The sequence below is a fragment of the Phaethon aethereus genome, assembly GCF_964289735.1.
Source record: "Phaethon aethereus genome assembly, chromosome: 13".
NCBI classification, from domain to species: Eukaryota; Metazoa; Chordata; class Aves; order Phaethontiformes; family Phaethontidae; genus Phaethon; species Phaethon aethereus.
The window spans coordinates 2528660-2813765 of NC_138589.1; the positions used below are offsets into that span (position 1 = coordinate 2528660).

Below are 285106 nucleotides of genomic sequence, written 5' to 3' on the forward strand. Positions count from 1 at the left end.
TGAACTGTCTGGCAGCACACGGAAGGGCTGAGAGCTGTTGCGCGTGTGAACAGTGTAGAGGTTGGGTCTTTAGGCAGCGGAGTCGACTGAACCTCTGGCAGTACGGATGGGAGAGGAGGAAACGGCACAGAAATCCTTCTCCAGGGCCCGGGTTTCCTTGAGTTCCTCCTTCCCGCTGCATTTCTGGGGGATTTTGTACATGATGATGCATTTTTGTACACAACAATTCAAAACGACCCCCGCTTCATCTCCTCCGAGGGGCTGCCTGCAGCCAGGACAGGTTTTGACCTAGCTTTGGGCCTGGCCCGGCTTCGGGCTTGCTCGATCTCCACCGCCTTGCCGTGTCCTCCCCCAGCCCGCCCGCCTTCCCGGGGAGGGGGAGCTGCGCCCCGGGGCGGTCTCTCTCCCCTTCCTCGGACACAGGCGGCGAGGAGCTGCGCTGCGAGCTCTGCGGCGGCTCAGCCACCCCAAATTTCACCGCTACAAAAAAAAAAACCCACAAAAAGCAAAAAACCCAACCCCTGGGCCTGGGAAGGTACCACTAAAGCAGCTCTTCTGCGCCACCGCCCCTCTCTGCACGCTGAGGGGCCCGGCTGTGGGATCCAGCCCTTCGCCCGGCAGAGGGTCTCCGTGGGGGTGGAGAAGAGGCCGGGGCCGGCGCTGCACAAACCCCTCCTGCCCGAGGTCGTGCGGCGGCTCGGGCTGCAAGAGACGAGCGTGAAGGGGCTGCCCGGCCTGCGCGGGTGGAGGGAGGCTCCGGGAGCTAAACTGAGGAGGGGTGGGGATCTTTGGGAGACTCCTGGGCTACTCCTTGCGGACTTCTCTCCTCCTCTTGCTGGATTCCTGACCTTTCCCTGCAGCTCTTCCCTTTGCTCCCTGGGGAGCGGGCCCCGGCCAGCCGCCGTCGGCACTTGCCTGCGGCCGACCTGCTTCGGCGATGAGCAGCTGGTTTGCGCGGGGGAGCACACGGCCCGGTGGCGGCCTCTCGGATGGCTCCGCTTTCCTGGAAAGGCAGGTCACGCGCGGAGAGGCCCCACGGACTTCCCCAGTGCCAAGGCGAGCTACTGCTGGGCCGCTGTAAACAGCAGGAACCTTGAAGAAGCCACGTGGGTCAGGAAGTGCTGCTGCGCAAAGGAGCAGCTTTTCCGAGCAGCTTTTCCAACCAGCCTTCCCTGCTGCGGGCCAGCCGGCCCTGAGGTTCCATGGGCGGCGTAAAGCCGAGGTGGGGGGTCCTGGCCGTCTGGGTAACCTTCCCTCCGGCTCCCTCTCCGGGTTTGCTGATGGGCTGTGTGGCCCCGTGGGGTTTGGAAGCGTTCCCGTGGCTCGGGAGGGGACGCCAAGCGCCGGTGCCAGCTCCTCCTTGGCCGGGCGAGACCGAGAAACCAGCCCGGTCCCAGGCTGTGCCAAAGGGCAACCGGCTCTCCGGTGTCCCACCTGCCACCACGGTGCCTGGTGCCGGTGTGTGCGGAGCCGGGGGACCTGGGACAGAGGAGAATGTGGAAAAAAAAACCAACCCCAGACTGACACACACCCCCTCCCCCCCCAATTGCAGAATTCCCCCCACAAACTGTGAGAAAACCCCAAACCCCAACAGCCAAGTTGCTCCTGCAGCAGGGAGAAAATCTCAACTTTCTTGGAGGACCTTCCCCTGTATCTTAGGGAAAAAGCTCACATTTTGGGTTTTCTGATGGTGCTACAAGATGAAGGACTCATCCTGATGACTATCTTCGCATTTCCAAAAGAAATAAAAATATTTTTTTCCTGGGGGGAGTGTGTGTGGATTTTTGCTCCTGGTGATGCTCGGAAACAACCTGAGCCATCCAGAAGGGCTTCCACACACCAGCGGCACAAGGCTCGCTCCCAACTCAGCGCAGCCCCTCCTGCCCACGCTACCAGCAGCACACGCCCCCCCCCAAAATGTGATTTTTAGTATTTTTTTCTTCCTGCCTTCGGAAGGAGGCAGGTGGGCGCCGGGGGGAAGAAGCAGGCGGAGGCGCGGGAGGGGAGAGCCCGGGGTACAGACAAACATTCTCTTTATTGAGCTACACATGAATTTTTCCATTAGTCAGAGAAAGAGATTGGCAGTGTGTAATATATCACAGAAACCTCACTGATTGGTAATAGAAAGGCTTAGAAAGACCTGGCGCTTTATATATATATATATATAATATTTTTTTTTTCTTTAGTTTCCTCTTCATGTATTCATTTTCGTTTAAACAGGTGTGACTGCTCTTCTTCAGCAAAGGTAACTCGTAAAAGTGAAACCGTGAAGACGTCTGGTTACTAATCAAAGTAGAAATGACGGAGGATTGGTCATGAAAACGGTGGCTTCAATGTAAACACTACATTCGGTCTTTGTTTGGTTTTTTTTTTAATTATTTTTTGTGGTTTTGTGTATTTTTTAAAATTTTTAAATAATTTTCATTCTTGCCTTTTTTTAAAGTTTGTTTTTTAAGGGTTTTTTTTCTTTTTTTTCCTTTTTTTTCTTTTTTTTTTTCAGCACAAACATCCCCACATGAGAGAGAAAAAACACCATTCACTAAAAGGGAGGGAGGACTTGGCGGGGGCGGGGAAGCAGCACAAAAAAGCATTCACTGGAAAGAGTTCAAAATTAATAAAAACCGAAGAAAACCAAAAAATATACCCTAAACAAAACAAAACAAAAAAAAGATAAAATAAGATACCTCCGTACGTACAACCCTCCCCGACGCCGCCCGCTCGGCCCCGCGGGAGGGGAGGCCTGTCCGGCGCGGCCGAGCTGTGCTTTTGGATGCGAACCTGGAAGGTGAGCGGCGGCTCGGAGCGGGGAGCTGTTAAACCGGGAGGGAGCGGAAACGGGGGGAAAAGCCCGGCGGCTGCTGCGCGCCGCGGCGGGCGGGAGCCGAGGGGAGCCGGCGCAGGAGCCCCGGGCCCCCAGGGGCGGCGGCAGGAGGGCGCTCCCAGGGCAGCGGGCTCGGAAGGGGGAAAAGACCTCCTGGTGCTGTTGTTCCTTCCCTTGCTGGCTACCGCACGTGGCCGGGGGGATTTTCAGGTTTTTTCCCCCCTTTTAAAAAAAAAAAAAATTTGCGTCGTTTAGTTCCTCGGGGCAGCGGCTGAGCCGGGCCGGGGTCAGGCAGGGGCAGCCCGGCCTTCCCCACGCTGGAAATAAAAACAACCGTCATCGTAATTAAAAAAAGCCAACCCAGAATAATTAATAATGATAATAATAATTAAAAAATAAAACCCCACGGTCAAGTAACTCGTGGGAAGAGAAGCGCCCCCCCCCCGCCCCGCACAGGAGCACCGGCACAGCCACGGCGGGGGCGCGGGCGGGCTCCGGCCCCGCTTGCGCCGTGGGGCGACCCCGGGAGATGCCCCGTTGGCCCCTGGCCCCCGGCGGGTCCCAGCGCCCTGCGGGGGGCTGCCCGGGAGCCGGCGGGGTGGCGGGGCCGTGCCCCGGCCCCGGGACGGCGCGAGGGAGGGCCGGGGAGGGTCATGCCCGCGGCTCCTTCGGGCAAACGGGAAAGGTGGGTGTGGATTTCTTCTATATATATATATACGTATATATATAATTTTTCCTTATGCCTTTTTATTTACCAACTTGCATGATTATGATTACGATTTTTTTTTTTCTCTCACTCAATCTGGTTTTTTTTTCGCCTTATTTTTTTTCCCGCGCGCGCGTGTGTGTGCGTGTGTCTGTGTGTGGTCGCGTTGGGTTTGGTGGGTTTTTTTTTTATTATTATGTTTTATTTTTTCGTTTCTTTTCCCTCCAGGCGCCGGGACCGCCACCAAAGAAGTCGCTTTGCGCGGCGGGGTCAGTACAAGCCGCAGCCCCGCAGGTTGTTGGCAATGATGATGTCGGTGACGGCGTCAAATACCACCTGGATGTTGTTCGTGTCTGTGGCGCACGTCATGTGGCAGTAAATCTCCTTGTTGGGGGAGCGGTTTTTGCTTTCGAATTGTGCTTGGATGTAGGCGGCCGCGTCCTCGTAGGTGTTGGGACCTGCGGGCAGAGGCGGGGGGACAGAGCGAGGGGCGTCAGGGCCGAGGGCCACCACCCTCCCGCTCCGTGCCCCAGCCCCTCGCTGCTTGCAAAGTGCTTTATTTCTAAAAAAAACAGGCAAAACCTATTCGTTTTCCATTTTTTCCCCCCAGTTCACCCCTCGGCAAGGTCCTTTTCCCCCCCATCTCCCTCCTTTCCCCCCACCTACCCTTTTACCCCCCCATGCTGCCCTATTTCTCCTGCCTCTTTTCTCCCAAATCACAGGGCACCTGGGCTCCGCTGGAGACCCCTCCCTCCCCAGGTGCGGCCGCTTTGCACCCACTCCCCTTTTCTCCCCGGGAAGGGCAGCCAGCTCCCATGCTGCCACGCTCCTCCCGGCATCGCCGCTGCCCCGGCACCCCGGTGAGTCCCGTGGCGCATCCCGCAGCGCCCATCCCGAGGGATCGCGGCGTGGGGGGAAGAAAAGCCGGGGGGCTCGGTGGCCCCCCGGCCAGGCAGGCAGGGGGAGGGTTGGTGGCCGCTCCAGCATCGCCCGCGGGTGCTGGCCGTGTCCCCTTAGCGCAGCCGAGCCTCCCTGTGTGGCATAGGGCTGGGCGGGGGGATGCGGTGGGGCAGGAGCCCCTCGGAGATGCACCGTTGCCCGCTTGCTCCGTGGACGTGGGGAGGTTTGTAAGGCGGGCTGGAGGGAGGCTTGAGCCGAAAAATGTGCATTATTGCATTAAGCCGCTTACGGCAGCGACTGGCTGTGCCGGGCCCCTCGCGGGAAGCCACAAAGCCTGAATTACGCCCCTGAAATCGCCTTTGGAAGAGCTGCTATTATCTGGAGATTTATTTTCCTTTTCCAGCTCGCTGGTTCCCCTCCTTGCCGATGCGGTGGGTGGCCGAAGGCAAGGGGAGGTGTCCCTCCCCCTGGGGTAGCCGGGACGTGCCGTACAACTCCATGCAGGATAGTTTGGGATGTCCCACCAGGTGGCTGGGAAAAAAAGCATAGCTGCTTTCATGATGGAGAAGCCTAAAAACCTCCAGTGGAAATGCCAGTGCGCTTCTGCCACAGGGTGCCGTCTCGATGGGGGACCCCCTTGTCCCCAGGGTCTGGCATCCAGGGCGGGTGTGCTCTGGGTGAAATGATTCACTGTAGGAGATGCTGGAGCCTCTGAATCAGAACTGATTATTTTCTTTCCCTTAGACAATTCAGAATGGACATCTGTTCTTACCCTGTTTTCTTCGTTTTTGTTCTCTTCCCCAAGCCACATTGGCTTCACTTAAAAATGTGTGATCCTCTTGCCGTTTCACAGGTTTCTGCTGTAAAGGGGCTCTTTCCTTCCCCGGCTGTACCCTGTGCAAAGGCATTCCTGGGAGGGTGCAAAGGGAGGTGCAGCTGGATTAATGGTTGGACTTCATGATCTTGAAGGTCCTTTCCAACCTAGCGATTCTGTGATTCTGTGACTGTGTGTCTCTGCTGCTCTAGCAGGAACTTCTTGGGAACCATCAGCGAGGAGGATGGCTCAAGTGCCAGGCAGGCAGCTCTCGCCAAGATGTCTCCTTTCCACAGCTCCCTGTGGCCAGACTCATTAAAGCACATCTCCGTTTGTCTCACCATCTCTTGACCATCTCTTGACCATCTCTTGACCATCTCTTGACCATCTCTTGACCATCTCTTGACCATCTCTTGACCATCTCTTGACCATCTCTTGACCATCTCTCCGTCCCATCGGCTGGTTATGCACCTTTGCCACAAGAATTGACCATGCAGAGGACGTGACCCCACCCCAAGAGCAGGGTGATGGAGCTGCACCGCGGCTCTCGAAGGTGGGCAGCGCTTTTGCCCCTCTCTGTAAAGGTGCCCTGTCCCCTCCATCCCCCTGCCCACCTCTGGGGTGAGCCGCAGCCCCCCAGCCCCGCCGGCGCGGTGATGGGCGTCACGCTGGGCTGCACTGCGTCAGCTCTGGCACGTACCTGCGTATTCAGGGAAGCAGATGGTCAGAGGCGATTTCTTGATCTTCTCGGCAAATAGGTCTTTCTTGTTGAGGAAGAGAATGATGGAGGTATCGATGAAGAATTTGTTGTTACAGATGGAGTCGAAGAGCATGAGAGATTCGTGCATGCGGTTCTGCAATGGGGAGCATGGAGAGAGGAGAGGGGAGAGAGAAAGGCAAAGAGAAAGAGAGTTAGAGGAGAGGAGAACACTTTTCTGAATTGAAATGCTTAGAAAGCAAAAAAATCTCTAAAATAAGACAGTAGTAAACGTGAGATGGTTACAAAGGTGGAGGAAACAGGGTGTTGCTCTCATCCCAGGCTGGAGGATGCAGCTGATCCTCCACTGCCTCCCTGCAGAGCCTCTCTGCTGGCTGCTCTAGCAGGGCTGACACCTGAAGCTTCAAGGAAGAGCGGAACCCCCCCTCATTTTCTCATCACCTGCATAAACTGAGGAGTTGGGGAAGGGGGCTGCAGCTTTCTGGTCTCGCCTGCATCTCTTCAGGGGCTGGGGTGCCCCGGAGGCATCCCTTGCAGAGCCTAAATAGAGGCTGGCCAGCCAGCAGCCGGGATGCGCGGGGCATGGCGACTGGGATGGAGGGAGTTTCAGCCGTCTCGGGGTGGTCCTATGGACCCGCCTGGAAGGGCACTTGTGCCAAGCGGCACCGGTGTGGTAACACCGGTGCCGAGGGATTGCCCAGAGGCTGGGGCAGGTCCTGTCCCAGCTGGGTCTTTCGCCCCTGGAGAAGTCTCCATCCCGTCTTTGACAACGCCACGGTGGTGGCTGGGTCGCCGCTGGGACATCCCGGCGCTGCCGCTCGGAGGGAACTAACGCGGGTGCCTCTGCCAGCTGCCTCGCAGCTCTCCCGAGCGTGCCGGGCTCGTGGGCTGCTCCGGGGAGACTTTAAGCACGGAAGAGCTTTAGTAGAACCATAAACAGAGGCAAATCTCTAAAAGCTGTCTCTTTAAAAAATTAACTGTCCTTTCACATGTGGATGAAAGCCACATGAAGCCGTTTCTCCCCATGCTACAGAAGCTGTTATCAGAAAGGCGCGGAGGGCGGACAGAGGGACAGGAGGAGGAGGAAGAGGTGAGGCTGTCGCAGTGTCTCAGCGCTTCGCTCGGGCGGCTGTGGGGTGTCTGTGCGGGCGCGCGCGGGCACTCGCTGTTGGCATCAAGGTGCCGCTGGACAGGACAGATACAGCTCTCTAGGAGCTTTCCAAAAACGTTCTCTGTCACTCCCTCGCTTTTAAAAATAAACGGAATGCCGCTCCCTGCTGCTCCGCCGACATCTTTGGGAGACGTTTTAGGCAGTCCGCGTGCCTTTCCCCTTGCAGATACCCTCCCAGCTGCACACTCGAACTTGCAAAGCTCCTGGTGCAAAAACGGGGCTTGGCAAAGTCCGAAGCCGCCGGGTGCCCCGTGCCCCTCTCTGCACCCCATCTCGGGGCCGGGTCCCGGCTGGGCTGCCCGCCACTCGCACGGGGACAGCCAGCTATTTTGGAGAAGCCTTGCGCGACGCCGGGAGCAGCGGAGAGGCGCGTGGGGCGGCGAGGGCGGCGGTGGGGAAAGCCTCCTGCAGCCCGCGTCCCCCCAGAGCCCCTGTTTTTGGAGGCGCGGCAAGGGGGGGGCTGTGGCCTCGCCGAAGATTCACAGGAACACGCGTGTTTCCTAACGAAATGACGACCCAATTCGCACATTTTGGAGTTCTCCATGAATGTTTTATCAGTGAGTCATTTTATTAGCTACACTTCAACTGTAGCTTTGCATGCAAAATTTAGCAGATGTCTGATTTCATCCTGAAAGGCTCTGAGATGGCACTGTGGGTTCCTTGACAAAGAATAGCTAGGGATGCCCAGCGGTTGCTTTCCAAAGCTTCGGGACCTCCTCTGATCCTTATCTTTAAAAACCAAAACAAGTAAAGGATGTGGCTCTTCCTGACCTGTGGCTGTTGCAAAAATTCCAGGTCTTGAGATTTTCACGTATCAAGTATTTGGGTGTTTGTTTTTCTTTTCTTCCTTGTCCCATATATGTATTATATTTAAATAAAGGGCTGGTGGTGGTGCAGGAGCAGCTGAAATAAAGCATGTCCCCAGGGGAATGAAAATCCCAAGTGCGAGGGAAACAACCCGGGTGACTTCTGAGCTCTGCATACCCGTGCAGGCATCCTGGAGGAAGTTTTTAAAAATCCCCAATACAAATATACAAAGGAAAATCCTTTCCCTCTCAGCCATTAGTTTCCCTCAGAGCTGGCCTGTAATTCTGTCTGATCTGCAGGATGGGACGTACGGAGATGCGTGTCCGAGGATGGGTCCAGTTGAAGTTACATCAATGGAAATTGGTGAAGTCAAAAGGAGTAACGGTTAATTTTCCTTTGCTGAGGTTTATGGAAAATTTTCTCTTGGTTTCTCCAAGTTCTTTGCTTCTATTTCATGTCCCAAATAATGGAAGATCTTTGGTTTAAACATAAAAGAACAAACTGGCCGAAGCCTTGTTTTAAAGGGAGAGGTGCTCCAAGTCCTGCCTTGCTGCAAGGAGGAGAAAGCACCATTTCTTGAATCGACCCAGAAACGGCTCTTTTGCCTCCGTGCTCACGCAGCTCGCATGAAGAGGCGGCGGAAAAGAAATGCAAAGCTTGCTGCCCGTAATCGATTTGCAAGCGGAGTATTGGAGGAAGCGGCGGGGCAGCAGGGACGTTCTGCCGCGCCTGTGCCAAGCATCGCCGCTGACCAGTGCCGAAACGCGATGCGGGCGCTGGCAGTGCCAGAGGAAGAGCATCGACGGTCTGACATAGAAACACGGCGGCGAGGGGCTTCGGAAGGGGAAGAGTCTAATTTCAAGAAGCCAAGGAACAAACAGAAACCATGGTAAAGTTCTTCTACTTAAAAACAAAGGGGAAAAAAAAATCCCATCAAATACTTACACAAAATTAAATACCTTTTGGTTATATCCTTTTCAGATTCCTTATTTCCAGGTGAATGAGGCTGCGGCAGATGACTGAGAGCGCAGGCACATGCCGTACGCGTGTGTGCATGGAGCAGATACAGGGTAAATAACGGGCCCAAGAAGCTGGACGTGCTCAAGGGAGACATAATAAAAACCCTCTCACGCTAGAAAAGAGCTGGCACTTTATTAACATTTTGTTGCTAATAAATACATTACCGACAGCCAATAAATTATTACAATAACTAATGCTCTATTAAACCAATGGACAGTCACTCTTCATACAAAATTACAGTTAATACAGTGTGGGCCATCAAACATGCAGGAGAAACGATTCAGCGGGAAACCAGCAAAAGGAAAATTGCGGAGGCCTCCGGCGATCCTTCGGGAAGAAATGCGGTGGGGAGCAGGGAGCCCAGAAGCAGAGTGATGGTCACTGTTCCCTTGTCGAGCTGAAGGGGGGAAAGGGAGGTGGGGGGAATAGGGCTGAAGATGTTAAATTAGGGACTTGGACAATGCTGAAAATGTTGTTTCCCACTATGATCTCCTCTTCCCCGCCTGGAGCAGGGGGTTCAGACCTGGAGCCGCTTGCCCGTGCCACAGGACAGTCGGGATTTGGTCTTGACATTAATTTCCAAGACACTGGGTGGGAGAGGGGCTGGGGCCGCGAGCATCGGGCTGGGGCAGCGAGCGTCAGGCTGGCTCCCAGCCCTCCACCTCCTCCCCGGGTCTCTCCTCCCCATGCCTGCTGCACCTGGTCCCCATGGAGAACCGAGCTGTCCTCTCTGGGAGATGGAGACGTTTTTGCCCTATCTCCAGTTCAAATCCCTCCCGTCTCCCTCTGCCTGCAGGGCGCTGGCCAGGAGGCTTTGGTCCTCCTCCTCTTATTAACGCACCAGTGTTTAAGGGTGATACTCGCTCGTGTTCGTAGCTAGCCTTTGCCGTGCAAACAAAGAACTCGCAGGCTGCTGGTTTGGACATGAGCGGTCCTGTGAGAAGTCCCTTTCCATAGCCATGTTCTTAGCATAATGTCTTATATAGGTCACGTACCTATATCTGTCAGCGTCAATTATCTCGTGTCATTGCAGGAGCTCAGAAATGATAATGCACACTCAAGTCTCGGGGCGCTTTGGGAGAGTGTTTCTGCCTGCTTTTTGCTCCGGGGAGGTAGAAGCACGACCGTGGTCTGCTCCTTTGTGCCATCCGGGCCACGTCCCTGCTTTCTCGTGTGTGTGTTGGGGATGCAAGTGTGTGATGGGTCTGGGTGGTTCAGGATGATGCTCAGTAGCACCATCCCTATTGACCTGGACGCTTCGGGCATCAGGTTGTTAATGAGTGTTTTAGTCTCCTTGGAAATGGTTGTGGAGTTTTTGGTCGTAAGCCTGAAGACAAACCTGGCCCACGACAAAGACACAAACACGCTAATACTAAGCTTCTCTAATCGACGTGACAAACAGTCAGCCTTGTTCCCAGGAACTCGACCACAAACGTCTCCCCGGCACCAGTATGAGATTTTTTGGCCACGGAATACTCGGACACATCGCACAGGCTACGGTGCAGGGTTGGTCCCTTTTACAGCATCAACTGCACAGTCCCCCATGGGGGATGTCTGCCACCCGCAGCTGAACCCCGCGCCTTGTCGAGCTGCACGGCGAGGGGCTGCCCAGTGCTTTACGCAGCAGCAACTGGGCACACTGGGATGGTTTGGCAAAAGGACATCTTCTATGTCCCGTCCTGACCTCTGGAAGATTGCATTCCTGGGAGAACGAAGTCTGTTCCCTTGCAGGCAAGCGCTGGGCTCATGCCACAATATATTAAAACCACCAGATACGTTTTAATGTACATTACAGTATAGACTGCTCCAATTAATACTTTTAGTGTCCTGTAAAACAAAATCGCATCTACCGAGGAGGCTCGGCAGCCTCCTCCTGAGGATGCCCTCCCCTCCACGGAGGGACAGGCTGGCTGGCCATCCAGGAAAGCCGGCCGAAGGCAAGAAGCTAATTCTCGTACAAAACTCCTGAGAGAGATTTAGTTGGAAGAATTTCTGGGAGGGCGGTGGTGGGAAGCCGACTGACCCCTCGCTAGAGCCGGCCGGGGCCCCGCGGGAGGGCAGGGGCAGCAGGCGCAGCCCGGTGCTAGCAGATGGAGGGGCCAGACGGCCTCGCCGAGTGGTCCCGCTGCCCTGCCGCTCGGCTGGGCGCCTCCGGCCCTGTGTAAAAACAAGAGCGTGAACTCTATTTGCTAAAGAATAAGACTGGCTTTTGAAGTATGTGGCCCTATTTTAACGTGTGCTTTCCCAGTGTGTCTTTATTGCTTGTTCTCCTAACAAGCCCAGCTACTGCATCCTCCCGGGGAGCACGGTGCTCGACACTTAACCCTGCAGCCTCATATACAGGCTTGTTCCAAGGCTTTCCTTCTGCAGATTTCTCTATTTCGTTGAAATTGTTGTTTAAATAAAGGAGTTATTTGCATTTTTTTTGCTGCTGGGTAAGCGACTCGAGTCGTTACCCCCCCCCCATCCTAAAAAGTGCGTCTTTTGCCAATTCCCACGTTAGCTTTGAAGGGCAGCAGGGTGTATACGTAGCTGATTCAATTCTGTGAATCACTGTGCTTTTGAATTATGTCCCCCGTGCCCCAGTATGAGTTCTGCTGCATCTCCACCAGCTGCAACATCCCCGCTGTGTGGCCACTGCAAATTCAACGTGACTGGGGCCCTCTGAGGGTCTGGATTTGGAGCGTCGCAATGGCAAAGCACAAGGGGCTATTAAGAAGCGGGCTTTTGAAAGCAGGGGTTGCGCTTCGAGGGGATGCTTCTTTCTAGGCAATTGCTGCAAGGATTGCTGGTGTTTAGAAAAAGCACGGGGCAAAAGATTGCCTGCGGAAGGCACATCTGCCAGAAAAGGCTTGGGAGGATGCAGAAAGCCAGCGGTGAGTAATGCTTTGGCAGGCGTTCTGCGGGCAAAAATCTGTACACGGCCATCAAGCGAGAGAAGCGGTAGTGTTTAACACTGGAAGCGTTTCATCTTCCAAATGCTGTTTCCAGCCTTTGTCAGTGAATCCTCACGACACTCGTGTGAGGGAGGGAATGTCAGCAGCAGCAGGTGAAACGAAGCTTTAGATGTACAGTATGCCAAGGAAAATGAAAGAAAAAGCTCTCTGTGTCAACATTTCCTCCTCTTTTTCTCCCTTTTTCTCCCTGTGGAGCACCAGCCATTGGTTATAACCAACGTGCTGGGGAGCCAGCCGGAGATGCGGAGGGGCTGGGGCTGGAGGGAGTCTGGACTTCCCGGCCGGCACGACCAGGCACGGGTTACCTGAATGCAGCCTGGAGTGCGGCACAAGCGCACCGAGCCGGCACCGGTGAGTTAGGGCTTGAGTTAATTTAAATTGTCTTTACCATAATAGTCCTGTGCGCTTTATGCTGGGAACGCCTGTAAGCCTTGGCTTGGCACTGCCTTCACCGGGAACAGCCTCTGTTACTTATTCGCTCACCCACAGGAAGGAGTGGGAACAGAAAATCACCAAAATTCTAGTGCTGCTGATCAAACTCTTCTGACAGAGCTTAACGTAAGTCCTGCCTCACTGCCAACGCAAGCCACTGGTGCACCACAGCACACAGGTCTGGCGCTGCACCCCAGGTCTAGCAGTTACATACACTTTATATATCAAATGTAACCAACATTCAGCTTTTCAGACCTCATTTTGACACTCGGCGCACGTTTGGATGCTAGGTGTTACTGGTGGGACTGGTGGACAAGCTCCAGGAGCATCCCTGTCCCTCTCCATCCCTGCCCCTTCCGCGGCAGAAGCACCGTCCCACTGCCGTCGGCTGATCCCTTCCAAGGAACCAGAGAACCGCGCAGGTGCTTCCCACTGGGAATCCTTTCTTTGGAAAACCTTCCCACTGACTCCGAAAATCCTAAGCTAAACCAAATACAACGACGCGCGCAGGCCTTGTGTTCAGGGGTCCTTTGGTTTATGGTTGTCAGCAGAGCGTGCTGGCATTAAATGGACCTGGGGAGGGGCTGGGATCTGGGAAAACAAGATGTGCGGGTGGGACGTGGCGTGAGGAGCAGAGAGGGGCTCCTGGCCGGCGGAGTTCTCTGTGGGAGCTGATGCTACTGGAGGTATTTTAAGGCTGAGATGGTGAAGAGAAAGGTGGGCACTCCCTTGTGCCAGAGCAGGGGAGCCAGAGACCTGGCGTTATTGCTGCTAGTGCCCAGCAGAGCAGCAGTGGGTCCTCACTGTACAGTACTAAATACAGTTTCAGTATTTAATCCTGTTTAGGGGGTTACTGACACAGCTGCCAACCATGCTGGGCTGTGAGCTGGTTAGGTGAGCGAGAGCCATCTCCTTTTCCTCTGCAGGCCTCCTCTGTTCGCCCCGGCGTGCCTGTGCTCACATCTCTGGCTGGGGTTTTGTCATGGACGTCCCACGAGCACTGCCTCGGCAGAGCACGGCCTCTGATGGGGACCCTCCTCTGGCTCCCAGGTGCCCTTCTCTTCCTGTCCTCCCTGCTGCCTCAACCTGCCTCATCTCCCTTCTGCAACTTCTCTCCCAAACTGCCAGTCCTCTCCGTCCCATGCCACCATACCTGCTCCTTTCCCTGTCTCTTGCACACCGACGCTCATCTGGCCCCTTGCCTTTGGGCTGTGCTGCTTTGGGCTGCTCTCACACCGTCTCTCCTAGATGGGCACAGCGAGAAAAGAGATATTGTCCCTCTCAGGCATGGCACTGGAGAAAACTCAGACCTCCTGAGACCAGAAAGACACCACTAGCTTAGGCTCCCAAGAGAGGACAGCTGAACTTGTGGCTGGCCTGGAAAGACTCACGTTCTCCAGGATCATGGACTTTTAAGAGAGGCAGAGAAGAGGCAGGGATCAGCATTGCCTACCTGTCCCCAGGTGCAGACAGGCCCCGAGCGGGATCTCGGAGGTGGCTGTCTCACCCAGAAACCAGACAAGCTTTTGGGATGGTCTTCTAAGGGTCCCTCCATGCTCCCAGAGGTGACACATCACCTCTCACACTCCCCTCTGCCCCAACGGCACCCAGAGCTCTTGGTGATGGGAGGCAATGGCCACACGTATCCCAGCCTGGCCGCATTTGTCCTCCCCTCTGTGCCCCCACATTTTGCTGTGCTGGGCACTACCCTTGCCCGTTCCACACCTCTCCCCCTGCCTTTCCTTCCTCCCTTCCCTCTCTTCCTTGCACTTTCCTTTCCTACTCCATCACTTGGCTCAAATCAGCTCCCTGAGACCTCCCTTGACACTACATGGCCACTATAAACCATCCCTCTTGCTTTAGATACTGGTGAAGAGATGCCCTGACTGGAGACACCAAACTTGGAGCTGTCTCTCTTGGATGCCCAGGCAGGAGATGACACAGGCAAGCTACCTGCTTCTGCTTGGCCAAGGAGGCTCAGAGTGCAAGGTCAGGCTTCTCAAGGGTGTTTAGATGCCTGAGGTGTGATAAAGAGCCGCGAGGCTCCTGCCCACCTTGCTGTCACCCAAGCGCGGTGAGGTTTCCCAAAGCACCTCTCCACATTTCAGGTACTTGAAGGTCAAACCCTGCCTACAAGAAGCCAGGGCTAAATATTTTTGGTACACCTCAGTGCTTCAGGGCTGAAGTTTGGAAAGAGATGCCATGTGTTTGCAGGAGCATCAGCTGTGCTGAAATCACTTAGGCTGGGAGGTGCTTTGGGAAAGGTCGCTGGGTACCCAGGCTGGCATCCTCACCAGGATGTCCCCGTGCACGGGGGCACCAGGACCATCCCTGGGGCATCCTTGCTGGTCCAAGTCCAGCAGCTCCGTGGCATCCAGCGAAGTGCTTAGGAAATGGGTTACTGAAACCACTAGACAAATTTTAACATTATTTTTGAAAAACTTGAGGTAAAACTGTTACTGGTAATAAATGCTTTTAGACAAGTCTTAGTAGGTTTTGTTACTGTGTCTGTCTTAAGACACCAGTAGAACTTGATATGGCTGTTTTACTTGTTCAAATAGCTGTCTGGAAAAAAGGAGAATATACAAATTCAAGCTGCGGCAGCTGTGTTCAACACCAACCCCCCTGGCTTTGGGGTAGCAACTGAAGCCATAAGGTACCCTCAAAATGATCATGTGCCTAGCACTTCCCAAAGGAATAGTGTTTAAAAAACAAGATAAATAACCAGGAGAGTTAAAAATATCCCTTAATTTCAAGGAAAAAAAAAGTTTTCCTTCCAAACTACACTGTTGCTGACCAGTATTTTAAGGCTTTGATTTTTTTCTCTTTTTTAAACCTGAAGTATTTTTGTCTTTTGGCAGTTGAAATGCACTTTGTGGGAAACACGTTAGCTCCCTCTACAGCACTGCAGATTGGAACGGAGGAGTAGAATGAGGCAGCAGGGGAATAAACCAAAAATAATCCAAAATAAAATAAAATGGGGCTGGGGAAAGAAGAACTTGCTGCAAAGTTTTCTGGGGTGGGAGGAGGCATTTGCGTATTTCTTCCTCATCATCTTCTTAGGAGGAAAAAAAAGAAAGAGAAAGGACCTGTCTGCGGGACCGGAGGATGCTCCCGACAGGCGGGAGGAGAGGGCTTTAGTAGAGTCCACATCCCCGCAGGTTGTTGGCGATGATGACATCCGTGACGGCGTCGAAGACGAACTGGATGTTGTTGGTGTCGGTGGCGCAGGTGATGTGTGTGTAGATCTCCTTGTTGGGGGACTTGTTCTTGCTCTCGTACTGAGCCTGGATGTAAGCCACGGCCTCCGCGAAAGCGTTGAGGCCTGTAAGAGAGCCGAGATGAAAGGAAAAAGAATGGATTAAAGCCATCCTGTAATCTTAAATCAGCAGGGTGCCTGCAAGCACCCCGTTGCAGGGACACGGGGAGGTTGTACAGGGCCACTGCAACCCAGCCGCCCCATCTCCTTCTCAGGGACGGGCACTATTACCAGCCAGGATTGCTGCAAGGGAGGAGATGCTCTCTGACTGTCAGCTCAGCTGTATTTTTATTCCGAGTTGCTGTTTATAGGCTACAGAGATGAAATGGATGAGGGAACTGAGTGTTAAACAGGCTATGACGGGAAACCCAGAAGAAATTCCACATCATGGTGACAAAAAAGAGAAAAAAACCTGCCAGAAATGTGGTAAGTTCTTGACCGGGTGAAAAGGCTTAGCTTTTTTCCTTTTTTAGATCCTTTTTGATTTTAAAAAAAAGCTTTTGATGGAAAAGAGGAACTAAAATGTCCACGAATTGAGGGCAGTATTGGTAACCGTGCCCTCCTTTCCCTGAATTGCTAAGAGAAAAGAACATGAAAACATCCAGCCTATGTTACAGAGCAAGGTGGGTTTTCTAAAAAAAAAAACAAACCAAAAAGCAAAACCAAAGCAAACACAAAATGTCCCTCTTTTTGAGGAGTTAGGATCACAGTAAGCTCTGCTAGAGCTGTGGCTAAAATCACAGCACGAGGACTTTCTTGTTTTGATGTAGAGAGATGTCTGTGCCAAACCTTATTAACCATCAGGTTTTGTGTTAATAAAGCTTAAGAGCTGTCATGCAAAAGAGCAGATCCTGTCTCATCTGGCCAGCCCTGACGTTGCTCACACACACAGCTCCACCTGGGCACCTGCTTAGGTCTGATAAACTCCGTTTCCCCGGCTGGCCTGGAGCGCAGCCCTCCAGCACTGCTGGGTGCTGCCGGGTGCCAGCGCCCCGAGCCCTGGAAGGCTCCACAGTGGTAACGCCGCTAATGCTTTTGCATCCCTCTCCCTCCACGATGCTTTACTGATGGGAAATACAGTTATCTGCCAGAGACAGGCTTACTTGGGCTTGAGATTTGCGGTGGTTGAAGGCAGCGGCTCTGGAAAATCGCTTGCACTTACACGTACGTGCATCGCTAGTTGAAGACACGAGCTCATGAAGACCATGAGAATATGTTTGGGAAAACGCTTGAAGGCAAGCAAAATGTTTGCTGGGAGCAGGTTGTTGCTTAAAGACCTGTGTAAAGAGCTCGGGAGCAGATCCACACGCTGTGCAGCACCAGGAGGGTATTTTACGAAAAGGAAGTTGGTTGTTCAAAGGCATGAGGATTTAGATGCTGGATTCCTTCTGGGAGAGCAGGGAATCACTAACGCCAGGTGGTTAAAACATGTCCTGGATTCTGCTGCTGCTTTGCTAAGTGTTGTGCGTTAGTTAAAAGCATGAGTGAATTAAGGGAATGGAAACAGTCAGTGCTCCAGCATACAGCAAGCAAATTTGTGGACGCAGTCTTCTAGTAATTCTTTTTCAGCAGAACTAATGAACATCAGAAACTTCATTTCATTAAAAGCGTTTTGTGGAACCAACCTGTGATGTTGAAAGTCCACTTGTTTGACTTATAGACTTTCATGGAATAATTGTTTTTAACTCCAGGGCAACTTTCTAATAATGCTGCTTTTTCACAAGGCCACAAGGGCTTTATCTTCTGAGCTGTGGTCAGGAAAGCAGAGGCAAGCAAGGTTAAGTGCGTGTTTGTGTCTAAAGTCTGGGCTTAACATCAGCACGAGCTAGCTTCCAACTTTTAACGGTGCTGCTGAATGGCTGGGGGTGAGATATTCTTCACCTCTGATTCAGATCCCTGTTGGATCAGTGGAAGGACTTTCAGCCTTCAGACTTCCATCCCTCCCTGATGCCATGAGACAGAGGTCTGTGGAGGGTCCCTAGCACTGTGATAACTCCCAGCTTCCAGAACATCATCTCGAAGGAACTGAGAGCATCTCTAGGGTGCTCTGAAATTTGGGGAGGAATGGTTTGGTTCACTTGGGGATGAAGTGCTTCAGAAACAACCTATATTTGTTTTCCTCTGTGTAGTCATCTGAGAGCTTAGCTACGTGTGTACAAGAGTCTGCTTCCACCACGAAACTCCTCTCTTGGGCTGGGATAGCTTGGGAAGGAAAAGTTCTATATAAAATGACGTTCCTTCTTGTTCTAGTCTTTCTGCCATCAGGGATATGTAAGGATATGATTTCAGAGTGGGGTTACTGGGGGACTTCTGTGAAGATCCACAAAACCAGGTCCACAAAATGTGACCAGGAAGGATTAAAAGGTGCAGGTTTGCTTCATGGAGAGAAGGGAAAAAGAAAGAGGGCATGATAAAAATCTTGTATATATAAGATCAGTATATAGGAGCGCTGCTATAAAGAGGATGCTAATGAGCTGGTCTACAAGCCATCCAAAAGATGGCAAGCAACAAACTAATTTGCAACCAGACAAAATTGGCATTATTTTGAGGTGTATAGACTGTGAAATTTCCACTATGAGGTCTTTCTAGACAAACATGTCAGTAATATGTTGGTTCTGTTTGGACCAAGCAGACGAGTAGATGGCTGAAATGCATTGGTAGCCACAAATATCCAAACATCCATTCCCCAGAGGGGAAGCCAGCAGATGTTCTTCTGAATTCACATGGAGTTGTCGAGCTCCACGGTCATAGACCATTCAGCCCAAGGCAGCAGTGATGGATTACTTTTGCCTATTCACAGTGAAAAATCAAGTGCTCAGAGATAGGAAGCTCTGGTTAATAATTTGTTGGCCTGCCCAGAAATGTGACACTCTTGGTACTCCTGGTTCACAACTATGTTTCCTGACAAAGAGATCTGCTTCTCTGCCTGTCGGCTTGATTCATCTGGATGTCTCCGGTGAGCTTAAATAATTCATGATGATAAAAGTTTATTTTTATGCTCTCTCGGAATGGTAATGAGGGTTTGTGGAAGTTGGCGAGATACAACGGGAAGCGGCAGGGTGCAGCTGCAGCCTTTGCATGGGTGATGTATTCTCATCATTAGCAGGTCAGGTGCCAGGCAGCCAGCAGGAGCGAGGGCTTCTTGCATGCTGCCCCGTTGCAGAGCCTCCGCTCTGATCTCCAAGTATCACTAAAGCCTCCTTCTCCCCAGCCAAGTTCAGGGCATGGCTTGCTGTGGCTCTTCTCTGTCTGCACTATGGGTTAAGAGGTATGGGTGGCCAGTGCACGAGAAAATCAAGTGCCTTGTCTTCTATCTGCATTTGACTGGAAGTGTTTCCATGTCCAGATGCTTGATGTTAGCAAGCCTGAGAGCGAAACTAGGGACCTCCTAAGCTAATGTGATAAAAATTTACAGCTTGAAGTGAAGCACCCAAGCTGTGGGACCTGCTGTCTGCATGCTGGAGGGCTGATCCTGCAGCCCCTCGGTGCATGGCAGTGGGGTAGTGGCCGGGAACTGCAGAGCCTGACCAGACCCTCACTGTGGTCAGCCAGGACCCACAGGGCAGTGTGAAGGGTTATGAAACAGCAAAGCTGGACTCCAGCTGAGGACAGCCTAACAAACCCCGTGTGTTGGTTTCCCAGAGACCAGTTACCCATTTGTGACGGTTAAGCTCATCGTTGCCTTTCTGAGACCTGCAAGAGGGTTCATGTTCCCGAGCAACGGTGGGAAACTGGGCACAGATTTAGGGACTATTGTGCCAGCCCCACACCTGCAGGTGTTGGCCCAGTATCGAAACTGCCCATGGGGCAGAGATCAAATGCCCTGATTAGTGGTGGTGGCCCTTTGCTGGCAAAGAACTTGGGATTTAAGTCATCCTCACACTTTAAGTGGACCACTAAACATGGCATTTATCATTAAATTATTTATCATGAAATAAACTTGCAGGGAAGCGAATGGGAGCTCTAGCTATGAACCTTTGTCCTCATTGCCTGCGATACACAACAGCGTCAGCCTGGATGGGGAACGCTCCACGATGCCTTTGCTATGCGTTCCTGTTCAGCCAGCTTTCTCATTACCTGTATACTCAGGAAAGCAGATAGTCAGCGGAGATTTCTTAATTTTCTCCTCAAATATGTCCTTCTTGTTTAGAAAGAGGATGATAGATGTATCTGTGAACCATTTGTTGTTGCAGATGCTGTCAAAAAGCTTCAGTGATTCGTGCATGCGGTTCTGCAACAGAAAGGAGAGATCACATCAGGCCAAAGACAGCAACTCCGGGACATTCAACATGTAGGGAAATCTAATGCAACTAAATTAAGGAGGAAAACAAAATAAAGAAAAGCTACAATATACATAATAAATTTATGTATACATACAGCTGAACGTATACATACACAGATGCAATCCCTATAACATTTGACATACAGTTAGTAACTTAAGGGCATTTAACTATACAGAGCTGTTTTGATTTTGCATAGCGTATAATTTACAGGATCCCAGCTCATAGAAATCATCATGCACCATGCATGGATGGGGCATTATTTTTGCCCTTTGATCAGATTTATGAGTCGGTGTAGCTCATGCAGATTTTCTAAAATGTTTTCATTAATTAAAAAAATTTTTTTTTCACTTTCTCAAGTGTGTGTGGCACACAACTGGTTGCATACATTAACCAAGGACTGGTAGATCCTTGAATTAATCTAGAGTTGGAAGCAGACATCAAGGTGACATAATTTTGGAAATGACCTTGCCGTGACCTTTGCCTGGTTTTGTTATTTTGTTTAGTGTTGTTGTCTATTGTTGGGCTTTTAATTTTTTAAAATTGTTTTTTTAGTTCTCTTGGAAGATGGCTCAGCAGAAAGTGTCTGGCAGAGAGGAAAAAAGTGAAAAAGGAAGAGGAAATAGTAGAAAAAGGAAAAATGTAACAAAGGGCATCTAAGAACAACTAGACTAGAGGTCAGGCAGCTACCACTGATGTTAGCTCATGCCTCTAGAACAACATTAGCTGCTCGCCAGCAGAAGAGCCACACGTTCAAATGCATGCACAGCGAGAAGTCAGCATTTCGGTTATAGGTCATGCAAAAAAACGACACAGGAAAGGAGAGAGATAAGAGGAATGAAAACAAACAGACCAGTTAGAGAGTTGCAAAGTCCGCCACATGGTTTTATGGTGGTGGAAAGAGCTCACGGCAAAGTCAACCAAGTGTCATGTTCCCTGCTGCTTTCAACTCTCAACTCGGTTTTTCTTTCTTTTTTTTTTTTTTTCTTTTTTTCTTTCTCAGTTCAAGAGAAACTTCATACCTGCCAATTTGGTTGGTCTCTCAAATGCTCATTTTTTGGCCTTTGTTTGGCTAGATAAGGTCAGACGGCCGAGGAAAAGCTGTGAAGGTGCCGAGGCTGGCGATGTTTGGCACGCGAGGCCGACGCCGGAGTGCGCACGCCGGTCGCGTGGCCGTCTCTCAGCCGGGAGCCGGGTAGCGGAGAGAGCAGGCGCGGTGAGGACGAAGCACACCCAAGAGTCAGGGAGTTATCAAAGACAAAGCATGGTACAGACCAGACCGGCTCCTCGGCTTTTCCCAGCGGCATCTCCTTGGGACAGCACTCCCCAAACCCGCTAGTGCACATACGAGACTGGTTACAGCGACCGCCGGAGAGATGCTAGAGAGAACAGGGCTGCACGATCTCATTGCTGGGAGGTTTTTCGGGGTGGGTGCAGTGTGTCCCCCCCAGATTTGGAAATTCGGAGTGGTGCAGGAGACAGCCGGGGGCTTTCACCCCTCTCCTGCTCCGTTTCATGCCCGCACTGGCAGCGTAATTGAGCCCAGCACTTGACTGATTAACGCTTTCCTTTTCATTGATATACTTCAGCTGCTGCTGAATGTTTTATTTAGACACAAGTGCCTCCGTGTATGAAGGAAACACCCGATCCGACCCAGAGTGAAACAGGACGCACGCGATTTGCCGTACCATACACCACACGCTTTGCTCCCAGACTCGAAATGACCGAGCGTCTCCACACCGTGCATTGTAACGACACACGGGGAAGATGTGATTATGCACAAATGTGAAAATGCATTTACTTATTGGGTCTCAGTTGCAAGACGTTGTCTGTCTGGATCATCCCACCTCTGCGTGTTGTTCTCTGCTAACCTGTTTTGTACTAGATGGTGTGGGAGCCCTGGAGCAATGCTCCTCTTTGCTATCTGTGGCGTCAAAATTGTAACCGTGTAAAACCCACGTAGGTTTTGTACAGGAGATCCTTGGCTACCCAAAGCCTTTGGGAGGAGAGAAGAAAGCGGAGGGCGGTCAGGGGAACAGAAAGCAAATACAAACAACTGGTTTTTTAAGCAGCGTCCCTCACAGAACATTTTTAATCACATTTTTATCACCCTTGATGATCTATAATAAAAGCACAGAGAAACACACAGAGAAATGCTGCTTGTGGGTTAAACCAATACCTCATCTGCAGCAGCCATCAGCCTGGAGGTCACCGTACTTACCACGCTGCACCTCGCCAGCCCCGTACCACGCTGCGCAGCCCCGTCGGGGAGCAGTGGTGTGCGACTGCGCCTTGTGGCACAGGAAGCACCACGGGTGTCATCGGTTTTGGTTAAGAAATAGAAGCTGAGGACTTCTCATGAGCTGGGCTTCGGGGTTAGGTGAAGCTGACTTTCCTACAGTAGCAAGACTACGTAAGGATCCTACAGAAATCCTTCTGCTTCGCTTATATGGTTTGATTAATTTGCGTTAATACCTGTTAGGAAATGAGCGTGTTTTCCCAAGAAACAGTGACTCTTAGCGTCTAGTTGTAACCAAAATACACACACAGAACAAACTAATACATCCCTGTAGAAAATGAGAGTTACAATAAAAATCTTCTATTCCTTTCAAATTCCAGAAACAAGTTTCAAAGCTTCCTAAGGCTGCCTGACCTGGCTTTCTGATCGCTACATATTGATTTTTCCCCCAGCTCTGCTGGTCAGCTGAGTAAATATAACCACCGCTCTGCTCGCTCCTCCTTGTTTACCTGGGAAAGGTTCTGGTCATAAAAGCCACCTTTTCCTTCCCCATCACTAAAGAGAAGACAACGTTAGTCAAAAGCAAGGAACCGCTTTCTGTGTGTGGCCAAGGTGCAGAGCAATGTCCCAGTGAGCGGGTACGGATGCTCCTGTTGCCGTACCTTGCTGCCGCATGGGAAACGCTGTCGCATCCCAGGAGGGCTCCTGGTGCCGGCTAACATCAGAGGTGCCTCGCTGCCTCCCTTCCCTTTCCCTTCCCAACTGTTACAATCCCCCTTCTACCAGTAAATCCACAGTGGAAGACCCTTCTAGTCCCTTAAGGCTTAAGTCCTTAAGTTCCAGGGCCCCTCTCAGGAGCACCCGTGCTGCTGTGATGGGGCAGACATGCCTGCTCTGCTTGGAGGCATTAAAGATTACATGGCTCATACTTTTATATGAAGTGATATAGATTACTTCACCTGCTTTTGGACCCATTGTGCTGCTTTTTCCTACTTTATTTTGGGTCTATCACTAAGGGAAGTTCTGTTGAAACACTGGCTTCTTAATGTCACCTCCTATTCAAAAATCAGTATTTTAAAATCCTTAACGCCTGCAAATACTTTGTACCCCAACAAGGAAAGCAGGCCCACCGGCCACGTTACAGAGGGATAACCACGTGCTCATACAAATTAAAAGTCCAGTTAACTTTTCCTGCACAGGACAAGAGACAGAATTGCTTATAGCTGAAGTCAGATGTCATTCCACAACCGTGTTCTCATCGCTGATGTGAAGGGCAAGCAGCTTCCTGAGCGTGAGGGAGAAAGGATGCTACGGTCAAGACTCTGCCCAGACAGAAAGACACTCAAAACCCACCTTTTTTTTCTCCAGAGCATGGGAGGAGACCTGGTTATTTCTGCAACACACAGTCAATTCAGTCTTTTTGTTTTTTCTTAGAAATTAAGTGCCGTCATGTGAACTATAAGGACACTAACAGCTATCCCAAGCACAGAAACTCCATATTCCCCCTCCTGCTTGTATTGCCTAAGATGTCCAAGCCACTTCCACTTGCTTTGTCACTCCTAAGGCAATTTCTGAGCACTGCAACTCAATTTTCCTTGCCCAATGACAGCAGAGAGAGCATGCTAACCGGGTCACACAATGAAATACAAACCAACAGGCCAACACTAATGCACACCAAGGATCACCAGCACAGAACCTTCAACCCATCCCGTGCTCAGCAATGGGGACACGAACAATACTTGCACGTCTTGGCTAGATATGGATGACCTAAATAGCTTCATTTCAGAGGCAACAATGTGCAGCATGAACATCTCCCTCTCTTGCCATGACTCCTTTGAATTTGTGAGGAAAAAACCAGAGAGTAGTCTTGGATCCCACGACAGGTCCCATGCCATTGTTGTCTTTTTTTAAATTTCCATTAGGGATTCCATTTAGAAGGGACAACGCAAATCTGCCTTTGTTAATCATCTTCTCCAGTTTTACTGATTAATACGACTGCTGTCCCTCTCCATGCACTGGCTTTGCAAGCATTTTTTTGGGCACCTGAGATGCAGTAGGGCTCTCTCCCTCTCATGGCTCCACACCAGTCACGAAAGCTCTAGAAGTCTTTTCATACTCACAGAGACATCTGTACAGTCCCCAAACCTTCAGTGGCTTAATAGAGCTGGAAGCGCCCGGACTCTAGTAAGCATCTCTATAGAAAATGAAGATGGAGGAGCAGCATCCAGTTCACTCTCTCAGCTGCCTTCTCTTTGTGTTTTCTAAGTGAGAAGCAATAAAAGCTGATTTACGTCATTAAAGCCAGCAGATGTGACGGATGCAGACAGACAGCAAATCAGCTGACTGAAGAGATGCTGCTTTTACTGCTGGGTTTTTGGAGAGGAACCACGTTAGCAGGGAGGAGATCGAATGCTTGGGGGTTCAGCTGGGAGAGGACTGAGTCTGCAGGTGCCGCGTTTTCCACCTGCCATTTGTGCTGGGGGTATAACAGAGCAGACAAGATCCGACACCGTCATTTTTTCCTATTTGCATCGGCCGAGCTCAGGGTTGTTTATTTGGGTTAGGCGGGGGCGTCCTCCAGGCACGGCGGTGGCGATGCCGAATCCTTTCCCCGTTTACGCCGAATGTGTAAATGAACAGCAGCTGCCTCTGCCCTCCTGTTGCTCAGCATCCCCAGAAACGCTTTGTGAAAAGGGATTGAAATAGCAAGCAAATGTCAGCGCTGCGCCGGAGCGCAGCTCCAACTTCGCTCTCGCGTCCGGAAGGCAGGCGAGCCCGCTTCCCTGCTGCAAGGGCGAAGCTGGAGCTGCACAAATCCCCGCTTCTGCAGTTGGGCACTTCGGGGGGCAGCTGAGCTGGCACCCTGCTCGCCGCCGGGGTGGTGCTGGGTGACGGACAGTCACTGGCAGAGCTCAGCGTCCCCAGGAGTGATGCTGTAACCTCCGTCTCAGAGGAGTTAAGTTAAGGCTGACATTTCAAAAATGGCATTAGCATTCAGGCCCTTCCATTTTGTGCTCTGTGGCTTTGAATCACAGGCTCTGCCTTGTGTAGACCGGCACCCAAAGGTGACCTGTATTAAAGGCTGCCTTTGGCTTCACGGTTTGGGTGCCACAGCGCGGGTTATACCTACAGAGCACCTTGCTCTCCGCTCAGATCCCAGCTTCGCTTCCTGCTCTCTGGGTCTGCCCTCTCCCTTCTCCTTTATCTCCTGGGTGTGATCCCCCTGTGGCATTGAGCTAATGGCTGGGTTTTTCACATCGTGTCAGGCAATTTTTGTTCCTTCCCAGTAAATCCTACAGGACTGAGGATCCAGGAGCATACCAGGGCCAGGGTCAGAGGGAGGTGTCAGCTGAGGATTATAAACAAGCGGACGTGAGAGGGTGTAGGGCATCTCAGGCAGTCTGGAGGGACATAGTCGTGATGTTACTACCACCCTGAATTCTGGCATCAATATGACTCAAACAACCACGTGACTTCATCAGTTTGCCAGAGCTCATAAACCTGGCTCAAAGAGGTTAGAAACCACGGCCCCCCCTGTCTTTTTGGGAAAAGGTGACTGATAACTAATAGCAATCGTTCCCCTAATTTGTTCCTCATCAACAGCTTTCTGCAAGCCTGGCATCTTTATGAGCAGGAGAATAAAGACCCCCAGAGAGAGAGAGCTGGCAGGAGCGAGCCTTCCATGATGCCGCAGACTGGGCACAGACAAAATCATTACCCAAGTCTGAGTATTAACCAAGTAATAATAGTAATAACCAAGTAACCAAGCCTCCGATTCCTTTTCGTTAGACAAATGCAACTGGGTGGCCGCTGCAGTCGTAGTTAGTCCCAAAAGCATGCATCCCCGTCACACCGAATGAATGGCCAGAAGACAGTAATGAGTCTTCTTGAATATTTTCTGTGTATTTAATTCACTGATATTAATTGCACTCTAATACCAGGGAGCACACAACTCCTCACTAGCTTTATTTCCAGATGGTATTTTGAGCCTAATGTCACAGTGGGAAGTCATAAAAGCTCTCCTAGAGCAGACTACCTGAGGAATCAAACAGTTCCACTCTCACTCAGGAAAATTAATTTCTGTAGCCTGAAGAAATAGGTTATACTCCTAGACTGAGCCTGCCTTGGGCGTGCATGGCCATCCTGCACCTCCGCACCATGGCATGACCCCTTCCTTACATTTGTTTTAAAAGCCCACCTAGCTATAACTCCTCTCTTTCTGGATATAGGGTCCCGTTAACACGTTTTGAAAACACACAGGTCAGCTAGAAAGGAGAAATAAACCACTGTGACTTTACAGGTGCAAGGAAGCGTTACCTGGGTGTGCAGGACTTGATTTTGAAGCGTGTGGAGAAGGACAAATCTCCCCAGGATTTCAGAGTCAAGGGGGAGTGACTGACAAAAACACATTACTGTAGCACCCCAGTGAGCATTTGGCGATCTCTGAGCAGTTGCTGGTTATGCAGTATCCCGTAAAAAAGTGTTGGGGCCTCCAAGACCCAGTTAGACTCACCGTGGTTTCGTCTTCATGGAGCACCTGGTCATAGCCACTCAGTGCGACGCAGAAAATGATCGCTGTGACATCCTCAAAGCAGTGAATCCACTTCTTGCGTTCTGACCGCTGGCCCCCGACATCAAAGAGCCTAAGGCACAGGAGAGGACCATCAGCGCCTGCTCTTTCTTAGTTATGAGGAAACTTTAGCATTCTTGGCATTTTCTGACCATATGGTCCCTGAAAGGCTCCAAACACAAAGCAACAGGTCTTTCACCACTGGCTTGGTCTTCTCCTCCAGAGCCTGGAGCCGAGGAAGACGGGGAGGAGCAGTTACAGCTAGGGCTGTGGGCGTTTGTGGGAGACTCAGCAGTGTGCTGGGTCCCAAAGGGTCTGCGGAGGCGGAGACCACACACTCTTGAGTTTTATATGCTCTAAATGCTGTTTGTGTGTGGCTTTCTGTCTTCATGGCCTCTTCTCTCTGCTGGCTGGCATCATGAGAGTGTTATATAGCGTTAACTTATGTGACTGACCCACTTTAGAGATAAGATTTGGCCAAATATTTTTACATTTATGAGCTTGATCAGACTTGGGGCTAATCTCATATTATACCTCCCAACGAAGTAGTGTTGTTTGGATTAGAAGAAGGTACCCTGAGTTCCTATCTTAAAGGCAGGGATTTTCAAGACAAGACTGCCAAACATCACATGTTGTTGACCCCCTAAAATGCCACGTCCTCTGCAGTGGGCGTCACCTGTGTGTTAATCAGCTGTTTAACAATTTCTCCTTTGGGAACTACAGGGAAACACTGTGACAAATAGGCGCCCTGAAAATTTAGTGTGCAGTTTTAGACTAACCTGAAGTGGAGGTTTTTGAATGTGAAGTGGGTTTCTACAATGCCAGTTGTTTTGACCCTGGTTCGGAGGATATCCTGCTCCGTGGGCTGGTAGTCTGCAGCTCCGATTCGATCTAAGCTGTCTAGGTAGCTAAGAGAAGAAGGGAAAAGAAAAAGAAAACAGATAAGAATAAGACACACATTAATCTCCGTCAATCTCAGATGAATCCTTCAGCTTCCTATTAATCTTTTTCAATCACATTTTTCATGGCTGAATGTATTGTAGTTAAAGGAAAAAAAATCCTATTCTGGGGAAAAAAGAAACCTTAACAAACCCCACTAACCTAAGCACAAAATCTGATAGTAAACTGAAAGCAGGAAATTAAGGGGGGGGGGGTGTTGTGAGCCCTGATTGCAATCTGTGAAAATACACATTTTTAATATTACTTGCTATTTTTATTCCCTGAGGGACGAAGGTCCCAATCGGTCCATTGTGCTGGATGCTGCTCATACACACACATACTTTTCTGCAAACTTTTATTCAAAACATCACAGCCTTTTCAGATAAGAGGTTGGAGCATATAGGTCTCGCTCCTAGAACAGACAGGTCGAGTCACCTTTGGGAGATGCCTCTCCCTCTGCTGGGAAGGGAGGGGGACGGGACAGCTTGCTCCGACGAGATGCCTTGCCTTCAGTCAGATCAAATTAAGGGAGATAAATCTGCCAAAGTGAGTCACCGCTTCAGTTTGAAATCCAGCATAGGGCTGTGATTGAGGGAGATGCAGCGCTTGGACAAAATCCAGGCGTCCACTTAGATGGTTGTAATCGGGGAGTATAAATCGGGGTTTTTTTGGGGGTAGAAGGGAGGCTTAGCTTTCTAAAACACTTGGATAGTTTTAAAACATTTACCCTTATTCTGCTCTAGGCTTAAAATCTATGAACATAGGCAATGCCTCTGTAGGCTGAAACTTTGGGCAGGAAGTCCAGTCTTTCGGTGTGAAATGTTTTTGTAGGGGAGCCCAACAGCTGTGCACGTATGACCACAACCCATTTTTTCATCCACACTCAAGACAATTTTTCAAAACAACTCAGCCCAACTAAATATAATTTATAAAGAAAAGCGGAATTTCGATTACAATTTAACACGAATTATAAACACAGAGCTGCATCACACAGCGAAGTCTTTCTCACCACATTGAGCTGCACGCTGACACTCCAGCTCCTCTTAAAGAAGGTTTGATGTGCACTACAGGGCCTAAATGCCTCCCTCTAGCCCCAGGAGCATCAACCCAATGCACATGAGATGCATTCAATATACTGTGAATATAATAAAGCAGGTCTGTGTGTGAGCAGTGGTCTTGCCCTTTGGATCTCTGTGCTTCTGGCAGCCTGGATATTGCCCACAGAGGCAGCGGGGCAGGAGGTGACACGCTGGGGCCACGACGGGAGGGTACCCGTTCAAGTCTTAGCCAGAGGATGGCAGCTTTGCCCAATGCAGCTTGCAGAAAATAAAGGGTAGTAAGAGGAGCTGTGCAGTTGTAGGTAAGGAAAAGACACTGCTGTCCCTAGATAGTACGAGTTTACTGGTAAGTGTAAGAAGGTATGAGCTGGAACCATTCACATAACACAGCCATGATGTCTAAGCTTGACTTTCTCTTTCAGTTTAGCTAAATATGATTTTTTTTTTTAACGTAGAGTGTGGGCTTAGTCCTGGTGAGTAACCCACTCACACCGAGTTGCTGGTGAGCACGTTTCCCTCTGTGCCTTGCCAAAGCACGTCCCACTCCGCCTGAACACGCTGCCCCGTCCTGCCACTGGAGATGCTTCCATGCTGCATCAGAAAGAAGGAAAAGGCTTTCCATTTGTGTCCTGGAGGGAGTGCTCTGAGCCAGGGCTTCGGAGCAGGACACCTAGTGTGCTGGGGCCATGCACTCTGCTACCTGTGCAAACTCATTGCCAACGGCTTTCATGCCTACCCTGCTAGCCTGCAAAGGCAAAGGGACAACCAAACTCGGTGCTAAGGTGAAAACCAAACCTCACCCTGCTCGCACCACGTATTTTGGCTACCCATCATATTTATCATTCATTTTTGCTAAAGAATTGCAAAAATCATGTCAGCCAGAGAAAAGTATATAAGCTAAGCAGGCTTATTTTTATTGTGCCCTTTTTCAAGCATTTAAAGCCATTGTGGTTTTGTGACAGATGCTCCCTTAATAGCCTTATGATGGGCCCTGGATGGATGAATGGGGCTTCCTTTGGAATCAGATCCTCTGCTGTGACGGCTGAAGCCACGATCACTCATCTATTCACAACTGGTGTCAACTCCTGTTATTTAAGAGACAGCTGCATTTCTTCACATGTCTCCACAGATTGAGGCAGCTCTGCAGTGCCGTTATTGAGAGACCCAGGCTCCCCTCTGTCCTCAGGAACAAAATACTTCAAGGTGATAGTAAAAAGTGGAGGTATAAGAAAGGGAAGGATTTTCTTTCCCTTGTACAGCTCTCGGCAGTACCCTGAAGACCTTTATCACTTCCTCCATCTTCATTTTCTGCATTTTCCTATGATTCAACTGTCTTCAATTTAACGCTCCCTATTAATTATTCTTGCCTTTGAGATCCTCCTTTGATGCTGGGAGTACGGCAGATGAAGACATCTACTGCAAACTGGGCAAAGGACTCGGCATTGCAGCAGCACCGGGACAAAGGAGTTCATTACTGTAATTAGTGCCTTCAGCGTGTGAAGATTTGCTTGTGAACAGCAGCGTCCTTTAAACCCCAGGCCGCGTGCTGGGACTTCAAGGGGTTCTCACTCACTACCGGCGGGCACAGCCTACAGCTCTTCCACGCGGCGTTCCCCCGGCTGCCCGACAGCGAATTAGCTCCAGATTTGATTTGATCCTGCACACAACCTGGCTCTGAGGCTTGGAAAGCCTCGCCTCCCTTCACGTCCTTGTCCGTGGACGTGATGCAGCCTCGTGTGCCTGGCTCCGCCAGAGTTACTCAGGGGGATCAGAGGTTTGGGGGACCTGATGCAGCCTGCCAGCCTCTTGAGGTGGCAGGATGATAGCGACAGAGGGAGGAGAGCCGAGCCGGATCCACTTCATCCACCCTCTCCTCCCTGACAGCATCCAGCTTCCAATCCTAGTTGGGATATCTTCATAGGAACCTTGGCTGGTGGGGGTTTCCAGCATCTGTCTGGGTGAGGGCACTGCTTCCCAGTGCTTAACTGGTGCTGTGATGGAGGATTACTCAGCATCCCCAATACTCAGCCTACCCCAATTTCAGGTGAGCTGAGCTCTGTGAGTCCAGTGCCTTGGGGCCACTCCCACGCTAATGCATCCAGCCCGGCTGCCAGGCACCCCGGCTCCGATACCTGCTTGCCTTTTCTATTAACTTCCCTCTTCAGCTCTTTCCTCATTTCTAGTGTTTTCCATCATTCTCCATGTGTTTCTCAATGCCCTAAATTCTTTCAGTTGCCTGGGTCTGCTTTCTGTCTGTTCCCAGCAGTCTTGATGAGGGTCAGCCATCAATTTATACGAAGGTATACAACATCTTCAGTGCTGGTTTTCAGGCTGCATTCCAAAACTGTTTATTCCTCTGGCTGCTCTCCCCTGGAATTTCTCCCATCTCAGGCTGCAGCAGATCTTTTTTCCCCCGGACTTGGCGGCAGCTGAGCTGGACCCTGTTGGCATGTTGCATTCCACGAAGCTCAGCCGCAAGAGCGTGCCGTGGCACGGCTAGCACGCCAACATCCAGCTGCGGGATTGGGAGGCTCAGGCAGGCTGCTGTTTGGATGCCGAGCTGATTTTAGCTGCTTCTTGTCGCCTTGTTTCTCTGAGGTATCTCGGACGCTTCACTGGAGCGCTGGTGCTCCCTGCCCATGCTGCTGGGAAGGACCTGCTGGTCTGCTGGGTGCAAGCCGTAGGTGGTGGAGGATGGGATGTATTGGGGGTGCCACCTCCTTGGGAACAGGGAAACCCAGGTGGGGACAAATTGCCACACATGGCGCTGGTATGCCCTCTGAACCGCAAATCTAAAGGCCAAACTGTTGCTGGAGATAATTAGTTGTCACAGCCAAAAGGCTCGATGACACATAATCCCCTCAGAAGCTGGCATCTGTTTAACCAGCAGAAATAAGAGCACTTCGGAGGCTGCGGAGCGAGCGCTCGGCTCTCCCCCTTCCACGTCATCTTCGTTGCGCAGTGCTGGCATCAGAGCTCCTTCCACTTCCCAGCCCCAGGGTTTGCACACTGGAGTGGAAGCATATCTGAAATGACACATCGGCTCTTATTTGCAGCCTGTCTTGCCCAGGGCCTGCAGGGGTTAAAAAAAGCTGAAGAAAGGTTACAAGGTTTTTCAGTACGTGAGTAACTCTCTAGCATTCATAGTCCTGAGCCCAGCAGCTCCATTACTGCCTATACCTTTTATCTTAAATACTTTGTTTTGAAGCAGATTGCAGGTTTCTGAGTCAGTCAGTTTATCAGGCTCAGGGAGGTGAAGCCCGACTATATTACGCTGCTAAAAGCAAAAATGCGCAAGAAATGGCATTTCCCAAATACAGGGAGAGGAGCTCACTGAACTGAGGCTACAAAAGGCAGACACTCTATAAGGACCAGCTGACATTGAATATCTTCAGAGAGTAATATTGAAAATAGGGAGTAGATACAGTTTCTTGTGCCTTCTTTTGCTGTTTCCAACAGCATGTGGTAGGAGCACTGTTGAGAGACACTGCACGGAGAAAGGACCGTTGCCCAAGTTATCCCATGGGAACAGGCTGGCAGCAGCAGCCTACGTGCAGCGCGTGGACGGGGACCCCTCCCCAGGCACTCTGCCACCACGAGCACCTTCTCCCAGGGCTGTTACTGCTTATGCCGAAGGCTCCGCTGGCGGCTTTCTCGGATGAAGAAGTGTCGCTGAGGACGCTGGCTGTGGTCAGAGATGGATACCTGTGTGAAGGCTTACACAGACGTACATTCATGTCTGTTGAGGTTAACGGCGATAAAATGTTTAGGCATCTGCTGGGTTTTTCTTGCCTCAAAGGTGACATCTTGGCAGTCTTTCTGCAGGCAGCATCCAACTCGCACACCTAAGGTGCTCGGACCGCGCCGAGGCCGAGCTCACATCCTCAGTGCTCGAGAAGCCGTAGCGCAGTGGCAGCCACAGCTTGGGTCTTGGTCTGAGGCGGGTTTGCAGATGGGGGAGTGGGAACTTCAGGAGAGCAAGCCTGGAGACAGCAGCATCTTCCCAGGTGCTCCTCCGTCCTACCGGGCCTGGCCTCTGTCCACGTCTCCTCTGTGAAGGAAAGGCTGTGCGTGGGACACCACAGCCTCGTTTTGTTGGCTTGCGCTGTATTTGATTGAAAAAGCAGATCCCCGTTTGTCAACAGACGCAGCTGAGTCACCGCTGGGTTATTTTCTACTCCATGTACAGAGGCGCTCGAGGGTCAGCTCCAACATCGTGTCCTGGTAAATGCTGAGTTTTTAATCAAGGTTGTCACGAGCAGGAGTCATCTCATCTAACTCTAGATGCTTACGTGACGATGTCTCTACCTGAGCAACGCCTTCCTGGTTCATGGATGGAAATGGGCATTTCTAACGTCTGTTATCTGCATCTGACCTTAGCTTGTACCCTAACTTCTTCCTTTCTTCCACTGATGATCAAATAGCTCGATGTGTATTTAGCATTAAACCCATTTAATATTTAGTGACTGCAGAGTAAGGATTCAGGGGATAGACACTGGGCTTAGGGAGTGTCAGTAGCGACTCTACAACAGCATAGTAAACTCTTGTAGTATCTTCCACCAGAAGAGAAAATCCGTGTGGGTGCTGCTTCCCAAAGGTGTGATACGGCTCGGCACAGCTACCCAGGGCAGCCGGGCTGGGCAAACACCCAGAGGCTGTGACACCACAGCGTTTTTCCTGCAGATGCCATACCCAGCCACATCTGCTGTATTATTTTAGGGGAAGGGGTAAAAAAACCCCCAGCCTACTCTCAAGAGCGCAGCACTCATCCAAGCACACGCAGTGGTGATGCAATATGTCTTAAATAATCATCAGTTATGAATGACTTGAAACATAGCCAGGCAGTGGCATCGTGTCCCTTCAGAAATCAATCCCACCTAAGGGTAGGGACCCCGACGTGCACACGCGTGCGCAGAGCCCTCCTGTCCCAATGAAAGCCAGAAGGTGTTACGTGCTGCTCCTCGGGCGCTTCCAGGGGGGTTATGGCAGGCAGGAGGAAGAGACCTTAGGGGATAAGTAATTCAGCTAAGAGGGCAAGAGCATTGTCTGGTGTTCTCTGAGCCCAGCCCAGAGAGGGAAAGTCTTGGGAATTTGCTCCTGGACTTTAGGCAACGCATTCTGTGTTTCTGGATGCATTCCCTGCTCAGCCAGTCCTGCCTCAACAGGAATCACATGAATTACATGGCAGGCTCTGCTGTCCTGCCGCTACTTCTGATGATAAATCTCATCTCATGTCCAACCAGATGAGATACTGGCACGGACACTCCCCAGCTTCCCTCCCCCAGACCCAACCAGTGACAAGCCACTCCTGATGCCTGCTTCTTGCAGGCTGCTAGCAGCAGGAGTGATGGTCACCAGGCCCAGAGATTACTGGGGTTATTTTCCTGAATGAACATTTCTGGATTCTCTGAGTTTTCATTACTGTTCCCTGGGAAATGAGGAGGATTGTCCCTGCTATTAAAGGATGGTGCCAGACCTTGCCAAGGGGGATGCTACATTGCGATGTGTATTTTTTGCCCTGCACTGAAGCAGGACCCTGCTGCTGGCTGGGGCCACAGGCTGTTTGCTCAGACCTTGCTGAGTGCAAGCAAGAGATGCGGCCATGGAAAAGGACAAGGAGTCGTGCAGCAGGTGGTACAGTACATCCAGATCAACTTGACAAGCTGGTATTAATACTAATGATAGGCAGGAGAAATGAACAAAAGCAGGCTGGAGTTTAGCTGCCCTAGTTAGACTTGCAGTTTTTCAAGGCATGATTGGATCCAGAATAATTTTTAGCATCGCATGTGGATGAGCAGAATCACTAAATAGCAACCGTATAACAAAGGTACTTTAGGACATAAAGGGTCTGGAGGCGTAAGCTGCTGGCTGGCTTTGCTCACGGGTGGTGGTTTGGTCAGCGATATATCACGGTCTTGTTACTGCTGGAATAGAAGGACACTGTGGTGCAGTTTGAGTTTGTCGTCAGAGAGGTCTGGCGGGGGGAGAGGTGGGCTTTGGAGGAAAAGCCAACGCTAACAACCTACTCAGAAATGCTTTTGGAGTGGCCCTGGGAAAGCAGATGTGGGCTCATCTTTCTGCAATGAAATTTGAAAATTGGATGGGATGTAAGAGTGGATGATAAAGACTTTTTTACATATTGGAGCCCTTACAAAAGAGAAAAACAATGTGTCTGGATCAGATCAACGACCCACCTAGTGTCTTAGAGCAGATGTTGAGAAGAATACAAATACGGGGCAAGTATGCAGTACTCAGACAGTTTTCCCAGCCTCCAATATTTCATATGGATAGCAGAGTTTCAAAGAGAAGGGTGATATCTTTATATTTATTACCCCTCAATGACTTTTCTTCCAGAAATTTGTCTAGGTGCTTTTTAAAAAGTGACATAAACTTCTAACAGACACATCTGCAGAAGGAATTTCCCAGCTCAGTTACCCTGTCTGTGAAAAACTGCCTCTTTCTGGTTTTTAAACTACCATGTCAGAGTTTAACTTCCTTAATTCTTGTGTGGGAACAGCTGTTCCTCTCTCTTCTCCCTACTCCCTACATGTTCCTCTGTAGACATCTCCGTAGACCTCTGCACATCCCCTGTGCAGCATCTCTGCTCTGGTCCCGAGACAATCATGCATGGAAGCTCTTCAGAGCCATTCATCACACCAGGAGGGGGTTTTCCCCATCCCCTGGATCCTACCCGAGATGGGCAAAGCAGGGAGCCACAACTGCCTTGTTCTGTACGTAACTGCCTGCTTTCGGTCGCCTAACACAATGCCACTTGGAGAAGCAGACGGTTTGACGGCAGCCCCCTCGGAGCTGCTGCACGGGCAGATCCGGTGAACGTGGTTTGCTAGCTAGTGGCACGAACCCTTTTAGAAGTGCCCTCCTCTGGGCAACACCGCTGTTTATACAAAGCCTCTGTGATTGAAATCATTCTTTAGTGCAGAGCCGCTGACTACAGGCCACCCTCGCCTTTATTTTATAAGCAAAAGATTTTTACTGGGGGCTGGCTGGATCTTTCCAGCGGCGCTACGTAAACCCGAGCCTGCCGGAATGACGCGTGGCTCAGGCTGTGCAAGGTCTCCTCTCCCGGTGGCCCTGCACGCAGGTGTCCTCCGCACGCCGGGGAGACGCAGGCACTAATCGAACTTCGGCTGAAACAGAGGAAGGCTCAACAGCTCCAGCCTGGCTCTTGCTTTATGTAAGCCTCTGCTTCCTTCTGGTGACCAGCTCTGAAGGACAGTAGCTGAGCTGGAGCAGGGATGAGGCGTGGTGGGACTCAGCGCCCTGGAAGTGAGCAGGGTCTATGCCTAAACCTCTGTGCAACAGAGTAAGTGGGTTTGCAGCTTTTTTTTCCCCTCCAGGACTGCTGTTATAAATCTGCTGACAGTAGAGCTGGTGGCTCTCTACACTGCACAAAAAAGAAAAACGAAGAAAGAAAAAAAAAGCAGAGGCTAAAAATAGGCTGTGGGGTGTCTGGGATAATGAAGGGCTTGTTCTGATGAGAGGACGCAGCCCCTGCGCTGCAGCGGGGCTCCCGGCGCGAGGTGGCTGGCTCACCGCGCTGAGCGCGGCACTCGGCCGCTCAGCCCAAAGAGGGGAGAGACAGGAACAGAGGCAGCGCGTGGCGGCCGAGTCCCGCCAGCGAGCACGCCGACACAGGCACGCTCGCCCCGACGCTCCTTACATCCCACGGCGGCTGATTTGATTTGGCCCCAAGGTGATCTTGTGAGCTAATTACTCCAAGCCTGGAAAGCAAGCAGCTGTGACCGCAGGTGAATCCAGTCCCGTGGACTTTAACCTTTTGATCAGCCACTGGCCAGGGAGGTTCATCAGCCTGTGCACGAAAGCCCAGGACATCTATTTAAACACTTGTGGCAGTAGGGGAAGTAGCATTAACATCTCCATTTTTAAGCTGGAAGGAAAAAAAATAGATATAGCTGCAGTGGTTTTGTAGTGCTAGGTGTCCGTCTGCGGCAGGGATAGCACTGGCGAGGGATTTAGGTCTAATGCTACGCAGGAAAGCATTAGTTAATGAGATCTGCGCTCTCGTATCAAGGAGATAGAGGATGCCCGTAGCTGGATGACGGCACAATTACGAAGAGTGGGGTGGGTCTGTTGGGAGCTGACTTCAATTACAGGCCTCATTTATACACGCACTGTGCTGAGGAAGATGGGTTGCTGGTGATGGAGTGGGAATCATGTTTCTGGATCTTCTCATCTGTCCATCTTCCTGACCTATTAGCAAGCTACAGGGATTTCTGCTTTCAAATCCCATTTAAGCATCCCTGCCAGAAACCGTGGGTACCAAAACCGGCCAGTGCTCTGCCGTGGATAGATACGACCCACAGCTAGCAAAAGCAAAACCTGGAAATTTTACCCTTGGCTGCACACTAAAACTGTCTTAGTTATCCCAGATATAGGTGGATCTCCTGGGTGTGTAAAATCTGCGCTATGCAAATGGACTTTCTGGCCCTTCTCAGCAGCTGTCAGGCTGAGGCTCCCCCAAGAACACCTTTGCTTGCGGTATTGCAGCGTTCTGGTTTCAGTCCAGGACAGATCCAGCAGCAGAAACACGTAAAGGAAAATTCATGGAGTTTCTCATCCCTTCAGAAAACGTTCAGCCGAATCGTTGTTAGGAGATTTGTTTGCTGTGTATTAAAATAGCTCCGTGGTTCCCACCGGGGAAGGCTCTCACCTGGGCCAGGCTGGTCTGGTGAGATGTCCTGCTGACCACCCACTTTTCATTTCTCTCTCTCTTACGGGCATGAGCAACCTCACAGAGGCCTGTAGTGGCAGCCTCTTGTCGCCAGACAACCACCCCTGGAAGGTTAGGCTCCTGCAGCCCACCTAGCAGTGGTTTGGGTTCCTCCCAGGTCTCAGCAGGAGTGGGTTGATCCCTGCGTTCAGCCGAAGCTGCATCAGGGATGTGTGTATGATACAATCAGCCTGGGATACTCCGTATGGGGCAGCCCCGCCACACAGTTGGTGTGGGAGATGAGCTGAGGACACCGGCTCCAAGGCATGTTCCTCCATGAGGGCTGGGGACAGCTACTGTCTCTACACTTGAGGGCTGTGCAGAGACTTTCCCCCATGCCCTGGGGACACGTCCCTGCCAGAAGCAGGCTTTGTAATGAGAAAGACAGCCTCTGCTGTCTGCCCATGGACCTGCCAGTGAACATGTCTCTTGGGAGTGAGCCGAGGGCCAAGGTGCTGCAGTAAGCCAGGTGGACAGATGAGGAACCCCTGCCTGCTTGGTGGGAGAAGTTTGAGCAAACCCAGGAGCACTTCATTTCCAGTGGGAGGATGGAGCTGGCCCAGAGCAGCATTAGGTCTGGAAAACATCAGGATTTCTACCAGACAACGTGGACTTTATTGCAAATAAATGTTTTTGCTGAGCTTCCTCTTGGATGCAGAAGGGAAGGAGAGCACCTCGAGCAGATGGCTGGTTAGCACAAGCATTGTCCTTGCCCACCCCACGTTTCTGTGCTCTCTGCTGCTGGGGCACCTCAACTCTTGCTAAGCATGATTGATGTGTCCTCCCAACCTCCCACTGGAGTAGGGAAATGTTATTAATCACACTTACTTTAGGAGGAATATAAGTATTAAGGGGATAGATGAATCGCCTGAGGACATGACAGGAAGTCTGTGGTGGCACTCGGAAGTCAGTTTGGGTTCCCTAAAGCGCAGTCAGGAGCTTTAACCACAAGACCTTTCCGTACCGAGTTTGATAGTCCTTAAGCAATACTCCTCCATGCTTTTAATAGGGATTTTTCCCCCATAGAGGAAGATACTGCAAGGCTGGCAGAACTTTGCTGGCCTATTATAAGAAAGAAATACATTCCCTACATAAAGAGCAGCCTATAAAATGGTGTTACAATTGATGATTAAACTGTAAGTTAACCCAAGAATTTGAATAGAGGTAAATAAACACTTTTTTTTTTTTGTCAACAAAGAAGGCTGAAAATGGATGTTGTCATGTACTTTTCTGCTCCATCCAATTTAAATTCATGCATTCCTATATGGATTTTGATGAGTTCTGCAGATCAATGACGCTGCATTTAAACACAAGCTAAGCAGTAATTACAGATGCATGCAAGATTTATTCATCTGGTGGCACTGCACCAGCTGATGGAAGGATCAGCCGTATCCAATCAATGTTTGAAGCTTCTCAAAATGAAGAGTTTTTTGGCTCCCACTGCAAAATTAAAATAAAAATACCCCCCTGGATCCCCGGAGTGCCCCCTTATGTCCATACAGGGAAGGCTGCAGGATGGGTCTGGGTCATATCTGCACTGTCGCTCACCTTGCCTTTGCATACCCATATATGTTGTTCACGTTGGGTCTTCTTCACGCGCTCACTGCATGACCCACTTGTCCCTAGGGCTGAGGATCAGATTGATGAGACTTAAGGCGTAAGTGAGGAAAACAGGAGGACTATGTGCAGTGTGGAGGAAGGAGCCAGGGAGGAGGCAGCCAGCATTCCCCGGGACCATCTCCTGCGTGCCGGAGGGTGTCCAGGCCCGGCGTGCATGGGCGGGGAGACAGCGTGACATGCCACCCCGGCGCGAAAGGGGCAGCTGGGGGGCTGCAGCTGAAACCACGAAGGTGTGTAACGTGGCTCTGTTGTTATGGGAACGCGTGGCAGGGGATGCAAAGTAACAGGCAGATACTGGATTTTGTCCAATTTTCCTTTAGGTGTTCCCTGTTGATGTGGCCTATACATCCATATAGCAGCTCTCCCTTCCTGTGGAGCAAAGCTGCTCGCTTTCACCACGAGATGCCCTGACGAGCCAGGAAGTCCCACTCGGCGATGCGCTCTGCTGGGACTTCAGACAGGGTACCAGGGCTAGTCCTACACCCAGATTTCTCGTCAAGCTGGTGGAAAGCAGCAACACGTCAAGCAGATTCAGCAGGGTCAAAGCAAAACCTACAGCTCTCCCACAGCACTTCTGTTCTGGGGCAAGGGAAGATAAAGAGTGGGATGAATGGACTGAGTTAGGCAGACCAGGGGTTTGGGCAGCTCTTCCAGACACTCAGATAGGTGCCTACGCAGAAGTCAGAGAAACCCTTGGTAAGATAAACAGGTCATGCAGGTGACCTCTGTGCATTCAGCACATTTTCTATTTACTACCAACTATTTTAAGCAGATGCTCTTAAGTCTCCCATAGTGATCGCAGATGTCTGGGTGAACACAGCAGGGCTGAGCCGCGCTGCCCTGCCTGTGTGCTCCGCTTCAAAGGAAGCTCCGCTGGTGCTGGGAAGCACAGGCAAGTGGGAAACCCATCCAGCCCTGCCCAGAGAGTAGCCTTAGGCGGGAAGAGGTTGCCCAGAAGTATGCTCAGGGTGTCCTGTGCTGAAGGCTCCCCTCTGTCACCTCCAGGACTGGCACTGCCACCACTGCGCGCAGGTGGGACCCGGTTGAGATCATGCGATGCAGCTCTTCATCGTAGGTGGGGAAGAGGCTCTTACGTCCTTAAGAGTGGTCTCCTGGGCAGGATACAGGTAGTTGAGCTCCTGGGTAGAAATGTGTAGCTTTTTTCCCTGATTTTATTTCTAACAACTTCTATATTTGTGTCATTTCTTTGTTTACGTATTTTTGTTCACCTATTTTTGTTCAATGAGATACTCCTCTGGGGATTTCTTAACGCAAAGTCGCTGCTTCCAATGTTAGTTTAATTTAGAGCAAAGACTTTTGCCTGTACTCAGTTTCCAATTCCCAGCTCTCAGCAGTTGCTAGCTAGTGTCAGCCGCCTCTTTCTCTTTCTTTCTCCTTCTTTCTCCTATTCCTGCCCATTGCAGATTTGGCTCACTGTTCAGCACACGCCCTGGTGCAGTATTTCTCATGTTGGGGATTGCAAGACTGTGGATCTGTTTAACTGAAAATGTTTGAAGTGAAATTAGCGCCTGCTTGGTAGGATGTACTGGCTGGTATTTTCCTGAACGAGGATTTAGAAATGCTTCCCATGCTATCATCAAACCTTACGTACCAAGAGCAATACGGAGGGATTGGGAAATGCTGATTTATGCCGTTAAAAGTGCTGTCGGAGCCTCAGAGCTACAGTGACTGCTTGCGGGCTGTTTCACAGCCTGGGCGTACAATTTTGGAGCACTGAATTTCTTTTCAACCCTGGTGCTCCCAGCAAACCTACTGTTCAGCGTAGCCCAGCAGGGAAGGGGTTACAGCGAGGCAAAGTACATCATAAATTGCCAGCAAGGCTTGGACTAACCGCCAAAACCCGAGCCGACACTTTCTTGGCATGGCTCCATGGTGCGGTTTGCGCCTGGTTTCTTTCTCCCCTGTATCTCTTCAGCATGGAGAAGGTGCTGCCTAAAATCCAGACTCAGCACCGTTTCTCCTCTTTTTCCCCAATAAATTCAGCCCCAGAAGAGACCCCCCCAGGGACCTCAAAGGAGGTGCCTTCCCAGGTAGTCAAGCGCTTAAAATGCATTAAATGTAGTGAAGGTGGGGAAAGGTGTAAGCATGAGGATTTTGGCACAAGGACCAGCGTTGGCTCTGCTGTACTCCAGCCTCCTCCTGCCCTGAACTGTTCTGTCGCCACCGGAATAATTAGCCCTGCCCGGAGCCCGTGCCCACAGAGCGGAGCCAGCGTGTGCCCGTCCACAACAGCCCCTGCAGAATTACCCCGAGAGCCTGAGCATGGGCTGCCGGGGGGGTCAGAGGCATGCGGGAAATGAGAGGTTTATCTCATGGGGGCTGGCAAAATAGGACTTGTGGGTTTGGATCTGTGTGTTACACCAGTGGTATGAAGGCAGGGAACAGATCTGGAGAAAGTGAAATAATCGTTTATAGACAGTCTCAGTGTTGTTTTTACTCTAGTAGATAGTCTGTGTAAAAGGTATGGATGAACGAAGTGATACGGACCTAGAGCTAGCTCCGTGTGTTGCAAGGGAAAAAAAAAGAAAAAAGATAATTACAGGGAAAGGTCAAAAATCTGCCTAAAGTTTATCTATCTGGCTCACTGTGCTGGCGGGGCTCCTGCCCGGCTTGTATGGGAGAGTGGCACGCGAGACAGTCATGCGGCAGCATCACGTTTGGCTGCCTTCGGTTCCCCTGCCCGAATCAAGGACCGTCTCACCAGCATGTGCATTAGGACAAAACAGGTATGAACCCCTTTTCAGGTCTCCAAGAGAGGGAGGAGGCAGGAGGGCCCTCCCTGGCACCGACCCAGCCCTGGAGTGGGCCACCGCCGGGCGACGCGTCCCCCCAGGTCCTGCTGGCTTCGTGCAGCCACGCAGCGTCGCAGAGGCGGGGGGCGAGGCGGAGGCGCCGGGCTGGGCAGCAGCCGCGCCTGCTGCGTGCGCAGGGCTGCCGGCGAAACCCCAGAGGAAAGCACAGCCCTTCCCGCCTGCCTGGCGGTGCCAGGTCCCCTCCGAGACGCCCCGCGTATGCACCGCACGCGCCCCTGCTGCCGATCCCCAGCCGCGTCTTCTACACGGAGAAAGAAGCCCCTTATTTCCCCTTTTCCCACCGAAAAGGCAGTAGGAAGTCAATAGCTGGGGGTTGAGTATTGGCTCAGTGCTTGGCCTGGATAAGCAAGAAACAAAGTGGTGTTTGCTACAGGGCTAATTAGAGCTATTGTATCAATTAGCCTGCGAAATGATCAGCGGCCAGGGCTCCACCAGGCGAATCCCAATTTCGGCAGGACTGTCTTGGCTGAGTGCTGGGCCTCTGCTCCCACGCGGCTCACCCAGACACCCCCCGCCATGCTCTGCCCGCCTGCCCAACCCAAGGGGCTCCCGCCTCGCTCTGCTGCTGCCTTCGCCGCCATGGACGTCGCCGTCTCATAAACAGGACGGTGTTTATTGTCCCCATCAGGGAACCGAGACAAGGAGCTTCAACACACTGACCAGCGGGCACCATGGGCTTTTGGGGGGCCCCGGGGAGCTCTGCCTTCCTACAAGGGGCTGTGCCGCCCTCCCTTCGTGGGCACAGCTCCGGGTGCTTCATTCCCATCATTGCCACCTCCTGTGATTTTATGGCAAGTGTCACAATGTTTGCTACATTTCTTTTTTTTTCCCCCCTCCATTTTTGTTCTCTCTTAAAGCCCCAGACCCTCAAGGCTGGATATTAGATGGACTATTTGCTTAAGGAAATAAAAAAGGACTTTTCAGCTCTCCTGTTCACAGACAAAAGGCTTTAAAGTATAAGCCAGAGGGCTTAGGAAGCAGCAGATAAAAGCAATTTTCCAACGGTTGTCTTAATATATATTGAAAAACGGGGGCTTTTTAGCTAAGCTCATGATTGGTTTTGGATTTAACTCCTAACCTTAAACACCTGAGCATGGGGATGCTGCACTGCTCCCCCTCTTCTAGCAGGGGGTGTGCGTGTGTGTGCATGGGCTGCACTCTGAGAGAGGGCAGGGGGGAAAGGCAGCGGCTTTCTAGCAGTCACTCAGATGCTTTTTGGGCTCTTTTGCACCTTGGGGCCTGATGAATTGGTCACTCCAGCACAGCACATCCCCTGCGCAGGGGCGGGATGGGGGACAGGGTGATGCACCCCTCTGGGCTGTGGTCCGGGGAGGGCGGCATTGTGCTGAGAAACTCGAGGCAGGGAAAGGCTGGTGGCCCTGAAAACGTGGAGAGAGAAAGGGAGATAGCTGCATCCTGAGGGCATGGAGCTCATCTGCCCTGCCTGGCAGTGCTTGTCCTGGGCTGGAGTGGCTCCTCCTGAGCTGTTCATCCCATGGCTGGTGGCAGGCAGCTATGCCCGAGAGCTCCCGACACGTTGCCAATGCACTCCCAGGACTGCAGCAAAAGTCCCTTTGCAACCTTTCCTTCCAAACCAGGATGATTTCTGGGATAGGACCCAGGCAGGGTGCAGAGGGCAGCACCTCCCTGTCACACCATCACCACTGGTGCCTGCAGACCCCTGTGGAAGACAGCTTAGTCCATCCCAGAGCCTGGCTACAAAGAAATTCCTGCGTTCCTGCCATTCTTTGCCATTTAAGGATTTCAAACGGACAGCAAATTACGTTAAGAAACCATGTGCCACCGCTGCGCTCACCTCCCAGTGTCGCAGACGGTGCCAGACGTGATACCAGTCGTGCGAAGAGGAGCCATGTCGTGGTGGTCTCCTAACAGCTTTGCCTGCAGACACACTGCAGAACCACGAGGCTGAGAGCAGCCGGCTGGTCCCCACCTGGGCACACGTGCTGCAGGGACACGGGACTGATGAGCTGGATGCTGACTAGCTGGCATAAAGCAGGAATTACCGATGCAGAGGGACATCTGCCTCGCTAGAGCTACCCAATTCCCTAAGGAGCTTCAAAGAGCAATAGGATGCCCCGAAAGCCTCACTGGTAGGAGACACCCCATCTCCTGCCCTCATCCCATATGAGTGATGCTGTTTGTCTTGCAGAGCAGGCTGCGATGGCAGAGCTGGGGTGCACGGTACGTCAAACTGCAAGGTGCAGAAAGGGCGACGGAAACTTAGGCTCCCTGGCTCTGCAGGAGCGGAGGAGCAGGGGCTGCAGGCTCCCAGGAGAGCGCGGACGCCCCAGCTGTGGAGCTGCATCCCGGCACTGTCGTCCTGCGGCGTGGGAACGAGGTTGGGATGAAAGGTGGGAGACCGTGGTGATGGGCAAGCTGCAGGGCATGAGTGCTACCTGCTGATAGGCAGAGCTGGTGTGAGAGGGGGGCCGCTGACAGCAGTAGGGGTAGCAGTGAAAAAACAAACTGAACGGAACAAGAGAAAACCAAGCCCCAACCCCAACCCTTGGTGGCAGCCTGCCAGCTCCAGCTGGTTTCGTAAGGACATTTCAGCCTAAAAATACACAAATACTCAGCCAAAAAAAGTCAAATCTTTCTGCACCGAATCTGTCACCCACAGCCCTTTGCAAGGCAGGAAGAAATTCCTGTTGGGTCTGTCAGTTGGCACTGAGAACAGATTATCCAGGATTCAACACTGTGGTTCATCAAGTTTCCTTGGGATTGAATGCCTTGTGCTGTGTTTATCAGTGGTGCTGCCTGCTCCTCACCTCTAAGCAAAATGTGAAAAGAGAAGCGATTGTTCCCAAATTCTGGCAGTGTCCCCTCCTCCAGGCAGCGTGAACTACTGCCTGGCTCCTACTCTTTCCGGTGAGAGCTTTGCCAGAAGTGGGACAGCCCTGATTGGTATCATGTGTCATTAAATAGCAGTTTATTTAGTCAAGATGTCAAGATTTTACTAATCCCCAGGCCAAAGACAATGTTGTTACGATGCGACATGGCAATGAAAAATGGCAGGGAGGTAGCAGGTACTGCTACATCTTTGTCCCCGAGGAATGAACGCACGTAACTTCTCTGTTCCTCCTTGCAGTGCAGTCTGTGTTATCTCCTGGGTCTCTTCAGACAGATCTTAGAGAGATTTTTGGAGGGTAAAGGAGGACTAGGAGGGGGGAAGTGACAACACCATACCATCCGTTTTTGCCTGCAAAATCCATAACCTAAAGAGGTGCTGAGTTCTGCTGGCTGCAGAACTTGCTATTTCAGATGGAAAGGCATCAAGCAAAGCGTTGGAGCTCCGGTTCAGCTGGTGAGTGCTTTCCTGGATGTTCCCACGTCGCTGGGTGCTGCCAGAAGCTCCACTTTAAAGCCCATCTCTGTAGCTTCTCCTCTTCACGGAAGAAGTTAAGTGGTAGGGTGATGGCATCTCAGATACCTTCACATAGACTGAGAGGGGATATAGTCCTTCAGAAACCAGGTGTTCATAAGGGTGGTTTGTCCCCTTTCATAAGGGACAGGACCTTCTGCTTTTCATTCTCCTTCATTTTCTTTAGAGTTTGCATGAGCTCCAGCCAGGAAATGTCTTTTGAGACTGTTCCCCCTTTCCCCAGTGATTTGCATGTGTGGCTTGGAAAGGGTAGAGGGAAGAGCCCTCTGGGACTAAGCTTCTGAGTGGCCTCTCCTCTGTGGAGAGGCTGTGCCCCAGGAGAGAGTGGGTCTGGGGGAGCTCTCCTCTGCACCGGTGTCTGAGAGGGGCCTAGCGGGGTGGGCGTTATAATAAGTGGCAATGTCTTATGATGGAGCTGTGTTATGCAGAGAGTCTCGCAGACCTCTGCTTCCTCTGCTTGTAAATGAGTTTTCGGGTGAGGAAGCTCAGTCCTCACACTCTTCTGGCAGTGTTTGGTGGGACGGGAAGGTGAGCATTGCTTAACACCCACCTTCAAGATACCGTGACATGGTCTCCACCCAGCTTTGGGCCAACAGAGGCAGCTCCTGGAGACATTGCACCCAAGTTTGGTGAAATGGGGTCTCCAGGTGGATGAAGACTGAGGGTGAGATGCTGGAAAACATCCAGCTGATTTCAAAGACAACATCTTTCCTGTTGCGCCCTTCCTCAGCCCTAGATGTAGCTATAGAACGATAGCGATTCCTTAATTTATGAGGACAATAATGAAGCCTGAGACCCCTACCAAGCCCAAGCCCTGCTACAGTCTAACAGGCTGATGCTCAGTCTGCCCCCGTCTCCCTCACCTCCTGCTTACCAGAAACAGCCCTACGCCAGACCTGGCACCAGCAGACATTGCAGAGCTGCTCCTCCCTGGAAATCTATTTGCATCTCATTTGTGGGAGCTGAACAAGGCTGGTGATGCCAGTTGACCAGCCCTGGCCTTTATGAGTTGTCTTGTTTTGCTTATCACTGGGGGAACTTAATTATTCAAAGCTGGTGGGCATATTTACTTACAGGGGTAAATTAAACCATAAATTCAGACAAATGTATCTACATCTCCACTGGTGATATACTTTCCCTTTCTGCTTTATTGGTGCTTGGGCTCCAAGACATAAAGGTGGGTTGTTCAATAAAAAGCGCAATGCAAATCATCCCAATTAATTGGATCGTTCCATTTATGCTCCTCCAGTTAAATGCAAAGGAGCGCAAGTGATAAGCACGAATAAGATTGGCGTTCAGAAAACCATATTCTAATGCAAAAGCTGTGATGAGAAAATGGAATCTATGCACCTGACGGGAATATTAATACGAAACCTTGACCTATAATTTTTCTTTTTTCAGTCTGAGAGAGCCAGCAACAATTGCAGCTCATTAAAACAGACCATGTCCTGACAGTCGTGCATAATGTCCACAACCCGCAAGTCCCATGGTCTAAACGTTTGTCTTGCTGACTTCTCCAGTGGGCATTATCATAGAGCTGCATGGTCCTGCATGGCTAGGAATAGGAAGCTGCAGCCAACCCTGAAGACCCCTTCTCCCTTTTAAACCCAGTGTCATGAGGGAAAGAGCGAAGGGGGGAAAAACAAAATGACAAACCAAAAATGCTGGTTTGGATTAGACCTCTGGAGTTCATCTGGACGATCCCCCTGTTCAAAGCAGGGCCCACTTCAAAGTTGAATTCAGTATGAAAGTTAGCTCAGGTGGCTCAGTGTTGAGTATTTCCAAGGACGGAGATTTTACAGCCTCTCTGGGCAGCCTGTTCCAATGATGCCTTGTCGGGGCTCAGTCTGGAAGCTGTTTACAACATCACAGCAACATCTGTCTCTACTTTCTTGACTGTTTTCTCGATGCAAAGGGTGTGTTGGCATGTGGGATGTAATACCTATCAATGGAGAAGGTGATACTGTCCTGCAAAGACAATTCTTTTGCAAGGAAGAGATCAGGAAACAGCCCCACATGAGATGGGGTGAGAAGGAAGGCACTGAGGTATTTTATTCTGAGTTTCTTGCCACTTTTCTATAAGGCACTGCCAGAGGAGTTCTTGAAGATGGAGAGACCAAAGTGTTGTCCAGTTTGGGCTCAGTATTTGGCACGGACCCGAGATGTCAGGGCTGTGGTTAGCTATGGTAGGGCAGTAGACACAATCGCACCTCTCTTTCTGTGCTGAGCAGTGAGGTCTGTATCCCTCTCTGGAGGCATCTCTCCCTCCCTTCACTCCCTACAGAGAGAGCCAAAGGCAACAAGCTTCTGAGCCCCGACACCTCCAACGTGTGAAGATGGATGGGTTGAATGCAGGCCTAAAATATTTTACATTTTCACGGTAGTTTCACAGCCCTGGCATTAGCAAATGATCTTTCAATGTACTTGGAAGCAGAAGGAGAATAACTTGAGATGGATTCTGGCTTTTTTGTGACTGTGTACTTTCAGACTGCCTCTGCCTACACATTTCGCAGAGCCTGTGCCTGTTTCAATATGCACACAGAAAACTGGTGCTCGTGTGGATGCTCCGTCTGCTCCATTCCCCCCATGAAGTTTGGAGGTCATTCAAAGCAGGTCCCCATCCCTGGGTGGTTAAGATCAAACTTGCCCTATGCACCGTACTCTACTGACCAGGCTAGTTATGACTCAACTCTAGGAAACACAAGACAATTTTAAAATCTGAACAAAAGTAGGAGATTAAGGAAACCAGCTGGAAACCTGTATTTTACTGATTTTGAAAGAAAAATGTGGGTCACAGATGTGCTTCTGCAGACAGAAACTGGCTGGAGAAGAAAAAGACATCAGCAGTGCCCAGACTCTTTGATGATCAGAGGTAGATTTAGCTCCTAGGCATGGAAACAAGAAAGGAACAGAAGACGAAGTAGGAATAAAAACATAATCAAAAGATTAGGAATGTGGAACTCAACCCACCCGTAAATTTGCCTTAGGGATCGATGAAAAAATGCAATAACAAAAAAGGATGAAACCAACTGCTCCATCTTACTCTCTTCTCTTCTCTTGCTGTCCTTATGGTTTTACTTTTTGCTGCCCAAGACACAGGAGACCCCTTACAGAACCTCTCCTCGTCCTTGGTCATGTTTTTTATTTGCCAAAGTGCTGTTTTCTGTCATTCCTTTGCAGTAGCTATGAAATCCTTGCTGAAGACAGGCTGACTTTAGAGCCAAAAGAAGCAAAGCTTTGCAGGGAAGTCCACAAGGTTAGGCAAGCATGCATGGGAGAGTAGAAAGCAATGCCCTCCTGCCCATCTTTGGTAGGAGAGAAGAGCTATTGCTCCCTTCTTGTTTGGGCTAATACAAAATATTAAATCTATTTTCAGTGAAATTAATGCTAGACTAATAAAAGCCATGATGCTAGCTGTTGCTTAGCCCATGACTTGGTCTGCCAGGGGCTGTAGCAGAAGGCCTGTTGTTCAAGCCATTTAAAAAAACTCAAGGTAAAGCACTGGAGGAGCAATGTAATGTAGGACAACGGCAGCACTGACTCAGAGAAGCCCAAGTGGCGGTTCCTCAGGTATAGCCAGGCAGCGGAGGGGGGCTTCTGAAAAGCATCCAGGGCATTCAGCAGGTGGCTTCTGGGGTGAAGGGGAGCGCCTGGACTGCTCCTAAAGGTCTCACCTGTGGTGGCCATGGCAGAACCTGGTCGCTTGGTGCCTTTGGGCTTTGCGACATGTGCTGAGCCACCATGGAGCATGATCTCTGACTCCGGCAGCAAACTTCCCTCCTGCCAGCAAAACACCAGTCCCTATGACTTAACATCAACAAAGTCTGAAATCAGGGCGATGCTAGTCCAACTAACTGCCCGTCACCATTTTTCAAACTTTGGGGAACTTCAGATTCAGCTCTTGTCTGGAATTTATTTTTATTAGCTCTAACAAAGACACATTTCGTAGTTGCTAGTGTTTCAAATCCAGTATCTCTGTCAATAAAGAGAAGTCCTTTCCAGGGTGGGGGGAAGGAAAATAGAAAACTCCCTCAAATCTTTCACTCATGCAGAAGAAAACAACCCCAAAGCATCAAAGGATTAGATGAAAAATATGCCTCTTTTCACTGGGTGTCTACTGGGCATGAATAAGTGCCAACTGACCTCTCCCGCATCACCATCTGGTGTGATGGCACCAGGGCCTAGAGGTGCAGCAGGATGTGTTACAGTGCCCTGCCCTGTGACAGCATCTCTGCTCCTGGTGACAGAACCACCAGAGGCTCGTAAAAGGCAGCAGGTCTGTAAATGCAAAGGACTCGGTTATCTTCAGCTTCACCATCTGACCTAGCCCAGAGAAAACAAGTGTCCAGCCACAGCAGAAGTCACAGCGTGGCTAAGGAGAGAGGCAGCACAGCTCTCCCCTGGCAAGGAGGATCGTGCATCCTCATCTGGATGCAAGACATTTTGTTAAAGACACCGAAATTCTTTTTGCTGAGCTGCAACTGCACATTGATATTGCTGTGAATACCACAGCAGAGAACCTCTTCAGTTCACGCCTAGAAACTGCTTGTGGTTTCAGAGCTCTTGCTGATGAATTGCCCAGCAGCTGGTCACATTGGGAGGGCTATGCTTATTATTTTCAACTGCTATCTTGCATGGAAGGGAAATCAAAATACTTTCCTCAAGGTAATTGGCTCTAAAACAATTGAAGAATTTTCCACAAGGTTGTAATGCAATTAGGACTGGCATTTTATATAATTTATATCTCTAAAGGTATGTTTATGCCATCAAACTATTCTTTTGTGAAGAAAAAGAAGAAAAACAACTGCTGGCAAGAGAAGGCAGATTTTGCTGTTACAGGCAATGAAATATAGATTAAACATGGATGTCCACCTAGTAGTGATTAAAAGGCAGCATAACGTCAGGATCATCACCGAGATGTAGTCGCTCGTGGTGAGAAATGGCTGAGTAGGATGCTGTGACACCAACCACACATCTGCAGGTTTCCCATTTGGATTTTGGTCAGTGCCAAATGATGTGTCATCACTCGCCTTCTGCTGCAGCACCACAAGAGCAGAAATAATCCTGCACTCCCTAACTGCCCTGCCAGCTTGATGGGAGGAGCTCGTGCAGACTGGAGACGATCAGGCCCACCACACAGGACAAAACCATCAGCCACGCCAGTGGTTGGGTTTGTGCTTTCATAGGTATCCAGGAAAACCCTAAGCAGAGATGCCAGACAATCCAAACACACAGTAACAACTCCAGAATTGCATGAGGCAGCTGGTGAACTTGTTGACACGGGATATTGTGAAAGACGAAAGCACGGATGTAGCATTCCCCTGTCACCGTTTGGGGAAGCCTCTATTTCCCTGACTACCAAAAGGTCCAAGGGTATAACTGGGGAAATGTGCTCTGTGCTTGCTTGTTCCTTATGCTTATACCTAACCACGTTTTACTGACTACAGCCCAAGACACAGTACAGGGCCAGGGGACCTTTTGCCTGACTGCAACAGCTGCTGCAATTGAAATTATGGGATGAAAAGCTTTAGCCTCCTTGCCTAGGTGGAGGCAAACAGATTGGATGAATTATCATTAGAAATGGGTCTGAACTGAAATTGGGGAAGCACTCAACGTTTCTCCAGAGCCAGAGCACTGCTTATGGGTGTACGTCCTGTCCTTATGATGGGATGAACCAAAGCCATGGATTCAGACAATCACCATTAAAAATAATCTGGATGTGGTCCCTAACAATAGAGATGCCACCAACCGCATTATGAGAATAACGCAATGCCACAGCGAAGAGGTCCCTTACCCATGGCTGTAATCCAGCTGCCTATCAGTACAGTGTACGACTCAGAAAAGCAAACCCAAGAGCCGTGCTGCTACACGAAGTGAGTGATCACACCCTTCTGTTATCTATCAGACAAATGGAGAAGCCATTAGCCACACCCGTGGGTTGGTCTGCCTCTGCTCACTAGATCCATATTTGTAGAAACCTACCTGGAGCTATTTGGGAGCAGTTTGGGAACCTGGCCCCAGGGTCATGGACCTGACCCCAGACTGGCCAGAGGGGACACGAACGTCCTGCCTGATCCTTTCTGCCTTGCAGCAGTCTGTCACACAACACATATCCCAGTCTGTAAGCAGAACCACTGCTGTTCAGATCCACTGCTATGACGTCATTAACTTTAGTTAAAACTTTAACAAGCCCAAATGCAGCTGCTTAACACAAAAGGGTATGGACTCACTACTGGGCCGAGTCGTTAAGCTGATATTCCCGGGACCGGTTGAAGCATTCTTGGATCCCAGAGTCTGCCCAGAGTCTCATCATAGCTGACAGCAGCTCTGGAGAGAAGGGCTCTGTGTCCTCCATCCGACTTACAACATCGCAGACCATTTTGGCATCAGCCTGCAGAGGAAAGAAACAAGAGGTCACATAGATGCTCAAGACAGAATTGGAAGCCAGATATTTCAGAAACAATTCACCAAACCGTGAGTAGGAATAAAGCAGCTGCATTTCTCAGGATGGGGCTTTAGGATCCACACCCTATGATCCAACAGAAAGGGCAAAAGGAAGATGGAGCCACAAAGAAAGAGGTTATTTGTGCAATACACCTCACATCAACAAATATTTCTATTCAGCAGACAAACCAGTCAGCACTGTGTATGTGTGGAGCTTCTTGGGAACAGAAGGAAATTCATATAGGTACAAGTATATTTTAAATTGTTAGCAAAGTGATGCATATCCTGTGACAATACCTGTTTTAACCGAGTGTGTAACCTTGCTAAAGTAGGGGCTGTTTGTATCTGAAATGACAGCAGGATCCAGAAACAAATTTTTTCAGATGCTGGTTTATTGCTTTTCCTGAATTCTTGTTCTTTGCTACAAGCCCCTGCTACATGTTAACAGACAGACCACCTTGGCTGGCTGTCATGCTTTGTGACTCAGAGGGAGAGGAATCTCCTGCGGTTAAGGAGTATGGCAGTGAGGGCAGGGCCAGCTGGCTGGTTTCAGATGGAATCTTTTTTGGTGAGAAAAACGCAATTCGCTGGAACAGCAACTTTTCCTGGAGGATAGTGTTCTGACACAACTCAGGTCCGGAAGATGTCTCAGATTTAGGATGGGAATGTCTAGACAGCCTTGGAATAGCTGAGTTCAGCCCCACTGTAATAGTCCACGGTGGCTGATGCTTCACTCATGTGTGAAGCAGGGCACCCAAATTCATGACATCCTCTACTTGCTTTGCAGTAAGTGGATCTCCCCCGCCCACCCTCCCAAAAGCCCAGGGGTGTTGGCTAATCTGCAGTTTTTCTTTCATTGCTCTGAAAATTTTGGAAAAGTCTCATGTTTCTACCAGCTGAAACAAAACCAATTATTATTGCTATAATTAATTGGAGAAGAGGAGCTCTTATTCCTTATGTGTGCAAACTAGTGAAGACAACCTCCTTGTTTTATCACCTTTTCTCTTGTCTGCTAGACTGAACTCATTCTTGGACAAACGCAAGTGGAAGTTTTCGCCTTCCAGGGTGTTTGGTCTAAATCAGCAAACGCTGACCAGATACATGAGTCTCCCAAAAGGGAGTGCAGGCAGTGCCCATGCTTTGCTGTCATTTTCGTACGGACAAACAACCCCCGTCCATCACAGCGACCTGTCTCATGAGCACAAAGCCATCCGCAGTTGGGCGTGCAGCACCCGGGGAGCCGGCACGTTGCCTGACGGAGAAGCTCCTACATCCTTCCTGGCTACGGCAGGCTCTGCCCTGCTCCTCTGCCCTGCCTGGTGCTGCTGGTGCTCCTGTTTGACACTCAGATTTAGCAGCTCCGATGGGGATAGCCCAACTGCTGAATGGGCTGCTCTCCCTGGGTACCGCCAGCACTGGGGACAAGGTGTTACAGGTTTTGTGGCAAAGCAAACAGATTATATCTTAGGTCATGGGTACAGTTAGAAGTGGAGGAGCGCTAGTATTGGAGAGCACCACAATAACCTAATTGCATGGGTGGAAACAACAAGGTGTATGACATGGCCTGCAGGGCCAGGATCAAAACTCCTCTGCAGCCTCTCTATATTGAACACTGAAATTGTTGAAAAAATGCAGGGCACCAAACCGCTGGCACTGGAGACTAAAGCTGCTGGAGATTTCAACACTCAGTGAAAGAGCCTCAAGTCCCCTGAACATCCAGCCTTTATGAGCTGAAGAAGTGTCAGTACTGTATGGAGACACCACCCCATAAAATTTAATGGGGTGAAGTCTCTATGCTTTGAAGACTTCATGAACATAAAGTCTTTCTCGCAGAATACTTAACTTCATATTTTAGTGCCCAGGAATCCTCCCAGCCCTCTGTACAGATTCTGCTCACTTTGGAGAAACGGTATTGGTGACTCACACCTCAAAGCCAAGACAAACGAAGAACCTTGAAGTGTTCAGTTAATTTCAAAAGCTTGTCTTCTGCCCCAGAGTGCTTTGGGAGCTCGGTGAATATTCATAAATCACCAGTACGGTTTGCCTGCCCTGCTGGAGCTGTAATTCTGCTCTTTTCACGGACTCTGACACAAAAGCTGCTAATGGCTGGTCCACTCGGGGCTGCGGTCTGGCATGGCCCCGTTACTTGTGCATGGGTGGTGCAGAAAAAGCATCCATGCTTTCAGTCAGGTAGGAAGGAGGTCTTTTGTATTTTATCTTGACTACTGGGGGTGGAGAGGGATTATAGGTGTAACTCACAGATCTGTCCATCTGTCTGGGATGGTAAAGCACATCTGAAGCTCTCCAGCTGTTATGGGCAGGGTCTGGGCTGCTTCTGAGCTTCGTGGATTTAACTGCAGGTTGCTTTCTGCAAAGCAGCAGAGGGAACGGCACAGTTGTCACATCTTCTGTGCTGGGAAATAGCTGCCTCACCTTTTCCACTACTGAGACTTGTGGCAGTCCCCTGTGACTTAAGACTACGCAAGAGGGTTTGAGCAGAAGACATAGATGAACAGTGATGACAGGGCAGCACGGGAGCAACCAGGGACAGGCATCCCTGGCTGTGGTTATCAGGTCTACTTGGCCCAGAAGCAGGGCTGAGCTCGTAGGGCAGGGGTTTGTTTTGGTACATGCTCCTCTGCAGTCACTGGAGGTCCCTTTTGGGCATGGGAGAGGTTGCCTTCCCGCAGTGCAGGCAGCTGCCTGCAGGCAGGCCAAGAGTCGACAGCCTGGAGCAGGGGAACGGCTGGTAAGAAAGTTTATTTCTCATGCTGAATGGTAATAAAAATATTCCAGACTCGGTTTTATTTTGCAGAGTGAAGCATTGAACACTCAAATTTCTAGACCTAGAAAAAGCAGGTGAAACGAGTATTTTTAAAAATACTTCTCCCCCCTGCCAAGGATGAAGCCCCTCTGTCAAGGAGCATGGGGCCATCCAGGAGTTCAGGCATTTGTTGGATGATTTAACGAGCAATTAAGGATCCAAGAAGAGAAGATACCCCTTTCTTTTCTCACTCTCCAGGCTGCATCTCAAGCTGGGAATGACATTAAAATCTCCAGGCCCCCCCCTCGCCCGGGCCCAGCAGGTAGATTTTTAAATACTGCCTGATTGACTTTTCCCTTCCCGCCTCCCCTGGGTCTGGTGCTCCCGCTTTTCCTGAGGTGAGAGGAGCCGAGCCTCCTGCCACGCTCTGCCTCTGTACTGAAGCCAGCAATTAAATAAAGAAAAACAAAACAGACCAGCCATCGTCCCCGCCCCCCCGCCTTGCAGTTCCCATCCGACGGGGTTTTCGTTAATGAATATCACGGTGGTATTTCAGATACCTCAAGAGCTAAAAATAGGCAGCGCTCTGCCCCGGGGACTGCTGGAAGGAGCCACAAAATGGTGCAGGGCTGCTTCCTCCATTGCTGCCTCTGCCTTTCCCCACTGCTCTGTCTCCCGTCCCCTGGGTGCAAGCTGGCTGGGAGGAGGGCAAGGGGTTGAGCTGGACTCCCTCAGGCTGGTTGTTATCCGGCAGGAGCATCCCAGCCCATCCCCGCAGCTTTCCCAGGCATCCCACTGCTGCTTCCCAATGGCTTGCCTTTTCCACAGCGGGTCAAACCCTAACCCCCGAGCCGACTGCCTTTGGGTTGGTTGTTACCGCCAGCAGGATTTGTTCAGCTCTGCGTCACTCTTGAACACCGAACGTGCCCACCTACAGCGGGAGAACTGGAGGTGGCTGGGCTTGGCTGGGAGAAACAGCTGAGCTCAGAAACCCTGGGGTGGTGAATTATACAGCCAGGCTTTAGCCATCAGGATAGAAGACCAAATAACCCTTTGCTACAGAAAAAACCTCCTCGCCAGCCGGGGAATGGCGCGAGCTCTGTGGGGCCAGGGCAGGGTGGGGTTTTATACAACAGTGAAATCCATAGAGAGATGTGAACAAGAAGCTTGTAAGCTCAGCGGGAAGTCAGCATGTCTCCTTTCTAACCCTGGGTTGTGTGTCTACCTTTGCACCAGACACATGGTATAAATCCAGTTCATAAGGCGATCAGTTTTCTCACTAACCTGGACATAACGGCAGTTATTTAATTGTCTCCCATATGTCACTGTCACCAAGCACACAGGCTGTGCTCAGCAAGCAAACTTGTGACTTTGTTTGCAACAGCCACGTAGCCCAATTAATTTGTTACCTTGCTGGAAGGGAGAGGGGCTCTTCCGAGCAGCCTGACATTACTGGCAGTCATGTTCGTCTCTGCAAGCTGTTTATTTTTCATCGTGCAGATATAGATCACCCCTAGTTATTTGTTCCTCACCATCAGCCATGATCCGTGCCCGCTAAGGATCCTGCCTGCCGTAGAGTTGCACTGGAGCGGGACTCAGGTCCCCGTCTCTCTGACCATTCTAGGATAAATCCTGGCTCTGATCCTTTGAAGTTGCCCAGACATTAACTAAGGGACTTTTTCAACAGTTTTCTGGAAGGGGAGAATTTAATGGAAAGGCAAAGCCTTATGTGAAGCTATGTGGTACAAGTCTGCTAACCCCTACAGGGCTGCGCTGACTTACACCCGCAGGAGAGCTGACCCAGAGCGTCGTATTGTACCGTGCTTTCCTTTTGGTGAACTACATCCCAGTAAATAGCACTTTTGCTGTTATTTACTCTGATTAATCATACTTGCCACTCAGCCTATCTCAAGGGTTAACACTGGGGCAACTTCCTTTGGTGGCTGGTTGCACTCAAAGCTGCATCTCAGAACATTTCAGAAAACCCATGCGGTGGAGGGAAAAGACAAGCATTGCATTTTGCTGGCGGTGCAAGACAAATCAGAGGCCCCGAACCAGCTGTCAGCAAGCTCATCTTGTATAACCTAGTGCACTGCTGAAAAGAGTAGTGGCCATCACCAGCCGGGAACCTGGGGTGAAACTGATGTCTTGAAAGCATCCAGCATCCACAAAGGATGTCCCTGGCAGGGGACCTTCTTGGGGGACCCAGATCCTGACCTCAGGGCAGAGCAGTACACATCTCTGCTACTTCAGTGAGAACCAAGGTCCTGTAACTTGGGGACAGAACATGGCTCATAAGCTGAAAGCCTCCTCCTTAGAGAGCATCTCAGAAATCTGGACCCTGCTTCGCAGCTGAAGTGTGGCTGCATCACAGCAAAAGCTGGTTATTTTCACAGCGTTTGCAGCCTGAATGAATTCTGGAAACAAAGCAGAGCTGGTGAATATGCCTCTTCCAGAGACATGCAGGGCCCAGCTCCAAGTCCATAGGAGTTTTTGTAGACGCTGAATAAATAGCTACACGCATCACTCTCCCCCTCATTCACCCTCTCTTTCTCACACATCTGTTTCCAAGCTGACCTCTGCATCTGTGGAAAGCTGGCTAGCGTGAAGCAGCTGCTGTGCACTGCAGCAGAGACAACCTTCTCCCTTCCTCCTCCACTCTTCCATCCACCTTCAGAACATTTAACTGAGGCCTCCCACCTCTGCTTGGCGTTTGGCCTGCTGGGCATGTAATCTGAGAGACCCTGAAAGGCGCTGAGCTAGAAAAAAACTATCCAGTGACTTATTCAAATCTACTCCTTTAGAGAACACCACGAGGTGGGCACCCAAGATACATCCCCCCTGCCTGCACTCGTTAGTCAGCAGCGGATCTGGAAAGCTCCTGACACAGATCACAGTGGTCTGGGAAAGACAGGTTTACGCCGATGCGGAGCTCAGCGTAGTGCTCTCCAGCAATTTGCATCACACAGCAAAGCTAAGCCTAACAAATTAAGTTAGAGATGGCTGGCTTTCCTCAGCGTCATGCTAGTCATCTTCTACCCCGCTCATGTAAAACAGCTCAGAAAAAGGTTGGTTGACTTGTGTACAATGCCAAAGGGCTTCTGTCTGCAGGCAGGCAGACCATTTTGTACAGAAAACATAACCTGACAGCCACGGTGACATGCAGATCTCCCCTCCCAAGGTTGTGCGGTCTGGCTAGCAATTAGTACAGGCCTGGTTTTCATATCCTTCTGGAGCCAAGATGTTCCCATCACCTCTGACTGTCTTGGCCAAACAACTTCTGTGTGTCTGGTAGCTGGTCTAGGATCGCTATCCTGAAACCTTGTTACTGCTGTGTTTTCTGTCCGCTGCTTCCTATTTGGGGAGACATTGAGCAGGACTGATATTATAGATTATTACAACTCTAAAGCAGGCCAATAGCTTTGTGTTTGGTACTACTTTTATTCCTACCCATCCTGTAGGATACTGCAGCTCAGCAAATAAAATTTGCTAGCTCATATGTGGGTATAAACTTCTTTTCGCCTCCTGCAACGCACATACAATATTCCCTGTTTCCTTGGGTTACTGACTATCTGGCAATCCAGGGACTGGATAATGCATGGACTAGGCTAACACCTTGGTCTATCAGGTGGCCACTAATACTCTAAGAGTTCCTACAGCCCTACATCCTGTAGGAAATAGCACTTCATTCAGCAGAGAGGTGGAAAAAACCTACCACCCAACAACACAGAACTCAACCCGCAAGAGGGATGCCGCCAAAGGGCAAGTCATTTCCCAAATTCGCTTTGTTCTAGGAAATTGTAGGGTCCTCCCCTGTTCTTGAGGAGCTCAGAAGATCTCCTGAGGTGAGCAAGACAAACACAGTGAATTCCTAACCTGATTTTTCCAAACAAGGATGGGAAAGCCAGAAAGCATGTGTTAAATGGTCTCAAAATAGGTCCTGACCCGCTACCTGCAATGGAAAGTGAGAAAACAGCACTTTGACTGTCCCAGTCACTTCTAATTCAAGAAGATGGCATCCCTGAGAGACTGAGAACCACTGCAAACTCCACCAGCATCCCTCCAAGGGCAGGATGCTCTGATGGGTCCTCTGTCCCACAAGCACTGAGCAAAAGGGTTGGGTACGGGACCTGCAAGCCCAAATGTCATCCCTCGCTGATAACTTTCAGGCCATGCCAGCACAGACAGTGCTGCCCACCAGGGAGGGGATGAGAGGGAGAGTCACAGATGGGGGACATTAGCCGCATGGCTTCATGCTCTGCAGGGAAGTGCTCTGCCGCGATGCCGAGGAAGAGGCTGCAAACATGTAAAGACGAGAGAACAAAATTCTTGCAGCCTCCTGCCCTTCTTCTCTCTGTAAAATCCTCTCTGCGGGGTAAAAGTCCATAAAATGTAACGGCACGGGAGCGTTTGTGTTGCAGTAAATGGCAGGGAAATGCCTGATATCCCACAGTGGGAGCAGGTGGGGAAGCTGCATTGGCTCTGGGCATTTGTAAAATAAATGGCTATTTTACATTCATTGCAAAGCGGATGGCTGAGGACACGCTGAGTGGCAGTGATGGTGATTCTCTGGGAACCTGCTCCGGGTTTGGGAATTCCTGGTGCCTTTATCCCGTACATCTTCTACTTTTCAAATGTCTTTAAGATTTTCCACACCAACGTCCTTCCGGGCGACTGTGTAAGGGTGGCAGGGCAGAGGGGACACGGTTTCATTCCAAGCTTTCCCACCACAACGTGGGAAATGAGCTTTGTCTTCAGAACAGAAAGGGAAACCAGCCCTTATGCTGGGAGTATTCCCAGGACAAAGCCGGATTTTTTTCAACATCTCTGGCTAAATGCCGCTCATGTATGACGATTTATAGGGCAGTGCCTTCCTGCTGGGAAGCCGTGCAGCGCTGGTACCTAGTAATTAGTTTAATGCTCAGAGCTGGATGCTGAACGGTGGGTGCTAATCTCCACTCTACAATTCATCTAGCAGATGTAGCAGTGCCTTACACGATGAAGGGCTAAGTCTGTGAGTTACAGTCATCTGTCCCTGAAGAAAGTGACGGTTTTTCAATCATAAAGAGCCTTGTTTCATTTCATGGTCCTATTTTACTTGGTGATCTGTGTTGAAGACATATACTTAAAAGGACAAGGTGGAGAGGAAAAATTCCCCCACCCCAATCATGTTACATTTCAGCTCCCTGTTGCCTCGTCTCTTCTCTGTAACCCGCAACTGGGATAGCTGGGTAGGGATTTCTTACTGCTTTCCACTGAAAGAGCTACAGCAGTTGGTGGGTTTGGTGTCCATACCCAAGCCTTCTGCCTGACAGGGTGTCTCAAAATTATTTCTTGCATTGCTGGTGTGAGAACAGGTATCACAGCAGCCAAACAATACTGCATTTTCCACTTGCCGGCAGAACTGAAAAATGAGGTGGTGTGAAAAATCAGCTTGGATCAAACATGTTCCCCTGCAGTTCTTCTGTGGGCCTCCAAAAGATTTCATTTCACATCCAGCCAAAGCACTTGCCTTGAGCCCCACCAAAATATTTTAGCTTGTTACGAGTTATTTGAGGGCTCAATATTATTATTTTAAATGTAGGTCAATTTTCAAACAAAAATTTTGTCTCCAAATGAAAAGCTGGAAAAATGAATGAAAACAAAACACTTTGGCCATTCAGGAATGTAAAATCGTTTTGACAAATTCTCCAGATTTTCCACATAATTTCGTCTTGACCATGACTACCTGTAGTTTTTGACCGGATTTTACAAATGTTTTTGGTTTCTTTTAGATTGTGTTTTTTAGCAAATTCAAACATTTCTGTCTACTAGGTCTAGTAATAAGTACAACAAAAACTTTCTTATCAGGAGACCTTCATTCACTGCTTATTTGCAGTTTTAATTTGGATTCTCACCACCTCAAACTTTCTGGCTTTCAGCCATGTACTCTTTCACCAAATGTCTTACAAGACGACCACTGCTGAGAGCAGACGAAGGGGTTTTCCCTAGGTTTGACCTGGACTTTACAGGAGCAAAACAAGGTACGTAAAGTCCAGCACCTAGACGGCCAGGATGCAGGTACTCAGGGCAAGAGGACATGCCGGCACTGCGATTTAAGAGCTGTCCCAGCAACTGGCTGAATATTAACTAACGGGGCATCGCGTCAGGCAGAGAGGGCACTTTGGGAACTAAGTTTCTTCTGCAAACGTAATCAAATTTCTCTTATTTGTGTAAAGAAGAGGTACTCTGGGAAGAGGGACCTCAGAAAAAAAAGACAGTGCTTTGCTTTACCCAGCTTTCCCTATTGCAAGTTGACATTTTCTGTGGAACCTCTATGAAAAGAGAAGATGGAAGCGTGCAAATGTAAGTGTGCAAACCCATGGTCATTTTAGGATCATCACTGGCAGCAGTTCCCAATGCAGATACCCAAGAAAGATGCCCAAGTAATGCATATGCTTACTGCCTTTGCCTGCACTGGTTTGATAACTCTTTGCTTTTTGGTCTCCGGCTGTGATGGAGCCGCAGGGTGACCCTGGAACACCATGAAGGGGATGGGCTGAAATGAGACGTGATTCATTGAGTGGTTGGTTAGCACAGTTTTGCCCATGACTTTGATTATTACTACAGCCTTCATTTAGCTTCTCTCCCTCTTAATTTCCAGCTGCCTGTGAACCCTCCTCTGCGGGAAGATGAGGATTTCGAAGAGGAGGAGCATTTGGCTGAGGTTCTGCTGGGAGCGGAAGTGGCATCGGACGGGGCTGAGGTTGAGAAGCAGCAGGTTAAGGTGTCTGCAGCTGCCTAGAAGGGAGCCCCAGAGTTCAGAGTGGATGAAAGACAAAGTTGCAGCGAAGTCTCTCCCGTGCTGCTGTATCTCCAGCAAAATCAAGACTCGGGTGCTTGTCACAGGCTCAGAGGAGCTCTTCCTTTGATCAGTGGGGATTACAGAGACTAACCCCAGCAAGTTCCTCCTTACCGGAGCTGAGTTTATATATTGTTTCAGGTTGCTGCGGAGAAAAATTGTCCTATATTTTCCTTACAATAGCATCAAGAAAGTTCCCCAACCCTTTGGTGAGGTGAGGATGGGAGGAGGACGGAAAAGAGGCAAAGTGAGAGAGGAGGGAGGGGAAGGAGGGGGATCTGGCGGGGTGGGTGTGAGCATTGCCATTCCAGGGGAAGCTGTTCTCGGAAGCTATTAACAGGAACTTTCTTTTATTAACTGCTCTATTCAGCGAGAGTGGATAAATGGGACCTCAGGTGCAGCATTAGATGACAGGATAGTCCGCAAAATAAGAGGCTGGCAGAGAAATATCTTTGTAACAGCTTAACAAGGATAGGCAGAAATAGGCTGGGGGCCTGGGAGAAACCTTTGATGCTGTTGTGTTTATTATTTATTCTTATGGCACAAATATAGCATCAAAGAATGTCAAAAACAAAAAGCCCATAACCTGCTGTAGCTGGATTAGTCCTGTATCTCTGTAACCATGGCATCACGTAGTATTGACAAGGAAAATTAGCAACAATGGGGAAAGAAAAGCGCCTGGCTCTTACGACACTTGTGAGGATGAGGCAGACTTCCTTCCTCCGGTGAGGATGCACCAGAAGGGATAAGAAAATCTGTGAGCATCTTCCTAGCCTGGGCATCTGTGAATCTCAGCTATGATGGAAAATGCCACAAAACAGCAAAGTTGCTCCCTCGTGTGTAATCCTATGTGCTACACATGGGGAATATAGGGTGGGCCCCCCGCGTAAAACATTTTACTGCCATTGCGGAGCACCTTGATTGAGCCCCACAAAATGGTGGGGATGGCACCAGCGCCTATTTGTAGTTGGGAAGGGAAATAGCTGCAACATCTCAAGCACCATGGTCAAACCTCTCCGTGGCTGTGACCTGTTCACGTCTGCGGGTGTGATGCTGCCAGTCCTTGCCCGCCGTCGCTCAGGCCCATCGTTTTTCAGTGCTTTCCTTCCTTCCTCTCTGCTGCTCCCGCTCTCTTCGTGCCAGCCTCCTTGGCTCTGCAAGTCATGCAGCCGCTGCAGCTAGAAGCCCTCCCTCGTGGTTGTACAGAGCAAAGGACCGTGTTGACATGAGTAACAAGGCATAGGCTTAATACTGTACTGATTATTTTTTGGAAAATAATGTATATTCACTTTTTTCTGGAATGCTTTTGCTGGCTTGGAAAAATTTCAAGTACCAGCAGGGAATTAGAGAGCTTCTTTTAATCAGTTTTTGTTTTGTTTCTTTTTTTGCATCTTTGCGGAAGAAGGAGTAAAAGCCTACTCCAAAATGTTCTCCACGGAGGAATCGGGATTTGTCAGTGTCATGCAGAGATGCTTCTGGATAAGGGGAAATGGGAACAGTGCTGCCTCTCACCACCTCCCAAAGCCCCCCTGCAGAAGGGGTCAGACCTCTCCTGCAGACGGATTTGGGGCAGGAGGAGCCGGCATGCTCCAGCCGCCCGGCAGCAAAGCTCAGGCTGGGGGTCTGTTTACACTGCCCCTGACTCGCCCTGCGGCACAGAGCAGAATTGCCAATAAAACCTCGGAGCAGAGATTTTCACGGTTGTCTAACAGGTCTGGAGATCTGATTTCTTCTAAAATAACTAGACCGGGCCTATAGCCACCAGGTACATCTCGGCAGCGGCGTGCGCAGTGGTCCCTCCCCGACATGCTCGGTTAGTTGGAATGCGCGAAACCCCAACAAACCCAAGTGTCTGCCATTCTTTGTTTCTCTTTTCTTTCCCTTCTCTGCTTCTTTTTCTTTTTCTCTCCCGCCAATCCTCTCCCTCCCCTGTGCTACTGCGGCTCTGCCTGCCTGCCTGCCTGCCTGCAGCCATCCCCAGCCCCAGGAAGAGCCCTGCGTGCGTGGCGCTCGCTGGAATGCCATTCCTCTTGCAGGCGTTCAGCCATGGTGCATTGCAAAAAAACATCCCCGGTGGAGTGAGCGATGCCAGTAAGACATTCGCCTTCCCTCCAGCTCCCAGGGCTACTTTCTGCCTTGGCTACGAGCCTGCTGCATCTTTGTGTGGTTAATAAAAATAACCTAAAAGTACTCGGGAGCAGCAGAGCAATCCCAGAGACTCCAAACATCTAAGGGGCTTTGTTTCCAAGGCAACATCTTGTCTCCTAGCTGCAAAAGGCCACGGGAATGAAGGCAGCCTATGGAAAAAGAATAGCTCAATGACAACAACAACAAAAAAATCTGCTGGGGAGCATATTGGGAAGAGAGGGGAGAGAGGGGTGTTCTTAGGGGGGCCAGGAAAGAGCGAAGCTGAGCGAGCCAGGGCTAGCTGCACGGAGCATGCAAAGGGACAGGGTGCAATTTATCTCATGAGAAGCACCATCCTGCCCCCATTGAAATGCACAGCACCGCTTCCACCGACTTAATGGGAGCAGGGGAGCTTGCACAAATCAGCTATTCTTTTCTTTTCTCCTTTTTTAAGCTACAGTGTTTGAAGATTTGAGCTAGTTAAAAATAATCCATTGTCCAAGGCAGAGCCTTCCTGGGTGGGTCCCAGGAGCTTTTCAGCCAGGGCTGTAGCATGCTCTTGATTTTAACCACCCCAGGTTCCACTGACGGAGCTGCCTCCTCCCCTCCACGCCGCAGGGCAGCGAGGCGGGAGGTGCCAGAGCACGGGAGCATCCCTCCGGCTCTTCCCATTAAGAAACATGTTTTCACTCATTTTTTTAGGTTTCCAGAGCTGCGCAGTATGTGAATACCTGTGTGCAAGCCAAGCTGCAGACTCCTTTTTTTCACTATGCTGCAAGGGCGGTTTTGCTATTACAGCCATACGAGCTAGCTGCCCCAATAAGCAGACTTGAGGCTTCAGGCATGGGAAAAGCACAGACCCCTTCTGCCCTCCACGTCCCACTGGTGACACCCGTGGCCCCTGTCCGACAGCACCCTCCCTCCAAGAGGGCAGGCGGGCAGGTCTGTGGCTCCACCAGGTGCTATTTAATGTGCACGTCGCCCTTACCTGAGTGACTGCCGCAGCAAAATACCCCCAAGATCATTTATGGGAATGGTATCAGACTGGGAGGGGAGAGGCTCCCCAGCGCCAGCCGAGGCGCTTGCCTGCAGACACCCTGCTCTTGCCTTTCCTCTGCCTCATGTCTCACAGGAACGCCTAAAAGCTTAGGATCACGGTGCCAAGTGAGCTGCTGGAGCTCCTCCGTGTCCCAGGAGGCAGCACGGATGCCCTGGGAACGTGACAGGCATTGGGTCAGGAGCTCCTCCGGAGCTGGCTCCCGGCTCCTCAGCAGTGCGGAGCTCCACCGCGCCAGGAGCAGGGTCCCGACACAGGGAGGGAAGGAGGAAGGAGCCCAGGTGTTTCCCTGGGGTGGCCAGGAGGGACGGAGGACATCAGAGTGCTGGTCTCTGCCCTGGGCTGGAGCCAGCCTTGGGCTCATGCTCTCCCTCTCCTTTTCCTCAGAGACTCTTTGGGATGATGAACAACTTGGCCATTGATGTCCTGCCTGATGTTAAAACATTTTATATAACTAATGTCTTTCCTTTGTACCTTCTCTCAATCAATACCATGTGAGCAAGAGGTTTGCAGAGGGAGAGCTGCTGAGAAATGCTCCCCTCATGCTTTTTTTTACACCCTCTGCTGTGGGCAGAGCAAATCCATCCGCATGGATGGACAACTGCTATTTATTATTCAGCTTGGTATGCCAGGGAGAGCTCTATCTGAGCAGGTTTTGAGATGATGAGGTTTGCTTCTCACTCCCCCTCCTTGAAATGGTTTTAATTTAGCTTAACTCAGGGAATTTCTCTGAAACTGTCCCAGCAGAACGAGGCTGGAATTTGGCCCCCGTCGCCCTGCCCTGGGCACCGAGATGGAGGGCTGCCTCTGCCTCCAGCCGTGTGAGGTCTGCCTGCGGGGAAGTACAGCAAGTCTGGCTGCTGTCACCACATCTTCCCCACCCGGAGCCCAAGCCCAACTGGACGTGCAACAGGCACTGCCAGTTCGTCACCCTCCCTCGACTCGTGAGAAGATGCTGCCCGGGTGAACGGGCAGCCTGCCTGCGGCCAGCAGCTGCAGAGCGGAGGGCAGGGAGGCATGCTCTGTTGGAAAAGCTGGGGATGACCAGGCTGACGTGTCGCTCTGCTCCCCCTCTTCCCAGGGGATGCTCAGCGGGGGCAAGCCCAGATGACTGGGAGCTCCTGGGGCTTGGGGAGGGCAGGGCAGGGACAAAAGGTGAATTTAAGAATCAGGAAAGCGTGGAACTTGAATGTTTGTATCAAAACCGGTACAGCCATTTTACCCTCTTGCCCCTATTTCTTCTTTCTCACAGGTACCCGCCATGTGTATCGCACGCCTGATAATTTTCTGCCCTAAACTCATTTGCGGTGTTCCTGGATCACCCTCCACGGCCGTAGCTTTCATCCTTGCGTGGCTGAACTTCACTTCTACGTGAAATGATTCCCACAGAATACATCAAGTTTTCACTTGCAAATACTCTTTCAAAGCACTCAGCCCCACTTCAACATGACATATTGTATGGTTTGTGCCACCCTCTGTACAACTGGCTCTTAAAATAATTCATAATATAAATATAGGGATTGGGATTTTCCAAAGCACTTGGTATTGACCTAACCTCAATCACACCACGCTCAGATGTAGATTGTTATCAACAGGGAACAATGAATGTTCCTGAAAATCCCATTGTTTGGACATAATAATAGAGAAAATAGACTTTGCAGGATACATTATTATTAGCTTGTTAAAAATTCTCACCTAGATGTCTTAAAAAATGTAGTTGCTCAGGTCATTAATGGCATCTGCATGGACAGTCTCGTCATTATGTCTGAATGAATAAATAGTATTAATTGCTAATAAATTTCTAGAATAAATTAGAGCTAAAATACAGCGAGCTGGGTGAGCAGCTACCTCTTCTGGCTTCTCGTGTTGTTTTTCAAGGGGCATGAACAGGAGACAATGCAACTGTTACCCTTGGTCCTAACATGATCAGGTGCCAAGCACCCATTGAGCAGTCCGCAACACTCCAGCCCCTTCCTGAAAACCTGCCTGCCCCTTAATTTTCTGTGCCACCCTTCTGCTTCAGATGGGTTAGCTCACTTGCTTGCTCTCGATGGACACACACAACAGGCTGGCTTCCAGAACCTCAGCCCAGGGATAGACAATACGCACTCACATCTCCTCCACAGATAAAAATTGTCAAGCTTTTAACTTCCCTTTGAGCTGATAACTTCAGAGCTATAGGCCAAGCTGGAAATGCATTTCCAACCCATGTTTGCCTATCAGAAGAAAGCTCTCCATCACTCTCTGCCCCTCCTTGCGAGCCACAGCGTTCAGTAATGAGGCCATTGATGGAGCAGTGGTATGTTCTTTTGTCCCTGCCAAAACCCTGCTCCCTTCTATTCAGCTCAACAAGATGTGAAGCCCTGGTGCTGCCAAGCGTCCTTTCAGCTGCCAAAGGAAAAGGAGCTAATCAAACGAATAAAAGAGCCCCTGTGCCAGGCTCCATTCCCAGCTCAAAGCCCGCAGATACAATACCCGCTGGCTGGACCGCTCGGCTGCGAGCGGCTCCTGCTCTGCCCATCCCAGGGCAAGAGCCACGGGCTCCGCCGTTCCCGGTCCACATTACTGCTGCTTCAGTTAGCCCGTGTCAGAAAGCTGCTGCATTGAACCCTCTCAAGGCACACCATGGCCTGTACTCGCTATTCCTTTTTTCTTTTTTTTTTTAAATTCCTTCCCACAATGCCAGCTTCCTATCTCTCCCCTCCTTATTTCCCACACCGAAGAGAAAAGCCTCACGCTGTGCCTTTCACCTCCCCCAGGCTCATCAGCAGGCAGCACGTCTGAAGTCATCTTCTTTGCCTCTGTTTCAAACTCTGCTTGGTCATAAATGAGAGGAGACTGTTGGTTTTCGGTATAAATATTTCAAGCATCATATAGGTCACTCTCCTGTAACGCTGCTCGGTCAGTGATGCTGGCATTACCGGCTGGGCAGCGGGTGTAAAACGGCATTGCTGCGCTGGCTCTGCTGCTGCTCCTCACCGATTTACACCAGGTGAGGATGGGGTTTGTTTTCGGCTGTATCCTGATCTGCTTCTCCAGGACATTCTTCCATCTTTTCGTTTTTAGCACTGACATTAAGTATTTAGAGCATAAAGTGACTAATTTGCCTCTCTGCAGCCGCTACGTTTTGAGGCCATTTGGGAATTGCTGAAGTTATTTGCCACCTACAGCCCAGCGAGTTTAATAAAGAGATCATATGTTTCCATACTCCTTTGGATCCCACATATCTTTGTGCAAACCACTTATTCATCATGGAGCCACCACGATGCAAATGGTTGGGAGGCAGCCACTGCTGGGGTTAAACGTAAGGGCTATTGCACAGTTTAGGTTCACACGCAACAGTTTAGGTTAGGTGAAAAGGTTGCTTTGCCAAATGAATAACACCAAGTTATCTGTTTCAGCTGGAGCTGCTCCAGTGCTTTTGGCATTTCTAGAACTCACGGACACTGCAAAGAATATTTAGAGAGGCAAAAAGTAATTTACACGCTTTGGAGGTCAGCCACGGCGCCGCTGTAAATGCCTCTCTGCTCTCGTAAAAAAGTGCCACGGGCCCTCCAAAGGTTGCGGGCGCTCAGCTGCTCGGGCTTGCATCTCTCCTGCCAGCACTGGGCCGCTCTCACTGCAGGGAAAAGTAGGCCAGCCCCGAGGTGGGGAAGGATGCCGTGTGCTCGGCAGCCCCGCATCCCTCTGCCGACGCTCTCCTTCCTCCCTGGAAAGCCTGCCCGGGCGATCTGTCCTTGTGCGCAATGATCCCGGCTCGGCCCGAGATGCCGGAGGAGAGGGCAGCCTTCGGCACTGCTGTTTCAAACGACACCAGGCTGGTGGTGTAGCTGAAGCGCTGGCTTGCCAGCGCTCACCAGGGAACGGTGCCGCGAGGTGGGAGAGCACAGCGGAGCTGGCTCCCCCGGCCCCAGACGCAGCAAATACACACGGGGACGGTCGCCGTCAGCGGCCGCCTTGGTGCCGTATTGCAGAGGGGTCAGCACAGCTGCTCCTCTTGGACCTTTTGCTCATGCTGAACCCACTCTCATGGTTGCCTGAAATGGAACCTGCAGCGCCGAAGTGCCGTGTCTTCGGTGATCCTGCCCCGCCGTGATATGCAGGTGACACAAGAGCTTTCCAGCAGCTCTGCTCCCAGCCCTGACACGGGAGGTAAAGTGGGGACGTGCAACTTGTGGGCCCACGTTCCCCCCCATCACAGCTCATCATCCCTGCACAGCAGCAGGGCCCCACGCCGCCTGTGTTTTGGCTCATTCTTTAGCTCCATACAAAGCTCTTCTGCTCTCTGGCCGGACTAGGAATCGTTCGGCTGCATCTGTAGCTAGTGGTCTGCTGAAGCCCTGAGAGATGGGCCTGTCTCCTTCCTCTGGAGTCTCAGCCATGGGGTCATGGTCTACAGCGGGCAACATTGTGTCAGCCCAACTCGTTTATTGTCATGGGCCTGGTGAGTCTTGCCTTCAAAATCCGTCTGCAAGCTTTGCACGTTGCTGGGTGAGGGATAATGAACTCCTAAGGCACTGCGTTCTGCAGTGAGCATCCTTCTGGGTCCGTGGTGTCAGGTCCTGGTCCCCATCTCTTCCCGACTTCTGTGCACCAGACTGAGCTTTGCTTCCTCCATGGGAGTGCTAATTCCCCTCTCCTCACCCTTAGTCATGCTACTTGCACCGGCCCGTCCATCCCCAAACCAGAGTTTGTGTGATGCGGTACCTTCACCCACCCTCACTGCTCCTCAGCAAGTTTTTTTTCCCTTCTTCCTCCTTCATTTCTGTGAGAAGCCGCCCACCTCTATCATTAGGGGCTGGTCAAATAACCAGCTGAAAAAAATCACGTGCATAACTTCTACACCACCAAACTCTCCATCCCACTCTGCCAGGCCAGACGGATGGACTTGTAACTTAATCAGCTTTTCCATTTTAATGTTAACTGTCCTCATCCCCCAGCTGGGGTAATGAACACTGGCAGGATTTTTCTGCGTTTATAATATTTCCCTGCTGCTGTGAAGAGGCTGTTTTCCCTTTCTCCATATCGGATGAAAAAGGCTGCTCTGCCAGCTCGCCATGTAAATTTAATAGCATTCCAAAAACCTCTGTCCTACATAAATATGAATGTATTTCATCCAAGAGGAACCTGTTATTGAAGGAGCTGTGTTACTAAATCATTTAGAAGGTTCTTGTTTGAAGTACTCGCAGTCAACACTGTCTTGGCTATTACAGCTCAAAAAAGGGGAGGGTGGAGGAAAAAAATGAGTGGGGATCATGGAAACCTCTTTAAATGAAGGAGCTTATCCGCCGAGATCAACAAGGTATAAACAGGGCATTGCCAACCAGCAGGTCTGGCCCCAGGAGGACGGGCCAGCTGCAAGCAGCTCTACAAATTATTCACTGGCAATTGCTTTCTTGCCGCTGCCCTGACTTATTTATACTCCAAAAGATTTCTGAAGTGTGTTTATTTAAGAAAGATGAATCCAGAGGCTCTGGAAGGGGCGAGGAGCTTTCCAAAGGAATCCGTGCCCCCCACGACACAATTCGTCTCACTCCTTAACCCCTCCACACGAGGAAGAGGTGGGAGCGCGCTAAGTGCTTATGCATTACTGTGCCGCGCCAGGAAGTTCTGATTTGACAGAGGCTGAAGGTTAAAAGGCATTTCTGTGCTTTTCCTTACTCCTCGGTGTCACACTGGAAGATGGAGCGATGTTGTGGAGTGGGGAAAGCTGGGGGAATGATAGCTCCTGTGCCCAGACACTGATTGCCACAGTGCAAATGGAAGGAGCTTCACGGTTCCTGAAGGAAGCGTGTTCCTCCGACGTTAATGTCTCTCACCAAATTCAAGCATTTCAACCCCCTTTAATAAATTTCCTACTTTCTCTAAACAGTTTGCGTCATCAGTACACGAAAGCACCCAAATCCTCATCTTCAACCCTGTTAAGAAACATAGTTCTGGGTACTGCAAGAACTTGGGAGAAGGCACAAGGGCCAAAGAGAGACCTTGCACAGGCACTGTACCTTCTTACTAAGCTTGTAAACCAGCAGCTGACAGAGCTCTGAGTTTCTAAGCTGTTTTCAGTCATTTAATTGACGATGCAACTGTATATATCTGCATCTCTGTCCTTTACTCTTTACCGATTCATCTGTTCCCCAAGCAAATGTTTAAAATGAATTTGCTTTTTTTACACCTGCAAATTGCAGAAGCACATGAATTGCCTGCACAAGTGTTGTTTAAGATGTCAGTCCAATCTTTGGGAGGGCATAATTAGGCAGATGTTTGTTGCCATAATGGGTTGGGTTCATACTACAGTTAGCTATAAGGGATAAACCTTTATACCCCGTAAAAGTGTCTTTTAGGTGCATGTGCCTCACAGCCAGTAATCCTCACCTGCATTTCGGAGATGTCCACCATGGACATCGTTCTCCTAGTTCTGGTGCAAGGCATCTAAGGCTGATGCCTGGAGAAGCCCGAATCTCTTGGGTTACCAAGGGATGACAATGCCGTATCACTTTGCTGTTGATACAGCTCCAGATAAGTAGTTATTTTCCTGTTGCTTTGCTCCTCTAACATGGTGCTGTTCAGCACCTTGGAACACCGAAGGGTTAGGATCCCATCTTGTTTCCACTTAAGTCCTATTGCATGTATAATTAATGTGAAGCGCTCACTCCCAGTGCTGCCACTGGAAAGGCACCTTTGACACCGCCTGGCCGGGCCACGCTCTGGCACTAGAGCAGCACGTATTCATTTTTACGATGAGTGAAATACGACTTTCACTGCTCAGTGCTCAGAGTTTTGATTTTTGGCAACGGGCTTTCACATTCAGATACTCCTCATGCCTTGCAACATGGCAAAGCTACTAAAAACACAATTTAATTTTGGTCTCGTTGCTGATCAGTCCAGTGGGAATTCTCCCTTAATCAAACTTTAATGTTTTCCTTGTAAATTTCAGAAAAAGCAGTAATTGGCCTGATAATTGAATTTTCAGATCATGTATCATAGGAATAATGCCATGCACGGGATAAGCAGCAGTCTGCCCCTGGAAGCCCAAACATCTGAAACGGAAAATTCTGCAGAATTTAGATAAAGATTTGAATATACTGCTGTAGAGCTAAGAATAGACCATATTATTTATATTGTCAAAGGAAGCGGCTGAAATCACAGAGATCTTCAGAGAGTAAAGATGCTCAGACAGTTATGCATAGGAATCGTGTTCATGGAGCTGAAGTGGAAAGCTACTGACGTCTCGGCATAGGCACGCTGCTCCCAGCGGGCCCCACAGGCCAGACAGCATTTCATGCAGAAGAAAAATGCCAAGCTTCTCCCTCCTGGAAGACACACTCAGGGTATCTTCCAAGTACCCAAGTAGAGAGTGGGGAGTAACTCGCCCGTTGCAGAGATGTCTCGTGCCCCACTGGGTGCGCCTCCACTGCGCTGAAGACCCCATGTGCTGTATTTGTTCCATGTCTCCGACAGGGAGCTTTATTTCAGAGATTCATTAGTGTTTTCCCATTGAGTTATTCTCCAGATCCAGTCCTTCTTAGAAGTTGATTTCTGACTAGATCAGAGAATAAAATGAAACAGCTAGTGGGAAAAATTTAAAACATCCTTTTAATTAAAAACCAAACCAAGTGAAGTGAAGTGAAGTGAAGTGAAGTGAAGTGAAGTGAAGTGAAGTGAAGTGAAGTAAAGTAAAATAGAGGCTTCATAGCCATGACAAATGACTGCGTCTCTCTGAAGTTCACATACTTTAAGAACTGTGCCCCTCTCTCTTGCGTCCATGACAGCAACACTCAGTTTTTCCCATGCTTCGGATGCCTTCAAGCTCAGAAGCATTTCCAGAAGGACAATAAATGCCTGCTTTCAGTCCTTGTTTAATTTTTCTCTCTTTCCTCCCAAGTATGCTTCTTGCCTCTTCATTGACACTTTCCACCTTCCCCTCTTGTTCCCCATCTCTCTAATTGAAGGTGAACATCTCCAACCCTCAAAATTACATAGATGGAGGGGTCCCGTTTCCTCTCTCTCACAGTTCGCAACTCTCGTGGCTTTGGTGAAGTTGGTGAAGTTGCTCCTGTTTATGCTAACGTACAAGAGAGGAGAGTCAGAGACCATGAGCCTGCTCCTCCGCTCCTCCTGTGCCTGTGATACCATTCTTCCATCAAGTGAAGGCAACAGGAGTGTGTGAGATGAAGGTTGGAGCGTGCCCATCCACAGGACGAGGAGACAGATGCCTGGTAGGAAGCATGCCTGCAGCCCGCTCCGAGGGGCTCAGGTGCCAGATGAAGGATCTGCTTTCCTGGGAGAAGCAAGCAGCGCCAACCACAGACTGCGCCCAGGACTGCCCCTGCGGAGGAGGGGAGCAGGGGCTGTTTTCACACTGCCTACGTGGGTGCCTGGCTAAGGTGCCACCAGCCTCTTCAAGGAACTGTAGTCAACACTTGCAAAGGAGGTGATCACTCATCACTCTCATCAGTTTAGGTGCAGAGGGAGAGATGATGTTGACGCTAATTCAGGCTTCTTTTTTCCTTTTTTGACGCCAGATCAAAATCATCAGCGTTGCCAATCCCATGTCCCTCGGAGCCAGCTGGATGCTGGGGTTTCTCCTCTGTGCCATGACAAGAAGTTACACTGGTTTGTGCAAAACAAATGTGCCAACAGATTTTGGCAGGTGGTTCTCTCCATGCCATGTTTAGACAGTATTAAGTTCTCTCACTTAAGCAGTATCAAATGTTTACATTAGAGTAGTGACAAAATATCCTCTTATATTTTTTCCTTCGATTTTAGTTTTCCTCTCACTTCCACTTACCAGCTAAGCATTGCTATTGCTGTGTAGCAAAAGTTAAGATAGTCAAACTATTCTGTTCAGCTTTTCACTGTCAAAAATTCCAGCAGAACCACTTTCCACCTGAAAATTGTGGGAATTTGAGAAAGCTGCATTTTTAGACAGAAAATTACTTCCAGGGAAATAAATAAAATTGGATAGAGTACATGTGCTGGCATCAGCTCAGCTCCTTCCATCTAGGGGAAGGGGAGTTCTTTTCAAATTCATTCACTTGGATGTGCATGAAAAATTGGCTCTGATTTGTTTTGATGATTAAAACGTCCAAAAATATCAGTTTCCTGTCCATCATTCAGAGCATGTTCGTGTCAGACAGCAAGAAGTAGGAAAGTTTATCCTTGAACAGTGACAGAAGACCAAGTGCCGCTTGCTGCTGCTGGGTTTGGTGGTCATTCCCACCCCATGCACAACCACTACATCAAGGCTTACAGAGATTGTGGACACATTCATCTGCAGATCCATAAACCTGTAGGTAACTGCTTCTGCTAAGAAGACCATAAATTCTGTGCTAAATGATCCATCAGACAGCTTTTGCTGATAGCATGCATTTAAGTAGCAACAAGTATCTCGGGTACTCTTGCCCTCATAGTGAAGAACCAAGCACCTGTGGGGATAGGAAGCGATCCCTGGCTTCATCCTTCAGCACTGCATCGGTGATGCTACCCAGCACGTCACTTGAAAGAAAGCATCTTCCCCTTTCCTCATGCTTTCTCCATCTACTGCATTTCAAGTGTGGAATGGGCAAAATGAAAAGGCTCTGTAGTGGTTTAACAGTCCACAGCATCCTCAAACGTTGAAAGCCAAGGTGTAGGGCCAGGAGAGCTCTTGGGCTGCTCAGGTCCCCTGGCCGCTGCTTGTACCAGGCATTGGCAGCCCCTCGTTCTCAAAAGCGCTGATGGAAATCTAGCCTGAGAGGAAGTTTCAAAAGCTACGTGAAAGCTATGGAGAAGTAGGTGGTTTGGAGGCGATGCCGAAGTGGTGGAGGGAAAGGTACTCCCAACAGCACATTCCTTTCCAGAGTGATTTGTGTAACATCACACCCCAGGCAGCACCAGGGATGCGTCTGTACCCAGAGCCAGCTCTTCCCCCATGCAGTTCACACAGCAACCATGCTTTTCCAAGAAAATGTCAGGGGCACATACCGCTGTGATGGCCTAAGTTGCATTCATGCCTCATACATTCCCGGGGAGCATGATAAAGATAAAGTCTCCTAAGTTACTGGGTAGTGCATGCACAGGGGAGCACTGCTGGGTGCATCAACATGGGCACACACACCCAGCAACAAAGGCTGCCCCATGCAAATACATGCCTCGTGTAAAAACAAAGCACCAAACCCACTTTCCCGCACCCTTGTGGGTTTATTGGAAGGAATAGCGATGGGAAAGGTGGGTGAACAAGGGTTAACAAAACCGACAGGTGTTTCCTCTACCAGCACAAGCAAGTTGGACACAGAGGGTGGGATTTAGGAATCGCATCTCTGGGTGAGCACACATCAGGCAGGCAGGCTGGGGAACAGTACCTGTGGTAGTTCCTGCCTAAAGATGCTCTTTCCAATATTTTGGGCCCAGCCTTATCAGGGAACTCTTCTTCAGGTGATTACACAGCCAGTACTACCCATCTGCTAATGATGGTTAGCAGAGCCACATAAATGGAGACCGGTACACCAAAAGGGCTTTTGCACTGGGGGATTGAGGAGTGCAGGATGTTGGAGAGCCGAGCAGATGCAGGGCAAGGCTCAGGGTACGCCTCTCTCTTGCTGTCTCAGATAACTCAAGGGCTCCACACACTCAAAAGGGTAAGTCATGTTCAAATGGAGCAATTACGGCTTCTGTTAGAAAATCCATACTCTGCTTTAAGGGGCTTCTAGCAAGCAATAATAGGAGATTAGCAGAGTACAGAGGGGCTCTGAAGCTCCTGACAGCAGAATTTTTCTCTCTAAGATGGAGCTGTTGATAGGAAACCAAGTTAAAAGTTGGAGGAATACAGCTGATATCTTCCCTCTTTCTCTTCACCATCATCTTTCTCTTCTAACCCCTTTAGACCCTATCTGCATACAATAGATCCTCCAAAACAGTCATCTCTTTAAATGTGGAGAGGAAGAAATGCCCATTTTGTAAGGATTCCCCAAGCTATCTGCCTCCAGTCGATTCTGCCTGCAACCTGACTGCTCTTCTCCAGCCAGCTGTTTGGCTGGAGGCAGCTTTGTGCCCTCTCGCAAAGCCGAGTGGGACCCAGGTCATGGCTTTGAGACTAAGAAACAGTCTTAGACACTTTCTTTTGGGTGAAAAATAATCTCTATCACCTTCACAACAGAGGCTTTTCTGGGCTGTGGCTCAACTGCTTGACCATTGCAGCAATGTAGGAGGTACTTCTGGTTTTGGGGTTCCTGTAACTGAGAGCAGCCAGGAGCTTAGATGGGGAGGAGAGGGAAATCCAAGAAGTGTGAAATCTAAGCCCTAGTATTGCTTTTTTAAAAGTTCCTAAGGAAGAGGAAAATGGCAAACTGTACCATTAACTAGAGGCTGGACCCCTGGGAACTCCTCGACTTTGACTTCTGAATACCTTTTATTTCTCTTTGCAGCTAGTTTTTGCTCTTAGTTACACTATTCAGATCTTGCATTGTGTATGTGCAATTGCCCTGCTCACCTTCTGGAACCACGAAGCTGTCTTGCCACCCTAAGGTTGTTCAGCAACCCACAGGCCAGATCCAGCCAAAAAACCCCTCCATCAGACAATCCCATGATGGTGTCCAAGGGTGCCAGTGGTAAGTGCTACAGGGAGCGTGCAAGAAAGAGCAGACTTTGAACTCTATCATGCCCTAATTTAAGGTGTTGTTACAGGCTGAAAGCCATCTTTATCTCACTTAAGCTTAATTGCACAAAACACTAAAAGCTTCAACCCTCGCTCAGTGGCAGCTCTGGTACCGACTGATTCAAACCCTAAGTGCTTCCCAGCCCCTCCAGCGGTACAGAGGACGGTGGATTTGGATCCAGGTATCAGGAGTTCCCAGCTGGCAAACCATAAAAGCTTGTAACTTCTAAAGTCTGTTAGGTTGCTTTCTTTCTAATGCCTGTGTATCAACGGCGCAAGGCTTGAAGTCTTGTTGGTACTGAGGCACTGGGAGGCAGAACTTGGTCTGAAACATACTGGGAAAGTTCACAGCTCCAAACTGACCTGAACCTGTGATTCGGGGCGGGGGGGGTGTGTGTGTAAGCATTAAATAAAATTTCACTTTAAGGTCAAGTTCAAAACAAGAAGATTACAGCATTGTGAGAAATGACTTGAAAGGATTCAAAGGAGAAATGGGACGTAGAGACTTAGCTAAAAGAAACCCATCATCTTCAAAGGCAGGAGAATCTCAGGATGGGCAACTGAATGGGCAAATATTGCAACAGCCTCAGATGCTCAGAGACTTTCCCATTCAGTATCATGCAGATGAGTTTGAAAACGTTGGCAGTGACCCTGTGGACAACCAGCATGGAGTGCTCCATGAGAGACCACATACATGGGCAGAAAGTCCCAAGGTCTTTCAAACCTCACTTCAAATTCCCAAGCTAGCGAAGACAAAAGGGGAAGGGTAAAAGTTGTGAAGTGTGGAAGACAAAAGACAGAAAGAAGGGTACAAACACAAGACAAATCAGAGTTGAGTACTGTCTCACTTCTGAGTCCTTTTTAGTGTAAGGAACATACTCTGCTGGAGTTTTTCTCTCCCTGCCAGCCTGGCATAAACCCAAATTAAAACTAGAGGATATTTTTCGCAATGCAGTTTTTTTTCCCCTGATCCCATCGCATTATTGGTATCAGCCATGGGTAGCTAATATAACCAAGACACTAAGCTCTAGAATGATGCTTGAAGTAAAGATCAGGCAAGCAAAGCTTATGGAAGGGGGGAACAGCCACTGGACACTTGGACAGCAGCTTGACAAGATTGACCTCATTGGAAAGAAAAAGGCTGAGAAAACTAGAAGAGAAGCTATAGGGTGGCGAGGGGAAAGAAACAGCAAAGGAGCTTTATTGTCTGCTTGTACACATGCACAGCATTAGGTGAAAAGAGAGAATTTGAGATTGCATACCTCACTACTGGTTACGGGTCAGGCTGTCACCTCATGTTACATCATGTGACTCAACATACAAAATATCTCACTGAGTAACTTTCCAAAAAATGCTCAATTTCTCCTATAAATTTTTGCAACAGCAGCTGTTTTCTGCATGAGCAAAAGCCAATGTCTATGATTATGCTTGCAAATGCCAAAGTTCCCCAAGAACCAAAATAGACCCACGTTTACCTGACACATACACTATTTTAAAATCTTTTGCAGGGAAAAAAAATCCACGTTTAGGCAAAAATATACTTAAATAGCAGTCGGCTTGGCGTCATTATCACAAATACAAAAAACATTTGGGGACCTCTTTTATGTGCTGAATATTTCATTCAGTCCTGCAGTGCAGTAACTCCCTAAACCTTTAGTGAGCTGAGCTCTGCTTTTGAGGCTCTAATTTGCTGTTGCCATGACACTGTTAATGTCTGAATTGCTTTTTTTAACCACTCTTCTCCCTTTTTCAGTCTCTTGCAGAGGCATTCTGAAATAGTGGGCATGAGCTGATCTTGTGGAACAGCCCGTGTGTCCTCAAAAATAACAGAATAGTGTTCGTTTTTACAAGCTGGATGGCTGATACACACCTGATGGATGGACGATTACAATCCTGGTGGATGACAGCTTTTTAACTGGAGAAACCACAATGAACTTATCTGACTTAGTTGAGATAATTTTAGTTTTTGTGCAGGGGGTGAGGGACTATTTCATTTGCTGGGTCTTTAAAACAATGAAATTCAGAAAAAAATGCTATTAAATAAGCAAAAATTCATTGTTCTCTTATGCTTAATTGGGCTTCCAGAGGAAGTAGAGTATACAGAATAACATTAAATTGCTCAGCAGTGACTTTATTAACATACTTGCTTCCCAGATCAAACTGAGAATGGAGAAATCTCTGTCAAGGTCAACCTTAGCAGAACAGCATTGCTTCCTTAGGAAACACTTTTTGCAGGAGATGTACTTCCTTTAGTGGGATAATACCTTCCAGTTGCCTGGCTTCTTAATAACACTGCAGCCTTTACTGTTCAGGGGTTTAAAGAGGATGTGTTTAGTCATTCTGAAGAACAGGTCATCTCAGTCCACTTTCCCTGGGCTTCAATTCTTCCCTCTGATCAGTCGACCTGGATGCTTGCACCCTGCAGCATGTCTCCTGTGAGACTTGCACAGAAGCAAACTCTCCGTTTATCACCTGTAACTGCAGCTACACCAGGCTGGCAAATACCCCTTCGCCAGTGTGGGCGAGGAGATGGAGCCCAGTCTGCCTCTGCCGCTTTCTTGAGGGGCAGATCTCAAGAGCCTTCTAAGCCCTATCTTGAAGTGATTCATCTGAGGTCACCTGCTCTCAGCTCCTCCCAGCAAACGCATCCAGTACTAGTCCTAGTCCCTGTCCCAGCAGGAGCCTGAGCCGGACTCCAAAGGTATTTTGATATTGGTATTTTTGCCTTTGGGATGAGTCTTCTAGCTACCAAGGCTAGAAGAAGTGGCAGATGTTTAACAAGTGTTAAACTTTAAAAAAAGCAGCGAGCTTGACAGAACGAACAGCATGTTCTCTAAAGGCACCGTCAGGATCGTAGGTGAGGCTTTAGCAGCTGTCACAATGCAGAGGTACCGCTGCCTTTTCTGCAGGCGAGAGGGTGATTACAGCGCTCGGAGAGCTGGCCTTGGCTGTCGGGCTCAGACCCTGCCGGCACCCAGGAATAGGCTGATGCTGGCAGATGCTCATGAGCTGTGTTGTACCCTAATGCAGTGGGATGTGCATGGCTGTAGTGATGTCTCTTCATGGCACTGGTTTTAATTCTGACATATGAAGCAGAGACCAAGATCAGCCGCTGCCAAATGCTCACCCTTACGGGACAAGTGGGGTTCCCTTAATGGCCTAGCCAGATGTAGTTGGTGTCTTTTCAATTTGATCTCTGCGCTGGGGTGCTGCTGGGCTCCACCCTGGGCGATTTAGTGGTCAAAGACTCCTTCCTTACTAGGGCTTTCTCAAGTCAAGGATATAATTCCCATTCAATGGGAAGAAGAACAGGTCCACAAGTGTTAGGTCTTTTGGGGCCATACAGAGTGCAAAGTGCTACTTAAAGCTTAATAACCCCATAATGACTTGGAATATTTCCTTGCTTCAGTCTCAGTTTTTATAGGTACATCTGAAAATAAATAGTGCTCTTGGAATGCACTAACAGTGACATCTGAGTATTTCCAGGAACACACTCTATAAAAATGTCTGCCCACCACTGAAAGGAACAGAGATCGTCATTTCAGATAACAAACAAATGCCTTTGATTTTCTCTCCGTGCCAAGGAACACTGATATTGTCTCTGTCTCCTGGGCATTCTTCAATGTGCCTCATTAGGACGTTATGAAATGTTGTTCTATTTGTTCTCTTGTAAAATAGCAGAACAAGCCTTGGGGCCAGATTGACTTCAAGGGAGCTGGACGCGCACAGGCTGCGGATCTGCCCTCTGCGTGGGGATGCTTGTGCCTGGCGTGGCTGGAGCTGGAAGGACTGGGGGAAGAGGTGGGAGAGGGAGAGACGATCCCCTGGCAACTTCTCACTGTTTTCTTCCAACAGCTCAGCTAAGGAGGGCCCTAACCTAGGGCTGCTACTCTCTTTAATGTAGAAGCTTGGCAAGACTAATTCTGCCGTGTTAACTAACACGCGCCTGCAGGATTTAAAAAGTTTCAGTCTTTAAGGTAGAGGTGGAGGCAAAGGCAGATATAGAGCACTTTTAGAAACTGTTGGCTTTCCCAAATTTAGCTCTTAAGCTAAACAGATAGCTGAGAACAGCTTCCTGAAAATATCTACAGTCTTACTGTGTTTTTTCACTCTATGAATACCAGAGAAATGTGTTTGGGGTTGTTTTTTTTAATAAACACTTGCAAAGAGCATACCAGAGATCCAAAGTTAAAACATGCCTGGGAAAAGTTTCTATGGCTAATTTTGCCAGTGCATTTAACAAAGCTTTGGTGTTCACGCCTACTAAGGAGTCTCTTAATGAGTCAAAGTGGATATCTGATCTGCACAAACAAGGCGAGCAATTGTATGCACATACTCACTTATAATAACATACAGAATCAGCCCATACCTCTTCTGCAATTGCACATTGGTAACGGGTAATGTCTAATCCTGCCCTTTGCTAACCCAGTCATGTTTGCTTAACCACATTAGCCCAGTTATTCCCAAGATCTTTCCCTCTATAACGAATGATCTTCGAGTTCAAGTGGTGAAGGCCCATTTCCAATTTTAGAGATCTGAATGTCAGCCACAAACTTAGATGTAGATTGCTCTGGAGATCTACCAAATATGGACTCTTGAAAATTCAGTCCTTTTGGAAAGGTCAGAAGTGACTGGGATTGCAAAATCTTTTCTAGCCTGACAAGCTCGCTCTGAGTTGCCATGCTTTGGACTAAGTGACCCCTGACTTTGGACAAAGCTTTAACGGTGTCTTTTAATCCTAGGTTTTCAGACGTCATGATGGGATGTTGCCATGTGAACTCATATCAGCGTTATGTACAAGTCAAAGTAGCGCATAATTGCTGGCTTCAAACCCTTCAAGAATTCTCCGTGCATGATGTAGTTAACACAAAACCTTAAAATACTGTGATGGACCAAATTAGAGTGGTGTGAAATAGGATTGTAGTTACAACATCTAATTAGAAAGCACTGTGAATTATACACTTTTTATAATATATAAGCTGGTTATAAATAGGACAGATGGATAGACTAACAAAAAATTGCTTCTTGAAACCTGGTGATGCAAAAGAGTACTGTAGGATCAACTCTCTGACCAGAAACCAGAGCACTTCAGGATCCTCCTGCCTCAAACCCTGGATGGCCATTTCCCAGGGTAGCAAAGATTGTTTCTCTACTTCCACAAGCAAGAATTAAGTCTTTCAGCTTATGTTTTCTTCTGGGCATACACTAAGGAGTTGTTGACAACATTTTTAAAGTTTTTATTTGAAGATGAGTTGCTTCCACTGAGAGATCATCTCCCAGCCCACTTCACCTGTATCAGCCTAGCAGATAGGGTTGTTGATATGATACAGAGAGTCCCTGGACCAGATGCTATGTTCATAACAGGCACGGCTCCATCACCTGCTTGAGGACTTTCCCTCTGGGGCACATGGAGATGGTAGTAGCAGCAGGACCTCACTGTTTAGTCTGCTGAGGTTTAGCATAGCCTGCAAATATATCTGCCTTCCTCCACCTGCACATGGACATAGGAATGGCTTTGCTGAGACAGGTATCTCAGGGCCTGGCTGGCTCCAGCATCTTTGGACTGAGGTGTGAAGAAGGCAGGATAGCTCCTTCGGAGACGAGGGCAACGTGCAGACGCAGAGGAACTGTCCTGTCCCCCTCTGGCACCGCTGGCTGTTTGCTGGAGTCGTCCTGCTCCTGAACGAACGTCTGGAGAGTCACTGTGCTCCCATCTCCATGCCCCAGGGGCACTTCTGTGAGACACACCAACTTGGTTTGACATTTAATAAACTGCTTTGTTTTCACTTTTGTTTCTTACTCGCCAATTAAAGCACCTTATTGCCACAGCAACAGAAGGACATCAATAAAAGCATGGGAAGAGCAGTTGTGTTACCCCCAGGAACTCAGGTGGCAAAAACATCAGAGCTTCATCTGTCCCCTCTGTGCAGAGTGGCTCTGTCAGTCTGTCCATCTGTGCCATCAGGGCTGCAGGGCCCTTCTGTTTTGACTTGGTATGAGAGAGAGAAAACACACAAGCAGGATTTTCCTGACATCTTAGGGGGTGGAAAAGAAAGCCTAACTCCAGATAAATAGTCTTAGGCAGTTTACACAGAACGAAAGGCTTCTGGCTTCTGCCCGTGCTTTCAACAGGGTGTTGACCAGGAGGTGTGTGCTCAGGGTATTGGCAGTGAGCGCAACGGCATCGCCGTCTCTCCGCAGAGGGGCACTGCGGCATTTTGAAGCCCGGGGATGAAGGCTTGGTGGGGAGGATGGTCCACGTGAGCCATCTGCCCTCTTGGGTTGCTCTCTGCCACGTTGCATGTCATATCTGCAGAGGCAGAGCCTGCGCTTGGAACCAAGCCATTCCCAGCGATAATGGATGGGACAGCTTTAGCTGTGTTTATTTCAGCCTGTCCTAGTCAAAAGCTCAACTTGTAGATGAAAGGAATAGCTATTCACAGAGCTAGGAGAGTACATGCAGATCTGACCTTTAGAACAACCTTTTAGAGTTATGGAGATGCTACTTTTATCACTCCACTACTTGGTATCCTATTTAGCATTTGACTAGAACCTACTGCCCCTTTCTTTCCTGTAAGAGCTGGAAACAATCACCTGAGAAGCTTTGCTGGTGGTCCTGCACGTGAAATTGGATCTGCTTTCCTTACGCACATCAAGTGTTTTATTCCTGACCGCTCCTAGCATACGTCCATCCAGACTTAGGTGCTAGGCACTGCTTCAGATGCCCTGGATTTATAGCCGTAATTTTGTGTGTATGTGTGCACCATGGTGCTGGCAGTTCAGCTCCTTGTTTCATACAACGTCCGGATGTCTGGTTCAAACTCAGCTATGCCTTATGGTAACCCACAACAGAAGCCAAGGGCTGAGTCTCTGTGGCTTTGGAAGAATTTCATCTCTCAGAGCTAACACCTTTACCACAAGTATTAATGGGCACTTTTCATTAGCAGCCTCCTCTTCCAGGCCAACTGAGAGGAAGCAGAAATTATGTTAGTGTCTCCCTGTGGCGTGTCTCAACTTGGGCTGCCGTTTGCAGAGGGTGCTTGAGTGAAGCTCACCTGAATCCTGACACTCATCTTGGAAGGAAACACCGACACTTCCCCTTGCTCCCGACCTGGAGGAGAGAAGCTATCTGATCCAGTGAGGAAGAAACAGAGCAAAGTCAGCATTACCCCTGCCCACCTGAGATGACCCCACTCTTTAGCTTGTGGATGATCACCCCTCTGCTAGAACAGCCAAGAGGAGAACCCAATTCAGTGCTGGTGAGTGGGATAGGGACAAGTGGTTCACTGGAAACTGTCCTGACACTATTAAACCTCCTTCACGGTGTTAAGTGTAGCAATCTGATCAGTAACTCCTGGTCTGAACAAGGAACGGCATAATGAGTATGAAGGGAAATCTGATTTTTCTGGCTCAAGGAACTTGCTGGACTAATTCTTCCTGATCCCAGGCGACACCCTACAGCTTCTTACGGAAAAGGGCTTATAACCGCACGGTGTGCTGGTGCTGCCTGATGCATGTAATAGGGTTAGTAAGGGCTGCTGGGGAAAACAACTGTTTACATCTGGGATTTAACTCACAGAAAGCTGGTGCTTTGCGGTGGACTTGGCTCCTGAGCTCAGTTCTCTTCCTAAAGGGTCACTGAAGACTCACTAGCACTGGAATAATTCCTGGCGATCTCTTGGAGGATTTCAAGGCAAGTCAGATAATGATAGTGTGGAGTGATAGGCTTCCCCACCCCACCAGCCCTTGTTGTTTATTTGCTGCCCACTCTTCCTTTGCAAAGCTGATGGCAAAGGAGAAAGGGACATGGCACAATAGCCTGTCCACTCCTTCCATCCTTTGTGCTCTTGCATCAGCCCAGAGAAATAAAGCTGAAAGTGCATGCTGACAAGCAGCATGACCCCAGAACTGGGGTCTCACCTGCCCAGGATTTTAGGGGATGGATGATTAGTGGTGGAAAGGCAGCTCAGAGCTGCTGCCCGTGTGGATTACTATTCGAAGCTCTGTCCTCTTTCCTTCTTCTTTTTCCAAATAAACGTACCAGCTGATCACACTTTCTGGTTTGAAACATGCTGGGCATGGCTCGCTCCTTGGCCTTACCGTGCAGCAGTGCTGAGGGAAGGACCACTGGAGATGTGCAGGTGCAGTGGCATGGCTGGTTTGCAGTTGCAGGCTGCTGGGGACGAATGTGGGAACTGCCTGAACAGGATCAGGCTTTGTACCCTACAGCTCCGTCAGGAACGGGAAGAGCGGAACCAGAAAAGGGGTGTCTGCCCAGGAGGTGGCTTTTAAGGTGATTCAATATAGTAAAATGTCTGTGCATACAGCCCATGACTATGAAATAAGTAGAGGTGTAGCGTAGGTCCAGCTCCTCTTGGTTTCTGAAACCTCATGGCCCAAGAGCCTTGGTGCTGAAATTGCTCAGTCCTCATGATGGGGGATAGGCTTCCTCCTCCCTCCAACTCAGGGCTTTAGGGTTGGGATTGTTTTGTGCACATACATTTTTTGCTTGGATCACCAACAAGAAATAGTAAATGCTCACCTCTTAGTCCACAACAACATAAAGAGCAGCTGAGCCAAAGGCTCAGCCCTGCGGAGCTTTGCATGCTGCTACAAATCGTCCTATAGCCTTCCCTGAGGTTTTGTTCTTGGACAGAAAGTTGAGAAAATAAGGATTTTTGCCTACTCACTTGTCACAAGACCAGCCTGAACTTGGCTTATGATCCACTGTAATGCTGAATATGGTCTTTTCAGCCTTGGTACGTCTTTTGCCTCTGGAGTAAATTAAATATAGAAGCTTGCAATAGCGGCAGGCGCACACCAATTGCAGACAGCAGATTTACCCCATGACGTTTCTCAGGTGAAGGATCTCACCAGTGGAAGTGAGCAAGGGAAGACATGTGCATGCCACGGCAGCTAAGAGAAGCAGAACTTGAACTCGCTAGCAAAAAGCTGCGTGCCTTGTGAGGGGCTGCCTGCAATGCGCATCGAGGGAAGCTGTAGTAAAACAAAAGTCTGTTTAAAACCAAGGGACTTGAACAAGGACAGCGCAAATATCACCAGTTACAAATGTTTGTATGCCTCATAAATATGGCAGTGGAACTTGGCAAGAAAAAAGCTCTCCTAAGCTTATAGTACCAATAACAGTAATTAAGGAGAATAGTCTTAGGCAGTTTACACAGAATGAAGCCAGAGGAAAAATGGCTTCAAGACCTTTGGCTAAGGTGCTGGTGAGGTAGTGAGGAAAAACTAGCCTAAAATTCCACTGTCTTTGGCATCCACAGAAATGTCACGCTGCGCCTCCAGATAGGTTGTGTTGCCACAATCTGCCCTGCATAAAAGAAGTACACAAATGCGATGACAGGTATTAGGGAGGAATGGAGATGAGACCTGGTTCTCACTTGCTTCACAGGTTTTTTTATGTATGATGTGTTTTGTCCCCTGTATTATTCAATTAATATGACAAATTCATAGCTTTACAGAACTAACTCAAATTCTCTGGATGGTGATTACTGGGATCTCTTTCTTCTCAGAACAATTTTCCTTTGTTTCCTGGAATATCATCTACCAGCACTAAAATCTCTCATAATTTTAAATAAAAACTCAGTAGAACTGTCAAGCCTCACATTCTCCTGGCCTCAGAAAAAGCTCTCTACTTCTCTGCCGCTGCCTTCCGCTGCTCAGCTTTGATCACACAGACAGACAGACACGGGTGGGAGCTGGGTTGAGCTGTGCTCTCAGGGGAGTGAGCATGGCTGTGTCCCATTGTGCCCTTCCTGAGGAAGGCTTGGCAAGGAGGCTTCCTCCTCTGGAGCCCAGCAGCTGCTTGCAGGTAGGAGGGAACAAGGATGGGACCCTTTTTGCCTCCCAAACCTGTGAAGAGTTATTTTGGAGCCGCAAGTCTGTTTGCATCTTCTCTTGTTAATGCATGCTTGTTTCCTCTGTGCAATACATTCCCCTCCCATCCCTACTTGTAAAACCTCTTCCAATTGGAAGCAATTTCTCTGGAGGACAGACTTGCTCCTGTTTTGCTGTAAGCCTAACTAAAAAGTAACTGGTTGTATTCAACACATGACCCAACATCCTAGATACCTGACTGAACATCTGTAATGTATATCCGGCGAGTAAAATCAGATTAATGAACCCGCTTCCCATAAAGGAGCAAAGATCTGCTCAGGGCTAGTTTCAAAATGCAGAAAGATGGGATCACAAGCAGATGACAACCATATAGCTAACTGGAGTTTGTAACTGAGGGACTTGTTCCCATGTGCCACTTGATTCTCCTTTCCCATGATCTCAGTGTAAATCAAGAGTAATTCCCCTCTAATCAATGGAGTTAATCTAGTCTTAAGCCAATCTATACGAAAATGAGGAGTTAATTATAAATAGCCAACCTAGAGGAGTTCTTTCTTATCAAGGGAAAAACATCTAGCAACAGTCATGCCACCAACACAGATACAATATGCTGCAAACCAGAAACTCCTACAGCCCTGGAAAATGAAGAGCACAGCAGAAAGGAAGAAGTTTGTTCAAAGCCTGTGGGTGAGATTTTCTTTGGCTCCTGAGTGGGTTTTGACACTCAGGAGGGATGCACTGCACTGCCTGGAGCGATTCCGGGGAGATGTGCCGCGGATGTGGGTCTCTGCCAGGGAAGGTTGAGGCATCCTGGGGCCTCCAGCAATTATCTATCAAAACCCCTAAACCTGACACGGGCTGATTCGCATCTCCTGCACTTTGTTTCCTGCACGTTTTCTCTCTCTCTCTTTGACCACAAGGTTAAACATTGCCACGTTGAAAAATGATACTGTTTTACACAAGCTCTTGAGGTTCTAATCTTCGGCTGAAGTTTGATTCTTTCCTTTGAACGAAACTCCGGGAACTCCTGCCTGGCCTCCCACCACGGCAGTCCTGACCCGGGTGAATGGCATCTTTGGGATCCGGCTGCCCTGGATGAAGCTGGTCCCTGCTGCACAGCTAGGCATCCTCACGCCTCACTCAGTAGGTGAGGCTGATGCCAAAGCAGTAATCACAGCTGTTAAATGAGTTCCTATGCGGTATCTTTCATCAGCTACTACCAATGTACAAAATACTGATTAATAGCCTCAGTAAAACCTGTATTTGGGTAATAAAACCTTCATGTGTGGCAGATCTTCTGCCATCCCTGTGATTAATGCAGTACAAGGGACACGTTCAAGGTACTGCCATCCCGCTGTGCCTCGGCTTGGCGCAAGGCAGCCATCCCTACCACGGCTGCAAGATCTCCCTCCCCAGCTGACCTACCCAGGCTACGAGGAGCAGCCGCTTGCTCTGGAGGGTCAGGTTTCCCCTTAGGAGGAGCATGGGGCTCGGGCACAGCGCTGGCACGTTTTAATTTCCTCAAGGGCAGCGTATCAGCTGGCAGCTTCTGCCTCCTTGCCCCACCAGCTCAGCAAAACTCCCCTTTTGGAAGGATGGGACTTCACAGCCACAGGCCATGAAATGGCTCCTCCACTCCAGTCTGCTTCCCCGTCCGGGCTAATTTCAGCGCGTGAAGGGACTGGGCTGTCAGCGAGGCCTCCGCACACCTCCCTGCCAGAGTTGACAAGGACACCTGCTCTGCGTGGAGCCCAAGGTGGCTGAGCACCCGGTTCGGCCGTGCCCTTGGACCTCGTGCTCTTGCAAGGGCACCTGATGTCATCTCTCCTGAGGGCTGAACTGCCTTGGGGTCTGTGGCCAGAGTGGACCACAGCAGGACAGTATTTTGTCCTAAGTTTATTAGCACACGGTGTAAACAAGGACCATGTTCCCATGCCTCCTCTCCCACATGCCCGGGCACAGCAAGGCAGCTGCCCCAGCTCTCCTTCCTCCCTCCCAAGCTGTCCCAAGCCTGGCATGCCTGTGCTCTTGAGAAGTCTCAAGCTGTTTCGGAGCAAAGCCTGCACTATCCCTCACCGAGATCCCTGAATAAATACCAAATGACAGAGCCAAGGGAGAGGTCCCTACCCAAGACATTTGTTTTATGCCTTTTTGTGACTTACACACCAGGGATCTGTTTAAGGCCAGGGTTGCCCTGTATAAGTGTTTTCATTTTACATCTGGAGACATTCATATAACAGGAACATCGTAGAAGGCATTTGGAAAACAAATACTTTAAATGGCACTCCTAAAACCAGTGAGTAAGCAGCGTGACTCAGCAGCGCTTCCCAACACTTCCCAGAAGAGATGGAAATAAATCCACTTAATAACTGACATGTATTTGAAATGTGCTGAGTAGTTTGTAGTTATCTGCAATTGCTGCTGGGAGAGCTGACTTGCAATCATACCTGAAGACAGCACCCTGTCTGCATCAGGCCGCGGCCAGATGCAACCTAAACCTCAGTCTCAAACATGGGGGTGACTTTCTGGAAGGATTTTAGTGAGTGCCCGATCATCCATATAGTCAGAAAAACGTATAAGCATCTTCGAAGCTTCTGCCGTGGTGTATGTTTAACCTTAGTGCCTCAGTTGCGCAGTACATCAAATAACTAGACGTATTTTTTGTCCTAGCTTATAGGTCTTTCAATCCCTTTACGGACAGAAAGGCTCTAGAGAAGGACAAACAGTATCTGACCATGTTCGCCGACACCAGATGCTACCCAGGGCAAGGCCACCGCTGTCTGCTCTGCGGGGAGTGGCTGCGCTGAGCCCCGTTGGACGGGCTGAAATACACCTTGGCCAGGCTGTGCTATCCTCCGGGAAGGAGCGGGTGGTGGTGTGCAGCCGGCCCTCGCCTGACCCGCATCCCACCCTGGATTCAGGAGCTGCCAGGAAGCCCCTTTGCGGGCAACAAGGAGGTTTTCACCTTCCGAAAGCTCTGCTCCAGCTGGGCTTTTCTGACAAATATTTTTGAACAACTCCTCTTTCACGCTGTCCTGTTCTGGCGGTCTCCAGAGAAGTCATCTGCCACCGGTATCTTGTGGGAATGGAGAGCAGCACTCCACCTCTCATTAATTCACCGCTAATATCACAGTCCCGTGGCTGCTTCGCTCTCCCCAGTGTGCTGAGTGCTTCCCTGTCACACCACCTCCCTGGCAGCCCTAATTGCTCTGCATTTGAATAACAAACCTCAGAGGGAAAGGCAGCCCTTCTTCCAAGGGAACAGTGGGTTGCGGGTTTTTTCTTCTTTTCAAACTAAAAATAATCCCTGCATCATCCAAAAAACAGTAGCAAACACAAAAAGCTTGTGGAGGAAAAATACATCCCCCTCTCAGTGAAAAGCAAGAGCTTGCAAGCAAGGAACAGGAAAGGCTAACCTCTCTATGGCACAGGGTCTGCACTTTCACAGGTCAACAGGAATGTTGGACAGTTTGGGGGGAAGTGGGGATCCTTTTCGAGGATCCTTTGGAGGACTAGTGCTCTTCATTACTCAGAAATCAAGCCTGAAATGGCAGCTGGAAGCAGAGACGCCAGAAACAAAAAGCAGCTCTACAGATGGATTTGCACCTGAAGAGGTTGTGCTTTCCACCAGCCAGGGAGCAAACAATGCCAGGAGACTTCACCTGACAATGTTTTCTCCTGGCGGCCCCCTGAAGAGGAAGGCAATACTCATAAATTAAAAAATCACCTTTAGGGTATTTCCTATTTTCACTGATCCTCCCATACACATACATTCTCAGGCCTCTCTTATCCCTCTATACTTCTAATGCCCAAAGGGATGGGTGGCCCTTCAGGAGTCCTGATGTCTTCTGATGGCATGGAGAGAAGAGGGGAAAGTGCTACGAGCCCGAGCCCGTGTCCAGCTGGAATTCCCTTTCCTGGCATAAGTGATGACTGCCTTGTCTTCTCACTGTGTCTCTCTGGGGGGACTCAGGCACCATCTTCTATAAAGCCCTCTTTAGGTGGTGAGAGATGTGATTAGATTCAACCTGGAGCTTGGAGTTGGAGCTAGATGACTGTGGTCTCTCTCTTATCAACAATCTCCTGAGACATCTCTTTCCCTCCTCTGTTTTTTTTCAAAAGAAAATGAAAAGGCTGATTTTAATTGATGGCATCTCTTCTGGTCAGTGGTTTTATAGGATGGTTAGCTATAAAGTTAATCTCAGAATTGGGAAAGCGGCATGGATGGCAAGTAGCACCAATCTACAGTGCCTGGCCGATGCCAAGTGCTCAACAGAGAAACAGATCTGAGTGGCATTTTGAGGTGTGATTCTCATCTGGCTCACTTAGATAGGATGCTGAGGCACATCAATTTTTTTTTTTTCTGCTAGAAATGTGTTTCTTAGGAACAGGTTTCTGACTGCACAGAGGGACTGGAAGACCAGGTGAACTTCTGTCCCACCCCGTCCCCTGACTGCTGCCCATTCACCACCAGCCCACGGCATCTGGGAGAACCCAAAAAGCAGACCCAGTGTTTACTTTTGAGTGAGGATTAAGCGTTGCCATGCCAACACCATAGACATCACCCTGAAGCAGGACCAACGTGAAAAACATCATGTTGACACATCAACCACTCAGCAAGGCGGCACCTTCCAGAGAGCAGCCTTCCACACAACATGCATTTCCAACTTGCTACGCGACTGCCGCCCACTCTCCCCTGCCTCCTTTCAGCTCCATTTCACACAGCCTTTTTTCACTCTTTAGGAATTTTAACTAAAAACAGGTACATTGGGCCACCCTGGGGAAGTTTCAGGTTTTAGAGATGTCAGTGATCGATTTCTTCTGCTGGAAGAAAGGTTAGCTGATACTGCCTCTGGGTGCAGCGGCGTCCGTGCAATTCAGCTTGCCTAGAGCACCTAGCTGTTTCCACTGCTATTACATTTTCTAGGCTATTTCCATTTAAGTCCCCATTCCTCTCCTTCTCCTCAGAGAAGGTATCATCTCCCTCCTTCACAAACTCAGGATTTCTTCCTGCCCACAAGCACTGTTACATGTTTGCAGAAGACTGGGATTCTGACTCTTGTTCATCACCACTACTGCTGCCCTATAAATAGCTGTAATCAGTGTGATGCCAGAGCTCAGATCACATTTTAGCCCTAAATGAATCGCCAGTTTTCTGTTGTAATTACCCAGGTTGGAAAGGAGGACAGACTGACGAACTTAGCCTAAGTAAAACTCTACAGGAAGACTTGGCAACCTCCAACCCCACAACCTGCTTATTTAATTGGATGGCTCTTCTAGGCCAAATTCTGTCTGGGAAAGCAAGCCATGATGTGTTTATAGCCACGACACAAGCTTATTTTGTCTCCCTTCTAAGTGCTATCTTTATTAGTAGCATGACTACAGCGAACCAGACACCGGTTCTGGGGTGATCTTTTTTGCTATATGAAGATCATTGTATGTCATTGACTTGATGACCACAACTTCAGCTTTGCAGGACCGCAGAGCCAAGCTGTGCTGTTGCTGCTGCAGCCAAGCGAGGTTGTTCGGGTCCAGCCGCGGGTCTCAGCCAACTTGCCTGGGGCCTCTCTGAGTTTGACTCTCCCCGATAGGTACAGCAAAGTCATGGGAGTAGAAGACTGTTTCAGGCTCTTGCAGTTGGCACAAAGGGCTATCATAAACTATCTTCACACTCTGCTCTTATTTTACTATGGTCATTTATCAGGGAAAGGTTTTGTATTTCCAGGGGCTGAAGGGATTGAAAGGTGGCAAAGGAGGAAAATACATTAGTGGGATGTGGAAGATGGAGCTTTTGGTTAGAGAGACTTCAGAATTGACGCAGTTGGGGCCGGCGGGTCATGCGCCATATACCATGCAGAGAGAGCTTACTCTTGGATTTCCCTTGTTCTTTGCTGTCTCCCTTTTTTTCCTCCATCCTCATTTTGCAGCAATGATTCCCAATACATTGGCCATCTCAGCCAGCAACGACAAGCCTTTCTTGAATGAGCCAACCATCTCCCCGGCAACAAGGCAGGCTGTGAAAATAACAAGTGCTTTTCTTTCTGTTTTATGTTTCCCACCTCTAGAGAAAAGCTCTGCCTTTTATTTGTCTCCACTGCTCAAAAACATGAATGATGGTAACTGAAATGCACCTTGTGGAGGGACGAAGAGGGAGGTGAGCGAGCAAGATGGCTTTGGTCTTAATGGAAAAGAGTGACAGGTCTTCACACCTTAGCGAAGGGCAGGCTGAAATACTCGTTTGGCGCTGTTACAGAGATGAACCCAGCAGACCCAGTATAGCAGGAATGGTTATATGCATGCTGTGGCTATTGCATGCAGCAAGCAGACTTCAGCTGCGGCTGGACATCCAGACAAATGCTGACACCAAGCAAAAATGAGGTGGCTAATGCCCCCCTTATTCCATTTTCCCATTTCTCCCACTCCATCCTGCTCCTGTACAAAGCAGCCCTGAGTTACACTTCACCACAGTTCCCGTCACTTACAACAACAGACCAGCAAGAGTTGGCCGTATCCCCACTGCATCGGCAGAAACCCTGGAATCCTACGTCCGTCCCCCAGCTCACCCCATTAGCTACCCATCAGCAAACAGAGGCTTCCTACCAGCACGGCGATGCCTGATTAACCCAGCCTGCCCTCCCCACAGTTATTCGCAGCTTTTTTGCATTTCTTGGAGCACTCGGGTTAGGGACGTGCAGTAGGAGACAGCTGGTCTAAACAGATAGCTGCCTGAAATGAAGTAAAATCCACAAATACCTTGAGCTGACAAGTAGAAAAAGCCAGTGACACAGGAGCAGGTCTTATGACAGAGGGCTCCTCCCACACACTGCTTCCTTCCAGTGACCGGAAGGCAGCAGTGACAGTGGCTGCGTCCCCGGTGCTGCCACTGCCTTCGGCCTTGCCACTGCCTTCGTCATGAGCAGAGGGGACGGGGCTGGAGGCACCGGGTTTCTGCATGCACCCTGCTGTTCAGAAGCAGGTTAGATGCAGCTCCAGTGCACGTGGCCCCCTTTGCCAGCCCTCAGGCGGGCTGTTCTATTACGCTAAACAGATTTTTTCTAATATTACTAGCCAGTATTTTAAAATGTCCCAGGTATAGCTTTGTTTAGCTCACAGTTCAGGAATTACACACTGTATACAGCATAAGGTCACCACAGACACATTTGGCTACAAAGCCTGAAAGAAAAAAAAATTCCCTATCAAAATTTTTTAACATTTCAGCCACTTTTTAGTTTTCCCTTCCGCAGCTGAAGCAGAGGCTCATTGCAGCCCGGGACCACTCCAACCTGCAGACATCCCCAGGCCCCCTGCCTGGATGCAGCTCTGGCATTTCGCCTAAGTGGGATTGTAGGTGCTGCATTTTCAAGCAGCTTCTGAAGTCAGCACTGACCTGCTGAGGGAGAGACTTTACACTTCTTCTGGTTGGGATTTCTGAAGCCAGACTTCAGAGCTGGCTCTTTAAATGGGAAGATGAGAATCCATCACTTCCCTGCCCTTCCTGCTCCATCAGATCAAACCATTGTACTGACTTCTAGATCCCTGACTTTAAACCTCCATTTCCCGTTCGCTCTGCCTAGGTGCACTGAAAGGGAATCAGTGAGGAGCTTCCTTTATTTTATTACATTTGCACTCTAGAGAACTGTCTAATCCAGAGGCTACATGTTACGGCCTGACTCTTTTCTGCCTGTCAATCTGAATAGAAAGGTAAGGACTGAGTAGTGCCCTACTCAGGGCATGCGAGACCAAGCCTCTGCCCCTTGCTCTTCGCTAGTTGGGGCTCCAAACTTGGAGCAGTGAGGGTCCTGGAGATGAGGAACACCCATGGACACTGTTCCTACCTCACTGACTGCTCCTTCTTCTCCCCGTCCCTCTTGCAACACATAAAGGATTTGTGATTTTGCACTTGCACATCTTTTCTGGAGTTTCAGACTGACCTTCCGGGCTGTGCAGCAGTGATAATGTGCCATGAGCTGGCAGAACGTGCTCCTGCCTCCCTGCCCTGAAGGATGCAGAACAAGGACCTAGGTGCTGCCTGCGTGAGCCGGGCACAGCTGCAAGAAAACCCGCTCCCCTGAACAAGGAGCACATGTAAAAGTGAAATTCTGCATGCAGGCTGTTTTGTTTTTAACCTGGGGACAGGTTCTTATCAGCAGAGAAGGTCAGCAAGACCTGGAGCATTCTGCTTTTCATGATTTATTTTGTCTTTTTAGCTCATATTTCCTACACTGAATTCACTTTGACTAACAAAAGCTAAGGGGTTTAGTTTGGACTAAACTTTCACTTTTATTAGACTAAATACTGGAGGTATAATTATGGGCAGGAGCAAAATGAGAACAGTGAGAGAGCATTTGGTTATTTTGCCTCAACAACAAAAGCACAAATCATCTCATTCACATTTATTAAGTAGGGGAGCGGGTTTTTTTTGCTCCAAACACTGTCAGAGTGCCATTTGGAAGGGAGACAGGGCAGATGCATCTCCCATGAAGTTGGGGTGGGAGAAGCTGTAGCCAAGCAGTCCCTGGGGAAAACCTGTCCTGGGCCCGTGCCCTCTCCTTCCCTGCTGCTGAATCAGGCTCGAGCAGCCGCAGCCTTGGCTCCTCTTCCCAGGCTCTCTTCTCGTGGGGGCTTAAGTGATGAGTAGGGGAAAATCCCCCACTAAAAGATTTGCATTGGAAACCCTTGGCTGAGGGATGACTTTTAAAATAGAAAAGCTTTGCTTGAAAAGGGATGAACCATGTAGCATAATGCTCAACAAATCGCCTGTTTAATGGCCTCTCTTTATAGCAGCTGTGCATTAATAACAAAAGCAGGGTAGCAGAAGCCATGCACTTCTTTGTAAGATTAAAATAAATACTATTTCATACTAATACCAGCAACTTTCTGTGGAGGTTGACTAAGAGGAAGGAGCAAGTGGAAGACCACAGCCTGAGAGACTTGGTTTCTTTCCCCTCTGTCTACTGCTGGATGAAGAAATATTACTCCTATCTACAAAGGGAGAAGATACTCTGAACCAGCCCTCCCAGACTGTTGTTTGGTTTATAGGGGTTTGTTGCAGGCTTGTCTGTACCCAGTCAGCACGACACCATTCTAAGGCAGGAGTAATTCCTCCAGGACTAAATACTTCAGGGGAAACTAGGCTGGGGAGAATTTAATCTAACTTGCTTTTTACTTTGCAAGGCATAACTCAGGATTCCTACTGCCATAAAGCATAAATTGAAACAAGGGTGGTTCACGCTGGACATAAGGAGAAACCTTTTCATCGTGAGGTCAGTAAAGCAGTGGACCAGGTTGCCCAAAGATGCTGTGCAATTTCCATCCTTGGAGGATTTTGGACCTGACTGGATAAAGCCCTGAGCAACCTGGTTTGACCTCAGAGCTGACCTTGCTTGAGCAGGAGGTTGGGCTAGGTGTCTCCTGAGCTCCCTCCCAGCCCAAGTTATTGTATGATCCTAGGAATACTTGGCATCTTTTCCATAGGGATGTGAATGGACGTGACATTTCGTGCAGCCCAGTACTCCATCTCTCAATCCTGGCAGTCCTGATAACAGCTCTCCCCCTCCACACCCTGTACTTTGCCAGGCCTGGCACTACAGCAGTGCTGAGTTTCCCTCCTCAGATTAGGACTTCAGGCATTAAAATAAAAAAAAAATTTTACATTTTAAAGCTGTCTGCCACAGACTATTTATCAGGCATGGAGAATGATTTGTTTCTGTTTTCCTGGGCATAGGTTTTTAGCTGAGACAAGATACGTTGCCTTGCTGAGAGCTGAGTCACTGAGTAATCAACAGATTAATGTATTCAGTTCGAAAGCCATCAGCATTAGTTCTCGGCAAGCTCACAAGAACTCCATTATGGTATCATCTCTACGTTTGGATGGAAATGTCTCCAGGATTTAGAGTTCCTGTGGGAAAAATCCCTAAATGCAAAGAAATCAAAATACTCCTTTGCATTTGGAAGAAATAAGGTACCTCTTCATACAGTAACAGCACAGCAGGATTTTGGCATCCTTTCCAGCGAATACTTTTATTATCAACTCTCAGATAAGGAGTTTGAGGTATGTCGTACATCCGTCATTCGATAGTTACCTAAAAATAGTCATAATAAACTCGGTGGCATATAGGACTTTGCCTTTACCAGGTCTTTAATCTGAAATTATTTTATTTCCAGTGAAACCAAGAAGTTTTAATTTCTCCAGGACGGGAGCATGCAAAAAAAGGGTGGTAGGGCTCTGAGTTTCTCTGTGTGGACTTGGTCCAGAAATGCAAAAAAGCAAAAAAGGCAGAGGCTGGCAGAGGCACCTTACAGAGGAGCCACTGTTTAAAAATAGGGAGCTGGTTGAAATAACAAGAGAGTAGCAACTGTAAAAGGACAGGCTGGCTTAGGTGTGTGGCATGAGAAGGCTGCCAGACATCACATAGCTATTCTGATAAGACACATGCTAATGCTGCTGCCTAAGACCCTGTCCGTACAAACCTCACTGAAGTAATAGAACCCCTTGTTTGCAAGCAAAATTGTTGTTTGGGTACACTCAAATGGGGGATGTGTGAGTAAAAGCCAGTCAAGCCCCCGCTAATCCTTAAAGGTTTCCTATATTATCAGACTGGTGGAAGGGGTCCGAACAGCAGCAAGACCTCTCCCCGAGACATTTCTCCTTGCAGCCTGCGTATCCAGCATATGCACAGTAGGCAGGACATATGTTCTCCCTGTTTCCCCAAGTCTATCAGCTCCTCTGCTTGTACTGGCCTGGCTAGTGCCAGGACATGAGAGACTGTGGCTGTTGCGACACAGAGGTCCCCAGGGCTACACTTCCTACTGTAGGTGTACAAATGGTACGTCATATAAAATTGTGCCTATGCCTCTGCTTGTGGCACAAACTGCAGGCGCAATAGGCATACAACGGTGATGTAAATCTTCCCCCCTCCCTCCTTTTCCCTCCAAGGTATTCAGATTGTGCAAATGCCTCCAGTTTGTGCTCTAGAGTCTCCAGGTGTTCAGTTCTCTGTACCCAAGCACTGGTGATTTTAACTTACCCGTCGTTCCTTATCACCGTATTCGATGCCCAAGGTATCCATGGCACGTACAATAGCTGCCAAGGACTGTATAGTGTTGCTGTAGACCACTGGCTTGTACTGCTTCACATCTTCTCCAGAGAAGCCATCCTCGTGGATGATCCTGAAGAAAATGCAAAGGACAAAAACCTCTTGAGAATGTAATTTCAATGGGGGAGACATTTAAAAGAGAGTTGTGCTCATCTGAAGAGCTCATGTGCTAGCTCAATTCACTCAATTTAGTCAGCATTTCTTTTTAAATCTTTCTGGTTGTTCACCAGTAGTCTGTCTGAGCCCAGTGCCAGGGTTTAGCACCCCTTTTGCTCTCTCTCAAGGAGGTCTTGTGCAGAGTTGGCACATAGGGTACCTCCCTCCCAACCGAATCGTGAATGCTGGAGCCTGGACAGCCTCATGTTTGCATGCTTACTAGCCACAGGGGGGAGGTTTCCAGGTCCTACATTATCTTTCCTGTCAAGGCCTACGGGTATGTTCAATGCTTCCAATGACCATCAGATCTTAACCACTGAAACAAGTGGTAGAAAACCCTAGTTCTTGTCTAGTCCTTTTCATAGTAACCCGTGGGGTGTCTTACAAAAGAAACCAGAGTTGCAATACCCCTGTATGCATGGGGACACAGGCATGGATGACTTAGTTGTGTGGCACTTAAAGTATTTACAACCCTTCACACCTCCCCTCTCTTCCCCCCTCCTTTGAAAACAGTTTTTTTGCTGGAAGATTTTCTGCCTAGAGCCATGTTATGTTAGCCCTTCCCGAAGCAACGTGGGAATGAGAACCACAGTCCTATCAGCTCTGCATGCCGGATGCTCTGTGCTCTAGTCTCTATAAAACTCCGCAAAAGGAACTATTTGATGGAGCAAGCTCTTGCAGTCCCTTGCTCAGGTCAGAAGACTGACCCCTGTTATTTCTTCATCTCTAAGTAGCTCAAGAGCTAAGACTGGGTGTGTCTAGAAAACAGCTAGGATTTGCAGAGCTAATTATTTTTGACAATAATTCTTCCCAGTGAAGACATAATTTATGGTCCTGTCTCTTAAATATTGGCAGAGAGGATGATCTGCTTAGCCGAAATGAAGTCCTTGCTTGCTCATCCTCAGATCTCACTGGACAACACAAAGTCCTTCAGTAACAGATCTGGTCACTGATAAAACCTAGCATCCTGTCTATAACAGGATTTTTTTGTTTCCTTTTTTTCTAAATCAGATACACACAAACCAAGGTCCTGAGCATTGCCGGCACCCCCTCCGGGAGAGGGAGCACTAGCAGGGATCATAGTGAGCTTGCAATAGATACAGTGCTGGGATGGCAGTGGAGAACGGGGCTGGATGCCTGCCCTGTGTTATTAACAGATGACTACATGAAGAACAAGGCTGATGATAGAAACATGCTGACAAAGACACAGATCTACCTCCCGTGATGTGAAGCTCACGGAAAGGTTTTCTAACACAAGCAGCCAACTCTCTGCTCTCCTCACCACAACCTTCACTCACTCGTCACTGAACACTGAGGTCCTGGAAGGAGCTGCTCCAACACTCTCCGAGTCCTGGAAAAATATGACTACAAGCAAAGACAGCCCAAGACAGGCAGTAATTCAAATTAATTGGTGTCCAGGAAATTTTTAAGCTACTGATCTGTGGAACTGGGCAGAACACCCTGCTCGGGTACCCCAGCTCCAGGAAGGGGGGGAATAGTGCTGGTCTGCTGGGAACAGCACGAGGAGCTGCTGGTTTGTCTCGCCTAGGCTGAGAAGAGCAGGGGTGGCTGAAAACCTTTCTGACTTAGTAAATCCAGACTTGCCAATTTGTCAATTTTTTTTCTATAGCAAGATTTGATTTTGATGAAGAATTATGGGCAAGAGCAGACCTTGTACTCTGTACCTTTTACTTTGTGTGAATGCAGTGTTTGTGCCGAGGTTTGGAATAGCAGCATTTAAGTAATGGGGAAGGAGGGAGGCCAGCAGAGCCATGTTGTCGGCACTGGATCTCATGGATCATTTACTGTTACTCAGTTGAGCTGCTGAACTTCTGGGAAATATATTCTTTGTCAAAAGTTACAGTCGGACTTGCGGAGTTCTGGCTGGTGCAAAGCACAAGGATCTGCATCAATCCTGTCTGAAATCAAGAGAGACTGTGCAGCACCAGCTCCTCCCAGCTGTGAGCATGACAGCAAGAAGCTCGGTAGAGCAGGGGTCCTGTGGGAGGCAGGCAGGCGGTTAGAAAAGCATCACCAGAAATAATTCGTTCTTTCTGGTTGGCTGGCTCAGGGTTGGATTTTGGGGCAGGGGGGACTAAATGTTGGTTCTGGGGCAACAAGGAGAAGGAGATGTAAGAGGGGGATAGGAAAAGGGAGAGAAGGGGTGGGACACGAGGGGCAGTGTAAGGGCCGCAAGAGGATGCAGCTGAAATTTGTTTGGTCCAACTCTTGACCGTGCTGGTGGAGATCGGAGCGGTGCCTGCACCTCGGGCTGGCTTTGTTTCCGCCCTTCACTGACAGGCATCAACTAGGGACTTGATATGGCAAAAAGAGGGCTGACCAGCTGTATAGTGAAAGAGGTGAGCTTTGGTCTTCTTCAGAGTTTAAACCAACTCTGGCCTTGTGCCATGAAGTTGACACCTGACATTTTCACTTCCAGATACTCCTTGTTTCTAAATACTCCGAGCCAGTGAGCTCCCTATCAAGTAGCAGGGCTCCTTGTGCTGAAGGGGCAGAATTAAGCGACGGAGAGTGGCTCTGGGATCCCTCAGTGAACATACTGCTGGCTGGGCAACACACTGACATTGTCCAAAGCACAGACATAAAAACATTACTTTTAAAGGGCGCAGAAAAGAGCGTGGAGAAAAAACACTCCAATTGTTCTTCTGTGAAATCTCTCCGGGAAGGTGGCCATGGTGACTGAAAGCAACACTGCGGATGCCAGTATTGAAGTTTTGCTGTAGGAAGTACCTACGGATTAATCAATCATGCAGTTAGCACATTACCTAATACTTGAGCGAGCAAATCCCCACTGACTAGTGCCGTTCCAAAGCCTGCTAGGACACCATGAACTGGTTTCTTGTCCTATATGCTTTTAGCAAATGTTTCTCCTCTTGCTCGCCTTGGCGATTCGATGGCTAAACGCCCGTGGTAACTTTTTCCATAGTCCTCTGGAAATGATCATGCTGCCGCTCACCCATTTGGGATACAGCTTTCTTCTTGCCTGCTATTGCACTTTGCTGCCTAGAGGACATCTAAAGCTCCAACAAACACTCTTGGGAGGTATATTGTTATGGGGGGTGGCTTGAGCCAGCTTGTGTGCCGCAGGACACGAGCAGCAGTGGGGTTTGGATACTGTAGTGAGCTGTGACCATTAAAATTGCACAGTGTGGAGGAACTAATAGAAGTGAGCAGCGTATCAAGACTGGGAAGTCTTCAAAGGTTCAGGCAGGGTGGGCTACTCCTTAAGCAACCCGCAAATTAATGGGAACAGAGGGTTTTCAGCACTAAAAATGTGAATCTTGTTTTCTAAATGGCTTGTATTTTCTCCTGTGTCTGAAATACAAAGGAAACTGCTGCAGGCAGGTTCCTCTTTGCCACACTAGAGCCAGTTCTCTCCAAGGCAAAGGAAGAAAAGGGATTTAAGAGGATCCCCGGGGGCTATGAAGAGGGGAGACAATGCTGTAATTTTTAAAAGTAGTTCTGTGCAATTAAAAAGCCATTTCATTCACCAAGTGACTAATGAAACGCCATGCTCTGAATGGAATGGTGAGAGACAACTGAAGCAACCTGACTGTCTAATGTACCTATTAATGCCTGCTCCCTATCCTTCAGCTGCTAACAGCAAAACCCGTATGTTTGTATGTTATGTTGTCATACTCATTTTAGAATAGAATTACCAGACAGGTATTTGCTGGGGAAAATGACTCCACGGCAGATCAGATCTTCTGCCATTCCCCAGCAAGTCATTAATCCTGAAGAAGTGCCCAGTGCCTCAGCGATTATTACTTAATTACAAAATAAATGAAATACTTGGAAACAGGGGGTGCATTCTGCGTAGCAGCTTGCTTTGGCTTCCGTTCAACAAAGCACTTACATGCCTTCAGCCTCTCACTACAAAACGAATGTATTAAAAAGGCAAAGCCAAAGATAATTTTGCTGTACGTCCCTGCTGACACGCACGGCCCCAGCGGTTGTGAAACGGCAGCTTTGAACAAAGCACACGACAGCTCCAGCGCGGTAGGGCTGGATCTCGGTCTGGGCTCATCCGAGCAAGCAGCCAGTTCGCCTAGGTCACTCCTGGGGGGAACACTCGTCCATCTGTCCTGAAAACCTCCTGGAGCAGAGGCTACAGTTTCCCCCCTCCCCTGCTCCAGTCCCAGACGAGCTATTCTGGCACTTTCTTTCCAGCTCTTCCAACTTAAGTCATGTTTAGTAACTGCAATGACTCTTCCCTACACCTTCTCCAACTGGGTCCTCCTCCTTCTGGAGGCACAGTGCCCCAGACTAGCCTCAGTCTTCACCTCCCTAACCTGCTAAGATCATTTTAAACTGTAAAGCTTATCCTCCGATCTGCTCCCAGAAGTACCTCTCCCAGCCCCACGTCACTGCCAGGTGTAATTATGTATTTTCATCCAGGTCATTGATGAAAATTTCAAAGAAATCAACCCAGACACCTGCAGAATCCTGGCTGACAGGGTCCTCTGCTCTGACCATGAGCCACCGGTAACCGCATTCTTTGGCAATGAGTTATGCTACTCATCCGTTTTTGTGTAAGATCTGAAGTAGTTTTATCCTGACTGTTTTTCCAGGTCACTTTATGAAGGTCAAGTAGGACTGTGTCAAACCCTTCCCAAAATCTAGATATGGCACCAACTATCCCTCTCCTACTTCTGCCAAGAAATCAAATGAGATTAGTTTAACATGCCTCATTTTTGTATAATCCATGCTGGATGTCCCTCGTCTCCCTTTTTATCTCCTAGGTGCTTGCAAGTATTTTGATTGATAGTTCAATTCCCTTGAAAGCTTCTAGAAGTTGACTGATCTATAATTCTAACCCCTCTTTTCTCCCTCTATATTTAGAGATAGAGACCATGTTTACATTTTTCCGCTGTCTTCTGGTACCTCACCTGCCCTCCCAGAGCTCTCAAGGAGAAGTGTTTGTATTTCTGAGATGGCGCCAGCAGAGCCTGTAAGTATGTAGTAAGAAGTTCTTTAAACACGGGTGGTCTGAAGAAATTTAATCGTACAAAACTTGCCCTTCTTGTGCCAGAGGGAGAGAGATGGCAGCGCTCAGCAGTGGAGCCTGTTGAGGACACCCCTTCTCCCCCTCTTCCTTCCAGCGCTCAGTATCCTCCGTCCCCGTCACAGCTTGGCGTGCAGGTTCTCCTTTCCTGACTGACACTGCCCTGCCTCATCTCCTGCACTTTGTCATCACTCCAAAACCTGGAGCCGCTGCCTCTGAAATGCTTCCCGCTAAATTCAGGGAACTTTGTGTGGCTTCAAACTGCCTGCATCACTGTAAAAGTCATATGTAGAGACTTCCAGTTGCCTACCAGAGAAAATAAATCCCGTACTGTTTCTGTTTTACCTAAGGTGATTTACTTTCAATCAGCAAGGTGTTTCCAGCTGAATGAAGTTTTCCCATATCAATGCACATCCCTAAAATTACAGTGATTTGCTTGAATAAAAGCAGGCAAGAAATCACCGGGAGATGATTACACTCCAAGTGTATTGCTCTGTACGGGGAGCTCCTGAAGTTCCCATGGACAATGCATGCAGGGAAAACCTTCCAGCTGACGTGAAGAGCGTGAGATGCTACACAGGGTGTAAAATGCTGCTTGCAGCTGCAGGGGATCACTTGGGCCGTGGCAGAAGGGAGGTGGTGTGAGCAGGACAGCTGGGCATTTGCCCGCTGAGGCATTTGTGCTCAGGCTGCTGAGGCTCCCATTCGTACATATATGTTTAGGGTATAGACTGACCCAAGGCGGTTTTTACGTGAAAAATTTTGGAATGAACACACATATGTAAGTATTTTTCCTGGGCAAACTTTTCTGATTTTTTTCCTTCCTTCTTCCCCTCTTTTTCATTCAAAAATAATCTTTTATGTTTCACACTGGAGTCAAGCAGGTTATTCTGGTGAGGTTGGGCAGAGCTTGAGTCAAAAGAAAAAAGCCTGACTTTGAAGAAAACTCTGTAAGCTTTGCTGGCAAATAGGGAAAAATAATAATGCAAAAATCTGACCTTAATATGTAGGGAAGGGGTTGATCAAAATTTGATGGAAAATCCTCTGCTAGAAGTAATCAGCTACTTTTAAATTTATTTTCATCTTGATATCAGGTTTAAAAGTTTGTTTACAGGGGAGTTATGATGCTAAATTCCAGTGATTCTCTTCTCACTCATTTAATAGCCTGAAATGCGATTAAAAACTCCTGGATTATGTTAAACTAAATAAACACAGATGCCCATGACCTTGTGTTTCAAAGACTGCAAAGGCACAGTTCAGACCTCCGTGACAGGGTGCAAATCTCTCAAAACTCTCGTTCTTCTTCCCCTCTGGCTGTGCTTGAATGACATGTTGTACATTCTATTCCTCCAAGAAATTCTCCGAGATGGAGATTAAGATGACTGTTTGCCTACACGCCTGCTTTTTCGAAAAGAAAAAACGTTTCCTTAGTCAGGGTCATCTAAAAACTGCAAATGTAGCTTATTTTAAAAAGCATAATTTTTTCAACCTGGGTTTTAAACAGCAGTCCAAGAAACACTGACGGAGCCCTGTGATAGACTCCCAGCTGGGGGAAATCTCCTTTCTGGAGGAAATACCTTTGGGTCACTCAAAACTGAATTCTTACCACCAAAGTATTTCTTGCATGCAAAGACGTTATTCTAACTAACCAGCTGGTTCATGTTAAAAAATAAGCAGATCCATCAGGCAACTGAAATGCTGCCAAAACCTATAGTGCCCTGGAAATGGTTGAGCTTATTCAGATCAATTGCAAAAGTTTCAGGGACCTGTACAGGGCAGAAGCATTCTTGCTCTTCTGAGGTGCTAAATCTGTACGTAATATCAATGCCTGTAAGTAACCCTGATGACTTCATGCAGTCTAAAGCTGGGCCTGTGCTTCTCCACCTTAACTGCTGGTCAGAGCGCGAGAAAACGATGTTATAAGAAACTCCCCCATGCTTACTCAGAATGGATGTTGCTACCATCTTCTTCTTTGCCTGTAGATGAGCAGCTCTTCAGCTAAGGAGGATTAGCTTCTAGTCATGTCGGGGCCAGATGCTGCATCTTCCTGAAAACCTTTGATTTCAGCTTGTTTTCAGGTGTATAAAATATATGCAGAATACTTTTCATTTCCAGTCTAATACAGACCAAAACTAGAAACAAGTGCACTAAAGAAAACTCAGAATGTGGTGCTGTGTCCCTGCAGTGCTGTGGCTTTTTGGAAACAGCTCTTAGTCTTTTTTAAATTATTATTATTTTTTAATCGAGTTCTACATCAGTGTATAGTTTGGGCTTTGGGCTGTCTTGAAGGGTGATCTCCATTTCGCTGGCAGGCTGTAGCTGAGAGACGATTTCTTGGACTGCACGCTCAGTTCCCTGCCATGTGTCCTTCATTGGACTGGGGTGTCGGGTTGGTTTTTGTACTTCCATTCGGGATGCACCAGCAACCCTTCCCGTCTTTGCTCTGTGAGGACTGCTCCAGTATTTACATTTTCTAACAGGAAGCCGTGGAGTGAAATACTCTGGTTTTAAGTGTGTGTATAAAATAAGTTTAAGAGCATAAACAGTCTACTGCATCCTGCAAGTAATTAATTACTGTTGATAAATGAAAGACACTGCTACTGATATTTCAGAAGAAGGCAAGGCTGAGCGCACAGAGCAAATCCAGCTACTGTGCTAGTACTCCACTCACTCGGTAGGAACGTACTTGTCCTTTGAAATTTAACACCACAAAGTCAGGAAAATGAAGCCTACCCTTGCTTACGCATGAGAATAAGTATTATCCGCACCGATCCTAACTGTGCACAGAACCAACCACAGAAGTAGCTTTACCCACCAGAGTCACCCTAATGACAGCTTTGTTCTTGCAGAGACCACTGGTCCCCAAAGGCATGCCAGTACCCGGACGCACTACCCCGCTCCCAAGTGCTGGTGACAGTATAAATGAGCTCCTCGTTTAGGAGAGCCACTGGTTCCTGTGAAGGTCAGGCTGTGTGCTGGCCCATGGCGGTATGCCGATAGACACAGGCTGAGGATCTGAGCCCCAGTGCTGGCTCAGTACCAAAGCCAAACCTCAGACCTAAAGCATGGAGATTGAGGGGGGGTATAGGGGTGCACTCAGGGGAAAAAAAAAATCCGTCACACTTGCTGATACAGAAACAATACGATAGACCCTCTTTCTTGCTGCTCCAAATCAGTTTCTTAACACTCCCAAAAGCCAAATCTGCCCAGATGGGAAGCAAAAGGCACAAGCAGGGACACAGGCGGAGGCTGCCCCAGACCCCCATGTCCTGCACCAAGCAGGGAGCAGCACAGACTTGGGTTTTATTCAATGTCAAGCCGGTGGCATAGTTTGGTTTTACTAAAATTTGCAGTTGTGTAACTTTGATAATGTGCCCTCTCCTGGGGCCTTTAATATTAAGATCAAATATTGAATACCCTACATGCACCTAATTAGCTTTAATATGCATCCTGCTTGGCTCAGTAAGGACAGCAAAGAAACACAGTCAAAAACAATTAGATCAGGATTTTTTTTTATTAAAAAAAGACAGCTGGACTACACAGATTCCTGCAGCAGCATTTGCATTAGATGAGATTGCATTTTTCTGTGGAAAAAGCCTCGGAGCCAAAAGGGTTTCAAATAGCACCAGTGGAGGCTGACAGCTGCATTCTTCTTTGTGCGTTCCCAAATAATAATTCAGCGAAGGAAAAAGGGTTCAGGCTCTGAGTGACTTATCTTCTGATCCCATGCAATGTGCTACACAGTCAATCTACTTTGTCCGTGCTCTGCCTGAGACCAATGAGGTCCCCCCAGGGTAAAAAAAAAAAATCCACCGGGCCGGCGATGACCCACATGAGAGAATTCTCATTAATTCCTCAGTCATGTTACATAAGGTCATTTTGTTGAATTAAAATTATTGGGATTAATCCTCTTAAATGTTCTCTTAGATGCAAGGGGGATCCAACTGCAGCTGGATCATCCCACAGCTGGTTCTAGAAAGTGAAAACAGTGTTTTAAAGCCCCGTAATGGTTTTGTTAAATTCATCCCCTGAACAAGGACACAAAGCAGCTTTTTATGGCTTTTTTAGATCACTTACAACTTCTGTAAGCTGTCGTTAACTATCATCAAAGCCTGAAAAATGAGGCAAATGGGTTCAACGTCAGTTTTACTGCCCAAACCTAAATAATATTTTTGGTTTCCCATCTGCCTCATCTGAAGTGTTTTGATAGCTGGAAGGTGACTTTGCCTTTCAAAACCTTTTCAGATGTTGCTCTCCATACCAAATATTCTGTGGACAAGAGAGGAAACAAGGAACATACACAGCCTCTTCATCAGCCCATGTATTTCAGTCCCACAATCACGTACCACCACCAAATCACACAATAAGCATAGAGCAACCTTGCATATTTTACCCAGATATTAAGGGGCACTGCACGTCTCTCTCAGTATATCAAAGCCAGGCTTTGGTAGGATGCACCCAGTTCCTAGCTCTCACGTGACAAACCTGGCTTCCAAAGCCCTCCATTCTACTGAAATCCATTGGGATTCAGGGTTACCTCCCCTGTGACTAGATCTGATTTTTGCAGAGTTGACATATTTTTCTGTGTGTCCTAGCTGTACTGTTGCTCATTAGGAATCACGTGCTGTCATGAAAACACTCAGCTGAAATAAAAAGATGCTTTAAAGCAGCTTTGCTTTTTTGGGATATCAAATCTAGCAGCAACTGTCTTTCTGAAGAAAAAGTTGATGTGTTTGATTAGCTCTGATAGCAGACGTGTTTTTTTTCAGTACTTTTGATGTTTTAACATGTTAAGGTGAGAAGGACTCAATTCTGGAAAGAGCGATTATGCCATTCCTTGTATCCTGTCCATCTTCCCTGGCATGACTACAGCTCACGGGCTCCATCTCCAAGCAGCGTGCTTGCCACAAGCCCCTGGGTGTGCTGCCGAGCCAACATTAGCCTCCACTAATCTCAGCTCAGAGATCTTTTGATTTATGGTGTTCCCAGTTCTGCGATGTGCTGCCTTTCCCTTAGAGGATATAATCAAATCAAGCACCACACCCCACAGATCACAGTCTGAGGGAGAGTATATGGATGCTGGGAAGAAATCCCCAAAAACTGCAATGGATCGTTCATTGCTGGAAAATTTTGCAATCAAAGTGGGGAGGTCTGGAGTAGATGTGATAAAAGTCCTGGGCTGAGGAACAGCAGTTTGGCCTCCGTCACTCATGCTGCTGCAGGCAGCTTAAAACCAAACCTTGCCTTCCTAACTGTGCTATTTCTTGCAGTGGGGCTGCAAAGTTCTCTGCTGTCTCTACTTACTGGAGCCCCACGGAAGTCTCTGCCTACCACTGAAACATGGTTTGGATGCAGCAGAGGTAGAGACCTTCCCAAACAGGAGGTGGTGAAAGCTTGCTTTGGGCCCCAGCGCTCAGTAACGCCAGGCCATGGGTCTGAACTCCTGCAGCCTGGCTGCTCAGGTCTGCTCGCTGTGTTGAGGCTTTCCAAGCTGAAGAGTTCAAGCTGAAACGTGGTAGATACGGTATTTTAGGATTCCGCCTGCACTGTTAATAAGGTTTCGCAGCAGGAAGGAGGTATGTTGCACTTGTGATTAATTACATGCATTTGGATATATTTAAATCATAACTTCTACACTTGTACTCAGAGAACAGGTTAGCTGAAGGGAAGACAAATGCACAGCTTTTCCCTGACACCTGCCACAAGGATTCAGTCAAATAACATTAACTCTTCAGGGATTCTCAGTGCAGCTGGTGTTTAGAAAATACCAGTGGGGGACAAGACCTTGACTGGTCCAACTCGGTACACACATCCAGCGAGCGGTACCTTATCTACAGAGGGGGACAGCTCAGCTCCAAGTCTCCCACCTACAATTGCCCGGAGAAGGATGAAGGAACAATTTCTGCCCAGCCTTTTTCCAAGCTTTTCAGCCAAGCTATTCCAAACGCAAATACTGTTTGAAAAAGGATTTGAAGACCTCAGGCACCCTCAGTGTCTTGTGGCATTTCCTGGCATGGAGAACACCAAGGGCTCTGCTCTGGGGTCCTGCTGTGTGTCTCTCTGTGCCCCCTGAGCCAGGACAGCCAGTCAGTGCCTCTCTGTGAGGCTGCTGGGGCACTGGGTGGAACTGGGAGGCAGCGTGCTGCCAGATATTCCCATGCTTCTACGGAGTAGTGGAGGAATACAAACATATGCCACAATGAATGAACCCACTGCCAAAAGACCACAAATAATTACTTGTCCTTGCTCTGCAGAGTGAGCTGGGGCTTTGTAACCAGATCCAAGAACTGTCCCGTGACCTCTTGGTGGCAGCAGGAGAGAAGGAGATGGCTCTAATCAGAAGAGTTCCTATACAACCAGTGGACCAAGGACTGGCCACTGGCAGAAAGCAGAGGAGCTCCCCTGCATCAGCCAGTCTGACGGGATCCTTAGGGTGCCCTCGTCCCTTGGGCACACCAAGGGCTAGAGGCAGCCTCCCCACGCTCGCTGGGTGAGGCACCGGTCCCTGCGCTTTCCTAGAGCTTCGTCTCAGCTTTTGGCACAGCAACTCCTGCCAGCGGAGAAGGGAGCGATCAAGAATCAAGTGTCTGGGCTACCCTGGCCAGACACTCTCTTGCATCTGAAAGCCTGGCTTTGAGCCAGGCTGGCACTTAAGTTCTCCTTGCCAGGCCCATATGCTGTTAATGGGAGCCCCAGGAGCGCTGCACTACCAAGAAACAACGCGGAGACTGCTGGGAAGCAAGCCTCTGGGGACAGCCGTCAGAGAGCACGCCTGGCACCTCTTCCCCATCCCCTTTCGCCGTTGCACTGGGCGGTGGCCACCAGACCCCGGCAGAAGCAGCAGGTTCCATGGTGCAAGCAGTTGTCACTAGTGTATGGACTAGTTCTGGTTCAGCAAGCCATCAAGCTTTCTGGGTAGACACAGTAACTGAGAGCAGAGCTGCATTTAAATGGATGTGTAAATGTGTTTGCCCATTATGCTGAGAAGCGACCGCTGTGACAAACATCTCAGAAAATGAGTATGTTCCTCCTACTACTTTCATCAGTCTTTGTCATCCCCCATGTCCTCATCTTCAACTGAGAAATTCCTTATTGATTTAATTTGCAAATGCCTATCAGTCTTTCCCAAGAGGATCTGAGAAGAGATGCATCGCAGTTCAAAGTCACTGTCGGAACAGCATTATAAAGCATCCAGCCGGATTTGGTAAATCTGCCTCATAATAAATTTACTCCACATCTGACCATCAGAGTTTAAGCTTCTCTCTAGTATTATTTAACTGTCCCTGGTGTAAAACATTCCTGCCTTCTGGAGAGGTTTGATTGGATTCATAGAAGCTGAAGTTTAATTAGTGTAGACTACTTTGACTCTCTCTTCCCACCCACATAGTGGGTGCACTGCTGGCATTTGGATGATACACCATTTTGATGGGGTAGACTTGTTTTTCCAGAAAGTATCTAGGAAAGTTTGGACATCTCATTAGTTTCTCAAAGCTTTGAGTTTTCCGAAGAGCGCAGACCTTCCTTTCCTCTCTGGCCTGGCTTCCCTCCCATCACCTACAGACCCATGAACAAGAACAGCACCCAACTTTGCTACCGTGAGGTCTGGGGAGCTGCTGGGAGCACCTCTGCCCTTTAGGGGATGTTGGTGGGAAGAAGAGAAAACAAATACAAAGATTATCTGGGCTTGGGAAACATAGGTAAGGGAGATATTTAGCATTTAATAGCACTGCCAGTGTCCCCTTTAAAAAGTGATGATCGTAGCTTACTAATATCTATATAATAGATTTACAACCTACGGGATATGGGTAAATGTGTGATAAAAGCAACACCTGATCTATAAGCAGAGGCAATAGTGCTGAGTAACCTAAGGCAAACAAGTGGCTCATTAACCAATCAATTGATAAAGTCAAATGGAATAACTCACACGAAATGCTGCTCGGCTGCCCTGGCAGGGGCAGGAGGGCCGGGGAAGGCAGGCTGGGTGGACCAGTCCATCCCCGCTTGGGCAGGACTGCCTCCACTTGGGAACTGGAGTGGAGAGCTGGAACTCACATTTATCCCAACTAATGCCAAAACAAGATCCTGAGAAAGGGGCATGGGAGTGGGAAAGATGGGAAGGAGACTGATGAACTGAGCAGGGGTCTCCTGGGAAAAATGTTCTGCAAGCATCTCCAAGGACCAGGTACAGCTGGGGCACAGCTGCTCTCTTCCCTTGGTGCCCTGGCCTCTTGGGGACTTCTACAAGGTGGCACATGCTGAAACCGCTCCAACATGCCTTCCAGGGACCGAACCACAGTACGAGGGAAGTCTCAAAGGTGCAGGCTGTGACTTCCTGAGGGGTCCCCATCCCACACCAACACCCTGGAGCCTGAGCCACACGGAACCTCAGCGTGGAGGTGCTGTCCCTTTCAGGGGGCAGACAGCAAACATATTTGTCCAGACACCTGCAAACCAGCCAGGAGCACCTCTTGCAGGCACGACGAGTTACCCAGTCAGTCCCTGCAGCAGCTTGTGCAACACCACCACAGTCCAACTGAGCTATTGGCCTGGGGGTGTTGTGGCTGCAGCAGCTCCTGCCAGCAAACGCGTGGCAGCAGGCAGCCCATGCGCGCCCAAGGGCAGTCAGGATTTGGCCCTCTGAAGGAGGGCCCTGGGCCCTGGAGCCCCAGTCTGCAACTGCCAACCCTGGGAACCAGACCCAGCCATGGGGCTGCTTCATCTGGCAGATGGAAGTGAGATTTCTATGGTCATTCTTCACTGATACCTCTCAGGGACCCCCAAACATCCAGAATACCAGGGCACGATGCAAGATTGTTCCCTCCTCTTCATTCCTAAATACTCCCTTTAAAAGCTTCTGGGCAATGAGGCTTTCACCTCTTCTCCAGGAATAATAATCCACAGTGTAACACATTTCAACATAGAAATATTTCCTGCTGTCAAGTCAAAATTTATCTATTGATGAACTCAAATACAGCTTCCATAATGTCATTCATGTAGTTATTTTTAGCACCAGTGTTGCCAGCAGAAATAACAGGCCTGATATCGTCCCCCGCCTTAGAATGACGCTTATGAAATTAGAGATGTGAGCACTAACTGAGTGCCAAGAATGCTACGAACTCGCACTGCTATGGAATCTGGTAGCAAACCAAGGCGCTTCCACCCCACTTGCACGTGCAGTTATGCTGCTGTCCACTCAAAGCAGACCCATATCCCCTGGTAGGATTATTTGTGACCACAGCTGACGTTTTGTTGCTAGAAACTATCCCTGGCAAGGAAGCATTTCACATTTTTTACCCAAAAAGAGCACTAATCTTAAAGAACTTCCCTTCCCCTTGGTTTTTATTTGTGATTCTTTAGGTGTAATAAGGAGTCCTTCGATTCTTTTGGTTTCTGCGGTGGAGTGATGGACTCATGCCCATGGCTCCTGGACTCTCCAGACCATCTCCCAGCCACCGGGCCAGTCCAGGAAGGCTTCCTTGCCAAAAGTCATGCAAGCAACTGTGCACAGCTAAGGCTAAACTGTAACACAGCTACAGAGCAACAAAAGGAAAGAAAAGCTTTCTGTTCTCCAGGCATTTAAACAAATAAGATAAACAGCATTTGCCAGCCCAGGAAGATCATGTGTGGCTTTTGTCTCCTCTGTTTTGGTTTCCCCGTGCTAAGCACTCACTCACCCATTCACAGTCACTAATGCCCAAGGCTCAGAGTTGCACTCCCTTGTGTTGATTTCCATGTGTACTTTAGGATTTCTTTACATACCCAAATCCTCTTTATCACTCTAAATCACAGTAAATTACAGGAACAGTGGGCTGACAAAAGTCCTCCTAATTCAAAGCAATAGTGAGTCTATTACCACTGAAAGCACTGGTCCCCAGCTACAGAAGCATGCAAGAATTGAGTGGGAGAAATAAAAAGACACTAGCTGTTTAAATAGCCAGGACGGAAAGATGGATCAGTAGGAGCAGAAGTGGCGCAGATAAACGGGTACAGGAGCAGGAGGCAGGCAAACCCTTCAGCCAGGGCTGGGGGGAACAGCCTTATCTCAGAGGATTATTTCCACCTCAAAACCAACACGATTTCCTGATCATTCAATTCGGATCTCTCTTGTCCTCTCACTAGTACCTTCCTATCTCAACACATATCTTTCTGGCTTATTTTTTCTTTCAGTTGCCCCTCATTTCATTATTTTACTCACTCTCCTTTTCTTGAAGTGTGGATGTCAGTCTTGGCTCATTCAGCGTCACCCCTCGCTACCCTGCTTCCTTCAGTCACTGCCTTTGGCAGTCTGGATCCTTCCTTCGATCAGTTTGTCCACCCAGGAACTCAGAGTTTCCTAAAACCTTGCAAACCTGTGGCAGCAGACGGAATCACCTCACATGGAAAGCAAACATCTCCGAGTTCAGATGAAGCCGGTTGGTAGTGCGGCTGTGGGGGAAAATGTTGGACACGGGGCCCCGCAGGGCTCGAGCACACTGAGCTACCTGGGGTGGTAGAAAGACACAACGTACTCTATGCCAAGTCTTTAAAACCCAAACTTCCTGGGCCCTGTGCAATTAGCCGTCAGCAAAGGGACTGTTAAGGGCTGGATAGAAACTACCAAAATCCGTGAGGGTTTCTATTTTCTTCCCAAAGAGTTGGATCTGGCCCTGGGAAGGCATTTGTTTGTTTTTCCCTTGTCATCAGCCTGCCTTTGGCGGAGAGCTATAATCCATTCAGGGAGGACCTGTTTATCTGTGAGAATAGCAGCATCGCTGTGAAGAGGTAAGAGTGGGAGTGCGCTTCGGGCAAAAAAATGCAGATTATAGCCCCGCTAGTAATGAATCCAGCACAGAAAGAAAGAAATGCAGATTGTTATAATTTTCTGAATAGATTTAATTCCATTTTGTTCCCTGCGAGTCCCTTCGTGGACAATTGTCTGAGTGGAGGGAGGAAAAAAGGGTTCCAAGCAAAACACTTGTCCATGAAGGATGTTATTAAAATGTCCTACTTGAACACTGGCGCTCTGCAGACCAGAGTTGCAGAATATAAGCATTCTCTCTTCCTTAGACGAGCTTTGTCTAAATGCAGAATGTTTGTCAATTATTTTCCAAAAGCACAATTGCTATCATCAGAATTAAAGCTGGCTTGACTCGTCCTGCCTGATTTAGCACCCACTTGAACAGGGTGGGTTCAGAAGTTCAACAAGAACTTGAGGGCTGTTGGATTTGCAGCCGGCTTAGAAAATGCTCAGGGAAAGAACAAGGAGGGGAACAGATGGGGAATATACAGAAAATGAGAGTGAAAACCAGAGAGTGGTGGGACAAATGAATAAAACCTGTGGCGAGTAAATATCCACTGATTTTTGCCACCGATGGTGGCAAAAGTCTTTGGCTGGGTGAAAATTCCATCATTTGGCTTCTGAGGACTCATGCTCACTCACACCTGCATACAGACCTGGTTCCATATATTTGCTGAACCTGGCAGTCCTTCAGCAGAGAATTTGGCTGGAGGTCTGCAGCATGGATGTCCATCAAGTTTTAGCAGAGAAATTGGCCCTACCATCCTCTTATGCAACCTCCTTTTCTTTAATTGTCTGGGCAACCTGTCCTATCCTCATACATGCTCTACAAACAAGATGGGTGTCCTGTGAGACAGGAAAATGTGGATTTTTGTGGCCAGCTGTCGGGTTTAGGGTTTTATTCACTGCAAGATTCAAGAGCGATAGGGCTTCCCAAGGCACTCCCTGCAATGCAATCAATTACATCACACCATGAACCGATCTGACCTGTGAAGTCTGAATGCATCTCACCTTGTTCTCCAAAAGCTTTTCTTCAACTTCTCCTTGATTTGGGGGAGGGAAGCTGTCTTAATTCTGTAGAGCTGGCTTCCAACTTGACCCACTTGCCAACTTGAACCCACCATGGGCTAGGGCTGACAGTTTTTCCAAAACGAGCAACAGATAATCTGGCTGTCCCTCACCCCACCACTCTCTTGAAGATTGAAGAAACTTGCTCTGACCTTTCCTATTAAACTAGAGGAAGCTTTTGCATATAAATTCTGACCTGCCTTTCACATTTACATTCCAATACCACAGGTACCAAGGGCACCAAAAACTTAAGGCCAAGAGCAAAGGGAACTGGAGGAACTCGCTGAGGACCATCACCTTCTGTTCATTACGTGAGTAGCAGCATTGTCCCCAGCATGCTAAGGCCTTGCACCTTGTGAAGAAGACACAGTCCCTTCCCCTAAACTCTGACTATGTGACTGTGCTATTATTGGTACACTCAGTGCTGAATGGCCAAAGGAAAACATTGCACTGGCTCTTGCTTTTTCCAGATACAGAAAGGACAGCAGGCACAAAGGCAAACAGAGCCTCTCCTGTGCACGTGTGACAGTCACAGCATAAGCGACTCACCATCTAAATACCTCATTCCTCCTGACAGGTCTTGTCCTAAAACAATGTCTTAAAGTCTGAAACTGGGCTGGATTTTCCATATCCAGCTGGAACTGCCAAAGGAACAGAAAAAGCCCTGCTAGCAGAAAAGATGCCTCTTAGTTTGGAGAGAAAACCCCTTCCCAGCAGTCTGTCTGTAACCAGTAGACATGGTTTGCCACCCTCTTCCTGAGTGGACGTGCAGCCATGGTATCTTAAAGCAGAGTGTGCTTGGGGAAGGACGATGGCTCTGCTCCACGCCAGTGTAGATGAATGGATAAAGGGTATTCCACAGAGAGGGAGTGCTACAGCTCCTGTAGCCAGCAAGGGCAGATTTCCTTTGCTGCACTCACTTAGATCTGGGCTCTTGTCTCCAAAGGACTGAGTCCATTTCCTGCAGGGCACCTGCTGGGTACAGAGCGTACCTACACAAGAACTTGGCTTAACTTGGGTGAAGCACATGCTGGACAGTTGCAGCTCTGGGACAATCTAGTTTCTCCCTCTTAAATGCAGCACCTTTATATTTGTTACTGAGTTTTACCTCATCATTTTTTCTGGGCCACTTCAGAAGCACTGTTTCTGATGCTGTCTTCCTCAGCTCCTGCAGCTTCTCACCAGTATTTTTGAGCCGTATCTTCTTCTGAGTTGTACTCTTCTGATACTACTACCCCAAACATGAATGGGAATACCGAGTAGCACTTGGAGCAGGACCAGATCGTGTCAGGAAAAACATCCCCTCAGTTTGAAAGCAAATAAAAACAATATGTGGGCACTTAGCAGCCCACTGCATGCTCACTATACGCTCAACACCATGTCTTACATGGTGCTGTTTATACGGCTGCTTGTTAATTTTTGATGGCATTGCTCATTGCTAAGTTCAGGTACAGCAACATTCACTTCTTTACTCCCTCTTTGTTTTCCTAAGCTAGTGGTCTTGCTTTCTTCCCCCTTGTACTGAGAGCTTCAGGGATAATTCATAAAAGAAAAAGGTGTACCTCTCCATTTGCATCATAATAATTGCTTCAGAGCTTTTTGCCATAAACAAGTCATCCCTTCCAAATGAATAAATGCAGCAGCCTCTAATGCTGCCACCGCAAAGCAAAAGTCTTTTTGGTTTGTGTCCCTAGTGAGGGAGCAGGGGAAAAAAATCCCAAGCAGACCAGCAACAAACCAGCTCCCCCAACCCTGATGATCCCTGGCTTCTTCCCAGCCTGAAAGAGCAGTGAGCACAAAACCCTTGCTGAGCACGCTGCCTCCGATCCTGCACTGCTCAAGCGAAGGATGTGTTGACACGAAGTGCTGTAAGAAGACAGACTACAGCAAAGCCGAAACACTGTTTTGGCTGGATGTCAAAGTGCTGCTTGGAGCTTGGTTGCCGCAAGGGCAGGTAGTGTGGTGTGCCTGGCTGAAGGGACTATGCTGAGCTTTCACAGCTGGGCCAGGACTACACAGGCCAAGCCCCTGTGCCTGCTCCCAGGGGAAGTCCCCGTCCTTCTTCCCACTAACGTCCCATGGGGATTCTGCTTTTTGAAGGCTGTGGTGGCCTTGGCAAGCAACACGGGACCCAAGCGACCAGGCTGGAAGAGGAACTGCACGGAGAACCTGGAGGCGAGTGCCACACAACCAATTAGCCCTGTTAACTAGCACACATTCCTTACAGGCACGTCACAGGGAAATTCCATCTGGCATTTCTAAGCTTTATCCATCTTGCAATGGTTTCCACCCTTGCTGTTTTTTACAAGCTTAACAAACTGAAGACTGTTTGGACGAGATAACTCCTTAATCTGACTTGTCCTAAAACCAACAGGAGAGGAGGAAGGCAAGGTCATGCACATCCAAGGCCATCACAGAAACATCCTTATTTATCTTCCCTAAGCTGTTCTAAATTTTAACTCCAAGATATATTGAAATAATCAAGACCTGAATTTGGTGGTGACTGCAACTGTCGGGGAAACCCTGGCACTCTGTTATCAATTATATTATTTTTGGTGGGGTTCAAATTTCACCCTGTTTGGTTCCTTTGTGCAGGTCCAAGTCATGGGAAAGCCCCAGAGGAGCATCTCCTGCCCCCTACTTCCTAGTGAGCTACAAGCTGCCAGTCAGCTTCAGAGCCCCACCTATGCAGCGTTGCAAGGTGTCTGAAGAAAACATGCTTCCATAAGTCTAATTACACATCCCTACCAGGTCAAAGTGAAAAGCACTCTAAATATCTGCTTGCGGAAAGTGAATCCAGGGAGTGAGACAGACAGCTCAGCATAAAGCTATTTTTTAGAAGCTGAGTTTAAGGTTGGCTAAAAATATGGCCTATCCCTTTCAAGGGTTATTTTGCTTACTGTGTTGACAAGAATAAAGCTATTAGTAACAGAGCATTCAGAGTATTTGAGGCTGGTGTTTGTCTGTCAGTCACTCATCCTCCAAAACAGCCTTGCCAACATTTGGAAGGCAAGCGGGATGTATGCTCCAGCCTCCTCCTGGGAAGGCTGGGAGAGGATAAGGGAGCTGTAAGAGCTGCCAGAACCTGTGGCTAAAGAAAACAGGAAGGAGGAAAGAAGGGGAAAAAATCTGTTAAGGAGGAAAAATATTAGAAACCCCAAAATCTCCAGAAAAATGAAAGGTAAGTTTTAGAGAAAGAAAATAGTCAAGTATAGGGGAAAAATAGAAATTACAGAAAACATGGAGATTGAGAAAGTAATACAAGAAGAGACAAGGAATGGAGATTACATGGGGGAAGAGAAATACAATAATCAGCTTTCCCCGGTGCAGAACAAGAGCTGTGTTTGCACAGCATGAATCCGCAGGCCATCGGCTGGCCCTGCACAGCAGGTCACACCTGGCACAAGGTGTGCCCAACGGTCCAAGCAGCCAAAACCAGAATCACCTCTGTGGCTGGGGAGTTCCAGGGATTAACTTGTTTGTCATACCTAAAAAAGCAAAGGCCCCCCGTTGGGGAAGCTGTGTTGCACAGGGGACTCCCCTTAAAGCTAGGAGTGTCTCTACATGTAAAGCGCTTTCTTTAGAAAAAAAGAGCTCTGTGCCTTAGGCACTGGAGAAATACCGGGCTGGGTGGGTACCTTGAACACCAGCCCTTGCAGTCTGCTCTCTAACCCAGCTTGCTCCTCTGCCAGGTAGAAAGGGTGGCCACAAGGAAATAAATCGGTTTCCTGCTCACGTTTCTCCTTATTTCCACCTGCCAGTACAGGAAACTCTGCAGTCTGTGCTACCTAAGCCAGCCTTTTGTGTCCCTCCTCTGCACCTCTAACGGATCCTGTAGCAAGAACATCTCTCCTCTCCTCTCCTCTCCTCTCCTCTCCTCTCCTCTCCTCTCCTCTCCCTCAGCTCTTCAGGACTAAGCTTTTAGTGTCGCCTTCCTTTTCCAGACATCCTTTGCATTCCCCCTTTGTGCTCCCTGTCCATGGGAAGTGTTCTGCTGTTTAACAGCAGGTTAAATGTGACTGTATCCTATTGTACCTCCTTGGAAAGCGGAGCAGGAACCTGGTAAGGGTTGCTCCCTGCACCCATTGCATGGGGGAAATCGCCTGCTGGCTTGCTGCCCAGTCACAATACCAGTTCCAGCCTCTCCCCTACATCTCCACCATCAAGTTAAAGATCTGCAGAGCCGAGTGATATTCAGTGCTTAGCACAGCAATCTCTGTTGTGACTAATCCTGCAGTTAGACACCTTTTCCCAAGGATCCCGTTGCTGACACGCACTCGGCTCCCTCTCTGCCTGAATCCATAGCACACGGCAGAGAAGGCGGCTGAGTGAGCTCAGCATCAGCAGCTGCCTGTGCCCATGTAACAGCTAAACCAAGGAGCTGCCTCTCCCAAGACATGGACAGCCCCAGTGGTGTAGAACCTCTCACATGGGCTGGATCATCTCACAATGACCCTCACGTTGGGAGGAATCGGCTCAGCTAAGGACGCCAGGCAGTAACTGTGGTCTGCAGAATTGGGGCAATAACACGGTAGTATAGGAAAACCCTGAAGTGCACAGCCTTGCCTTCAGATGATGGAAATGATTAACTGAGTGGTTTGGAGTGAGGGGGTTTTGCCATGAAGGTACCACTTGTGACAATGAAATGTGCACAGGCAAAGTGTTGCTTTCCAGGCATAACCTGGGGGATGAAGAGTGCCTTTACTCAGGCTCATTTTCCACCTCAATCCATGAAGTTGGTCTAAACGGGTCAGAGCTGAGTCACTTAGAGGTATCTTCACAAGGAGCTCATCAATTTGAGTAATCCATCAGCCCCAGGCTATAGTGCATGGCTATCCTCACTTTCACCCTCCAACGCAGCACTGCTGAGGTTGGTGGAGCTCTGTGGATTTACATTAGTACTAGAGAGAGAAGAAATAGTCTCAGTGCACAAAACCAGTTCTGGTCCTGCTGAAGTTCATCTCAAAGCTCTCAAATGTAGCCAGGGACAATGCAGCTGACCTGGCCTGCTGTGGCCCACAAGCAAGCGCACATCTCAGAAGAAAACAGCAGGTATCATAGAGGAAGAAAGCCCTGAGATAAGGCATGGCTCCTCTCCTCCCACCCGTCCCCTCCACTCTTTAGCAAGTCACTGGAATCTCACACCTGCTTATCGCTAAGCCTCCAAACCGCTTATCGCTAAGCCTGAGCCAAGCCTGGGAAAGGCAGCCACGATCAAGAGAGCACAACCCAAGCGCACAGTGAGAGGCTTTCCCTGCGCAGGTGGGCTTGCTCTCCGGCAGGTCACAGCACGTGCCCTGGTGGGAGGGGAAATGGTGAGGAAAAAGCAGCTGTGTTACTGGAAAAGGTGCGAGCCGAATCCATACCTCCATGCTCTGCCCTAGTTCACATGAGCCCCACAGTAGCACTTGAAAGAAAACGGGGGAATTAAGTTGTTTTGTGAGCAAAGACCATGAAAACCCTCGTGGCTTTGTCATTCCATTTCTGAAGATGAGTTTCTATGATGAAAAACGCAACCCATCCAACTAGCTCTCCAGAAAGAGAAGGGGCACGGCTGCAAACTCACTGAGGGTGAAACCCTGTTTGCTTCACTTGTGGACCTTAAATGCGCGTCAGCCAACAGACTGTAAATACTGCTCACAGGAGGTTTACAAGGTGGAAACCCTTTTGAGACCTTTTACTGCAGGGAAAATGGGGTAAATATGGCAATGATATGAACAAATTCTAAATATTTAGGTGTTTAAATAAATAAAGCTCTTGCAGACTTTTGGAATCTATTATTCATGGTGTGCTGGTGGGTGTCCAGACTGTGCATCAAGGCATATAACCATTTTAAGAGGGTAGAAAACTACTTTCAGGCTCAGAAAGTTGAATTATGTTTCTGTGCTGAGAGCTGGTCCAGGCCTTCATATCACTGGAACCTCAATTACTTCACTACCAAAAGAGCCACAATTTTCTGGGCATTGTGGCCAGATGACAAGTAACAAGGCAGGAATGAGATTATTTTCTTTTCCAGACATGTTGAGCAAGAAGGGGATCTCTTTCAGCCATTAACATCCCAATGTGTCCCTGCGAAGAAGCTCAGCCAAAGGTGGAAATACGCAGCCAGGCTAATTCATTCATTGCAAGTGAAATCAGTCTAGAAACAACCTGATTTTCAGCTTCATAAAAACACAGAACTTTTTAAGTTTTTAACTTAATTTTTAACTGATTGTTTGAAGTAGTTGAAGAACTAGAAAAAATGTCACTGTGATCCTTTTGGGATGCAGCTTTCTGGTTAACAGTATGCCAACCCAGTGCCACCATCAGAGCTCCAAAACAGACTTCCTGACTTGATAAAAACACCACCAACTTTCTCCATGACATTAAAATGCCATTCAGAATGCAGTGTTTTCCCTGTCTGTAATTACACTGTATGATTTCAGAGTGAGCACGGCTAACTGAAGATGGGCTGCTCTGACCTAAACAACTGTCTCCTCATATTTATGCTTTTGTCTTGGCATTTTCAACAGGGTTACAGTTAATTAAAATTCCTGATTAATTAATATGTTTTGCAACAACAACAAGAGCAGCAAAAATTACTTGGAGAAAAGCCTGTGCAAAGTGAAACCGCAGCCTGGTTAGTATGAATATGCATGGGGCCCAAAGTACACTGTATTGGCATGTGTGCAGCTTGTCCCCAAAGTAAATGATACAGCAAAGGAGGAAGAAAGTAGAGGCTTGGTGGATACTGAAACAGAGAATATAGAATTTTGCATTACCCTCTGTATTTCCCCCTCTGCCTATAATTCACAGTTCAAGTGCAGAGAAATAGAATGGCTTTCCCTTCGGGGGGATGTACACATGGGTTTGCCAGAGAATTAGGACTTGGCGAGGGCTCCTGCTCCTTGTTCTGACAGTCATCAGCCAAAAATGTTTGCACAAGTCGCTTTCCCCTGCTGGGGCCTCGGTTTCCCCTCTGTAAAATGCAGGCAACACCACTGCTATCTTGTTACCAAGTGCCATGAGAAGTACAGAGAAAGAAATACACTACAGAAAGAGAAATGTGCGTTAGCAAGGGACTGTTTCCTTTTGCCTTTGTCAGATCTGTACTACAGCAGGAGCCAGCTCCGGTCGCTCAGAGCGGTGAAGGAATCTTTGTTGTGCTCCGAAAGCCCAGCAGCGGGCTGTCATTGTCAAACCCGCTGATGAATGGTTCCACCGGGGACCCAGACCCTGCTCAAGCGGGAAAGCAGCAAGCCTCAAAAAATAACTATTGCTATTACTGAATCCGGATAATTAATGCTTCTGCGATTTTATAAGGAAAATAGTGTGTTGTTGCAGGGAACGCAGGGGGGAGTTGGCCCCACTCTGTTAGTGTAAGGAGTCCCGGCCCTGGCTCTGCCTCTTAGAGGGCATGCCCTCTATGCAGTGCCGGCAAAGGGGATGCTGTTCCTTCCCCTTCTCTTCCATTCTTTTTTAAAACAACTTTTTTTTAGCAGGCACCACTCCCACTTCAGCGACTGAAGGGTTACAGGGAAGAAATCATACTCTGAAAGAGGAATTTCAAAAAGCATCTGTCTGCAAATGGTGCGTGTTTAAGCAACAGCTCTATTCCGGGGGGGGGGTATGGAGATCTGGTCTGCTCATTTTTAGGGTCAAAAATTAAATTTTGCAACTTCCAGACCAAGAGAGCAAAGAGCCAGAAAGAGGGATCTGCTGCCTTCAGTAGGATTACCACAGCCCTTTTCTCCTAGATACATGCTTGTTCAAGGTAAAAGACTTTCTGGGAGGGATGAGACATGTAGCGACCATGGTCACTGCCAATGGCATGTACACAAGTTGGAAAAAAAATACAATCGTGATTATCAGATGGTTTGCAGATTTTCAGGTGTTTAAAGGGATGATAGATATGAAAGTGCTGCTCCAAAGCATGTAAGAATTGCATTTTTCAAATCTCTTGAAGTATAATGAACACACATACTTCTTTCTAGTTATAGTTGGATTTTTAAGGTTTATAGGTCCGCCTTCAACTTCTACACTGCTACAGAGGATGAAATTTCCCCCCTCCCCAAAAAAAACCCCTGGAACTGAGGTCTCTCAAATTCACATGTCTTCAGGGGCTTTTAAGGAAAATCCAGGAAGCATCATGAGACTTGCAAGAAGAGCGGGAGTGGGAACCCTGCAGTGGCTTCTGAGCATAGTGAGCACTGAAATTATAAGAACAGAGCCACAGAATCTTAACAATTTTTTTTTTAATGAAACAAATCACCAAGCTCAAATTTATTATTATACACAGTTATTTATTAAGGTAAAGGTCCAGTTATGTTCGCTGACTGCTCCAAAATTTTGGCTGTCAAACTGAAATGCATAATCCCTTATGCCTGTTTTAAAGACGACCAACTCTGCTTCTTCTTCATTTCAAATAGTATTTGTTTAGAATATGCTTCAAAGAGAGATTGGTGAGTTTTTGTTACTTAAAATCCAGCAAGTAATCAGTTAAGAGGCTCTCAGGCCAGCCACAGCTTCACAGTAGTATATAATGTGAAAGCTCAGTGAATCAGATTCATTTCCTCCAAGACCCAAAGGTAGCAGAGTCACGCTGAATATTTCCTGAGAACATAAGTGGCCATGACAAACAATCCTTGCAACCCAGAGAGGCACCAACCTGTTCTTCCAAATGCTGCAGGGATCACTGGCATTTTATTGCTTCTGATCCTTCACGCTTCTTTTTTTAAAATGCAGTGGTGTGTCAGGCATCCTACTCTCTCTCTTCCTTAGGCTCAGCTTTGCAAACAGCTCTGCTTTTCTGTGGGACAAAACGGCCAGTTGCTGAGAGCTATGAAGCCCCCCTCCAAGAGGCACTGAGTGTGAAGACACGAGCGTGTACCCTGAGCTTGCTGAAAGGGGGACATGTTTTGGGAAGTGAGGACTAGTGGTTAAGATGCAGAGGAGGGAGGGGATGGGACACCCTCCGGGTTTGACCCCTGGCTTGGCCAACACGCTGCGAGAGGCATAGGCCAGTCTCTCAACCTCTTCCCACCTCAGTTTCCCCACCTGTAAAATGAAGCAATGGTATTGGTCTCACCTTGTGAAGTGCTTCAAGATTCGCTAATAAAAATGCTCTGGACAGGTATTATTCTCATCTATCCATCTAGTCTTGCCACGTCAAAGCAAATCACTTATTAATCAAAATACCCTACCATTGGGTAGTGGGGTAATCCCATTGGATTGCGGGAAATTGCACCGCTGGATCTAAGTGAGGACAGAATTGGGCTCCAAATTGGCTTAGCAAATGTCTCTGCCTCACTTTCCAGAATGCAGGGCTCTCCCATAGAGAGAATATATATTGCTTTTACGAACACATAAGCAATGATTTGCCTATATTCAAGCACAGGACACAGAAGACTCCAATCCTGCAAACATAAATGTCTCATTTCAGTGCCTGAGCAGTCCTGTTGGCTTAAACGGGCCCATACATGTAAGTAAAAGTATGCATAGGCAAAATGCTTAGCATATTAAGGAAAATATTAAGCATAATATAATATTAAATACTAGTTTATATAATATTTATATGTAACTTTAGGGTTAGCAACTGGTTATAGAACAGAGAAACTGACTAGCCCAAGGAAGTATTAATTAAAATTACAGTCTTTATTCACTCATAGGTTTTCTTTCCCATTCTGTTCCTCTGCTTTTTGATTAGAAAATAATCATCCCATTACACAATATTTTCCTCATTAAACTATAAAAGCAACAAAGATCCCTTGCTTCTTTGGCCAATTAGTGCCCGCGTACAATCATCAGGAATACAAATCAAAGTGTGTTCCAGCTCTGACCTAATAAGCCATCTACGCAAAATCTAAGCTCCAATTCTTTTTTCTTTACCCCAGAGCAATAGTCCCTCTCTTAGGAAACTACAAAATGAAATCGCATGGGCTGGGGCCTGCCAGTCACCTCCAGCTTTGGCAGTGCTCTTCTGCGGCTTTGTTTTAATCAGCGAACCAAAAGTGAATCCTTCTGCACTCTGCTTGGGTGTGGGGCTGGCAGAGAGGGTGGCTCACAGGACAGGAGTAGAAAAAGGGAGCTCTGAGAGATTGGAACAGATCCGCATTTTCCTCAGGGCATATCCTGCAAACAGGGCCCTTTGTTCCTGGGAGCTGGTACTTGCTTCTCACCACAAACAGATCCCTTCCCAGCCTCTCCTTTTCTTCTCCTCTAAGAAAAAGGCCATTTTCAGAGTTTGTACTTCTACACCCGCCCCCGCCCCAAATCCATGTAAACTATTCTCGCTTAAACCAATTTTGTGCTCCCACTGAGTGCCGAAGTGTTGTGACCTACACCGTGCCGCGCCACTCATGCCCACCCGACATCCATTTTCTGACCAGTTTCCTCCTGCCACGCATCTTAACCATCTTCAGATTCAATTCTGAGTTTGGCCTAAATTGGAGAATAATATGCTGAAACTCTGCTAATAAGCAGCACGTAATTGATCTGCCAGAAGGTGGATCTGATCTTTTTTGTTGTTTTTCATGGAAAATGGAGGGGGAGGCACTAAAAAGGGGTGCTGTGAGCCTGGAGTTTCAGCTCCTGTTTTCTAGTTCCCCAGCTATGTTATAGAAGGCAATTAAGCAGTGTCTGTTCATCAGTTTGTTTCTACTTATTGAAACTGGTTAATAAGCCCAGAATTAGTTTTCCTTGTCAAAAAAATGTTTCAGTCAAGAATGTTTCCAGAGTGACTTTAGTATGCCTGCTTGCCTACAAGTAATTAGGTTTAATATTTGTCCAGTAGTTTTGGAAACCCAGGCGATAAGCTCCCCTGACATGTTTCTCGGTCTGCTCTTCAGGGTCCCCAAGTTAGTGCATCACCTGCTGCATGCCTGCCCATGTGCTCCTGCAGGATCCTCCTGCCCCTCTTTTGGTAATGTTTCAGTTTCTCGGCCAATTTTCCCAAATCTGGTGGAGACCTCAAAGGCACTGAGCTCCTAGAAGTGTTACGAAAATACGAGACATGGTAGAGGAGAGAAACTCTCCCCATTCCCTCTCTCAGGGACAGGCACACACCCCCGATAAACTAGACCGGTGCTCCCTCTTCAGACAAAACTACCTGAAGCTGGAACCCTCCGTTTCCACCGCTCAAGACATTATTTAATTCATCTGGAGGTTTAAAAGGAGAGGGGGACATCAGCCAGAACTTATGCCTCTCCGCAGCGGGCACCGTCTTCCTGTGCCAGACGTACAGTTCCTAGCACAATGGGATCTTGATCAGGTTACAGCTTGCACGTGCTCTGGCAAAACCCTGAGTTAATCACAGTAGAAGAGCTGTCCTGCTGCCTTACTACCTTCCACAGGATGCTTCTCCATGGAGGAGGGACTTCCCCCATCGCTAGGAACTTCCCTAATCTAATTAATGCTAATCAAGAGTGTGAAGAAAAGCATTTTCTCTGAGCCTCAGGTGCGCAGCAGGTGGGGCAGCAAGCTTGTCGAGTACAGACATCCATTTGTTTAAGCGAGCGGGGAGAGCGATGCATGCTGCAAATCCTGCAGCATGTCAAAAAAGCTGAAACCCCCATTAAACGCCGGGATTCGGTCTAGAAGCTGTATAATCCCTTTGAATTTTCTAGGAAGGGAATGGGAAATTTAGTGATAGTAAAAGGGTGGAATTTGCCTATTTCTGCTGTGATTCGCCTCGCTGCTGAGCGCTGCAGCACCTGCAGCTCAGGGCTGACCCAGTATGTTTATCTACTGAACCCGTCAAACCATCTCTTGCCATGTGCTCCCATCCTCCAGTCCAAATCAGTGGTGGCTCCACTGCTCCAAGTGGAACAAATGTCACTGTCATGTTTCGCTTGGTCTCCTGCTGCTGCTCTGTTTTATTTTGGGTCCTGCTGCCTGTCAGGGCACAAGCACGATCCTGATTTTGTGAGGTTCAAATGAGGAATTTTACTTTTAACTGAACAGCCCTTCGCCAAATGGTTAATGGCCTTTTTTATGGGTATCCTGGAAAAGTGAATCTTTCTTTCAAAGACAGATCTTCAGGGCCTTTTCTGGCCTGCTTAAGCCAGCACATATCAATTGCTGTCCTTAAGTTGGCTAGGCAGTGCGGGCACCGAGGGTGTGATGTCCCCTGCATGCTCTGTGCTGGCAAACCACAGTTCCCTCTACGCAAATCCGCTGTTCCAAGGCACCACAGGGGAAAGTCATTCCACTGGACTCTAAGGTGGCCTCTTGGCTCTAAAGCAAACCCATCAAAAGCACGCACCGCTTTGCATTAATGGGATGCATTTCCAGGAGTATTTGCTGTGCTGATCAATGCCTAAAAAAATACATCCTTGGCTAGGTGTGCAGAAACACACATCATCTGCAAAACTAGAGCGCAACGGAACAAGTCTATCTGATGTGAACGAAATTTTGTTAGTCTGACACAATCTCAGAATAGCTAAACAGGGAAAAACAACGCGTATTTGTACTCAAATCCTGATGATGTTTATTTACTAGGACAAATATAGCTGAGGGTAGCAACTTATCAACGCTTGCTTTATTTCAAGAGCAAATTGCTACCATGGAACCAGACATTTGATGTTTCCCTGCTATCGCCCAACAAAGAAAGCTCGCTTTACTAACTCGGCTAATGACCAGCAAAGTTGCCTCACGTGGATTATAAAATAAAAAGGACAAAAGGTTCAGGATGAAAAATAACAATTTCCCTTGCTTGCTTTTGTGATCAAACAGTGGGGAATTTGCAGCAGAAAACTCTGCTTTGAAATAGAAAAATAATAGTAACAGTGAAAATAAATGACAAGGTCTTGGTTCTATTGAGCTTTACTGAGCCTGAAAACCCACAAGTTTTGCTGCTGGAGAGTGTATGAGGATTCATTCAAAAGTCGATAATCAGCAGAGAGGGATTAGTGCCTTCCAATAACTGCTGTAACTACAAAGACACAAAAACGCTCAAGCACCGTCCATTATCTTATCCCCTTATACTGGCTCATGGCCCTGAGTTTTGCATGTACCATGTTTACTATTATGGCAACAAAGCAAATTTGATCAGAGCAACACCACCAAATAATCCAACAGCTCCTTTGGATAAAATCTTCCTTGATACTTTGAGAATTTGCTGAGCTGCTGTATCCCAACCTGGCTTTCCCCTAGTGTGGAATATGCTCCATCTTGCACAGCCTGACTGCATCTCCATGTCTGCAGCCAGCTCCTGCGTGCAGGGCTGCACACTGGCATGCTTCTGGCCTTTGGGACAAGCTCCCCTTCCCGTTCCTGGGCTGACCAAAGGAGCACTCCACACGTCAACTAGGACAAGCCTAGGATACTTTCAGTTCGTCGCAGGCATTAAAGAAATAGGTTATTCTCCTCCCCAAGCTGTGATAAGAGCTCTTTTTCCCCATGTTTTGCAGTACCCACAGGTAGATTTACTTAAAAGATTCATAATGTAAGAAATCAACTGGAAATGGAAAGTTCAATATCAGATGAAATTGGTTTGGGTAGCTGTGAGACGGCATATTTATCTACTAGATTCCTAGAGACATCAAGCACTGAATCAGTTATCTTAATGCAAATCTACAGATCATAAGTTCTCTCATTTTGTGTTTGAAGTCACACTTCCACCCTGGTTGGCAAACAGCATTTTACTGTTATTCCTTATAGCCATGACAAAATACTCTGCCCCTTCTGCTTTACTGTTGACATGTTCCTAGGATAAAAAAAGATAAGTAAAAGCAATCTGCATGCTTATGTATCCTCCCCTCCATGCAAACATTTATTTATAGCAGAACTTCTTCACTGAGGAACTCAAACCACTTTGTGAACTGGCTGTTGAGTCACCCAGCCCTCTGAATCTTTACCTTAGCAGCCACGCTAACAAGACAGCGACCCCAATTTAGTCTTGAGCATGAAAAATGCACATGCCAAACCCTACTCGGAAGTGTGGTGCAGACTTGCGGAGCACATTTGGTCCTGATGGCTGATCCAGAGACTGGCCACACCTGGAGCCTTGCGGCAATGAGATGAGCAAGCATGGGGAAAGGCAGGCAGCTGTGTGTGTAGGGTTACTGGATGACTCTTGTAGCCAGGTTTTAATTTCTTTGGCAGAGAAAAACAGTTATTCTTCCTTTTTGGGTTTGTGTCTTGGAGGAACTGCCCTGTAAGCCACTGGTCCAAAGCAGAGTCTGAGACTAGTGTCTCTTGATTCAGCTCTGGGTTTATATTTCCAAACTGAAGGCTTTTCTGGGACAATCAAGCCCCTGAAGAATGTTCCCCTTGGGCTAAGTTGGGATGGTTGTATGATGCATCTGTCACACAAGGTTAGGTTAATGCTCCCCTGACATCAGAGAGAAAAACTCCTCCTGGTTTCCACACCTGCACTGCCGCTGGTTCAAGCGCTTAACGCCAAAACCAAAAGCCTGATTTTTCTCAACTTTTAAGTGTATTCCCTGTAGACTGGTCTCTGCTTCAAAATGTTCTTGTAGTTTGTCCTATGTTCATATGGTGTCTCTTGTGGGGGGACCTAGACCTAGGCTCTAGGCAGACGTGAGGCTACTACACCGGCTGGCTTCCATTTTAACGTAAATGTGTCATGGAGGTTGTTACAAGGGGTTACGTGATGAAGAAGAGGCCACAGTGCTTTGCTGCAGCTTTGGTGTAAACCAGCAAGCAGCAGCCCTTTCTGCGTGGGTGTAGTGCGATCTTGGAACCAGCTTACATTGCCTACCAGAGCAGTACAGGCCATTCGCGGTCTGCAGATTGACTGGAGAAACCCACTGAACTAAGGCAACCCACGGCAGGACAGATGGTATCTCTGTATGGGAAGTTTGTTGTGTATCTCAGGGAAGGGGCCTTACGGAGATCCCTAAGCTTGAAAAATATGAGTCCCTCTGTTTTTACTCCTGTGTTTTTATGTTAGAAAAGGCAGAGGGGTTGGGAAAGAACAGGGAGAGCCTAGATCCACCTTAAACACCACCAAAGAGATGCAGACTAAAAGAAAAGGTAATCGTCCAACAAAGGCGCTTGCTGAAAAGCCAACTATATCAACAAATCCCAGCTAATGCAGCTCAGTGACTACGCTGCCCAGTGACTCCTTTTGCTGCCCAGCGACTCCTGTTCAATAAAGGGCCGATTCTCCTCCCTTTGGAAAACAATGTGTTCCACACACTGAAATAAATAACAGCCCCTCGCCAAGCCCCCGGCAGTGTCAGGGGATGTCAGGCTCTGCTCGGCAGATAACAAAGGCGTCAGCATGCAGCCAATCTCCTCCTGCCATCTCAGGCTGCCTGGGCTGCACTGAATGAAATTTTTTCTCCTAATGGAAATGAAGAAAACCTCCAGTGCAGATAATCCTCCGTTATAATGGCAGTACATTTGGGACAGGGGCCAAGCAGCGTAAAGAACAAGCCAAATCTCTTTTACTTAAAGGCTGGCCTGAATGTGATAATGTAATGACTTTGGTCTGGATGTTTCAAATGCCGTTCATTGGGATTGACTTAGCATATAGATAATATCAGCTAAAATAATTAAGAATATGGAATTGAACAGATAGCATCAGCCAACTTCTCCTTCCCAACAAAGCTGGTATCCTTTTGCAAGTGGTCTAGAAGACCACTTGGTCTAAACATGGGTTAGTCCAATCCAGCCAGCACCCTTTCACTTCTGTTCCCCTTTGCTTTCTGTAGAAGGATCAACATCTCTCTTAAACACAGGCGGAAGACCCAGGCACTCTCTTTGCAAAGGCAAAGTTCCTGATTGTTTTGTGGCAAAACTCCTTCTGGCCACTGCTAATCACACTTTGCACTCAGAATCTGGTCGAAACCCCACTGGAGTCCTTGGAAAGAGTCACATTAATTTCACTGGGTTCTGGATCAAGCCTATATACTGCGAGTTCCTTCTAGCAATGCAGGTTTCCAAAAGCATGGTAGCCCTGGCTGTTGTTTAGCTTCCTAGTAGCCGTCATAGCTAGCTATAATTTCTGTTTTACAGACATAAAACACAGCTCAAACCCTGATACTACATGCAAGCTTAAAATGGCTTTCAGTTACTATTAGCAGGTTTTTAAATGGGATTGTGGTGACACCCCAAAAGAAGCAAAATACTTATGGGAGAAATTAAGCTATTGGAATGACGGCTTATTTTGAACGTGCTCCTCACACAGCTGGCAAAGAGCAAAATAAAGCTGAAATAAATTGATGACAACCACGTTCTGGAAGAATGACAGTTTAGCTTAAGAGAGAAAAGACCAGTCAGCTTCTTTGCTACCACAGCCTATGGCACTGAGCACACCTCTCCTACAAAAGAGGGAACCAGTAGCAACCAGAACAACCACAACAGATTACTTTCTATATCCCATACCAGGGTAACTGAGGGCAGAAGGTAAAATGAGTGCCAAATGCCACCATTCTGATTCTAATATATCCAGTTAGCATCATTCTGATGGCTACACAGGGTGGAAAGCAACAGGGGGTTACATTTGTTATCCATTTCAAGTCTTCCAGTTGGCAAATAAACTAAGTCCTTTGGAAAAAAAAATAAAATTCTCATACGTTGGACAAGCTTTGGAATGGTTACAAGTCCAAAAGCTGTTGTTCTGATTCAATTTGTTACATGGCCTAGGCATATCATAAAAGAAGATCCTTACTGGAATGTTTTTATCTTCCTGATCATTTAATTTAGCTCCTTCCAAGGTGGTCATTTGTTTTCTTCACTGTTGCCTTCTTGGTTCTCTACATTTACAGATGAAACCAAGGCTCGTCAGCAGCCTTAAGCAGGGCATCAATGCTAGTTTGAATTTTCCTTGTCTTCTGTTTAATTGAATTTTCATTTGTAGCTCCTCAGCTGTTTCCCCTCCAAGGCCTTTCCCCCTCTCACCCCCCTTTTCTCCACTCATCCATATAGATCACACAAGCATTTCTGGCAAGCACCAGCTGCAGATAAAGTGAGTTCTTGGGCATCTTCTACTTTCAGAAAACGACCAAGGGGCCAAGTAACACCCGTGCTTGTTCTGTGAACCTTGAAGTCTGTTTTTCAGAAAGACCAGTCTCTTTATTAACTCTACTGTTCTCTCTGAAACACGTGTAAGACATGGAGGACTGCAGAGCTACCCATTTGTGAATGCAGAGGACAAAAAGCCATGTGTGGGTTTACAGTCTCTGTTTTGCTGGGTCAGCCTACCCAGCTAGGACTTTGAAATAGCATTAAAAAGCATCACTTCTAGATTTCTCCTCCATGTTCCCCAAAAGCTGCCTTGAGCTCCTGGCAGGCCAGCACTCAAAATGCTGTCTAACCATGACCTCTCTACTTAAGATTCATTTGCCATCAGCATCATCTTTCTTTCAGCTTTGAGTTTGCTTTCTTTGACACAGCCTGTTACAAATTCACTAAGAGGAATCTGAGATGTAACCACTGAAACCTTCCACCTTGAACTGGTATCGCTTCCTCCAACCACTTCCTTCCATTGTGGGGACTGAACAATTCTTGCCTGTGATTGAGGACAGCCTCTCCTGCACTGGAAATCGTCAGTAGGCGAAAAGGAAAGCCTCATCAACTTGTCCGCCAAACTTTGGTAAAAAGGCTAGGAAAGATACAGTTTAGCCCAGAGATTCACTAGTTCATATTTCTACTACAACAGCTGATATTGTTAAGAGCTCTTCTGTGCTGAGAAGCGATTAGGAAAAGCAAGAGGAAACTTCAAACAAAAATTTCAGGCTAATGGAGAAAGTTCTTTAATGCAAAATCTATCTGCAGTTAGGAGTGGTGTACAGTTGTGAAAATCTGGGTGTCTTTAGGCCATTTACGAGTAAACCACACAGAACACCAAAGAACATGTGATGTGGAAGAGTCCTGCATTAGGACAGAGCTGGACAAAACGACCTTTCCATGATCTACTCCATCACTGACTAGTACAATTTCTGCTTGTAATTCATTATTCTGAAGCTGTTTACCATTTTGTCCATGACAAGGGCAAATTCCATCAGTCAATTCTTGAACCTGGAATTCCTGTCTCTTTATCAGAGGAAACCGAGATTCTCATTTGAATATTCACCTTTCTTGCTCTTACACACGGTGCTTGATCCATCACTGAAAAGCTGACATTACCTTTGACAGTGATGCTCTGTCAATCTGACATAGCCTGAGAGACATTCAGGGTATGTTTTGCTGCTAAGGGAAAGACTACAGCACTTCAGTCATTAATAATTAAGCATGACTTTGCTATTGGATATAAGATCTGCTTCTGTTCCTATGTACGTTTGCATTTTTACACTCGTCACACTGCTGTCAGATATATACTGCATGAACTTTGGGCAAATAGTCCACTGTCTTTCCACTTACAGTCAGGACCACTACTGATGGTAACTTATATTAAGGAGGTCTTCTAGGAGAGAATAAATTGGAGATCAGAGGAGGGTTGTTTGTAACTGAAGGTGAATTGAAACAATTTCTGTTGCTTTCCTCTGTGCTTTAGTGTTGGTTATAGAAGGATGTATTTTAAGAAAGGATAAGCACATGGTATCATTTTGTCTTTTAGCTTGCAGAGTTTTGCGTCCTGCTTCTGCAGCCTCATTTAGGAAATTAGTCTTCAAGACTTACCATGAAAAGGGGACTTGTTAGGATCTCTCTTGTTGGCATTCTCTTATTGTCACATCCTACCACACGCATTTAGCACTGTGAATGGGGGGTTGCCTTTTCTCCTGCCAGCCTTTGCCCTTCTTAACAGCTCTGACAGCTCTGATCCACTTATTCTTGGCACTTGCTTTGAGCAAGGTTCACATAAAGGTATCAGTGTCCAGTCCATGCACTGTTGTATCAAGCTGTTGTCAGTCTTCTGGATGGCTGCTTAGGAAACAACTTCATTTTGTTATCCAGAGCCTGAACTTGATCATGATTCCTCGTTTCACTCCTGCTTTTAAAGATCAAGCTCTGCCTCTTTCTGCCTCTTGTCCGCATTTCACTGTCTGCACTAAGTTCTTGTCTTGACTGGTGGTGCCAAACCTCTGCCAGGCTGGCCATTTCTCTCCTGCTTGTTTAGAAGTGACTTTACAAGTCAAAAAAATAAGTATTTGGGGCCTTAATTTCCACTCCCTCAGGGGACAATGCAGGAACTTAATTGAAGCCAGAAAGTCACCGGTGCAGAAGGCAATGGGAGAGGTGGTTTGTTCAAATTGAGAAGTAGGGCTTCAGAAAACACCGTCTGGTGTGTTTTCTTGTTATTTCCTAAGTTACTTAACACATAGCACCTTCTTCTTGGGAAAAAGGCTTATTGTGTAAAAGCTTCTTCTAAGGAAAAGAGGAAACACACTACTTGTGGAGGAAAGGGGGATGGGGCAGGCTCCTTCTGGAGCTTTTGTGATGCTACGACTGTGACAAATACCTTTCACAGGAAGGACTTTCTAGCCTGGTTTACTTAGAGTAAGAGCACAAAAGGTCTCTTACCGAAGCGGTGAACTGGCAAGCCCTTGTAAGGCAAGGGGAGCACTGGGATAGCTCACTGTCTGAATGGGACACTGGGTGAAGATGGTGATTCTGTATGCAGTGGTCTTCCCTTTAAAGGGCAGCAGAGACCTACGCAAACCACCTCAGGTACCGCTGTTAGGCTAACCACAGCAATACCAGGCTTTTAATGCAGGCTTCAAAAATTCGCTCACAGTAAAATGGAATTTGAAAATGTTGTTCACCACTTGTGTAATCAGGATTCTGCAGCATTTTGGCAACCCAGTGGAGGAAAGGTACCTTATAAATTACAAAGACTGTGTCTAAGGTGGAGGGGAAATAAAAGAGAGATGTCTCCAAAGCCCAGGACAACTAAAGCTTGTTACAAAACCAGATAGATCATTTTAGTGTGAAGCAAACTGAGCTTTGCATTAAAAATGTAAATGTGATTGAAAAAGCATAACCAGATTAAATGGATTTGACCTCCACAAGCATAAAAGATGGTCTAAATACACTGATACGCAACAAACAGCTGCACTTTCCTTTTCACTGCCTTGTGGATCACAGGAAAATTATTTAAAACAACACAGAAATTTCAAGTCAGCGAAAGATTTGCATTTCTTTTACAGGAACTAATAGGAGAAAATAAGGCTGGTTTGGAAAAAAAACCCTGACATTTAAATGCCTAAAGGTACAACAAGACTTTTGAAAACTACTTTTCAAAGTCCTTGAGTGTGACTGATTTACCCTCAAAAATTAAGCCCTAACACAGAGAACTAGCTAGGAGTGACTGAATCTTTCAATACAATCTCATTTCCTCAAGCTTCAGTTGAGATGCCTGCTAAGAACACTGCTGCCTTATGGGAGCATTTGATGGACATCTATTTCTGGGGTTTTTTATTTTGTCTTTGGTTTGGGGGTTTTTTTGAGTTATGCTAGACCAAACCGGCACCAGAGTCTCGTTCACTGCACTGCCATACATTAAGCATACAAGCATGACCATACTACCATAGCTAAGCAGGGACAGACAGAGGTGACTTAAAACAACAAAGTCATCACGTTAATCAAACCCCAGCTTAGGATTTCAGAAGGCTGCCTGTGAAATACTGCGTGGAATAAATCCAAGAAAACAACACCTAGAAGCAAAGAAACAAACCAAAGTGGTGTGAAGGGGAATTAAAAAGAGTAACCAAATATTCCCAGCTAAGGGAAAATTCTGGTAATGCTGTGCAACATTGTCCCTCAACTGGTTTCCAAAGAGAGGGGTAGTTCTTTAGTTAAAGCAGAAGTTAGGAACATTGAATAAGGAGACTAATTTGGTTGTTCTTGCATTGAATGATTGAATAACTTTCGGCTAGAGGTCCATGCCTAGACCAGAGTTACCATCTCAGGTAGATCAGGTTGCGCAGGTCCTTAACCTGTTGAATTTTGAAAATCCCCAGGGATGATGATTTTCCCCTTCCCTGGGCCCAGTTCCACTTTTGCATCAACCTCCCCGTGAAGCATTTTTTCCTTATAGTCTATCTAAACTTCCACGAAACGTGTGTCTGTTGCCTCTCGTCCTTTCACTGTGTACCCTAAGAGAGTGTGGCTTCATCTTATCTCTAGCCCTCTTTCGGTGGTGGGAGAGAGCAGTGAGATCTCCCTCAGCTTTCTCTCCTCCAGCTCCCTCAGCCTCCCTTCACTCAACCTGTGCACCAGCCCCAAACACCTTGGCAGCCCCAGTCTACCTGTGGTTTACCCCTTGGTTTAGGAGACCCAAAACTGAATACCACATTTCAGATGCAGCTTTGTGAGTACCATGTAGGGGGGGAATAGGCAAGATGTAGTCCCCAATGATTTCACACAACCTCATTTCTTAAGGTCATTAAATACATATATAAAATGCTACAGTTATACCTGCACTTCCTAAAACCAGGCAGCATTTTTTCTTCTGATACAAGTAACATGGCAAATAACTGTAACTGAAATAAATTTGAGAGCTGGTACCTGAGAGCACCTGAGGCAAAAAGGAAATGAGAGTAGCATGAAAAAGGCCACAATACAAGAATCCTTTTTTTTTCTCCTGATCTCTATTTTCCAAGAGGTGTAAGAAACAGAATGAATATTTGGACAAAGGCTGAGTATACAAAGTGACACTAGAATTGGGTGGCAATCAGCACAAGCAGAGACGATGTGGTCTTCAATAACGCTGAGGTGCACACAAACCTATTTGTGTGCAATAACCCAGTTCTGTTCAAGCCCATTGATGTTGATGTGCACAATACTAGAAAACTCAATTGTTCTGGGGTTTGGGACCTGAGCATGAATGAAACATGAGCTATGTCTAATGGCGGAACTTAACTACATACAGATTAGTAGCCTCTCTAATTTGGCAGCACCACAAGTCCTGTGGCCTCGCTGACAGCAGTACTGAGCAGTTGCTACTGTCTTGAAATCAGCCAGCTGTGGGGCTCAGCGCTTCTGAAAACTGACAGCAGAGAATTAAGCACCAAGCAAGTCTTCCGGAGGATCAAGACAATCATTCTGCTGAACGAGGAGGATTCTCCTGGAGAACAGACGGAGCAGGATGTGTTAGAGAGCTTCAGACAGGCTCTGTGCTGCACGGGTTTGTGCCCAAGTTAATGAGGGAGCCAATAAAAGCGTTATGATCTTGGTTATTTTAAAAATCTTGGTATATTTATCCAGTTACTATGGAATTTAAATACACCACTTTGGCTGGGTTTGTATTATTGTTATGGACATTTTGTAAGAAGTTTTTTCTCTTTTTCTACTGGAAACTCCAAAAATCTATTTCAAAGTCATATGCAAGAATACTTAAAAAAATCAGAATTTAAATTTAATCCTGAGTATCTGTTTATGCTAGAAGGCCTCACCTATTCGTTTGATCACAGATGGGAAAAAATAGTACAATTTGATCTCACTGATCAAAACTAAAAGTACCAGTGTAATGATTCAATTTTCATGCTCTGTCATGTAGGAAAATTTTACAATTTGTCTAGCCAAATATGAATTAAAAATAAACTTATTTCTTGAAAGGATCAGTAAATGGAAGAAGCAGATAAATTAAAAACTAGATAAATAAAGCCTAAATTCTGAATTATTTACAGAACCGTATGTCATTTATGGGCTCTCTCTTGGTATTGCTATCCTCTTCATATGTTTTTTTTTTGTTGCTGTTTTCTTTCGATAATAAGCTATGGTGAAAGACACTGAACAGACACCAATATCACCAAGGAGCATACCAAGATTTTGATTCAGTATCTGGATCCCCCAGTGCCAACAGCAGCTTTCACCTCTCCTGCACATCCCACCTCACTGCAGAGGCACGACCTGGCTAGTCCCAGCAATGCAGCAACACACTTGCAGGGGAGTTCCTATCAAGCACAAGGCTGATGGCAGGACGAGGGTCTTGGGGGCCCTTCCTCTTTTCTAACATGACCCTGATGCCATCAGTCAACGCTGTAGAGATGCCGACCCTCGAGCTGGCATTTGGCAAAGCGCCCTCCTGTTCCTTACCAGGGTTTCCGAGGGCTCAGCGCACGCAAAGAGATGCAGATAATAAAGATAACAAACCAAGGACCATCAGCTCATGTATCTACCATTCAGTTTAGACATCTTAAAGGGACACATCGAGCAGGATCAGGTTTCCTGCCGAAGAACTGGCTGGGCAGCACTGACCAGGCAGCAACCACCTTGAAAGTAACAAGTTGATACAGCACTGTGAGTTTTTTGCTGAGCTGTAAACCAGGAGAATATAAATTTATCATACAGCTAAATTGAGGAAAACAAAGGCATGCTACTAGGAACTTTCTGCTCTATTAAGTAAACATCTTCTCATTCATGTGAAAGAATTTGTCCAATTTGGCTAAATAATTAATGATTAATTGATGATTAAAGATTAATTGGTGATTAATGAACAGTATGATGACATTTTGAGGTGTATGTTCATCACAGCAATTTTCTTTCATCCCAGTGATTTGTGCCAGTGTTACTGATGAAGGCTCTGCAATGCCTGCGGTGGGGGTATGCACATTACAGTGATAAATACCTGCCCATTTTAGAATTTGCAGGCAATGAGATGGCGTCCCTACCTAACCTTGGAGAAGAAGCATCTACCCCATGGGCATCGGCTCACCTTACCAAGCCGCCAACAAGTGACTAATTTCTCATTCTCACATGGGCCACGTGGAAGAGAGCTCTGTTTGGCCAGTGGAAAGAGCTGGTTTAGCTGCAGCAAGCTATAATCACCCCTGCTGAAATACCCTTTTGCACTGCTTATAGAAGTAAAGAGGCTATGAGTAAATAAGAACAGATTCCCAAAATATACTGAATCAAAAACTCAGTTCTGCACTACTTAAGTAGCCAACCTGATTTTGGAACATTTAAAATTCATTATAAGGATGGTATGTCCCTCCTCTGGATGAAGCTAAGCAGAAACCTCCATGCTGTGGAGGGGCATGTGCCCTGCCATGCCAGCCACAGAGGAGCACAAGAGAGGATGACGAATTCACATCGCGATCTCAAATTAGAGCATGCAGATCCACATTGTGGTGCCCTGGGAGTGATTTGAAAAATCTCACCATGAACTTTGGAGACACCCAGAGCTGGCCTGCACCAGTTCTACACAAAATTCCTCCAGAAATACAGACGTGGTACTATTTCACTGAGAGCCATCAAAATGAGATAACTCCACCATCTTTGCGGTAAAGGCAGGAGCCAGATTAGAGCAAGGCCCACGCTACCGAGGCAGGTAGTAAAGTAAAGAACAGGGCTGTAATCAATAAGGAGCACTGGCAGTGAGGAAACATCACTACATCATTGCCAGCTACCGCATACCACAGGTCCAGAAATCTAGCAATGAAACCTCTCATTTGTTATCTAGATTATTCTGCTTAACATTTATTTTGTGCACTCAGCCTTTCCTATAGGCTTTTGCTTAATGCTTTAAAATTGGAGCCACCAACTCCAATCAGCTCTAACAGGGAGAGGATAAATCACCAAATTCTGCTAGGAGGTAGTACACATGTTTATCATTTAAGCAATGTTTTCCTCAATACAGGCCCATTCTTATCTCATCCCCTTCTGTAACGGTTCCCAGCTGACGCAGAAATGCTCCAAGTCTTGTATCAGACCATTATGGTGTGTACAAGTTGCTGTTGATGATGCTCTTGTAGACAAGACCATTTAATACAAGTCTGAAGTTGCTGGAGAGCCTCAAAGCATGTTGAGTCACTGCTCTGCCTTTCAGACTGTTTTTGAGCACTGGGGGGTTGTGTTTCAGAGGAGGGACATGCACAGAAAATAATGAAATGTCCATTCCCAGCCTCCCTGCCAAGGTGCTAACACTGGGGTGATGAATTCTCTGAATGGGATATTTCTGGAGTAGGGCGTTCTTCTGGACCAGTAAAAGCCTGCTAAGCCCCTCTCCGCTCACTAAAGCAGCTCCTGGAGACACCCCTCATGGCCTCCCGATGTGAAACATTCCTACGCGAAGTAGCCCGCCACGTGCCAAAGACAAGAAAATCCTTTTCCTCGTTATTAAACCATGTATTTCCCACCAGCATTGGGTCCTGCTTCTGCCGAAACCTGCTCCCAGTATTCCCTGGACACCACAATCCTAAATAGAGTCGGCCAACACCTTTAGTCGGCTTTCTCAGAGAACGGCGACTATCACCTCAAGGCACTTACTAGGATCAGCGTCTCCCAACCTTTCCCCAGCAGCAACTCCTGCAACATTAACCAGCAGAATTTCTGTTGAAAGACTGCACAAGTTATCCTGTATCAAAAAGAATGTATGATAAATTGTCTTTGGCTCCCGAGGACACAGAATCCCACAGGATGGCCCGATGGGGGAGAGGAGGGTTACTAATAGCCATGCCCCAAACTTGTTAAGTCGTGGGAGGACCCCATGTTACCCACACTTCATTCCTCTCTCTCAAGCCGGTGTACTTCAGCTCCTTTGTTTTAAGCTTTCAGGTTTAATACTTGGATGAAAGGTCTGCTGATAAACCAATATAATTTTTTGTGACCATGCAGAGCAGAACATGCCCAAGAATAAAGAAAAACAAAGCAATTTCAGCCGTGCCAACCCTTCTCTTTCTATGTCAAAGCTATTATTGATTAGCAATTTGAAAATGGGCGAGATGACAGCTTACTACACAGTTTCCTGGGCTCCTGAGAGTGCGCTCCTCAGTTCTTTCTCAATTAACTTGAAAGCTGGGGAGGGTAAGCAGTTTTACTGGTAAGCTAAGAAATGCCTCCATCAAGAGTTTTATTCTATTATCACAATAAGCACACAATGATTGAGCTTTGGATTAAAAGACTTTTTTCTCCCTTTTGCTCAGCACTATAAAACCATAGTTCCTTTGCTTTGTGTTATCCAGTAGCATTTTTCAGCCTTTTGCATCTTCTGATATTAGGCAGAATCCTAACAGCATCTTATAATCAGGACTGTGATTCTCCAACCTCCCTAATCTGCCATTTGCATGAATGCTCTTAAAAATAAAATGAGAATGATTCAATTAACAATTTAGGGGGATTTTTACATTAGGCAGAGTTATTTCTTCAGCATTAGGAAAATTGTGGCAACAATAACTAGTATTTCCCTCTAAGAATGAAACAAAAGAATTTTTGAGACATGGCCTTAGGTTTAATGTGCCAATGCTTTTTAAAATGTGATTTCCAGACCTTTTTGTTTCCTGGTTTTGTTTTGTGAATGAAATTTGACCATTTGCAGTAGCCCATCAAGTGCCATGCAAACATTTGAAATCCATCAGATCTCATAAAACTGAAAAAAAAAAATCTCTTGAGGTCAAAGAGAGGATTTGGGGTCTGTAGCATTCAAATTGATTAGAAATAAGTGAGGTTGCTGGTTTCAATCTTGCTAATGAAAAAAAAAAGTAATCAGGCTTCAAAAATAACCAAGCAATTGAGATGTATTTGGTTTCCTTGTCTTCATTTGGGCTGTTTTTTATTTTGCTCCCAATTCTTGAGTCCTTAGGCTAGAATAAGGACATTTATTTTTTAACTTTCTCTGAAGTGAGGAGAGCTGGAAGTTTTCTTTCAAAACAAAACCAAGAACTAAGCAAAGAACCCCCGAAAACAGAGCTTGCCCAGTCATCATGTGAGTCCAAGCTCCACAGAAGCAATTTCAGGCTCTACAGAAAACCACAAATCTCAGGAGATTTGCAATTGCACCAGGAAGAGTGACAAGACTCTTAAATACTCTGGCCACCTGAATTTGAGAAGGTTTTGCCAATTGTCTTCTGCCAGAGCTCCTCTTCACGCTCTCATAATGAATTAAGGACCAAAATCTTGTCTTCAGTCCATGGTTTAACCATGGACTTCAGAGTATAGAGGATAGGTCCTTCTGTGCACTGTGAAAGCTGCTGGCACGTAAGAAAAGCTTTTTACCACCCTCACAGCTTGAGCAGGAGGTGAATGAACTCAGAAGTTTGCAAAATCGAGCTCTTAGACACTGCACTTGCAACAGGCTTCCTGGCTGCAAATCCACCAGCTTCAACACTCATTTGTGATTTTGTATCCTACAAATCCAGGAGAAACCAGGGGAGCTTGAGACTTGCAGAGGTAGACTGCAACTCTGTAAAGCAGCTGAAGAAAACTAGCTCTACCACAGGTAGCCAATTATGGGTCTGTAAGACTGCATGGCTCTTATTCTCCAGGTGACCAGCAATCTGCTCCTGCCTTGGCCAGCAGGGAAGCTTTTCTTCATTTCACTCTTTCTCTTGACCAGACCAAGCGGAAGATCCCACAAAGTGCCTCTACCTCCACTATTTGTCTCTTTTTCATTCCTCCCCCATTTTGATCATCTTCCCCGTATTCCCCAGGTAAGCATACTGGAGAACTCACATCAGATACGAAGTTGTATCCCAGACAGATGGGAAAAGACAGACTGAAGAGGAAAACCACAACCTTTTTTCATTGGTCATGACTCAATCTAATGTCTCTCAAAACTTCTGGGTTAGCCAAGTCATAAAACAAAACAGATCCCTCGTTACATTTGTGCAGCAGATTTGTCTCTTTTTTCAGAGCTCATTAAAAGAACCGCTTTCATCTCACGAGATTGCTAAAACATTTCCAACAGGATGAGATGTGTCATGTCAGAATATGACAGGCAAATTTCTTTTAAGGTTTTAAAACTAGGTTGAAAGAGGAGAAGCTATGCCGTTCACTGTTGTCACTGAAAGATATTTTTACTTTTATGAGTCCCTAAAACAAGAAACAAATTAAGAACTGTCAAGGAAATAGAAAAAACCCAAACCAAAAACGTATTCCGTCTTGCCTCTAATATTGTTACTGCTTTTCTCTGAAATCTCTCTCAGTCTAATAACAAGAACCTTAAGTATAAAGGAACAAACTACGGTTGTTAATGTTTTGGCTTATAAGCACAATTAATAATCCAAAAGGAAGGAAATAAGTGCTGAAAACATGATTACCCTTTGCAACTACAATCCAAAATGAACAGTTTCCTCTGTTCCCAGCTCTTATTCCTGCCTGGTTCAGAGGCAATCTCCCTGCACTGTGCCACTGCAGGGCATGGAAACATGGCACCCACAGCATCCAGGGATGCAAGAAAGCATCTGGGAAGGAGGTGGGGAAAAAAGCTGCAGTGCAGGGAAAGACCCCTCCTGCAGCAGACACCACTGGGATGATCTCTCATGCCCTGGCAGGAGACTCTGCCTTCCTCAAGGCAAGGCAAAGCACTGATGAGCGGCCATCCCCGCACCCCAGAACTGCCACAGCAGGCAGTTTAAGACCAGATACAGGTTTTGCTGCAACAGCCCTACCAGAGGTGCCTCTCTGCTGGGGGCTGAAGAGCAACAGTATGCCATATGAACTGTGCCAAATCCACACCCAGGGCAGAGTGCACTGGAGCAGGTCTGGGGAGAATGACACAACTTCGTCAGAAAGGCTGAGGCTCTTTCCCGTGCTTATAGAAACACAGTTCAAATACTGCCCAGGCGCAGCCTGTCGCTGCCCTACTTTGGGCCTTAAGTCACAGAAATCCTGGAAAACAGAGCAGGAGACAAGGAGAAGCATAGCTCTGTCTGACCTGATGCTCTAGTGAGGTTCGTGCCTCTGGGCTGCCAGCTCACACCGTGATCAAACAGTTCCCAGACGGAAGCAAGGCAAGCGGGGCCACCCCCCTGCTTGTCCGCAGACGAGCGGGGTCTCGCCGCAGAGCAGAAAAGCTGTGCTGAGGAGTGGGACAGACCACGAAGACGCAGTTTGCAGTCCTCTCCCCAGGAACATGCCGCAGAGGCAAAGCCCCCGTGGGGTGACATATTCCCAGGGAAGGGGCTGCAAGTGTGAAATCACTACAGGTTTGAGACGCAGACATGCAGCAAAGAGCACTCACGTGGGTGTTCACAACACATCATTTTGTTTCAATGGCATTTACCATCAAATTGCTGAGAGGGGCTGTAAAACCAGTGGGCGGGGACTGCTTCTCACTCTTAAGAAGTTCATTAGATTATAAGTAATTCAGTTACACAGAGAGCAAGTAGAGCCTGGGGCTGTTTTGAGGGGCTTTTTGAGAAAGGTCAAAACAATATATCAGACGGCTATTGGGACTGATGGCTGTTGGGGAGAAGATAGTAGATATTTAAACATAAGTACTGTAGGCTAGTGTATTTTTCTCCTGATTGCATATTCCCATCCTTGTCATACATAACATAAAAACATTTTGCAAGAAATGGCACCACACAGAAGCCTATCAAGTGAGGTACTGCCAGAGTTGCTGGCAAAGAGAGACACGGCTGTTTTGGAGGACAAGCAGGGCTGGAAGCTCCGGCATCTTGTGAGAGGGAGCTGGACCCAGCTCTCTGCTCCCAGCTCAGCAGGGGATGGAAGCTGCTGCTTCTGCAGAGGCAAAATCCAAAACCAAACCCCCAAATCCAAGATTTTTTCCTGTGGAAAGGTGAAGCCATGTCTCCTCCTGCATGCCACAGCCATCACTAACCCCTCATTTGGGAAGGTGAAGCATTGCCCTGGCTCACCATCCAGAATGGCTGCTGAGTAGGTGGCAGGGCCTTGTTTTTGAAGCCACACCAGCTAACTCAGCCTCCCTACGCCTGCAATTAAACACTGAATTCCCCAGAAGCTTCATGCTGGTGGCAGTGGATGGTTTCCCCACCTGAGCAGTCCATCCCTGCTCACTGCTGGACCATTGCATGTATTTAAGTATTCTGCTGAGCAGTAACAAACGGAGATATGCTTGGTGTCTTCCTAGGCTGGGGCTTTTGATGAACAAACACATTCACTGGAGTTACAAGTCCCCACAAAAATATCCTAGAATAACAGCAGTCCCAATTCCATGCTACAGTCCAGGTATTCCAGAAAGGAAGATCGTATATTCCAAATTCTGCATGTGCTTAACATTTATTTCAACATATAAGATCTAAAAAATGTTGACATCCACTGCAGTCCTACATCAAAGCAAACTTGCTGAGATGGGGTAGTGGGAGTGGAAGATGAATTTCTCTCGTCCGGTAACTCTCACCGTCTGGCTTGGATCTTCAAAGGAGGCCCCAGATTTGCCTGGTTAAAGCTGGTTTTTAGTTTAAGCTGAGTGAAAATAGAATCTGGTCAAAGCCTGATTCTGAACACTGGCACACTCAGGAGTCTCATTGGCTTTACATGGCCTTTTGGGACTGTTCCCCTGACCAGCTTGGCCCTGACCCTGCATTTTGAGGCACGGGTGAAAGTATCTGGACTGGTTGGGAAAAAATAACAAGCAATCCTCATCAGCCAAGGTGGGTGTACTCATAGCGCAAGGGTTAAGGGTGTCAAAATGACCTTGGGTGCTAAGAACAGTGCCATTCCTAGCCTGTGCTGCCAGTGTTTGGGATGTACACACTAGCTTCCAGTTCCACCTCTGTGCCATTCACCAATACCTCTTTCTTTGCTGGATGCTCACCAGCTGAAAGGTATCTCCAAATATTTCACTAAATCATCCTTAATTAATTTTACAAATCCTAATCCTCATCCTGGCTACACTCTCAAATTATTGTAATTTCCACCTGTCACTACTTCTCCCACTACCTAATATTTCAAGGACTAACTGGACAGCGTGTAACCTTTTCTCAGTCCTCTGTAACAATGTCTGCTCTCTGTTCCTTTGTCTTAGCATTTTTTCATCTGTCTACAGATTCCTGCGCTTCTTTTCAAGGCAATATCCAAGTGTGAAGCTGCTTTAGCCATTCATGAGGATGAGATTTATTATCTAGGAGCACACCAATAACACAGTACTAAAAAAATAAAATAGCAGTCTCTTTCATCAAAATCTAATGAACATGCAATTTAATCTTTATTAAGAATTCATTAGGTTCTCAGCAAGCCTGTCTAATGGAGCTTGACCAGGTGAAATGCTAATGCCTACATTATATTTAAATTAATTTTCAGAAATGTTAATTTCCCCGAGTTGTTCCCTGCACATCACTCTCCCCGGTGCCCGTGGCTGCGCAGCTCTCTACAGATGCCTGCTGCCGTGCTCATAGCAACACCGCTGTCCCCACCCCAGCTGCTGCACAGTTCACTGGAGTTGCCACGCTGATGGACGCCACCCAGTCTCCGACACTACGAGCTCTTTCACCATAGCAGCCTTCTCGGCATTTTCCAGTCGGGTACAAAGCTGCAAGCCTAGCATGCGTTACTTTAAGACTGTTTCATGGAAAATATATATATATGCATATATACACACACACGTGTGTGTATATATATATATAAGGGGGTATATTTCAGTCCTCAATGTACTGATCTAGACCAGCAAACAAGTTACCCTGATGCAATTTGCTTCAAAAAAACCAAGAGCTCTGCTCTTCGGCAAACAAGAATCACCATACACTAATTGTGTAAGTCAGCATGGTCACCACCTGCCCTCCCGCCTATGGGCTCTGTGTGTATGCACTGCTGCACTGCTATTGTGGTACCTACAGCCTCTCCCTTCAACCAAAACCCATCGCCCGCCATTCCAGCATGCTTCTGCAGAAGCAATTTCTAGAGATTAAATTATTTATTGTTGTTCATCTGCAGTAACATCTGCCCTCATCCACCTTTTGCACACAAACAAGTGCCAACCCACCCCAGCCCCAAATCAAACTGTTGGTGTGGAAAGCCCCCTTTCAAACCCTGAAAGGGGAAGCTCGGAGCCTTTGCAGAAGTAACGTACACAAATGTCGGTGGGAAAAGCTGTGGAGACCGCCGTGCACGGGAGGCGAGCCTCCTCCTCACAGCAAGACCTGCCCAGCCCCGCAGTGCCTCGGGAAAAGCACTGCCTCGGGCGGGGATGATGGTTTAGGCCCCTGTGAGCCCCCGAGGGCTGGACACAGCGGTCACAGAATGGATACACAAATATCCGGGTCACCCGCTAAGCCACTCCGGCGTGGACAGGAGCTGGGCTGAAGGCCCGGATCTGCCGCCGTGGCGCACGAACACTCACTTACACGCACGCACACGCACATTCCCCACACTCGGGGCGGCTGCAGGAGCGCAGGGCCACAGACGGCCGAGCGACGACGAGCCCCTTCGGCCATTTCCGAGACCGTTCGGCTTCTCCCCGGACGCCTCCGGGCTCTCTCCGAAGGCAGCCGAGCGCGGCGCTCGGCCGCCGCCGGGAGGAGCCGAGCGGTGCCGATGCGCCAGGGTTGCCGGTTCGAGTACCCGCTGGGCGCTGTCCACCACGCGAACCGCCTGAAAGCCGCAGCCGCGCCGCGCCGGGACCTGCCCGCCGGCCGGCACGGCCCCTCTCCCCGCGACGGCCAGCTCGCAAGCCCGAACCCCCGCAAAGCCACCCGCTCCCGCGTCTGAGGAGCGCAACCTGCACCCCAGCCTCTCTGCACCCCGTCCACACCATGCTCTGCTGCCTCTCCCCGTCGCTTAAGCAACCCCCAGTCCCCGGGGGAGGGGGGCTCTCTCCTCGCCACGGATGCCTCTGCCATCACCGGCATCGCAAAACAGCGACGGCTCCGAAATCCAGACCCTGAACCAGCGCCCGGGTTTGTTCCGTGATGGCGCCCGTCTCGAACCAGCCCGTCATGTCAGCTTCGGTGGGAGGCCGGGGTATTTCATTGTATTTTAATTAAAAAGGAAGAAGCGGGGGGGGTGGAACCCCAACCAAACAAAGAATAACCCTGCCACGGGAGTACCTCCACCGCTTCATTAGCCTGCACCTGCTTTCCTGTGGGATGCAATTACTCCAGCCACGGTGTCGCGCTGGAAGAGACGGTGCGGCGGCGTTTTTCACTGATGCTTATTGCACGGTAACATCTAATTAAGCACAGGGAGAGCGTTGTGCGTAGGGGAGCCCCGGCGAGGAGCAGCCCGGGGGCTCTTGGAAGCCACCTCAGGCACCACCGGCAAGACCCAGGGCATTGGATGAAATAGGTGATGGGCGACCAAGCTCGGTTTTCGTCAATTAAAAGGAGAGGCTAAAAATCTCAAGAAAAGGGGTTTTGAGTGGGAGGGAGGCTTGGTTTAAACCCGCAGAGCAGGCGGATAACACCCCGACATTAAGCTTAACTGACAGCGGTTGCGCTTCAAGGGGACATCTTGCCGGCCGGGGCGGGGGGAAGGTGGGCTGCGGGCGGCCGCAGTCGCGGCCGCCCGCAGCCCGCCTTTCCCCCCGCTCCGGCCGGGGCGAGGGCACCGGGCGATACTTCAGCACCACACCGGCCATGAACAGCAGCGGGAACGGCGGGCACGGGGCCTCCCCCCGCTCCCCGGTCGCCGTTTGCCTTCCCGCCCTCGCGGTCCCCTCAGGTAAACATGGCGCCCGCGGCCCTCACTCACCTCAGCTAGCCCCCGCCCAGTTCTCCCGCCCGTTAAACACCGTCTACTCGCCCGCCCCAAGGTTCCTCCGCGGGACTTACTTCATTTGCTTCACGATGGTGCTTTTCCCCGATTCTCCGGCTCCTGTTGGAAGAGAGATGGAGGGGGATAAGCGCGGGGGAGGAGGCGGGTAAGGGGACGCGGGGCAGGGCGGGGGGGGGCGACCGGGCCGCCAGTGGGGCTCTCACCGAGCAGGAGGAGTTTCACGTCTTTGGCGGCGCTGATCCCGTCTTCCTTCAGGTTCTTCTCGATGGCCTTGCTCCTCTCCAGGGCGGCTCTTTCCTCGGCGCTGAGGGTACATCCCATGGCGGCGACGAAAATTTGCCAAAAACAACAACAACAAAAAAATTTAAAAAAAAAAAAAAAAGAAAAAAAGAAAAAAGAGCAGCCCCCGCCGCCGCCTCGGCTGGCTCCCGCGGGCAGAGAGGAGGAGGCAGGGGCAAAGCCAGCCACCGGCGGGCGGGGGGGAGGAATAAAAGAGTTAAAGCAGATGGCCGTGAGCCTCCGGGCAGCGCAGCGCCTCCGCGGCGGGGCTGCCGGCTCCCTCCTGCCCCTCTCCCCGCGCCCGAGCGCTCAGTGCATCCAGCGGGGCTGCTGCGGGCACGGCGAGCTCTTCCCGGCCGGGAGGCGGAGGCGGCGGCGGAGGAGGAGGAGGAGGAGGAGGAGGAAGAGGGCTCGCGGCGGTGGGAGGGTCCTTCCCTCTCCCGAGCTCCCGGCTGTCGCGCTCTCCCCTCCTTGGCGGGCGGCGGGTCTCTAGCGGGCGGCGGGGCGCGCTGGCAGCGCTCGGCGGAGCCCAGCGGAGGCGCGGGAGCGGCGGCGGCGGCGAGAGGGAGGGGGCGCGCCGGGGCTCCGCGCTCCCGCCGGCCTCGCCCGCTCCCGTGACGCGCGCGGCTCGCGCATGCTCGCGGCCGTCCCGCCGCGGCCCCGGCGCCCGGCCCCGCTGCCGGCGGGCGGGCCTCGCTGCCGCCGCGGGGCCCCGGCGAGGCCGCGCCTGGGCCCGCCGCACCTCCCGCCCCCCGCGGCAGTCCTGAGCGGGGGCGCCGCGGCGGGGTCAGGCCCGGGCTGCGCGCCCTCCCGGCCGTCCGGCGCGGAGAGGGGCCGCGGCCCGGGTGCTCGCGCCCCGGCTCAGCGGGAGGCCGTGCCCCCGGCTCCCGCGCCTTCCCCTGGGCCGCTGCCGCCGCCCGGGCGGGAGACCGGTGACCCGAGCTCCTGCCTACTCCTGCCCGGTCGCCCAGCGGTGCAGGGCCGAGCAGCTCGGCGCTGGGCGACGTGCGGCTGGGGCAGCGTGTTTGTGTGGGCGTTGGGCTCCCCCGAGCCCCGGGGCTGCCGCACCCCGGCCCCACGCGGCGCGGGGCTCCCCGCATGCCGCGTGGGCCCTGCGTGGCTCCCGCGCGCGGCGCAGCCACCCGCGAGGAGCCCCGCCCGAGCTCCTCACCGTTACATCGCTTTGGCCAGCGCTCGCGGCGCGCGGCGCTTTCGTGCTTGGTGTCCGTGGCCCAGCTGCGGTGCCATTTTGGACTCTCTTTTCCGTTAACAGGGGTTTGGGGTTGTTTTTGGTGTGTTGCAGGGTAATCGCAGATCTCTTCTCGCCAGGTGACCTGCCTTCTTGTCGCAACCATTCCGCAACATCTAACAATTATTTAGGAATTCCAGCGAGTTAAAATCCTGTGATTTTCCTGGCAGGTTTTGCCATTTCACGAGGTTGGAAATAGAGGAGAAAACAAATGTCAATGGGGAAAATAAAATAAGTAGGACTTTGTTTAAAATGCCTTCCTACTGGCCTAGACAAGTCACGATACATTCATCTTTAATCCATAACATTGATTGATACGTGACAGTCTGACTATAAAAAGATCTAGAGAGGAAAGAATGAAGTGTTGAGCGCAGCAAGCTAAAATGCATCAAACAAAAATGAGCAAAACCAAGGACGGCTGCCTGACGCGTAGAAAGGACACCCACCACTTCAATAAACAAGGAGTCTGCAAAGGAAGGTCTGGTTGTTAGGAAGTATGAAATGTGAAATGGCGAGGCAGCTGATTTTGTCTCTAAACCCCACTTTGCCTCCCTGCCAAAAGAGAAAATGGCTGCAGGAGGCTTGGCAGGAACAGCCCCGTCTCGTGGGAAGGAAATGCGGGGCCCGGGCTGCGCCGGGGCTGCCCCGCAGGGGCTCGGGGAAGGTACGGGGCTGCCGTTTCTGGTGCTGGCCGTGGGAGACCGTACACCCACGCTGTGTGGGTTTTCCACTTCAGGCCTCTGTTCGCCGCCTCCGCTGGGATCTTCTGACCTGCTGGCCCGAGCTGTGCGGTTCAGAGGTAGAAGTACGGTTTCTAATAGGACCTCTGGCATTTTAAGCACAACTTCCCTGGCGCTTTCCTTCCAGGCAAACATCCTCTCCTCCCAGTGCTGTTTCCCATCCGGCCTTCCTCCCAGAACGTGATCTTCCCATTTTCCCTCCACGCCTCTGAAACGAAGGGGGAAAACATGGCGTTGTGGTTAACAAGGTAAAGAAGACATGTGAGGCAGAAGCGGACAAAAGGAAGCAAAAGGGAACTCATAAATGTCGTTAGTGTATTCAGGGACCAGTAATATTTACTGCACATTTGTGAGTGAATAGGTACTGTATATTTGAATTTTGGATAATTTATTTCTGGAAGCTCAGGGGACTCAGATGGACAAGCAAGCCTACCGCATGTGTTCAGCAGGGAATAAATGGAGATGGGAGCGGTTACAGAGCAGTTCCTGCTCTTTCATATTCTCGCAAATCTCTTGTGTAAAATCAATAGGATCAGAATTTCAATCAATAAGTTTCATTTCAATGGTTCTAGCCAGAGGGCATTATGAAAAGTGCCATATAGGAAAAGCACAGTCAGGAGATCCAGAGGCAGTGTCCTCATGAGATGGCTGCATTTACTTCCCGTCTTCTCCAGCAGCTTGCCAGCCTCGGAGTCATATTGGGATACTCTCCAAGGGTTTTACTCGGAGAATTAGTCTTTTGTATCAGCCTCTGGCTACTCGTTATCTGACAAATTCGTACCCCGTGCCTCCTGCCATGGAGAAAATGATTTCTCTTCTGCTTGACCAGTGCGGAGTCCGCGCTCAGCCCTTTGTCCCACGTACATCCCCGTCACTACAGGAATATCTGCTACTTTCTTTCTTAAGGGAAAATCAGAATTGAGCAAGCCTTCTCCTTGCTCTCCCAGCTCTCGGAAAGATTCAGGGGAGCAGCTGTGAAATTGAGGCATCTCTGAGCCATTTTTATGCTGCTGCTGCTGCTGCTAATTGAGCGGAGCTGATGGAAATGTATCCTTTGAAATTTTCTTAGAGGAAAATTTCATTTTTTGAAAAATCTGCTTATTCATGGCAGACGAATTTCAAGAAACTGAAAAGAAAAAAGCCTGCCTCCCCCACCAAACAATCAAAATACGTACCAGCCTACTTGGCCTTTGAGGTAAATATGTTGGGTTTTGTGGCTGAAAATGATGTTTCTATTTTGCAGGAGCTGACAGAAACCCTCTTTTTATTAAATGTGGTTGCTGGCAGTGACAACTCAGATGAAAATAGGCTGCTTTTTTTTTTTTTTTTTCCCCCCCTTAAATGTGACAGGTCCCCTCCATAAAAGGTGGGGAAGAGAACCTTTTTTTTTCTGGCCGTTCCTGCAATTAAACTATTTCAATCAAGGTGCATAAAGAACACGCTTGTCTCTGCCTGGACTGTTAACTTTACAAACCTAAGAGCCAGCAGTGTATTTTAAACCCAAGTCCTTGTTCTCCTCTATCTCTGCTCTGTGCCTGGGTACAAACAGGCTTCTTTCTCCAATCAATTTTCAACCATTCTGCTAGAAAAATTAATCAGCTGGTCATTTCTTTAAGAAGTGAAGGATGGTGACAGAACTGACAGATACTTCTGAAAGAGGCTGTGCCAAAGTGATGTCGCGGGATAGGTGATGACTTTGTGATCACAGGCATGTTGTCTTCCTGCGGGTGATGGGTATCTCTAATGATTTTCCCGGCCTCATCCAGACTGGGGAGAGATGTGCCCTCCAGCACACCTCATCCTGGGACAAATCCAGGCTGAGATGAGCATAGGAGGCAAGCCGCAATGCTTTGCCGCTTGTCTTTCCCCTCCTGCTTCAAGATTGTTCTGTCCAATCTATATAATCTTACATTCCTTCAGTATGGTTTTAATGCACATGCTAATGGAACGGCCACCGATCCCATGGAGAGACAGCAATGCATTCTAGCAGATCTCACCATTAGGAAGTTTTACCTGGATATTCAGCCTAATTTTTCATTCTTTAAATTGATGTCAATTACCCCCCAGCTAAACCTAGTTATGCAGTAGAAGACAGGTTTAAAATACTGCATGATCTCACTAAATTGGAGAAATGGACAGAAATCAATAAAATGAGAGGCAATAAGAACGCCCATAAAGGTTAAGTGGTTGATGGAGGCAGGATTAATGAAATGCACAGATAGTAGGTCAAATTGCAAATATCCTTACTTCACTCTCACTCACTCCACACCCCACAAATATGTTCTACTCCAGCAAATCAAATGAGGAAGGACCTTAGAATTTGACTAGTGACTTGGAGAAGTAGAGACCAGTCTTGAGGGAAGAGAGGGTGTGGGGCGGGCTTTTTGTATGGAAAATTGGCATCAAAACAGGAATGAGATATCAATATTAAAAATAAAATAATTTTAAAGAAACAACCAAAAACCGGTGGGTAAGAATGACCTGCGATATACTTGGCGTCAAGAAGTTGGACAGCCTGACCAAGTTTAGAGGAGTGCTGAAAATCCTACTTTTGTTGTTAGTTTTCCATGCCTGTTCCAGGTGGACAATGACAACTACAGGACCTGGGAGTCACTGACAGCTCCTGTCTTGGAAGTAGGTGAAGTTTTTGGGCTGGAGCTCATGGGACTAGAAATGTTTGCCATCTAGAGTGGCAGTGGTTAACACATTTGCATGACAGAGATACAACAGCTTGTCTTCAAAGTACTTAGAACTAACCTCAGAAAGTTTTGTGTTCAAGTTTCTCATGCCACAGAGAGGAGAAGAAGACAGAGAGATCGGGATGTATTCAGGGGAAAGTAACAAATGCAGACAGAAGATCTGCCAGGGAAGCTGAGGAGAACTGCATGTGCCAGGGCTGGAGGAGCCTTTGGAGCTGGTCTGTCTACCAGTCCCAGAAGACAGCAGCTGAGGGAAAGCATCGCTCAGTACTGGGGCTCACACCAACAATTCCCCAAGGATCCACATCAGTTTCTGCACAATAAAAGTTTTTTAATATATAAAATCAAAGGTTTCTGTTACTTATTGTGAAAAGAAATTTATTGTGTGGCCTGAAATAGGACATTACCCAAGTCTCCAGAGAGCCCCAGGTTATGGTTTCTCAAAGTGAGAAAGAGCTTATCAATAACCCTTAATGAGGTGTGAACTCCTTTCCCTTTTCTGCAGTGACTTTCAACTCCCAGCTCTAAGGAGACTTTTCAGTGTCAATGTTTTCCATTTTCTAGGGGTTCAGGGACACATGGCAGATAAAAGGAAAGGCTTGTAGGCCTGAAAAAAAAAAATCAGAAGCTAAACGATTAACTATTTTGCTGCTGATCATTGAAAGGAAATCGGTTCAGATTCCCTTGTGAGTATTTGCATTGTTGGGGACAGGCTTTGATAAAGATGCGCTATTTTCTGTCCCTTCGTCCGGTGCGATTTCTGCTTGTGTGGTACCGTGGATACCCACATGTGGGTACGGTGTGAGAACCTAGATGGGACAGAACTAGAAGCGGGGAAGAAGCTTACTTCTATCCACTTTCTGCAGTACGAAACATGTAATAGCATGAATGATTCAGCAGGTGCACTGGTAACCTTGAAAAGCCACAAAACCAAAGCTATACAACGTTGTCCTTCAGGCAAGAGCGAGATACTGCCAAAAATGAGGCAGGGTGGCTGACCTTGGCTTGGGGCTTAAGGAGGACCAAGGACCCCGTCAGCCCTTTACCCCGTCAGCAATATCAAGGGTGATGATTTAGTAGGGATGAAACAATTCCTGCCATGATCCAGGAAAACTGGTTAGCGACACAGTCCTGATTTCTCTGCGCGGGAGAATCAGTCGTCCCTTGGTCCTGACGACACCAAGCTTAACCCTCTGCATTGAGCGTTCAGGCTCAGACATGCAACTGCTTGCATGTGAGTGTCATTTCATTCAGCTGCTGTCATCAGATGCAAGACTCGGATAGACAATTCAAGCAGCTCCATTTACAGCACTTCAGGAACATTCCTGTTTTTATACAGATGCTATCCAGAAACCTTGTAGCTCTCCTTCACACAAGTAGTCCTCATGAGTGATCTCATTGAGGCATGCTAATTCAGTCCCTGAAAATATGAGTATATACTTACTTCACAGCTCTCAGAAGCTAACTCCAAGCACAAATATACCATTACTTACACACAACTCCTGCCCTTCTTCTCTGCAAAAACCTTTCGGTGGGTTTTTGTAGGGAGTTATCACATTGTTCTTCTATTAGAAATACGTGCTAAAATATTTAAAACAAGCATCAGCTTTACCAAGTGTTATTTCAGTGTCATGCAGCGCTTCCTGATTGTAAGTACTGATGTGATTCACGAAGGCGAGTTTTAGCTGACGGGCTATAATCCCTGTAGGAAAAGAGACACTCCTCCAGCGGAGGATGAATAGTGGGAATCATCTCTCACCTTTGATTTTGAAGAGAGCCTAGGGAGACTGGCTGTCCTTGGCTGAAGTTAACCCTCATGAGCATCTCTCACCATGCTCTAGGCCAAGGAGTTGCTTTCACTGGGAGGGAATGGGGGAGAACGAATTTTGCACATGTGAAACCGGCAGTGTTATTCTGAGAAGGTCATATCGGGGGAAACGACATCTCGGTCAAGGATGAAACAATACCTGAAGCAAATTCTGTGTTGGAGTATCAGTGCACTCAATATCAAAATATTGGCTGGATGCTAAATCCGATCCAGGTTCAAAAGCAGGAGGAAAAAGGTCATGAAGAAAAGATCCATCGAAGGTTATTAAGTACACAAAATTACTGCCTCTGGCTAAAGATGTCCCCAGGTGACAGGCTTTCAGGAGCTGTGAGTGCAAGAGGAGAGGAGTGTGCCTTGCTCATATACCCTCCTGCCGCAGCCTCCACTGGCCTCGGTGAGAACCGAGGAGCCTGGGCTGGGCAGCCCACTGGCCCAGCGTGGACTTAGCTGTCCTTACCTGCTGCTTTGACAGTGGCCAGGAAATACCCTAAAACTTACCAAGGGGAGCGCATTTCCCTGGAGGGCTCTGCTGCTGGCCGTTTCTCATGGCTTCACCGGGCAGCAGCCACACGCCGCTTGATTTCAGTGGTGGCGGAAACTTAGCATTTGCTCAGCTCAAGAGAGTTCTGCATTGATGATTAAGATGTTAAAAATGCGTCGTCAGAGCGTGAAGAATCCAGACCTCTCGGTAGTCCAGTTTATCTGAGATATATTTGACTGCTGCCCGGACCGGAAGATCCCAGGTTTGGCTGAAAATGCGTATTCTGTGGATGAAGAAACGTTTTTCAAGTGTGCTGCGTGAACTCCCTGATCTCCCAACAGAATTGTGTCCAGGAGCTTTGGATGCTGGGGCGGGATCTCTGGCAACCTGCATCAGTAGTTGGCGTGAGTATTAAGCTGTCTGCCTCGTGCTTTCTGCCTCCTTGAATTCTTCGTGGAATGTCGTGTTCTTCACCTCCTGCACTGCTGGGGACATTGCACTGAATTATTAAACACCTGCCCTATTCCACCTTTCAGCAGGAGGTGACGTGAGACATAGATAGTCTTATAGTTTGGGGTTCTTATTTGGGATGAACAGCATTGTGTAAATGTAAGATATTAATAGCTTCTTCATTTTTGAATAGACCACCTTTGGAAAAAGGTAGATGATGCCTTAGCGTACACACAAGCTTTCCTTCTGCCCTCTCTCCTTTGCTTTGCTTGATATGAAGAACAAAATCAGGCAATGGGAGGGTTTTTTTAAGTACTGAAGATAAATGCGGTAGGGTTTAACCTCCGCGCGCGAACCTGGAAGCTGTTTGGATGAAGGTACTGAGAGGAGATTCGGGCCGGATGTGAGTCCGCTGCCTCCAACAGGCTGGTGCCAAGGTAGAATCAAAACGTGTTTTCTCTAAGGCAGAGACTGAGGGTCTTCGCAGCCATTTATTCTTCTTGATAGTAACCAGTGAGCGTGGCGGGTCTGGAGGTTAGCGTGACAACCGCAGCTCTCTGCCCCGACCTGCGCGACCTGAGCACCGGGGGCACGTCCGCCCCAGGCCGCGGCGGCACCCGTGCTCCGCGCACGGGGAGGGCGGCTCAGGGGGGATCTCTGGCTGCCCCGCTGCAGAAGCGGTGTCGAGCAGATAAAACCTGCCTTGCCCTCACGTCAGCCATGCGTATCTTAGCGTGGGATTACAAAATAATCAAACCGCAGCCCAGCAAGGAACCGGGCGGCTCCGCTCCGCGCAGGACCGCTCCCGCGCGCCCGGGCGAGCCGGCCGAGCCTCGGCGCCGGCCCTTCCGTGGGCCCGGCCGCGACGCGCCCCTGGGTGGCGGCACGCCGGGGGCCGCCCCGGGAGGCCCTCCTGCCCCGGCGGGCTCCCTCGCCTTCGCGCGCCTTCTCCGGCCAGCGAACGGCGTGGCTGGCCGCTGGGCGATGCCGGCGCTGAACGGCTCGGTACACGCGCGGGAGACCGCTGGGCTGGTCCCGGCAGGGGCTGGCAGGGCATAAATCTCTGCCCGTTTTTCTCTCTCCTTGTAAGAACGTCAGTCTTGCTCTCAGGTCCTGGCCTCTGCTGAGCCACGGTGACACCGCTGTGTGTTTTCCTGTGGAGTAGCAGACGAGAAGGCAATTAAGCTGTACGTTACTGCCAGGAGGGTCACAGAGAGAACCCCAAATCCTGGCTGCCATCTTGGAAGGGGCTGCTCCGTTCCCTAAAAATATCTTGTACAATTTCTGTTGCAGTGCCACGGAGAAACACGTGCCAAGTCCCCACTGCTCAAGATGCGGTGATGGGAGCACATTACATGCAGGAAACGGCAGAACAGGGCACTGAACCCTTAATGTATACAGAGTTAGCAAGTGGTGTCTAAATCCCCGGGGTTACGACCATAGCAGGGCAGGTAGGTTCCAGCCGGCTCCCTCCTGAAGCCTCCATCGGCTTCCACTGGAAACATGGGAAGAGGGATGGAGTGTCTCCGAATAGCTTTTGTGATTGCGCTGGGCAGATGGAAGTCTAACAAAATTCCTTACTTTATAGAGAGAAGTGGAAAAGCCTTGTCTGAAGAAAGCCTTGACCTGTGCAAATCTTCATTGCATTCCGCACCGTTATTCCCAGGTTTGTTTTCTGGCTTTTAGAGAGCGTCGGGGATAGCTGGGAAGATGTCTGCGACCCACAGATAAACAATCATCTCCGCTGCGGGTGACTATTTCAGCGCTTGCTGCGCAGGGACACGGGGTGCTGTTGCTGCCTGGTAAACAGAAACCCTCCTTTGGGAGCGTGTCCTTGCTGCCTAGGAAGCTTTTATCTTCTAAATACCTTTAATCCCACACTTGAGTCTGAGTTTGCTTGCCTCAAGACAAAACTTGGTAGCTGTTGTCAGCGGTGCCAAGGCGAGGTGACGTGAGCCGGCGGGTACCCGCTCCCTGCTCCGGTTCTGCTTGCTTTCTGCGCTGCCAGGAAGCCATCTGAAGGTGATCAGGGTTTGTTTGCACAAGGCTGGGTGCTGCGGGGATCACATTCATGTGGCTTCGGGTCAGCTTAGAGCAGGGCAAACCCTGGCAGAGGGACACGTCTTCTCCCCACCCCGTGTTCGAGCGGGAAATTCTGGTGGAAATGTCATTTACTGGGGGCAACATCGGCACGCTTGGCCGTGGTCCCCCCCGGCACCCTCCGTGCCAGGGCGACAGCCTGAAAAGCGCCTTTCTCCTTGCGTGCCGGGGGAGCGGGGCTAGGGAGCAGCAGGTGCCCAAGCCCCCCCACTTTGGGCTTCCCGAGAAGTCTGTCCCCTGGGAGAGCCTTGTGCAATGAGATGCAGAGCTGCAGGTTCATGGCACACCGACCGCGTTCCCGTGGCCGGGGCGTTTCAGGACGGCGCAGCGGGGTCTGCGTTGCAAGTCCGAGGTTTCCTTGCCAGGAGATTTGCCCCATCGACGTCCCCGTGGCAGTGGCCCTGGGTGGGCACAGCGGAAGAGCAAAGCGGCTGTTTCCTCGTGGCAAAGAGCAGCTGAGGCAGCTCCCGTCTGGGCAGTGCCTTTGCTGATACGGGCACTTTTGCTTTTCCCCTGTGGCAGGACAATCCTACCCTGGTTTGCTTGGCTTTGTTGAGAGAAGGAAGCTAAAAGGGTAGGAGTTATCTGAAACTCCCACTCACCCGCCTGGTACATTGCTTCTCTGGCAGAATATTTAGCTTTCAGGCCATGGAGGCTGCATCAAGCTTCATCAGCCGATGTTGAACATTTTTGAAGTTTCAATTACTTCCTTGCCTGCGATGGAGCTATCATTTCTATTGCTTTGCTTGCTTAGGCAGGGGAAAGGGAAAGACGAACAAATCAGTACAGACCTCTTGAATTAGGATTGATTTGCATGAATTCTTCTCGTTGATTTTGAAACACAATTGTTTCTAAAACATTTAATTGATTGAGATTTTTTTCCCTTCTTCTTTCTTTTCGGCAGCGTTTGTCCTCAGCCATTTGCCACTGCTGGGAGAGAAAGGAAAGGGGAAAAAAAAAATAAAAGAGAGACAATAAGCTCTGCGCGAGATGAGGATTTCAACGCGTTACACACCAAAACATCGGTTGCTATTTACTTTTAACAGTGCCCTTCTGAGGCTGCGGGGGTAGAGCTGCCATCTGTCCAGGGTTACACCCGGGAGCGCCCGGTTCTCCGCACCCTCCCGCCCGGCGCGGCTCCTCGCTCGCTCAGAAGACCCGAGCGAGGTCTTCTTCAGGAGCCAGCGCAGGTGGTGTCCAGCTCTCTGCTTTGAGAATAAAGCGCCTTTCAGCACGAGAAACATGAGGTTTCATTGCAGGGTGGTCGTCTTCTCTCTTTTCCAAAACGGGTTTTTCTGTAAAAGCTCTAAGCAAAGTCTCTGGGCTTCCTTTGGCAAGGGAGAGGATCAGCTCCGGTTGCCAGACATATAGACCCTGCTCTAAACACGCAATTTTCGCCGGCTCCAAGAGCCTGCGCTAGTCCCCGCGGGTGGTGGGAAGCTGGAGAGTCTCAGTGACCGGCCACAACCCCCCTGGAGATGCTGGCACAGCATTTTCATCCCTGCTTGGATCTTCCTTACAGGCTCTGACGGCAGCAGATGCTAATTACTAACACGGCAATCATCGCCTTTGTGGCGGTAACTCCCCTCTACCAGCCTCTCTTCTACCCTTAGCTCATCCCAGCTCCAACATCACTGATACGACAGACGATTAAGCTACGCGGGAGCCTGGAGGTGGGTCTGTATTTACCAGCTTTACAAAATGACCAACCGCGGTGCCAAGGAAATAGAGGCTGGAGCCAGGGTATCGCCCGAGCCTGTGTCAGGGAACCTGAGCACAGCTTTCTGCTTGGTACGGTGGGTTTTTGCCGCACGACCTTCTGGGGCCAGATTTATGAAATTGCTGAGAGGCGTGAAAAATGAGCAGCGTTCCTTACAAGTGTTCAGCAAAGAAGAGCTCTCGTTGTGCCAGTGCAGCGCCGGTGAAGGAAACTTGTTTCTCTGGGCCTGACTTTGGATGCTTTTTTTACATTTTTGGCCATGTGGGCTTGGATACCTGGGGGGAGCTCTGAATGAAGCTCTGGTTCCTCTGGGTCCCTACTGTGTGCTCTGGGTCCCCAATAGATTTCCGCTACAGAGGTTAAGTGGATCTGCTTTTCTGGATAGTCTGTTACCCAGATCTGTAAATGCAGGCAGAAATAATGAACTTTTTAGGGTCTGACAGAGCTTAAGCTCCCGAGCGCATGAGCAGTTTTAAAAAATTGCCCCGATGCCCCTCAGCGACTTCAGCGTATTAGAGAAATACGTTCTTTTATTTGCTCCTCATCTATTTGCTTACACTTCTGCTGCACAGAAACTATTTGCACAGTTAGCGAAGAGGCGAGCCACGGTCCGTCAATGGCACCGTCACCGTTCATAGCGGGGCTGCCTTTCGGAGGACGCGCTGGATCACCCAGGCCGTGCGGTCTTCCCCCCGCAGAGCCGCAGAGCAGGCTCCGGCGCGCTCCCCGCCGGCACCCGGCGTTCAGCAGCAAGCCTGGGGGAGAGGGTTTGGTTTCAAACGCCGGAGCAGGGAGAAATCGGTGCGATTTTCTGGTTCGCTCCTTGGCGTTCAGTGGTCAGGAGCTGCTCTACATTCGGCGTGCGCAGTACAGCTGCGCCGGCGGAGCCCCGTGACGGGCTCATCCAGCTACTTCCCTTCATCCACACGCTGATAAACATCGGTTTATCACTAAGCGCTTTATGTAAGCGTGGTGGGAACATATGCAAGGTTGGGACGCAGGGGTTTTGCACTAGTTTAACCACGTTGTCTCAGAAAAGGGTTTCTGTTAACCCGGCGCAGCGTTTGTGAGAGGCTATGCAGCGAGGCGCAAGCATTTGGCAGGTCCGTTCTGGAACGAAAACGTGTGTTAGACCTTCTCTACTCCTCTAGGAAGGTATTTTTCCCCTCTGTGTCTCTGTGTCAATAAGATCTGGACCGCAAGCGTGGCAGTGCTCTTCCAGATAATATCGCCAAACACAGAGGGAAGAAATAACGAACTTCCCGCGTGGGTACCCGGGGGCTTGCAGGGCTCCTGGTGACTGCGAGGACGCTGGCTGTGGGCAGCGCGGAGTCAAGAGCCAGCACTGCTCTGGGAAGGCACTGGCCAGTTTTTTTCTGGGACTAACCACATCAGGCAATGGAGCCAGCGGCAAACTGTGTCACGAAGAATGTAAAACATTGGCAGCATCCCAGGCCTTTCCGTTAGGGCTGGATTTCCCGTCTCCTCTGCCTCCTTCCTCAAGCCTGTGGTCGCTGCTGCTCTTTCTTGAAGAATTAAAGCGTGTCAGGTCCTGGCTTCTGTCAGGTCTTGGTGTTGTCAACCCAGGCGTCCTGGCAAGTTGCTGCACCGCAGCCCAGGAGAGCCTCGGGGATTTCGGTTATGAAATCAAGGCTTGGATTGTAATAGAGAATTAATCTTTTCAAATTCCCCTTTAGCCCGTGCAGTTCGCAAGAACGCAACGAACCATCTCCCTATTAATATTTTAAGTGGGTTTTATAAGCTTGCTTGAAAAAGCGGGACTGAAGGAAGTGGGATAGATCGCCTCCGCCTTGCTGGAGAACGATGCTCTTGAACCCTTCGGGTCCAGCACGTGTGGCTGGAGGGGGTGGGATTTGCTTTTTGCGGAAGACTGAGGTTAAATTCAGGAGGCGCCTGGGAGGTGGGACACGCATCTGACCTTTCCCGCAGCGGGCCCTCGCTGGGGCGCGGGGTCAGCACACCGAGGCTGACCGGCACCGTGGCTTGCAGCCTCTTGGCCCTTTTCCATCGAAGGCCGGGCTAGCGGAGCCACGCAGAGGTCTGCTCGGAGCCGCGCGCAGCTCCCAGTCCTCGCTCCTCCAGCGTCAGCAGCGTGGCCAGACTTAATCCCGCTTTCCCGACGCAGCTGCTAGCTCGCGCTCGGGATTCAGCCGCTCTGTGGGCAGAGATCAAAGGCTTCGGCAGAGAACGGCGGTGCCGTTCTTTACGCTTGGTCTCTGATCAACACGACACAAGCCGTCGGCGAGTCTCGCCGGCGGGATGCGCAGGGTGGCGAATCCCTTCCTGCGTCTTGCTGCCGGCGCTTAGGAGGTGTTTTTGATATTCGGGTGCGCGCTTGTGCTCCTCAGTTGCCGGGCTGTTGTTTAGTTATTTAATCAGTCGTGCAAGTTCCCCTGGAATTTTTGTACCTCTAAGTCGTTACTCTAGCGATTACAAGGCTGCTTTGAGGAGCTCCTCTCGCGGAGCGGGGCTGGGTGGGGTGGGTGGTGAATTGGTGCCGGTGGGAGTCCCAGGGAGTCCCTCACAGGATGCATCAACTCTCCAACTAGGCAGAAACCTCCCGGATTCCCCACTCGGGCAGGCTCACTGGGAGTCAACGGGAGGAGAATTTTCATGGGCAGCAATGGCCTTCTCTGAAAGAGGAAGATCCAGGGCCGTTTTCAGTGGTGCCTTCAGGCCAAATTGTGCATATCTCCTAGTGTGAATTGGACAAAACCTGTCCAGGGGAACGGGAAGAGCAGCAGTCCTCAGGCTTATGCGATGGGGGCAATCGTTTTCTTGGGAGTACGTGTATGGATATGTGTCCAGGCTAAGAAGGAACATTTGTCGGTACCTATCCTGCCAGAGGAACTGGTGGGGAACGGGAATAGTTTCCAGTGGCCCACGAGGCCAAAAGAAGAGGCCAGTGGTATTTCCTCGCCGCTTTTGGCTCTGGAGCTGATGGCTGTGGGACAGGAGGTTGACAGCAGCGCCCAACGTGTGGACGTGGCTCATTATAGGGAGTGCAAGTCAGTTCTGTGGGTGGGTTCGAGTTGCCTTGAGATTAGAAACATGTTTTGTTGGTTCCGGGATGGCAGGAGAGACCCTCTGGGCAGAGGGTGCTCAAAGGGCCCAGCCTGGTGAAGTGCCGGGCACTTTAATCCAGGCCAGCGTCAGTGGGTCTGAAGTAAAGTCAAAAGCTTTGATTATCGGTTCTTTGGAAAGCCATTTTTCCTGCCTACCATCCCCCTACAACTAGGTTTTGTTTCTCAGCCCTTAATTGCTTTACTTTGTCAAATATTGTTTGACGGGAAATCGATCTCGGTGGTTTTGCTATTGCTTTTCCAAGGAAGCCTCCCCTTTCTCTGACTTATTCCATTAATATTTATTGCACTGGCAGGTAGAATCCCGAATTAAAGTTTCTGTTATTTCCCCATCTCCTTGATGCTTTCTCTGTACTTTTGATCAATGTTCAAGTTGCTTTCACTCTACAGATTTAGCACCTTACATTGGCTGTTGCAGTCTCTAAGCTGCAGCTGTATTTTGCTTGCAGGTCTCCTGAATCCACGTTGCCTCAGCACTGTCCTCTTCCAGCCTCTTCTGGAACCTGCAAAGAACCTCTTCCAGCCTCTTCAGGTCCCCTGCAAAGAAGCGGCCGCTTAGGACCTTGCCGTATGGGGGCCATGTATCTGTCAGAGCTGGGGGCTGGCTGGGGACAGGTTTCCTCTCGGAAGCGGGTGAAGAAGTTCTCCGTGGGGAGGGCAGTAGCTTGAGACGCTGTCCTGCCCCAAACGGAAACGTGGCATGGGTGGCTGACGTGCAAATTGCTGCCTTCCCTGGCCCAGCGATGCCGAGTTTCAAGAGCTAAACCCAGCCCGGAGCTGGGCTCTGTCTTGGAGAGCAGCAACTTCCGAACGCGGCTATGAGCGAATCACCGCGTCGGGGGCGAGCGGCTGCTTCCCACGCGCTGCTTCGCCACCGGTGTTTCCTGATCCACTCGGGCGGCTAACAGAGATCCGGGCTAGCCTGCAGCTTTGCCTTTCGGCACGGGAACAGGCACGGCCATTGCTGGCTTCGCAGTCACGCCCCGTGGAACCAAGGCTGTCGCGTCCGCGCGGGGCCTGACATGCTGCGCCGAAGCCCCGGGAGCGGGTGCAGGGAGCGCGGCCGGAGGGGGCCGGGGAGGCCCCCCCGCTCACGGGGAGCCGGCGCCGTGCTCCGGGCGCGCGAGCGGCCGCGGCGCGCCTGTGCCAGCGAGGCGCACGATTGCTCTGGCTGGGAGCGCGACTTCCTTCCTCCTGGAAATCCTGGTGTCGGGCGGGCAGAGCAGAGGAATCAGTGCGATGAATCCACCGGGAAAATTCACAGGAGAGAAAAACGCCGTCGCGTGGGCCGACACGTTGCGATGGAATGACGTTTTAGGTAGTGGCGAGAAGTCAGAAGGGTCGCCGGTTTGTTACCGGAGGCCGTCCAAGGACCTCCGGATCGCTTAGTGATTGAGCATGGGGCAAGCCCCAGGAGACAGGAAAAAGGCGTTATTTAGTAATAATTCACAATTTGTTTGTATTTCGGGTCGGTGCCCGTGTCGGCGCCCGGGTCAGCGTGGGGATGTGCGCCGCGTGCCGTGTTTCGCCGAGGGCCGGGTCCCAGCCGCCTGCCCCAGCGCAGAGCTGTCCTGCGCGCTCCGGGAGCCAAAAGCCAAACTTTAAAGGCGAATGAAAAAAAAGGGAACTTTCCCAAAGTCCTGGAGGGGAGATGGCGTTTGTGCAGCCCGGAGGGCCACCGAGAGCCAGGACAGCCAGGACGGGAGGAAAACAGCCCCCCTCAGGGCACCGTCGCGTGTGCGCGCGCCGGGCGGGAGGGCACGTCTCCCACCTGGAAGATGGACCGGGTACGTCGTGGCCGAGCTCCCCCCACCCAGCTGGGCCCTGGCACCCACGCGAGGGGATCCACGGGCTGCAGCCCCCCGAGGCCGCTGCCTCGGCTGGCGGGAGCTTCGTCTCGAGTCAGCGTTTGCCGAGTCAGGCCCTCGCTTTCGGTCAGGGGCGACCGCCGCCGCTTCCTGCAGCTCATCGTTCGGCCGCGCTTCCTTCCGCCCCGGTTCCACACCGGTGACGGAGTGGGATGCGCCGGCTGTGGGACGAGGGGTTCGGCTCCCGGGGGCCACTTCGCCCCGGTTTCGGCACACCCCTCTCCCCATCCTGCCGCGGCGGCCGGGCGCGAGGAGCAGTGAGGCTGCAGAGGAGGGGTGAGGTGCTCCCTCCCCGCTCTCTCCTCCGCCTGGCCCAAAATCTGCCCCTGCCTTCTGGTACGAGCCCCGGGGAGACAAGCTGAGTTGCGGCAACGTCTTCTGGGGAAAGCGCGCGTGGATGCCCTGACCAAAGCGTCTCGCTTCGATAGCTCCCTGGTTTTAGGCTCTGGTTATGTAGAAACGGGTGTTTTGGAGAAAGTGTTCGTCAAAGGCTGTTGTGTCTTATGGAAAAGGAGAGAAAAACAGAAATTACTTGAAAAGTGCTGAATGAATGACGGATGAAACCCGGCTGCGTCCAGCTGGTAGAGGTTTTGCGCAGAGCTCAGCCTGGCTCATCATTTGGCACCTAAGCTTTGCTTAACCTCAGGCTTACAGAAAATAGCTTTAGTCCCTTCCAAATATGTCCAAACGGGTACTGCGCCTTTCTCAAGGCCAAACAGATCTAATCTGGGCTCTGCTCAGCCCATTCTATCTTTCTTCTTTGTGTCGCGTCCTTCCAGCCCGCTTTGAATCAACCGGAGCTAAATTATACCCCGAAAAGAGAACGCAATAGGTCAATGGAAAGGATGAGCAGAAGTAGACTGCCGGGGTACGTACTCATTTCTAGAGGCTTTTGGAGGAAGCAGAGCCCCTCGGGGGAACACATGGCCTTGTGGAGGACGGGGCGATGACGGGAGCAGAGCAAGGCTTGGGGTAAACCCTCCATCCAGGGCAGAGCTGCATCCCTCCTGCTCCGGCTGCGCTCAGAGGCTGGCCCCGGCCCCCGAAGATGCCCTGACCGGACCACCCGTCTCGTTTCAGGGCCCGTCTTCAACAAAGCCCTCCTAATTCAGCAAAGCCCTCCTAATTCGGCTGCTCCCGGCAAGCGCCTGGTGTCCCCGCAGGGCTGGCGAGCCGCGTGGCAGTGGCTCGCCGTCGTTGTACCTGCCGCGGCGATGCTGGTGCGCGCGGTGCGCGGTGCAGGGCTGCTCGGGGGGGTTCAGCTCCTCCTGCTGTTGCTCACCTGGCAGAAAATGCTCCAATAATCTGGATTTTCTCATGGCCGCCTGGTTTATCGTACCCCGGCAGTATTTTTCAGCTCTTCAGCTATGATATTTCACTATCATACTTCTTAATAAAGAGGAAAAACCCCCTTGTCCTTCTCACCTGGGGTTTATTTTTCAGTGTTTTCTCTTTTTCCCTTCCCTCTCCTCGCACTGCGCCGCAGTTTTGCTCAGAGAGCCCATCTGGCCTTTCCAGACTGGGAGAAAGCCCTTTGCAGAAAATAAGGGGAGAGATTTTACTGTACATCCATTCTAAAAATAAAACCGCTCTGTATTTCTGGAACATCTTTCAGCTGCTGGTTTCAAAGATCCTTGAAGCTCTCAATTAACGAAGCTCCCCAGCTCCCTCGGGCGGGAAGCGCGGGCTGTCATTATCGGTTTGCCCTGCGGAGGAAGGACTGTCGCTTGTTCTGGGTTTCGTACAGCCCCTGACACCACGAGGTGCTGCGTGACGGGAGGGGGTAGGAGGGCCTTTCAGCCCTGGCTTGCCGTCTGCCAGGTCCCAGCTGGAGCAAAAACTCCGTTTTTTGTCCTTAAATCAGGAGGTTTGGTCCCGTGCTGCCCCTGTCTGCATCCTCCCCCCAGCTCCCGGACCGTGTTCCAATGGCCAGAGCCAAGCTCACCTTCTTACTTTAATTTTATACAGCACGGGGCTTCATCCAGAACCCCACAAAAATTAGAATATGTTAAAATTGGGGGTTTTTTTCCCCAGATCAGGTTGCATTTCGGTGGAAGAGGGGATGATTCCCGTGTCTGATTTGGCAGAACGGTGATACAGCAACCCCGTGTGCGGGCTGGGTGCAGACACACAGACCCGTCTCAGGCTCCCCACCTGTCCTTGCGGCATTCCACCCATGGAAAAACAGGAGGAAAGGATTCAGCATCTGTGTAAAAGCTTCCAACACTACCCCACGTAGTACCCCACGTACTGAGCAGGCTTTTGAGAGTTTGGTTTTTTTGCATGAAGTGTCCTTGAAATAATATAGCATTTCTCATACTGGGTGCTTTCTAAAAGCTTTGAAGGAGCAGGACGGGAGACGCGCAGAGCTCTTAGATTCCTCCGATTCCTTAGATTCCTCCGACAGACCCAAAGTGAGGAAGAGCAGGGATGGGAGAGAGTAAACCACAGCCCTTGGGACCTCTTCCAAGCCCCAGGGAGGGGCGGGATGGAGGAGGTTTATTTTAAGAGCTGTGGCTGCTCTTCCCAGCTCTGGCAGTGGCCACTGGACAGCCATGGGCTCTGGCGTTGGGTATCGTGTTGGGCTTGTGATGGGCTGAAAATGTTTGTAGAAAAGGGTCTGCCTGCTAGGGGGAAAAATGTGGAATTTTCCTTTTCTCAACCAATTAAATGCCTGGAGAATGAGATTTTTTTTTCTCTAAACCCACCCCTTCCTCTTCCCAGACCAGCCAAACACAATAATGTTTGTGTTATATCAAACTGGTGGGTTGAAACTTCTTGATCTTTCTTAGTAAGATGTCTTGCACTTCTTTGAGGAATAAGGCTCCGAGGGAATCAATCCCTGTCCCTGACGCCCAGCAAGGGACATCTCCCACTCCTCCTCGGGGTACTCTGCTAAAGCTGGAGAGAGGCAGGAGAGCGGGGAAAAATGGATGTTGATGCTCTTTGCATGGTGCACAAGGTCCTCAAAGCCCTCAGACCCCATGTTTCAGGGTTGGAAAAGACCTTTAAGATCATCAAGTCCAACTGTTAACATAGCACTGCCAAGTCCACCACTCAACCATGTCCCGAAGCACCACATCTACACGTCTTTTAAAGACCTCCAGGGATGGCGACTCAACCGCTTCCCTGGGCAGCCTGTTCCAATGCCTGACAGCCCTTTTGGTAAAGAAATTTTTCCTAATATCCAACTTCCTAAACCTCCTCTGGTGCAATGTGAGGCCATTTCCTCTTGTCCTGTTGCTGGTTACTTGGGAGAAGAGACCAACACCCACCTCACCACAACCCCCTTTCAGGCAGCTGTAGAGAGCGATGAGGGCTCCCCTCAGCCTCCTTTTTGCCAAACTAAACAATCCGCGTTCCCTCAGCCGCTCCTCATCAGACTTGTGCTCCAGCCCCCTCCGCAGCTCCGTTGCCCTTCTCTGGACACGCTCCAGCACCTCAACGTCCTTCTTGTCGTGAGGGGCCCAACACTGGACACAGGATTCAAGGTGCGGCCTCACCAGTGCCGAGTACAGGGGCACGATCACTTCCCTGCTCCTGCTGGCCACACTATTTCTGATACAGGCCAGGGTGCTGTTGGCCACCTTGGCCACCTGGGCACACTGATGGCTCATGTTCAGCCGGCTGTTGACCAGCACCCCCAGGTCCCTTTCCGCCGGGCAGGTCTCCAGCCACTCCTCCCCAAGCCTGTAGCGTTGCCTGGGGTTGTTGTGACCCAAGTGCAGGACCCGGCACTTGGCCTTGTTGAACCTCATACAGTTGATCCCAGCCCATCGATCCAGCTTGTCCAGATCCCCCTGCAGATCCATGTGTGATCCCCGCAGCCTTTGATATCCTCACTCCCGTTTTCAGCTTTTTCATCTTTCCAAGAATCACTCTTTTCCAGTCACTTTTTACTACCCCTGTAGCAAGGCTTCCATGTGCTGAGGCATCGGGAGCTTTTCTGAAGTCCAGCATGAATCATGCCCACTCCTTCCACCTCCCTGTGCCGTTGGCTACCTCCCGAGCAAGTGATGGCCCTGCATCACGCGGCCTCAGCCGGCTGGTAGCCCGAGCTCAGCCAGACCCGGTCCTGGCACGGGGGACCTCAAAACCATCCCGTCTTCCTGCTGCTTGGCTGTAAAGCACGAACCTAAATACCCCCGTCCATCCCACAACCAGCTCTGGAGTTGGGAGTGGTTCAGGTGGGGAAAAGGGAGGGGGAAAAAACAGGAATTTTTTTTTTTTTCCAAACATGATTTTCGGAATTATTTTTAGAGCCTAATGCTTGAATGTGAATCACGGATTTAGCCGCACGAATCCTCCTTTTCATCTTTTTACCTTATCGTTATCCCAGCACACTCAGTTTTATCTGCGGTTTGACATCTTTTATACCCAGCCTTGCAGACAGCAGAAATAAGGGCAGCTCCGCTCCCCAGCACTCGAAGCACTGTGTATGCAGGGCACGCCAATTTGAAATTATAACCCTCTTTTTGTCGTATTTTCGCGCTGTTTGTTGTTACTGTATATACCGCTTCTTGTTTTAGTTTTCCATCTCATGCAAAATACATCCAAAAAATGCCACGAATGCTTGAGGTCTGTTTGTTGTTCTCCGCGTTCAAAGCTATTTCTTAAAAGCTATCGCCGTTAAAAACTAACTTCCCCGGATCATCTGCGTTTGCCCTTCGCTTGCCGTCCCTCTGACTCCGCTTGCGTTCGCACGGACCTTACGGCGTTTCAAGCCAACTGCAGAAAGCTCTTTGTTTGCAAAGGCTTGGAGGAAAGAGGGTTCCCGTAGGCACCGGGGTGCCAAGCCTTCCTCCACGGTCCTCCTGAGGGAGCTGTGAAAAAACCAACCCGTAACCGGTGGATTGACATCCCTGAGCTGTGTTTTGGGCTTCCCCTGACACCCCTCTCTCCCCCTGCCCACCGGAGCCCGCGCGGGCGCGCTCCTCTCGGCGTGGCTTGCCCGGCGGTGACGCTGCTGCCGACGGGCAGGAGGGCACCTGTGCCCACCGGGCAGCCCCGGCGCTCGGCTCCCGGGTGGAGACGGACCCCCGAGGAAGGGGCCGGGAACGAGAGCTACAGCCACTGCCGCCGGGTGGGGGGGATGGAGCCAGACCCACCAGAGACGCGCCGTGAAAGGAGGGAGCCGGAGGACACGAGCCGCACCGGGGGGAGATGGAGGCTCTTTTCCCTGATCCGGGGTAGGAAGTTGCCGACGGCCCCAGATAAAAGCTCGATGCTTCTCTTCGATGGCGTTATACAACCTGGTGCAGGGAGATCTCATTTATTTCCTCCCATCAGCCTAATGTGATGATTTGGGCGGGGGGAGAGGCTGGGCGGTGATCTCCGGAACAGTTGGGCTGGGATTACACTTCTATTGAGCTCATCACCATAATAACCAGGAGCTCTGTTTATCGGCCCACCAGCCATGCCCATTTAGGAGATTACCATTTTTCCAATCTCATTTCTCGCAAAAGAGGATTGCTGCCCGTTGCCTCCCCGTCCCAAGCCCCTTGCTTATGAGCGTTTATCTGCTCAGGGTGTTTCTGAAGCCCCGAACAGGAAACTTCTCTTTATCCTCTGCATCATCGAGAGCTGGAAATTCGATGGGATGATTACTTTCGGGAACACGCGTACAGCAGCCCATCCGTAGACCTTGGCATCTTGCTGGTGTCAACAGCGCGTACGCTTGCCCCACGGAGGGACGCGACGCTCTTCCGTTTCTCTTCCCCGTCCCTTTAACCTGGCGTGAGGTTGGGGTTTCTGGCTCTCGGGGTGTCTCGCAGAAGCCGGGCTTTTTGCTTAAGGTTGAGGAGAGGTGCGGCTCCCCCCAAAGCCGGGTGTCCCCAGCGGCAGGGAGGACCCCTCGCCCCCGCAGCGCCAGCCCCCAGGAGTCCCTCTCTAAACCGGCGATACGGACGGGCTGGTGACGGAGCAGCGGGGGACGCCGGAAAACACGGGCGTGCAGCGCGGTCCCCGGCGCCACAGCCAGCTGAGGGTCCCCAGGCATTTTGCATGCACCGGAATATCACGGCACCAACCCTTCTCCTCCGGGCGCTGCGTCGTCCCCGTGGCGCTGGGGCTTCCCCGCCGCCCCCCGGCACTTCGCCTTGCTGACCGAGCACGGAGCATTTTTTTGGCGAGGCCCGCAAATGTGGAAACCTCGAGCAGTCGGTCAAAGCAAACCCATTCAAAGTGAATAAGTGCATGCCAAGATTCTTCTTTTTTTCTTTTTTTCCCCGTTCTTTTTTTCCCCATTTCACAGAACACAAATCTGCAGGCGGGAATGGCAGCCGTGTTTCTAATTCGGTATGAAACTTTTATTCCCGCTTGGCGCAGAGCGGTTGGGAATGACGGAGGCTGTTCCTAATCCTCTGCCCTGTGCATTGAAAATGTGCTTCGTCCACCCGGCACTCTTGGAAAGGGAGTAATTTGCATTGCCCAGCAATTTTCTGCAGATAAATACAAAGTTCAGCGCTTGTGGGGACAGGGACGTGGCATCCTTACTGCAGAGTATGCAACCAGAAAGCAAAGACAGCGATGAAGCAAGGCGAAAGGGCTGGATTTCAGGAGCTTGTAAGTTCAAGGCTGCATTAAAAAAATTAAAATCTACTTTTGCCTTAGTAAACAGGGTATTTTCAAGATCCTGTTGGAGGAAGTAAGCGCTTGGCTGCGTGCTTACCAGGAAGACTTGCCCAACTTTTGTTCCGGTCAATAGTATTAGCCACGCGTCTAGGGATAAGTACTTAAATAGTGGGGTGCTGGGGATGCGCGGAGCAGCCGTACCCAAAGGGGACGAGTCCCGCTGGCCCCGGCGGGTTTCAGGTGGTGCTGGCCAGCGGTCAGGACACGGCGTGGGGGGACACGGGGGTACGAAACGGCGTGCGTCGGGAGCAGAGCTTGTCTCCAAATTCCCTTACCAGCCAGGAAACTGGCAAACCAAATAAAAACGACCTGCCTTTTATTACGAGTAAACGTGTCCATACGTCCCCTACGAGGACCGCTTTTCTGCGTCCCCCGCCAGACCCTCGTGGTTTCAGTTCAAGATGAAACCAGCCCCACCGCTGGATGCAGCTGGAAATGGTATCACCTTTTGGAAAGTCTTATGGCCTTTTTTTTCACGCCCTTTCTTGACTTTGGATGTTTTCCTTAGAGGTAACACTTACCCAGGGCACGCCCTCAGAATTTGTAAGAGGGTTTAAAAATCCTCATCGGCACGGATGCGGCTGCTAACGCTGCCACAGATCACTGCCCGGGATCCCTGCAGCTCCGTGCGGCAGCTGCCCGGGGGCTGTTTTCCTCTTTCCTCCTTTTCCTGGGGCTCTGTTTACCGGCAGAGCGCTTGTCTTCTCGCTTCCGTGGCGGGAACCGCACAAGCGTCTCCCGCTACCCGCCCGCGGGGTCTGCGTCGCCGCTAGCGAGGGGCAAGGGGCACGAATTCGCTTTTCAGCCGTATTTTTTTGTCTGGCAGGTGATCTGCCTGCGGATGCTTCGCCTGCATTTGCAGAAAGGCTTTTGATTTATTAGCGGGGAAGGGGCGGAGGAGAGTGACCGAAGCCCGGGAGACCACGCGGGGAGCGGAGCTGCGAGGGCACGTGCGAAGGGGAGAAGCGGGGTGGGGAGCCGCCGGCGAGGCAGGGCGGCCGCCGGCAGCGCGGCCTCTGGTCCTCGCTGCGGGGGCACGGGAGGGGGCCGTAGGGCGGAGGGGACACGCGGACCTGCTTTGGGATGAGCCACCCCGGGGCGTTGCCGCGTGCTCCTCGCCTGGGGTGGGCCGGGGAGTTGCAGGGGTGTCCCGTGGGGTTTCAGAGGGGCGGCGAGGGCACCCCAGGGATGCGGAGGGAAGCCCCGACACACCCCTGGGACGCTCAGGCCCCGGCTGAGACCGGAGCAGGGTCGCGACAGGGTCCCCGGGCTGTCGAGGAGAAGCCAGGCTGCTTCGTGGGGGCTTGGGGGGGGTCTCTGTTGTTCCTTCCTCTCAGGGCTGCTCGGGTTTCAGTATTTCATTAAACGGCATTGCGGTTTTCTCCCCAAGGCCGACGGAGAGCGCGCACAGCTCCAGGCAGCGATTCATCCCGTCCGAGGCGGGCGGCAAGAGCCGTGCCCTGGATGTCTGCGTCGGCCCCGCTGCAGGCGAGACATCCTCCTCCCGGCCACGCGCCCCCCACGCCGGCGGCTTCCAGCCGCCGGCCGCAGCGGGGATCCGTCACTCCGGGCTCATCGTCCCAGGAGGAAGGCAGTATGGATCCCCGCACCTGAGTGCAGAGGTGCGCCGGGATGGCTGCCTACCTTGTGCTGCCTGGGGCTCTCTCCTGGCTACGTGCTCGACGAGGGACCACGGGGCTTGGGGGTAGAAGCCCAACTTTTAGGCACTGGGAGTTAGCTGAGCTGAGCCTATAACCGTCCCGCACGGCCGCAGCGCGGCACCCAGGCACGCTACGAATGGGTGCATCGCGTCCTAAAACCAGAAAGCAAACTGCCGGGGCGAGAGACTCAGCCCAGGGACCTCGCTGCTTCGCCCACCCGTCCTTACAAACCTGGGCTCCTCCCGGCCCCCTGTGCTGTACATCCCCCGCTCGCTGGTTCCTGGGGCTTGATCCTCCCATTCCCCGGGACCGCTGGCTCCCGGTGGAAAACCTGCCTGCAGGGAGCGGCGCCCGCTCCGACAGCCGCCAGCGCTCGCGGGGAGGAGAGCGCCTGGCCAGGACGCTCTCGGGGGGCACAACGCGGAGCCGACACGCTGTGCTGGCGTTAAATCGGTGCAGAGGCTGGGGCTGGGCCAGCCGGGGCGTGCGGGAGCGGAGGAGCCGTGCCCGTGCTCTCGGCGCGGCGGTGCTGCCTTTCCCCGCGTCTCCCCAGTCCTGTGCGAGGACCAGCTTGGCAAGGCGAGAGCCTCGGCCGCCGAACCGAGCTCATCTTCACCCTCCGCTCCCCGGTTCAGAAGCTCCTCGGCGGCGTTTCCCCCCATCCCCGCGCAGTGCCCGAGCTGCAAGGCTGCAGGCTGGGCTGGAAGGGGCTTTGCGAAAAAAAGATCACGACGTAGTTGTCATATTCAACAGAAACTTTTTGGGAAGTAATTTCTGGGTGGGGTGGCATCTTTTCCCCAGCTCCAGCAAGATGTCTTCATTCCTCCTCGCCTCCACCTGAGATGCTGGGAGGGCTTCGACCATCTCTCAGCCTTCGCTGGCCCAACTCCCAGCGCTGTAGTTTCAGTGCCCAGGTCTCCACCGGCTCCAAATGCAGGCTTAGGCGTCTGGCAGCTGGGTAGGAGAAGGTTTTGGGGAAAATAACCTCGAAGGCGGCGAATGCAGGTGGCGGCTGGCTCTGGCTGTCCCAGCTCCTGGTGAGATTCTTCGAGTTCAGGGTGAAGGATCGCCGGAGGCCACGTGCGGCCCACGGCGCTGGTGGCCTCCGAGAAGCCCGCTGCTCAAATTAGTCACCCCGGGAGCAGACGAGGAGCAGTGAAATGGGCTGTGGGAGACGCACCGGGTTCAAATGAGTGCGAGCGACACGTGGCGAGTCCCCTCGGCGTCGCTTGTGCCTTTTGTCTTTGGAGGTAAAGCAGAGCCGCGTGGCTAATTAAATGGAAACAGAATCTCCCGAGCTTTTTTGGGCTCCTCAGCTAATCCCCACCCAGCCCTCGCCAGTGCCTTTCAGATTTAAGGCAAGGGCACGGCTCCCCAGGGAAAACCGAGCCGCGGGGAGGAGAAAGGCGGCTCTCCCTGGGATGCTGCCCACGGCCTTCAGCAGATTTTGGGGTCGGCTCTTCCCCAGCAAGGACGGACCCAGGAGGGCCGGGAGGGTCCAAGCCGTGGTGCTGGGCTGGGGAGGGGGGCATGGCAGAGGAGGGACGGGAGCGAGCGGAGAGACTCGGATTACCAAGGTACGAGCCTGGGAAGTGGAGGTGTATGTTCCCTGGATATTAATTGCCTCTGAAACGTCGTCTTTTTTTCCGGTGAGCGGGTACTTGGGGGAACTGGATCTGGGATGGAAAGGAGGCTGTGTCAGGCGCTGGGAGGACGGACGCGGCGAGGGGCTCGCCAGAGGAGAAGGAGAGGGCGCGCGGTGTGGCTACCCCTCGCCTGAAGGGCAAGCGGGCTTTATTCCGGGCTCTCCCTGAGACGGCGCTGGCTTCGGAAGCCGAGTTCGGAAGGAAACCTCTGCCAAGCTTTGAAACCTCGGGGTTTAAACAAGACTTTTTTGAAAAGCATATGGCAAAAAAAGCGCCAATAGCGTCGTGGCCCGTTCCGAACCAGGCAAGGGGCAGCAGCCGTCCCAGCGCAGGGCTACGCCGAAGAGAAGGGTTAAGATTCTCTTGTCCCATGGTTTGGAGTTATGCCTCCCCGCGTGTGCTACTGCAGGGCTCAGATGCCCTCGGCGGGGCTCCGGGGATCAAAGCTGCTTTTTTAGGGGGGCTTATCACGGCGTGAAGCTGCTTCTGCATGAGGGCTAATGTGCCCGCCGGTGCCGGGCAGGCACCTTTTGTTTCATCGTTTTCTAAGCGAAATGCTGCAAATGTTGACCTTGAACTGACCTTCGGTCATGAAATTACCTCACCTCAATTAAATATTAAAAACAAACAAAAAGGTCCCGAGTGTGGAATGAATTGTTTCACTCCACCTACGGGGATTATTTTTTTTTTCACGTCAGTGGAAAAACTGAAAACCCAGTGTCACATTGGCTCACCCTGAAATGAATTTTTATTCTGGCTTCCTATCATTAAATGTCAGTAGATGAGGAAAAGCAATTACGTGAAGAGCGTTTTTATGACATGAAGATGCATCTCCCCATCCTCTGCCAGGATTTGGGTGGCTACTTCTCTTTGCTGGGACTAGGGGAGACCAGTGTACGGTGCTGCCTGTAGCTGGGCCTAAAGAACTGGTGGGGCTGCCGTGCCGGGGTCTCCCAGCCGCAGGGACCCCAGGGGCGGGAGCCTCTTGGCCGTGGGAATTGTGATCCTCACGAGATTGGGGTTGGTGGTTTTTCTCCCTTAAGCCTTTGCTCCTAAGTCCAGTGGTCTGTAAGATGACCTTGTCTTACTCATCTTCTTTTCTGGATGTTTTAACGTCTGTGGTTTTGCAGTCAAACTTAAAAAGGCAGAAGAAGAATCGAAGAAGAAATACCGTAAGATCAGCAAGCAAATAGAACAACTAACTAGTGTTAGAGCTGAGACGCCAATGCGCAGCCACAGGAATGAAGCGAAGGACGAGATTGCAAGAAACTTGCTTCTCCCCGACCCAAACCACCCCGAGAACATGAGCGGTGGGTAGTGGCACCTCTGGCTCCATCACCCCCCAGCCTCTGCCGCTGAGAGCCGTCATTGCTCGGGTCGTACCCCTCTCCTCCAGCCCCGGCAGCAAAATCGGCGTGCCCGGCACTAATCCCCCCGCGTGAGACCTGAAGAAGCGCTGTGCCCTCCCCTGCGTGCCCCCCACCCAGCCTCCGCGCCCTGTGAGCCTTTGGGTGCCTCTTCCCCCGAGACTTAAACGCTTCCGCTTGGGAAGAGGCTAGTGCGAAGGTTAAGCGCCCCAGCCTTCTGCACGGGTCACTTTTTGTGTGCTCGGTTGCTTTTTGTGCCTGGTAAGCCCGGGATGGATGACGGCTGTAGCCTCTGGGATGGGCCTGCGGCCACTGCGTGGTCCAGAGCCACGTCCTTGCTGTTCCCTGGTCTCCACCTACACCGGCGCATTGGTTGTTTTATTCTCTTATTTATTCTACATCGCCTGCTTGGTTGGTTTTCCCTTTGGGCGCTGAAAAATCAGCACATTTAAATACCCCGTGAATAAAATGGCACTTGAAGCGGCTTATTGACCTTCCTACCCATCTGCTAGGAAACATTTCCATGAATTTCCCCCTGCAGCTGCTGACCCGGTGCGGTGTGGATGTTCAGCAGCTGGGTTTCACAGCAGATTTTTCCCTTCCCTTCAGTCCCTTTGCTTTTTGGGGTGGACAGGACGGATGGGATGGATGTGCCAACCGGCCTCATCCGCACCTGAGACACGGATCTCGTGCTCCAGCCTGGGTCACCCCAGGCTAAACCTCACGGCGCGAGCTGGCCCGCAGAGAGATTTACAGCACCAAATCCCATCCTGACCCTGAAGATGGATGTTCATATTTCGTTCAGCAGAGATATTTACCTACTTAGGAAAAAAATAATGCGACACTAAATGCTTTCTTCCCCGGGCATGTTTTTGCCTGACAGCGTGTGTAATCCTAATCCCCCGGCGGGGCTAAACCAGCGTCCGAGTGGGCAGGTGCCCGGCACAGGCAGGGTCTGGCGGGGCGCCGGCGCCGGAGATGTTGAGCGAGGTGGCCATGGCAGGAGAAGGAGAGGAAGAGTTGGTGTATCTAAGAGGGATCTGGGTCCCTCACCCTGCCAAAGGCTACCCATGGACCATGAATTTTGGGGCAGAGGCTGCGATGTGGGAAAGCTCAGGTCCGGTTCAGAGGAAGACTGTGGTGGGCTGAAGGTGGGTGGAAAGGGTTGGAGGATGCCAGTGTATTGGGTCTCCGTCTGGGACCTGGACATGGAGTCCTGCCCAGCATCGTCTCCCCCAGAGGCTGAACTTGTCCAACTTCTAATTTAGAAAAGGGATGTCAAAGGAAGAAGGAACCGGTTTGTATTTTCCCAAGAAAAGCCAGTCCCTTGCCAGCAGGAGCAGGGCAGGGATCGTGCCCCTGTACTCGGCACTGGTGAGGCCGCACCTTGAATCCTGTGTTCAGTTTTGGGCCCCTCACTACAAGAAGGATGCTGAGGTGCTGGAGCGTGTCCAGAGAAGGGCAACGAAGCTGGTGAGGGGTCTGGAGCACAAGTCTGATGAGGAGCGGCTGAGGGAACTGGGGGTGTTTAGTCTGGAGAAGAGGAGGCTGAGGGGAGACCTTATCGCTCTCTACAACTACCTGAAAGGGGGAGGTGGTGAGGTGGGTGTTGGTCTCTTCTCCCAAGTAACCAGCGATAGGACGAGAGGAAATGGCCTCAAGTTGCACCAGGGGAGGTTTAGATTGGATATTAGGAAAAATGTCTTCACCGAGAGGGTGGTCAGGCATTGGAACAGGCTGCCCAGGGAGGTGGTGGAGTCGCCATCTCTGGAAGTGTTCAAAAAACGCGTGGATGTGGCGCTTCAGGACATGGTTTAGGGAACGTGGTGGCGCTGGATTAATGGTTGGACTTGATGATCTTGAAGGTCCTTTCCAACCTTAGTGATTCTGTGATGCTGTGATTCTTCCCCCCACCAGGCGGGATGGAATTGCAGCTCTGGGTATGTACAAACATCCCCTTGTTTTCCCAGCACTGAGCTGGTCTCGGGGGCTTACAGGTCATTACTGAAGTTTGGGTTCGTTTGGTAGCAAAAGGGTGACTCAGAGAACAAGTTCAGGTTATGTTATCACAGGATTATGTAGAGTTTTCGATGAAAATCTTCTTTTAAAGTCCTTGGGTCTTAGCCAGATGTCAGATTCCCCTCCGGGCATCCACCCGACGGGGCTCAGCTGCGATAAGGCACCTCTCAAACAAAATCGCTTTTACTGTGGGCAAATAAGTTGAGCCCTGAATGCCACAGAAATACAAAAGACAGCGGCTCGGTATAGCCCATGAGTCTGCTTGAGAGCTCTCGGGGCGGAGGGACTTTTTGTTCGAAATCCCCTTAAAATCCTCCAGTTTGAAGGGTTTGATTTTGGCCCTTAAATTGTTAAAAGTTGCTGAAGGATGAGCAGCAGCTGGTGGGCTGCTCGTGGGGATTTGTCCGCTCACGTTCAGTGCAGCGGCCGGGCTCAGCGCGCCGTCGCTCCGGCTGCAAAGAGCATCCTTCACATCCCCGAGGCTGCAAGGGCAGAGCCGCGGAGCAGGGGCGAGCTCTGCCCTGCTCTGTCAGGGCTCCGCTTCCAAAACCAACCTGCTCGGCCTCCCGCTTGCACATCCGTCTTCCTTCTCTGCCCACAGCCCATCGCCTCCTGGAGGTGAAGCCTCCAGGTGTCCGTAACTTCTCTGGTGTCCGTAACCCCACGGGGACTGTGAATACATAAATGTCTTTGCTCTGAATTAAAGCGGAGCACCCGAAATCTCAGCCTTTGCTGGCAACCCTGGGTGATGGTGAGCTGAGTCTCAGCACTGACTGTTGCCAGCATCCCCCGTGCTGCCAAATTCTTTAAAATGGCTTAACCTGAGGAATACCGCAGATCCGGGTGGCATTCTGCAGTGCCAGCAGCAGTCCCCTTGGCCCCTTCTCCCCTCAGTTCGGCGTCCCCCAAAAGATGAGACCGTCAGCTCTGCAACTGTCACTGCTAAGGAAACGGGGCGTGTTAGAAAATCAACCTTTGCAGGGAAGAGGGAAAACAGCAGCTCACCAGCAGCTCGGTAAGGTCTGGGAAGCGTTAGCCCAGGCTCGGGGCAGCAGCAGGGAGCCTCCTTTCCCTGGCCACTTGGGCATCCTGATGGGAAGCAACCGGAAAAGCAGCGAGGAATCCATGTAAAGTCAGGGCTGTTTTGGTGGGTGGAAAACGAACTAGCTCCTCGGCTCACCAGGGAGATGAAAATAGCATCCTCCGGGGCTTTGCTTTGGAAAATATTTGGAATATTTTCAGAAAAAAGAAATAGGAAAAGTCAGATTTATGTTTAGTAACAGAAGCCAGTCGGCTCCCAAGCTGGAAGACAATGTGGGTAAGAGTCGGATCCGCGCTCTGAAATCTCACGTGGTTGTGCACCAGGATTCGGGTTCGAGCTCCGCGGGGAGGGGAGCGCGGATGAGCACCCTGCGGAGGACGGGGGGCCTGTGCTTTGCAGACTGACTGGGTCTGGGGCCAGGGTGGCCGCAGTGGGGACACGCGGCGCTCCCAGCCCCGGCAGCAACCCCGCCGCGCGCGAGCGAAACGCGGGCAGTCGCCAGTCGGGCGATGGTAGCGCTCCCCTCCCCGGCGGCCGGGAGGGCCCTTAGCCCTGTGTTTCTCATTAGTATCATCCATATTTTATACCTTTTTCAAGCCTAATGATACAGGAGTGCCGGAGGCTCATAAATAATGTCCACTGGTGTGAGACCACATTAAAGCTTAATGAACTTTCTTCTGGGTCGAGTGCGTAGGCACAACTGCAGCCCTTGGTTGTTCCCAGTTTGGTTGGCTGTGCTCCCTCCAATTAGCTGCTCTCCATCCTCCATCGTCCTCCTCCCCATCCTCCATGGGTACCCTCTCCATCCTCCATTGTCCTCCTCCCCATCCTCCATGGGTACCCTCTCCATCCTCCATCGTCCTCCTCCCCATCCTCCATGGGTACCCTCTCCATCCTCCATCGTCCTCCTCCCCATCCTCCATGGGTACCCTCTCCATCCTCCATCGTCCTCCTCCCCATCCTCCATGGGTACCCTCTCCATCCTCCATCGTCCTCCTCCCCATCCTCCATGGGTACCCTCTCCATCCTCTGTCGTCCTCCTCCCCATCCTCCGCCATCTCCTTCTCCATCCTCCCTCACCATCTTTCCCATTCTCTGTCGTTGTCCTCCCCATCCTCCACTGCTCCCCTCTCCACATGCCGGGCGGCTGTAGGGGATCACGGCGTCATTGCAGCCTGGGTGCAGGAGCAGCCCTTGGTTCTGCCAAATATCGATGCCCCGGGGAGCCGGCGTGGAGGCTCAGGAGCTGCCTCTTTGCGCGTGACCTGAAATTCAGTGATTTCCCTTGGACTCCTTCAGGGGAAAAAAACCTCGCTTCTGGCTCCCTAGTGGTGTCGCTGCTTCTGATTTCATTTTTTTCTTTCGGGGGGATCCTGCCGGCAGGGCTTGGAGGCAAACCTCTGCGTGACGGCTCCCGAGACACACGGCCCGCCTGTTGCAACCCAAACCGCCCACTTTTCAAAACAAATGGCGTTCGTGAGAGGGTGCAACCGCGAAGAGACGCGGGTGCTGGGTGCCGGGGTCACGTCCGAACGCAGGCGAAGCCGACGGAGCCCCGAGCTCTCCACAGGCGATTTTCCATGCGCGCGGGAGGGGTCGTTCAATACATCAGCCATGATGTATTGAAATCGAAATATCTGAAGTTATTTTGAAGTGCGGCGCTGCTTGGAGGAGAGCTTTCCTCACAGCGGTGCGTGGCGTTACCGGGTAGCGCGGCTTCTCGCTGGAAATGGTGGTTTCAGGCTTTGCGGGTCTGGGTCACGCGGGTGAATGCCTTCCGCGGGGAGAAGAAATAAAGCTCTGATGAGGACAAATGTTTTTGGGGTCCTTTAGGTCAAACATTAGGAAAACCCTCCCAATATTGTTTAGCGGGGAAAATTGCAAGAAAATAAATATTTCGGGGCTTTCCGGCATGGTATCCACCCAAAAACCCAGGGATGCGCCTCACTCACCAGGCAGGGAGAGGAAATGGACCCATCTCCCCCAAGTTCTGCTAAGAGGTTTTGGGGGTCCCCAACTCCACTGCGTTTACCAGCACCACCCTGTCCCCAAAATTGTCCGAAAGCTAAAATAAACCCAAAACCTGGGGCAAACGCAACATGCACCAGCTGCAGAAACCAATCCACAGATGCCAATTTGGGACCGTTTTACTGGCGGGGACCGAACACTCCCAGGTCCCACCGGAGCAGCTGCACTGTGGGACGTGCCTTAGGGAACAAGCCCGGCCAAGTTTCTCAGGGCTCCTTATAGCTTTCCTATAGCTTTTTTTTTTTTGCTTTTTTTTTCCCCCCCTCAGCAATATAATGGAATTTAATACAATGTCGTATCCGTGCTGGAATTTCTTTTGCAAGCAAAAAATCGTATGATTTAGCTCTTCCAAATTTTTAAATACACACTCGCATGCAGATTCGTAACTTAAAATTATAAATTTAAAAGTGCATTTCCCCTTCGCTGGTGTTAGGGGTGTTTTCCTTAAGCCAGAAACATTATCCTCATTGTTTGACTGAAACGTGTAAGAATTCCATTGCCTACAGGACGAATGCTCCGGCGGTTTAAGCCGTATTGAGGAAAAGCTCTCTCTGCTACTCTCTGGGCTTCGTTTCACGACAAGCGCATCGTTTCCGACGACTGGCATGGAGCAGGAGCTGAATTCCCAAGTGTGTCTAAATCCAGATGGTCCCTTCCCCGGGCGGGTGCGGCCACGGCCGGGAGAGCCGGCTCGGGCTTCGCTCCTTTTCTTCGCACTTGAGGCCCGGAAGGGAGGAGGATGCCCGGTCCTTCGTCGCCGGTGCCCGTGCCCGCCCGGAGCGGCGCGGTTTGGCACCCGCCTGTCCCCGCGCGCAGGCGGTGGCGGTTCAGCCCTTGGTGCCCGCGGGCGTTGCTCGGATTCCCCTTTTGGATTTCGCACACCAGAAGCTCCCGCCGCCCCTTGTCGCAAGCAGGGGCGTCCCTGCCCGCGCGGCCCCGCACCCCCGCGCCGTTTCGGGTGCCCACGGGCTGCCGAGCGCCGGGTCCCTGCCCCAGGCTCCGAGCACCCCGGCGTCACGGTCCGCAGTTCAGCCCTGCCTGTCCCGAAATCTTTCCTCACCCTGTACGAAACCATACATCCCCTGGAGCAGGTCGCCTGATCTCACCCGCCCTGTTCCCCCCTGGAAGCAGGATCAGCCCCTCGGGAAGGGAGACTCCCTCCCCGGGGCACCGCAGGCGGGGTTACGCTGGTCCTGCGGGCTCGCAGCAGCAGCAGCACCAACCCAGCTGGAGCCGTGCCCCGCGAAGGATGCTCCAGCAGGACTATTTTGATCCCTTCGTTGCGGGAAAAGTGCTTTTTTATTATTTTTTATTTTTAATGTAAGAAAAGCTAGAGTAATTACCGGCGGGGCGGGGGGAGTGTTAACATTTATATGAAAAAGGTCTCATGATGATTAAATATTTCAATGGATTGCTCTTCAGTAACGCAAAACTAATCAACTTCTGGACGATGTTTAAAAAGCAGAGAACTGTATATGGTTTAGTACCGTAATTTCGAGAGGCCAGGGTTTAGAAGACGGCTAATGATAAAATAATCCTTTTACGTTGCGTAAAACTTCGTTTTAAAGCAGATACTCACTACGAAACACGGGGTTTCCTTATTGCTGGAGGTGATTAGCTGCGTGCCGATCGACAATTAAGTGGAGCCATAATTAAGGCCCACCTTGGGGCATCCCCACCCTTCCCGAGGGCTTTCCACCAGCGGGCGATTTTCACCGGGTTTTTCAGCTTTGCGGCTCCAGTTTTGCCCTCCCGAGAGCGGCAGAACGCGCTGGGAGCCGGGGGCGGGAGCGGCAGCGAGGAAAAATTAATTGCCCTGGAGGCGGGAGGCGGGGGGGAGAATATCCCCAAAGGACCGAAACGTCAGCGGGGCAGGAAGGGGGCTTGCGGGGCGGGTCGGGGGCGACCCGAGGGGCGTGGCAAGCGCAGAGGCAGCGCGGCTCCGGCTCGCTCCTGGAGTTACCAATACGGGGTATATTCAGGCACCCCCCGCTCTGCCCGCTGGCAGCGCGCGGAGGGGTTCGTCCCGCGCCCCGGCCCGTCAGATGGGGGTGGGCTGGGCTGCCCGCGCTGCCCGTCAGCCGGCCCTCGGCGGGGCTGGGGGTGCTTGGCCGGGGGTCGGCGGCGGAGGCCGCCGGGGGGGCAACCCGCGTCCTTCCCGCGCGGTTACCGCGCAATGCGTATTTCACGGCCAGTAATGGGATTTCGCTGTCGATACCGCGCCCGCATTTCTTTCCACCCCGCTACGTTTTCAGGCTGCGTGACGATAAGTCTTCGCGACCCCTGCAGCTCTGGGGGAAGGGGCTTTCCCGGGCGAGCCGGCCGTGCCCCGCCGTCGGTGGGCGGCACTGGCCGGGCCGCAGGCGTGGGGGTCTCGGGCTTGCCCGGCGCGGATCCCAGCCCCGGGAAGGCGTCTCGGCGGGCCCAGCCAGGGCTCCGCGTGCCGGCCGCAGCCTGGCCGCGTGTCCCCACCCCGCGGTTCTTCCCACCTCCGCCGGCGGCCTTCGCCTGGGAGGGAGGGGGACCGGGGTGGGGAGCGCAGCCCCGACACCACTGGGGAGGGCACCCGCTGGGGACCGTGAGCGCCCCTGCCCGAGAGCGAACTTCCCCAAACACCCTCCCCACAGTCCCAACCTGCTAACAGCCCAGTAATCCTCTTATGGGGTCAGCCCGGGTCACCCGTGGCAGCCTTTGTGTAACGTCGGGGCGGAGAAACCCGTTTTCGCTGCGGCGGTGAAACGCCGGCGCCCGCTGGCCGCCGCTGCCCCGTGCCCGCGGCCGCTGCCCGCACACCCCGGCTCCAGCCGTGCCCGCTCCTGCCCTCGCCGCCCTTCTGGGGAGCTGCCTCGCAAGGGCAGCCCCGGCTCGGGCAGCCCCTCGCCCGTCGCGGGACACGTAAGCAGCGCGCTCCGCCTCGGCTCTGATAATAACGCCGCCCTCCTGCCTGGCCTCTCCGGGGCCGTTAATGCCGGGCTGGCGCCGAGCGAGCCCCCGGGAGGATGAGGATGGTTTGGGGGCTGCTGGGGGTCGCCAGCCCCGCTGGGTCTCGGCACGTACGCGAGGCCCGTGGGCTGGGCAGGGCTGGCCGGGCAGCGCGGCGTCCCGCGGGAGTAGGCTCGGTGGTCCGGTGCAAGAGGGCTGTACGTTTGTGGGCCTGCGATTTCTTCCCGAGACAGCTACTTTTCTCTGCCGGCAGAGGAAAACGAAGCGCGAACTCCAACGCGACCTGGATCTTACGGCAGCATCAGGCAGTGGTTTGGTGCTGGGTGCCGGCAGACGGGAAGGGGCCGTTTCCCGCCCCAACGCTGGGGATCGGTGACGTCGCCGATGAGGCACAAGGTGACGCTTCCCCCAGCGGTGCCTTGGCCGTGCCCCGAGGTGCGAGCCCGGGAGGCAGGAATTTGCCCCTTTTTTATCTGCAAGACCTTGCAAGCGCCAGCTCGGGGGTTTATTTACGTTTTTCCAGGAGCCGTGCTGGCTGCGTGGCTCTCCTTGACCAGCCGGCCCGGCCGTGGGCCCCGGGGCCAGCACAGGCGATGCTGCCGCCCAGGAAAGGGCTTGGGGGGGTGCCAGACCCCCAGGCGTGAACTGGGCTTGTCACCAGCTTTAACATCCCCGGCAAACGGGCTCCTTCCTGTCAACACAGTTATTTATTTTTTGTAACGAGGCAACTTCATTTCTGCGGGTTTGCTCGAGCGGCACACGGCATCTGATTATTGAAAACGCTGCTGGCAGCCAGCCCACAGCCTGCTTAGGCATTAATCTTCCCTGACAGATGCTGACGAGGAATCGCTCTGGCAGCCGGGACCAGCTCCCCTGCCCAACGCGCTTCATCCCTTAAAAGCTGGGCATTATCCCCATTACTGCGAGCGGGAGCCGGTGGCTGACGCCACGTCGCCAGGTGATGTTGAGTCGGGCGAGCGGCTGGACAGACGTCCCGCGCGGGAGCTGCCGGCCTGACCGATGGCCGCTGGCGACGTGCGGGGCGGCGCAGAGCTGGGCGCGCTGGCAGCGAGCGGCGCAGGAGCTGCTGCCGGCATCGGGCAGCGTTTTTGAGTCACAGCGTTTTTCTCACAAAGGGTTTTCTCTTTTTTTTTTTCCTCACACAGAAATAGGCAGAGTCATGTCAAGTCGAATGTTTCATCAATTGCTGTTTTGTTCATCACATTTTTTAGGAAGAAAAAAAAAATTCCTTTCCCCCCCCCCCCCAGTCAGTCTCTTTCATACCAGTTGTCTCAGAAGGATTTGACGCTTTTTCTGTGCTGACATTTCCTCACCAAATGTACCCCAGTGCGATTTAAAGAAATAATTCAGGGTCCAAAACTAAACGTTTCACCCGACTCAGTTGCCCTTTTCTCATACCAAGACCAGCTGAACCTTTTATGTCTCCATTTCCCCCAAAAGAAACTCCTTTCCTGATGATTTTTCTCGGCTTGTGCTCTGGAGAAACCTGTTCTGGTTGCTGCCCCCCCATCAGCTCTCTGGTGTGTATATTCAGGGTGCAAATAAAATACATGAGCAACTGCGTAATCACCCAGAGAGCGTAAAAAATACGCATTTCTCTGCTCACCGGGACTCTCTGAGTACTTGAGACCTCTCAGCAGTTCCAGTCAGCCACCGTTAGAGACAGAGGAAAACCCGCAGAAAGCCGTCCCGGTGTCCCGGCGGAGGTGTGGCACCTCCTGGCGCAGGAGCCGGCGGGGAGCTCGCTGGCGTCGGGGCGGGGAGCCGCGCGCCCAGGGTGCGGGTGCTCGCAGGACGGCGCGAGTGTGGGGTTGCCGTCCTCCCCCTCCCGCCTGCTGCCAAAAAACACAAAAAACAAGCCCCAAAGGAATCCATGCAGGCAGTGGGGGCAGCACTTGCAGGGCTTCCCACCTGCCGGCATGAGCCGAGGGGTCCCCTGGCTTGCAGGGAGCAGCGGGGGTGCAGGGATGTGACGAAGGCCGTCAGGGGAGTCGGTGGCAGGATCAGTGCCATCGCTGTGCGCAGCCTCCCATTGCCGGGAAAGCAGATGGGAGGAAACCAAACTGGGTCTGGCACCTCGGTGGAGCTTTTCTAGCCCTAACTGGAGGGCAGCTGGGGAAAGGCAGATCCGCCCCCCCGGCTCCCAGAGCCCCCTGGGACAAGAGCACGGTCACGTCAGCCCATCCAGCCCTATCTGCCAAAATGAAAACGCACCATGAAGCAATACCGTGAAGGCTCAGGTACTTGTTGCCTTCTCTTTGCTGCCTCTCGATTATTTTTAGCAGCCCGATACTGGGAGAATGGCAAGAAGCCAACGTGACACGCAGTGAGGCCAGGTCCGTCTCCAGCCTGAGGGCTGCTGGCGCTGCTGGGCACCCATGGGTGCTGCAGAAGACCTTCCGGGGACTTGGGGGCCAATAGCGCTGGTGGGGGCGGGTGGCCTTGCCGGGGTGCAGCAGGCACCAGCCGGCCCCAGTTTATCAGTGGGGCAGATAGAGCGGGACCACCGCGTCCCTGGGGCTTATCAGACCTTGGGAAACTTGCCCTCCCTCCAGCCAGCCGCTAGCTGGCAGCGGCTTTTCCGCCCAGCCCCTTCACCCAGCACCCACGTAACGTAGACCACTGTAACCCCTTGGGTTTATCTTTTCAGCCATGAGAGCAAATTAAGGCAGTTCCTCGCTTCACTCCAGATTGCTACGATGTCCTCACAACCTCGGCATCGTCTCCGCGCAACTTTCCTCGGGGAAAAGATGAAATAAAAACAAGCGTCCCGCTGGTGGAGTGCCCAATCCAGTCCCCCCACAAGCCCCAGCGGCCACGGGGTCCGGCAGCTCCTCCAGGATATCCTGCGGCCCTGGCCGGATCCGGGGAACAATGTGCGGGGCATCCCCCAGCCACCCGCGTCCGGCCAGGGCGAGAGATGCCGGCCGGCTCCTTCCCGTCTCTCAGCCCGCGCCTCCAGCTCCGGCCCCTTCCCGGGGGTCCCACGGCACCTGCGCCCGAGCCGCAGCTGCAGCTCCTTCAGCACCCGAATTTCCATCCAGAGGCTCTCGCTTCCCGCCTCAGTGGGCAGAGGCGGCTCTCCCTCCCTCCTGCTTTCTCCAAAAACGATTGCGATTAATTCGGAGGATGGCTTCGTCCTCCACCACTCGGTGTCAGGGAAATCAGTGGCTGCCTTGCGCGTCTCTCCCCGTTTGCCCTGTCTGTCACGCGTCTGCAGGTGCCGCGGCGCCCGGGGCTGCAGAGGATGCTCCCGTCTCCCCGGGGTGTTTCGGTCGTGCCCTGGGGCCGTGCCTCTCCTTCCCGCTGCGGCCCCGTCTCTTTGCAGGAAACCACTTATTTGCTTCCCGTTTCCGGAGCCCGGCTTCCTCCCTCCTCCGTCGCCGTGTGCTGCACAGTCAGCGAGGGCGGCTGTAGCACCACGTCAGTGCCCAGTACCTGCCCTGGAAGGATTTCTTCATGAGGGAGCAGGGAGGTGGCAGCTCCAGTGCCTTTTCCAGATGAACCCGATGATTCTGGGGCGAGCGTGGAGTTACCTTAGAGCCGCATTCGGTCCCCTCCGGGAAGTACCGGGGCCTTCCGCAGCAGGCGCTGCCCCGGGAAGCCGCGCCGGGGGCTGCGCAGCCTGCGGAGGAGCAGCGCCTTCCCAGGCAAGAACTCCCTTCCGCCACAGAATTACGAGCAGGTGGATAAACAAAAAAAATAGTAAAACCACCTTTCTTTTTGCTAAGATAGGCGAACGCAGAGGCACAGGTGGGACCCACCTTCCCCAGCCTTGGCCGTGGCCGTCCCCTGCACACCGCCGCTGCCTGGGGTCACGCCGGCCCCCAGGAGAGGGCGAAGGTGGTAATCAGCTCTAAGGGAATATTTCGGTAATTAAGAGCCATTTTGTCCATCGGCTCTCCTTGGGCGATGGCTCTCCCTACCGCAGAGCCCTGCTTTTACAGAATCCAGATTTTGCATCCTCGTGGTCCGTCGTGGTTTTGCGTCCTCAGGCCTGAGAAAGCATCCTTGCCTGCCACAGCTCGCAATAAATTGGTGCCATGACTCTCCGGGCGGGCTTTCCTTAGGGAACACCGCTGACCCGCCGCGGCAGTCCCGCGTGCCGCTGCCACCGAATCACTGCAAACACCAGACCCACGCGTGCGAAGGCGGGGGACAGCTTTGCTGGCTGCCCAGTCCCAGCTCCCGGAGTCCTTTAGTCCCAGGCTAAACATTTTTAATCACCTCGTGAAGCCCAGGCGTTTGGGATCGCCCCGAAACTGCCGCTTTGCTAGTTAGAGATGGCTTTTGCACGGGCTTGATTCCTTCCCCCTCAATCCTTGCTCTCCGGATTATACCTGGGTTTTAGGGGGAGGTTTTGTCAGCTGGTGTTTAATCTCAGGAGGATCAGACTTGGCGAATATCCTCGCTCCTTGCTGAGCATGTGGTAGAGTCCCGGGAGCCCCGGGGCTGGGAGCCCCGGGGCTGCCGTAGTCGGGATACTCGGGGATTTTGCAGCACCCGGAGGGACCAGGATTTGGGCGGGTGCCCGGCCACGTCCCAGCGGGACATGCTGCCTCCCTCGCACGCTTTGAGTGCTGCTCGTTTGATTTTCTCTGTTCTCTGGGCTTCTCTACGGCGTTGCTGGTGCTTCCATGGGGCACTGGGTGGTTCCCGTTCCCGAACCTTGGAGGACTTTATTAACAGGATGAGCGCTTTGCTCTGGGAACAGCAGAAAGAAAAACGAACGTGTCGGCTCCGGTGCATTATTCATTTAGAAATAAGCCTCTGAAGTTACTGTTTTCTTCAGTTTCTTCACTTCTACTCTCTATAATGTCTTTATTTCTATTTTTTTCCCCTTTAAAAAGACAAACATGCCTTTAAACAGCTCAGAACTGCAACCAGTTATTTCCCGAATGAGCGCTTCCCATCTGACCAAGCACATCTCCCAGGCTTAAACTTAACACCGTGGAAAAAAAAAAAAAAACCCGAAGAAGCCAATTCCAAGCCCAATCCACGTTCCCCGTCGGTTTTGCGGCTCCTCCCTTTAAACTTTTCCCGAGTTTTTTTGCGGGGAGAGCCGGCTCGCCGCCGGCGGGTCGCTTTCGCCGGTACGTGCTGCCACCTTCAGCATCGCAGCGGCGGAGCCAGCGCTGCCGGTAACCCAGCGCCTCCCCGCTCGTCTCCGGCCGCGGCGACGGGCTCTCCGGCTTCTCCCGGCGATTGCGCCGTCGCATTCGCCGCTGTCGTGGCAATTCCGTTATTAAAGAAGAAACCCCACCGAGGGTGTACAGCCGGCCACAGGAGAAGCAGGAGCTGTGCCACGGCGGCCGCGCGCGGGTGTCCCGGCCGAGGGGCGGCGGGTGGCAAACACAGCGGATTAACGTGACGATACCGGAGTGTTACATGTTATATGGAGCGTCTCGTGCGCTAACCAAGCGTCGTAATGTCTATGTATGGAGTGAATCCAGTGGCGTATATAGCGGGAGAGCAGAGGTGATGGTGTGGCACAGACACGTGGTGTCCGTAACCCCAACGGCCCCAGACCCAAAGTCACCGCATCCCCGGCGTCGCTCCGCTGACTCGACAACCCTGGGACCAAGCCCTGGGGCTCTGCAGCTCCTTTTCCCATCGCGGGCTTGAACTACCTGCTTTTTGGAGGTCCCTGCTTTGCGGAGCAGGTAGCGGCTGGAAACTAACTTCAACTCCCTTTTCAGCCACCGAAGGCAGCTCCCGGAGGGGGGAAATCGCCGATGGGCTGGGATCCCGCAGCCGTCCTCCCTGGCGATGCTCCACACTGCAGCCGCCGCTGCTATTAATCACGGCTGCAGTAATGAAGTTAATGGCCTGGGATCTCTTCTAATTACGTCTTCCCCAAACACAGATCTGCCTCTGCCGTCACCGAGGGGACTTGGTGTGGCTGATTCGAACTCCACACGCTACCCATGGCTCAGATTTCTAAATTGGCTTTGGGCTACAGGATGGTCTTAGCCGAACTCCCGCGTTGCCCCGAGCAGGCTGACCAGGCAGTTGGATACCCTTAATCACTGAGCATTTTCAAGGCAGACTTGAAAGTGGGTCAATTATTTTAATAGAGTGGGTTTGCAAAAAATAATTCAGTCCAAACTTGGGTATCTTATTAAAATCGAGAGCCCTCCACAGCTCCTTGCAGGCTTGGTCGCCCGCTGTAGCTTCACCCCACGCCGGCACCTGCTCTGTCTGCCGTTGCTTTGTGCACGAGTGAGCATCCGCTCGTGTTGCAGCACCGCCGGTGCTGCGAAGGCATCCCACACTCCGACACCACCCCTAGTCAAACAGAAAAGGCACAGGCAGAGCCGAAATAGGGAACCGAGAGGGGAAGCTGATGGGCTTAGTCGGTCGGCGTGCGGGAGGGCGGTGACGCGGGTTCCCCGGCTGGGGTCCCCGCCGCCCACCCTCCCGCGCTCGCAGAGCTCAGTGCTTCCTCGGTGGCGTGTCCTACGCCTGGCTTCGGGTAGGAGGATGCGATACCTGGGCAGTTGCAGCAGAGATTTTAGCCCAGAAGAGTGGGTGACGACTGAGGACACCTCGGGTGTGTGGTGCAACCCTTCTCCAACAGCAGCCACGGGCTGAGCACCCGAAAAGCCGGCAGCACCGCGAGCACCACGGGCTGGCACGTCCTGCGCCCGCGCTGCGGCACCCGGCCATTTCCCAATGCCGCAGCTAGAAGCAGCCAGCGGAAAGCTGCCTGCTTGGGAAGGTGTTTTATTTCCAGTCCTGACCCTGGGGCTGGCACTAGCAGGATGTTTTCCATGATGGAGCCAAGACCCCGCACAGAAATCACTGCGGGGAGGAAGGAGTTTGGGCCGGAGTCCGCGAGCTTGGCACAAGGTCCTACGGCGGTTTTCCCTGGAGGGGCTGGTGGGGGAAGCTCACGCACGTCACGGGTTTCCAGCTGGGATCAGCGGGCCAAGCCCTCTGCCATGGCCACTCCGCAGAGGTGGCTGGAGACCGCCCAGCAGAGATGCTGGTGCGTGATACCAAACACGCTGAGACTTTGCTGCGCGTTAAGTTCCGATTCAAAACCCTGATCAGCTGGAAAAACACCCAGGTCAGGGGTTGGTACATGGAATTGGGATAGAATATAGGAAAACCGTGAACAAAACATTGAGAGAGAAGGGAGACAACGTCTTGTTTCCAGACTGCCTGAAGTTTTGCTCCGAATTTTGCCAATAAGCTTCAAAGCGTGTTTGGATTTGGCCCATCGCATGCGACCCGGAGCCCAAATTGAGCCATTGGCCATTTGTTTCCAAGCCGCATCCCCTCCTCGGAAAATAAGGCCTCAAAAAAAAATGTTAGTAAACAATTTGCAGTGCTGGAAAAAATTATTTACAACCCAGCAGGGAGTAGCCCAGACATTAAATAGCTTTTAAACGCTGTGGGATTTAACAGAAAATGGCACCTTTGGTTTGAAGCCATTGGACTGAATGCTGCGGGCGGCGGGGAGCAGAGCGGCCGCTGACAGGGCTTTGGCGAGGACGCCTTGCTGGGGGACGCGGGCCACCGCCTCCTGCAGCGTGGGCTTAGCCGAGACGGCCCGGCAAATTCTCGCAGGGCTTCCTCCCGCCCGAACATCCTCCTCGCTTTACCGTTTCACGCGAGGCTCCCGGCGTTCAGGCTGCCAACCCGGGGCTCTCTGTCCCCTCGGCCGCCGCCTCCGCCCGGCCCAGGCTGCGGCGCTCGGCCCCGGCGGCCGCGGCCCCGCCGCCGCGCACCGCCCGGGGGCTGCCCGCGGGGCGACGCTTTATAAACCCCATAGGGTTTCCCCCCAGCCCGCCCCACCGCTCCGCGCCTCCGCGCCCGGCGCCCCGCGCGGCCGCCAGGGGGCGCCGCGGGACAGCCCACGCCGCGCCGGCAGCGCGAGTGGGAGCTGCGCGAGACCCGCGGCCCCCGCGGGGGCACAGCAAGGCGGGGCGGGGGCAGGCGTGGGGCAGAGGTTTCTTAATTGCTTCTGTGTTTGGTTTTATTTGTTTAATCGATTCCCCCACCCCACCCGCGAAGGCTCCCGGCGGGCGCCGAGTGGGACCCGGGCAGAGGGAGGGGCCGTGGGGCTGAGCCTGTCTCTGGCCGCGGGTATTTCCCCACATTTGAAGTACAGACGCTCATTTTCCCCCGCCCGCAATGAAACCCCCGCGAGCTCGCAGCCCACCAGCCCCCGTCCCGGCGCCACGCGTCCCGCGCCGGCACGTTCGGCCGAGACCCGCGTGAACCTCTCGCACAGCCCGGCCCGCCACCCCCAGCGGCCCTTGGCGGAGGAGTTGCGCCTGCCGCGGGTTTGTTAGCTGGAATAAGTGCTAGTGCAGCTGAAGCCATCTCTTCTGGCCTTAAAGAGGAGGCGGGAGCAGCCGCCGGGCTCGGTCCCGGCGGAGGTCGATGGGGAGTGGGACCGCGGGATGCTGCCGGGTGGGCTAAACCCCCGGGGGAGGCCGACCACCGGCTGCAAAGCCTGGATGGTGGTGATGGGGAGAGGCTGCTGCTGCAGAGCGGAGGGTTTGCAGGCATGACCGCCTCAAACCTCGGCTCCCTCTTATGCCCGACGCCGCTGGTGTGAGCCATGGCGGCTGTTATCCGGGACGGCCATCCCTGGCGCTGCCGGGGACAGGCACCAGCTCCTTCCAGAGACGGGGAGGTTTTACCAGCAATGAACGGTGCTTGCTGTGAAACCAAAAACGAGAGAAAACCGGGCTGGGGAGAGGATGGGCAAGGGGACGAGCTTCCCATCGGGGATGCGTGGGGGCCGGCCAGCTCTCCTGAACACACCTTGTGTTTGTGGCCTGGCTCTGCCGCCTCGGAGCCATGGATTTTGGCAGTGACTGTCCAAGAGATCCCCTGGCCGGGATTCACTGCTCAACTTTGCAGCGGAGAAATGCAGCGCTGGCCACAACTCACAGCCACATACCTGCCGGCCCCGCGCCGCCGGGATGCTTTCCCAGCTCGCTTCTCCCACCAGAGCCCGGCCTTGGGCAGCATCGCTTGTTATTTAAAACTGTGTTCGCCGCTTTGGCACATCTCTTCAGGACAGGATCTCTGGCACCGATATGCCTTCGAGCTAAGCAAGAAAGCCGGTGCTCTGCGGGGAGCGGGGTCTGTCCTTGGGGGCCGCAGGCAAACGCGGCAGGCGAAGGCGCGTGTGATCGTACCGCGTGTTGCTGTTGGGTTTTACGTGCCGCTTACAGGTTTAGGGTTCCTGTCCTCTCTGATCTCTCAGCGCCCATTAAAGTCTCACACCTCGTGTTATGAGATACGGCACACGTCAGGGCTTTTTCCCCCTTCCTGGGCTCCTCTCAGCTTTCAGCTCGCCGCCTGCAGAGCCGGCAGCCCTTCTGCCCAGCATCCCTCCCAGCATCATCCCAGAGGGGCCGGTACCCACCACGTCACTCCCTGCTGGCAGTCTCCTGGGAGCTGGCTGTCCCCTATGTCCCCTCTGCCCCTTCCAGAGCGAAGGAATGCCGCTGAGCCCAGCTGCCCTCCCCAGCAGCTGAGGCCAAGCCCTCTCGCTACATAAGTGGCCACCCCATATGTATCGTTGCTCTGCTTTTCCTCCCGCTCTTAAACTGAGACAGTTTTGCCCACGGAGCGATCCACCCTCGGGGTTTCAGGGGATCAGCCTGGCCCTCTGCCACCCCGCGTGGGGCGGGAGGGGGTTTCCCAGCTCCTCCCTGGAAGCGGGGCAGCGCCGGTGCCGGGGAGCAGGCAGGGTGGGAGACGGGGCGCTCCCGTGGCACACAGCACCCAGGCTATCGGCCCCGGCATCTCCAGCTGCGCCTTCCGGGGGGATTGATCTCCGCCAGATCTGCAAATCGGAGCTTGTAATTTTCCCTCCTTCTAGTCCGGGGGAGGGTTTGTGGCCAGAGCGGAGCAGACGGATATTTGAGGCTGGCAGCGGGGAGCCTGCTGCGCCGTGTTCGCAGCTGACCCCGCGGGGCAGCCTCGCCAGCGCCGGCCACGGCGAGATCAAAGATGCTGCGTTTGCCGCCAGGATCCGTCCCGGGCAGCTGCCGGCTTCCCACGGCGAGCTGGGTGTTTCATCTCGGCGAGAAGAGCCATCCCCGCCTGGATGGAGGGGACAGGCGGACGCCGTGTGTCGCCACGCTTTCCAAGCCCGCTGCATCAGCGCCGCAGTTTCGGGGCTGGGCCCTTGCTGGCCGCCCGCAGACCCAGGTTTCTACACCAGCACCCCCCTTTTTCAGCAAAGCCTCCGCTCTCTGCCGGCAGCAGATAAGGCTGTTTCCAGCTGTCCAACCTGATGCGCAGAGACTGTCTCCACGCTTGTGGTTTTTCCCGCTTTTCCCCTTTTTCAGGTCTCAGGGAAGGTGATTTTAATGACTTGCGTCCGGATGCTGCTTAGCTGTAAGGCACAGAAAATAACCGTAAGCCAGACGGGGGTTCAGTGAAAACAAAAATGTGAGCATCTGGCCTCAAAACCTGCTTTGGGGAAGGGAATAAAAGCAAAGGAGAAGCCCCTGGGGACGGGTACCCTCTGCTGCGAGCAGAGGGAGGAGGAGGAGGAGGATGACCCCACGTCCGCTGACCTCCCTGCTCCCCGCGCGGCACAGCTCGGCGGCAGCGAGCCCCGTTAGCGCGGCTATCAGTTGTCACCCCGTTGCTCCTCCAGCGAGGGCGGGCGATGCGCCCGCCGCACCCCCAGCCCCCCGCGCCCCGGCTCCCGGCGGGGTGAAGCGGGGGTGGTCCGTGAGAGTCCCCGGCGGCGGGGAGGGCCGGGGCTCCCACTGACGCCGCCGGCCGGGGGTCACCAATTAGGCGGCAAGGGGCTGGCGGCTGCCGCGCCGCGGTGGGACGTCGAGGTGCCCGGGGCTGCTCCCGCCTGGCCGGCTCTTTCGACGAGCGCTTTTGTCTCTTCGCCGCGAGCCTGCGTGCTTGCGCGCACGCTGCCCCGGCTGCCGGCGGCTTCGTTAGCGCCGCGAGCACGGGAAGGCACGTGTCCCCTCCAAAGGCCGCGGCGGCTCGCCCAGCGCCGTGTGACGGGCGCAGCGATACCAGCCCCGGCGATGGCAGGGAGCGTCTTCCCCTCCGCAGCGGCCCCGTGGCGGTGCTCGGTTTAGTAACGCGCTCCCGGCGCCCCTCGGCTGCGTCTTTCGGGGGGAGCTGCAACGCGGGCAGCCTGCGGCAGAGAGCTGGCAAAGCCGGGCGCCCCAGCACCCTCGCGCTGCTCCCGCGTCTGCGGCGCTCCCGGCCGCGCCTGCCGATGTGGATTCTCTGGTGTGTAATAAGAGGAGGATCCCCGCTGCAGCCCCCTGCCCGGCGCCCTGCTCCCCATGAGGAAGAGGAGGAGGCACGCGGGGTGCAAAGGGGGACAAGCAGACGCAGCCATAACAAACCGTGGCTGCTCAGCCAGGAAGGCTCTGTGGTCACATCCGAGCTGCCGTTCATTAAACCGCCCGGCTAATTAAAGCGGAGCGTGGTGTCTGGCGGGCGGGCTGCAGCCCCGGGTGCGGCTGGGTGGGCCGGGGCCACCCAAAGCCACCACGGCGGGTGCCAAGGCCGCCAGCACCCTGGGGAGCAGAGCCGCCGCACCGCCTCCCTGCCCGCCTGCCGCCGGCAACCGCCCCGCCGCCCAGGCAGGGGGGCAGGGGGGACCCCCGGTGCTGCCCGCGGCAGGGGAAGGCTGGCGCCGGCCCCTCCGGCTTGGGGCACGCGGCCCGGGACGCCCCGGCCCCGTCGGGCTCGGGGGGCTGTGACTCTGCGCTGGGGCGGACGGGGAGCGAGCATGGTGCCGCTGCGCGGGGACCACCCGGGGGTCTGCAGCCCCTTAGGGACCTGCCCGGGGGGGGCGGGGGGGGCTAAGGGTGCTGGTAGAGGCTGTGGGGAGCTGGACCGTCTCTGGTCCTGCACCGCTTCGGCCAAGGCTTTTAATTTCCCACACCCCTGCGCCGTGCCGTCCCGTGAGCATGGTGGCCCGGCCCCACGCGCCCGTCTCCTCCGGCACGGGCAGCGTCTCCCCTCACGGGAGGAGGCTTCAGCTCGCCCGCAGCCCCCACGGCGGAGACGTTGAGGGCGAGAGGGGAAGGCGGGCGTGCTCCTTAAATCCCCTCTTCCAACAAATCCCCATCAATTACACGGCGGCAGAGGTGCAGGGCTGCCGCCCGCCGGGACGCGGGCACCCACGGGCCCTCCCCGCTGGCCGCGCCGACCCTGGATGCTTCCCAGGGCCGGCAGCCCCTTGCTGCCGCGGGCCCGAGCGCGGCTGTGCTTTGGAGCGCGACGCCATCAGAGGCTGGTGCGAGGGCCGCCATTGCCAGCCGGTGGCTTTGCCATTGCCTAAAATAAAATCCAGGGGAGGGGAAAAAAAAAAAAGAAAAACAGAAAGAAAGAAGCCCGGCTGTATTAATAATTCAGGCTGGCGAGAGAACAAACCCCTGCAGAATCCACCTTCCATTACGTGCCCACAAACCACATAAGATGGAAAAAGAAAGAACAACAAAAAAGCCCGACGACCTTGAGCCTCGGTGGCAGCCCCAGCTGTGCTGGGGCGCGGGGCGGAGGGGACGGGGTGCCGGGACGGCCCCTCGGTGGGGTGTGCGGTGCCGTCCCGCTGCCGGGGGCCGGGCGGGATGGGTGCCGGGGGTGGCCGGACCACACAAAACGCAGCCTGGACCTCCTCGAGCCCTCCCTGCGAAAAACGGTGTGGCAAAAATGTGCTAAATCCTCAAACTCAAACAAGGTTTGCCCACCGCAAATTGCAAGGGAGATTCGGAAAGGAATTTGCTACCAGAAAAGCGGTTGCAGGCTGGATGTGAAATATTTGGGATGGAGACCTCCAGGCGCTTTGCAGCCCATGCCCGGGGTGGGGGGGGGGCTGGGGGTGCTTTCTTTAGCGCTGAGCTGGGGCAGGGCTGCGAGCGACGGTGGGAAATAGTTATAACCACGAAGAGGTAATTATAGCCCCCTTCCCAAAAGAGACCCCCGTGCAGGCCCTTCTCCCTCCGTGTGGCGCGGGGACACCCAGCCCCATCCCTCCCTGCCGCCCCTCCGGCCTCCAGCCCGCCCCGGCCAGGAAACCCTGGGGCTGGCCAAGCAAATGAAGGGGTTCGGCCCCTTTCTCTCCCCCCGGCTTCGCTTTATTGTCGCAAGGAGAAGTTTTTGGAGAGAAACCCTCTGCCTGGGCAGTCTGGGAGAGGAGGGAAGGGGGTAAATCCTGCTGCTGGGGGCTCCCCGCTGCCTTCCCCCATGGAGGAAGGGAAACATTGCGGGTCACCGCCCCGGGGAGCCGTGGCAGAGCACCCCGGAGAAGCCCCCCGCGTCTGGAGTCTCTGGCTGGGTTTCCTCGGGGCCCCAGCCCAGGGAGCAACGTCGCCCCGAAAGCCTTGCCCCATCCCCGAAAACAAACCACCTCACCTAGCCAAAGAGCAAAGAAATGCCGCCTAAGCATTAAACGTGCTGCTCGCTCCGAGCCCGGGGGCAATGGCTCCTCAGTCTCCCCAAAGGGATGGGGAGCGTCTCTGGAACAGTCCCTTTCTCCCTCGCTCTGTTTTGCCTATGTAATATTATTATTATTTTCTTTTTTTTTTTTGTTAAGTAAACTGTCAGCACGGCTCCAAGCACCACTTCAGCCGCCGCTGTGCCAATTTAAACTTCTGATTTTCTGTTAAAAGGTCCCAGAGTCTCCCCGGGAAGGTGTTTTCCATGGAGGTGGGGAGGGGAAGGGGGACGGAGGGGTGTGGGGCAGGATGTTAAATATTTGGGATGGAGACCCGCAGGCACTCTGCAGCCCATGCCCGGGGCGGGGGGGGGGATGCTTGCTTTAGCGCTGAGCTGGGGCAGCACTGAGCTCCCCCCCCAGTAGGCAGGGGCGCCCATGGAGCTCGTTTTGTCTTAACCCCGGCCCGGAAAATCTCCCCCGCCTGCCCAGTTTCCATCTCTCGTGGTTTCGGAGCTGGTTCGCGCCCCGGCGCCAGCACGGGGAGGGTCTCACCCTGCAAAACAGGGTGGTGGTTGCGGGGTGCCCGACCCCGAGTCCTTCACTTAACCGGGGTACGCGTTTAAAGGCGCTCTCCAGGCCAGGAGATAAAGCCAAGATGAAGGCCACGTGTCCCTACTTCCCCGTCCCGTCCTCCTGCAGCAGTGTTGCTCCAGTGACCCACGATAAATTCCCCCTCCTCGGGGCGGAAAGGGGAAACTCTCCATAAAGCCGCTTTTAACCCCAAAGCGGGGTGCCAGCCTGGCTCTGAGGGCTGCGCACGCCGCGGAGCGGGGCCCCGCCGGCCCCGCCTGCCCTGGCGAGAAGGGCCGGGAGAGCCGATGCCTTTGGACTAATTGAGCCGCATTAACGAGCCGGCGGCCGGAAGGCGAAAGCTTTTAGCGTGGGAGCGGGGCGGCCCCGCCGTGCCGAGCAGCATCGGGGCGGGGAGCCGACCGAGCCCGCAGGCTGGGAAAGCAACCCCCCCGCCCCCCCGCCGCCCTCTGGAAATAAAAAAAAATAAATATATATACACACACACATAAAAAAAGCGCACAGGCGTTGTAATGAAGAAGCTATATGTGGTTTGAAATCCCCGGCTTGGCTCATGGCTCATGCCAAAGGAATTTCCAGGCCTGGTTTAGATCTGATTCAGCAAAGCTTTTATAACGGCGCGGGGCGGGCGGCGGAGCCGGGGCCGCGGGAGCTGCCGGGGTGCGACGGCCGCTGCCCGGGCCAGGGCTCGGGGGCCGGGCTCTCCGCAGCAGCCCCGGGGAAGGAGGGGCTGGCGTGTGGGCGCGGGGCTGCCTGTAAAGCCTTTGGGTTTTGTTTTTTTTTTTCTTCAGCCTCAATCCTGCAGAAAACAAGGCTGGTGCCTTTGTGGGGAGCGATGTGTGCGGCGTTTGTGGGTCTTGCCCCGACTCCTGCGCAAGGTATCGGCCCGGTGGGGGACAGGATCAGGCCCCAGGGGTGACTGTGCTCCTGGCAGGTTTCACGAAATCGCTGGCTGGCATAAAGGGAGGTACTGTCACCATGAGCGCAACCCTTTCTAGCCACTGGAGAATCCCCACGGCAGGATGGCTCCTCCAGGGACCTCGGGTGCCCTCAACCCTGCTCTGCTGCTGGGGGCTCTGGCAGTGGGAGAACCCCCCCAGGAGTGAGTAAGTCAAACAAAACAAAGGGGGATGGGGAAAGTCGTGGTGTCCCAGTGCCGGGCACTGGAGATGGTGGTTTCTTTATGCAGGAGGAGGAAGAAAAATAAGTGTTGTGTTCAATTATCGCCCCTGTGAGTCACTCAGAGGGCTGGGAATTTTTTTTCCATGGCTAACAGTTCCCAGAAATGGGTGAGCCGTCTGTCTGGGGGGTGTCGGTCCAGGGGGTGTCTGTCCGGGGATGGGTGAAGCAAAGCCAGCCATGGCCCAGGGGCTCCGTGGGTGCCCCCGGCCAGAGAAAGCTCTAAAGCTATAAGGGGGGGGGGGGGAAGGCATTCCCTGCACCCATCCCCCAGGGATCTGGACCCCTCCCAGACCCCGCAGGTACCCCTTCATCCTTCAGCCCCCCACACCGGCTGCGTTTAATAATCAGGTTCAATATAAATAAAGCTTTTGCCTGCAGGGGCAGGAGCAGCGGGACCACGCAGACCCTCAGGGGCTTCAGAGCCGGTGCTGGGAAGCAAATTCTGCGTTGGGCATGAGGGTACCTCCAGCCGTGTGGGGGCCGTCTGCAGGGAGCATCCCTCTCCATCCCCGCATCCGGGGCTCGGACCCTCTGGCTGGGAGGGCTCATCCGGGGGCGAGAGCACAGCCCCATAACCCAGGAGCAGTTTTGGATCAGGTTCTTCAGAAGCTTGATTTAAAGCTTGCGAGCCTCTTCTGAAACACTTTTCGGGCTATTTTTCGAGATAAAAGAAAAAACCCCCAAAAAACCAAACCCAAACCTTCCTCTTCATTCCTCATTTTGAAGGTAAAGGCTTCAGGGGGCTCTGTGGGGAGAGGATGACCCACAGCCAACAGCCCTGTGCGGGGGCTGCGTCCAGCTTCCCCACAGCCCCGGCACAGCCCATGCATTACAGCTCCTGACTACGATTACACGCTCTCCCCCGCCCCTTGCCTCATTATATTCCATTTCAAGATTATTGCGGAATGATTGCGCTATGAAAGACAGCTCCAATCTGGCATTAAGGAGCGCTTCTCCCCAACTGCACAGCACCGAAGGTACCGAGCCGCGGCGTGCGGCGCGGCGGCGGTAATGGGGCTTACCGCAAGCACTCAGGGAAAGAGCTCTCATCACTTCAGCGAAGACACTTATTTGCTTTGAGCACATCCTGAACGTCTGACTCTCTTCCCTCCTTTCAGAGGCACGTGTTCGCCAGGAGCGCGCCCGGGATGGCGCAGGGCGATGGCGCGGGGCGATGGCGAAGGGGAGGCTGAACCGCCCCGCCGTCAGACAGGCAATGGGGCAGCACCTTACGCCTGCGGTAGGCATGGCACTCCTTCCTCTGTGCCCCGGCCGGGTTTACATCACAGGCCCTCGCTCCCCCTCGCCCCTTCCCTTCCCCTCCCCTGAAGAGGAGGGAGCATCCCCATCCCACCCCGAGCGGCAGCCGGTCCCCTCGGTGCGGCCACCGAGATCTTTTTGATTCGGAGCCAGGTCCTTCCTCACTACCTTGATCCCAGATCCCGTCCAGCTGCCGCCGCCATCTGCCCCGTGGTTCCTTATCAAAGGCTGTCTTGGAACCCAGATAAACGACGGCATACGCAGCGAGGCTCCCAGCCTTGCCCGTAACCGCTCAGACGTGCCGGAGAGATTAGCCAGAGCCCAGCTCTCCGCTGCTTGCACGGCTCTGCCACGAGCCTTACGTACTACCTAGGCTAGTGACAAGAGCACGCGTGTCGCCCCGAGACTGAGCGTTTGCCCGCGCCTTAGCAAACGACGCGCACAACCGTGCCACGCAGGCGTTACCCCCGGGAACGCGCCTACCCCGCCTGTAGGAACAACACGTCCAGCCGAGGTGCCGGGTCCCCAGAGGCGGGTCGAGCGTGCCGACTTCGGAGCCGGATCTGCAATGCATTTTGGCTAGCGGCTGGGCTCGTCAGCGTTGCAGATGGATGAGCTGTTGTGCCCAGCCTTACGTCGAACGCGCTCGTGAGCCTGAATGTGCAACTCTGAAAAGGATCCGAGAAAAAGCCCACCTTCGAGCTCGGGCGAGGTCTGGATTTGGCACTGTCCCTCCCGTTCCTGTCTGGAGGGCTGAGCGAGGGCCGGGCTGTCCTCGGGGGCTCTGCGCTGAGCGGGCTGCTCCCCCGGGGAAAAGCTCTTCCGGGCAGAGCAGAGGCAAATCCAGACTTAATATCCCCTGTTTGCAGATGGGAGAGGCTGGGGGACGTGGGGATGGCCACAACAGCAAGAGCCGAGCTCGGGCTGCAGCTCTCCACCCCGAAAATATGATGATGTCGGGTGGACAACGTAGCGTTTTAGTCTCGGTAGATAGAGCACACGGAAACGCATTAACATTAAACAGCGGCAGCCAGCTGAGCAGCCGCAACGCTCTCGGCAAAGCCAGGTATCGCTGCCCGCCCTTCAGCTGGGGAAACTGAGGCAAGAGCAGGCGGGGACTTGTCACCCTGCAAACCCGCCTTCCCCCACTGGTGCTCACGTCTGCCGGAGCCGTTTCGCACCCTCGGGTCCCACTACAGCCAGCAACGCCAAGTGATAATGATTTATTATTACTCTTATTATTATTACTCCGGCTATTATTATTGCCGCCTAGATAATCCCTTGTCAGAATATAAATGTGCCTCCCCTTCCAGCACGAGAGCGTCCTGCTTAATGATGTTGTTTTCCTCTCGCTGGTACCTTCAGCTCTGACATATCGAACGCTAATGGCACCGGGAGAGCTTCGGTTGCTTCTTCAGAAGACGGGTCATTATGCCATCAGCCGTCGGGGTACGAGTACCGCTCTTCCCTCCGCCTGTACTAAGATTTGCCTCTCCTCGATTAAATTAGCCGCACGTTGAACGGCTTGCTTCCGCGGGAGGGATGGATGTGTCCATTATCGCCTGTTCCCTCTGAAAAGGATGGGGAGGGGGGGGAAAAAAAAAATACAACGCGGCCCGGGATAATCGAATGAAAATTTAATGAGCGCTTGCGAGAATATGTTAAGAGAAATGCCAATCGATAGAAAACTGATTTCCCGTTTTTAACACCAAGCGGACCCGCGCCGGAGTTAAACGTGGCAGAAGTGACAGGAAGGGCTCAAGCGGCCGGGCTGGCAAACGGGGCTGCGCATCGGGGACCTGGAGGCAGAAATAAGTTATTAACGCGCTGTTAATCGTTTTGCAAATGAATACCCTGCCCGTGCCTAACGGCCCTCTTGCTCCGGGCGGAACGGGGCGGCTGTTGTAGCCGGCCTCAGGTACGTCCTGCAGCGAGGTCTTCGGAGGAGGGCCGCGCCGCGTCCGCAGAGAGCAGCGTGCGTCCCGGCCAAGTTTTCCCAAGGCACCTCAGCTCCGTCACCTGGACTTTCCCGGGAGCTCAGCCCAGCACCTTCCCCGGCTCAAAGCCTCGTTCGGCAGCTGAGTCCTTGATCAAAGTGCCATGCTTTTCCTCCTGGGCGTCGATGCGTCCTCGGCGGTGCTCCCGTGGAGGTCGCTGGGGCTGCGCCGGATTCGGTGCCGCAGCTAAACTCTCAGTAAAACTGTAACCGAGGTGGTGGGAATCATAATAAGGTTATATGGATGTAACCATAAGAACATTATGCACCAGCAATGCCGCTCAGAAGTCCACCCAGTCCTTTCCATCTTGATTTAAACATCCAGGATCTAATCAGTGTGTAACCTTGTAATTGTATAAGATCAGAATTAAGAGTAGTATGTCTCGTTCTTTGATGGCGACTAGAGAACAGTGTAACTGGTTTGAATGGTGCAGTATAACACAGTGAAGGCAATTTTTCTGCCTTGAAACAAAGACTTTGAAATGAATAATTGCGTTTGTGTTAACGGTCCATGAAGGACCATTTGGTGTTGCCAAGTTTAAATGAACTTAGAGGGAAAGGTCATTCCGGCAGGGGGAGATCGCGACCACCGACTCAGAGACCACCCACTCAAGAAACCCTCCGACCCAAAAGATGAAGGAGGTAAATTCTGAGAAAGTTACGGTGAGCATGCGTAGCCATTTACATGGTAGGCGAAGGATTTTTAACCAATCATTGTGTAGAGGATGATGAATATGTATTTGTGTAGCTACAAAAGAATGTTTCTTAGACTGATTGAACGAACACGATTTGGGAAAACTACTCCCCGTGTTCCCGGCGCCGTGAATAAGGAATGCCTGCCTTCTAACGCTGCATCGGTGTTACGAGGTTTACTCCCGACTTCGGTGACAGTTTTGGCGACCCAGATGGGACATCGCTTGTGAATCTCGACGGATCCGCGGGATCACGGGACCTCCAGCCAGCACCGAGGGATTCTCGGGGAGAACCTCTGATCCCTGGACCGAAGAATTCTGAGCACGTTCCCTGGGCAGGTAATAAGGCATTCTTTAAAGGAATTCAAACGCAGCCTGCTCGTAAGGCGCGGCGAAAGCTACGCGGAGTGGAGCTAAGAGGTACCTCTATAGGGAAAGGGTAAAGGATGAGTAATGCCTGTAAGTCGTGGTGAAAGCCTCGCACGGTTGGGCTAGAGACCCGGGTAAAGGAGGTTGGGATTTCTAGCGGGGGGCTAGAAGTTTCAGAGGGAGCCTCGACAAAAGGTAGGTTGTGATAGTGCACGATCACAACCACTAGTCTTGGGAAAATGGGAACGTTTCCGAGTAAGAAATCTATTCCACAAAAGACACCTTTGGGATGTATTTTACGGCATTGGAAAGATCTGGGAGGTGATCCTCTGACTCGGAAACAATTAATTGAGTATTGTAATCATTGGTGGCCAATGTATAGGTTGGAAAGCGGGGAGAAATGGCCAGAAAATGGGACATTGCAATATAACACCATTTTGCAATTAATGTTGTTTTGTAAGAAGGAGGGTAAATGGGAAGAAATGGCTTATGTTGATTTGTTCTTTACACTGCGTAATCATCCAGAATGGCAGAGGCAGTGTGGAGTACATCCGCACGATCCCATGGTAATGGTTGTACAAAAAGGGAAATGTGATGAGAACTCTGGAAAATGTTGTTCCTCTTGTAAGACCAAAAAGAATGGTTGGAATAAAGGAGGTGAGGAGGAAGGTATTGAATGGATGGTTGCCCCTCACCGAAGATGGGAGAGAGAAAGAGAGATCCAAGATTTGGATGATGACAATGACGATTCCCCTGCTTCTCCCGAGGAGAGAGAGGGAGGGGGCTCTAGCCCAATTTCAAGAAGGACGAGGGGAAGAAGAGGAGAAGCTGGAGCAGCCTCCCTCCAAGCCCCTCTCCGAGAAGCGGTGGGGAATGATGGTCCAATATTAGTGAAAATCCCCTTTTCAATTACTGATTTAAGATCCTGGAAAGAAGCAGCAGGTACTTATCGGGAGGATCCAGAAAGTGTAGCTAGGGTAGTTGAAACAATAATTAGAACAATGTTAAGCAGATACCAGAGATGGATCCTATATGGTGTTAAGAATGCGATGCCGAAAGCAATAAATTGGTCAAAGATTTATGAGGTAAGACAAGAATTGAATGAGTCCCCTTCAGCCTTTATGGAAAGACTGAAGACAACCGCCAGAAAATACACTAATTTGGATCTAGAAAGACCAGAAGCAGCAGTACCATTGGCCTCTATATTTATGGGACAATCTGCTCCAGACATTAGAAAAAAACTTCAAAAATTGGAGGGACCCGAATCTAGAGATTTGGGCAAAATGCTCGAAATTGCTTGGGCTGTATATAGTAATAGAGAAAAGGAGAAAGAGGTGAGACAAGCGCGAAGGGATGGAAAGCTACTAGCAGTTTTGGCTGGGAATAACAGAATAGGCAGAGGGAGAGGACGAGGAATGAATATCGGAGAGAGAAGGAAAATAAGACCCCGACCGGCAGAGGATCAGTGCGCTGTTTGTAAGGAACGTGGGCACTGGAAGAGAGAATGTCCCAAAGCAGGAGAATTAGATCCGACCCTCCGAGCAATTAAATTAATGACTTTAGAAGAGGAATCATGAAGGGGACCGGGGGCATCAACCCTAGCTGAAGCCCTAGTTACATTAAAGCTAGGGGGTGAGGAAATGGAATTTTTAATAGACACGGGGGCCACTTATTCGGTATTGAATACATGTAAAGGGAAATTTAATCATAAATCCGTAGATGTTGTTGGTGCGACAGGGCAAAAGGAAAATTGGCCATTTTTAGAACCATTAAAGTTTAAATTGGGAAAACAATGGGTAACTCACCAATTTCTGTATATGCCTGAGCGTCCGCTGCCTTTGTTGGGACGAGATTTGTTGAGTAAATTAGAGGCACAAATAACCTTCAAAGATGGAGAAATTAAATTATTAATACCAGAATCAAAAGCCATAGAGGCAAGAGTGTTTCTGTTACAGGATTCCTACAGGGAAGAACAGATTCCAGAAGAAGTGGAAAATGCAGTTTTTCCTTTGGTCTGGGCAAGTGGAGTTCCGGGATGATCTAAATTGGCGGAGCCGGTAAAGGTGATTTTAAAACCTGGAGGCAAGCCGGTAAGACAAAAACAATATCCTATTAAGTGGGAGGCTCGAAAAGGATTAGAGGGGTTGATTACAAAATTTTTAGAATACGGACTATTAATAGAGTGTGAATCAGAATATAATACTCCCATATTACCAGTGAGGAAATCTGGAGACCAGGAATATCGATTAGTTCAGGATTTAAGGGCTATAAATCAGATAGTCCGAGACATACACCCAGTAGTGGCTAACCCATACGCTCTACTGACTTCCTTAAGAGAAGAGCATAAGTGGTTTACTGTACTGGATTTGAAGGATGCCTTCTGCTGCATACCTCTAGATATAGGCAGCCAAAACATATTTGCTTTTGCGTGGGAAAGTCCTGCCACAGGACGGAAGACCCAATTGACATGGACTGTACTTCCACAAGGATTCAACAATAGCCCTACGATATTTGGGAATCAACTGGCCAAGGAATTAGAGATATGGAAGAGACAGGACCAAAAGGGAAGTGTTCTGTTACAATATGTGGATGGTATTTTGATCTCAGCGGAAAGCAAAGAAGAATGTCTTGAAGTTCCTATCAGTTTACTGAATTTCTTAGGCCACGGAGGATATAGAGTCTCCAGAAATAAGGCCCAGATAGGAAAAGAAACAGTGATTTATTTGGCATTTGAAATACCTCAAGGACAAAGACGATTAGGACATGAAAGGAAAGAGGCTTTTTGTCAAATTCCTGAACCTAGTAGCCCGAATTTTCTGGGAATGATTGAGTGGTGCCGACTTTGGATTTTGGATTATGGGTTGTATGTAAAGCCACTATATGAGGCTTTAAAGGAATCCAAGGATCGGTATCTGACTTGGACACCTGAATGTCAGAAATGGTTCAAAGAACTGAAAAAAGCATTAATGATGGCTCCTGCTCTGGGATTACCTGATGTGACCAAACCTTTTGAGCTGTTTGCACATGAAAGGCAACGTCTGGCTCTTGGAGTGCTGACACAACGGCTGGGATCCTGGAAACGACCAGTGGGGTACTTCCTTAAACAACTTGACAACGTGAGTAAAGGATGGCCAGGATGTTTACGTGCTGTAGCGGCAACGGTGTTGCTGATCCAAGAAGCTCAAAAATTGACTATGGGTCAAAAGATGGTGGTGTATGCACCACGTATGGCAGTAGCTGTTCTAGAGCAAAAGGGGGGTCATCGGTTATCTCCCAGCAGAATGCTGAAGTATCAGGTTGTCCTATTGGAACAAGATGATGTGGAATTGAAAACCACACTGATTGTTAATCCAGCAATATTGTTGTCAACAGAAAATTCAACAGGAAATTTAGAGCATGACTGTTTGTTAACTATTGAACAAGTTTATTCCAGTAGACCAGACCTGAGAGATGAACCTCTGGAAAAGCCTGGTCTGGAGTTATACGCAGATGGAAGCAGTTTTGTACGAGAAGGAAAACGAATGGCTGGGTATGCTGTCGTCACCACCTCTGAGGTATTGGAATCAAGGACACTACCTGTAAGTAGCTCAGCCCAGAAAGGAGAATTAGTGGCATTGAGGCGGGCTCTGCAAATAGCTGAGGGAAAAAGGGTAAATATTTGGACTGATTCTAAATACGCATTTGGTGTGATCCATGCTCGTGGAGCCATCTGGAAAGAAAGAGGATTGCTGTCAGCCCAAGGAACACCAATAAAGTGTAAAGAAGAAATTCTCCAACTCCTGGAAGATGTGCAGAGACCAGAGGAGGTGGTGGTAATGCATTGTAAAGCTCATCAATTTGGTCAGATGGCTGTAAATATAGGTAATCGATTGGCAGACAAAGCTGCAAAAGAGGCCGCAGAACGAGGTATCCTTGCACTAGTACCAGTAAAACAAATAAAATTTCCAAATTCAAAACCAAAATATAATAAATTGGACGAGCAGTTAGCAGAACAATTAAATGCATCACAAAATGTAGAAGGTTGGTGGGTAACGCCAGAGAAACAAGGTGATAGTAACCCCACAAGTTATGATACAACTTGCAAAGGAAAAACATGAGCAAACACATTGGGGAGTAGATGCTATGGTTTTGAGTTTAAAAACATCTGTAGTATGTGGAGGAATGACAGGAATAGTTAAATCAATAATAGCTAAATGTCCAATTTGCCTTAAAAATAACCCCATGAACCAAAGGAAACCACCTTTAGGAGTGACAAAACACGGAAATTCTCCCGGAGATTATTGGCAAATTGATTTCTCTGAGTTACCCAGACAGAATGGATATAAGTATTTGTTAGTGTTAACTGATACATTTTCTGGATGGCCAGAAGCTTTTCCTTGCCACACCAATAAAGCTAGAGAACTAGTCAAAATACTATTGAAGAAAATAATACCAAGATTTGGAGTGCCATCGGGAACGTTCTCTGATAGGAGACCACGCCTTGTAGCAGATGTAGTTCAAGAGAAATTTTGGGTATAAGATGGGACCTACATACCCCGTGGAGACCACAATCGAGTGGAAAAATTGAGAGAATGAAGTAAAATTTGTCAGGAAACATCTTTGAAGTGGCCACAGGCTTTACCACTAGCTCTCTTGAGAATCAGGATCCAACCGAGATTAAGAGACGGTATAAGTCCATATGAAGTCCTGTATGGTAAACCGTACCAGACTCCTTTAATCCCAGGGGATATGAAGGTAGCTGGGGAAAATGATTTGAAAGTGTATCTGATTTCTTTAGGAAAAGTCCTTGGAGCACTTCGAAGATGTATTGTGCTGACTAGGTCACTTGCCTAGGACACGCCTGTACATCAGTATCAGCCAGGTGATCTTTAAACTTGGAACTCTGAACCACTGCAGGAAAAGTGGAGGGGACCATTCCAGGTACTGTTAACAACTTATGCTGCAATCAAGGTAGGAGGAGCGGAACCGGGGATACGCTACACCCAAGTGAAGAAAGCCCCGTCATGGAAGGTCCTCAATAGGGATTCAGAGACTGCAAAGTTGACTTTAAAACCTGTTTAAGAAATTATCATTGGAAAATATGGAAAAATGGGGTTTGATTTGGAAACTGATGATGTTGGGAGCATTGTTTGGGATGCTAATAGATCAATTGGAAGGGAGAGTGAAGCAGAGCAGCTAATATACATTCCAAGGAGAACTCCAGAAGAAAATTTAATGGTAGGATTGATAAAAAAATTTGCAAATTTACAAAATGTAACCCAAATAACCGCATGTCTTCCAATCCCAAGAGCAGTAGGTGAATCAATTCCATGGGGAATCCTAACAACAAATTTGAGTAATGAGAGATCCAATAATGATAGTACCTACTGTGAAAAAGTTCCCATTATTGGATGGCAGGACCAATTTGTAATGAAGCAAACACAAAGCCTATAAAGCATAAAGAAGAGTGCACCGAATTAGGATCGGGAGGTGTATATAGACCGAATGGTGAACTCAATCCGTGGAGTTCTGCACCAGGAGGACTTTGCCTATATGTTGAACCAATTAAGAAGAATGTTAGTCAAATGATCATGGATGTTGGTGTAGAGGACTCAAGAATGATTTAAATACATATAAAATTAAGAGAGGAACAGTATTTAGTTGTGGGAAATCTACAATACTGAGCCCAGGGCATTTAGTTTGGGCAATGAGTGATGGAACTTGGACCACCCATTTACCAATGGATGGGAAAGTAAAACAAATTGCTTTAGGAATGCCGACATTATGTCCAATCTGGAAGAAAGCTCCTTTTAAAGGAGATTCTGAAAATGTAAAGTTAATATGGACAAAAAGATCACAAATTGATGATGATGATTGGAATGAACCCTCGACAGGAGTGAAACTTGGATGAGCCTTAGAATCCTTATTGACTCCCTTGTTAACTCAAAGGAATAGGGCTTGGTTATATAAATTGACAGGTCAAGTGGAAAGATTAGCCAATATAACAAGGAAAGGATTTAAACAACTAAATTTACAATTACAAGCCACTTCGAAGATGACCCTACAAAATAGGATGGCTCTCGATATGCTCTTACCAAAAGAACATGGAGTTTGTGGATACCTGAGGGATAGGATAGATCATTGTTGCATACATATCCCAAATGTTACCCAGGATGTTGAATATGATTTGGACTTACTGAGAAAAATAGAAAAGGATACTCAGGAAATGCAACAAGACATGCAAGAAAATTGGTTTGATAAAATTTTCAGTGGATTGGGATGGAACTTGAGTTCTTGGGTAAAGTCCTTGATTAGCACTATGTTATTGTTGTTACTAATATTCTTGGGAGTGTTATTCATTTATCATTGTTTGAAAAGGGAATTCTATAAAAGAGTGGCAATTGACCATAAAATTACACTTGCAATGACTATGGGGGGACACCAAAATGTAAATGGACTGACTAATAATGCTCCCACCATCATACAATAAAGTGATTGAATGTTAATAAGAAAATTAATTTGTAATGGAAGTATTGAAAAGAAATTATTTCAAAACTTCCAAAGGGGGGAAATGTAACCGAGGTGGTGGGAATCATAATAAGGTTATATGGATGTAACCATAAGAACATTATGCACCAGCAATGCCGCTCAGAAGTCCACCCAGTCCTTTCCATCTTGATTTAAACATCCAGGATCTAATCAGTGTGTAACCTTGTAATTGTATAAGATCAGAATTAAGAGTAGTATGTCTCGTTCTTTGATGGCGACTAGAGAACAGTGTAACTGGTTTGAATGGTGCAGTATAACACAGTGAAGGCAATTTTTCTGTCTTGAAACAAAGACTTTGAAATGAATAATTGCGTTTGTGTTAACGGTCCATGAAGGACCATTTGGTGTTGCCAAGTTTAAATGAACTTAGAGGGAAAGGTCATTCCGGCAGGGGGAGATCGCGACCACCGACTCAGAGACCACCCACTCAAGAAACCCTCCGACCCAAAAGATGAAGGAGGTAAATTCTGAGAAAGTTACGGTGAGCATGCGTAGCCATTTACATGGTAGGCGAAGGATTTTTAACCAATCATTGTGTAGAGGATGATGAATATGTATTTGCGTAGCTACAAAAGAATGTTTCTTAGACTGATTGAACGAACACGATTTGGGAAAACTACTCCCCGTGTTCCCGGCGCCGTGAATAAGGAATGCCTGCCTTCTAACGCTGCATCGGTGTTACGAGGTTTACTCCCGACTTCGGTGACAAAACGGGTCGATAAAATAAATCTACCCAGAAAGAGCGGGGGCTGCAGAGCTCTGCCCGCTGCGCATGGAAAGAGCTTTTTCATCCCCTTGATGAAAAAGCAGGAGGTTGCCCAAAACCTGCACTTCATTAGCAGAAGCAGCCCGCGCGTGGGGCTCTCGCAGGCGGCGGGGCAGCGGGCGGCTCCGCGCCCGCTTGTTCCTGCGCGTGGAGGAAAATCCGCTTTTTATTACCAGCATTCCGGAAAGAAAGGATGTGACCGGCCGTCCTGGCAGGAGCGGTAACCGAGGCTGCCCCACGGCCGCGAGGACTTGTCCCCGCGTCCCCAGATGGCCCCGGAGCGCCGTGGGGGGTCCTCTCGGACGCGCTGATGCTCTCACGCGCACGTCCGCCCTGCCCACCCGCGCCCAGCTCACGTCTGGGGTCCGGCCGCGCCCCGGGAGCCTTCGCTTTCACCCCAGACGCCACGAGCAGGCAGGGCGGCGGGGGGACCCCCGAGCCCCCCCCCCCGGCCCCCCCGCAGCCGCCCCGCACAAAAGCAGCTCAGTCTCGGCAGCTTCCAGCGCCGCCCGGCAGCGGCAAATACCGCATCGGCTGCGGTGGGCCGGGGCTCCGGGCCCCCCCCCAGCTTGGCAGGCTCCCCGCAGAAGGAGCCGGGGTTATGCGAGCCGGGCGCAGAGCAGCAACGGGCAGAAAGCAGCCCCGGGGGGGGCGAGAAACGCGGGCGTGCGGCAACTGCCGGGGCAGCGGTGGCTTATCCCCATCCTGCTCTCTAAGCCGCGACGGCTGGCAAAACCCTCGTGCAACACGCGGCGCCGGTGGAGTTAAAAATTTCCTCTTGGAGGGGGGAGGGAAGGAAAAATAAAGTGAATTTCTAGACCGAAGCGTTTGGGAATCAAAGCCGAAAAGCCTCCAGCATTGATCTGAAAAGGGCTTTTCCGCTCCCAGGCGATGCTCTGGGGTTTTGCCATCGTGATTTTGAAACTTTCTGGAATTCGTCGGGTTTTGTTTCTGCTTGCTGGGAAAGGTCACGGCTCTGCTTTCCAACACAGCCCTTCGCTCCCAGCCTGCCGGCTCCGTTGGGAGCCCGGCCGCCCGAGCTCGCCCGCAGCCCTCTGCAGAGGCGTGGGGCAGAGGCAACCCGAGAAGACGAGACGGAGGCGTTAATACACCGCCCCACGAGCAACACCCACACGCCAAGGCCAAAAATAGTGGGATAAAATAAATCCGAGGTGGTCCTTCCAAAACTGCCTGGCTAAGCGAGCTCCCAGTCCCGACTCTGGCGTTTCCCCTCGTTCTGCGCACAACAGGCCTTTTGTTAAATTTCACATCCTGAAAGAATTTAATAGCATTTTTATTTTTAATCCATCACATGTGTTTTGTTTGGACTAATCCGACGGGGCTGCGCTCACAAGCAGCTCTTTTCCAACATCACTAAATTTCTCTTGATTTAACCTGTTGACAAGGACGGGATGTGTTCGGCCCTGGTTACACAAGCATCATTAGGTGCACAGGGACCCGGTGGCCCGGTGAGCAGATGGGGTGGCCAGGGTCTTTTTGCTGAGGATGGGAGGAGGAGCGGAGCCCTGCTGGGGAGGTGAAGCTGCCCCCCCTTTCTTTCGGAGGGGACTCCAGGGCTGCTCAGCAGCTTGTAGTCATTTTGCACAGATCTGCGCTCCTGCAAACCAGACCATCTTGCCCCGTGAAACAGGGTTTTGCCGGGGGAGGAACCGGCATTCCCACCGCCCAGCCCCGGGACTGAGCTTGGGACTAGCGGCAGCCGCACCGCTAATAATGTCCCTTGATCGGCACAATTCAGCTGAGCCCTGCGGCGGGGCGCGGCCGGGCAAGGAACCAGCCCCGCCGCCGCCACCGGTGGGTGGCCGCGACCCGTTCAAGCTCGGGCTTAACTTTAAGCCGGGGTCGAAGACTGTCTCCACTCAAAAAAGCGCTTGCTCCTGAGGTGACGCGTGCGGGGGTCCCGCCGCTTCTCCCCGGGGCTCAGGCGGGAGGGAGGCTCCGGCGCTGGGCTGCGCGGCAGGCGCGAGTTGCATCAGTGGGGTTACAAAAGGGGTCGGGAGCCTCTGCGGGCGCCCAGCCCGCCTTCAGGCTTACGCGCGCCGCGGATGCGCCTTTGAGCACATCTGGATCCTCTAATAATTTGGGCCGTGAAGAAAACGCGCCGACGCGAGCTAACACCCCCGTGAAGCGCCTTTGTGTGATCCCTCAGAAGTGCCCGATTCCCAATCTGCGGATTGCTGCTCTAATGAACTCCAGATTTTGTTTTGAACATCAGATACATTTCATGTTGCTGCTCCAGAAGACGCCCCTCTCCCGGCGCCCATCCCCGAGCGGGCAGCGGGGGGCCGGGGAGCCGGCAGGGCTTGTCTGGCAGGGCTTGGGGACCCCTGCCCGCGGGGTCCTGCCCCGGCCAGGCAGCGTCCCCGGGCTGGGGCTGGATGGCGGCTGTCAGGGGACAGCCAGAAACCCCGCTTCGGGCGCTCGGTGCGCAAGCGAAGCTGGCCGAGAACCCGACAGCAAGGCGTGTTCTGCAGCCGCGGGGCTCCGCCGTCACCCCCCGCCGCGGCCGCAGCCAGGACCTGCGGCTGCCCCTCGGGTCGCTCCTGCGTGCCGGGCTCTCCCGCGTTCCGCTTTTAGCTGGGAGCTAAAATCTTAAAAAAAAAAAGCTTAAAAGCTAAGCTAAAAGCTAAGCTAAAAGCTTAAAAGGGCTACCGGGTTGTCGTGGATCGTTATCTGGTTTCAGTCCAAGGTAGCCAATGTGGCTACCAACAGCACATCATCTCGCGGGCGGGCAGGTGGCTGCCGATCGGGGCTGCAAACGGAGCTTTATAAACATCCGTTCTCTCGAGCCGCTCAGTGACAAACAAGCGGATTTTCTTCCTCCCCGTCGCTGACGGCAGCCTGGGGTGCCGGGCACGGGGCCGCCCTCGCCGCGGGAGGACACGGCTCTGCAGGAGCTCGCTGGGCTTGGTGGCCGGCTGGGATTTAGAGCATCACAGTGAGCTGCCGCCTCCAGCCAGCGGGGTCTGGAGGTCTCTGAAGATTTGGTTTGGCCAAGATGTGAAACCGAAGGCAGAATAAGCTCCCGCGTGCTCGAGTTTGGGTTGCAACCCAAGGCAGGCTGTGGGAGACCTTCTTTTTCAAAGACATCGGACCCGCTGAGGGCAAACGGAGGCCATCGGCACTCCTGAGAACATGCCTGCTGAAAAGGGTGGTAAGAAATATCCCCACCAGCAGCAAAGGACGAAGGACGGAGGCTTTTCCCATCTACCAGCGGTTACGCAGCGCCTTTCGGGGTGTCTGGACGGATGCCTTTGCCCGGAGGTCCTGCGGCAGCCACCGGGGACAGCCGGTGGGTGCCCTGCACGTATTTATCCCCCTTCCACGAAATGCCCAAGCAACCCACGTGGCAGGGCTTCAAGACCGACCGCTAGATCAGCTCAGGAGTGGGTTCTGCCTTTGGGGTTTTTTGACACCGGAATAAAAATTAATCATCTGACAAATCCAGGCTTTGTCGCAGATTCGCAACAAAGCCCCAAACCGGAGAAAAATTCTGCGCCGGGTGGAGTCCAGCGGTGCCGCGTTGCACACAGATCATGTTCAACTAACGGATTTATTTTGTCCCCGGGAACTGGATCCCTCTGAGCTGGCTCCCGGGCTGGGGCAGCACAAACCCCGGCCACTCCCTGAGAATAAACCTGGCCGGATAAACTGTGAAGAACCGGGAGACAAACATCCCATTCACCAGCTGACCTGGAAAATTCGTGGGGATAAAAGCTGTTGCCAAAGCCGCTGCGCCAAAGGCATCTCTCTCCGGCACACCGGATCGGGCAAGGATGAGCCCGGGGCTCGGGGCTGAGCGAGGAGGAGACGGGGGCTCAGCGGGGCTGTGGGTTTGCTGCGTGGCCGTGGGAAACCTCGTAGCGTGGTGCTCGTTTCAACGGGGGAAGTCTCCGCGGGGTTTCGAGGACAAACTGGGTCTTTGTGTATAAAAGCTGACCTTATTCCGGGGAGAAACGGGAATGAAGAATCGCTGGTGGGATACAGAGAGGGGACCGAGGGCGCCTCGTGCCGGGCGCCTGCCCGGGTCGCGCCGGGGGACGTAATGCCGGGAACGTATGGCGAGCGCGTTGGAGACGAGTCGTGCCGGCGGGCTCGCCGTGGGACAAGACCCCACTCGGCCCTGTCCCCGCTTTGCAAAGGAGAGCTCCCGGCCAGGCACGCGCCCCTGCACCCATGCGCACCCCCGTGCCCCCCCACGCCCAGCCCAGCGCGCCGGGACCCACCTCTCCCCAACGCGGTGACCCTGACCCTGCTTTTTGCAGGGCGATTTTCCACTTAAACCACCATTCAGCCCAGATCCCAGACTCCTGCAGATCCAGGCCTGGCCTAACCTCGCTCAGCTAACCCAGCGCAGCCAGCCTAGTTTAACAGCACCCAGCTTGAGAAGGGGAGAGTCACTTGCTGTCTTGCACTCGAGCCCGGAGCTGCCCCGGTCCGTCCACCCCGGGTGGGAAGGTCCAGGAGGGGCGGGAAGGGATACGGTCCGGGGCGGGACGCTGCCAGGGATGCTGCGTTCCGCCGCTCGCCGGCTCTGCCCTCCGTCGCGTCTGGAATCGTAACTTCCTTCACCCGGGGAGAAGCATCCCCAAAGGCATCCGACCCGCCGCTGCCTTTCCTACCGGAAAATCCCCGTTCCGCGAGCGCAGCCCGCTCAGGTGCGGCCTCGGCAGCGGAGCATCCCGCGGAGGAAGTATGGGATCCAGATGCCAGGAGTAGGGTTTGGTTTGCTTTAAATATAAGGCATACGAAAAAAGTCCAAGCAGAGACTATTTATTGATTTTAATGAAAATAATATGTTGCCTTGAATGAGGATGTTAATTAAAAGGCACCCGCTGCTGTTTATCGCTGGCTGAGTCTCTGGCAGCAGTAAAGAGAGAAACGAGTCGGGCAGATCATGCCAAAACCTCCCCGCGGGGAAGGTGGATGGTGCCGGGAGCGGGATGCGGGGCCGGAGCATTCCCGCTCCTCTCTGCTCGGAGGAAGCAGCTCCGAAAATAAACTCTTGTGGAAGCCGGGTCTGGCGAGCGATGCTGCTGGAAGAGGGGCTGAAGCTCACGGCGCAGCCCACCCCGGCCCTGCCCGGTCACTCGCTGCGCCGGGGCGCGGGCAAATCCAGCCCCAACTCCCCCGTTTACTTAATAATTTCACACAATAGCATCCTTTATATAGATAGTTTTTTTGTTTTTCTTCTCCTTGTTACGCATGAGACCACTACACAGACAAAGAGGCACCATGCGCATAAAAACTTGCTACATCTTGCCTAGAGGCAGCAAATTTAAAAGCAAAATTGAATTCTTAAGGCCCCATGGAAAGTCACTGAACCTGCCGTGCAAGGTCTGCTGGCACAGAGGCAGGGACGCTAAATAAAAACCCCTGGGTGAATGCTATATTTTTCTGATATAGATCCAGCACGCAAAGGCACCGGGCTCAGAAGCGGGGTGGAGCTTCTGAGATGGGTTTTTTTTTTTTTTGTCTGGAAAAGAAAGACGATTTTGGCTCGTGACGCATCCCGCTCGCTTGCCGGTGGTGCCCCCGCTGTGCTGGCTCGCCGGGGCGCCCGCTCGTTCCCCGTTTCTGGCGTCTCCTCCCTCCGCAAAACCCGCTGCGGGGTTTGGAGGGTTTGTAGGATGATTTTTCTCCCCAGTCCTCAGCAACCCTTGAGCATCGCCCTCGCCTTTCTCCGCCAAAGTCGCTTTCTCGTGGACGGCGGTGGGTCAAACACGGCTCCCGGCACGCGACGCAGAGTCCCTCCCAGAGCCTTGATTTCCTCTCGACCCTCCTTTTCCCCCACCTTGCACAAACCCCCGATCCACCCCAAAAAATCCCCACTTCCACTGCGGGAAGGGGGTGTCTGAGCGCAGACCTGGGCTCCCCGGCCGCCCGCAGAAGGGCTCACGGCCACACGCACGCCCCGGCTCTCTCCAGGAACGTGGGCTGAAGCTGAGGACGCCGAAATCTATAGAGAAAATACGTTGGGTTGCTTTATTAAGCAATAATCTATTAAAAATGCTTCTGTGGGCTTTGGCCTACTTAATACGGAGCTTGGGGCTAAAAGCAATGCCAAAGCCAAGATCAACCCATTACTGGAGGTAATTCCTATAATTTTCTATTAGATTACCGGTATGAGATGTTCCAAAGCCTTCCAGAGGCTTTTGAAGTATCTGAGGTTTTTCTGCTCTCCCTTTCGCCGCTAACTCTCACTGCAGCCCTCCCACGGCTGCTCTTTTCGGGGGTTACCCTCTGTGTCCCCCCTCCTTCCACGAGGGAGACAGGGGCAGGCAGGGACGTGCCCGACGTGCCCGTGCAGAGGTGGAGCCCGGGGTCCACGCCGGCTGAGCATAAACGGTGCTCGGGGGACTCTGCAACCAACAGTTAGACATGTTTACTCTTGTTTTCGCCAAAGGTGCCTCCCCAAGCTCCCGGTAAACACCACCGAGATCCACCTCGCCTCCACAGAGACCTTCCAGGGCAGAACCCGACCTCCCCGAGCCCGTGGCGCGGACGGCCGCGTTACCGCGGTCCGTGGCAGCGGGATGCCCGGGTCCTGCCGATCGATCGGGCGGTGGCAAGTTTGTGTAGACGGGGAAGGAGGAGAGAGCGCGGCCGTTCACCTGTATCGACCCCCTTTCTTGCCGGGCTCCACCACATCAAACAAGCCCGTGCGAATTACTTAACGTGCGAGCCGAGCTGCGCGCGGCGGCGGGCGGGCTTCGCAGGGCTGGTCTCGCAGCCTGCCCACGGGCACGCCGAAAACGAATGCACTGAAACGTTTGGTTAGAAAAGGGTTTGGTGTGTTGGGGTTTTTTTTTTTTTTTTTTTTTTTTTCTCTTTTTTCTTTCTTTTTTCCCCCGGGTCTGCAAGCCGCGGGTGAGTCATCTCCCAGCTTTCCTCAATGAGAGATCTAAAGCGCTTTTTAAAAAAAAAAAAGACAAACCAAAACACGTCTGTTGTTTTAATCACGGCTCGGTTTCACAAGACATAGCTGGTCTGGGCTGTAATGCAACCGGGCCTTTTCTTCCAAGTCACACACGCGGATTTTTATGTTTCTTCTGAGATCCTCCACCAGGCTGGCAAAGCTGCTCTGCGTGCACCCCCAGGCCCCCCGGGGACCCCCCGTCCCGCCCGCCTGGGAGCACGTAACGTCACGACACGATAAGCAGGACTCCTTGCCTTATTTTGCTCCTCTGCAGCACGGAACGAGGCGGTTGCCCTTCTTATTTAAGCCGGCAGCCATTGCCATCAGCGGCCCAGCGAGGCAATGGCGTTGCTGTGCGTCAGCACCCCGCGTGCCAAGCGGTTTAGGAGCCAGCACGCCGCGGCCGCGCGCGCGTCGGTGGCCAAACGCAGCCCGCCCGCTCCTCCGGCTCAGCCCCCCGCTGCGCAAATGCACCCGCGCGCCCGCGAGGAAGCTTAAGGCGGGATTCGTTTCACCCGTGGGAAGGCGGCAAGCCGCAGCCGTGGTATTTTTTATACCAAAAAAATACGTTTCTGGTATGAAACAGCAGCCGATCTTTATCCGGGGCTGCAGCCCAGCCCGAGCCCAGGGCGCCGCGCGGAGCGCAGGCAGAGCCAGCACGGTTCGCCCGCTCTGGGTGCTCCGGTGAAAAACGCGACAGCGCAGCGGCGGGCAGAGACGGTTCCCCCTGCGAGAGCTGAGCCCCGGCACCTCCGTATGCAGAGTTGTTGGGGGTTTTTTTTCTCCCCCCCCTTGCATTCAACTCAAAAAGAGAGCTCACAATCCCAGCCCCTCCCTGCCAAAAAAAAAAGTCCGTCCCCCCCCCCAAACTGTGGAGCGAGCTGGCGTATTTATGAACTGAGAGAACATCACCCACAGTGTTATTTGTAAGTTTGTTTTTTGACGAGCACCTCTGGCTTTTCCACGATATAAAATCAGCCGTTGGGTTGCGTTCTGCTGCGAGGTTGTTTTTTTGATCTGGAGGTGACAACTCCATCGCTGGGAAACACCCGGAGAAGGCTTGCGTCCCGTGGAAAATCGCGCTGGGCTCTTCCCAGCTGCTGTCGGGATCGTTTGCCACGTGTTATCATTTAGAAACGAGCTCTTTTCCTTTGGCCAGGCGGGAAAAGCAGTTGGAAAACATCGCAGGCGGGAGTGGCCGGCGGATCCCGCTCCCTCCTCCCCTGCACCCCGTGTCTCCTGGGGGAAACAGGGCACCAGGCTAACGCAGGCTCCTCCGGCACGTCCCACAGCCCGGCCCCGGCCCGCGAGCCCTCGGGGAGCTGATGCTGATCGTCCAAAAGGAGCGTGAGCTGCCCAGTTAGCTCCAGCGGGCACCGGCTCCGAACCCGCTGGGAAGCGTGGGGAGGACCGTGCCAGCACCCTCCCTCACCCTGCGAAGGGCTCGAGCTCTTATCGCACAGAAGTTCCCACCTTCTCTTGAGAAGCGTTAAGTTTTCAACGTCTCCAAACATCAGCTCTCAAAATCTGCCTCTCTACAACGCATGGAAAACGTAGCTCTGGACTTAATGTGAAAAATGTACAGTATAAAAAATACGAAACCTGCTTACTCTATTATACCTATTTCCCAGACAATGGCTTTCCTTCAAACACGAGGCTAAGCCTGCTCATGTGGGCACCCGCTTCCCTCGTACCAAACCTGGAGCTTCCGTTTCTCAAGGGGAAAATGAACCCTTGAATCCCCCGCAGGGGAGGTGCAGGCCCCAGGGGCATCCCCTCGGGGGTCCTGCCCTCCCCACCAGCAGCGCGGTGGGCTTTGGCACAGGGTCCCAGGGGCGAGCGGGCTGGTGGTAAGGCTCTTGGCACGTCCCACGGCCGCATCCAGCTCCGCAAGGAAGCTATGACAGCCCCATTTTACAGATGGGGCCACCGAGGCCAAAGCAAACAAGGCGGGAAGGGACGGCAGGACGTGGCAGAGGCCAAGGTCCCTTTGGGAACAGGGAGGTGGGCAGCGGGAGGGTGGCCCATGAGTTTGGTTTCCGAGGGGCAGGTGGGAATCCCTCCCGGCCCGGGGAAACGGTGTGGGGAAGGGCTCATCGCAGCCACCTGTGGAGCCCCACACCTGAGGAGCATCAGGCGGTTGCCCACAGGGCTACAAAAGGCTGCAGCCAGGGTGAGTGTGTGTGTGTCTGTGGGGTATTGCTGCACAGGAAAAGGGGCTTGTGCTCCTGATCGCAGGCTGATGAGCCCCTGCTCCCTACAGTAAAGGAAAGCAATGCCGTGCCGCAGGATAGGTAATACGTGGCGTGGTGGTGCTGCTGCTTCTTGTGGGGTGTTCCGCTGCGGAGCTATGCTGTGGGTCTGGGTGTCAAAGCAAGGCGATGTTAAAAAAGGAGCGTCTCCGGGGAAAAAAGAAGTCAGGTGTCATTTATAGGTCTTGCAGGGGGATTTTCTTTTTAGTCCAGGAGCCTGGAAGTAGCAACAGAGCGGTCTAAGGAGCCTCTGGGGTCTGTGTGTGGAGGCCCTGCTAGGGATTAAGTGTACCTTTGCTCCGTGGTGTTTTAGAAAGGTGCTGCTTGCTTGCAGGGGTGAGCAGGGCCTGGAAGCACAAATAGAAGAGAGTGTGTTTGTGTAGAAAAGTTTTAAAAGCAGAGGCTGGTGTCACCCGCTGCTGAACCGTGAGCTTTGAGACAGAAGCTTTGGTGGGAAGAATACAAGATGCTGCACGAAAGGGATGGGGTAAAAGCCTTCAGTCCTGAACCCAACGCTGGAGCACGTGCGCTGGCAGGCTCTCGGCAGAGGCTTGCGGGCGTTTTGAGAGTCACAAAACCCCGTGGGTTATCAAACAGCTCTTCAAACTCCCCCGCTGCCGTGGAGCGTGCTCGGGAACACTCCTCTGCCCGGGCCTCGCAGCCCGCTGCGCCCCCCGAAAAGGGTCCTGGTCGCATCCAGGCGCAGGCACTGCGATGAGATCGGCAGGGCTGGGTGCTGATGCGCGGGCTGGGCTAGTCCTTCCCCTGCCGAGAGCTGTGCTGGCACCCTCCTGGAAAGCACGAGGTTCTCTAACTTGGAACAAGCTGTTTCCAGTGTAAATCCTGCCCAGACCTGGCACGGGAACCAAGCACGCACAGAGGGAGCGTGGTGGCCCCGGCTGCCCGCGGGAAGCGGGCCGAGAGCTGGGCAGCTTGTGACTCGAGCGTGGGGCCGCCCCCCTGTTTGTCCCTGTGCGCCCCGAAAGCGGGCAGGGAGGCTCGGGAAGCGCCGTGGGGAACGGCCCCGGCGCTCCCACGCCGTGCCCCGGCTGGGCTCTCCTCCTAGCTTAAAGCAGGCCAAAACTACGTGAGCGGTGAAACCCTGCCAGCGCCCTGCCGGAGGGGCGGGAGCCGCTGGGGAGCCCCGGGCCCTCGCCCCGGCGAAGGGCGGGGAAGCCGTGCAGGGCCTGGTACGTTGGCCCGACGCCAGCGGCGGATCCCCCTCGGCCGGCTTCGGCCCGGCCGGGGTCGGCCACGAGGCGGGGCCCGGCGGGCGCGAAGGTGCCCCGCTGGAGGCAGAGGAGGAAGCGGGAGGGTATTTGCATGGCGCGGCTACACCCCGCCTCAGCCAGATCGCCAGCAGGTGAGCACAGGCGCACCTCCCGCCTGCTCCCTGAGTTATGGCGGCAGCAGCGGGGAGGAGGAGGTGAGGGAGCGGCGAACGCGGCCGTTACACACGCAAATGTGGCCGCTTTCCCCCTCAGCGCCCCCGTTTATTTTCCCACCGCGGATGAACCGGTCGTTATTGCGCGCGTTGCGGGGCGCGAGGGGCAGCTCGTGCCCGTCCCGTCGCCGCTTGTGGGTGTCTCCATCCCTGCGCCTGCCCGGCCGGACCTGCCGGGGCTGCGCGCGGGCAGGGCCGGTGCGGGCAGGGCCGGTGCCCGCACCTGCCCGCGTGGGAGCCCCGGGGCTCGCCCGGGGCCGCGCGCCGCGTCTGGGACGGAGAACAAAGCCGGCGCTTCGCCTCCCCGCCGGCCCGGGCAGAACTTCCTCCTCGGAGTATTTACCGTTTTTCCAAGGCGGCTTCCCATGGGGACAAGCCAAGGAGAAACAACCCGTGGGGCTGGCCGTGGGCGCGGGGGGGGGAGGCGTCCTCCCCATCCGCCCGGTGGAGCTGCCGCCTCTCGGGAGCCCTGCTATACAAATGGGGGGGTGCACTGACCCCCGCCCCCCCGCCTTGCTCTGGAGCCCTTTTAGGAGGCACACCTCAGCCTTGCTACCTCTCTGGCTTTAGGTCGAGCCTGCTGGAGGGGCTGAGGTTCGCCCGTCCCTGCAAATCGGGAGCAAACCTGCTGAGCAGCTTCGGTATTAGAACAGCTAGTCCGGGCTTAGGCGGTGGGCGAGCAGGACGGGTCTGTCTGCAGCTCCTCCGGAGAGGCTCCGAAATGAAACGGTCCTTTGTGCGTAGCAGGAATGGAAACAGCAGCCCTCGAGCCTGACCCCAGACAATTGTTTTCAGCAAAGAGGGCTGGGGAGGCAATTAATAATGTTTAAATGAAAGAAATAAAAAAAGCAATACTGTATCTAGAAATTCTTCTGAGGGTCAGAGCTGTGACAGAAAGATATATGCTTTAGCGTTTCTGTCGGAATAAATGACCCTCCTGAGAGAAGGAGTTTTTGAGGCTCTTTCTGCCCCGCTGGACATAATTTAAGAAAAGCATTACTGCTAAAAATCACTAATTTTAGCCAGTAGATGAGTTGCAAAGGGTCATGTTTTCCCTCGTATGCTAGAAGGACAGGGGATATGTTGTTAGCCATAATGCAAGCAGTAGTTTCTGATTAGAAGAGAACGTCGTCGGCATTTCCCCAATTAAGCGTGGGCATCAAGTTCCCCGGCACGCAAAGGGGCTGTTAGCAAACCTTCGTCTCCTCTGCTGGGAGCTGAGGAAAGACAGCCTGTCTCTTCAGAGCTGCTGTGAAGCTTCTCGGCAAGAGCCAACTTTTCAACCCCAGCTTGTCCGTGCGCTCCAGCCCTGCCGCGGAGGGACCTCCTCCAAGAGTAAGAAAAGAGCGTGTTTTTCATGTCTCCCTCCAGAGGAGCTGCGCGGTGCCAGTTTTCCCTATGATGGGGATGCTCGCTCCCCCGAGATGTGAACCCAGGCCACCAAATTTATTTTGCGGAGACCACCAAACGGCCATCTGAGATCAATTAGCTTGTCATTACTCATCCCCATCAGATCTGAACTGCTGACCTACAAGCAAAAGTCCGTATATTTGTCTCCCAGCGACGTGCAGACCCGTCCAGCTATCCAGTGAGAAGAGCTTCCTCCGTTAAAGCGGAGGAGGTTGTGTCTCTGGCCGCCTGTTGCCTGCTCCAATTAGCTTGAGCCCAAGGGCCAAGTTGAGCCTAGTTTGATGAAGAGGTAGGAGTCTCTGGGGCGTCCAGCTCTGTGACAACAGGCTGCTGACTGGAGGAGAATGGCTCCCGTTAGTGACAATTTGAAATTATTTTAGAAGTTGAAATGCCATTTTAACTTTGCATTTGAATGGTTGCTTTGTTATTTTAAACTGCTATTCATAACTCGTTAGTAGTTGAAATTATAGCCTTATTTATTGAAGATACTAAATTTGCAATCTGGAGGCAGTATTTATTGGGTCGTGTGTATTGAAAGTTTATTATTTAGGTGAGGATATTTAACGTGGAAGGTGATACAGCCCTTTTAATTAAAGGAGCATGAACTTGACTGAAGCATTTGCTGCCTGCAAAGGCTGTAATTATTGTGCATGATTCAATTCTTCGTTTAAATCTAAAAGATTCACAACCCCTTTCGTCACCTAAATTTATGTGTTCTTGCATACCTGTTTTCCAGTAGTGTACGGGGATGCATACTTAGTCCGAGCACAGCGTTAGCCTGAACTTTGAATTACTTCAGGACGGCTGGGAGGCACCGGTGGGTTTTACAACCGTTTGGGAGAGTTGCTCCAAGTTTCTGGAGCATTGTCGGGGCTTTTGCTTGGGCTTTTCTGGTGTTGGAAATGTGGCTGTGGGTACCAGCCTGCTCGGGGACATCTTCACGACAGTGGCCAGCACAGGCAGACCGCTGGTGTGACGCTTCCTCCGTGGCTGTGCTCCTCCGAGCACGACTGTCGGGCTTGCTTGTGATTCACTGGTGTTACTGCGGTTTAATTTCTTTGACCTAAATATAGACCAATTGTTTTTCCCTTAGAGCGATGGAGAATTTTCTTGTAAGCTGCGTTTTCCAAATCCTTTTCGAGAGGGTAATAGCTATCAGGGAAGCAAGTGCTTGTTCCAGTGGGTAACTCTGCGTCCGTCTTAAGCTTCCCTGCTTCGGTGTGGGTGGGGTCCAGTGTTGGCTGCTTTGCAATTATATCACTTAGAAATACCCGAAGGCAAATGGCAGCAGAACGTGGCAGGTGAGGCTAGTTTGGTGTTAGTGCTGCATGGTAGAAACCCAAAAAGTGCTGTTCTGGTGTTTAGAAACAACATGCCTCAACCTAAACTGTTGGCTATGAAGAGAAAGCTTTTTGGAAATTGCCACAGCTTGGAAAATAATTGGTCCTTTTTTTTAACCCTAGAGTTAATCAAAACTATGCTCTTTATGATTAAGACTTTTTGAATGTTTTCTTTACTATACTTTTAAATTCCAAATAAATCAATGCCTCTATGGAATTACTCAATTGACACAAATTTGTTCCACCTGAAATGAAGAGTAAGCCTGAGGAAGTGATAGGAAATTGTTAATTCATCACTGCCTGCCTTCCTCCGGTATATATTTCTCCTAACCAAAATGCAACCTGATATTCAGTCCAAGGAAAACATTTCAAAGAGTTCATCATATGCCACAAGCTTCCAAAACTTTTCTAAATCTGATAGCAAGAAAACATCGTACATCTTAGTCACTAATGTATGCTGCGGAAAGACAAATGTAAGGTTCGGTTTTTACCACAGTTGCAGCAACCTGTAACTGATGGCCTTTCCACAAGATTCATGAGCTGATGGAACCGTGGTAGAGGGACGTTTCAATAGACTGTGTTACAGTCTTAGGTTTTGGTGTTTAAATGAGCAGGAAAAAAAAATATCCTGTCTTTCAGGCCTTGATTCAGAACAAATCTGAAGCACAAGCTTGAGTCTCATTCAGGTCAATGGCGTTTTAGGCATGTGCTGAATAAACGTCTTCCTGAACCGGGGCCGTACACGCGAGCGCCGGTCATTGGAAACGCGTTGGCAATGCGAAGGAAGCCGCTGCTCTTGATCTAGTGTTTCTAGATAGAGTTGTGCTTGACAAGCCAGCCCTCCAGGGCGAGGACGGTACATCTCGCAAGAAAATCCCACGAGAGTAATGAAACTTTGGACGAAAAATCAGGCTGAAGCTTATGTTTCGCTGCTGCTGAAGTACCCCCGAGCTACGCGCTCGGTGCGTGCATCTTGCTGGCGCCAGGAGCGCGAGGTACGGGAAAGCGGTCCGTCCTTTGGAGGAGCTGGAGCCTCTTCTGCCCCAGATGGCTGTTTTAATAGCCGCTGCTGGCTCGGTACCTTGAGAAACCGTAACCCTCGGCACTGTATTTAAGATAGAGGTGGGCCGGTGGAGAAACGGGCGCGCTGTTGGGGAGCGCTCGTCGTAGCGAGGGCTTCGCGCGCCTAAAATGAAAATTAGGAAATCAAAAAGGCAACGGAGGTATCTGAATAATTTCTAACTGGATTAGTGGAGGATGCGGGAAGGTTAAAGGGGGGAATGTGGCTCTGTGAGGGTCCGGGAGTTTCGGAAATGTCTGGCGGAGTAAGGCAGGGATGGGGCAAGGGCGCGTTGGGAAGGCTCGGCGCTGGGCTGCTCTCGCAAACCAGCAAGCGTTTTCTGAAGCCTTTGAAGAGAAAGCAGGATGGGGGGGGGGGGAAAGCAAGTACTGTGTGGAACTGCTAATGAAGACAGTGCTGAATTTTAGTCTCCTTTTAATCTTTCGGCAGTCCTGTGTTCCCTGGCTGCAGATGTTTTCTTGCAGAGCGAAGCGTAATCAGCCTTGCATCCTGCATTGCCACGAGCGCTTCCTCTTCAGTTCAAAGGCGGCGCGGAGGCATCGAGATGGGGAGACCCAGCTCCGCGTCCATATTCATGCACACCTCTGCTCCGACTGTGCTTTAAACGTAGCTTAAGTGTGAGCTTAATAACTTGGGGCTCGTAATCCTGTTTTCTCACTTCTGCGTTGTGGCGATGCTGCTTTCCTTGGGGGGAAAAGCTCTTGTTTGTCATTAAATACTGGTGTTGCAGAAACAAAGTGGGGGAGGATGGTGCTTTCAAGCCAAGGACAGCAGCGTGTTTAACAGTCTGCCTCCGTGCTTGGGACTGCAGCTAGTCATCCGAGGTACTCCGTTTTGCCTACATAAGCATGGAAAAAAAGGTGGATTATGGGCAGCTTCAGAGAAAAATGTGCAGACCCGACTTTCAAAGCGCTTTGCACGCTCGTCTCGTGAAGCGGTGCGAAAGCCGGCACGCGGGCGGCAGCGAGAAGCTCCCAGGCAGCGAGCTCAATCGCTGCACGGTGCTCCTGGGCTGTTGTTAGATGTTGCTGGCAATGACGTTATTGCTAAATGCAGCGTTAGTGATAAATGCTGGGAAACAGACCCGCGGGAGAGCACTGCTAGGAGTTTCCGTGCTCCTGTGCCTGGGTGGGGACAGTAGTGGTGTGCGGTGCAGCTTCGACACTGAGCTCTGGTTACCTAAAGACCAGACTGACTCAACCAGCTTTAATTTCAGCATGCTCCCAAGTGATCCGGGGACTGTAATTGAATTTGAAATGACTAGGGTATTTTTTTTTTTTAGTGGACAGAAAGTGGAGGCTTTTCCCAGCTTTGTGGTTCTTGGGGTGGGGGGATTTTGCTTCCTGGAGACACCTTCCAGTATCTACGGCTGCTTCTTATGGGAGACCAAACTCCAGCCCTGTACACCTTGGGGGAGAAAAGCCACTGAAATTCAGCCTTTTACAACCAAGGCGTACAATGTGGTGGGTGACACACCTTGGCGCAGGGAGAGTCGGACCTTAAAGCTTTGCTCCAAAATGCTTTATTGGCAGCTCTTACAGAAAAGTTAAAGTGCTTGAATTAGCATCTTCTGCTAAGAGCAATTTCCCTGGTTGTTGTCACGTCCTCTCTCAGCTCAGCGGTGCCCAGACCATGTCTCTCCAGTGGCAGAGAGAACTGGGTCTGCCATGACAACTTAACGAACTGGGAGGCAGCTGAAAGTAACAGTTGGTTAAGCTTGTTTTACCCTTATAACAATCTGTGAGCTTGACCTCGGAGGTGATGAGGGAACGTGCTGCCTGCAGGCAGATCTGTTGGGAAGGCAAGCCCCGCGTGCCATCGCGAGTTGTCTTTGGCACGCTTTCATCCAGACTGGTTACTAGTGAAGCCGAAGGTGTGAATCCCTTGAATCTGTACTTGGCTTTTACTGGAGGCAGAAGCCTAAACTGCGTGGCCAAACACACCCCTTCTGGACCCTAAAACAGTAGTGTGAAGAGTGCACCTGGTTTTCATCTTTGGAAATGAATATTGCTTCAGGTTCCTGCCAGATAAAGACATATTAAAGGGCAAAAACTCTGAAATGGCAGTAGACTCCTTACGAGAGCAGAAAAGAGCCATTAAGATACCACCGTGGAAAATGAGTATGTTGCCAAACTGAGTGAGAGCAGATGTGGTAGAGGCGGGGATCCAACGCTGTGGGAAAGTGGTCCACAGAGTGCAAAACGAGAGCAGATCCTGAATTAATTGTAGCTGTTTCCCATCTAGAGGCAAACCAAAGAAAAACAGGTGAACAACTTGGTGCTACTGCGAAAATGACCATAAATGTGAAGGACGTGAAAATCAAGTCTAAAAGACAATGGGTGGAAGAAACCAAACCCCTGCAGATCTCAAAAGATCTGTGAAGCTCAAAACTGATACTCATACATTTGTTGGTACATGATAACATTGAGGAAGCCGCTGTTAAGAGCAAAAGAGAAGTGGTGAGGAAACAAGCTGTTGCCAGGGTCATGAGCTGCCCACCAGATGTCCTTGGCAGGGCAGCAGTAGGACGGTCTGTGGAATCTTCTGACGCGCTCAAGTGACTGCCTCTGATTCCCAAAGGATTCCTCTCTGACTTTCTACAGTTAAAATGAGGCCTTGAAAGAGAAGGAACAGAAACAGCAAATAAACAGGAATCCCCATTTTATGAAGTAGTTAGACATATGGTGAAGACCTGCCAGGTTGGAAGGGAAGGCGTTGAAAACTAGATGATGAAAACAGGGAGGAAAAGCTCCCATCCAGGACCTTTCCTGAGAAAGATGAAGCACAGCGGACAGTTAGATAAAAGGGACGTATGCAACCTTGGATCTAACAACAGCGTGGAAATCCCCTGGCTGGAGAAAAGAAGAAAGGGAGGATGAGGTAGCTATAAGGACATCCCAGGGTACTGGGCTCAGATAAACCCTAGAGCAGAAGCAGCAGCAGCCAGAAGAAGGAACCCCATCAATCGGTGGCCATGAAAATGTGTTTGAACTTTTCTGAAATTCTCAGGGAGAAGAATGATTTGCGATGAATGCAGCACTCTCGATACCAGTGTCATCAGCCCGACCCAGACTAGTTTTCTATGAGCATGGACGAATGACGCAACCTCCATGTGCCTCTGCTGCATCACTTCTGTCAGATGGGGGTAGAGATATTGACTCTTAAAATATGGATGTGAAAAATAGGTCTCTTCAGCAGTTGTAAAATCCTTTGACTAAGGGAAGAGCTTTATTGCTCATTGATAGCATGTGTAAATGACTGTGTATAGAGTAAATATGGAGGAGTGTCGATGTGTCACCTGGTTCACTTTTTAGCTGCTCTTTGCTAAGGCAGGGCGAGTTCCACTCCATCCACTTCTGACAACCTCCCGTGATGGAAACTGATTTCTCCTGGGAAATCAATCCCGGGACTCAAGTTATCTTTACACTTAAATGTTTTCCTGCTACCTAATCTCGATCTTGCTGCCGTGTTTTGAACTCATTCATTACTGCTCACCCTATCTGCTCTGGAGCACAGGTTTTTGTAGATACAAGAGGTGTCTGCGTTTTTATGAGTGGGTATGCACCGATCAAGTGTGCCGGGTGGTTTTCATTGCAAGAAGCAGTCTGACTGCTTACAGCTTTGCCAAAGCTCAGCTATTTAGGCTAGAGCTTTTCCATGCCAGGCATTTCCCTCAAGCTGTTTTCCACCCGCTTCGTTTTTTCCCCTCCTCTTTGCCTTTTTGTTTTAAAATGCAGCCAAGAATCTCAGCTGTTTCAGAGAACAAGGTTGGGGAACGATACCGCTGCGTTATGGCTGTGCGGGAGAGCTTTGGTGATGGGACTCTTTTTGGAAAGCTTGAGCGTTAATGGGAGAGGCATCTGGGAGTGGGGCTGTGACTTGGAGATCAGCCAACCAGGTGCTAAACCCCCAAAATTACAGCTCTCCATGGCAGACGCTGGTCTGGCTCCAGCCTGTGAATCTCAGTTGGTACTGAGATGTTTCCTGTGAGAGCTTCAGGAGTCGCTCTCCTTGTCCTGAAAGGACTTTCTGTCCAAAAAAGTCTCACCCTGCACAAACTCAGTTTGACACTGGATTCCTAGTAGAGCAAGGTGTGGGAGATTGCTACACCTGTGTGCCTTCCCCCCCCCCCCTTCTCTTCTGTTCTCCTACACCACAAATTGTTCAGTCCGCAGGTCAAATTCAAGCAAATTTGAGAGTGGGAGGGGAAGCAGGTTTCAGAAATTCTTTCCAAAGCCTTTAAGTTAGGTGGTATGGGTGAAAGGGGAGAATGGAGGCTCAAATCCTGAGGAAACCAGCCTACCTTTGTTTTAATGCTCCCCAGAGCAGCTTGTGTTTGTGTAGAATAACGTTGTCATTTAACTCCCCTGTGACAGGATCCCACTTCATATTTGAGCTGTATTTTCCCTCTTTTGGCTTTCAAGGGTGTTTTCCCCCCCCCAACCAGTTAAGACCGTTCAAAGTCTAGGACCTCTGATGAAACCAGATCTGCCCTCGATACACATTAATCATGGCTGGGTTATGGGGTTGGAGTAGCCTCTGGAATTTCTTTCTGTTGAAACTGGAAGTGACCTTTGTTTCTCCTTGTTCTGTGGGTCAGTCTTGAGCTTCACCGGACGTCTACAAACGCCGCAGCCGCTAGCGGAGAGCGCGAAGGTGCCCAGGAGGTGAAGAGCAGCCTCTGTTTTTCTCGTGCCTTGCTGCTTTCGCCGCCGCTGTAGCGTTGGCTCGTAGGCGTCTTGCTGGTCTCCTTCCCCGCATGGGCCTGGGTGGGGGGAGCAACGCACAAAAACGCGGCAAATTACGGCGCTAAAGCCTTGGGGGGGGGACGGACTCGCATCTGATGGGAAAACCCTGTGGTGGAGCGTGCCGAGGAATCCGTCTTGGGACACGAAGAAGGCAAAGGGGCAGCTGTAAATACATCTTTCAACCCGGAGCATGCAATCAAATCTGCACAGGGAAATTCTTGTGCTTTTACGAAGTCAAAGGCAAGTCTATGAGGCTTCATTCTAGACCCAGGGTGTGCCCGTTTGGATCGAGGTGGAGGACTAGGGCCATTCTAATTCCTAGTCAGTAAAAACAAATAGCTCTAGCAAGAGAGGGAGAAGCATGAAAACAAAGTTACTATCAACACCCTGCCTCTTTGAAATCCCTTCCAAATTCTCAAAGGATAAGATCAATGTGAACAAAAACAATAACAGCACTGTATTAAAAGAAGGTGAAAAGGCAGCTCCCTCAGCAGTACACACCCAAGAAATGGGCTTTGCTTTCTCGGAGCTGACATGAGGCAGGCAGAGCTAGGAAGAGCCCCAAAGCAGCAGCCAGGTATTTTTTATTTTTTTTTTTTAGCTTTGCAAGCTCCATAATGAAAGCAGCGGTCGGCACCCCCTGTGCCAGAGCGCTCCGAACCTGCCCGCGATGGAATGTGCTGATAGAGAGGAATATTTCCTTGTGGACTTGCTTTGAGAGACAAATTTAAATATTGCTAATTTTCAGCATCGGACTCGGCAAGAGACTTCACCTCTCAGTGATCCACCTGTAAATGGTGGCAGCTCTTCCTAGCCTTGGACGTCTAATTAGACAATGCTCTTCGTGACTTTGTCTCCCAGTCTCTGCCTTCACCAAAGCGGAGCACTGATTTCTCTGAAAGCACCATAAAACAGATGTCGATCCGTTTGTTACGAGGCAACGTGGCAGCCTGGTGCTAGGTGCATGGAAATCTTAAGTGTTTGCCATGTTTAGTGTACAACAAGACAGCAGAACTCTGCTCAGTTCTGTAAATGCAGCTTTCACCTTGAAAATGAAATTAATTCTTTAAGTAAGAGGAAGACCTTTAGAATAATTTGATGGTTTGATAGTCAACATTTTGCTGCCTCTTACGAGGCAAGTTTGAAGTTGGCCATGTGTTGTAAAGGTGGATAAAAAGTGTGAGTGACAAAGAGGCCTGAATGGCAGTAGAAAAACTTTAACTTTCATAGTGTCTTCAGGAAAACTTCCTAGAAACAGAACAGGGGATTTTAACAAAATCCTCATTAAGGCTTATACAAGTTGTGCTGATAAGACAACTCCAGAGGATTTTTCCAGACAAATGTGGAATTTTGGAAGGAGATTTTTTGTGTGTGCAAACATTTTCAGCCAAGATGCACCTGTGGCAAATCTCCCCTACTGTGAAGCTTATTGATAGTTTTATGTCAGTTGGGCAAAGCCTTAAAACCCTTGATTACAGTTGGGAGTTTGCTTCTGCTCTGGCCACAGAGAAGGTAAAAAAGCTTCAGAAATGCAATTGCTTTCCACCACTGGATCTCTGCGAGGAAAGAATTGTAGCTCAAAGCTTACAAGGATAAGCCCTTTTGAATCTGAAGAGTCACTTGGACGGGATCTGCAGCAAGGCTGAATCACCTCTCACAGTTGTACTGAGTATAATCAAAAGTATAACAAGACTGTGACACAGCTTGCTCAGTGATAAACATTCACATTTGAAACAAGGACAGGGCTTTGAGTCACTCTGCTTAGCGCTCTGCCCCGTCATCCCAAATTCAACCCGGGAACGGCTAGCCCTACAAGTGTTTGGTTTCCATGCTTTGAATTTGAACATACTCTGTCCTGCTCCTGGGGGAACAAGCAGGGATGGCAGCAGGACCAGATGCTTGTGCTGTCCTGCACATGAGCTCCTCTCTCGCATCAGCCAACAACTTAGTTTGTGTCAACCCATTTCTTACAGTGCTGTGTATGCTAATGGGGGGGACCACCAAAAAAACCCTGAAGATTTGAAACAGAAGAGGGGCCAGTGTAATTAATCCCGAGAGACGATGTTGCATCCAGCTTATCAGGTAGAGGCTTGGCTGGTGGAGGCTACCATAGCATGTGCATACTTTGGCTGTTTCTTAGACAGGATCTCTGCTTGTCACCCCGTATTCCTTCACGTGGAAGAACGCCTCAGATGTCCTGGGCGGGCAACTTCGTGTCTACTCTGAGCTGCCGGAGTGCTACAGCTGGCTTGTGCTGGGCCTGAGGAACCGAAACCGTCTGCGTCGTGCGTTCTCATGTTGCTTTCTGGAAGCCCTTGAGATCTGAAAATCTGCGGGGACTTCTAGAACAGCCACAAGATTACAGATCTTGTCCAGCCCTTTAATGTCTTATTGTGCTTAATGTTTCTTTAAAACGGGTAAAGGCTCTCCACCATGGCATGCCACCCCCTCAAGATCATGCATATACTTTTGAAGGAGATTTTACTGCATTAAGAAATGCAACGTAATGAGACGGTGTGGCTGATGGCTTTTTCTGTGTATGGTCTACTGTGGTGCTATGCCTGAACAACATACAGTTGAGTGCCATTAATATTGTCCGTGTGCCGATAACAGCATCTTCAGAACTGATTTCTCAAAGACGGTTTTTAAACGCTTCCTTTTATGTATGTAGGCTGGAGTGAGTCATGCCTTGTGCTCGGTTAAACTTTCTCCTCATTGCTCAACATCAGGGATAATGACAGTGCCTGGCTTTTTACAGATCTTCATCTGGAGATCTCAAGTCACTTGATAAGTGGGGGAATGGAGGCATAAGAGGTGAAGTGATATGCCCAAAGTCACCTAGCAGGCCACAGGTAAGGCTGGAGGAGGCACCCAGTCCTGCCCTCTGCTCGCCAGGCAATGGAGACTCTGAGTTCAGATGATATTTCTTTTCACGGTTTGTGCTGTGATCGGTAGAATGAAAAAAAAAAAAAAGAAAAAAGTGTTTTTAATGTAACAGCTGCATAGTTCCATTGCCAAAACACGTATAGATAGCACATAGAAACGTATACCTACTTCGCTCATCGTTGCTGTTCCAAATAACCGATGTGAAAGTCAAGCAGCCTTCTGGGGTAATCTAGTTTAGTTCTCCGATTGTGTAGTTTGGCCTCCGTTGCCTCATCTGAGGAATATTTGGTTCTGATGTTCTCAAGTTTCATTTTGTCTTGGTTTCTAGAAAAAACACCTTGTACTCCCCTGTTTACTTGGAAGAATGTAAACAGATTTCCAATTCATCATGATGACCTACTTTCCAAAGCGCCAAGCTCGATAATTGGAGGCCTTCGTCGCCACGTCACTCGCGTACCTGGTATCGCGCTGTACTGCCACGGCCGCGCGCCCCTGACGGCGTCATGCTCGGTTGCTGGCGTGCAAGTGTCGGAAGAGCGTGCTCGAGCTGACGTCACGGGCTGTACAGGCCACGCTTTCGCGGGAGACACGGCATGTGTGTCGCTGAGAGAAAGGCTGCGGAGCGCCCTGCGGAACTGCCGGTGCTCAGAAAAAGCCCAGGGCGTCCAAATCGCCCGGCTGGGAACGGACAGGCGTTTTTACTGGCTTTTCGTTTTGGCCTGCCCATGAAGACCGAGGTCTCTTGTCACACTGCGGCAGTAGCCCAGATTGAAGCACAGGTGTGAACGCAGCCGCTCCCGCGCAAGAGTCATTGTGACGAGGGTGCTTGCTGGGGAGGCTGGGAATTTGGTCTTCAACAGCTTCAGTGTGGGAACGGTCTGCTGTGTCCTGTCAGAGTACTCCAAAGGCTTGGGAACGACAGAGGCAGGCAGGAGTCGTGTTCTGATAAGAGAGCCCCATCCAGTTACTTCAAGTAGCGCCCGCAGGCATCTTCTTTTTGGAAAAGGGTTCCAGCTTTGGTATCTGGAGTCAACAGATGCATCTCTCGTAGCCTGGTTTAGAGGAAAAAAAGAGATCAGGTGCTGCTTCTTCCCTCATGCCTGCCATGCTTAGCATTTTTTAACTGGTAAGCAGCTTCCCACTCAGAATGCAAAATTAGATCATTTTGTTTGAGTGTTGTGGTATGCTGCTTATCTCTGTGCGCTATGGAAGATGTTTAGGTATCAGCTTTGGGCTTAGCCGAGCCCCAAAAGCCGCGTGTTGTTGCGTTTGGAGTACCTGCATCCATCTCTGCCTGAAGCGCTTCCATGGATGTGAATTGCCTCCGATAGCTCCCAGCCCTCTGCGCTGCCCATATCCCTCAGGAGGGTTGTTTTGGGCGTCCTGAGATAAGAACGATCTTTCTGCTGATGTATGCAGGCAAACACGAAAGGCCGCTCTGGAGGCGAGTTAGAGCCTTTCAGGATGCTTTCCTGCGTGTGACTGTGGGCCCGTGAAGCAACTGGCAATACCCCATGTCGCTGGTGGGATGACTTCAGTGAGGATATTCCGGTTGGGAGCATCAGTGCAGTAGTAGGAAAACAAAAATTATTCTGGGGGGAAAAAAGTCAATTCATCTGCTCAATTTCTCCCACTCTACCTGAATTTTGTAGAACCCATAACCAGACCTTGCGTAAGCGGATTGCATTTCACACCTAATGTGCATAATTATACCTTGCAAACAGTTTATTAATGGATCTATAATCACAGAGTAGTTTGTATACACATAAGGCCGGTGTTTGATTATGCTGCAGCTGCCATAGATCAACGGATACACCGGCGTCTTGCTTATTGGCGTCTCGCGTGCGTGAAGTCCGGGGAGCAATGTGACACTGGTGGCACGCAGGCGTCCATCGGATACTGCTACCGAGGGGAAACCAGAGCTTTTCAAAGACATGGCAGAGCAGGGCTATAGCAACAACGATACAGACGGGGCTTGGCACTTGAAGAAAGCTCCCGTTCTCAAAAACATCGTATTCAGTCTCAGTTATCCGCGCACTGTTAAGCACAGATCGTATTTTGGAAAGGGGTCTCTTCTCGGAAATCCCTCGGAAAGCAGCGTGCCTACAAGCATTTCTATTTCCTGAGGGCGACTTGCTCGACAGCCTCCGTTCTTGTGCATCAACAGGCCGGGGTAAATCTACCGACACCTGAACCACTCTGAAAGGGTTTGCGGAGATATTGCCGAGACACCTTTAGGAAGCAGTCGCGTTTGGTTCTGCACGAGGAAAAAGGTTCTAGCTCGTTTCGGTGCGTGGGGATACAGCACTAAAAAGCGAGAAGCAAAAAAAAAAAAAACCACCAAAACAAAAAAAAGCGCTAGGTGAGCTGCAGAATTCCCAGAAGTTTGTGTCCCATCTCCAACACGATAACCTTGGCTTTCCCTCTTACATCCCCCAGCTACCACCTGCGACGCCGCTTCTGACCTACGTTGACTGTCTGGCCCATGGCCAGCGACTCTGGCCAAGCAGGGTGAATAACTGTGGAAATTACGCTCTAGCCTTTCTTGCAGCAAAGACGTTAATTTGTGTGCCTCTCCTCTGTCTAGCTAGGAACACAAATGCAAAAAAAAAAAAAAAAAAGTAGGAACTTTTCTGTCTTTAAGACCTGAGTTGCCTTATCAAGTGTTGAGGGCTCCATGGGGTAGAGAGAGGAAGGGCTGGTCCGATTTCATAAGCTTCCCTTGATGAGAAAACAGGCCTAAAAGAATTGTTTTCTCCCAGTTGTATCAGTTACGATATAAAGGAATCGCTTCCCTTCACTAAAGAAGTATTCTTCAGAGAAGACGTTCTTTTTTTTGCGCGTGAGCTTAGCGTAGAGAAGCTGGATAAGTTCAGAAGACTGATACGATACCGTGCTGCTGCGTTCCATCTCACCCCTTCTGCATCAGACCAACAGAGGCAGTGTCTGATCTGTTACAGGCTCTCCGGCAATATTGACTCACTTCATTTAAAAGAAAAACTTTGCAGTGGAGAGATGAAAACTCCAGGATGACAAACGTTAAGCAAAGAGCTGCCGTGAGGAAAGCCGTCAAGTTTGATGTTGTTTCCAATGTCTCGGAAAATATATGCCAAGGTCAAAACCCCAAACTTGCTAGGTGGTTATGTCTCCTGTTTCTTATTTTAGGGCTTTAAAACCACTCATCTTGCTTTTGACCTTGGCAACTTTTTTTTTGCAAATTGTTGTTTGGGAGAAGGCACAGGCAGTTTGGGGGGGGTGAGGAGGTGGGGACTGGGCGATGTACTAGCGAGTAGTGAAAGATTACTGGAGAGGTTAAGAGAGCGGATTTCTACCTTATGAACTTGGCAGTTCTCCTGCAGGTCTGCGCTCTTGGTATTGATCTTGCTGTAAGATGAATAGTGATATGGATTTTTTAAAAAAAAAAGTCTTATTTTGGGACCTTTAAATTGCCTGACATTCACGAGCATTTCACTTAAGGGTTGATATTAATCTAAATGAATCAAATTAATATAGAATATTTTTATATTTTCAGTCTTGGTGTACTTTCTTTTAAGATCTGGTTATTATTGAAGAAGTATTTTAAAACAGTCCGTGCTTTTAACTTCTGAATTTATGCTTGTATCTGCCTTACAGTAATGTACCAAAAAATGGGAAGATACAACTTAAACACATGTGGAGTTACTGCCTAAATCTGCAGTTCACAAATGTATTAAACTTCTCTTAGAATATTTACTCCACCTTGAAAAAAATGCTTCTACAGGTTTTTTTTTTTTATGAAGTCAGTATACAATTAGTTAAGGGATACAGACGCTTCCGTCATTTTTTTTATTAATTTGCTAGTACTTGATTCAAATCATGCCTTCTGGCTAACCTTAGCATTGCCCTCTTCCAATTTGCATGAGTACGTGTAAAGCTAAGATTGTAATACTGAGAGATTAGAAAACCTCATTTCTTTATCAAAAGATCTAATACGCTCTAATATTTTTATGTTGGCAATAGGTATCGTCGCATCCAACTGGGTTTTGGCATGTGCTGCTATCCTTACGACGCTCCAAAGCTGCTAAAAAGCTGGGGGAGTGGTTGCAGGGAAGAAATCATGAAGGTATGTATGGAGGCATGGATTTAGGGACAGGTGATGTACATCCTGCTCCGCTCCTTGATGGACCTGGCCCCCGTGTGTGAAGATGGAGAACCAGGAGCTCAGGCTGCAGCCTCGGTGCTGGCCTTTTAGCGCCTAAGTGAGGTTTTCAAGTGCCGGTGAGCCCCCGCGCGGGGTTTTTTTGCCGTAGGCCGAGGCCGGGACTTCCAAGCCGGCGGGCAGCCTTGCTGCCGAGTTTGGAGCGGCGGGAACGCGCCCCTCGCTGCTCGCGGAGCCGAGGGGCCGATGCCGCCCCGTCCCGGACGGCAGCCGGACAGCCGGGCTGGGGACTCCTTCGGCAGCGGCGGGTCCAGCTTTGGGACCGTCCTCTCGGCGAAGCCAGGCCTCCGCACCGACACCTGGGCCGGGGTCTGCCCGCGCCCGCCGGTGCGGCGCCAGCACCGTCCCTCCCCAGCGCCGCGGCCGCTTCTTCCCCAGCCGGGCGGGACGGCCGGGGCAGGTGCAGGGGGGCGGCCCGGGAGGGGCGGCCTGGTCCCCGCCGTGAGGGGACCGCACCCCGTCGCCAGCGGGGCAGGGGGGGCGGCTGCCGCCCGCCGCGGCAGGGCCGAGGCTGTTCCCCTCGAAGCAGGAAGCCGGAAACCGTCGAGACGGGCGCGTTAACGGGATGGGGGGGTGGTGGGGGAGCGAAGGGGGGGGGGGGCGGCTGCGGCGGGCGAGGAGGGGGCACCGACTCGCCCCCTCCCTCCCCTCACGCCGCTTCCCGCCTCGGGGGGGCGGCGCGCGCCCCCGCGGCGCATGCGCGGCGGCGGGGAGTTGTGAATGGTGCGGCTGTTCGGCCGGAGTTTACGAGCCGGGGAGGAAGTGGGGGGGGGGGGGGGGGGGAGAGCGCGGGGGGGGGCGGGAGCGGGCTCCGGCGGCGGCCGCTGTGCGCGCGCGGCGGAGGGAGGAGGCGGCGGCGGAGGGAGGGGGGCGCCGCCGGCGGCGGGGGCTAACAAAGGGCGAGGCGAGCGCTGGGGCTGGGGCAGCGCGGGGCGGGCGGCGGCGGCGGCCCCACCACCATGCCGCGGGTTGTCCCCGACCAGCGGAGCAAGTTCGAGAACGAGGAGTTCTTCAGGAAGCTGAGCCGCGAGTGCGAGGTGAGGCGGCGGCGGGCGCCCCGCCGCCCTCCCGCCGCGGGGAAAGTTGCCGCGGAGGGGAGCCGCCGCCGCGGCGGGGGAGCGAGCCCGGCGGCGCGGGGAGGCGCAGTCTGTGCGCTCCGCTGCCCCCTTATCGCCGGGACTGGCCCCTCCTGATTTGCGCGCCCTGTTCCCCGCAGATTAAGTACACCGGCTTCAGGGACCGGCCGCACGAGGAGAGGCAGGCCCGCTTCCAGAACGCCTGTCGCGACGGCCGCTCCGAGATCGTAAGTGGCGCCGGGCCGCGCCGGGGCCGCCGCGGGCGGGACAGCGGCCGGGCCGCGCCGCGCCCGCCGGCGCCCACCCAGCCGCCCGCCCCTCGGTATCGATTTATTTTTTACAAAATTAAAAGTTCCTCGGAGCTGGGGGAACGCCTCCAAGTACCGGAGCGGACGCGCCCGGCGGCGGGAGCGCGGCGTTGGCCGCGCCGCCGAGTTTCCCGGGGTGGGGAAAGAAATAGTAAAAAAAAAAAAAAATATCAAATAAGCGAACTACCTCTGCCGCCTCTCGGGCGCCGAGGGAGAGGGGGCTGTCGTGAAAAGGCGAGGTCCCTTCCCCCTCCGCGGAGTGCCTTTTGGGCGGGAGCGGCCGGAGGACGCCGGGGCGGGGGCGGCGCTGGGCCCGCCGGGCTCCGGGCGCGGGGCTGGGAGCTCGCCCCGTTCTTCCTTTTTCCCGGGAACGGTGGCTTTCGGAAATGAGTAAAATCGTTCAGATAGGCGCTAGCTAAAAGTCTCGAATGAGCCGCTCTGATGCGTTTGTTAACTAAGTCAAATGCTTCTAAAATCAGGCTCTGAAACTCGCAGCTTCAGCCCCGTTTTTCCCGTTCATTAAGGTTAGTTACAGACTACTCCCGAGTGAAGAAGTGAGGTGAAGTGTGGCTCGGAGCAGTCAAGAGCCGACTAGTTATTTCCTGGTTTGATTTCTGCTATATGTGCCGTCTGTAGGAGCAGTACCTCACAGCATTGTTGTTGGGTCCTTAACTCTTCGCTGTTCTTAAAATGCAGAAGTAACCGCTTTTTCATTTACAGTAGACGATGAGAGGTGAGGTAAAAATTCCCTTCCCGTAGAAAATCACCTCTGCTTTCACCAGGTTTGGTCCACGATGATTCTTGAATTTCACATGGTATAGGTATTGCTAAGCAGTTCACAAAGAAATTATTCTTGCGCACACCCCAGCAAATATAATGGAGTACCAGTGACTGCAACTGATCTTGTCCATTCGTGAGTCAAAGGATAAACACGGTTATCTTTTACTGAATAACTTTATTTTGGCTGACTCTTATCCCTGCTTGTTACCTGTGGCCTTAGAACCTGTAATGTTATTTTGTCAGAGGCCCCCTGTAGTCCGTCTCTTAATTTTACTTTTTGGGGTTTTTTTTTTAACATTAATTTTTCATTGCACGTGTTTGCTTCCTTTAAAAAAGTCACCAGGGGAACAATGGGTAGGTAAGGAAAACATCGTTTCCTAGCATTTGAAGTTCCTGAACAGGTGAAAGTGCATACTATACCCGAGTCCTTCCCTAAAAATAATAAAAAATGGACACGTAGCTTATAAACCAGCTTTCTAATGCAGCCTGTGCGGTTATTTACATAAATGGGAAATCACTGTAGCTTCACCTTTGTACTTCTAAGCCTGCTGCTCTCTTTCTCTGCCAGAACTTCATCCCCTGGAAGCAACCAGCGATGCCTGTTCTATGTATTTTTACTTCTACTTAATTATAAAACGGCCTCTAAATTTCTTGGTCTGAAACATCTGGTTTTGTTTTGTGAACAGCGCACAAGTAGTCAGGTTTATTTAGAAATGTAGTGTGTGTAATGACTGATGTTAAAAAGAGCTAGCAATTTTACTTTTTTTTTTTTTCAGTCTTGAACGTTTTTCCAGACATCAAAGATTTATTCTTTTATCTGCAAAGGGAGCCTTTGCAAATGATCTTACATATTTTTAAGCAGGCAAAAAAACCCAAAGAACAGCTTAGGGATTTAATGTAGAACTGGCAGTAGGTTGTTGGTTACTTCTGTCAAGTAACTCTTGAATGACGAAAATAATTACCAGTATTACTGAGAAAGTAACTGTGAAATATTAAATAAGATTTTGGGTGTACTGGTACAGCTTTGATAACTTGAAAATAGCTTTAGATGTTCAGTTTGTTTTGGGAGACTTCCCAACTATCTTATTTGTTTGGATGGTTCCTTGTATTTACATTGTCTACATGTGGGTCAGATCACCAGGTAGTGCAAAATTTGAGGCATTGTGTGTGTGATAGCATTTCAGACTGAGCTTTAAAGGGCTCTGTATAGAATATTATAATTTTCTTACTTTCAAGTTGAAGAGCAAACTAGTGGTTTGATTTTTTTTTTTTTTTTTACTTTTTTATTTTTTAAAATCTGCTTGTTGCTAGCAGAAAATTGTTGGGTTCAGCATAGTCCTGTCTTACTACGAAGACTGTTCTTGAGTTTTTTTCAGTATTGACCTATGATTTTGATTTGAGAAGCACGTGGGTGTTTTAGTTGGACAGTTTTATCTGTTGAAAGGGAGGGAACAGGCTTCAAAAATCCAGAGGATAAATGCCTACATAGCTTTTAAAGTAGCCTTACGGTTTAAATGCTGGCTGCGTGACTCCATGAGGATGTGGGAATTTGCGTACTTTCGTTTTCTTCCTTTCTCTGATACTTTTCCCATGGTTTTTCATGGCCCTCTAGCACAAGTTGGGGGGTGGAAGCAGGGAGGCGTGGGCACTTCGCTCCGTCTCCCAGGAGGCCAGTTCTGGTCCTTGTCACCCGCTATCCTTGGGGGCCCGTGGAAACCGGAGCGGTCCGGGGGGCTGCGGTGGTCAGCTGGCTTACACTCAAAGGTCTCGCTCCTCGGCGTTCCGAGTGTATGAATCGAGGAGTATAAAACACGTTATTTGCTAAAGATGCTCGGCGGTGGGAGGGTACTTTGTGAACAGACTAAGTGGTGATGAGTTACCAGTCAAAAATATTTGGAGACAGGTACAGTTTTTGTGTTGATGTGTAAATAGAATCACTTAGAAAAGCCAAGGGATAATACAAGCTGATAGTGTATATATATATACAAAATACAATGCAGTAACAGTCAGCCTGATACCGATGGGCTGCAGCCCTCGCAGTTTTGATGCTTCCTATTTGTGCAAGCGTATCCTGATGGAAGCTTCTGTTACACTGATTGAAATGTTTGTCTTTGCCTGTTGTAGGGTAAGCAAATATTGATGTACCGGTACAATATTCCCCCCTCCCACCCCAGTATTAGGAGGACCGATTTGTCAATTAATGACATTGAGAATGTGCTTACCAGGAGATTTAAAAAAAAAAAAAAAAAAATTAAAAAATCTGCTTTTAAGGATAGTCTGGGATGGAACCTGATTGCAGAGCAGTAGTGTCCCTTGGCGGAAAGGAGAAAGTCAAGACAAAGCACTTCTACTTTCAAAATGGGAGGCATTAATCCTGTGACAGACAGCGCTGCAGTACGTGAGCAGAACTATCTTAAATAACCTGCAGAGCTGTTGTGTCACAGGTAGCAGTACGGTTATACCATCGAGTTGCTGAATTCTGGGTTGCTTGAAAGGAATCTGCTTGTCAGGAAATTCCAACTATTGGAATAGTATTCGTATAGCTTTTAAGAGAAACTGTATTCTGGATTAATGACCGTTTAAATCTAAGTGATCATGGTAATCAATACAGTTATTTGATTGCAGCAAATTACGTTTAACCCTGGGATTTTGAGTAGAGTTGTATTCTGAGAGCATGTTGAAAGTATTCGCATGCTTACAGGGCACGCTCGCACGTACCAGAGAAGGGTGTAAATACTGTGCATCCGACTTCTACTTGCAGAAATAATTTTTCTATTTCATGTCTGCGAAATGACATGCTCTTCATGGCTTGGAGTTGATAAGGTATGCAAATAAAGACAGAGAGTTTACAAAGAAAACTGACTCTTATTTTCATTTGAAACCTTAGAAAATTATTTACTTGAAAGCAAGGTAGGCTTTTTTGAATACAGTTAAGTCGGTCCCTTTAATGATTTTACAAAGGGCTGCAGCTGAGAACAATTCCTACAGTTCTATTCTCACTCACGCAGCATCTGCTGATTTGGATTTCACTGGCATCTTAATGTGGCAAGAGGACTTTGCCCCGTGAAGTTTAATTGAGCTGTGTATTGATGCTGCTCGCCTGTAGAGGATAAAATGGGAATATTTACATTTCAGTTCAGACAAGTGTTTATCTAGGTACAAGTAGATTGTGAAAGGAAACGAGTCCTTTTCCTTCAAAACCAGTTGTCCCTAGTAACAGGTCTCAGGAGTTCATTTTTCTTCAGCAGTACTTCTTTTAGAGATATGCAAGCTCGTTAGAAAGCGTGGGCAATTTTTAATGTTGCAGGTACCAAGTTGGTGCAGGGTATCCAGACAGAGCTGAAAGGACAGATTCTAATGTCAGCAAAACTGATTTGAAAGAAGTATTGATTCCATGTTGTATTTTATACCCGAAGCAGCCAATGGCAAATGTTGTCAAAATGGAATCAGATGTTTGTAACTTAATACTTAAGAAAAATGATGAGTGCATGTTTTTGACTTTAAGTATTCTCTATGCTGCCTGGCTTAAGACATAAACTGATGTAAAAATAAATGACTGCCTGCATAATTTATGTAATGTCTTGCTCCCTGATCCTGTTTGTATTGATTTTTCTAAAAGGCTTTTGTGGCCACAGGAACCAATCTGTCTCTCCAGTTTTTTCCGGCCAGCTGGCAGGGAGAGCAGCGACAGACACCGACCCGGGAATATGTCGACTTTGAAAGAGAAGGAGGCAAGGTAAGAAGGAAACGGTTGCGACTGAAAGAAATTTTTATGTTGTCCTGATTAACTAGCAAGGACCGTCTGTACAATGTGAAATTACTAAAGCTTCACATCTCGGTGCGAGTAGGTAGTCGCAAGAGTAGAACTGGAAGCTGGTAGGATAAAATCTGGTATCGCTTTGTTTTAGGGCGTGTTGATGTTTCTGGGGGGAAACACGTGGGCAGTACCGCTGGCTTTTTATTATTTTGAAGAACACAACTGTCATGCTGTGATAAAATTTTGGGGAACAATTTAAATCTGGTGGTGGGTGGGTGCTTCTGAAGTGGTTCAGAAATTCAGACTTTGGCCAGTGAATTGTGGTAGACTAATGAAAATTTGCACTTCGACACTTCGAACTTCATTGGTTCTTAGGCTGCCAGTTGATCCGGCAAGCTCTCAGTTTCGCTGTGAGCTAGAAGGCAGAAGAAGCATCGCTTTCAGAATTGATTTCTGGTTTTTTTTGTTTGTTTGTTTGTTTTGGTTTTTGTTTTTTTTTTTTCCCTGAGGTGGTTGTCCAGTAGACTGATATTGAAAGCTAGAATTCCCTAATGACAGTGATGGTTACTGTGAAGCTGTATTAGATTTAAAGTCAGAAGCCTTGCTTAGTCTCATCAGAATAAAGTTACTGAAATGACTTAACAGCTGGTTTTGTTTTACAGAAAAAAACGTACCTTTTAAAATGCAGATGCTGCCTCTTATCTGTGCTACTGTAGATGCTTTGGGAGTGATCCAAAGATCACTGAATTCAGTAGGAGACTTTCTGCAGACCTCAGTAGGTTTGGACCAGCACATAAGCTGCCAGAGCCTTTCAGTTTCAGGCCAACTTCTGTATAGTTTTGGGGTTTTTTTTTACTTTAAAGATTATTAGTATATTACAAAATTCTTGCTTTTGCCTAAAATTTTTTTTACCCTCTCTTGTAACAAGTAACAGCTAATGCTACCAAACCTACCAGGCTGGAGGAAATATTTTCGGCATATTCAGGTTTAATGGGCATATTGGGTCTTTTGAACGTGGCTAGGTGGAAGGTAAGTATTTCCTATAGTGGGAAAACTTGATTGGAAGAAAAAAAAAAAAAATTCCTGAGGGCAGATATAGTATTTGGAATTCAAGTTAATGAGTTTTTTTGGAAAAAATTGTTTTTCATTTAGTCCTGTGAGGCTTGCACAAGTTTGACAAATGGGGGGAGAAGGAGTGAAGTTGGCTATGCTGGGTACTGGCTGCTTTGCTAAGGAAACTGAATTGAATCTGGCTCTTATTGAAAAATATTGATTCTGGCTCACAATTGAATGAGGAATTTTTCTTGTAATGTGTAAGAAGACTGAAGTCTCTCTTCTTGCCAGTTCAAAACTAATTTTATTTACTCCCATGATTTTTTTAACTTTGTTTTCTCTGAATGAATTCTTAAAGTACTGAACTACTTCATCCATTTTCTTGTGTTGTCTTAATCATGTAAGAGCGTGGTAGATACGCTGTGCATTAAAATAGAACATGAGCCTCATTAATGAATGCCACTCCCTGTTTTATGTGTGTTTACAGTAAATTCTAGAGTGCTTCACTAAAGCCTTTAGAAGAATTCAGCTGAATGAGGCTAGAGGTGGCCAAACTAATAAATGGGAATAGTGTTGTGCTGTGGTACGAACGGATCACAAATTCACCCTTGTAATTGAACTTTGCTGGTGTAAATCGCTTCCGAATGCAGGCTTGCTCTGCGCAGAATTAAACTTGCCCGAGAGTAAGCCACTCCCGTAACTTCAGAGGAGAAAGCAGAATGGGGGAGTTTCTTAACGTTATCAACAGAAACAGTTAAGTGCTTCGTGTGAGTTGTCTGAGATTTTTGCCCTCCGTAGACTTTTGTCGTTCGGTTTTATTAAGAACTTCTTTCATAGGCTTCAGCAGTCCCTTAACACCATGTGATTTTTTTGTAGCTCTGCGCAGCGTTGTTTTATGAGCTTTGATTCTTGAGGCAGTGCATAATGTGTGTTTGTTCATCGCTGGATTTAAGCCAGCAAGGCATGTTTTTAATTACCGGAGTAAAAAAAGGCTGTGGGGGGAGCCATCAGTTAATTATTATTTTAGGCATTAGTTCGAGATCTAGAATGTAGATAAGCTTACCAACACTAGAATATTTTTATTCTGGAATTCTGCTTCGGTGTTTGGCTAAGCAAATGATGGCCCAAAATAGTTCATCCGGAGTTGAAGTATGTCGCTGCTGTGCCTAAGCAGTTTTGTACGCCGATCGACAGAGACACCCGCGCAGCATCCACTAGAACTGCGTCTTAAACGGTTGAATGCGAGAAAGAGCAACACCCTTCTGAATCCGTATGAAAGTCGGGATTCTGTGAATATCCGCTTCATCGGCTTGAGGTTTTACACCCTGGTACTCCTTAACTGAGGGGTTTTTCCTGTGCTTAACTTGCCCTTTAGTGTGATGCGTCTGATGTTCACGGTGGGTGCGTGAGCCTCTGGGGGATGCCCAGTCTTCATGGATTCAAGAGTTGGCTGGCTAAGTGTTCACTTAATGTTTCTACTCCTTTTAAGCTCAAGCTTAACTTTTTTGTTGAGATAGTCTTAACATTCTGTGCTGTCTTTGACCTGTAGCAAATTGAATTGTGTATTTGAGCAATTTTTCAGGTTTGTCATAGAAGAAGGAAAAGTAGCACTAAAAGTACGTCCCTAGAGTGAAAAATGGTGGATTTCACTGGGATTTTGGGGGTGTGTCGAATTTGGTGTGTGTCCTGTTTCTGGATATCCAAACCATACCAAGGCTTCCTGACCCTTCGTGTCGTCAACTAATGTCCAGTATGTTTGTTTTGTTTTTTGTTTTTTTTTAAAGAATAAATGAATAGATATTGTTAAGAAATTCGGAGTGAGGCAGTGTAGTAGTGTAATGCATTGTCTGAAATCTCACATAATTGAACCCTGGAACGAAGTGGAGAGCTTTATTTTCACCTTGGTTCTTTGGTATCGTTAATTACTTGGACTAGTTCTATTGTGCTTAATCAAGTTCTTTAATTTTTATTGCGGTTTTATGCTGATCCCGTATGAACTTCAGGCTCAACTCTGTGTGTGCGGACTTCAGTGCTGCTTAAAATCTAATTTTATTGAAGGTCCCCTCATTTTGTTAAGAACTGTGTGATCAACTTTCTTTGCGTGATTCACTTTGTATACTTTTTACAGTAAGATAAAACGTCCCCGGTTTTAATTTGTTATTTGAGGTGTTTATATAGCTCCGGTCTTTCTTACCTGAAAGAACGCTGGTTCTTGGATAATTCTTTTTTTATTGTTCGAACACCAGTTGCTACACTACCCGGATGAAGTGTGTGAGGTTGTTTTACTTCCCCTCCACGATACTCCTCTCCACCTCGTCTCTAAGGCAGTTGAACTTCCTTCCTGCTGCTCTTCGGCGGCGGCTCGTACGCCAGAACCCTCGACGCGGGCGTATTCCAGCGTATCGCCCTCTGAACTCCGTGGCTCTGGAGGAAGGCACGTCAGGCGTGATTTGAATTGGTTCACAGTGCTTGGTATGCCACTTGTGTGATGTAGCTAGGATTTCTGCTCCTTACACCATTAACTTTGTTCTAGCCGTAACTCAAAGAGTACCAGAGTTCGGTTTTCTTTCTGAAGATGCCGAGTTTGTACTCGTGCGTGTTTTTTCTGTCCTAACTAGGATATTTTATTTGGCTGTAAGTTGACGTTAAGTGCTTGGATGAATCTAAAAAGCTGAGAATCTCTGTTGTGCTGCAGACATTACAGCAGTAATAGAAATGTAATGAGAAGGAAGGGTGCTGTATTTGAATAAAAACTGTATTTAAATGGCAGCCAACAGCACCAGTTTTCCACTTGCGTCCTCTTTTCTCGCTGGAGGTTTGATAGATAGGGCTTGTGCCCGAGTGAACCTTTTCTTCTCTGACTTGAGCAACAAAATTTCATAGATTATTGGGATGGCGTATTGGCTGCTCTGTTTTCTGGGCAAACACGATTTCCAGTGAAACGCAGGATCACAGTGTACCCAGTGGAATTTGCTTGGAAAGTGAAGGCTTAATTTATGAGAAATATCTGAATATCAGTGCTAACCTGTATTTTTACTTTACCAAAGAAAGTTTTACTTTCTTTGGTTCCCATCACTTTCTGAAGAATTTAGACGAAACGTTAATTCATTCAGAGTTGGAGTAGCAGCTTTCTGTTTTCTTTAGGTACCCTTACCTTTTAAAAGTCAGTAAGGGTGTCTGGGAAACTGACCTACAGTTTCGGCTCTCATTTTACCCTCCTTATAGTGCTGAAGAGCCATATTCCTTAAGTTCCTGTATTTTCAGTCCAGCACTACTGGGGGATTCTGCGTTGTCACCATCTAAAACGTTCTCGCAGTTAGCAGTTACTTGCATGTGTTCCCTGCAATCCACTGAGTCTGTGGACAAAAAAGATTTGAGTTTTTAACTTTTTTCCAGATCAGTAGGAAAGGATGTCCGGTGTTAGGGATTTAGGGGCGGGGGGAAAGTTATGCTAGAGCCATAATATTAATTAAAGATCAGAACTGTGGGTCTGACACCACACAGGGCAAGCCATCTCAGCCAGTTACCGCGACTTCATCCTTCTATTTGTCTGTAGTCATTTAATGCTCCTTCAAGTTGTTGTGAAGGTCTCTATTTAAAGGACTTCGGAGGCAGCGCTACGCCCCTGAAGAGTTGGCCATCACCTAACAAAAGTTTACAGAGCTCTTTGTACGTGGCAGAGGCACATGGACATGTAAGATGTAACTCGGTTAAAAAAAAAAAAAACCTGGCAAGCGTCAGCCTTTTAAGTGGTACCAGCACGTTCTTCGTAGGTCGCCCCTTAATACGTGAGGGCACTTGGTGGGGACATCTTGTTTCCCAGGAGGTGTCCCGCTCATAAAGACTTTCCCTTGCAGAGCAGTCTTGTTGCTTGCAGGTCAGAGCTTGAGCTGAGGTTCATTGCGTAGCTCCCTACAGTCCTTGGCTGATTTTTAGGCACTGGTGGGTATTTTTGGGGTCAGATTTTCATCATGTTCATCTGCTGTCCTCTCCCTTTGTGCTAGCAGAATGATGCAGAATTCGTTCATTTACTTCAGGCTTAGTTTCCGTTTACTTCAGGAATATGGAAGAGGGAAGATCTGACTGGTGCCTGTCCTCAGAGCTGGTGCTTTTCCTGAGCACCCATAAACAACTGTCCATCCTCCTAGTTGGGTCTGCCTGGTGACCCCACAACCCCAAAACACTGGTGACCTGGGGAGTGTCTTCTGTGGAGAGCGGCTGGTGGTCACTGGAGGCACATTGGCTGTGGAACTGGCTGCGTGCTGGGACCCCTTGAGGTGCTTTGCCTGCTTCAGCCCAGGTCACCGTCACTCCTTTTTATCTCTCTCAGGCTTTTTCTGTAAGCTTTAAACACGAAAGTCAGCGTGCGGTTATTCTGACGGCGGATAGAAGGGTTTGGTGGCGTATCCAGTTTGTAGGCAGCCTGGCTAAATGGCTTAATTTTTTTCTTGGAGTTACATGGTGGGAGTCCTGCAAGGGCTTGGTGGATGAGAAGAATCTGCTTTCCTGGGTGGTCCCCTCGATCAGTTTTCATCCAGGATCATCTACATGGGTTGGGTAAAGTACTAGTTTTCCATAGATGCATGTGATTCTAGATTTTATTATTACGTTTGTGCTTAAGAGTCTTCTATTTAGCAAAGACTGCTCAGTTTTTCTCCCCCCACCCCGGTCATTTCTTTCTTTATGCTCCTGTACCATTTTTGCTTTAGAGGAGAGTGAAACTTCTACGTGTTTGCCTAGGTACTTTGAGGTGTTACTCATTACGACCTGCAGTCGCACGGGGGAGAGCTAATTAATTGGAACTCCGTTTGAAGCCGGGGCAGTCGTCGTGTATCCTTGTGTATTCACGTTCCCTCCGAATTGGGAGATGCCTCTATCTGATCCGGTTTACACGCTGCCAGCCGTTAGGAACTTGGGTTTTGGGGAGAGAAGTCTGTCGGGCTGTCGTCGCCGAGGGGTGACTTGCCGCAGGGTGCCCGCCGCTCCCCGAGCCTCAGTCACCCCAGGCGTCTCGTGTGACCGGCGTCCACGGCCTTTTCCCTGGAACCCGTCCGCTCCCCCCATCCTCCGAACGCTCCTCTTACCGCACGCAGCCGTGGTCCCGCGTCGCGGCGCGTGGGGTGACCGCTTTCGAGCGGCACTCGCGGCGGGGCTGTGCCGTGTGTCATGCCCGCCCATCGACGCTTTCTGTAGGTCCCAGGTACTTCAGATCTGCCATCAGTAAACCTGCTTTTGATTAGCTTTTATTACATGTTGTAGGAGAGCGGTCGTTGGGTCATATTTTGCACGTTACCTTGAACTTTCTCCAGTGGTCTGAACGCACCCCTTGGAGTTGTATAGACAAGACTTCATACTTACTCATACCATCACCCTAAATTTTCCCAGAAGAGGAACAAAACCAGAGTTGGGGAGCTAAATTCTGCGTTTAGGGGCCCGCTGTATGTAAGGACAGATGAGTGCTGTGTGGCTGAAAGCAGTACTCGAGATCTCTGCAGATGCTGGAAGAAGTCCAGACATTGGGATTGTTGAATCTTCTTGCTTGCGTATCAGTCTCCACTTACTAAGCGAAGTTGTTAACATTATGCTTCTCTGATCTTCTTATAAATGAATGAGAAAAGTAAGAGCGTTGCTGTTGGAGGATGTCTGTTTCTTTGTGAAAAATCACTTAATGCTTCATATTAAAAAAAAAAAAATTCAATAAGATGATGAAACATTTGCTACAAGAAACTGTCATTTTTCTGGAAGTTACTGAAATGTTTCTTCAAGCTTTATTGTCCAAAGTACAAGTAACGAAATGAGCTAATTAGCTTGCATAATTACATACTTGATGTTTAACAAGTTGGCCTGGTGAAATATGTACTGTGACAATAATACGGAAAGAAATGAGGACTCTTGCACAAGACTGCTATTCCAAGAACATGAGTGCTAATGAAAGGATCATTTTTTGGGGAATAGCTGATGCTGCAGATGTTTTTTCTAAGCAGAAAGTCTATGTGTTTTCTGTTACAGTAATATTTGGACTTGTATATGAGATCCAGATTGTAGGTACGTGAGGAGTCTGTGCAGAACTTCTGCCTTCTTTCTGTATTTATGGTACTTTGCTTAAACGGTTGCAGGCAGCAGCTTTATGCTGTGGGACTTTTGGGTGTGCAATTCATTTTATCTGTTCGTATCGGTATAAATATAGAAGATAAAACCTCTGGAAGGTGACAGAGTTCTTAAACCTGACATAAATTTTACAGTGAGGGTCATTAAACTTACATTTCCTATTGAAATACAGTGACTGAGGGCAAAGTGTTGTCTGTTGGATATTTGAAATACTTTTTAGGTCTGAAATCTAGGGAAGAAAGCAGCTGTGGAAGACTGGGTGGGGGCTTTTATGTCCTGATGGAATATCTCTTGATGGCAGTTGAGGAGTAGCTGACATTGTTTGACAAAACAGATTAGAGGTGAGAAGAAGAAATTTTTAGCTTCTTTTCAGCCAATGTATTCCTTTACCCCCCAAAAAAAAAAAGATTAAATAAAGGGAAAAGGTTGCATTCTTCCGTAACGGCAATATTGGACTTTTTCTTTTTGTAAAAGTGATATAAGCCTAACGAGTGCCTAAGAATAGGAAAACTAAGGTGAGAAGGCATCTAGACAAAGTAACACAACTATAGCGGTGTATTTTTCTCAGGCTACTAAAGAGCATTTGGGGGTATCTTTATAAAGCTTGCATCCTTCTCTTGATTTTTTTTTTTTTTTTTTTTTAAATACGTGTATTTAATATATCGAGGGCAAGCATTTTCCCTTGGCAGAGGGCCAGTGGGCAAGCATCTCCTGTGCAGATGCCTCCAACTAGGGCAATCGGCGTGCAGTAGCCTGCGGCGTGATTGCGCAACCTGGTGGGTTTTCCTCGCGGGAAGCCCTCAGGATTTTAGTTGTAGCAAACCAGAAAGCCGTCGTTTCTGGTCGCTTCAAAAGATCTTAACGACAGCTTGTTCATGAAACGTGCGGGGTGGTACTTCCTGAGAAAGCATTCAGAGAAGCGGTATGAAATTTTTTTTTTTTTTTAACCTCTATTCTGATACCTGGAACTTGAGAATCCGACTTTTGAGGAAGTATAGCTTATGTCAGCTATAAATTTTTTTCAGCTTCAAGAAAACGAATCAGTAGGTGGTTCATAGGGAATGAAAATAAGTAGTGCATGAGAATTTAAATCTGTTCCCCTCTCCCAGAGAGGTTCTGTCCTTTCCTGGTCTTGTGGTAGGAGAATCCTTGTTGCATTTTGGCTAACCGAAGCTGTACTTACATTATTCACTATATATAACTATGTCGATTTTTTTCAGGATTTTGCTGTTTGGAGAACTTGGTATTAAACATACATCTGAACGTGCTAGTTACTCTCTTAAAAAAAATTCACAGCCGTTGCTGATGAGGTTTCTCTGGAGGAGCTGATAGTTTTCCACGGAATAGTTACGACACTATGAAATTCTACTGTGTGACAAAAGCGAAGTAGTTGTTACGGTAAACAAAAGACAAAAAATTACTAACTCGCATTATGTTAAGGCTCGGTCCCGTACTACTTGTTGAATATACGTTCCTGCAGTTTTTCCAGCTTGAATCCTACTTAAGTGGGAAGGGTGAGGCTGCCAAAAGTACTCAAGGACATAATAAAAGCCAAAGGGCAGAAGAGGCAACTTTTCTTGCCCCTCTCCTGCTCGGGTCAGTTCCTGGATGGCTTTTATTAGTTGCTTGCCCATGTTGTCCAAATCAGGTGCCTTCTAGTGAAGTATACTTGCATTACACATTTCAAATTTCCAGTTAAAAAACCAGAGGTTTAGTAGGGCTATTTGCTCACAGGTAGCATGGTGCGTAAATGACGTGTTTTAGATAAACCTCTCTTTCTAACCCTCTATCGGAGTTCCTAGTTATAACTGCTTTTTGCTGTGCTATTTTCTGAAAGCTTGAAAAGGACGAGTTTCCCAACCGATTTTGAAGTTTCTGTCTGGAAAATATATTCTGTCAGCGTGGCAGAGGACAGCGCACGTCCTCGTTAGTTAACTGGTTTTGTGAGCACAAGCCTTCGTCAGTTGTGGGCATGCATACTTGCAGCAGCAGTCTTTTGCTGCAAAAACATTATTCTTTTCAAACGTTACCAGAAAAATTCGGGCTCTTTTAATGCATGCTGTTTTCAGGAGAGTAGATCTAAAATCCAGCCGTTGTCTTCATCTAGCATCTAGTGGTAAAGATGTACTGATAAGAGACCCTGTAGAGTTTCGCAGGGGAAAACCCCAGCGTGTATTTGCCTTCCAGATTATCCTGATGTTCTGCTCGTTGCATTTTTGTTGATTCTCAGTTCCAGCTACGGGGTTGGTTTTGTGTTGTTGAAGGCCGATGGAGTGAGGCTGAGCACGAGAGGCTGCAAAACCAAGAAGCTACCTACTTTTTGCTTTGTATTAGGGGTTTTTTGGTGGTTTTGGTCAAGTGTAGTGTATGTTTCCTGCTCAGTCCAGCAGTTGCAATAACTCGGAACTGTGTCTGGAGACTTATTTGTTATTAAATGATGAGTATAATTTCTGTGCAGCAGCATTTTAGTGTTTTTGCTCTGTTAACTTCTAAGCGTAAGTACTGACCGGTGATCTTAACGCTGTAGTCTCCAGATTTTAATCGCATTTGTTCTGACATCCTTAATGCTTCATATCTGTTCGTAGTTATAGACTTGTTTTTTAGTTAGCTGAAAATAGTAACCTGCATAATTTAACGAAACATTGATCTGCTTTGGGAAAGGAGTCATGACTGCATAGTTGAGCTAACTTCACAGAAAAAAAAAACAACCACCAAAAACCCATAAAAATACCAGGTTTTCTAAAAGTGACTTGTAAATTCTGTCTCTCCCATAAAGTGAGGAATATTTTTCTGCTGTTCTTTGTTGAGGTTTGAGAAACCAAAACAAAAAGCATCACTGTAGTATTTCAGTAATACAGAAAGCATTTTGAGAGGGGGTTTGTCACAGCTCTGATACTACTTAAAAAGACATTTTTAATGTGAGTCCATACATAGTTTTGTTTTCTGCATAGAATTGTAAAAAAGGATCGTGCTGCGTCTGAATTTTATCTAGATAGGCATTTTCCGAAACTTTAGTTTTATTGGTAATAAAACCAGGTGATTTATGTAAGCATACTTAAAAATTGGCTGAAGTACGTAATACCAGACCATCGGGTTTTGCTGTGAAGTTGAAAATCGTAGCAGGTATTTTCTGAGGCCGTTTTCCAGTCGTGAGTCGGAGTGCGTTCTTTCCTGAGGGAATACACTCAGGGAATGCTGTCGCTTGTTATCCAAACACCTTCTGCTATCATTGGAGAGCTAAAATAGGCTTTTGTGTTGTTGGTGTTCTTGAATGGAACTTGTGGCACAAGTTTTTTTTGAGATTCCTCCCCACCCCCCTTGGCAGTGAAATGCCCAAGCTGATATTTCAAGCTGTATCTTGAATCGCCTTTGACATTAGCATGTATATATAGGCATCTCTAAATTCATAGGTTTCGGGGGTGGGGGGAATGCATTTCAGAGTCTAAAAAACTTGTACTTGAAATAAAATAAAAATGTATTCCCCTGACTCCTGGATTTCGCAAGCACAGCATTTTGATGAAGGTCAGACTAAATTAAAAATCTTTCTGAGAAATTAAATCATAGTTGCAACTTTTCTAATACACTTTAAGCTTTAAATTTATCTTAATAAGCTCTAGTATGCAGAAGCAGAATGAACAAGGGCTATACTGCTCTAAAGGTGGAGGGGGAGAGTACAGGGGTTTAAAATCTTTAACAACAATTTCAACTGCTTATGTACATCAGCCCCCTGCAAATAATAGTTGAATGAGTTATCCCTGAGTTATTACTTGTTGCTATGAAAATTCTAGTACAGGCTGTTAGCGATTCATGGGATATTTTGTATTTCAGCAAAGTCTTTTCTTTGAGGTATTTTGTTCCTCACAGTTGGCGAGTTTGTATTTCCGCTGCTTTTTGTGATGGTAAAACATTGTCGTATGAAAGACTGTGCCTACAACTCTTTATTTTCTTCTTTTTTTTTCTTTCCCCCCGCTAAGCGTAACAGTCCAGGCTGAGACTCCCGCACGCGTACTGTTCCGTTCTCTCAAATTTTAGCCAAGCCTTGTTTCCATGCCGTGGCAGCTGCGTCGAGGTGCAGCCTTCGAAATAACTTGGAAAACATTTTCTGTTTAAAGGAAGGATAATTCTTTGGGGTGTGGGACGGAAAGATCGGTCTCCATTCATTGGATTTTTGAGCTCTTAACTGTTTGTAATGACGCGATGCCTTTCAAAATGGGGTTCTTGTCATCCGCTTCTGTTTACTGTTTCATTCCCAGTTAAAACTACTTTACAAAGGTTTTGTTGCAGGATTGAGCCAGCAAGTCTGGTAAGTGCCGTGAACTCTGTCCGTAACTTGGCTACTTTTCATTAGGTTCTTTTAAAATATGAGTGATCAGTATCTGAAAGTGTGGCCCGAGGCCTCGTATGGAGTTGTCAGCTTTTGCTGTAACTGCGGTTGTTCTACTAATGAAGACCTATTCTGTTTTGCTCCCCCAAAAATTGAGGGTTTTAGTGTACAAATTCTTCTGCAAAGTTTTAGAAAAGCATTTTTCTCTCTCTCTCTTTCTTTTTTTCTTTTTCTTTTTTCCCCCCTTTCACAGATTGCCGCTTCTCTTCTGCTCTGCCCCGTCTTTGAAACCCAGGCTAGCGACCCTGCTCTGATGGTGGTGGCAAGCGAGAGTCCTGGTGTTTGGGGAGGGAGGGAGCGGGGACGGGGACTGTCTCAACTTCACATTGCGAAACGGTCAGGCCAAACCTGTATGGTGAGACCACCGCATTTTATTAATGAAAATGTATATATGCTCCTTGAAGGTTTCTGCTAAAGGGAACAGATGAGTATGTAACTTCCTATGTGAGCATTTTGAACAGGTACTCCGCTTTTCCTCGGCAGCAAATACAGACCACGCTCAGAGAAGCTGCGGTGCTGAGGCTCGCCTTAACCGGTGTAACATCTTTCTTACTTGGAGTAGATGTTTACGGCTGTTTCTTTCTTAGCGTCAGCGTTTCGTGTATGAAGTCACCGGGGAGCCTGCTGGTCAGACATCTAGAAGTGGGGCATGATGCAGGGGAGGGTGGGATCAGTTCCGTGCCCTGCTGCCGTGAGGTGCGGATTTACTAGAGGACTAAAACAGGATGCGAAACTGAGGTTTTTGCGTCTTGTGCTCAAGTAACGCGGCTTTTTTTTTTAAAGTCATTGAGAATTGTCCTCCGTCTGCTTCACCATATTCAAATCAAGTTTGGTTTTTAAAGCACGAGCAACTGGTGTTACAGGATCCACGTCCCCGCCTGTTTTTAACAACAAAGCTACCTCCTGGCTGGTTGGAGTCGCAGGAGAGGGTTGCTCATTTAGGTGCAGATGCAAGGAAATAGCAGGTTAGTTGAAAAGAGTACAAAAAGCAAGGCGAGATGCACTATACATTGAAGGTGTGCCACGGCTCTTTGAGACCAAGCCAGCTGGTAGACGCAGAAGGCACAAGCGCAGCTCAACGGCTTAGAGCCCAACTATTCACGCAGCACCTTCTCGAGTTTACCTGTGTTGATGGTGCTGTTCACCCTCCAGCCGGGTAGTCTGCCGGGAGGGAAGAGTGGTGGTTACTCTCGCTGGTTGTTCAGTCAGCCAGCGGAGTATTTGTTGTAACGCTAAAAGCCCGGTTCCGGTCTAAAAGTAACGTCTCTGCATTTCTCGTTAAGCAGTCCTAATGCTACTTTGGTTTGTAGCAGGAGTTCGAAATGGGAGGTGTAGTTTGAAGTGAAAGGAAACTTTTGTATAACGGCCGCCTGAACAAAAATTCAGCTGGTATAAGCTAGTAAAAATTGCAGATTTCAGTACGTGACAGTTCACCTGGGCCTCAAAATCTACCAAACTAATTAGCTTTGGCTGTGCCGGTGTGTGGAGAATGAGGGTGCAAAATGAGGGAGAACTTAACTCTCCTCCTTCAATATAATACTTATTGTATAATAATGCTTAACTTGGTTACACAGCCGTCTGCGGTCACTGTCAGAAAAGCCACCCCTCGTTTGGTTCATAGGACGGAGCGTACTCTGAAAGGAGGCAGCGGTACAATATACCTCTTCCTCTCGTATGTCCCTATAGTGGCGTTTACGTAGCATTCGGTTCGTCCACCGAATATGAAACTGGTAATTGCCTGGCTTCCAGCCCCTCCTCCTTCCTACCGCGCTCTAGTGCTTTTCACCCCAGTGTTTCACAAGACTGACTTCCAGATACTACTATGAAAAGCTCCTGGAGGTGTGGGGAGGATTTATAAAGTTACATAAATGCAGTTAATCTGGGGTTAGCGACAAAACCTTGAAGGAGTTATTCTAACCAAGACATCCTTTTATCTACTTCTAATCGAATTCCATAGCTCAGTAATATTAAGGGGGCGGAAGTCGGGGTCTTTGTAGAAATGACGCGGCTTTTGCCTGTGCGCTCTGTCTTAAGGCAACTTTGAGAACAGAGAGTTCTGAAAGTTCTTAAAAGACAACTTTGTGCTGGATTTTGAGGTGCAGTAACAGATCACGTGCTCATAGACAAGAGCGGTAATTTATTAATATTCTGTTAAGTTCAGAAATTGAAAGGGAACCAGCATGGCTTTATCAGAAAAGCAGGAAATATGTGGTTTAACGGTTTTGGCTACAGTCTTAGGTGGTTCCCATTCCCCAGAAAGGGGAGAGAGGGGAAAAGGAGTCTAAATTCTTTTGTCTAAAATAAAGGCAAAAGCATCAGTATGCCTTCTCGTGTGTTTTAATGAGAGAAGAGTTCCTGCATAGGTACGTGTGGTTTCAATACGAATTGTACTGTATTTGAAAGGTTATATAGTGACTTCAGAACTCGGATATCTGGCTAAGGAATTCATCCCTTCAGAGGTGAAAAATGTTTATTCTCCGAGTTTTGACGTCGGTAGAGACGAAGACCTCCTGAATCCCATGGTGTGAGGCTTTGAGGGCTCTGATTCAGGAGCAAAGGCAGTACTTTATCTCGGAAGGTCAGGCTGCGTGCCAGCGGTTCGCAGGCTGCTGTGCTATCTGCTTCAGGCAGATAGCAGGCATCGGTAGTCGCATCGGCTCTGTCAACTCTTTTTCTCTTGTCCCCTTTGACTCCTGAAGACTTCCGTGGGATTTCCAGCACCGCTCAGGCTTCCAGGTGATGCGTTTGAGGTACTGAGCCCTCGGCGGCTGCGTCGGAGTTTGCGCGGAGCTACCGGGCTTGCGCAGAGCGCGCTGGCAGCCGCGGTGACCCGGCAGCCGCCGCAACGAGGCGGTTAGTGGCAGCGTAATACTCCCAGTCAAAGCAGCAAAGGAAAAAATGCTCTCATTCTGGACAGCTTGAAAAGCTAGATTTTGTCATCTGTGGGAAGTCCTACGTGACTTGATTTCCCAGGCTTTTGTTGTGGGCCAGAAGGGTAGGGGAGGCTAGGTGAAAGGTAAACCCTAAATGAAGATCAGCAAAACTCTTGTTTGCGTCTGCAAAAAGTAACTGGCATTAGAGTACGGACTGTTTAGTCTTTACAGACCCATAGTTAGCTTATGCTGCTCTTTTTCCCCCCCCTTTTGAATTGTTCTGCATTCTTCTTAGAAGAGAATGAATTTCGATTTTAACAGCCTCTTTAACTGTCTGAACTACTTAAACACATCTATTAAATTGATGGTTCGTACTTCATTTATTTCTTCTGAGGTGGAGTGGAGGCCGTGCTGAAAGGGAGTAATGTTGCATTTAGTACGTTTGAAATGATTAATCTTGAAAACGAGGGCCGTGGTAGGTGGTTTCCTGGCAGTCCACATCTTACGCCGGTTCTGACGCCTCTGCTCGCAAAGGCTGTTGGCCGGTAGGTCTGCAGCCTGCGTCGTGTGCTGTCGTCACGGAAGACGTAGGTGTGATGACTTGCATAGCCAGCCTGCGACTACAAGGACAGAAAACCAGTCTGTGCTCTTCTTAGGTGGAAACGCTGCAGTAGGAGAGCTGACACAAAGGTGACATGCTTGAACTAACTTCTGTTTCTTCGTTATTGAGCCACCGCGTATCGTACTAATTAAGACTTCTAGAGTATGTCACTTCATACCGAAGTGCGGCGAGTTGCAAAAATCAAGCTCAGATCAAACGTGTACTTTCTTTGGCAAGGCACGTTAGGCGTTCATCAGTTGGTTTCATGTGCCGTGTTCCCTCTCTTCCGCTCGGGGATCGCCTTTCATGTTGTTCAGGGCTTAATTTTGCCTGGACACCATTGCGTAAGGAGGGCCTGCCTCCCTTCGGTACCTCCTGCCTCCCTTCGGTACCTCCTGCCTCCCTTCGGTACCTCCTGCCTCCCTTCGGTACCTCCTGCCTCCCTTCGGTACCTCCTGCCTCCCTTCGGTACCTCCTGCCTCCCTTCGGTACCTCCTGCCTCCCTTCGGTACCTCCTGCCTCCCTTCGGTACCTCCTGCCTCCCTTCGGTACCTCCTGCCTCCCTTCATCTTCCCCGTTTCTGCTTGAGTGACCCAGCCGATCGGCGTGGAACCGAGCAGGTAGGCACCGTCACGGCGCTTTGAAATGCGCTGTAGAGCTGAATATCAATTATCCTTTGAGGCTTTGCCAGAGGATGAATTTAGAGCTATTAAGGGCGGCGCTGTGTGAAAATTCCCCCTACTTAGCTGGGCCACCCCTGAAGACCAAAAAGAGTCAGCAGGATTTTGAATGTCTAGGCGGTGTTCAAAGCTCGAGTGGGCGCAGGCCTGCATGCATGGTTTGCCTCTCTGGCAACTCGACATGGACAAGCTTCTGGCCCGGGAGGGGTTTGACTTGCCAAGCAGGCTGAAATAACTATTGAAGGTTGATTTTCTTCACAATTTGGGTAATTTTGCCCTTTTTTTTTCCTTTTTTTTTTTCCTTTTTCCTTTTTTGTTGCTTTTTCCTTTTTTGTTGCTTTTTCCTTTTTTTGCTTTTTCCTTTTTTTTGCTTTTTCCTTTTTTTTGCTTTTTCCTTTTTTTCCTTTTTCCTTTTTTCCTTTTTCCTTTTTTTTCCTTTTTCCTTTTTTTTCCTTTTTCCTTTTTTTTCCTTTTTCCTTTTTTTCCTTTTTCCTTTTTTTTCCTTTTTCCTTTTTTTTCCTTTTTCCTTTTTTTTCCTTTTTCCTTTTTTTTCCTTTTTCCTTTTTTTTTCCTTTTTCCTTTTTTTTTCCTTTTTCCTTTTTTTTTCCTTTTTCCTTTTTTTTCCTTTTTCCTTTTTTTTCCTTTTTCCTTTTTTTTCCTTTTTCCTTTTTTTTTCCTTTTTCCTTTTTTTTTCCTTTTTCCTTTTTTTTCCTTTTTCCTTTTTTTTCCTTTTTCCTTTTTTTTCCTTTTTCCTTTTTTTTCCTTTTTCCTTTTTTTCCTTTTTCCTTTTTTTTCCTTTTTCCTTTTTTTTCCTTTTTCCTTTTTTTTCCTTTTTCCTTTTTTTTCCTTTTTCCTTTTTTTCTTTTTCCTTTTTTTTTCCTTTTTCCTTTTTTTTCCTTTTCCTTTTTTTTCCTTTTTCCTTTTTTTTTCCTTTTTCCTTTTTTTTTCCTTTTTCCTTTTTTTCCTTTTTTTTCTCCTTTTTCCTTTTTTTTCTCCTTTTTCCTTTTTTTTTCTCCTTTTTCCTTTTTTTTTCCCCCTCCTTCTTTTTTCTTAAGGCTGATATCATTAAATATAGGGTGTCAAACTCATTTAGTGTTGTATTTGCTTCTTTTTAAATTTCCTGTGTGGAGATTAATCTCTGGTCTTTAGCAGGGGAAATATGTCTGCTTTAAATCACTGTATCATCTACCATTATCTAGATGGAGGGCCTTAAGCTCATGCATTATTCCTGCTGCAGCTCAAGGCACATTGATGCTGTAGATGGGTTTCGATCATCTGGTGTTGCTTCTTTTGAAAAGCCTTTCACAAATGCTAGAATAGACACAGGAAGACTTTCTTATTTTTAGCATGGTGTATATATAGTGCATTTTACTAAACTCTGACTAAACTTTGTAAATTTGAGGAGGACTGAAACTGGTGCTTGTTGCTTGTTGAAAGAGCTCGTGTGCTGGGGTAGAATACAGTCCTGCTTGGGAGTAGGAAAGCATGTGTTCGGTTAACCATTTAAACGTGTTGTGAAGGATCTTCCCTGTCTGGCAGCGTGCCACTCTCTTTGTGACACGAAGGTAAGCTGACAAGAAAAACAGTTGCTTTAACTGAAAGCAGTAACAGAACTCTAACCAAATCGTGGTGCACGCCAGTTTATAAAATGAGAACACGGCTTAAATTTATTCCATCCAGTACAGTAGGCAAGACTTACAGCACTCCCTTGATTAAAATGAGCTCTTGGAAAGGAGGCAGGAGAAGCTGTTAAGTGGAGTCTCATGTTACCAGCTGGTTTGGATGAACTTCTAAGAATACATATGGAAGCTTCCTGCATCAGTATTTTCGCTGTGCGGGCATGTGTGTAAATGCTTTCAGATTCGTAGCGTGTGTTTTGCTTTCATTTCAGGTGTACTTGAAGGCACCTATGATTCTTAATGGTGTCTGTGTAATCTGGAAAGGCTGGATAGATCTACAGAGACTGGATGGTATGGGGTGCCTGGAATTTGATGAAGAGAGAGCACAGGTAAGACAGTCTTCCCATGGCTATCATGCCTTAGACGTTTGCTTGTCCTTCTGGAAGGAAACACACAGTCGGGTAGCCATCACGCATTCTAATTTGCTTGTTTTCTATCTTCACTTTGAGTACAAATTCCAAAGGAAATTTACAGTATAGAAGTTTAAAAATAGGTGGTTGTAGCTAAACGAGTGTTTCAATTAGATCAAAATATTAGGGGCAGGAATCATCTGTGTTTTACAACACTGACAAGTCTATTCTAGCTGTTTACTTTAGGGTGGTTGGGTTTTCTTAAAGTAGCTTTTTGTTTTATTACAGATCAGAGCCCGAAGGGGGGTGAATGGGGGTGTTTTCATTTGTTCTTTAACAGTGGTAGACTCTCCTCCGCTAAGGAGCGGCAGCTTTTGAGAACTCGCTTCCTACCTACCTACTTCCTACCACCAAAGTGACTGTCTCGCAGCTGAGTCTTTGGACATGCACAAGAACAAAGTAAACACAAAGGAAGTGACTTTTTAGGTGGATATCACGCATATATAAGGCTCACTTAGACAGCTGTAGAGGGTTCCTTAATTTAGTCAGACTTGAGACAGATTGTCTTTGCTTTTGAGATGTAGCTTGGTAACAAAGCTATTTAACTGACATTAAAAGCTGCTGCACCAAGTTTCTGTGGGCTTCCATACAGATCGCCTGTCTCTGCAGCGGACCATAAATTGGATGTAGTAACATCAGTTACCAGAGTTATGACTTAAAATCTATATTTTTAGGGTGAGCTCAGCTGTTCATTTCTGTAGGTTGATAATTTAGAAATGTTAGAACTATATGAAGAAATGGTCCAAAGTGCTTCTGAATACAAGGGTTGGTTAAGCATGCAGAAGAAAAAAAGAAGGGTGAGCAATTCCCTGCAGCTGCCTTTTAATTTTTTTTTTCCCTTCTCTAAGTTCTGTATTGGTACTCCAGCAAATGATTCTTAATAACTCATTCTGTACCTGTATATAGCCATTTTCTCCTAACTTCTCTCTGGAGACAAGACCATCATGCCTTCCCCTAACTTTTCTGGAAACTTGAGTAATTGACTTTGAACCACTATTCAATGTCTGCTAAATGGTAACTCTGTCTTTTTCGTCTTGGTAGCCTAATAAAATTGGAGCTTGCTTTATCTCCTTCCTTTTGTTCCCTTAAACTCAGGGACCCAAAGCAACTCACTTATGTGAATAACTGAACCGGTTTGTGTGATGCTGGTGATTCCCTTTGTCTTTGTTACACGTCTCATGTATGTCATACATCTGGGTGATTTTTGCAGAAACTTAATATTCACACAAAGCTGTCTGTTTTTCCAAATTACCTTTACTTTCCCTTGTTGCTCCTGGCAGATGTGCACTGGAACTGATGTAAATAAGGATGCATTTTCTTCTTCCACTGTGTGCCTCATTCTTAGCCCTCACTTCCTTGGGGCTTCCCATTTAGTCTTCTACAGCCACAGTTGGTCGCTACCTAACAAGCAGGAACCCTTTGATTCCACCTAAATACCAAGAGCACCCCTCTATTGCAGGCACGCAGAACTAGAGAGCACGACGATTAATTTGTTTCGGTTCAAGAGCTGGAAGTACTCAAATCAAATTTTATATTGGGATATGTGTAGTTGCAAGCTTTGTGGTGCCTTGCCTCTCCCTAATTTAAGAAACTAATTTGCACAGTGATGAGATTATGTTAATGTGACTATGTTCTGGGTTAAATAGAAATACTCTGTGTTAAAAGAGAACAGTCGTAGTCCTGCGTGCATTCTTGAGGATGCCTAGAAAAATACTCTGTGTTAAAAGAGAACAGTCGTAGTCCTGCGTGCATTCTTGAGGATGCCTAGAAAGAAGGGGGTATGCTCTTCTCAGAGTGGTCCTGCCACCTTTTGCGAAGCCGTGAGAAAAGCCACAGAACCAAGCTTTTACTTGAATGCTACTGTTTGCTGTGGCATTTGCTTCTTCCAAAGCCGGGTGTCGGCGTTCGAGCGGAGTTCCTGCTGCAGCAGTCTTTTCTTTGGAAAGAGAGTAGGCTCTGTTGATTAGAAGACCTTTAGACTATAATGCATGCAAAGCAAGGTCCAGTGTAGAGCCCTGAGGATTGTGCAAGATAAATCCCAAGATTCCTATCTGAATGATGCATGGTGCTAAGCCCCAGGACTTCTGAACTGAGAGGAGACAGGTTTGAATGTGTGCCTAAGAGGCGATAGTGTCACTCTTTTTCCAAAGCTGGACAGTTCCTGAAAAAAGTAGCACCTTTCTAAAAAGGAGGGTGGTGGGGCAACCTGTGGGTTCAGTTTTTCTGCTTTTAATTTCTCTATGAATGTTCTTGCATGCTCTGGGATTATTTTAGTTTCCCGATGCGTTCGCGCTGTCGTTACTACACTTAGGAATTCCTTTTTGTTGTCTTCAAAAAGCGTTTGTGCGCTGAGCATGTAATTTTTTTTTATTTATTTTTTGGTGAGAGGATATATGCACGCTCTCAGGTGTCAGTGCTTTCTTGAGTTTTGAGTACAGGGTGCTGAGCCAATTACAGGTGTGTAATTTGTTTTCAGTTTGTGCTTCTCAGCGATTATGAGGTCATTGGTCATTTTACTTGCTACAGTAGTAGTACCTAAGAGTTACCGGTGTCGTAAGGCACTATACAGACACAGAGGAGTAGCTGCACCCTTGATGTTGCGTAGGGGTATGTATGTGTGTGTTAGTATTGTAAACGTTTGGGCAACATTTTACATTCTTCAGTTTCCTTTTTCCTGTATCTGTCACTTTGCTTCCTTTTTAAAAAACTGTTTTAATATTGCCAGTGGCAATTGACCTAACTGCTTTGAGCCCAAAATAACACTGATGTCAGAAGGGGTTTAAGTGCCTCATACTATGCAGCGTAGTGCCTGTGGTACCCACTGTCTTTTTTTAATAATGGGTCTTACTGGCGTGCATACCCCCCTACATGCACCCCTTACTCCCAGTTGCTGGAAGGCCTGACTGATACGAAGGTAATGCTCTTGCTTTTTCCCGTCTCTTGACGCGTTTTACTAACTAATACTGGGATCAGATAAAATTTGTCTTTGCTGCCGTGCTTTGGAAAGGATACTATCCTTCACCAGGTCAAAAACATTGTAGGAAGAAAAACCACATGCATAACAACAAAGCACTTTAATTGTAGCTTTCAAGCTAGCTCTCTTTCTATTTAATTCACAGCATATTAATATCTTGCTACTAAGCAGCCTTACTTTTTGTTACTGGAGGCCCTCAGTGGACTAACGCACACAAAGCTCTACGCACGTGCTTGAGTATCTTCCCCATTTGGGGATGAAATTTCCCTGGATTTGATATTTATCTCAAGTGTCATTAAAAGGCTGTCTCTGTCTTCAGTACTGTTGAATACTTACCCCTTCCATAGTCGCACATTCTTGCTGTAAATAGTTGTTCTCACAAAGTCTTCTCCTACCAGGCTGCTGGTCGGCGGGTGTTAGTAACCTTCTCTCTTGTTTTTCTGGGTTGAGGGGTTGGTTTTGTTTTGTCCTCTTGTTGATATGGCTTACATTTTGCTTATCCTTCTTTTTCTTAGTAGATTCATACCAGGAGCATTTTTACTTACTAAAACTAAGATAGGTAAACAATTGGGTTTCATAAAGCCAAATTTGCAAGGCTGTAATTACTAGATTTGGGTGACATTTGAAAAAAGGTTTGATAAACTCCTGTTGTACAAGATCCTGAGATGTTTGTTGATTTCTGTTATAACACATCACCAAGAGTAGAGAATAATTTATTTTTTTTCACTTAAAAATATGTTCTGATGTTCCCCCCCCCCTTTCTCAGACATGTGTTCATTCTGGATGTCAACATACTGATTCTTCTATGAATTTCTAATTTAGTTTCTTTTGGTTATGACTGTTTCTTTAAAATATTCTGGCTGTGGCTATATATTAGCCTTTTTATTTCATGACCACTTTAAAGTAAAAATGCAAAAATTTTTTATTAAAAAAAAATCTGCTTTCATTTAAGTTTGTTTAAAAAAAAAAGTAATAAAGATGTATGTAGCTTCTGTAAATTAGAAATGAGACAGCTTTTCTGTAGTCATCTGGGAGACAAGCGTATCTATTTTATCTCTATCCTTCTGCATTATTAAGAACAAACTTACTTTCCACTGTCTGACCTTGGTTGCTATGCATTGCATGAACGTTAAGATAGCTACGAAGGGCCGCATTCTAATTTTAAAAATAGTAGGTGGTGGTAAAATTTTACCTTATTGGCAGCTTTAAGCATTGCCTTTCAACGTAGCTTCCTGGGGACCCGGCTATGCAGAGCTATTGATTGACAGATCTTTGTAATTAACTGTGTTAGGCCATGAGGGGCACTCACACCATCGCACAAAGTAGCTCCGGGGTGCACGACTGTGCCGATGGCAAAAAAGGCAATTTAACATTCTCTCAGACTAGAAGATGCTTTATCTTAAATTAAAAAATTTATGTACTTAATCCCTTGGCATATTAAAATTTAGTTGAGTTCTCAACATGTTTTTGTCCTCTTAACAGTCAAGGTTAGGATTTTTTTTATTATTATTTTAAATCTATCAACTTGAAAATAACATTTGTGTGTATAGTAATCATAAGCAGAGTTAGTCATAATTATACCTGAGGAGTTAGGAGAAGGAAGAAACAATACAGCTTATCTCTTACTGTTTTGTAGAACCTCTTTAGGCTTGACTCCTCTGTTCTGAACATTTTAAGAGTCTGATTGGGAACAGAGACATCTATTTTCATTCTGAGCAAAACGTGTGCTAAAAGGTCTCTTTAGGAGAAATTAATAATGGCTTACATATTAATAACGCTTTATTTAAAACCTTTTCTAACAGAAAATATGTTTCAAAGGATTATTTGAGTGTTTATTTATTAAATCTATCCTGTGCATAAGCCACTGTTGAAAATAAAATAAAATAAACAACCGGGCTGTTGGAAACCTGTAGGTTTCTTCTGCGTTGTATGTGAGCATGTACGAATTAGCGGGGGAGTAACTTCTGCTTTGCACTTTCTACTGCATCTAAATTTAAATGATTTAAATGATACGTAAGCATTACGAATGTTCATACTGATGCACCTTCAGCAGCTTTTGATAAAATGGAGGATTTATTTGATTTGTAACTTGGATAATGCTTTTTTTTAAATGACAGAGAATTAAATTACCGTTGTTTGTATAATGACGCTAGTGAACTCTATCTAGATATACCCATGAATACTGTCTTCAAAATGACTTTTATAAGGAGAATAAAATGTATTGCTTCTTTCATATAACTTCTGAGGATCCCTGGCTTTTAAAACAGCAGCAGCATTTTAAACTACCTGTGAAAAGCAGTTCTCCTTTGAAAATGTATTTTAGCAGTAGCTGTGTCGCAGCTTTGGTTATCTCTACTGCAGTGATGAAGGTGAGTATTATTTCGTTAACCTATACTGGCATTTGCTGGAACGCATCTGTGTTCTGGCAGATTCTGTAGGACGTACTTGTCTTTGCTGCCAAATGATCCCTCATGCTCAAAAGACATGATCTGGTAGAAACAAGGGTAGCCTTTTGTGTCACTCTGTGTCATCTGCTTTGGTAGCAGGAGGATGCATTGGCACAACAAGCCTTTGAAGAAGCTCGTCGAAGAACTCGTGAATTCGAGGATAGAGACAGGTCTCATCGGGAGGAAATGGAGGTGAGGGTTTCACAGCTGCTGTCAGTAACTGGTTAGTACTTTCCCAAAACTTTAGATTGTTTCCATTTATTTGTCTGTTTGTACAATGTTGTGTATGTTCTGTTTGATGATTGGTGTTGTCATATAAAAATTGCAAGATGTGTTGTTTTTAACTCTCGTGAAATGAATTTCAAGTCTTTGAAGTTTTGATAAGAATTCTCCAATTTTATCCTTTTTTCCTTTCTGTAGATGGCCTTTTCTGTGGGTACTTAAGCTGTAAGGATACATTTGTTCACAGAGCTGCCATCTCTCTCAAAGGATGCTGTAGTAGCAGAGAGAGGGATCTTTCGACCCATACATTTCTCATGAACACGAGAAAGGCTTTGGGAACTGTGGGCACGTAATTCTGTAGCTTGCTATCCCGCGTTGTGGGAAACGTTACCAGTTAATTTAACCAGATGCCACAGTCTGCTTTCTTGAACAGGCTACTTTTATTTTCCTCTCACCTTTTTCTTACTGGTGAGGAGTCTTATTTCTCTCCTCTGTTTCACTGGTATCATTCCCCCTATCTTGTTATTTGCTTCTTCAGGGCCCCACAGTCTTGAATCTTTTTCTTTCTTGACGAGGGCAGAAATTACTGGGATCAAGAAAAGAGGAGCCAGAAAAGGGAATGGAAACCAGCTGCTCTGAGATGTCAGGAAGGCAAGAGCTGCAAGAGGACAAGTAATATATAAGGAGAGTTGGCAAGTCAAGGCAGGCCGTAGGTCAGGCAGAGAATAGGGAGAAAACAGAAACACGTTGTATTTCTTTTCCTTACTAGTTCTGTTTCCTACTTCCTGCTTCATCAGTACAGCCCGACTTTACTGTAATCAAATGTGAGCAATCTGCTGCTTCTCAGGTTTTTAGAAAATTTGATTATTGTTATTGCTAAGCTACTTTTCTTCTGGCATCCTTAGTGATAACTGAGATGATTAGACGGACTTGCTTTCCTTCCAAGTACAACTGGAAGACACTGAGCATCAGAATGAGGGGTAAAAGGCAGATGCAGAGAATAATCTTGCTTCGAAGGGATGGCTGCTGTGTGTCTGCTTGCAAACACTGATGTAGCCAGGTCAGATGTCAGCTGTAGCAAAGGTAAGATCCTTGCTTTGGAGGCCTCGCTACCACTGGAACCTTGGAGCAACAGCTAGATTACCTGCATCCTTCTGTCTCTGGAACCTGCTTGTAAGTTCAGTTCAAAAGGAAGGCAAAATTAACTTAGGGCTGTTCATGAAGATCTGTGGCAACCTGCCGTAATTTTAACAATGCAGCAGGAATTGTAAGCCTGGCCTTATGTCCTTGACCTCAATTTACTTCCAGCTTTTCTTGATTTATTTTCCTTTACTGTGCCCTTCATCCCCGCTCCTGTTACTACAGAGAAGCAGCCGTATGTTTACTGGATGCTGAAGGTTAAAAAAGAATGAGGCTTCCTGAAATAAGTTCTGGAGTTCTGAGAGACTTACTCTTTCCTCCAAGCGTGGAAAAACCACCTATTTGCAGCTAGGATGCGCAAAATCTCTTTCAATTAACAGCGAGATTGAGGTAATACCGAGCATTTGGGGCTTCATGACAGACATCAAAACTTGTGACACTGAGACAGAAAAAGCAACATTCCTGGCCAGCTGCAGGAGCTGGATTCAATAATTTCTGAAAAGACTCTTGCTTTTAATAGGACAGCAGGCAGTTGTTATTAAATGATGTCCTTATTAGCTGCCAGTACCCATTTTCTCTTAAAACAACAATAGTCATTGTCCCAGCTCTAAAACACTGGCATAGATCACCTACAGAAAGGAAGAAGCGGAAAAATTACTGTTTAAACATTAAAACAATTAATGTTTAAGCGGAATGTAAAACATTGCCAAAGGTACTTCAAGTTTATGTGATGTCGAATACAAGTCTTTAATAATTGCAATACATTTTGTTATGCACACTTTTTTTTGGTGTTACTGTACATGTTTAATATGTATAACCAAGAGATTTTTGCCTCAAATACTTGTAGTTCTATAATTGATGTTTTACATTTCCATTTGTGTGTTTGGGGGAAGATGTCCTGGAACGTTTACGGATGAGCTTTTGCACCCTGGATCTTGGGACTGCATAAAATTCTGGATCTTTTGGGGCGGGGCAGCGGAGAGGGGGGAGACAGACTTACAGTGCATTCCGAAGGAAGAAGCGGATTTCCAAACCATTCCTTGTTTCCCTGACTTTCACTTCAGTTGTATTGTAATGCAGCGTTCAGGCAGAATCAAACAAGCTTTAATCACTAAGCGCTTCCGTAAGGTGCTCACGGTCATCACAGGGAGTTCTCAACAGAAAGTAATGCACGAATGTGCGTTGCCGTGTTGTATTTATGGCCCGTATCGAATTTTGCAATGCTCGCGTGCTCGGTCAGCTCGGAAATGGGGTTTGCCGTGGTACCCTTCTGACGATTGCGTTGCTGACAGCTGTAAAAGGTTAGTCCAAACGGGATTGTGCACTGTTTGTGTAATTTCAATAGGTCAAACGGTGTCTTTGGTTGCACCAAAGCAGAGATGGTGCTTGAAGGTTCTTTATAGGGTGGGTTCTAAGCGTGCTGAGTGAATTTTTGTGTATGTTGCACTACACACAGACAAAGATCCCCCTCGGCACAGTCTTTTAATATGATATCTGTGCACCTTTCAGCATTACTAAAACTTAAAAATTTTTTCTTTCCTGCTAAGCTTGGCATGGACAGTAAAACTCGGAATTGCCAGACCTGGAACAGGATCTCATCAGTGTTAATGACTGTTTTAGGAATTGCAACACTGTATAAAATCGGGATATTTCAGACAGTAGAATTACAGCTGAAATGCCTTTAATAGAGACCAGATTCTGCTTCGGGGAGGAGGGAGGAGGGAAGGGGAATCCTGCAATATTCCACCCACAACAGAGGCGCCAGCTCTTTGGAAACATTCATCCATCCAAAGCCTGGCAGCATATGAAAATGATCAGATTCAGTTCTTTATTTATACAGCTTTTTGTGTGTGTAGAAAAGGTTCCTTACTCTGAGTCTCTCTGTAGACTTTTAAAACAAGGTGGTATATCCTTGCGCAGGAGTGATCAGTGAAGGCTGCTGACAACATTTAAAATGGCTTGTATGTGGCAGTTGGGTATTAGAATGGTGGCACTCTGAAGGGGGAGAAAAACAGCAAGTGCAGTAACAATTTAGGAATAATCGCTGTACTAATCTTCCTTTTTAAGTATCCTAAAAAACAACCAACCAACCCCCCCCTACAAACCAAACAAAAAAAAAAAACCCAACAACAAAAACCCCTCAGAGTGCTGTCGGGTTTGTTTGCCTGCCTTTCATCACACAGTATCCCTTCCATTGACGACTTCGCTGGCACATCAAATCTTTATTTTAACGAACATATTCTCTGCATCTGAGGACAGAATCGGTAGCGGTTGGTAGGTTGTGTTGAATTTCCAGAAGTGATGGTATTTTTGTCAATGACAGCGTTCTTCTAATGTAAATAGTTTGCGAGTGGATTTAGAAATTTTCATTGAATTTTTCGGTGCCTCTGAGTTGAACTGCCTGCTGTTAAAATTTTAACGTGGTTTCAGTTTTGAATACAAGACACTTTGGGGTTTTTCTGTCAGTTTATGTAACTTGGTCACATCAGATACCGCAACTCCTGCCTCCCGGTTCAGGATTCTTTCATTTCAGAGACGCTTTTGAAGTCAGTGAGTGTTTCTAATTAATGCCTTCAAAATTAGTAATGTATGCCAATGGCTTTCACTTCGACGGAGAGGTCGGAATGCGGAGAGTCGATGTTGTAAGGGTACGCGTGAAGAAAGCCCTTGACCCCTGCTAAAGATTACTGTGAAAATAAACGATTGCGTGAAGCTTGGTCAGCGAAGGAGCGCTGCGCTGTGTGGGGCCTGGCTCCGTGCGGCCGGAGGCACCATCCTCCTTCCCTGCGGAGGTGCCTCGCCACGGGGAGCCGGCCCCGGGCCCTGGCTGCGGGGCCGTGTTCCGCAACGATTGCTGTTGAGCGGGCGTACGAACTTGAAGCATTTGTCCCTTTCCCTTTGCCAAACGAATGGAGCGAGGAGGTGGAAGGGGTGTCGGTGAGGCAGAATCCTTCATTTTCACTCTCTTTATCGCCTTGTGGCTTGGTCGAGAGCGTCGGCGCTGAGCGTTTTCTGCTGTTGGGCCGGAGCTCGGTGTCGGGATAAGCGGCGTTCTGCAGAAACTGCTGCCAGGTTGCCCTCTAGATGCCCTTGGTTCGTCCGGGGAGAGCTTCTTGCTTTTTATTCGGTGTTCTGGCCGTGTTAGCACGACGCCAAATGAGTTACCCCGTCCGGAACGACACGGGGAGATCTAAACAGCGCCCGGCGGGGAAGTCGGACCACGCCGCAGGCGATGGCCTGTGCTCGGAGCAGCGAGCAGGTACCTGCTGCCAGCCCTTCGCTGCAGCAGAAGGTACGAAGCGGTGGATTTCCAGCGAGGGGATGGATAAAGAGAAGAAGCTGTCTTACGTGTTGCCGTGTGCAGCCATTTTTTTTTTTTTATGAGGTTTGTTTTGCGTAGGCGCACTGTAACTTCACAACTGAAGTGATCTCTCTGAGTGCGCAGTTTGTCCTACTCTGTTAATCTTGAGCTTAGCTAAAGACAGTGATAGCTTTCCCTAGGGGTGGGTTGGATCCCTCTTCAGTTTTCCAACGCAATTTGTTCAACCAGCGTTTTTAAAATGTCGTAGTTTTCTATTTTGCATTCATTTCCCATGTTCCTGCCATGCTCTGTATTTGAGCAACGCCGCGAGTAAGGAGGCAGAGTGGTTTGCTCTTCTCTGGAGCAGTCTGGTCTAGCAATCTGTCTGTTTGTGGTCTTGTGCTAAATATAAATTACATTAATGGCTAAGCAGAGCCATTTTAGGTAACTGCATGAAATTCCCATTTTAAAAACCTTCGTTTTGCTGAAAAAAATCCCTGTTTTGAAATGTTTGTTTCTTCCGCTGGAGGTCCCTCTCAACACAAAGCACCAAAAAGCCCCGCCAACCCCACCCTTTAAAAGTTGCGGGAGTAAAAATTTACATAAATTTTAAATACTCAGTCCTGGCCTAGGTTTCTACGCGTTTTCGCTGTTTGTGGGGAATTATGAGTCGAAATGGGAGAAATGTATTTAATTTAATTGTGCTGAAGTTATGACCTCTTAGAAAACAGGATTTTGCTACAGAAATATAAACAGTTTACAATTGAAATAAAATCAAGTAGTAGCACCAGCTTTCCTATTCTTCCAAGGTACTACATAGTAAAGTTACTCTCTCTTCTTACTTAAAAAAAAAAAAAAGGGAATTTAAGATTAAACCACTAGTGTAAATAAATGCTCTAAGTATTTTTGTCAAGTATAACTTGCTTCAGAAGAAAATATAGTATTCCAATAAGGTCGTTTGGGGTTTTTTTCTCATCAAACTCTGACTTTTAAGGTTTTTTTCCCCTCAAAAATTAATCTGGAATTAATTTAATTACAACTTACTGTATGTACTTTCCAAACAGACAATGAGATATAAATAGTATAACCTTTAATACAGCTTTTTGGATGTGGAAGATCCCCAAACTGTATAATTCTTCATACGCAGTGGGTAGCGCAGATTTAGCATATGCTTGTGTGTGTGTGTGTATATGATTTGTTTTATATTCAGGATGAATACAAGACAGTTTAGGAAAAAAAGCATTAAAGCATGTGTGTGAATATGCATTGCCTCAAAAGGCTCTGCGGTGCAAGTACAGTACAAGCAGGACAGTAATGTTATGACTAGATTGTTTCACAAGAACTCTAAATAGCTGGTATTTGTGTAAAAGTGCTATGGAATGCATATATCAGAAAACCAATTTGTGCTGTACAGAATCGATGTGGACTGTAGTACAGAGATCAATCTTGCAAATCAGGGAATTCTGTAATATAAGCGTCTTCTTTCAGTCAATGAAGGTTAGAAAGGGGCCGAGCAACAGAGGAATACTGTCTGGAGGCAATCAATATTAATTATAAATTTATAACCTTTATACCAGCCTTCAAACAATACTTTCTAAATGGGAGCACTTCAAGCTTTTTTCCCCTTGGAAAAGAAGTTTTCATACAAAAGCAAAATTTTAGTCTGCACCTGAAGCTCCTCAGAGCTTACTCTGTTGCCATGCTTTTTCCTTTCTCGGCTTGCTGTTGCCATAGCCCCGTTACCAATGCAGCGTACCGGAATCTGTAGCTTCGTTACGGTTTTTTACCAGAGATGCGACCGTTGCAATGATTTCAGGCAAGGGAGTGCGTCAGGAATTGGTAAGCAAATTATGCTGCTTGGCCTGGTCATGCTCTGTAGCTCTCAAGCGGCTGGTGGTGGGAGAGCAGACTCAGCACGTAACACAGTAAGTGCCTTGTTTCTAGGAAGGAGATCGTTGGAAGTTTGAAATGAAATCTTGATGGAGCTAGATGCTAAATGAGTTTTAGCTGTGGCCTTTGTCAAGAAATTTATTTATTTTTACTTTCGGTGAGCTTGAAGGCAATCAAAATGGATGTACGAATTAAAAAAGAAAGTGCGTCGACTATAAGGTTCAGGACTTTCATCGTTCTACAACTTCAGTCTAACATCCAGACCTCTTACCAAATTTGAGAAGCTCCTTTCCGTTAATTTAAGCAGTGCTTCATATCATCATTAAGAAGGATCACGGCTGCTTCTTCCCAGGCTCAAGTGAAAAAGAGGGGCGACTGCAAAATGGCCAGCAAACAACGTGACTCCAGAGACCGGATCTAGGCTACAAAGCCACGTGCATCGTGTCCCCGACTGCCTGCCGCGGCTTGGAGGCGCAGCATGCAGTGATGAGCGGGCCCCTTCGTCGCTGGAGCCGAAGTTGCTCTGGGAGGTGAAGGCTGAGAGGGAGAGTCTTTTTCGGAGCCTGCCGCAGGCCTGGAAGCGTTCAAGGTGCTTCATCAGGCTGTAACTCCGACCAGAGAAGTTCTGTTAGGCATAAGCTGTCATTCCTGCTACACGTGGCCCGGCTTTGCTGACTGCAGTTCTGAGAAGGCTGAGTTTCCACGCCGCTGCCCTGCTGTTGGGTCAGGGTAGTTGAAGTGGAGGCATGGCCGGCGTTCTAGCCATGTTCAGATCTCCACGGGAGAGGCTGTTACTAACCAGCAGCTCAGAGAAGAGCTTTCAGTTTGTTCCTTTTCTTGATGTGGGTCTGCCTCAGTTAGCAGGACTAGTGTGGAGGTGTGCTTGGTTGTAACTGGTCATTTTTCTGAGGATTTCTCTCTTTATTTCAGGTTGTGGGGTTTTTTTTGTTTAGGGTGGGGGTTTTTTTCTGTCCTGCGGTTGTATGCTTTTTAGAAAAGTATCTGCAATGTGTTCTCAGGGCTTTTTTCTTCTTAATCCTTTTCAGGAGGTTGACAGTCCTTCTAAGAGAATCCAAATGTTCACTGTTTAGTTTTTCATAACATAGCCGGATTTTTCACTTACTTAGTAAATTATAGATGACAGATGCCAAGGCACATAATGCATCTGCTCTGTCTGTTCCAGCAGTATGGAGTTGCCAGAATGCAATTAAAGAATTGCAGTGGAGTTGTCCGTGGAGAGACTTTATTTTGGCTACTCTTTGTGACTGCCCTCCTTGAAATTATCTTCCTCCTCCGTCCCTGCTCTTCGCCGATGTCCCAAGTTACATACGCAGCGTGTATTGCTGCTCTTTGTGACTTCACTGCCTTGTATTCAGCGGTCCCAGTTTTGCCTGCTGGTGGTTTTTTGTCGTTGTCGTTTTGTTTTTTAAGTGATTCACTGAAAGGGAGGGCCATCTTCATGGCAACCCTGTCCATCCTTACTAAATTTACCTCCAGCTTTCCCAGTTCTGCTTTCTCAGAGCTATCGTGTAAACCACACGGTGGGACTGCATTATCTTTTCCCGATGAACTCATGTGGTCAAAGGAGTTGGTTTCCTTAGGTGTGTCGGAGGCCTCTGAACGTGCAGAGGAAGGGGGTAGTTACATGCTTTCTCAAAGCTAGCTTGAGGAGTTTTATTGGCACTTTTGAAAGCACGATCAACGGCAGCATGAGTCAGTCTTGAGTGGCTGGAGGAGGAGGAAGATGGTGTCTGACTGTCGTGGCTGCTGGAGGAACTGCCTGTGTGCTGCCTGCCTTAGTTGCTTAAAAATCGTTCTTAGATCTCTTTTACTTAAGTGCCCCAGTAACAGCTGCAAATGCTCCAACACGATCCTTGTCCAAGAGAGTCACGGTTCGAAGTTAATGATTCGATGACTTCAAGCTATCTAATTTATTGAGAAGAAAATTAATATAATACAGATATTGCTGCATCAGTCTCTTGATACGACTTCTAGCCCATACCAGTTAGCCTATATTTAGGCTTGGGAAAAGCTCAGAGAGAACAGGCTTGAAGAGAGAATAGGTGTTAAGAGTATGGCAGGGGATACTTTTTGCATGTTTACCCTCAAGTCAAAATGATTTTGTTAGCAAGGTTTCTCTTGTTTGTTGGTGTATTATACTCCTGTGGTAACAGCATTATGAGTTCAGCGTGAATCAGTCTAGAATAGCATGTTACAGGAGGCTTTGAAACGTTTTTTGCCAGATACGTTCCTGCAATTCTTTCAGTCGATCATCGTACCGTCTCTAGCGTTAGAGGTTTTACATGGCTTGTGGCCAGTTATAATTCCTTCCGTATTGCAGCAGATTTGCATGGCTTCATGTGCTGAAAGCTGAGTGCGAAGTGTTTCTGAGTATTGAAACTCCCTATGTGTCCATCACATTAAACTGTTTAATTTCAGAATGTTTGGAAGGAAACTGGCAGTTTTGGTTAAAATACGTTAATTTTTAAGAAAATTACAACTGTGGTTGGATCTTTGTACTGCTAATAAGCTTTTCTCGCAAGCAAATATTTGTGATCCTTTCACTAAATAGCAGATGGATAACATTGGACGTAGTGCTCCTTCAAACTTAAAATCAGCATTTGACTGAAAAATGAAATATGCTGAGATAAGATGAATAAGTACTGTTTTCTCATGACTCATTATGCGTGACTCATGGCAGAATATTCCATTTCCCAATGGCAAAGATAGATGCATCTTTCTTAATTGAAGCAAGTCTCCTTAATCTTTGAGAAGCTGAGCTCATTATTCACCGAGAGTAATTCTGATGCTTCTGCATGGCCTCGTAAGGTATGCATTTCAAAAATTACAGCAAATACTGCAGTTCAGAGGATTGATCAGCTATGCTGAGACTACAAGACCCCAAACTGAGAGAATTCTGCAAATTGACGTTTTTACATCTGTAAAAGGGAACTTTCTGCTTCCTGTAATAGCCTGAGGAGAACTACCAGATACTACCGTACTGGTAGTCACACTCCTTCGGCAAGTGAGTGTTAAGGATCTTGTGGCATTTCTTACGAAAGTTGTATTTTGCCCATTGTCTGGACAAAAATATCACCCAGTGCCTGATGCTGTACGGTGTGCTTGCTGTCTGCACACAAGGCGATTTCTCCTGTCTTTTTTGAGTGTTTTTGTGGGTTTTTTTTTTTATTTTCTAGATACAGATAGATGTGGTGCTTTTACTTTTTTTTCAGCACGTGTCTTTGTCATAGTTGTTACGTACTGTGCGCATGCGCCTTGGCAGGATGGTGACTGATAGATAAGGGTGTTTTACGTGTACCTATTCTTGCACAAGAGTATAGCACAAGTAAAGGAGGGTGTCCGAGTGAGACGGAGCTGTCATTCCAGCACGTTGCAGTTGCTCGTGTAAATCCCCGCTTACTGAAATGCAAAATTACACCTTTATCCACATATACTAGTGTAAGATATTGTAATGACTGCTTTCAGTACATTTGAGGGTAATTCGTCATGCCTTTTGCCTGTCACTTGAAAGGGCCAATCTGGTAGTTGTTCAGTAGTGGCTTCTGCAAACTGTACAAGTAGCAATGAGGTCATGAATCATGTGAATTCTTTCATATGTTTTGAAAGAAAAGGCTACTTTAGGCAAAGCATAAATGCAACCATATGCCCATACCTTGGAGTCTTCACTGAAATTTGACAATAAAATTGCTGTGCCTCTGATTCGTTTTCTGCAGAAGAAACTCTTGCTTTTAGAGCAGTAGTATAGCAGCAATTAACTTGCCTTTTTTTCTAGTTAAGTGTAAAAATGTTTATCGAGTACAAAACTGGTAATAAGATTGGTATAATAAGGTTTTGGTACTTTGTTTCCTTTGAGAAGAAAGAGGCAGCAGTTAAAACCAGAAGAAATCCTGTTACAGTCTGTTCAGTAGGAGAAAAGTATTCAGAGTGGAGCTCTTACCCCTTTGTTGATCTTAATACAACTGTTAAATTAGCGTGGCAGTATCTATTAATACTTGTTGAACAACCATTTTGTATTAAGAAAAATCTTTACAGCACAGTTTACTTTTCTGTTGAAGGAAAAAAAAAAGGGTGGGCTTTCCCTTGCTAGCTTTTGCACACTGATCTTGATAGTCAAAGCGGAATGATTTGGCTTTTGGAAATAATGTGAAAATCTTAATTAAATGCCATCTCCCAACATTCTGCATCTCTACAAAGAGGGCAGTTTGCAAAAGTTGCTTCAGCGGCTGAAAGGAATACGCCCTTCAGCGCTTAAAATCTTCAGCGCTGCACGTGATTACGCGATTCCTCAGAAAGATTACTGAGAAATCTGTGGGTTTGTGTGCCAGCAGTGATGTCGGTTGTCATGTTGAGAGCTCTTCCGCACGTAGGAAAAGCAGATTGTTTCCTTCAGTCAGAACATGACCAGTGCAGACAGAAGAGAGGGGGCAGATCATCTCGCCCCTAAATACCTAAAATGCCACCACCAACAGTACTGGATACATAAATGTAGTAGGTAGCAATTGTGATATTTGAATAGTGAGGGTGTTGCCAAGACAATAATGGCAGTACGACCACTAAAGAAAAGTGCAGGAGGGAATTGTCTTCTCTGGAAACATGTTGACTACTAGAAGGATTTATTAGATGAGCTCTGCGAGCTCTGCGTGCATCGGGATGGGATGGTTGCGCGTGAAAGGAAGGCGTAACTTTAAATCGGTATTTAAATAGGAGAAGGAAGCAACAGCTCTCTGTTCGGGTGATGCTGCCCAGTTGCACTGGGAGCATAAAAATTGGGCACAGAAGAAGAATGGTAGATGAGGGAGGAAGAAATGAATGGAGAAAGAAAAGTCTAAATTGGAGAAGATGGTGTTGGCAGTGCCTGCGGGGAGGGTTGGGAGTTGACAGGCTCGGCTCACTCGCCATTTTGTATGGGAGCGCGCAAGCAGCGCGCCGTCAGCGGGGTAACCGCCGCGCTGGCGGGAAGGCTTCCTCCGTGTCAGTAAATGTGACTCAGAAGAGCCCAGGGAACGCCCCAGAGCAGCACTCGTGTCGCCGCTCGTCACGGTCTAGTTGAAGTACTCGTGGTGGTCAGTGTGATCGTCTAAACGCGGTAATTGCTTAAACTGCCCATTCCCGCGGCACAGCTGCCTGCATCACGTCTGTGCCCGCCTCTTTCCACAAAACACGAGAAGCCCTTCAAAGGAGGGAAGCGGTCACTGCTTTTGCATTTTTTGGAGGGCGCTTTTTTTGAAGCACTGAATGTGGCAGGTTATTGCAGCCGGTGAAAGTAGCGGAGCTACACCAAATAACGCTTGTGCCGTGATGCCTGCCACCAGCCGAGAACCTGGCCCTGATACCGGTTTGGGTTGCGTGGTAGTTACGGGCCAAGGTGCCAGCTGTAAATGTAAAATAAAAGTATCGATACTAAAATGTCTTTAAAAAACAGCTAGCATATATTAGATGTTCCCAGAATCGAAGCATTGCTTTAAACTTTAAGTATATCAATGCTTTTAAGTATTTACCTGCCGCATTTGTGTGTGCTACTTGAAAGCAGCCTGCATGTGTACAGGTAGAGAAAGTAGAGAGCAGTGTCTTTTTGTGACTGACATTACTATGACTGCCCATCCTTAATTTCCTCTTTAAAATGCCATCAACCTGGACTGTTTAACAGAATCATTTACTTAAAGAACTGAGGTTACTTTTTTTTTTAATACAGGGGCGCGATCGTAAGTACCAGAGTTCTCTATGTTTTGTATTATTGATAAATTTACAGGTGCACCGGAGGGGGGGAAAAAAAATAAAAGTGTGCTGCAGTAAACCCCCAGCTTCTAAGATGTGTTAAAATGTGTGTCAATCTACAGATTAAATTGCACCAAGTCTGTTATCATGTTATAAATCTCTTTATTCCAGAAAAAGCTGAAGTAAATGTTTCCCACGTAAAAATACTGAGGGGAGATTTGTTTGGAAATGATGTAATGTACCCTGCCATCTCGCATTGTAGACTTTCTCCCCAAAATCTTGACCCTGGAAACATTTACAGAAAAGGTTTACAGGAGGGAATTTCACAGGAGAAGAAAAGTGTTTCGGAGGAAGGGACACACAATCATTGCCTAACTGTTCTGGACGTCTCTTGCCGGTTGTTGAAGTGACATTGAGAAGCAGTTCGGCAGGGCTGCGGGAGGGCCCCTCCAGAGCGGGGACGGTGCCCGACTGCTGGGTCCACAGCCCTCCTCTGAGATCTCTGGTGGTTCTGGGCGATCACCGAACTGAGGGGGAAAGCATGATTTTGATGTTAAGGAGGAGTGCATTGCTTAGTGGTGGAAATGTAAAGTCTCCGCCTTAGAATTGGTCATGGTCTTAGTCATGTTAATCTACTGAAGAAGTTAACTAAACTGATGATGTCTAAATAATTTCTTTTTTTGATCCTAAATGTGTGTTTATTGATGCAGGCAAGAAGACAACAAGACCCTAGTCCTGGATCTAACCTAGGAAGTGGCGATGATCTCAAACTACGTTAATCAACAGCAGCAGGCATACCATGGGCCTGCACACATGCATTGCTTCTACTTGGCAAAGGATTTAATAAAAGACCAGAAACTGTGATAACTGGGTATACTATGGTCTGTTTCCTGACCTGCGGCAGTCAAAATCACCATGAACTGCCATGGTTTGCACTATGTTTATGTTACAATACCTGCATTTCCCATTTTAAGCATGTAGCCAGTGGCAATTTGAAATTTTGTTTTTCTATGCAAACTTATTTTTGTTGGCACTATTTTAGTGAAATGGAAACTTATGCAGCTATAAAACCATTTTTCTCAACTGTAATAGAAATTGTCACTTAAAAATAGGTCAAGATATTACAGAATTAAAACTTCTTTTTTGGGTTTGGTTTTTTTTTTGGTAAACTGCTGGAAGCCAATGCATTCCAAGCTTAATTTTTTTAATATGGGCTTTTGGAATTTTGATTGTCCTTATTGTGCTCCTGCTTTATTTTAGATATGCATTCTTATCTCTCTTTCAGTTTTCTTCTTTTATACATTTGCAAGACCTTCTTGAAACTGCTGACATTATTTTGCATTATTTCCAAGCAAAACCCAGTGAATCAGAGCTGTTGGAATCGGTTTTCAAACTTTGTGGGTCTGTAAACGTTACGGTTGCAGTATTCTTTTAAACTGCTAACAATTCATTGGTTCCACTTTCTAAATGATAAAATCTTAAAACGTGTATTTTATGCGTTAATGCGTTCTGCCCCAGTATCTGTCTTAGATTTTTTTCTGCACCGAGTGAGTTTGGGTGGCTATTATACCCCTGTATATAGTACTTTACTGAAACTCATAGGAAGTCGCAGGCTGGCTTCTGTTTTATTCAGGGATTTTTTTAAATAGTTCTTCAAAGGGATACTGCAACTCTACAATCAGATTCAACAGCGTGTTAAACTGGGAACAAAAGTGATCAGCTGCCAAGGTGATATGTATTAAATCCTGTTTAAGATAGCTGCTTTAAGTATATTTTATATCTTAGGCTTTTTGTAAAGTTTGTGCTGAATGGTGAAAAGTTGAGATGAGGTTGTGTGCAGAAAATCTCATACTGCGCATAGGACACTTCTATTAAATCTTACGCAAATTAAGACTACATTGCAGTATATATTGCATTTTCTAACAGGGTAGGATTTGGGAGGAGTTAATCCGTGTGAGTTATCTTGTTTTATCTGGGGTGATGGTGAACGGACTTGTTCAAAATTTTTCATTGCATCCAATATTGGAAGAGAATTGATTTGGAAATGTGATGTCATTTGGCTTTGTTTAAAATGTGTGCTTCCTGTACAGCCCGATTAATTAAAATGTCACTTAAATACCTTTTTAAAATAGGTGATCCGACTTCAGTATTTGAAGAATTATTTTGAAGGTAGAAACTGTATGGTTAGAACAGTTAAATCTCTGTTAAATTCTGTAATTGAGATAATTACATTCCTCATCGATGGCAAAACAATTGATGCAAAAGAGGTCTTGCAAAAATGTAAGCAGATGTCAATGTGAAGGAGAATCTTTGTATGTTGATAATATGAATATTTAACATTCACTTAAAAATGTCAGTAACTGTAAACTGTGAGAATGTCATCAAATAGAAATATTTTGATACTTCAATTTAAATGTGATTCATCTGAAAGATAACCTTTTTCACTCTGTGGCCACGTATTCTTCTTGCTCTTCTTCCCCCAAAGAAATAATTTTTCTAAAGTGTTTCTGCAATGAGTTATTTAAGGGACACACGCATGCATCCGCACGCATCCCTAGCCTTGGATCTTCTCTTGCCATCTGTGTATTTTTGATGGAATAGTCTGAAGGTTTATTTTAAAAGGTTTTCCTAACGTTTCAGACAGTGGTTTTAAACCATAAGTACACAGGAAATTACGCTATCGGATATTAACACTGCTATCTTTGTGTAAATACTGAACTTTCTCTATCATCATTTAGCATTCTGCTGCTTTCGATATCTTAATGCTGGCATTAAGATCACAAGCCCTTACCCTCTGCTGGTTAGTGCAGACTTTTTAAAGTGCATTTTAAGTTATTGATGCAATTTGATATTTTTCATAATTTCTATTTAAACTGAAGTTGCATCATCTTTCTTGAATTCATCTCCTGTAAGAGTTGCCTTAAGCTACAGGATTGCTTTTGCTACTTTTTGTGTTGTATGTTTAACTTTCTTAATAAACTTCCGTGTAGTGAAAACAAGTTGCTGTAAATGTCTTTCTGACATCCTGGGGGTCCACGCCGACGCGGAACGTGTCCACGGGGTGACTTTCCAACCCGCTGCCGGTGCAAGGCTGCCTCGATGGCCGTGGTTAAAGCAATGGTGACATCCAGTGGTCACCGCACTAACACGGACACCCCCATCTTTGGGGGAGGTATTCCTGGCGCTCCCAGAACCTTTCAGGTACGGGCATATGCTGGGGAAAATGTGGCTTTTTGCTGCCTTGAGACTCTCGTGGTTTTTTATAACTGATACGCCTTACTCTGAAAGCACAGATTCACTGAAGGAACCCTAAGAAATCTTCGTCTCGCCGGGTTGTAACGGTCGTGCACGCTTACAGGAGAGCGTTGTTTACAGGCACGTTTTTATAGCAGCCATTAAACCTTGCAAATTGTGCTGCTTTGGACCAGGAGGAAAGCGAGGTAGTTTGCGCGTTGAAATTGGGCAAATGGGGAAACGCGGTAAAGTGCTGCGGGGAAAATACGAATGTTACGTCCTCCACCTAAAAACCTCTTCTGAAGCTGCTAAAAATTTAAAATTTAGGTGGTCTAACTTCAAATACCTAATCCTGCACGACGGTGGTGGTTACGGACCGGAGGACGCAGGGGACTGCTGGCTGAACTTGAGAGCAGCAGCCCGCTTCGGAGCGTTTACATGCGAAGGTACAACCTCATCTCATACTTTTAAAGTCGGACTGTAAACAGATCAGAGAGCACCAAGTAAAACCGGTGCTGACTGTGGCCTGCGGCTCTTCTGAAGATCCTCCGTAGCGTGGAAGCGAGGGAGCTTTTAAAACAGACATAAATGACATACTATGTCACTCTGACCCCGTCTTCCTGACGGCAGAGGGGATCTTTGTCAGCTGCCGTGGGCTCTGCCATCGCGCAGTGGCTCGTTTGGAGAGGCATCCCTAACGAGCAGTTCATAAAGCCCGTAGGCGACGCGGCGGTTTGCCCGCAAGCTCACGGAGCGGCTGGCTCCTCTCCCGAGGGGCGTCGCAGCCTCCGTGGAGCCGCCTCTGCCGAAGGGCCGCCAGCACCTTGTGCCCTGGCTCCTCGGGGACGGAGTTTGCCGCTCGGGAGCCTGCGTAGCAGAGGGCATCCGAAAATCTTCCCGCCTGAGGCACCTGCAGCCGAGGCTTTTCAAAACCCAGCGATCCTTTTGGGCGCACGGCTGGGGGCTGGCCGCGCTCGGCTTGGGAGCGACAGACCGCTGGGAACGCCGGCGCAGAGAAGGACGCCGGTGACCTGGAGCCCAGCCGCAGCGGGTGAGCCGGCGTGCTGGCTTCTGCCTTGCTCGCTTAACCTCTTGCAGTTACGCAGCCGCTTCCTAAGCTGCGAGGAGCCAGAGCGTTGGCTGCTTAGTCCGTTTTACTGACGTTCTCACATTCTGAGCCAACGGGTTTCCTAGTCTCGCTTGAGGGAAACGGCAGCTCTCGGGCTGTCCTGGTCTGGGCTCCCAGCCTCCCCTTTGAGAGCAGGGAACTATGAAAACGAAACGGGGCGGAGGGGGGAACGACAGCAGCTTTTCTGTTCCTGCAGATCTGTGGTGTTTTGTCTAATATAAGCCCTGCTCAGGTAAGGGCTGGGAAGTTAACCGAAGGAGACGTGGTTTTGGAAAACCCCAAAATTGCATGGCCTGACGACCTTGGCGGGACTTTTGTTTTTTGGGTTTTTTTTGTCTGGCATTAGTTCAGGACTCCACTTTATTACAGATCTATTTAGGAATCCATCCTATCTGCCTAGAAATAGGACTAATTTCTGTAAAGTTGCATTATTTTGTCACTACATTTCCAATGCAAATAAGAGAATGACAAAAATGGCTTCAAGGATGAGAATGGCAGTGAGAATTTACGGCAGAGCGAACATTTGCATGGGCAACATTTCTCATAACTCATTTGCCTGACATCCTGTCTTCACGCTGCCACGAAATGTAAATCCCAGGACATGCATATTCATCAGCTGCTTGCAGGGCTGCTCGGGCTTTAAGTAACTTTATTAAATAGCTTTCTCAATTACAGGTTGAAATAAGTGAATTTCCAGAATTGCCTTGGGCTCATTTCTTAAAGCCCAGGAGTGAGGACAGGGGAAAAAGTTGATGCAGGAGAGCCGGGTGCTGCCTCGGCGGCCGCGGTCCCCCGCAGCAGGCGGCCGGGGAAGGACCAGGTACCTGTAGGGGGGGAAGAAATGGGAAATGGGAGCATTTGCTTCCTACTCAGCCTGGTCCACAGTTTATCACAGCTGGAGAGACTTTTGCCAAGTCTTTGTTGCTCCCCACAGCTCTCTGATGAGTACCTCGGCCTTTTCCAGCCCGTTGGAGAGGACGGTGGGCTTTCCCTCACCCCGCAGGCTGTAATTCTCCAGTTTGCACAGGAACTGGTGGCCTTACCACCTTATCAACCCCCTCTCTTCCCCAGAGCCAGGTGCTGGGTTAGCTTGCCAACAGAAAAACCTTCTAGAGCTGGAGAAAAGCTGAAAGCTCCCGTCTTTTCCAGCTGTTACCAGCTGGTTTGCTAAAGAGCCTGTCCCTGCGAGCCATGCCTGCTTGCAGCCCCTTCCCACTTCGGCTGTTCATACCGCCCAAAAATCCAGCAAAGTACAGGCAGCGGAAGGCAAGGGAAGAGCTGAGGTCTGCGTGGGGGGAGGTAAGGCGGCACGCGGAGCTGGGCTTAACCACAGGGGCTGGGCAGTAGGGCTCTGCCCTCGGGCAGCGCACACTACCGGGGCACATCAGCGTGGAAGAGAGGACAGGGACCGGCCGGCACAGGCGTTACCGACACCGGCCGTCCTGCGAGGCTAGCAGGCGCTGTCATGTTTGCCCTCGCCAAAACGGTTGTGGCTCTTGGCTCGAGTCTTGAGCAGAAGAGGGGACACGTGGTACTGAGGGCTCATAATTTGTGCAGAGGTTCTGGGCACCGATCAGTGGATTTGTGAGAGAAGCGGGAGGGCCGTCCCTCCGTACGAGCAAGGATGCCGGCGTCAGAACCCCCTGCATCCTGCTTTCTGTCCCGCCTGCCTCCTCTGCCTTCGGCCGGAGATGGACCTCGAGTCCCTGTCCCCCCAGCCACAGTGGGGAGAGTCCCTTTGCAGAACTGTATTTAGGTCTTGTTTGGAATCAGTCCTATATCGTACCATAAAGCCTCGCAGGAGGCAGGTCCGAGAGCTGAGCCACCGGGCAGAAGGGCAACCGCTTGGGCAACCGCTGCTGGATGGGGACAGCGTCCCTGCTTGAAGGCACCTTTGCTGCCCAGGGTCCTCTGGGTGCTTGGGTCTTCAGTGGCATTTGGCGGCCAGAAGTACTGAATGGGTTGCCAGGGCTCACGCCTGGCTCCTTCAGTTGGCTTGATCGTTTTACGTCAGCGGTGCAACACCCGGTTCCCATTTCGTCCAGTCCCGGTGCGGTGGGCTGCTGTGCCGGAGCAGGAGAGGTCGGCCACAGCTCGATGTACAGCCGCGGCTTTCTCATCTGTGCCTCGTGCTTTCTGCCGCAGTACGGGCGGACGCCTCTTCCAAAATCTGGCCTGTCTTGATGCTGAAGCTGCCTCAGCCCAGACAGGGAGGGTATCTGAGGATGCTCGGCCCGGGAGAGGGGCTGGCCGTGGCCCAGCTCCGGGTCCGCGGCTCCTGTCGCGTTTGAGGCCGGGGCCCGGGCGAGGAGGGGAGGGCGGGACGGGCAGCGCTGCGTGCTCAGGCTGCCCGGCGCTCGCCTCCTGCTCGGGCCAGAGCTGCTGCTGCGGGGAAGCCCCCGCGCCCCTTCCTGGCGGCGGCGGCCCCGGCCCGGCGCCGCTCGGCGGACGCTCCCACCCAGAGGAGAGGACAGATCCTCCTTTCGGTTCCGCTCCCGGTTCCGCTCTGCGGAGCGCGTCGGGCGCGCAGCCGCCGGGACTCGGTGTCGCTGGGCCGCGGGGCGCGTGACTCCGAAACCACCAACCCCCCCGAGGGCCTTGGTCGCCGGCTCCTCCGAAGCCTCCCGGCGTCTTGCCCTTGGCTTCCGCACCCCGGGCAGGACGTGCCGGTGGGGCCGCGGGGCAGCACGCCGCAGAGCGGAACCCGAGGGAATAATCCGGTTATAACAATCCGCTTCGGTGCGTGCTGCGTTTGCTCCCCTACCTCTCCGAAACGATTTCTCCGGGCCGAGCGAGCGCCGGGGCAGTTTCACGTGCTGCTCCCCAAAACCCAGTGAAACCCAGCGCCGTGGGGACCGGGGTCCCTCTCGAACGCCGCTTGCGGAGACTCGGCCGCGGGGAGGGGTTTCCAGCCGCGCCTGTGTCGGACCAAGCGATTTCCCGCTGCGGGACGAACAGGCTGCAAAGGGGGCTGA

The 285106-nt window shown here is 49.7% G+C and overlaps 2 protein-coding genes across 5 annotated transcripts; one reads left to right on the forward strand and one right to left on the reverse strand.

Moving 5' to 3' along the window:
* Positions 1–1782: 1782 nt before the first annotated feature.
* GNAO1 (G protein subunit alpha o1) lies at positions 1783–148112 on the reverse strand. Of its 2 annotated transcripts, none has more exons than XM_082005835.1 (8): positions 147590–148112; positions 147443–147485; positions 97048–97189; positions 51531–51691; positions 27474–27602; positions 26638–26767; positions 5942–6095; positions 1783–3985 (listed from the first exon to the last, which is right to left on the reverse strand). In XM_082005835.1, exons 1-8 carry the CDS (start codon positions 147705–147707, stop codon positions 3798–3800), a joined length of 1065 nt encoding a protein of 354 aa, XP_081861961.1. In that variant the 5' UTR covers positions 147708–148112; the 3' UTR covers positions 1783–3797. The 2 variants fall into 2 exon arrangements, with proteins under 2 accessions (XP_081861961.1, XP_081861960.1); XM_082005834.1 differs by lacking the exons at positions 1783–3985; positions 5942–6095 and adding exons at positions 15437–15671; positions 19683–19836.
* An 89196-nt stretch (positions 148113–237308) lies between these two features.
* Positions 237309–278547, forward strand: CBFB (core-binding factor subunit beta; the record flags this gene model as incomplete). 3 transcript variants are annotated; one of them, XM_082005927.1, is made up of 6 exons in its annotated part: positions 237309–237386; positions 237566–237652; positions 242133–242249; positions 259861–259977; positions 265576–265671; positions 278479–278547. In XM_082005927.1, the coding sequence occupies 6 exons, from the start codon at positions 237309–237311 to the stop codon at positions 278545–278547; spliced, it is 564 nt and encodes a 187-aa protein (XP_081862053.1). The 3 variants fall into 3 exon arrangements, with proteins under 3 accessions (XP_081862053.1, XP_081862054.1, XP_081862055.1); XM_082005928.1 differs by lacking the exon at positions 259861–259977; XM_082005929.1 differs by lacking the exon at positions 242133–242249.
* Between the last annotated feature and the right edge of the window lie 6559 nt (positions 278548–285106).

Coding starts and splice junctions, on each gene's coding strand:
- GNAO1 (XM_082005835.1), bottom strand. CDS start 147,707: ATGGGATGTACCCTCAGCGCCGAGGAAAGAGCCGCCCTGGAGAGGAGC. Junction 147,486..147,589: donor CGTGAAACTCCTCCTGCTCG/GTGAGAGCCCCA, acceptor CTCTTCCAACAG/GAGCCGGAGAATCGGGGAAA. Junction 6,096..26,637: donor TCCATGAAGACGAAACCACG/GTGAGTCTAACT, acceptor TCCCCATTGCAG/AACCGCATGCACGAATCTCT.